Below are 243793 nucleotides of genomic sequence, written 5' to 3' on the forward strand. Positions count from 1 at the left end.
CCCCAAGATGGGGAGGAACTAGAGCAAACTCTACTAGCTATAAAAACACTAAGTCGAAGATCACTAAAATGATTTACAATATATATTTCCAGATTCTGAAAGCAGAGGAAGATTGTAATGGACGCAGAGGAATCCAGCTCAGACTATGTGACGGTAAGAAGGAACTGGAGAGGCATCAGTCTGTGCTGCCCTTTATTCCCTCAGTTCACAGCACACAAAGGGCAACTGTGCAGGCGCTTACCAACGGACACTACTTGCTACAAATCTGTGGTCTCTGGTGCTCCCACATGTGGAATACACATAGGAACCGGCACTCGAAGAAGAACCAGTAATATCTATTTAGAGTCAGTCTGCCAGGGAGGAGGGATTCCTGGGTCTGCTGCTGACTTCCAGCGCACCTCATTTAACTGAACCAATCTGACCTCGGCACCATTGCACCAGTACCAGTGCAGCTGCACCAATGGGAGCACTAGCAAAGACCAGAGAGTCTATTTCAACCACTGTGTCGCCTGATCTGAACAGGGATAGCTGACTTGGTGATGAAAACACCTAAGCCCTTCTACCCTAGTGTTCCCAATGGTGGAAAACACTGGTGCTAGTGGGAGCATTTGAGGAAAATGCTAGTGTAGACACGGCCTCTGTAATTTAGCCTCCCATATATCAATGGATATAATACTGATTTGTGAAGTTAAATTAGGGCTTGTCTACACTAGAAATGCTTTTCTGGGATATGTATACCTGTTAAGCCAGCATAGTGGAGATACAGCTCATACCAACAAATAGCATTCTTTTGCCACCATAGTTAAACCACCTCCCCAAGGGCTTGTCTACACTACAAATGCTTTGCCAACTTGCCTAGACCATCAGAGCCCCCTAGTAGAGATGCAGCATAAGCCAACGAACGGAATTCTTTTGGCATAGCTAAACCACTTCCCTAAATGACATTAGTTATGCTCACAGAAACGCTCTTCTGTTGGCATAGTTGCATCTACACCAGGGTTTTTGCCAGCATAGCTTGCTGGCTGGGCAGGTGATTTTCTTCACACTCCTAGTTGGTGTAGCTATGCCTGCAAAACTTTGTAGCGGAGACCAGACCTTCATGTTTGTAAAGTGCTTTGAGATCTGCAGGTAAAAGGTGCTATAGACAGGCAGAAGTACCACAGCTTGGGGAGGGGGCTCTCTAGAGCAAGGCTTGCAATTAGTGAAAGGGATTGTTTGCTTCAATTGAACGTGCAACTGAAATCTGAGGTGAAAGGGCACAGCACCAGAAAAGCAAAAGATAAAACAAGTTGGAATGCTAAATTAATGGAACTGTTAAGTGTTCCATATTCCCAGCTACTGAAGCTTCTGCGTGAGAGAGGGTGAAAGAACAAAGCCCATTGTGAGATCATAAAGCGCCGTGACTTTAGCTGACTGGAGGCACTGAAGCTAATGAAGTCACCAGAGAGTTGGGATTCCTTTGGCAGATTTGACATTGGTCTGTAGCGCTGTTACTTTAATTCAGGCTGAGGAAATAATAATAATAATAATAAAAAAGGCACATCCCAATGTGACATGCTCAAGCGACAGCAGATCAGCTCTGATTTGCCTAACAGATCTGCACAGCCCCAGGATGGGCTGTGGAGTTCAGACAAGGTGGCTTTGAACTTTTTAAACAATGAGATAGTGGGAAAAACAACCTCCTTGGGGTGTGAGATGCACATGCATATAGATGTTCACAGATACACATGCACATCGGTATGCATGTACAAAAATGCACACAGACAGCGGCTTCTATTGTGTGCACAGATACATAATCAGAGGCACACATACAGACTGAAGCACGCCCCCACAGAAAATAAGTGCCTAGAGATTACAGCAATGATGTTCTAGAAAAAACAATGTTAGACAGATAGATCTGTGGGGAAGGAGGGATGGATGAGTGGATAGATAAAAGATGCTAAAGTACCTATGTATCTCCAACTGCTTCATAAACTGTATACTTACAGCACCAGTGAAATGCAGCTCTCTCTGGGATGAAGATGACAGCCAACCAAAGCACAGTACAATAGTAAAGGGAGGGCAAACTCTGGCCAAGGACACTGGCATAAATCTCTAGATTCTTCTGAACCGAGTGCCCCAGGCACTTTAATGTCCATGCATAGCAGATAGGAGCTTGGGTTTTGGGGGTTCATTGTAAAGACCCACACCCAGTACAGTACCTGGCACTCAAGGTAGTTACCTGAGATGGAGGAGAGAGGTCAAGTAACTCTGTTATGATTTGAACCTGTGATTTCAGGGAATCTAAGTATTCCTAGGTAATGCACTGATAACAAAGCTATAAAATGGATACACAGATAGGCAGATGCAACTATAGACCGGAGATGCATAGAAATGCACAACTCTTCTCACATATAGACACACAACAAGACCCCTTCTTTTTCCATGCTTTACCTTGACAGTTATCAGATTTACAACGGAGAGGGCTGAAGACAGAACATTTCCTTTGGAGGGGCTTCTAACAGAGGCCAAGTTTCATTGAATCATAGAAATGTAGGACTAGAAGGGACCTCCAGCCTTCTGTACTGAGGTAGGACCAAGTATACCCAGACCATCCCTGACAGGGGTTTATCTAACTTGTTCTTGAAACTTTCAGTGATGGGGACTCCTTGGTACCCTAGTCCAGCACTCAACTATCCTTAGAATTAGAAAAGTTCTTCCTAATGTCTAACCTAAATCTCTTTTGTTGCAGATGAAGCTGATTACTTCTTATTCTACCTTCAGTGGACATGGAGAACAAATGATCACTATCCTCTTTATACCAACCCTTAACATATTGAAAGACTTATCAGGTCCCCTCTCAGCCCTTTCCCAAGACAAAACATTTGAGAGTTTTTAACCTTTGAGGAAAGGTCAGGCTTTCTAAACCTTTAGTCATTTTTATTGCTCTCCTCTGGACTCTCTCCAGCTTGTCCACATCTTTCTTAAAGTGTGACACCCAATGCTGCACACAATAGTCAAGCTAAGGCCTCACCAGTGCTCAGCAGAATGAAACAATTACCTCCTGTGTCTTACACACAACATTCCTGTTAATGCACCCCAGAATGATATTAGCTTTTTTTTGCAACTGCATCGCATTGTTGACTCATTTTCGCCCTCTGCTTTGGAGCTGTCCCCATCCCTCTGCTCTGGCCATCACCTTTCTAGCCAAGCACTGGATGGGATTCCCCTCAGCATTCTGCCATGCTGCTCCTTAATTAGAAACCTCTTCTTTAAGTCTTACATTTCCTTCCTGCGAGTTTAGTCGCTATCACCTGCTTAATCTCAGGAGATTACTTTCTGGTCTCTAGGAAAAAAACCTCCAGTCCACTTTTAAATCTTTTAATGTCACCTCATATAATTCCTCCCCAGTTTAACTCTTTGGTAATAATGAATAAGATTAAAATTAGGCTTTATACGTGTTAAGGAAAGAGTTTTCTTGCTGATTAAGGGTAAAGTAGAGTTAAGCGTCAGGACAGGGATAACACTAAACCTTGGGGCTGAGCTTTCGTACCCTCCCACTTGTAACCAGCAAAAGAGAGAATATGGTCTGGATACGGGATAGTTTGGATTGGAGAGTTTCCAAGAGAACAGGAAGGAGCTCAGTGTAAAAGGCACAGGGCAACATGAGGAGCTGGGGCCTAGACATGGATGGGACCAAATCACCTGTCTGGATCTGAACATCCCTGGAGGCTGGGGAAATTTTGCTTTGGTTTTGGGCTTGGTAACTCAGGCTCATCTAACAAATAATAATACTCCGCACTTCTCTAGCACCTATGGGAGGTAAGTCAGTATTATCCCTATTCTACAGACGGAGAAACTGAGGCACAGAAAAGTGGCTTGCCCAAGATCACACGTTGAGCCAGTGGCAGCTGCTAATAGAACACAGAAGTCCTGACCCTGCTCTGCCTGGGTTGTCTGCACTCTGAGTGTGGGGTGCACTTTCCAGCTTGAGTAGACCACATGCACGCTAGCTCGCTGAGAGCTAGAGACAGAAATGTGGCTGTTGTGGTGCGAGCAGCCGGAGGGGCCAGTCACCCGAGCAGGTATCTCAGATGGGATCGTACTAGGGCGGCTATACTCTGTTTTCATGCGCCAGCTCCGTCAGAGCTAGCAGGGGTACAGCTCCTTGAGCTGGGAATTACACTTGCAGCTCGAAGTGTAAACATACCTAACACGCTAGCTGCTCTCTCATCCCCTGGACCTGCAGGTGCAGGGAGCGCCGCACAGAGAGCCTGCTTGAGCACAGCCAGAAAAGGAATGCTCCGCATCTTTCAGCAGTGACCCCTCCGCCCAGTGAGGAGCAGCATTTCTCCAAAGGGGATGCCAGGCAGCACTGGGCGTCGAGTGGCTGTGACAAAGAACCTGCGTGAGTGGATAGGTAAATGTGGAGCGGAAATATAGGAGGGATCCTCTGGACTCTTTTTAAGAGATAGGCAGGTCCTGCCAGGTTGAGACAAATAATACCACCAATAAGACCAAAGCTGTTCTCATTTATGGCTCTGAATCCCATGGGGACTGAGTCATGGAACCCAGACATATTAGAGTCCCTGATCCACCATGAAGACTGATGCGCAAACTGGTGTTTTAGGGCCTCATTATTCCTGCCTGTGTTTAGGGCCGTACAGTTTCACAGGCCCAGCTCCCACTTGGCAAGATGATGCTTGTGGGGTGTGTGTGCTCAGGCAGGGGTGGAGAGCCAGGGAGGAGGGGATGATGCTCAGGCAGGTGTGGGAGGGGCAGAGGTGCAGGAATGGTACTCAGGAAGGGTTGCAGGGCAGGGTGCGGAGATGGTGCTCAGGCAGGGGAGGGGGGCAGGCCGGAGGGGATGGCGCTCAGTGGGGGTCAGGCAGGAGGGGATGGTGCTCAGGCAGGGGTGGGGGGGCAGGCCAGAAGGGATGGTGCTCAGACAATTGGGGGGGGGCGCAGGTTGGGGTTGGGGGGGCGGGCCAGAGGGGATGGTGCTCAGGCTGGGGGGCGGGCAGGTGGGGATGGTGCTCAGAGAGGGGCGGGGCAGGCAGGCAGGGATCGGGGGGGGTGGAAGGCAGGAGGGTATGGTGCTCAGACGGGGTGGGGCAGGCAGGAAGGGGTGGTGCTCAAGTCCATTATGTGGAATATTAAATGGAGAGATGACAAACAGTTTGGGGGGTTTTTTTGCTAAGCGCTGGGCACACCCAGCCCCCTCCCCCGAAGGTGCTGGTACCAGATGTGCCATTACTCCTGCCTCTCTCCAGATGACTGCGTCCCACCTGGGGTGTGTTTGTATACAGAGGTCATCCTGTCTTTTCCTCTCTGTTACTCAATTTGGCCTGCCTGCTATTAAGAATGGTTTGTCCAAGTGCTCTGAGGCTCTTGTCACTCTGTTGTCTCCCTTCCCCTTGCCTCCTTGTTTTGGCTGCATCAGCTGAAATATGGTCGGAGTTCACCCCATTGGTATTCACTGGGCTCCTTTCCATGTTGATTGCTGAGGTGAAGATTTCTCCACCATCCTTTTTCTCTCTCCTCCCCCCGCCCCTTCCCGGCTGCTCAACAGATCTGTCCTGAGGGCTCATGATTAATTCCTGCCCACAAACTTTCTGATGAGGCTGTGTGCTCATGACAGGCAGTCCTCCAGGATCAAGGATTAGCTCACAAAGCAAATTTCTCTGCTCTGGCCCTGCACCATCAGGGTTTCATTACCTGCTGCAAGGTTCACACAGTCGCTCTCTGTTCTGTGGAACAGCTACAAAACAAGCAACTCCAACTCTGAAAAGGTCAGGGCAGCCTGAGAAGGATCTGAATGGTCATCTCCATCACTCCCACCAGCTAGCACACCTTGGCTAAGCCTTGTTCACTGCAGTAGGAGTGCCCTCCTAGGGCCTGAACAACTGGGGCTGTTATTTAACATGTGCCTCAGCGTTATCAGAAGACCATTTTGTTTCTGCAGCTCTACAGAATTTATTCTGAACCCAGCCCCTTGGGCTATGGTGCACAAATCAGGAGCATCAAACTCATCTGGAACCTGATCCAGCACATGTGCGAAGTGTTGCACGTAGCAATACAAGGTAAAAGGCAATGAGCCAGAGAGCATGCACAGGGAAGGCAGAGTGCTGCTGCACGGCAACCAAATTACTCCTTCCTACAAGCTAGAGTGAGGCCTAATGGAGGGCACAACTAAGAGCCTCCTTAGCATGATGAGAATTAAGGCTACACCCATATCTCCTCAGACATGCTTATTCTCTGCCCATGCTCCGCCCTTTCCCTACTCTGCACATGTGCAGTTTAAGGTGTGGGCATGCATGGTCCTCTATGCAGAGGACCATGCTTAGTATTTAACTTAATTGCATCCTTACCCAGACTCCCCTTGCAATGAAGTGCCGCAATCTTGCATGCCCTATACTCTGCAGGGACTTGGAGAATGAGACCCATGGATTACACAGGAATCTTTTTATGAGGATCAGTTTAGCACCTCTTTGTTTTTTGATCTATGTGCTAGGAGGGAGCTGCTCCATGACAGTTTCCCCCTCTCTACCACCAAAGAGGCATGCAGGATGAAATAGCTGGAGAACCACTGCTGTGTCTGAACAATCCCCATGTAATACAGGGAACACCCTGAATCAGATGTGCCTGGAAGCAAAATCCCTACCATCTAACAAAGCACTAAGTTCTAGCAGGCATTTTAAAAAGCAAGGTAAGTTATATCATAATGGGCTCTAATGGGGGATGTTCTTTACCAGCAGCCAAATGGCCCCTAGAAAGGAATGAAATGCTCTCTCTCTGAAGATGTCAAACAAAACCCAATAAGCTGCTTCCCATCTGATCCTTACAACGAAAAGCTGCACTGAGCTGTTGGAGTGAGAAGAAACCATCTCAGTCCTGATAAGACCTGGAGTTTGGGAAGTAGTTTGAACCAACTCTGAACCATGTGTGTCTCCATATACAAAGGTGTTGGAGGAACTATGCTTGAGTTTGGTGTTTTTGATGCCCCACCTATTTTACACTCATGGAAGCGCCTGTGCATTATAAGATTTTACTATATCATTCCCATGGATGCCACACTGAAAAATGTTACTTTCAGTAGTGACAGCTCATGTCAGCCAGTGCTGTTTGGTTGAGTCTAATGATGTGATCTGACTCCACTAACACTCCCTGGAGGAGGGGCTCTCTGAATTGGTGTTGTAGCTTCCTGAAGATTGGTAACTGGACCATATACAGAAGTGTGGTCCATCCTTAATTAGGAGAAGGAAATGCATTAAGCCAAATTCAGCTAATGGCAGCCTAGCCATTCCTGCACTCTAAACACGAACCCACAACAGAACTCGGCAATCCTCTCTGCCATTCCTGCTTGACTCTAAACACGATTCCACACTTCTTCCATTGTACAGCACAGCCAAGCCTGTCAGTGCTCCATATTTCCATGTGTTTTGAGAGAATCTCAGTAAGAGTAAAAAAGCTTCTAGACATCAAAGGAAATCTGGGTAGTTGACCATTGAAAGATAACCTGCTTGGAGGAAAGGGGAGGGGACTGTTTTGCATCAACACCACAACTTTGCCCTGGCAGAGTAGCTGGGAACTCCCATATCCACAGCCTAATTACTGGACTTTACAATGAAAACTGCTAACGATAAGAGGGCAGACTGCTCACATTGCGTTACCTGTATTTGGCTGTTTTAATTATCAATAGCATTGGTACTGATAGGGAGTACAAAGAAGTGTGGAAATAATTGAGTTGTCAGAGGACGTGTGTGACCGGAATCCTGCCCCCCTGCATGGGTGTGTATAAAACCCTAACTAAAAAATAATTCTCTCTCCAAACATGACCCCTCCTCCCACAACATACACAATGCTGATGTTCAGGGCAAGCCTGTCAGCAAGTCTGAGCAACTTGAATTGCAAGGATGCAGGTTGTGCACTGGCAGGAACGGATGCCTGAACACTGATGATACTGATGACTTCCTAATAGGGAATGAGCACCATTTCCATCTCCTCGCCATCAGCTGAATTATTCAAGAGAACATCTCCTCTATCATCTTGTTTGCAGCAGCCGTGGACCACCCTGTTGGCACTGTAGTCAACCTGTCAGAACAAGGCTGGCTTCCTTGCCTCCCTCCCTTTTCACGATATAAAGGGCCTTTTCCCAACAATTAGTTTTTTTGCTTCTACTCTGAGGCACTGTCACTTTAAAGATGCTGGTCATTTTTTAAGAAAGTGTTTTGGTCTTTTGATTCTTTTTCTCATTCCCTGTGGACCAGCTATACAATAAAGGGCACAATTGAGTAATAACGCTGCTCTGGGTATAAGCCCTGATTAACTTGTTCACACTGATCCGAGGAGAGTTTTGATCACAGCCGAGGTTATGTGTCGGGTTGGTTTTCTTTTTTAGAACTGCCAGAAATCAACAAGTAGCATCATAAACTGGCTCATGATCTCAATTAACCCCAATACTTAGCACTTATAGAACAGTGCTCATCTGTGCACCTCAAAGGTGGGTATCATCTCTATCTTGCAGATGCGGGGAAACGAGGCACAAAGGGGAATTATTTGCACAGCCACTGAGCATCCGCAGCTCCCTTAAGGAGTCCAGTGGTAATTGTGGGTGCTCAGGACCTATGAAAATTAGGCCCTAAGGCCTCAGTTCAACAAACCAACTCTATTCAGCAATGTACATACACATGCTTTACTTTAAGCACCAGCTTAAGTCATATTGGCTTTAATAAAAATTAAGCACATGGTTAAGTGATGTCCTGAATAGGGATGCTTCCCTGAATCAGGGACTATGAGTTTTGAATAAGGATAGCCTGGTGCATAAGCTTAAGTGCTTTACTGAATCAGGGCCTTAAATGAATTGCCTAGGGTCAAACAGCAAATCAGCAACAGAATCTAGAAGTCCCGACTGCCATTCTTGGGTCCTATCCATTGGACTACGCTGCGTTCCCTAGCAACACACGAAACCAGCAGCAAAGTGTTCTGACACCACTGGGTGAAAGATGCTATATATGTGTGAAGTATTATTACTGTATTCTTAGGTATCTCTTTGGACACACATCATGTCCTCCTGTTACCTGGCTTAATCTCTTGAGGCCAGGGATGCCCAAACTTTCTGATCCCAAGGGACGCAGGACTCCTATAGCCACACCTACTTTGCATTCCTCAAAAATTTACATTCCTCATATTTACATACCTCAAAAATAAATGCACAGCCCCATCGCATTCCAGTTTTGCTCCTCTCTTTCTCAATAGATTAACAGAAATTTCTTATTCACCAGCTTACTGCTGTTCACTAGCAAAAAACACGAGTATTTGAACCACTTTCTCCTCCCCAACAGCAGAACACTAGAAAATTGCTGTTAGGACATAATTCTGTACCGGATGGGAAAGACTAGATGGGACCTTGGAGGTCTTCTCCACTCCCAATAGTCATGATCTTCTACATTAACTTCCAAAATAGCTAGGCAACATGGAGTGCTCTGACAGCTGACTGAGGATTCCAAAGCTGGGGAGTATCAGGTGCATCTCCTTTTGCTGACCACAGTGAGTTGGGATTAAACCATTAACCAGAGAGGACTGGGGAAACAGAGAGAAGAAAATGAGGGACTTTTGAATAAAACATTAACCTTTGCTTCGCAACATTGCACTCCAAAGCATGGAAGGATATGGGGCTTCTGAGTGGCAAAGCTCAACAGGCCAAAAGGGGGAAATGGTGTAAATTACAGCTTGTAAATGGGTGTCAGGGAGTCAGAACTGCTGTGATTCTGGCTCAGCGTGTTGGTCTTGTGCTCCATTATGCACCCTACGATTGCAGGCATCTAGGACACCTACACGCTTACCCCAGTCATTGCTGACTTAGGGATCAATCCTACAAGTCTGGTGAGAGGTGCTGATGATTTTCAGTCTCCACCATCCTCAGCAGGAGCAGAGGGTCCTCAGCACCTTGCAGGATTCAGCTCTTAAGAGAAAGCCAGCCATAACATCCATCTCCTCCTCCTGCCCCCTTTCTCTCCATTTCCCCATCCTTGTTATCCTTGCCCCTCCACATTTCCTACCAGCTCTTGTGCCTTTTCCCCGCTCCATCCTGAAATCCCCCCAGATCCCACATACACACCCTTCTCCTCACCTCTGGTGACATCTGCCCAACCCTGGCCCTCCCCTCATCTCTCACAACATTCCTAGTTGAAGCTCAGAAACACTCCTCCCTCCTCCTCCTTGACCTGTCAGCAGCTATTGACACCCTCCACCATGTTGTTCATCTTGCACTCTTGTCCTCCTTTGGCTTCTGTGACTGTCCTCTCCTGGTTCTTCTCTGACCTCTCTAATTGCTCCTTCTGCCTGTCCTTCAGAGGATCCTCCTCATCCCACTCCCCCACCCCAACTTTCTGTGCCAGTTCCTCTGTCTTTGGTCCCCTTCTCTTTTCCCTCTACATCTTAGCTCTGGGTGATCTCATTCACAAACACAAATATAACAACCATCTCTATGCTGACAATTTACAGATTTACTTCTCTACTCCCAATCTGTCTCCTTCTGTCCAAACTAGAAGTCTTGGCCTTCCCTCTGTAGTGTTTTAAGTGTAGACATACCCTCAGTATTATCTATCATCCCTGACAGCTGTTTGTCTCACCTGTTTTTAAAAACCTCCAATGATGGAGATTCCACAACCTCCCTGGGTAATTTGTTCCCGTGTTTAACTACCCTTACAATTGGGAAGTTGGGAACCTAAATCTCCCTTGCTGCAATTTAAACCCATTACTTCTCGTCCTGTCCGCAGCAGATAAGGAGAGCAATTTATCACCCTCCTCTTTATAATAACCTTTTATGTAGTTGGAGATTGTTATGTCTTGCTCAGTCATCTCTTCTTCAGACTAAGCAAACACAATTGTTTCACTCTTTCCTCATAGGTCATGTTTTCTAGCCCTTTAATTGTTTATGTTGCTCTCCTCTGAACTTTCCCCAATTTGTCCACATCTTTCCTGAAGTGTGGTGCCCAGAACGGGACGCAGTACTCCAGCTGAGGCCTTATCCGTGCTGAGTAGAGTGGAAGAATTATTTCTTGTGTCTAGTTTACAACACTCGTGCTAATACATCCCAGAATTGTGTTAGCTTCTTTTGCAACATTGTTAACTCATATTTAGTTGGCGATCCACTATAACTCTCAGATCCTTTTCTGCAGTACTCCCTCCTAAACAGTCATTTTCCATTTTGTATTTGTGCAATTGATTATTCCTTCTAAGTGTAGTACTTTGCATTTGTCCCGACTGAATTTCATCCTATTTCTTTCAGATTTCTCCAGATTGCCAAAATCATTTTGAATTCTAATCCTGTCCTTCAAAGCACTTGCAACCTCTCCCAAGTTGGTGTTGTCCACAGACTTTATAAGTGGACTCTCTATACCATTACAGAGATAATTTAAGAAGATATTGAATAGAACCTTGTGATGATGAAGTGGAAATATGCATGACAAAACTTTTCATTGTCCTGTTTCAGAGTAACTGTTTAGAACTGTAATTCTTTACCTTGGGTCTAAGAACAGAAAGTTTCCATTTTGTACTTCCCATTCCATAGTGCTTTACCCATTCAAACATTAACACTCTCAACACTCCTGGTCAGTTGAAGTATTATGATTCCCAATCCCCAGAAGGAACAAAAGGGCCTAAGTGATTTGTCCTAGGACACACCATCAGCCATTGTTAGTGCTGGGATTAGAACTGAGGGCCTCCATAGCCTCAGTGTGGAGCTAGGTTCTCTAGACCACTTTGCCCCTCAATAAATATCAAGTTAATAGTATCTAGACAGGAGCTGATTTCCCCTGGGACTCACTTCCCAGACAACAGTTAAATCCTCGCTGGGAAATGCCTCCCAGACACCTATAGAGTCAGGCTGGATATCCCTCCCCAGCAATATGCTGACCTTTACAGTGTAGAATTATGGCCTGCTGGATGGCAGCTGTGTGATCTAGTGCCTATTAATGCTTGTGATGTATGGCTTTCAAAGAAGGCAGTTGCTGAGGTCCTGTGTGTTTCCCTTTAAGGCTGGCCTGCCTCCCCATCACCAGCGTCAATTTCCTCTCCAAGCATGTCCAGCTCCTTCCATCTGCCAAGAGCCAGTGTGGGCCATGTTCTGGTGCAAACCAGAGGTTACCAAGCTGGGACAACTGAAGGAAAATTTTTATTACCAAGTATGAAGAAGATTTTAAGTGTTTCACTGGGACATGCAGCAAAATCCTTCTTTATGTCTGGGAGACACCTTAAAATTAATACAAAATGAAGGAGCTTCCTTCCAGTAGACCTGTTGCAATAGATCTGCAGACATGTGTCATGCAGTCTTTATTATTTATTAGTAGTATTATTTCTATTACAACAGAACCCAAAGGCCACAACTGCGATCAGGACCCCTCTGGGTCAGGTACTATATGAAGATATAATAAGAGTCCCATGAAATGCTTGCAATTTAAATAGACAGAACAGACAAAGGGTGAGAGGGGAAGTGACTTGTCCAAGGTCACACAAGTTAATGGTATCTAGACGGGAGCTGATTTCCCCTGGGAAAATAGAATCCAGGTCCCTTCATTCCCCATCCAGTACCCTATACCACTTGACCACACTGCCGCTCAATGACCCATAGGAAGCAGGCTAAGGCTACCAGAACACATCTCACGGGATCAAAGTCATGTCGCTCTTCCCCCTCAGCTGATTCAGAATCCATGTTTATGGAAAAATGGGGCCCAGATTGTTCTATGGCAAATTCCATGAAAAAACACTGGGCAGTGGACACAGAGAAGCTCTGAATCTTCCTGTCCTTGAGAGCCATGATATTAGTGTGACGCAGCAGTTCCACCTGCTGGCCACTGGAAGAATGTCTGGGAGGTTCATGTGCCTATGTGATCAAGAGCGAGTGTGTCACTTTGCAGAGCGAGCTGTGTTGAGTGGGTGGGCACACTTATTGTGAGGTGGAGCATGTCATGCAGGGAAAACAACGTATTTATATGGGGAAATTTATTCCTACTGGTACTGCGTACAATAGACTAAAAAATAATCACCCTTAAAAGCAATTGCCTGAACTAAATCAGAGAGGAACGAAAACATTCAAAAGCTGCTTGACTAGTAAGAGAAAATTACAATTGTTGCTCTCCTTTGCTTGTCCATTGCACAGCCATTCATAGAAGAAAGTCTCCCCATTGTTCTGAAAGTAGCAGACGAGCTAGTAGGGCTGAATGCCATTGCCCAACAGCTAAGAAACAAAAAAAACCTGTAAGGAAGCAGTCCATCTGAAAGGAGGCTCTGGCTGAGGGCCCTCCTGAAAGGTGCTTGGCTGTTACCCTCAGCTAAAGCTTGAACACGAGAAAATGTCATTGAAACACAAGGTGATGCTCACCCCTACACTTCTGAGGATGCAAACATTACTTCTCCGAATAGCTACGGCAGCTGCAAGAACACAGCCTTGCTGCACATAAGACTGAGTCTCTGAACCGTGCTTTGCTGTCTATGGCACGTCGTCCAGGCAAAATGTTCCTGCACTAGCTTTGTGCATGTCCTCCTTGATACCCTTTGATCCATGTGCTTTGAAACATTCCAAGGGCTGCGGAGGAAGGGCAGGGGAGGGACCGCGTCCTGCAGTGTTGTACTCTTTATGTTTCGTCCACAGTAAATTTACTCTTAGCAGTTTTACTGCTTCTCCCGGTTATTCATCTAAGTGGTGTGCTCCTTCCAGAGGCTTCACATCAGTCATTGCTGGACAGAGGCTGAAGTGACAGCAGCTGTCAGCAGGGCCAAGATTATTAGCCTAGTCCTGCCCTGTGGAGAGCTGCAGGGCACCACAATATAACAACAGTAATAACAGCTGACATTTTAAACAGCACCTTCCATCCTGGAAGGATCCCAAAGCACTTTGCAAACTGTATGCAGCACATTGCTATACAAGCTGTGCACCCATTGGTTCGCTCATCTGTGGGGTGGAACTTGGCAGCTGTTCAATGGTGCACAGCAACATTACACAAGAAGTAAGGAAAGATATGAAGAATGCCATACCTTGTTGGGGGTGGGCGGAGGGAGAAGCAGGGAGGCAGCACTAATTACCCATCTAGAGTTTGGCAGATCACTGAGGTTAAGAGTCCTATTCTTGCCAAAAAAAAAAAAAAAAAGTCACAGGATCTTTAATGGGGGTCTCCCATTCAAACACTAACGAGGCTCTACCATGCTTACTGCGTGCGATTTGAGATCACAGCCCAGAGTGATATGACAGTAGATAATCTAGTAGCTATCTATCTTGGGGTTTTATACTGCCACCCATCACACCAGTATCTGAGCACCTTCCACATAAAATTGATCGCAATCATGAAATCCCCAGTGGACTTCACAGAATCTCCCTTTTGAGGTAAAAACTCACTTTGGGGAGAGTTTGGTTTTTCAGGTTTATGCATATACTTCCATTGGTTTGTTGTTGTTTTAAAGGCTGATTTGTTTCAGAGTTAGGTTTTTGTTTGCTTCTTTTCTTGGTTGGAGGTTTGGTTGGAGGAAAGTGTCAATGTGGCGAGTGTCATTCTGACAGTGGAAACGCCATTTCTGAGTTAAGTTTATGATTTATCATGAGCTATTGTGACACGCTGTCACAGAGTCATTCCATTACAGTCAGTGGAATAACTATGACATGGAACAGCAGATGACATACTGCAAAGTAACCAAGAGTCAGCATTTCGGTGCAGGCAGAGAGCAAACATTTTAAGGCACCTTTAACCTTTCCTTGCCCTTATCAAAGTCCCTTTACTTTGGGAGGTCGTCTTGGGCCAGAGCAAGCCCTGTGCATTGCCTTGTAGGGAAGGATGAAAATCAATGTCTAATTTAACAGGCTGATGAAGTAGGAATTTTCTGTAATATTTTTAGGAATGATATGTATGGCCGTGACTTCATGGACTACGGATTGCTACCTCCTGGGTGCAAAAGGATACAAAGTTGCTCCTAGCGCAGAGCAGGAGACATGAGGTGTGTGTGTCATACAAACATCTTGGGTGGTATGAATGGATCTTCACAGGACTCGCTGAAGGTAACCCATATCAATGAAGGATTTGAAAAGACCATGGGAGCCTCAATGACTGAACAATTGTCACTAGCCACAGACATCTCTGTCAGGTGGAACATGTGACCTCAGAAGGGGTCAGCAGGAAGGGGATGAAAGTTGGCTCAGTAGCTCTCACCTGGGACTGACAAAAGAGGGAGAGAGCCAAAAACAGATTCCACAGGAGCTTGGCTGGGTGAAATGCTGGCTTGGCCAGGATGGATTATATCTTAACCTTTGCTTCTCTATGCTAACCTAGGGACTTCCTGATGCTGTCTTCCAGTTGACTAGTAAACCCTACACCGTTTTCAACAGGCTGCCTGGTGTCATTACAAATACTTGCTGAGGTGCTTTGGTCCCTGAAGAGTAACAAAGTCTCTGACCAGGAGTCTGTCACAGTTGGTCTCACTGGGCAGAGCTCACAGTGTGAAATAGGAGTGAGGCTCAGTCTCAGACGTGTTCGGGAGACATAGCTTACCTTTTAGGAAGAATAGGACCCTTTAGGGAACTGGCACCCTGACGGGGTTCCACCAAGGACTGTTTAAAAGCAAGGGCATAGCACAGATCCTTTGGATCCATGAAAAACAGATAAACAGCCTCCGAAGCTGTACTGGGGTGTGCTTGCACGCATCCAATACTCCAAACAAGGCCCCCAAATATATACAACTAGACCCACCCAGTGTGCAGCACCACATCCCCCTATATTTGATCAACCTAGGCCATGTTATGCCTTAATCCATTCTTGCAAATAAGGTCTTTGATTCATTAGCAGGCCTGAGATCGATGCTTTGATTAAAAAGATGCTTTTCCCCCGTTCAAAGTAATGATTTTAATTTCTAGGCAGCTGTCCATGCCCAGCTCTGCGATGAAAATCGGGTTCAAAAAAGTCTACATTAAAAGCAGTGCTGCTCCCTCGCAGCCCAAGATCAGAAACACCTGCAGTGTGGATTGATTGCCTGATTAAGGGGGGATTGATTGCCCTGTCCTCATTAGCATATCATTAGCAATGACCCCGTGGCTTGCCCAGCTCTAGCTTGCCGTGACCTGGATGGATTAAAAGGTGCAGTGCGTCTGAGAGGGACGGAAAATCAGTAAATGGGAGAGGAGGAGGAGGAAGAGGGGGACAGTGAGCAGGCTTCTTGGAAAAACCCAGTTCAATAATATTCACATCATTCAGCCCCTGAGACTTAAAGGAGCTTTGATGCCAACCAGCCCCATGGGGACTTGCATCCAGGAATCCCACCTGTGGCCTGACTCTGCATTCATTGCCTTCCCGTGTGTGCACAGAGAAGCCCGATTCTCCAATGCCTTGTACCTTCAAAATGGGTGCAAGGTGCAACCACATCAGAATAGCAGAACTTCACACCCACTTTGCAATGACACAAAATGCAGGGCAATGGAGAATGGGGGCCAAAGAGCAAATCATCAGAGCCTTTCTGAAGAGGCCATCATGAAGGAGCTGCTTCTTTTGGAGGTTAGGGTAAAGAACAGAGACTATCCACTTTGGAGGAGCAGGGGATGGCTAGATAGAACAGTGATAGATACATTACAGACAGGGGACCAGCCAGTGAATGGAACAGGTGAGGCTGTGGCTGAACAGAGAACAAGCAGGATCGGCTATTGCCTAATGAAGGGGCCCAAGGAGACCTCAGCAGGCACTGAATCTGGAAACTGGAATTGCTGGCAGGAGCAACCTTGTTCCCTGCCCACTACTTGATGCTTGGTGCCTTCTGGCTAACTGACCTCCTGCAGCTATTCAATAAATAAAAAAAGACCAAGAAACCGTGTGTCCAATAATGACACATGGTAACAGCTCTGATTGGAAATGTTTTGTGCTATCTGCAGCCCTTTTGAACATTGACTAAAGTTTTTTTTAAGATAGTGAGTCAGTAGCCTCATATAGGATTTCCATCTGCTCATTGTTAGGCCTTGCCAGGCAGTGTGTTAGGCCTCTGCCAATTAAAAACTAAAGTAGTTTGGTTCAATTTACTCTTGCAATAGTTTTTAAACAAAAAGCCCTACCCTCCTCCTTGCCTATTTGCGTTCCCCATACCTTCTCTCTGTTTTGTGCTGGTCAGTTCAAGATAAATAACATTAGTCTGACATACAAGATATGTTCACAAGACAACTGTGGTTCCAAGCTGTGTCTGAAATCTGCATACATAACAGGGGACTGCTGGGCACTTGGAAGTACCAACCAATTTCAGATAAGGCAGAAAAGTAAGTATCTGAATATTAAAGATACAGCATTGCCAACAATGCAAGTAACATGCTGGATAACTATTGTCTCTTCCTCTTTGGCATTTATATGGCTCCCATCAGCTTAGTATCTTGCATCTCACAAATTTTTATGTATTCATCCTACCAACTCCCTTGTGAGCTAGAGAAACATTATTATCCCCATTTTACAAATGGGAAACTGAGGCATGGAGAATAAGTGACCTGCCCAAGGTCACACAGGAAGTCTGTGGAAGAGCAGGGAATTGAACCTGCATTTCCTACATCCCAAACCAGCACCCTAATGACTACATCACATTATTACTAGAACGAGTGAGAGGCAAAGCTGACATTGTGAAGCAAAGTCTGGCTTATTTTGCAGCTCCAGTAAAAAGACAGTTTTGTCAGGGGTGGGGAGAAATGGACTCTGGAAAGACAGGATTAAAGGACAGCATACTTCAGCATTTAGGCAAAACTTCAAGTTGGCTGGGTCAGTGGTGGTTGCAGCTCTGGCCCAGGAAAACAGTGAAAGCTCAGCTCTGCAGGCATTGGTGGGAGATGGCCAAGTCTGAAGCAGCACTTCTAATTGGTAAGCAGAGTGCACAGATCACCCTTCTCACAGGTATTTTCCTGTGTTTTTCAGGGTATGATGCTACTTGCCATAGAGCAGTAATAGACATACAGGGGACAGGGCTGGCAGGGCATTGTGAGAGTTTCAGACTGGAAATAAATCTCCTGGGTTTATTCTGGTTTGTTTTCTGATATGTTGAGTTTTCTGATATCTTTGAGTCTCAGGGGACACTCAAAGCTTTCATTAAATGAAGGGAACATACAGGAGCCTTCTCTGACTGTGGGGCACCAAGGGCACTTCAGGTCTTTTCTGGGAAACTAGAGGTTTCTCTGCACTGCCCTTTGCTAAATCACACCCCATCAGATCCCCCTGCTCTGGGCCCAGCCCTGGTCAGCACCTCACCAGCCAGTATAGGAATGGAAGACTTCCCACTGGGCTGATTCACACCAGTTCCCCTCAGTCTCGCCTCTGCTTCTGCTGTGTAGTGTTATAAACACTTCCCAACTCCCAAGACCCAAAGGAAGCAAAGAACAGTGTAAATGCATTCAAACAAGTTGCACCAGCTCTGCCATTGGAAACTAATGAAATTCTATCATCAAGCAGTGGCAGAGTTGGCACTTCTCCAAGACCACTTTAACAGCTCAGGACTGTTACATGAAATAAAGCTCCAGTAATGAGACTGGAGGGTTCAGAACACCCTCCTGGTGCAATGGGATAGAAGAAGCAAGAGACCAGCCAGACTTTGGTGGGGGTCTGGGAGATGTTAAATGCACATGGAGCCGGGTGTCCAACTTTGCTAAGCACGTATCAGTATCGCTAATTGGGGCAGTAGCTGGAGAGAAATTGGTTTCCAGTAAGAACGAGGGGTGCTTAAAGATGTCTCGTTGTCAAAAGCTCTTGTATAATTCATGTTAACAACTGAGATGTGGGGTCTGGTAGGTAGAACAAGAGACCAGAAGGCAGTATCTTGGGTTCTGTGTCCCAGCTCTGCCATTCGCATCATGCGACACCTTGGGAAAGTTATATTTCCCCTTTGGGCCTCAGTTTTCTCATCTGTAAAATGGAGATAATACTTCCTCACCTCACAGGGTAGTCATCAGGCTTCACTAATGCGTATAAAGGGCTTTCAAGATGTAAAAAGTACTAATTATTACCACCATCAAGACTACAACATTTACAAGACATTTTACTGAATCGCCTCTCCGCCACTTTCTGAAAATAGCACTTTCTTGTTTTGCTTTTGGCTAGAAACTAATCTAGCATGGCGGTGAACCAAACAAAACCCTTTGTACCATGCTACCCCATTCTAAGATCTTCTCCCTGCCCAAAGAACAATCCCAGCCCTGCAAGTCGAGAACAGATTCCAGCCTTGCTCTGGAATGATGCAACTGCAGCTGTAACGCTGCACCAGCCCTAACAGTCAAAGGATATTTTGTAGCAATTTATTTTCAGCCCAGGTATTCTAGGGCAGGTTCAGTCTAGCCTTCACTGTTGTCAAAACAGCAGCTTCTTAGCAAATTCCTTTAGCTGAGGCTTTGTGCCACAGAAAGGTGCCTGAATGACTAATAAACTGAGGGTGCTTTGACTCACTTAATAAAAGAAGGAAATTGCTCCCTCCCCTCACTCGATAAACCTGGTACATGCATGTGTTTTTAATATACTGCTATTCAGATTTTGGCTTTACCAGCATAAAGGCCTAATCAGCCCCTTGCTCAGGTTTAGTTTCCTTCCTCCATAGGGTCTTTTTCAAATATCACAATACAGTTGAGGAGCTGAATGGCTTCTCTACCTGGCAAGTTGCTGTGCTGCACACCAGGATGTGAATCTATAGCAGACCAGCTTGCCATACAGTAATGTCCTGCGTCTAGTACTTGACAGCGTCGTATGCCAGGAGGCATTTCTCTGTGCTGGAGCAGGGCCCATCCAGGATACTGCTACACAGCAAGCTGGAGTGCTGTACCTGGCTTGCCGCGAGGAAACTTGCCATACAGACAAGCCCAAAGTCAACATCTGAAAAATCTGTGGGGAAAAGGTTGGACTTGCTGCCATCAGGGAAAGTATTATCGCAATGGCTCCCGTGCATGTTGCTGCAGACACTGGGTGTGATACAGTTTAGTACATTCAGGCTATATAATAATATGTAGGCCTGGTTGAAAATTCTCCACCAAAACTTTTTTCCACTGAAATTGGGTTTTTGACTAAACAAAAGTTCTCACAAAAAGCATCTACTTGAAATTTTTTGTCAGAAAACCAAAAAATTTAAAACAAAGTTTTCAGCCAAAAACCAAACTTTTTTTTTAATGAAGATTTGAAACTTTCCATGAAAAAAAAATCCTAACCAGCAATAGTGGTAGACATGGATGATGCAATATTTACATGTTATGCATAAGGACTCTATTCTGTCCCCAGGCGGTAAATATTATTTCCCATTAGCAGAGGGAGACATTGAGATACAGAGAGAAGTTAAGTGACTAGCCCAAGGTGACACAGTGTGCAAGTGGCACAGCTGGGAATAGAACCCAAGAGTTCAGACTCCCAGTCTGAGCTTTAGTTAAAAGATTGTCTCAGGGCAGAAGGGCATCTCTATTAACACTCGGTTTTGGTTTATTGTGCTCCAATATCCAGTATACAGCACTGTAAATTAAACATCATTGTAACAATACAAAGTAGGAGTGTCCAAGGAGAACTCTTCAGTTTTGCACACACTGTTCAGTATCAGAGAGATTTTGGTGGAAGATTGGGTTTCCCTGGAGTTCATACTGTGTCCATTCCTGAAAGCCTGTTTTATCCAAATTACCATTCAAAGAGAGACCACTTTGGGCTTCTGAATAAGGCAGATATGCCTCTTTCAAGTGCTCTTAGGAAGCAACACAGAGTGAGAGAGACTGTTTCCACAGGACCCTAGCATACTGTCAGAGGTTGTGGCTGTCCCTCCCGGTCTGTCTCGGAGGGAGGCCATGCCCCTTGCCACCACGCCTCTATCAAGACAAGGTGTACTGGGGAATTAGCAGTCTCGGAGGCCCCTGGCCCTCTAGGCACGGCTAAGCAGCACGTAGTCTGGGGCTCTGACCTCAGAGCACCAACTAGTCTAGGGGGGTCAGACCCTCAGGCAAGGCAGAGCACCAAACAATCTGACATCCAAACTCTGGCAGACAGCAGACAAACGCAGGCCGCTTGGCCTCAGGTGGGGAGACTGGATCCCCAAGTGGGGATTACAGCAGGGCATAGGGGGACCCGGCCCCATCCTACTCCACCGGGTCCCAGCCCAGGGACTTAACAGAGGCAGAGGGTTCCGCCACCAGGTCAGCGGGGATCCCACCACAACACATTGACGTGTTCTGGCCACACAACTGGACTATTGTCTGGTGTCCCTCGGCTACTTACTACGATCCCCTTGCTGTGTACCTTCACTTTGCAGGTGTCTTCTGTCTCCCATAGCGGCAGTCCCAGCAACTCCTTGGCATCCTTGTCAGCTGGTAGTTCTGGTAATCCTGGCAAGTCCTCGGTGCTGAAGAGATCCTCTTCAGGCTCCCACTCCAGCAGCGGGTGGGAGGCCTCTGTCTCCTTCGCCAGCTCTGGCCCAACTGAGCTGCAGGGCCTGCCTTTTAAACTTCCTGTCCCACCTCTCTACTTTCGGTGTGGCTGGCATAGCTTGCCTGGCTCCGCCCACCAGAGGGTGGTGGGGGTCCCCCTCGTCTTCTCAGAGGGAGGCCATATCCCCTCGCTACACATTCTATTTGATGTCAAAGGCTTTGAGACAGTGCTTTGCACCACTGAATGCACATGACAAGAGGGAGAATCTTTGTAAACATTATATAAAATTGTAGAGACCACGAAATTCCCTGAAAGGTGGCCAATTACATGTCTTCTAGTTTATATAAAGATAATATGAAAACAGCACTGGAGAACTGCTGTGTGAGGGAAATATCTGAACCCCCACAGAATCATAGAAGATTAGGGTTGGAAGAGACCTCAGGTGGTCATCTAGTCCAACCCCCTGTTCAAAGCAGGACCAACCCCAACTAAATCATCCTAGCCAGGGCTTTCTCAAACATCCTTAAAAAGCATCCTTAAAAACCTCTAAGGATGGAGATTCCACCACCTCCCTAGGTAACTCCTTTCAGTGCTTCACCACCCTCCTAATGAAATAGTTTTTCCTAATATCCAACCTAGACCTCCCCCACTGCAACTTGAGACCATTGCTCCTTGTTCTGTCATCTGCCACCACTGAGAACAGCCTAACTCCATCCTATTTGGAACCCCCCTTCAGGTAGTTGAAGGATCCCCCCCACACTCTTCTCTTCTGCAGACTAAATAAGCTCAGTTCCCTCAGCCTCTCCTCATAAGTCATGTGCACCAGCCCCCCAATTATTTTCGTTGCCCTCCACTGGACTTTCTCTAATTTGCCCACATCCTTTCTGTAGTGGGGGACCCAAAACTGGATGCAGTACTCCAGATGTGGCTTCACTGGTGCCGAATAGAGGGGAATAATTACTTCTCTTGATCTGCTGGCAATGCTCCTACTAATGCAGTCCAATATGCCGTTAGCCTTCTTGGCAACAAGGGCATACTGTTGACTCATATCCAGTGTCTCGTCCATTGTAATCCCCAGGTCATTTTCTGAAGAACTGCGGCTTAGCCAGTTGGTGCCCAGCCTGTAGCAGTGCATGGGATTCTTCCGTCCTAACCGCAGGACTCTGCACTTGTCCTTGCTGAACCTCTTCAGATTTCTTTTGGCCCAATCCTCCCATTTGTCTAGGTCACTCTGGACCCTATCCCTACCCGCCAGCATATCTACCTCTCCCCACAGCTTAGTGTTATCCTCAAACTTGCTGAGGGTGCAATCCATCCCATCATCCAGATAATTAATGAAGATGTTGAAAAAAACCGGCCCCAGGACCAACCCTTGGGGCACTCCGCTTGATCCTGGCTGCCAACTAGACCTTGAGCCGTTGATCACTACCCGTTGAACATGACGATATAGCCAGCTTTATATCCACCTTATAGTCCATTCATCCAATCCATACTTCTTTAACTTGCTGGCAAGAATACTTTGGGAGACCATATCAAAAGCTTTGCTCAAAGTCAAGGTATATCACATCCACTGCTTTCCCCATATCTGCAGAGCCAGTTATCTCATAGAAGGCATGGTCAGCTTGGTCAGGCATGACTTGCCCTTGGTGAATCCATGTTGACTGTTCCTGATCACCTTCCTCTCCTCCAAGTGCTTCAAAATGGATTCCTTGAGGACCTGCTCCATGATTTTTCCAGGGGCTGAGGTGAGGCTGACAGGTTTGTAGTTCCCCAGATTCTCCTCCTTCCCTTTTTAAAAGATGGGCACTACATTAGCCTTTTTCCAAATCATCTGGGACCTTGCCCAATCGCCACAAGTTTTCAAAGATAATGGCATATGGCTCTGCAATCACATCAGCCAACTCCGTCAGCACCCTCGGCTGCATTAGATCCGGACCCATGGACTTGTGTATGTCCAGGTTTTCTAGATAGTCCTTAACCTGTTCTTTCACCACTTAGGGCTGCTCACCTCCTCCCCGTACTGTGCTGCCCAGTGCAGTAGTCTCGGAGCTGACCTTGTCTGTGAAGACCGAAGAAAAAAAGCATTAAGTACTTCAGCTTTTTCGACATCATCTGTCACTATCCCCCATTCAAATAGGACCCCACACTTTCCCTGACCTCCTTCTTGTTGCTAACTTATCTGTGGAAACCCTTCTTGTTACCCTTCACACTCCTTGCTCCATCTCATTGTATGGAGTTAGTGATACTCTTTCCAATATCCCGGGATGCTGTGCAATAGGAGATATCTTTCAGATGAGACACAAAGCCAAAGGCCTGACAACCTGTTGGCCTTAACCTTCCATATGATTCTCAAGAAAACCAGGGTGTTGGAATTTAAACAGTATACTGGGGGTAACTTTTGTTAAATTCTATCGTCCTAAAAAATCCTTGCAGTTTCAGCTGGAACAGGTATTCTTCACTTCCTGTCCTTTACTGCCATATAATGTTTGCTGCTAAATAGCTGTTAAGTTCCACTTTAGAAGTGGCCGGATTGCAGTGCGGGGAGCAAGGGGGAAATGATCCCTGTTTACAATTTGTCTGTCAGTTTGCTAGATGTAAAGTGCTTCAGGATGAAAGGAGCTAGATAAATGTGAGATCACTGTTCTCTTTCAAAAGAGCCCAGGAATTCTAGTTCCAGTTTGTTTTAAATGTAAGGCAAGTTGGTGTAAGAAAAATCTGTTCAGAAGATTCCCTTGATGGGAGACATATCACAGCCCTTTGCCAGGTACACTAACCACAGCAAATTAATTAGCAGCAGTGTGTTAAGTATCTGCGAATCTCATAGATGTAATTGAGGTGCAATACTGTTGTGAGGAAAATTTACTCTGCCATCTAATAATGAAATGTTTCCTCCTTTCTCAAGATGTCTTGTTCCCACTAGGGTCTGAGCCACCATTGTAGAGGAGGAATAATTAGACTAAGTGGAAGCTGAAATACAGAAGCCACAGCTTTCAGTGGTCCTAGTGTCTGAGCCTGGCAAAACTTTTGATTATGCCCTTCCCAGTTTCTTGACATAATTTCATGGATGTCAGAATAAACAAAGACAAGATAGACAATGGCTGAATCCTGTGGATACTTGGGGGCAAACTCATCTCTAGCATAAGAAGGTGCAGCTCCACCATGGTGTTCAGTCCTGTGTACATACAGAACGGAATAGCAATCAACGCCATCTATGCAGGGTTTTTAGGCCATTTGATCCATTACAGCACCCAGGTTGCACGGAGGCTCTGACTGTGCCCCTTCCTAGGGCCTGATCCATAGCCCTTAAAGTCAATGGGAGTCTTTCCACTTCCTTATGTGGCTGCTAGACACCTGAGTAGATTCCATCCCTGGAGCACGTCCTATTCGTCAATAGGTGGAGATGCATTAGGTGCTTCAAACTGGGCAGCTAAAGAGTCACTACTGCAACGGTTCTGAAGCTGGGAAAGGGGGTAGAGGTTGGGGAGAATTGGTGGCCCCTGGAATGGTATCTTTGCTCTGCTGACTGCGGCAGGCCCTTGGTAGATTCACCCTCAATTCCCAATGGCTTACAGAAGTAGCAAATCAGCACATGTTCCCTATTCCAAAACACACTCTACATACCTAATGCCCATCTCCTCAGACAAGTATTGATCTGTAGGGACAGTATTTCTCCCTTATATTTTCAAGAATGGTCCTCTTGGGTTCTGTTGCTATTCCTCCAACTTCCAGAAGCCTACCTTTCTTAATTAAGTCATCTTGAGCATGGCCAGCCTTCAGCAATAAAAAGACCTCCACTCAACATCAATATTAACAAGGATTCTTTTCAAGCAGCAGAGAAATTGAAACAGGTAAGTGTGATTGATTTGAACTGCAGTGAAAAAAGAAAATGAAAACAACCGTGGTGCTTCTTAGGAATGGCTAGAGATTATTTTATGAATAAGTAATACAAAGCCATATATCTCTAACTGTTCTGAGCATCTCTGTGTGATCTTTGTGGCTTCCAGAAAAGGAGCTAGAAACAGAAATATATTTTACAGGCAGCAAAGATGTTTGAAGCCGCCTTCGTTTCTTATTTCAGGTGTTTATCTTCTTCTTTCCACACAGCTGTGCCTCTTTTGCAGCAGGCTGGTGTGACTGAGGAACCCTAACACTCAAAACAAATTTTTAACTACTGTAGGGCTGCCACCCAGCATAAAAAAAAGCCAACACAAACCCTGCTCAATGGGCCAAGAGAAGAGGGGTTGAGACTAGAAGTGGTTCTCATTTGTCACAATTTGATTGGCCTCTGGACCAGGGAGTCTGTCTTTTAAGCAGAGGTCTAGCTGTCCATGCTTCCAACATGGAAATATTTCTTTAGTTTGCAAAAGATGATCAAGCATTGGGAACATAAAGAACATGGATTTTACTTTAATTATAAACAATTTCACACACAATCAATGTGTTTTAACATTACTGGAAAAAATTGATCATGCATTGACCAGGGCTGAATCAGCTGACAAATTATTATTTTAATATCTTCCTTTCCCTCTATCTTAAATATAACAGGCCAGGAGTAAAAGATAATTGTTCACTAGATACTATTGGCTACTATAACAATAATAAAAGTACATTTCCCTCCTATAATGTCTCTCATTGGAGGAACTCAAAACACTGTATATACATTCATTCATTTTTACAGGTGAGAAAGTATCTCCATTTTACAGATGGAGAAACTGAGGTACAGACAGGTCACGTGACTTACCCATGGTCACACAGGGAATCAACAGTAGAGAAAGGAATAGAATAGAGCAGTGGTTCTCAAACTTATTTGATCACACCCCTTTCTTTGTGTTTGTAGTCGCTTATATGCCTCCCCCCCCCAGGTATATCTACCGCTGCCCAGCTTTGAAGGCAAAGCGGAGAGCAGCAGCTGCTGGCCAGGTGCCCAGCTTTAAAGGCAATGTCGCGCCAGCAGCAGCACAGAAGTAAGGATGGCAATGTGAAGTGATATTTGTCATCACTTTTCACAGCAGATTTAGCACCCTATTACCACCCTTATTTCTGCACTGCTGCTGCCACCCGGATGCTGACAGCTGGAGCCCTGCTGCTACCTCCCGGTGAGGGATTGGTGGGGGCTGGGAGAGCCTGAGCATGGGCTGCCTCCCAGTGAGGGATTGATGCGGGTGGGGAGGACAGCCCAAGCTTGGGCTGCCTCCTGACAAAGGATTGAGGGTGGGGGAAGGAAAGTCCGAGCCCAGGGAGTGGGGCTCCATCTGTCAGCCCCGGGGCAGCGGGGCTCTGCCTGACCCCTTTATCCCATCCCCCTACCTCCCAGGTGTGCATGGTCCTGCTGCATGAGCCCCAGCTGCCAGGAGCTGACAGACGGAGCTCTTAAAACACATACACGCACACAGAGCTCGTGCCTCCCTTGACACAGTCCCATGCCTCGCTTGGGAGCCCACCACATAGCTTGAGAACTGCGCGAATAGAGCAATCCTTTTTCCTGGGCTCCTGATCGAACCATTGAGCTACTGCAAGTAGCAACTCTGAACATTCCCAGTTCTCTCCTATGATACAGGCAGTTAGAGGAGCTTTTAACAGGTATTTACTCTTAACTTAGTTCACAGAATGAAGAGAGAGGAATCTCTCTCAGGTGGGACAAAATAACGACCCCACACCAACCCCTTCTGCCATATGAAATCCGCAAGGCAGAGGGATTCTATACACCTAGGGTGAAATCCTAGCCCACTGAAGTCAATCGGAGCTTTGTCAATGTGGATAGAATCATAGGACAGGAAGGGACCTTGAGAGTTCATCTAGTCAGTCCCCTGCAGCCATGGCAGGACTAAGTATTATCTCGATTATCTATCAACTCACCCCTTGAGTCTACCTCTTACCCTATATGAATTTACTTATCAAAAAAGAAATCTAAAGAGCCAGATAAAGAGATGTAAAAATAACCCACCCAAAACACCCCGCTCCTCTTTCGCCAGAGAAATATTTCCGCTATAAAAGAACCTGAAAGATATTTGCTGCTTTGGCATCATTAGTCCTTTTTTGGGTGACTGCATCTAATGAGCAGTTGATAGCTTGGACAGGTCTTTTTACAGTTCTTTCAGTGCCCAGATACAGGAGGAAAAACAAAAATAAAAAAATCCCAATCCAGACAGCATGCCATGGAATCAGTATCTTAAACAGTGAAATCCTGTCTGCTTTTTGAAGAAGGGCAATGTACTTTCAGCCACATGACAGATCTGCAGTCAGACTCAGACAGCCAGTCTGTTCTACTCAAGAGCCAACTAAACATAACCATCTCACAAGAAATACAAAGGACCTATTTCTGCTCCCACTCAAGCCAATCCCTATTGATTTTAAGGGAGCAGAAGCAGGATCAAAGAAAAACCGCAGGAGTATTGAGTCTGAAGAGTCACAATGGACATGCTTGTGCTGAGTCTCTGCTCATAGGAATCTGCTTCTTCCCTCTCCATGGTGCTGCAAAAGCAACAGTACCTTAACCTTGCTTAGCTTTAAACAAGGTGCCTCACCAGTCCGGTGGGCTTTTCAAGAATATATCAAAACAGCTCAGGGGGACTCTACAAAAGAATCTGTGATGAGCTCATGCCTCTCCTTTCCCTTTTCTGGTCAGAAGCGATGTCTGGGGTAGGCTTAATCTCATCTCATCTCAGGTTTATGACAATGTTGATACATACTGAGCTCAAGGGGTTTCAGTTCAGACACTTTCAGCAGAGAGGCTGGCTTTTGTTTTCATTTACTTAAATAAACTCTTCAGAGTGAAGATTTCTCTGAGCTGATTTTTATTAGCATTAGTAGGTCCCCACCAGATTTAGATGCAGCCAGAGGCTTCCTCGCTGAAATGCCTGCTTTCCATAGCTGCCAAAATTAACCCAGGCACAAACCACCTTAGAATTCTGATGTTATAATTTCTGGCTGGTTTAAATCTGAAAATTGTTATAATTAGTTTACCATCATGAAATTTTCCAAACTACACTTCACCTTGCTTGTGTGGCTGCAGGCTATCTGGGGTCTCCTGTAGTTAATATGTGGATGTCCAGTATGATTTAATCATATGTCACTAGGCAGGAGGTTTCAGAGTAGCAGCCGTGTTAGTCTGTATTCGCAAAAAGGCAGGAGGTGTTTTTTCCACCAGATTAGGCTTGGAAGCTCTTTTTGTCATGACATTTTCAACTTTGCAAAGCTAATTGTAAACAAACGCTTGGGTCTTGCAAAGATACAGTCACAGATCTCAGCAAGACTACTAAATGCTAGAAGAGAACATGGAAAATGTAACCCACTTAAATCATCATCAGGTGGTCATTGTATGTCTGATTCTCACTGATGCCAAGGCCCTTTTATCTGGCAGTGTAAAGGGGCCTTGTAGTGCGAGTAAATTATAGTTTACACTGCCAGAGTGGCATGAAGGAGCCTCAACATAAATACGAAACAAACCCTATGTTTTAGTGCAATATTCCACCAAGTCATTTCTCAGCCTTGTCTGCAGTTACCAGGAGCCTGAGATTAATCTGATACGCTCTCAACATGCATTAATATCTCTGAACAGTGCTTGGGCAGGTGGCCTGTCATCACAAAACGCTCCCCCTTGAAAGGGGGAATTATTTCACCAAAGTCTAAGAAGTCATATTGTGCTTTGGCAGGACTCTGCTGGTGGAAATATTTCACTCATGGCAGCTTTCTGGCACTGCCAAAGACACCTGCTGAGAGCCAGCTGAACAAGACAGGCCCTTAAAAAAAAAGGTGGGGGGGGGGGAGATTGGAAATTACAAACGGCAAAAGACAACACCACCACAAACAAACAGCTTTCTCCTCAAACTGCTCTTTTAGTCCCAACAATGTCTGCTGTGCAGAACTTGCTTTTCAAAATTCACAGCTGCTCAAAAAGCTCATGAATTATTTATCCTTGCTCAGATCAATCCTTCAGCAGGCTGTCAGTTAGAAATCAAAGCCCAAACAAGCCAGGCACTGGAGGAAATGGCTTTCAACCCCCCAACATGCAACCGCCGCAATGCCTGTTCACATGCGGGCGGCACCCTACAAGCCTTTCCCCCCAAACCCCTCCAAACACTGTGTCTTTGCCGGAAGCAGACTTAGAAAGCCTTAAACAAAACAAAAACAAAAACACACACACCTTTTTTGAGCTTATTCCAAGATTCTGCATATTAATAATTGATGTCAAAAGCGTATTTTAAAATGGGAAAGTCATCTTGTTTGGAGCAAGTTTTTAAAAAAAAAAAACCAAATCCACTTTTATTTCAACTAAAAATACAACAGTGCTAACTAGAAAGGCTGCTTTATTCAGTGAATGTGCCTTTGCCACATTGCGGCTCCGTGTTTCAACTGCAATCTTTTAAAATGTTAAAATATATTACCCCTTGCGGTACCCAGCACCCAACAGCTATTCCACTCTCAAGGTGACAAGAAAGCTAAGAGTTATTGAGGCTGATGAAAAAAGAAAATAATGCCATCCTCACAACCCCCCATCTGCAATTCAAACGAATTCAGAGCTTTCTTGTATTTGTTTATAATTGAGTCTCAGCTGGACTTTGAAGAACTGGTATGACATTGGGGTAGTTGTTTTCCCTGCCACAGTGTTGCAGAGCTGTGCTGTCATTGGGAAGTTACCCCTGCCCCAGCTGGCTTCCAGGAAGCAGAGTTTAGGGGAGGTTACAACTTATTTTCACTTTGGCCTTCAGAAAGACCTGCCCTTTGTACGCAGAGGGGTTTATGTAAGTGCTTTACATATATTAGCTCTAAAAACAATATCTCAACTCATGGAAATGCCTTCTGGGGGTAATCCCAACAACTGAAAAAACAGATTCTGGTCTCAGTTACACTAGTGAAGATCTAGAGTTACCCCACTGACAAAGGGGTTATTCCAGCTTTACACATGTACAAGCACAATCCAATTCTGGTGGCAAGACTCCAAGCACAACACAAGACAGCTTTGAGACACCTAACAAAGTATAACAGTAGGTTGTCTCTTGTTATTAGCTTAAGTGCCTACACGGGAGTACATCACAGCTCTTCATTCAGAACGATAGATATTCTTCCTTCCCCTTAGCATGAGGATTGCCACAGTGGCAATGTTTTTTTCAACAAAGTCTAAGTACCATTAAAGGGAAGGGGTCTGCCATGGTGCTATCTTACTCCCTAGATAAAGAGAAAATGAATGGCCAAAGCTTTCTTCCCTCCTCCAGATGGAAAAAATCAAGATGATCAAGATGTGGAAGCACAATCCTACTCATCTGTAACTTGAGTTTTCTGAAGGTGACATAGTCCCCTTCTAAACACTCTCGGGGAGGTGATACCTTGCATGTGGCCTCCAAAGAGCCAGGTCATAGCCCCGTTAGTTGAGGCTTTTTGCCTTGAGGAGCTGCTCCCGGGTCTTTTGGATACTTGCCTGGAAAGTACAGTACAATGCATGGCTGGGTGCATTACACCATTTTTCCCCCCCCTGTGGCTCCACATCCATATCTTGGATTTTTCAACCAGCTCACAGAATCATTTGGGCTAGAGAAGTCTGGTGGCTCATCTTGTCCACTTTCATGAGCTGACACAAATTTGGACAGATCTTTACACTATACATGTTGTTTACAATTTTTCATACTATTCATGCTCTGTAGAAGAACCAGCTGGTGCTGTACGCCTGTTGGCTCTCACAAACTGAGCAAGCCTGACCTGGGTCAGTATTTAGGTGGAAAACTTCCAACTACCCAGCACACTGTTGGGAAGCCAGTTCATGACACGTGAACAAGCAGTAAAACCTCCAAGCACCAGGCAGCATGATTGGTAACTATGTTGGGATGCTGCCTTTCACATGGACAAACAGAGGCCTGGTTCACTTGAAGTCATTAAAGAGCGCATGGCAGTTTTTCTAAGAGTCAACAGGCTTCTTCCAGTGTCCTGGTCCCATTTGAGAATGCTCTGACTCCCTCGGTAACCACTTTGCATTCTTTCGCACTTCCCACCCTCAACAGCTGTGCTGTTACAGACTTGCCACATTCTACCCTAGAGGTGTATCTCCCTGTGTATAACATCTCCATTTCCCAAAGGTTGTTGCAATGCTACTTAATTAGTGTTTGGAAAGGGCCCTGATATTCTTGGCTGCAAGACCCAGTAGGAAGTATGCTCTATTAGCAGTGCTTTTATTTCCAGTTTGGATCATAGCAGGCCAGTGATGATCATGAAATAGGTGTCCAACCTGATCTGTTTGCACATCCATGATCAAACAAGATGCCAGTTAATGCATGCTCCCTTTCTTTTGAATAGGATACCGTACAGCCCTGGATTCCAGCTGCACTCCTCCAGATGCAAACCCATTTATCACAGCATAGAAACAGCTTGCCTTCTAAAGGCCACACCATGACAAAATGCCAGTAAATATATTTACATTCAATATGCCCTGTTAATCTGGCCATCAGAAAGTGACTGCTGAATCTGTACTTTCATTCCTGAGCATCACCCAACCTTTTAATCAATCCCTTGTTACTGATTACAGATTGATTCCATTTCCAGTAACCAACAGTTTTTCTTTTAATTTCCAGCATCAGATTTAATTAAACTGAGGTGTGCCTGACCCTGTCAAATCATATCAAAGTCTGTCTTGATGTCGGACGAGTGAAAACACTGGCATAAATTATTGATTAGTCTTTGTTGAAATTAATCTATCAATAACTTTCTCTGGATAGAATGAGGACAGAGCCCATAAAAGTTTGTCTCAGAATAGCTATTATTACTCTGGAGGCTGAAGAGAACAGAAACACAGGGACGTTCAAGATGCAGTGACACCCTCAGTTAGGGATGTACAACTGAAGAACCTTTCCAGAGTGAAGTGGAGTCACTCACTCCAGCCCTCTGAAGACTTTGAGTTCAAAGCCACAAGTTAAACTTCCCGTAGGTTACAATCAAATTAGAGAGACAGAGTAAAAAAATGTGATCTAGTCACAAAGCCCAAGTAAATGGACCTTAGGCACAGGTTCTCAAAAGCAGCATGAAATCTCCCCAAGGCCAAGAGGCTGTGGATCCTCTCCATAGCTACTCCTGCAAATGCATGGGAGCTATTGTCAATGTAGGGAAATCCTTTTCCTCCCTTCCTGGCCTCCTGCAACCTCAGAAGAAGCTGATTTGCAGCTGATTGTACACAACTCAAAACTCATACCTACAGTAATTCTACACTCAAAGCAGCAAGGTTTAATGGTCAAAGAGGAGCAAACCAACTTCTAGACATTGCCCATTATTTGAGTGCATGGGATACCCTTGCTTCGCATACAGCAAAGTAAACTCTCAAGTCTGACTGACCTCCCAGTCTGTGACTGAACACGTGTTGAAAGTAATGCACATGAAAGATGCCAGGTGGATGATGCTGCAGGCTGACATCCTCAGTTCACCCCCAGAGCAGGAACAGCATGGTAAGTAAAAACGTGGGCTTCCCCACAGCTGTGCAGCCCATAGATTTTAACCCTGGCACTGAAGGACCGCCTTTAAGAATGAGCGGGAAGTTCAGTCTCTGTGGCCTTTTTCTTGAGAGTGCTATCAAAGGGAGGCAAGTTGGTTTTTGTTGTGACATAGATCTCCCTTTCCCACCAGCATTCCAGAAATTAGGCTGAGGTTGTCAATTCATTTCACACATGCCACCTTAACAGGTAATGGCTTTTGTTCCCTACTGACTTAGACTTGAACTGGAAACGCCGACTCCCATCACCAATCTTCTCACTCATTCACTGGTCTACTTAAACATATTCTCAATCAGAAAATAATCACAGAATGCAGCACATATGATGTTCCTATTATTTCTATAGTACCATAACTGTGTTTAGTGTTTTAGCAACATTAGATATAGTCCATGCCCATATTAGATTATATTTAGTTGTATTAGAGTAGCACTTAAGAGGCCTCCACCACAATGGAGGCCCCAGTGGACTTGGTACTATACATATACCTAGTGAGACAATAAGACAGACAAAGGGGGGAGAAAACAGTATTATTGAGATGAAGTGACTTGCCCAAGGTCACAAACAGAAATTGAATCCAACTCTCCTGAATCACAGTCCAGTGCCTTACCCACTGGACCATCCCAACATCTGGAAGAGCTCTTTCTTCCCAATAGGCCATACTGGGAAATGCCTCTTTCATAAAACTGCAACTGCCACCAAAGTCATCAGTGCTGAAAAAGCATCTTCAGGTTACACAATCACACACATTTACTTGTTGCAGAAAAAGGCCCTGGAGTGAAAACATATCTCCACGAGTGCTGGCCAAATCTCAGAAGGTTTGCCTTGGATAAGTCCCAGCACGTATGAATTCTTATTATGTAAAGCTTATCTAAACCTTTCCATGTAGGCTCAAAGGACAACACAAACCAAAGTAATACTTGACATTTAGAAAATGCACAGCCTAGAAAAGGGGAATAAAAATTCCCCTTTAGTGAGGTAAGGAGTGTTTGGCCAAAACGGTGGATTTCCTTTAGTGCTGCAGTAAATACATATAAATAAAAATGCTCCTTTTGGGTTCTGAATAAAGGTCAGGCACAGACACTCCCACTTGTTCCTGCTGACACATGGCTGTCCTGACTGCATACTAATCTTTGGCCAAAATTGAATCCATTTAAAAACAGATAAGGGGCCAAGTTGCATCATCATCAAATGGAAGAAGATACGATTTTGCAGCATTATCTAGAAGGCTCCTGCTCTCTGGATAAATGTTGGGTACTGCCTATCCCTGAAATGGGTATTTATCTATTCCTATCCAACCTTTCACTTTTAAGAGTTTGGAGGGTTTTCCAGAAGTATCAGATCAGATTAAGTCAGTAGCATTAGCACTTACCTCAACAATCAATCTGCAAATTTCACAAATCTGCTTTTCACAGATCACATAACCTGCTAAATTGCCTCAATATTATCGCTTGGGTGTTCACTGGCAAAAATGACAGGAGTTAATGAAAACGCAAAAGAGGGAGGGGTAAGATCGTAAAGACCCAATAGCTTTGTTTTTGTATTATTTGGGTAGATTGCCTTGCAAACACAATGGCTAGGATATATGTCCACTGATCTCATTTTATTATTACATTTTTAAAAACACCAGAGACCATTTTCCATCAGCAACAGTCTCCCCATGTTGGACTCTTCTGTCTGTATAACTTCCCTTTTCCTTTCCTATTTTTGTACCTTTTTGTTTCAGCTGCCATTCCTTTCTGAACTCCTGCTGCATGGAGGAATTCTTTGATCACGTAAAGATTTCCAATCTTTTTGGATTACAACCTTCACCTCGTCAAACACGAAACAGACAGAGGAATGGCTCTATGAAAGGAGAAGATGAAAGGCACTGTGTTTCCCCTTCCACTGCAAAGTGTCAAGATCAATAAAAAGTTTCCATCGGGCCAGCAGACCTGGCTCTCATGTAAGGGAAATTGGCTGGGAAGAACGCTGAGTGAGAATGATTCGGCAAGTATGCTGCACTAGAGTTTATCTTTAAAGTATTTTTAGCACTAAGCTTGGGAGAAAATGCTGCAGCCACATAGTTCAAAGCAGGACAAATAGAGGACATCCGTATGTCACAGATACCTTTGTACAAAAGGGTCCTCAAAAGCAGGGCTGTGAAACTACAGGGAAGTTTAGAAGAAAAGATTAGGCTGCAGTGAGTGGCGTTTTATTTTATTTATTTATTTTGCATTTGAACTTCTGCAAAGTGCGTGGAAAAAGTATGGTGACTTTAAAGTCTCACCCAGGTGCTAGCTAACCCTTTGACTTTGAGATGTTTTTTAAAAATCTCAGTTCTTCACAGCTATGCTGCATGTGCGCGCATGCGTGTGTAGGTATTCTTTTAGTCCTGTGCATGTGAAATCCGTTCGTTTGTGATCCAGGGGTGATACACTACTTGATAATCTCTATCTCTTCATCAAGTACAGTAGAACATCAGAGTTACAAACACCCGAATTAAGACCCGACTGATCAACCACATTTGGAACCAGAAGTATGCAATAGGCAGCAACAGAGACCCCTCCACCCCAAAAGGCAAATACAATACTGTGTTAAACGTAAACTACTAAAAAAATAAAGGGAAAGTTTAAAAAAAGATTTGTCAAGGTAAACAAACTGTTTCTTTGCCTGTTTCATTTAAATTAAGATGGTTAAAAGCAGCATTTTTCTTCTGCACAGTAAAGGGCAAGTCTAGACTACAGCACTACATTGGCACAGCTGCGCCACTGTAGCATGTCTGGTGAAGCCGTGCTATGTTGACGGGAGAGTGCTCCCATTAGCATAATTACTCCACCTCTGTGAGAGGTGGAAGCTATGTCGGCAAGAGAGCATCTCGTAGCTGACATAGCATTGGTGTGGACAGTGCCTGGGTAGCTGTAAATTGCGTCACAACCTGAACAATGTAAGTTACATTAATTTGAGCAGTATTGTAGACCAGTCCAAAGTTCCAAAGCTCTATTAAGTCAATGTTCAGTTGTAAACTTTTGAAAGTATAATCACAACATTTTGTTCAGAGTTACAAACATTTCAGAGTTACAGACAACCTCCATTCCTGAGGTGTTCAGAACTCTGAGGTTCTATTGTTGTACTAACATATGGCCCCTTTGTTACCTTCCCATGCCCTGAGGTTGTATTACTCTTTCTCTCGTTAGGAGAGCAAATGACCAGACTTCACTCCAGGCCATTTTTAATGTTGGTCCATATTCTATTTTGCAGGAAGAATTTACACAGGCAGGGGCAATCAGTCACTTCATCCATAGAAACCAGGTTATGTCAATTCCCTCACAGTTCTTAATTCAAGTGGTGCTCATTTTCTTCTGAGATGGTGTCATCTTAATGTTCCTGAACTGGTGACTATTAATCTTGCATCAAAGATGCACAGAGCATTATAGATGAGAGAGGAAAAAAAAATCTGTAGAACAGATTGATCAACCAAATTACAACAACTCAATGATGATTTATATTTATATTACACCGCACCTTAAGATATTTCTTTCAACTTTTTCCAGAGCAAAAAAGTATATGTAACTCATACCAGAATATTTTGTTGACATACAAGTTAAAGAGACACTGTGAAGAAATTTAAATTGAATATAATTATAGACTGGTGGGGGAAAAGTCTTCCTACAACCATGTTACATGTTTTGCTGTCATAGCCCGACAGCTTATAAATTCAGTAGCATCAGGTTAGGCCAGCACTAGGATGAGAGACCAAAGAAAAGCCAAGATACTGCAGAAATGATGTTGGCAATGCTTCAGATGATGCTATTCCCTCAGTGTGACTACTGGCCTCCCTCCCTCTGTGGGGTTAGGTGGCACTAAAAGGTGTCTCTTTTTGGATGAGACAAGAGAAGGAGCTGCTGATGTATGGTCAGCAATAATCCCAATAATCTTAAGAACAAGGTGTGCCAGTCCTGATGTCCTAGCCTAATTTCATTTTGGGTACCTACTCTATCTACCTATACTTCTCACTTGTAGTCCTAAATTGTTTTACTTTACAGTGTTTAATAGACACTGTTTTCCACCCCAGAGATGGCTGCATTTCTCTGTCAGATGAAGTGATCACTGCTGTCAAGGGGCTGATCCAGATCCCACTGAAGTCAACTTAAAGACTCCTATTTATGGATATTGGCAATGCAAGAGCACAGACAAGGAAGTCAACAAAAGGGAGCAACCCTGCCTATAGCTTCTTTGAAATAGTGGCAAAAAAGGTCAACGTGTTTTGTAGCTGGAAATGAAGAATGCTTTGTTTGAGCTTCTAGAAGGGAACATGGAAATGAAGGGTTCTTTTAAGCTTGTAAAACACTGGAGAATTCATAGTGTTAAAAAGTAAAATGAAAAGTGGTTGTTAGTGTTCTTTTAAGAGCAATGTTTGGTCAGCCACACCAGTTTCCAATGAAGAAAAAAAAAATCAGTGTTATAGTCCTTTCATTTATTTTTAAATTACTTTGCCTTCTGAATGCTTTATTTATTTATTTATTTCATACTGTTTCTCTATCAAATAATGCTTCACTTTGGGTAACAGATTTCTTATGTCACAGTAACTGGGGAAAGAAAAGTAAATGCACTTTTAATCCTAATGGCTGAAGGTGTTACTTTTTGTTTATATCACTGTTATTTAATGATAAATATTTTTAGTGCTTCTGATAACTTCTGTAAGGCGTATTGATTTCTCTGCCTTCTGCTGTGAAGTGGCTCATATTAAAAAGAGAGCTGACTCAGCTCTTTTCCACTATGCGGTGACTGCTAAAAAAAGGCATATGTTAGACTGCTTTTTAAGTGTGTGTGTGTGGGGGGGGGGGGGAGAGTGATCTTTATAACACTACAAAATGGCCAGACAATGAAACACAGAATTATCAACAATATCGTCTAATAGCAGCAACAAATGATGGCAAACCTGTCTGTAAATAATGGCCTGAAATAAATAGTTCTGTATCATAGGAGTATATCCTAGCATTATACTTAAACGTATCAAAGTTATGTTAAACAATCCAAAAATCAGGAAGTGTGAAAGAAGTCAAGTCTCTCCTGGTAATCGTACATCACCCACTTTATTCATACACATGGAATTCAATTTTGCCCTTATATATTGTAAAATAAATAATAGCATTTAAATAGCATGTTTGTTCATAACAAACATAGAACCATAGAAATGTAGGGCTGGAGGGGACCTTGATAGGTCATCTCTCCAGCCTCCTGCACTGAGACAGTATCAAATATATCTTAGACCATTCCTCTTTGTTCCCTTTTTTAAAGACTGGAGAAACATAGTACCTGTCCTCTGAGACCTCACCTATCCTTCAAGAGTTCTCTAAGATAAAATGAACAGTTCTGAGATTGCTTCAGCTAGTTTCTTAAGTACATGATGGTGAATGTCATTAGGGCCTCCTGACTTGACTACATCAGTCTCAGTGGTTCTCAACCTTTCCAGACTACTGTATCCCTTTCAGGAGTCTGATTTGTCTTTCATACCCCAAGTTTCACCTCATAAAAATAGTATCACAGCACACTATTACTGAAAAATTGCTTACTTTCTCGTTTTACCATATAATTATAAAATAAATTGATCGGGATATAAATATTGTACTTACAGTTCAGTGTACAGTATATAAAGCAGTATAAATAAGTCATTGGCCATATGAAATTTTAGTTTATACTGACTTCACTACTGCTTTTTATGTAGCCTCTTGTAAAACCAGGCAAATATGAGCTAGATGAGTGGATGTACCCCCGGAAGACCTCTGCGTATCCCCAGGGGTACACGTACCTCTGGTTGAGAACCACTGATCTATCTCATCTAAATATTCTTTAACCTGTTCTTTCCCTATTTTGGCTTCTGTTCCTTTCCCCTTGTTGTTAATATTAATTATGTTAAGCATGTGGTCACAACTAACCTTTTTGGTAAAGACTGAAGCCAAATAGGCTTAAGCACCTCAGCCTTCTTGGTGTCATCCATTACTACCTCTCCTTCCCTGCTAAGTAGTAGACCTACACTTTCTTTTGTGTTTTTCTTGCTCCTAATGTACCTATAGAGCCTCTTATTATTGCTCTTTACGTCCTTTCCTAGGTGTAACACACATTGTATCTTAGCCTTTCTGATTTTATCCCTACATGCTTGTGCTATTCTTTTCTACTCATCCGTAGCAACTTGTCCATGTTGCCACGTCAGCACTAGTCCTGCTCCAGCCTTGCTCACATCCTGCATTCACATTGGTCCTGCTCCAGCCTTGGCTCTGGTTCCTGTATCCTGATTCCGGCTCTGACCCTTGACTCTGGTTGCCAGCCCACTCAGCCTGGTTCTAACCATTGAGCTGGACTGCCAATGCTTGACACTGCCTGAACAAACTGTACCCCTATATACCAATATTCCAGTCATGAGATTAACTGGCATCACAAACACTTGGTGGGATCAAATTATAATTTAGTTTGTACACGAAGGCTTCCAGTTCTTCCTGTTTATTCCTCATACTCCTTGCATTTGTGTATAGGCATCTAAGTTGTTGAGCAGATTCCCCTACTGGTTTCCCCTCATTTTGCTCTTATGATCCAACTGTAATTTTCCATTCCTCCCCCTCCCCCAACATCTAGCTGTCTATCAAGGTCACTTTTTTTATACTTGTCTGTGGGCTTTTATCACCTGCCCTCTTTGAACCTTGTTTAGCCCTCCTCACCTGGCTGGCAAGTCGATGCATGAAAATGCTCTTTCCCTTCTTGGTCAGATGGACTCCATCTCTTCCCAGCAGTCCTTCCTCCTAGGACAGCATTCCATGGTTGAAGAAGCCAAAGCCCTCTCATTGACATCATCTGCATAGCCATTATCATCTCCTGGATGCATCTGTTTCTGCCTGAGCCCTTACCCTGAACTGGGAGGATGGACAAGTACATCACCTGCACTCATGACCCCTTCGCCTTGCTACCAGAGCTCTGGAGTCACTACTGATCTGCTCAGGGTCAGACCTGGCAGTATCATTAATGCCCACATGGAGGAGCAGCATGGGTTAGTGGTCAGTGGGCCGGACGAGCCTCAGCAACCTTTCTGAAACATCTCAGACGCTGGCTCCAGGCAGGCAGCACATGCCCCAGATTGTCAGGTTGGGTCAGCAGATGGATATCTCCATCAGCCTCTGGAGGAAGTCCCCGACCACCACCACCCTTCCTCTTATACTGCATTATTGTATAGAGGCCTCAGCCATATTGGGGGCCCATTGTGCTAGGCATTATAGACACATATCATACAAAGATCTCAACAGTAAATTTCGTTATCCCCAAGTATCCATGCAAACCCCACTGATATCAATCAGAGTCATCTCTGAGAGCAGAATTATCCCTGTTTTAATACATTTATGTAACATCAGTACCATCTGATTTTCACTAGAATCCCCCTTACTTACTGCAATGGGGAGTTCTGCTTAAGAACTGATGACAATACTACAATAATCCAGAATATTCCATGAGCCTGATTATTCACTCTGTTACATTGGTTTTACACTGATTTAACTTCATTGGCATTGATGGAGTAACATCAGTATAACTGAGCAAAAAATCAGAACCATATGTGCACTGTGAGTAAGTTAAAACTACTACAGTAGCTTTTACTTTTGGCATCTCCTGATGTTTGAATGTTAAAGTACAAAATCTTAAGGGCAATGTTTTAATTAGTTCCTCAGGTTTTCATTAACACATGCATGAAAAGACTGGACCGATTTCATTGTATACTTCCAAGATGTATACTGAAAAACGTATGCCATTACAGGAATCCAGTGAAACAGTAGTGGAAATCCATACCACCTAGGTAACCAATATGGATATTATATATTTATGTCACTCCACAGTCAAAAAATAGTATCTTAATTCTAAATTTAAGAGAGAATTCATACCATGCATGTGCAGAACAAGTTTTTTAAATCAGTTGGTACTGCAACTCAATTGCTTCTTAGTCTGGACAAAGCTCCTTTTAACCAAAGCTGGTGTTGAGTTAGGTAAATCCCAGGTCTGGAACTGCTTCATAGTGTGAATCACCAGGGATTCCTCAAAAGAGCACAATTTCTTGGAGGCCTAGGTAATTTTTATTTTATCTGGGAGTCTCTAAGTAAACAATGAATAATAAAATCTCTATAGTAGGCTCTGTCCCTAGAAATTCTTGCTCAAAGCAGTATTTTTGTGATTCAACTCCGTCTGACTAACTACAGGTCCTGAACAGACTCTCTTACCCTGGTCACCCAAATTTGAAGGGTAAGTTTATTTTCTTTTATCAATGTTTACAGTGCCCTCAAGCTCAGAAGGAAGTTTCATTATTTGCCACTTTGACCTGACCGCCAACTTCTGTTCAGATCACATGGAGGGTTCCAGCCTCTGTTCAGTTTTAGGAAATGACACCTGCATTGTATTCATTTTCCTGTGCAAACCATGTTTCTATGGGTCATCACTACCTTCAACTCCTCCTCATACTGTTCCAAGGTTGAGGGCTGTACCATGAAAAGAGAAACTACAACACATCTTTCAGCCCTCATTGATAGGGCTTCAGCTGTTCTTTTGAAGACTTTTGCTTTCCCCTGGGCATTTTAAAGAGGCCACTAAAAGCAGTGAGGCTACAAGGGGGAGAAAAAAGCACTAAAAATACTCCAAAAGAGCCAAAATTCATTCAGATAGTGCAGATGGTGAGAAACATGGACATCTTGGAGCCACTCATGTACACATGCCCCCAATATCAAGTTTATTTTTCTACCAAAAGGGTGTGGTGAAATTTTTTGCTAATAATTTTTTGTCTATAACTTCCACATAAGCAGCTTGTGAGAATTCAACAGATGAAATTTCAGCTTTGTTTGGTTAACTGTAACTAGATATATAAATCCCTTGGTGTGTTTCTGTTTAGCGACTGGACGAGAGTAATGCTTAGAATCAGGTTTCCAATGCTTATGAATTCAAAATTAATTTTCCATTAATATTTTCCCATATTTCCTGTTTTTGGAAATGTTCCTGGACTCATTTGCTAGAGCACTTGTAAAAAGTGCATAAGATAGTCAAGAATGTAATCAAAGCAGATTTGTTTAAAAATTTAAGTGACTATTAAATTGTTTTTCAGCATTTGCCCAGCTCTAATACAGATCTTTAAATTCTGTAGGCTACACAGATGATTCACAGTTGCTGCAGTAAACACTAGAGGCATTGTGCACTAGCGTGCTAGATTCTGGGATCAGTTAAATAGCAAGTGATAAGAAAAACAAGTTGTTTACCCAGCCTCGGATGTTCAGGTTCTATGTTCACCAAAGAACTGTTCAATACTCCTGATAGGATCATAATTGGCTTCTGCAGGACAAGAGAATATTTGGCCCTTTTTCTCTTGTAAGTGAATCCTGGTCTCCCCACAGATTCTGTACTGGTATAGCTGTGTCTGTTAGGGGTTGATTCTACTTAAATAGTTATGCTGGTATAATGGTGTCTTATGCAGGTACTGCTTATTCCTCTTCCCTAACAGGAATCAGCAATACAAGTATAACAACATTTATACCAGTGTAATTGTGTCCAAACTAGGAGGGGTTGCACTACTTTAATTATATCAGTGTTGTTAAGGTGGCCTTATGCTCAATAAAGGTGTAATGAAGACCTTGCCCTTCTTTATATTCACCAACAGTACAGCATGAGCAGCAGTAGTCAGTTGTCCTAGCTTTCTTAGACAATCCAGATAAAAAACTCCAACTATGACCTACAGGGACTGCCATTAGAGTCTTGCCTTCACAACATGGTCTAACACAATAGGCTTTTTCAGTGCAGACAAGCCTTAAGAGTGAAATGGTAGATAAATATCCATGACTTTAGCTTCTGGGCAGCGTGTAACAACCGTGTCAGGGGAAGACTGCTATCCAGAAAGGACATTCCTGTAGCCTCCTTCTGATTTGGAAGCCTCCAAAAGGACAACATAAGAGATTTTTAAGGAGCTTTCTTCCTTCTTCCTCCCTGGGCTGGGCGCTGAGGAATTATTTTGGCAACAGAATTAACATTTGCTTGCTGAAAATAAAAAAGAACCTTGCCTTCTGCACAAGGAAAAAATTGTGCAATGACAAGTCTTCTGCCTTAACCAGCAATCCCCTGGATTTTAGTGCAATGTGAACTTTTTCATAAACTCTACTCATTACTGGGTTCTCTCCCACATTTCTAACTACAACAGACCCCCATTATAAATTACCCTCACTATTAGCTTAAAAATTACATTATATAAAAAGTGTGGGTGTCCCACAGACAATGTCCTGAGGATGGGATATATAATAAAATGTCATTTACATTCCTGTAAAGACGCCTTCAATTTCTTCTCTCCCTTTATTTTTACAGTACAAAAGTGGCAATTGGCTGCTGCTGCGCTTTACAGATGATAAAAAGCCAAGTGATAAAACAATCTGGTTGTTACAAAGGAACAAACCAAATGACCTCATCCAGAGTTCATTGCTCTCTTCTTATTAACAAGCATCAAAACTGGAAACCTTCTTTGTTTTGATCATCCAGCTTTAAAAAAGAAGGAAAAAAATACAGATTCTAATAGCTTCATGAAAAATTCTCACTTCTATGGAAACGGATTATCTTATGTCCAAAACAGATCTAGACTCCCTAAAAAAAGGGGAGGGAGGGGATGGGACAAGTCAGACTAGTTTCATCTCCAGGATATCACTCACAAAGCAGTGGACTGTAACCCTATGCCACTGAAATGCCTACGTGCAGAACAGAATGTTTTCATGATGCAACTCCCTCTCTCCCAAAACAGCAACAAAAGCAACAAACCACTCAGTTTCTCCATTTCCTTGTGGAGAATCATCTCTTCTGAAGGACACCAGGTGAATGCTGAAGAGAGAAATCCCTGCCTAGCAATAACACATTAGCAACAGACATAGGGAATTCAAGAGTTCCACAAGTAATGCTACACTCAAATCTGGATCACGGAAACAGTTGCCATACCTTAGCCAGGGGAGGAGTCCGGAAAATGACTTGCAGTGCTAAACTCACTGATGAAACCAGCATTTAGAGAAGGCTTTGAGGTTAATGTCACCCCCCTGCATGTATCTGAACTAAATCCATAGCATGAATCCATAATAAGGTCACACAGGTAAAGGTGCAGACAGCAATGAGAGCATTTAAGGTTTGCACTTTACTTACCACTGATAAGCCAGCTAATAAATCAAACTGAGCTGTCTGACTGAGAACCTAAATTATAGATGTACACAGCCATATCTCCCTTCTCTGATTCCCTAACCTGAGCTATCCCCTACTTTTGTACAGGTATAACTATGTCAGTTAGGGAAGCGGTTCTCAACAAGGGATCTGAGGCCCCCTGGGGGGCCACAAGCAGGTTTCAGGGGGTCCACCAAAATAAATCAGGGAGCAGGGCTGGCGATAAAGTCGTTGGGGCCCAAGGAAGAAAGCCGAAGCCCGAGCCCCACTGCATAGAGCTGAAGACAAAGCCCAAGCAATTCAGCTTTACTGGGTCCCCTGTGGGGTGGGGCTGCGGGCAATTGCCCTGCTTGCTACCCCCTAACGCCAGCCCTGGTTTTTAATCGATTGGATATGTAGAAAAACAGTTGTGGCACAGGTGGACCATGGAGTTTTTATAGTATGTGGGGGAGAGGGGGCTCTCAAAGACAAAGGTTGAGAATCCCTCAGTTAAGGGTTACCAAAATAGGTATACTGGTACAATCTAGTGTGGACACAGTTATCTTGGTACAGGAATAAGCTATACCAGTATAATTGCATCCACACTAGGGGGGACTGTATATTTAGGCTGGACAAAATTCAATTTTTTAAATATAATTGACAGATATTATCAATTCTATTTTAAAACATTTTTTCAATTTTTATCTATTTAAATTTTCACAGTTGCACAAAATTATTCCCCTCCGCCCCGCCCCAGTTTTTAATTGATTTTCACAGTTGTGGGAAATTAGGGAGTCAGATAATTATTATTTAATGACAGTAGATATGGCGACTCAAAAAGTTAAAGCCTTAGAACCATTAAAACACAAACCATCAACATCACGTGTCATATTATACAAAGTAAATATCCTTCAATCAAAGTCTAAGTTCTCAAGCAGCACTCTTCTTATTTTGCCTATCTGTAAATCTCAATCGTCATCAATGGAAATTTTTTTCATTGGTTTGTGTGTGTATGGTGAAATCGACATTTACTGATAAAAATCTAATCTTTCCCAGCCTAACTATACTGGTATAAAGTGCTACAACTTATATGTGTAGACAAGCCCTAAGTACTTATGTGCGCGGTTCCTTCAGGATTCTCCTATTCTTCCATACTGCTGCTGTTTATATCTTTTTAAAATTTATGAAGTTGGCTGGCTAGATAGACTGGAGCCAGCAGCAGAGCCACGACCATGGTTTGAAATTAACATCTTCCCCTCTACCCCATGTAGAGTAATTCCACAAACCAGCACATGTGCTATCACAATCCATTGCCATTAAAGGGACCAAGGTCTCAGACAGACAGTGAACTGCAGGATCATTACACAACTCAGAGATGTGAGGGTTTCCATTCAGACATAATTACCTTGGTTTTCAACCTGCAGTTTTACCCTTAAAAGTGGCTATAAAAACTGCACTGTGGGTTTGCAGAACCACTGTGCCTACTGCATATAATATCTGACCAGTTTACTTTTTCCCACCACCATTCTTGAAAACTCACCTCGGGGTCTGACAGTTAAACTGAGCTCCTTCTGTCTCACATATCATCACCACCACCACCATCAACCAAAGCTCTTCAAGCAAAACTGTGATCTCAAACACACATGTGGAACCCCACCAAATCATGTGGGAGGAAAAACATTTTAATTTGCTTATTGAGCAAATCTGATACGGAAATTCATGAGTTACTCAGTGCCATTTTTACAGTCATTTTGGGGGGCTGTATAGTATTTTAAGTGACAATGAGATGGAGAAGAAAAAAAGAAAAAGGATTCAATTAAGCCCCTGGGGGCCCGGACTTTTTGATCTTTGTACAGCACCTAGCACAATGGGGTCCTGGCCCATGACTAGGTCTCTTAGGCACTATGGTAATACAGATAATAAATTCAATAGGATTTCTGCACACTTAATTTCTGTAAAGTGTGTTCAATGCTCAAAGCTGATTCTACTTGAAGACAACCATTCCTTCTGCCATCCTGGAGCTCCAATGAATGGATGCCACCAAAACATTGGTGTCTGATTAAGAGTATGTGGGCAGGGCAGATGCGTTACACAAGGCACTGTTTGGGGTGCTAAAGGATGACATTTCTATTATGTCTGCTTCAGCACTATGAGCTTTAGCTGCTCTGGATGTAGGTGTTATTGGTAAAGTTTGTCAGAAAATGTGGTCTCAGTCAAAAACTAAGTAATTTTCATCACAATCTGTATTTGATACTCCTGAGCACTATAAAAGCAGCTGAATTCACTTTTTCTCATACAGGTGTAATTTAATGGGTTCTTGCTTCTAAACTTGTTTGAAATCAAACACCACTGTTACATATTTTTAAAGGTTGTTAAAGACTTCAAATAGCAGCTCTAAATTTGAGCCTCACATTGCTCTTTAACAATTCCTGCGGCTGATTTTGAAATACTGCTAGCAGGCTCTATGGCAGGTCCCATCCAGTTCTGCAGAACTGGAACTTGTAAACTTGAATGGGGATCTCATAACATGAGAGTAGAGATCTCTCAGATATGTCTGCCAATGCACTGTCCGAATCAAACAATCCTCATCTATTATAACACACAGGTATCACATGTGAAATGCTTGGACGGGATGAGTTGTATTACACTCCTGCTCTGTGCATCTTCTTTGCTAAATACAGTTTTATGACAATGACCATTGCTTTGGGGCTGGTAGCTTTTTTGGAACAGAGCAACAAGAACAGCCAAAGATACTCTTACTCTTCAGCTCCCACCCCCCGCAACGTTTCAGTAAGAGTGATTCAGAGTTTCTCTAAACCAGGTGAAATTATGAGATCTGGCTTCCCCAGCTTTAGCTTTTGATGTTTCATTGCTTGATATTTTAATTGGCATTAGTGGGGCATAAACCCTTCTGGTAGCCTAGATCCTATTTAAAAACCCACAAAAAATCTTGTTAGTAAAGAAAAATGAAAAAAGCCATACAAGGGTAACAGCTACACAAGAAAAGCAAGAGAACTAAAAGGCTTTGGTTAGAAAATTAAAGTTGTTTGCCATAGCTTGATGGCTTAATCAGTCGATCAATACTGTTCGCAGGGCAGGCACAGAAAGAGCTGCGAGTTGTGATGAAAAATGTATGAGGGGACAAGGGAGACCTGGGAGTAGAAAATTAAAAACTCAGCCTGTTACATTTGTCCAATATCGGCAGAAAAATTAAAGTGGTTTGGTGTGTGCATGCTGGGAGGGAAGAGGAGAGCTGGCTGCAATATGTACTGAATATCTGCTACGGGGTCCCTTCATGAGAGAAACTCTCACATTAATAAATTCGCTTTCTTAGAGAAAAGATGGATTTTGTAACCTTTAAAATTTACAAGCTACACAGTAATAGGAGGGGGGTTTGCACATTAGACAGAAAGGGTGATCTCTTCACATCAGGCATCCTATTTAAGGCTGAACAGCCGTGTGCTCTGACCTAGGGTAAAATGATATTGAGGCAACAGGCATCATAGTGCAGTGTGTTTTCTTTGCAATATCAGGTTAGACTAATGTATCAGTGTACTGTAGTCTGAATGCTGGAACAATACAGCTTCATAACACACAACCTGCCTTACCTTCTGATCAACCAAAGAAAGCCATTGCAGCAGTGTTATTTGATAGCATAGGTAATTTCCACGTCTCTCTCACTTCCATTGCTGAATTTGACTACCACCCCATTCTACAATGCAATTTGCCTTGCTGAAATAAGGTACCATGAAATATGCAGTTCTGACTCCTCTCCAACACTAAATATAGGGAAAATCGCCAACCATTCCTCAGGAGACATGTTCATTATTATTTGCCTTAAATAATTTGAACCGTTTTGTGAAGAATGCTCAGATTGTAATAAAATGAAAAGTTACCCAAACTGCAAAAAAGCCACATCTTGCTGCCCATCTCTTTACCTAAGACTAAATAAGGAGAACAACGTTCATTGCCTAAGGAATAAGGTTGGTAGGTGTAACAGTGAAAGCTTTCCACCATAAGAATGTAGTTTTGATTAGAGTTGACCTGAGGCTTTAATTCCTCAAAATTCAAAACCCTAAACTAGTTTCTCCTTGGCTTAGGGGATGCATGACCCAGTGATTAACAGCAGGTGAACAAAGAACAAACCGAAGTTTTAGGGGCAAATTCTGAGGTAAGATTAAGTGAAGTCTAAGCTATTGTAATTTTTTCAGTCCATCAGTTCATAAGTTGGACCAATTTAGACACAGTTATATTCCAATCCCCCTTAATGCAAACATTACAACCCTTACACTTCACCTCTAGAACTGGCTTTGTATTTCTTTCTCCTGAGCCTTATCAACAAGACACGATTTGCCAAGTACTATGCTAGACCTTTTTGTATGGGAGAACATTCCCATCTACCTGGGGCTTTTTGAAGGAATTATGTAAACTGAATTTGCACTACATGTCCATAAGCAAGACAATTCTTTTGTTCAGGTACCTACACTGAAATTTTCTGACTCGGTACCAGGATAGCCAATTACGAGCTTAAAATTTCAAACTCAATTAACATACAAACTGGCTGAATCAGTTTTCTGCAACTAATTATCTGTAAATTCCAATATGTTATTTCACATGTGATTTTCCTGTGAACTTTGGGGTTGCTTTCTACACCATTATCCAAGTATAAACAAAATGGAACAGACAGAAGCCTCTCCAAAGCCTACTGAAAAGTGCTGTCAACCATATCATGACCTTTTGAGGGTTTTGTTTTTGTTTAAAAAAGAAAAAGCTGACAGCATAAGAAAATTAAGCCCTCTAAATTATTCACAGGCCAGGTGCAGTGATGGCAAGACCACTTACCATACTACAATATTCACTCTCATCTGGGATGCACATATCGTTCTGTCCTGTATAATCTCTGCACCCAGAATGCTAGATGGGTCAAACAGTAGCAAGTGAGCAGGAGTATGGGCAATGGGACCAGTTTTCACCAAGCAAGTCAACTATACTTGCATTGACAATTTGGCAATCTTTTGTTTGGGGTCACTTGTAGAGTTTTAAAAAATTAAAAGGCGAGGTATAATATATAAAATTTCACTCCTATTCATCACCATCATCAATCAAATGTATATTCACACCTTGCAACCTTAAAAGGAATAGCAGGATCACATACGAGTTTCTTCTTTGAAGCCTCTGTCTCCTCTCTCTCTAAGCTGGGCTGGCCTAAAAAAGTTCCAGATATAGAATCACACCTGGAATTCTTATATTCTGAAAAAAGTCCCTGTTTTTGCATTAACACTGAAACATGAATGTTGCAATGGTTAGTCCTTCACATTAACAACAGGATGTAAGAATGTTTCACTCAGTACCATAACTATATACAATGACAGCTAGAGCAAGTTGCAACCTCTCCATTTTTCAGTTTCTGTACCTATTTAAATAATAGCATCTTGCACAGCTGGACTGTAGACTTAATCCAATGATATCAGCATAGTCCTTTAAGCTCTTTGCATAAAATGGACTATGTGCAATACCTTACTGAACATGGCCACAAAGAGGAGGTAACTTTACTCAACAGTCTTCTCTAAAAACAAAGTCCTCAGAAAGAAACTTCTCACTTTTCAGCAAGATGCACTCTCCACACAACTGAAGGGGCTACAAAAATGAGTTTGCAGCATTAGGATTCAACATCAAATCTGCTGAAAAATAAACAATTAAGAGAGTGACAGCCCTTCTCTAGCCCTCCCCCTACTGGCTTTATTAGGTTTGTTAAGGTAATAAAGGTGCACTAAAGGGAAGCATAGCCAAATGACTGACAGGGACTGGGACAGATACAATCTATGATCACCCAGAAAAGTATATGAGGTTACTACCTACACTCAATCAGCATTTATTTGCAACAACCCCACCTTGAGTCATCAGTGAAGACTGAACCAGAGACTTTCAGCTCAGGCTTATTACTTGTGCTATTAGCTGGTAGTAGTAGAACTCTTATGCTCTTTGTGGACCAGCCACTATTGGCAGACATGTTACACTTAGCTAGAGTGTTATAGGAAAAAAACCACACAAATTTTAATCATCACAGTGCTGAATAAGTATGTGTCTTCACTACAGAAGCTGTGCTTAAAGCCTAAGTTTATTTTACAACTTTCAATACTAAAACAGGGCAAACAAATTAGACACACTGTGACTGCTCACCACATACTTTCTAACTGCTCAATACACACAGATTTTGCTAACATTTTTCATTACAATTTTAGTAAAGGGAAACATCTGTTTCCTCTCTCAAAAAGTACAATCCATCTTCCAAGCTGCCACATGCCTTTGAAATTTCATGTTTATCAACACTCTGCTCTCTTCCAGAATAAGAGCAGCATAGAGAACCATCCTTGCAAAAAAATATATATATATTCCAATAGCATTTTTTTTTAAATTATTCCAGTTTTTTAAAAAGTCAAAATCTGTGAAACACACACAAAATGAACCTAAAGTATGTTACAGGGTAACAAAGTAAATGACACATACTCTTTGAATACAAAGTTATTTATAGTTCACAAAAATAAGCTCTCCTCCATTGTGAATTTTGTAGCAAAATGTACATTGTACATGAATATTCTCATTAAAATTTCAGTTATTCATGACAATGACTACAACTGACAGATCCCAGAGAATGACTTCAGCACAAATACTCCAGTATGACCACGTATGATCTGCCTAAAATAGTAGCTTTTCCCCACCTTTTCCCTTGTGCATTAATTGAAGTAAAAATAAAATAAATAAAAGCCTCATTAATATCTTGGACAGAGACTTCTTTTTTAATGGCCAAATGCATAGTGCTGCTTTACTACTCAGTAAGAAAACTTCAATAAAGGAGGAAATGTGTATATTAATGTCCAGAAAGGGAATCAACTAATGACTCATCAGCATTCTTCAGAGCTCATCTGAAGGCCTGTTCTGTCCGTAAGTCCCATTCACTTTCCTTCTTCCAAGACCAGTGACTGGGTTGTGTTACTACTGCCTGCAAGTGTCATGAAAAGCCTCAAGTGTTCGGAAATCTCTCCACGTGGGTGGAAGGCCATCCTGCAAAAACTTTCCACAGCGCTGGCATGGAGCCTGGAACAGCTTTATGTAACTTCTTAACCAGGTCTAAAAAGAAAAGCATAGCGAGAAATTAAACAAACTAGATATGGATGCTCCCCAATGTTATCATTCCAGTCAAACAAAATTATACTGAGCATCAAGAACATACCTTGGTTTGGGCCCAGAAAGATATACACTGATTTTATAGAAATGGAAGCATGCAGAAAATCACTAGGTCACAAGACAGCTGATTTTCCATTTTTCTGGAGTCCCTACTCTCTCTCATTAAGCAACTTTGTAAACAGAAATTCACGCTGCGAGAAGAAGGTATTTGTGGCTAAAGGGTCACCATGGACAACCAATGCTCCTCACATTCCAACTGACATAGGATTATGCTTGATCATTCTCCGATACTTGTGTCCTGGTAAATTGGATATTGGTTTCTTTCTTTCTGTTATTCCTCTACCATGCCTCTGCTGCAGTCACAGTGCAGAAACCTGAACTCTTCATAGATGAAGATACAGTATATGACTTTCACATCGGGTTAACTAATTTTCTTTCTAATGTGGTTTGAACATAGTATTTTTATGACCAATAAGTACTATAAAATCTTATATTTGATGACACTTCTACAAAAGAAAAAATGTTGTCAAGCGATAAACAGCAAAAAACAGCTTAAAACATTCCCAAGTAAAGGTTTTGTCTCTTAACTGGGTTGTCATACATAAGAATGAGCATTACATAACTCAATTCCAAACTCAAGGAGATATGCAACTAAAAAACTCAAGACAAGCAGATTCACACCATGAAGGATGCACATGAATCTTGTCATTTAAATTCCTACTGAATTACATCAATAAGAGAAAATTGTTCTCTGAAGAAGAGGTCAAGTGAATTTATTGAAACAAATCCTTCCATCCTCATCAGAGCCTTCTCTATAGCAGCAGAATTTAAGGCAGTCAATAACTTTCCTCAAAAAGAGCCAGATCATCTCCAGGTTTAGCAGTAACTAGGGACATGGGCAACAGAATACTATAGGTAAGCTGCTGCTATTTACTTCAGCTCTGTTGGACTTAGCCTGCACCACAGAAAATCAAATTTTCTGAACTCTAATATAGAGATAAGTAAATGAAGTTAAATTGTACACTTAAGAAACACCTTTTGAAAGAAAAATAATGTTCTTCATTCCTGTTGGAAAATTAAGACTATACTACATCCTGTCAAATGGACTGAACACCTGATATGTAAAAGGACCGACACATTGATACTTGTGATGAGCTTGTGTTTTTGCTTTGTTAAAGTTTTCAGTAGTGTTTTATCAAATCAATACGACAGGTCCACAGCAAAAGCAAATGTGCTACCAGTTCTCGAAACATTAATTTTCAGGTACATGCTGCAACATGGATTGGACCAGTAAGGCCTACTTCTGCCATTTTGGAGCTGAAGAATCTTATTGTAAGATGCGCCCTAATAGAAAAGCACTTTACACAAGTATTTTAGCTTAGTGGCCATTTTATAAATTAATTAATTAAATACAACAGGTAAAGGAGTTCAACTGTTTTGAAATCAGACTTCTAACAACTGGAACATGAAAGAGCAATTTACAACTTTCCACATGTGAATCTAAGTTTTCTCCAGGAGTGGTGGAGACTGATGGTAGACAAAGCAAACTGGATCCTGATTTTAAAAAATGCCCATGTCTCTATCACTTGTTCTGGACAATTATAAAAAAGTTGAAATAAATTTTATGAAAAGTGAAAAAGTGTTTCTTCGACAGTAGGTGGGGTAGATTGAGCCCTAGCTGTTTTCCACTGCCAAACTATATCCTGCCAGAAGGAGTACTGAATAAGGAACCATTGTTCTTACTCACCAAACAGCAGTACAGTTTATACAAAAATCTGTTTTTACAAACAAAATTATAAATATATTCGAAGTTCATATATGCTAAATTGAAATCTGTATATTGAGACAGATTGTTTTAAATAAATTAGGTAATTCTTAATAAATAGTACTACTTAATAATTAAGATATTTCTTTCTGATAAAACTGTGGGATAGGTTTGTGCGTGTGTGCGTGCATGCGTGAGTGCGCACTTTTCCTCTCTTGATTCTGAGAGCCAGTCTGTGCCAGCTATGGCAAGAATTATGCCAGAGGTGCATGGTCCCTGAGGAACCAGGTATGAGCTGAAGACTGATGTAGCAAAGTGGAGTGCCAGCCAGTGCCCTACCAACATGTCCTCTCCCATCCCTCAATGTGCACTCTATGCCAGAAGATGCGGTTAGTAAAAGACATGGCTCTGCTGGTTTTAAGCCAGTGAGGGGTTCTCCTCAAAAGGGAATTCTCTGCTGGCCAACGACAGCCAGAATCCATCTCTTTTACATTGCTTGAGTCCAAAGGGGACAGATCATAACTGAGAATCTGGCCTCATTTGCATGTTAGTTTCAGAGCTGACCCCAGACCAGCTTCACAGATAAGATTCAGCAAGCAAACATTGAGAGCTATAACGAGTTATACAGCTGCATATACAGGAATCTTCGAATATCATCCATCCCAGTGTACTGAGAACGGCACTATTTACTTTAAAGAGTACTAATTACAAATAACATTGGTTACCTTCTTCAGTTGTGAGACCTGAGGGAATTTAGTAAATAATTATTTTTAACCACTTTCAATATGGGAAATTACTCTGTGTAACAAACTGCCTGGTATCAATCATTCTCACCAGGCTGAAGTCCAGCTGGAAGAAATTCTTTTAAAATAAGCTTACCATGAAGGATCTGACCACCACATCTGGCATCTGGGGCAGCTGGTAATGCAATAACGCAGTGGTTGCATGATCTGTCACCTGTGCCACAGACAGAAGGGAAAGACCTCCTTATTAATTCATTATTTCAGACAAAGATGTGTTACTTTAAATGGAAACAGCATAACATCTCAAAGGGAAGATGTGAAGAAAGAATTACGTGACACCCAAGATATTCAGATAGCAACACAAAGATGTTTGTGTGGCTCTCTCAAACACAGTCCCATTCTTTAGCTCTCTACACAAGAGAATTCATTGAGACACAAATGTAATTAGTGTTTTCATACACAAATACTAAAAACTAAAAGCACCTTTACAATGCAACGCCATGGTAATAGCTAATAATATAGGGAGGAAGCATGGTTTAAGTCATTAAACAAGGGGGCTAGAAGCCAGGAGAAATAGGTTCTATTCCTAATTCTGCTAATGACTCACTGAATGACACTGGGCAAGTCACTTAATTTTTTTATGCCTCAATTTACTGACCCACCTTTGTAAGCCTGTCATAAACATAAAGGGAAGGGTAACCACCTTTCTGTATACAGTGCTATAAAATCCATCCTGGCCAGAGGCAAAACCCTTTCACCTGTAAAGGGTTAAGAAGCTAAGATAACCTAGCTGGCACCTGACCCAAAATGATCAATGATGGGACAAGATACTTTCAAAGCTCGGGGGCGGGGGGGGGAGGAGAGACAAAGGGTTCTGTCTGTGTGATGCTTTTGCCGGGGACAGATCAGAAATGCAAGCCTTCCAACTCCTGTTAAGTTAGTAAGTAATCTAGCTAGAAAATGCATTAGATTTTCTTTTGTTTAATGGCTGGTAAAATAAGATGTGCTGAATGGAATGTATATTCCTGTTTTTGTGTCTTTTTGTAACTTAAGGTTTTGCCTAGAGGGATTCTCTATGTTTTGAATCTGATTACCCTGTAAGGTATTTACCATCCTGATTTTACAGAGGTGATTCTTTTACCTTTTCTTTAATTAAAATTCTTCTTTTAAGAACCTGATTGATTTTTCATTGTTCTTAAGATCCAAGGGTTTGGACCTGTACCAATTGGTGAGGATTATTATCAAGCATTACCCAGGAAAGAGGGTGTAGGGCTTGGGGGGATATTTTGGGGGAAGACGTCTCCAAGTGGTCTCTTTCCCTGTTCTTTGTTTTACACGCTTAGTGGTGGCGGCATACTGTTCAAGGACAAGGCAAAGTTTGTACCTTGGGGAAATTTTTAACCTAAGCTGGTAAGAATAAGTTTAGGGGGTCTTTCATGCAGGTCCCCGCATCTGTACCCTAGAGTTCAGAGTGGGGAAGGAACCTTGACAAAGGCACTTCGAGATCCTTAGCTGGAAAGTACTACATAGGTTTTCTATATAACTTATTATGATCAGCAGAAATCTGGAGAAAATAGTGTAATATTCAAAAAAAGCTACATCAAGGAATTTGCTTCACTTGTATTTTAGCCTTCTACAGTGAAGAAGAGTAGCATAATACCCTCTTGGCTGTGGCTCTACAAGGAAACCCCGTGTAGCACTACGGGATCATTAACAAGCTGAACCACTAGCAAGCAGCTTCAGAGGAAAATCTTAAGTGTTCTCTTCTTTATAGGCCTACATTTCCTTTTTGCCACTTTTCCTAAGTTTTATGTTCCCTTAAGTCATGTTGATTTACTCTATGGAGGAAAAGATCTACAGTGATGAAGCAGAGAACTCACTAACATTATTCATACACAAATTTCCCTTTTCTGGATGAGGGAAATTATTTTCAAGTTTCAATTCCAATACCAAATTTAAGTTGTCTAGGTAGACAATCTTGTGGTAAAAGGAGTGGAAGACCTCTTAAAAGTCAAGCTATTTTATACTATTTTAAAAAAATGATTCCACTCTTCCCCACAAAGATTTCATATTTGACAGGATTATTTATGTGTATAGTACCACATTTTCATGGAAAAATGGATACCCTCTTCTAACAAGAAAGGAAAGAAAACATAATTCTTAAAGTTTCACTTAAGGTTGTTTACATCAAACTGATACAGATTTAGCACTCTTCTTGGTCTCCTCTATAACCAAGAATCCACAAATATGTTCATGGTCTACTTACTAACTTACATGGGGAGAAGGTTTCTGATAGCAGGGGGCTTTTTAATCTACCAGACAAAGTCATGACAAGAGCCAATGGCTGGAAGTTGAAGCCAGACATATTCAGATTGAAAATAAGATGTAATTTTTGTTTGACAGTGATGGTACTTAACCACTGGGACAAATTTACCATGGCTGTGGTAGACACTCCACCACTGAAGCCTTTACATCAAGACTGAGGGGCTTTCTAAAACATATGTTGTAGCTGAACCACCACGTATGGGCTTGATGCAGGAATTATTGGTGGAATTCTCCTGCTTATGTTAGACAAGAAGTCAAACTGATCCCTTCTGACCTTAAAAATCTATCACTATGATCTTATGGTGCTTACTAGCATCACCCTGGATATAAGAATATCAAATTATATCACTGTCCAGTGGTTAGTTGTGTTCTTGTAGTTTTTTCAAGAAAGAGACAAGCTCCTCTCTAATTCACACAGTGCGTTGATTGCCTCAAACTTCCTATACCGTTAGTTGGACCAATGTAGCCTATTTTTCATCAAGCCCAGTTTTAAAGCATATTTAACTTAAACTAATACCATGAAAAATACTAATTTATTTGGGCCAGATTCTGCCATCAATTATTCATGCAGACTAATACCTTATTCTGAAAATAGCACCACTGATTAAAATGGTACTACTTATGGCGTAAATTGCTGCTGACTGTGACTAAGATTATCAGAATCCAGCCCTTCGATTGCAAACTCTTTAGGGCAGGGACTATATTTTCCCATGAGTGTACTGCGCAGAACACAATGAGGCCCTGACCCTAGCTGGGTTTTTTGGGAGCTACCACAATATAATGATAATTAGCAATAAAATAGTTAATTATTAATGACAAAGAATAGTAATTTACAGCTTCCTAACTTAAACCAGTCAGTCATTCCTTTAATTAAATCTCATGGATTATGTTAACCTCTTCACACTTCAAATCCTATGAGCTATTTGATTTTATTTTTTTTTAAAAAAATAGCACTTAGATTTATAGGACAGTACCAGACTTTAAAAAAAAAACAGGCAGTTCTAAAGATATTTATGAATAACAGTTCCCCTTCTGATGATACTTCTACCTCTAATGAACAGTGTTTTTCCCCCGAAAAACAAAGTTGTTTTCTCTCAGCATTGAAGATGTGGGGCAATATTGCCATTAACAAATTCAAATTCACTGGCTACATTGGCATAGCTGCACATATGCTGTTCCTATTGTGATGTAAAGCTAATGAGATTCCACAGAGAGATAAAAGCCATGCCAGCACTGCTGGAACACTAATAATGTTTTCTGAACAAAAAGGAGGCGATTCATACCATAAGCAAGTGCTGATAAAGAAAAAAAATGCTTCTAAAAAGATCAAAGTGGGTGTCAAACTTTGGGAAGAGGAGGGGAGGAATAACACCCCCCAAAAGTAGCAACAAACATTGTGATACTGAATAGAGCAAAGAAAAGAGATGCAAAAATGTCAAACTGTCTAGTGGTGGGGACCAAACAAAACCCAACAAAACAGAGATGAAAAAACAAAGCACAAACTGTCCAAGATTTAAAAAAAATTAAAAAGGAAGGTAACAGATCAATGCAGAAGGCTTTACTAATGGAAATATCATTTCACGCCAAAGCAAAGAAAACAGCACATGCACCAGCTCATTTTTGGGATATTTTTTCCTCCATCCAAGTTGGAGTTGCAAGATAATTTACTTTGTGTGTTGAACAACATTTTGTATCTACAGGACTTGTTTTATTAACTTCTCTTTTATAGTTATCTCTTCTCTACACTATCTAACAACATTTCTGTTCCCCTCACCTGTCCCTTTTCCAGATTAGGTTGTCTTCTAGTACACAAACTGATTAGACAACTACTACTCTGAGTCGCAGAAAAAACTCTTCCAAGAGATTTTACAAAAAAGCGTCAATTGTCACAATTCACCTTCTGGAAAATACCTGTGAGTTTTTCCAAACAAAATGAAAGATACACTATTGAAGTTAAAGACAAGTTTTGCTAAATGAAATATTTATCATTTAACCAGACACATTCACATTTTACAGCAGAGTCTCAAAGCAAAAAAGGACTCTAGTTACAATAAAAATTGACTGGTAGAGACATGCTCTTGGGTCCTGTCTTCTGAATGAACTTACATTTCTACTGGACTGGATGAGCAGATTTTGGTTTATCAAAATACAATTGTGTTTAAATTTGAATAGAAGCACTTTCCCTCTTGTTAGCAGTTATTTAGATTGATCTCTGGCACCAAACTTAACTTTTTTGGTTCATTTCTGTTTCCAAACTGCTTATAAATGTACACAGCTTGAATGCATATCTTTCTTCCAGTCTAGAGAGATGCCTGCATTCTGAGTTCAAACCGCATATCACCAGGCTTCCGTTGGATCAAACCTAATCTTTAACATGACTTTATGGGAATGAAATTTTCAATACTTTTTATCTAAGAATAACAATTAGGTCCCCGCCAGCGAGTAGAGTTGTCTGGGTATTTGCTCAGTCTGAGAAACTACATGCGGAGCACAGATGGCTGCTCAGCAGTAGAGTGAAAAGGCAGGTACTCCCTAGTTCCTTATCGCATCTGACAGCTCAGCTTGTTTGCTTGGTAACGTTGTAAATAGCTCATGAGATCAACACACAGTGATAGCAACAAACAAAAGCCTTGCTGTTTGTCTGAACCAACCCATCCTCAGCCTTTCTCCAAAATTTCTTATCTACTCAATGTACTACAAAAGGCACTAGTATATTATTATTCCTGGAGGTTTCACTTTTCAGAAGGGGACAGTATCCAGGAATGAAAAAATATCAGAATTTCCAGTGTTGCAGATTCATTTAAAAAGTACAGTCTTGTTTATAGGGGGGTAAGGGTAAATAAGTGCTTCCACAAATTGTGACAAAAAACACAAAGGTAGGGGTGTTACTTTGCACTATTATGAAGGGGACCTATTAAATAGTCTGGTTTCTTACTATTAAGGCTGACAGGGGCTTAAAGAACTAATAACATAGGATGTTAGAGTATAGGAATTATTATACTGGATTATACCAGTTGTTCCTCTGTTGTAGTATCCTGTCTCAGAGTGGACAGTAACAGTTTTTAATGTGCTGCCTTTCAATTTAATTTAATGCCCCTTTGCTCTTATATTATTGAAAAGAGTAAAGAATACTTAGAGATGAATGAGAGGCAAACAGCTCCTATCTTCTCAATTTCTCTTTCAGGAAAAAGCCTGAGAATCCCATAATATAGGGGAGCAAAAGCACTTTGGTGAGGTCACAAAACACAGCAAAGAAGAAATAACGTATTCATACATAAGCTTTAGGGCTGTCAAATGATTTTTAAAAATCACAATTAATTGTGAGATTAAAAACAATCAAGATTAATCGCAGTTTTAATTGCACTGTTAAACAATAAGAAAATACTATTTATTTAAATATTTTGGATGTTTTCTACATTTTCAAATATATTCATTTCAATTACAACTCAGAATACAAAGTGTACAGTGCTCGCTTTATATTATTTTTTATTACAAATATTTCAATGTAAAAAAAGAAACAAAAGAAATAGTATTTTGCAATTCACCTCATATAAGTACTGTAATGCAATCTCCTTATTGTGAAAGTGCAACTTACAAATGTAGAATTATTATTATTTTTATATAACTGCATTCAAAAACAAAAGAGTGTAAAACTTTAGAGCCTATAAGTCCAGTCAGTCCTACTTCTTGTTCAGCCAATTGCTCAGACAAACAAGTTTGTTTACATTTGCAGGAGATACCGCTTTCCGCTTCTTATTTACAATGTCACCTGAAAGTGAGAAGAGGCGTTCGCATGGTACTGATGAAGCCGGCATCTCAAGATATTTATGTGCCAGATGTGCTAAACATTCATTTGTCCCTTCATGCTTCAACCATCATTCCAGAGGACATGCTTCCAGGCTGATGATGGGTTCTGCTTGATAACGATCCAAAGCAGTGTGGACTGATCCCTGTTCATTTTCATCAACTGAGTCAGATGTCATCAACAGAAAGTTGATTTTCTTTTTTGGTGGTTCGGGTTCTGTAGTTTCTGCATCAGAGTGTTACTCTTTTCAGACTTTTGAAAGCATGCTCCACATCTCGTCCCTCTCAGATTTTGGAAGGCACTTCAGATTCTTAAACCTGGGGTCGAGTGCTATAGCTACCTTTAGAAATCTCACACTGATACCTTCTTTGTGTTTTGTCAAATATGCACTGAAAGTGTTCTTAAATCGAACAACATATGTTGGGTTGTCATCAGAGACTGCCATAACACGAAATATATGGAAGAATGCAGGTAAAGCCACGGTGCAGGAGACACACAATTCTCCCCCCAAGCGGTTCAGTCATAAATGTAATTAATGAATTATTTTTTTAACAAGCATGATCAGCGTGGAAGGATATCCTCTAGAATGGTGGCCGAAGCATGAAGAGGCATACGAATGTTTACCATATCTGGCACATAAATACCTTGCAACATTGGTTACAAAAGTGTTTTGTTTTTGAGTGCAGTTATGTAACAACAACAAAAACCTACATTTGAAAGTTGCACTTTCACGATAAAGAGATTGCACTACAGTACTTGTATGAGGTAAATTGCAAAATACTATTTCTTTTATCTTTTTGACAGTGCAAATATTTGCCATAAAAATAATATAAAGTGAGCACTGTACACATTGTATTCTGTGTTGTAATTGAAATCAATATATTTGAAAATGCAGAAAAACATCCAAAATACTTATAATAAATTTAAATGGGTATTCTATTGTTGTTTAACAGGGTGATTAAAACTGTGATTAATCATGATTAATTTTTTAAATCAAGTTAATTTGTTTTGAGTTAATCGCTTGAGTTAACTGTGATTAATTGACAGCCATAATAAGCTTGTATTCTTAGCAGCTCAGGTTTTGACATAGCTCACATGCATATGCTCCGTAAGAAATAAGCCTGGAAATACTGAACTTGGAGGAGAGAAAGACCACTTCTTCATCATGGAACCACAGAGCCTTGAGGCTCAGAGAAATCCAGGAAGGAATGGGAGATGCCTCTGTCTTCATGAACAAGATCAGATCCCAGACTACTGCACTGGGCAGCACAGCATGGGGAGGAGGTGACCAGCCCTCTGTGGAGAAAGAAGTGGTTCGGGACTATTTAGAAAAGCTGGATGAGCACAAGTCCATGGGGCCGGATGCGCTGCAACCGAGAGTGCTAAACGAGTTGGCGGATGTGATTGCAGAGCCATTGGCCATTATCTTTGAAAACTCATGGTGATCGGGGGAAGTCTCAGATGACTGGAAAAAGGCTAATATAGTGCCCATCTTTAAAAAAGGGAAGGAGGAGGATCCAGGGAACTACAGGCCAGTCAGCCTCACCTCAGTCCCTGGAAAAATCATGGAGCAGGTCCTCAAGGAATCAATTCTGAAGCACTGAGAGGAGAGGAAAGCGATCAGGAACAGTCAGCATGGATTCACCAAGGGCAAGTCAAGCCTGACTAATCTAATTGCCTTCTATGACGAGATAACTGGCTCTGTGGATGAGGGGAAAGTGGTGGACATGTTCTTCCTTGACTTTAGCAAAGCTTTTGACACGGTCTCCCACAGTATTCTTGCCAGCAAGTTAAAGAAGTATGGGCTGGATGAATGGACTATAAGGTGGATAGAGAGTTGGCTAGATTGTCGGGCTCAACGGGTAGTGATCAATGGCTCCATGTCTAGTTGGCAGCCGGTATCAAGTGGAGTGCCCCAAGGGTTGGTCCTGGGGCCGGTTTTGTTCAATATCTTCATAACTGATCTGGAGGATGGTGTGGATTGCACCCTCAGCAAGTTTGCAGACAACACTAAACTGGGAGGAGAGGTAGATATGCTGGAGGGTAAGGATAGGATACAGAGGGCCCTAGACAAATTAGAGGATTGGGCCAAAAGAAATCTGATGAGGTTCAACAAGGAAAAGTGCAGAGTCCTGCACTTAGGACGGAAGAATCCCATGCACCACTACAGACTAGGGACCGAATGGCTAGGCAGCAGTTCTGCAGAAAAGGACCTAGGGGTTACAGTGGATGAGAAGCTGGATATGAGTCAACAGTGTGCCCTTGTTGCCAAGAAGGCCAATGGCATTTTGGGATGTATAAGTAGGGGCACTGCCAGCAGATCGAGGGACGTGATCGTTCCCCTCTATTCGACATTGATGAGGCCTCATCTGGAGTACTGTATCCAGTTTTGGGCCCCACATTACAAGGAGGATGTGGAAAAATTGGAAAACGTCCAGAGGAGGGCAACAAAAATTATTAGGGGACTGGAACACATGATTTATGAGGAGAGGCTGAGGGAACTGGGATTGTTTAGTCTGCGGAAGAGAAGAATGAGGGGTGATTTCATAGCTGCTTTCAACTACCTGAAAGGGGGTTCCAAAGAGGATGGATCTAGACTGTTCTCAGTGGTAGCAGATGACAGAACAAGGAGTAATGGTCTCAAGTTGCAGTGGGGGAGGTTTAGGTTGGATATTAGGAAAAACTTTTTCACTAGGAGGTTGGTGAAACACTGGAATGCGTTACCTAGGGAGGTGGTGGAATCTCCTTCCTTAGAAGTTTTTAAGGTTAGGCTTGACAAAGCCCTGGCTGGGATGATTTAGTTGGGGATTGGTCCTGCTTTGAGCAGGGGGTTGGACTAGATGACCTCCCGAGGTCCCTTCCAACCCTGATATTCTATGATTCTATGGTGTGTTCTAAAGTAGGCAGCTCTCAACAAGAAAAACAACAAAAGATTGAAGTTCCTTAAGTAACTGCTTCCTCAATGTAGTATGGTAGGATACAGGAGTTTTCCTGAGGGTAGGGTTTGGTGGCTGTGTCAAAAACCTCTGAAAACCAAAAATATTTAATCTGCTTGGTTTTCTTATTTGGACTTGATCAGACATTTAATCTTTGCTTAACCAGCTACTTAAATACAGCCAAGTACTGATCATGGAAGCAAGCAATCAGCCAGGTGATCCTCGAACAGTCCGTCTCCTCTTTTTGAGCAGGCATCATCAGTAGTCCAGTATTCAGCTCATGCACACATTGTTTTATTCAGATATTATTGACAAGAATACATCTTCATACATTACAATACTTGTGTGTCCTTGTAATGGTGACAATTGTGCCCTAAACTTGATTAGTTTGGGACTGCAAACCTCTTAGACAAAGACCCGGATGCACAGCAAGAAATGCAAATAGCATCGGGCACTGTCAGTGATGTACTACTGTCTCTCCTCCCTGAAAGAAACTAGCATTTGAAAATTTGGAGAAATAGAACCCCGAACACTAGGATATATATGACTACTCAAAGCACTCTTTTGTGGAAGGCATATTTTCGTTCATATGTTCAATTCTCCTGTGGTTGCATTGTGCTTGTCTTGTTCTTGCAGGATTTTTTTACACTGTAATTTTTAGACTGTGATCATTTCCTTACATTACAAACAGCTTGTTGAATAAAAGACAGAAGCATGATTCGTCTTATAAAACATGTACATATGCATTCAGGTCTACACACTCTATTTTATCATCCATAATGCCCTCCTACCGCTAGATATTTTAAAGATCATGACTAACTGCACAAAGGAAAAATCTAAGCAACTGTTTAACAATTAACCAGAAAATACTGGAACTAGCTTGTTTGCTGGTTTTGCCAACTATCTTTGAAATCTCTTGAAGCTTGGGTTCAAATGTAGGTAGGATCTCAAAGAAGAAATCTAAAGGATTGTTTAGTCCCTGCTGTACATGTGAAACCATCATACAACCAACTTGCAATCTGACTACTGTGAATCTCTGTTTAGGGTAGCCCACTATTAGGCTACCAGGTGTGCTGTAGGACAAAGACTGAATTGGCAGGAATACACGTGAGTTTACATGGTGCCTATGCATCAAATAGCTAATTGGGGGGTGTGGGGGAAGAGAAGGAATAAATTACATTAGACAGATAAACTATATCTTGTTATTGAAGGGCTCAACTGATAGTTAAGGGTAGAAGTTAGCTACTGGTAGAGTGTTTCATTCACTACACTACAATAAAAATAACTATACTGTCCTTTTTCCTTCTACTTTCCCTCTCAATGAGAAGCTATGAAGCTTGCTCCAGTCACTACAATATTTTCCTTCAAGTCACCTACTTGGCATTCCATACCCCTCACCTCTATTTTTCAGATTTCACAGCAAAATTTAAACAGTAAATATTTCTAAATTTCTTGTCTTATTCCTCCTCTTAGGTTACTGAATGAAGACATGTGAGGTGTTAAAATAGGGAGGTTAAAGATCAAAACAGTCACCGCACCTGCTGAGTTTAAATGTCAGAAAAATATGGAAACAAGTAAACCTTTTCTTTATTGTTTGTGGTTTTGCCCTTTCAAATATTCCCCCCTTATTTTTAAGTTCCATTCTCTGAGACTAACCCTGCTGGTAGATTTGGTGGCTATAAAAGCTTATTCACCCCAGGACGAAGTTCAAGAAGTCTCCAGGGAACCTTAGTAAATGACTGTACATTTTAGCAGTAATGGGCCCACTGGGAGTTCTCCCCCTTGGTATTATACACACATGGGTATCCTGTCTAATAAGGAGGAGAGAAAAGGCTTGCTGACACAGCCAACGGTTGCAGACGAAAGTCAGGACAAATTTAGCTTCATTTGACAGGGTTGGATAAAGGATCACAGGTCTCTGGTCCTTAACCTAGAAAGTCATGCTGCAGTCCTGTGAGAATTTGACAGGTTTGCAGCTTCCATGAGCAGATATCTTGTGAGCTCCAGATGTTGTTATATTGTCATTGAAGAGAGTTTGGGAACTACGTCCAGCTTTTTAAAAATAAATGTCCCTGCCCTTCAAAGGAATGATGGATTCTGCAGCATTAAAGGAAACGGACACAGTCAAAGGGCTTCCCAGCCTCCTTGGTGGAAGTCATTGTTGCTCTTCTGAGAAGGTGAAAACTGAGCCATTTCCACAAAGGGTCAACACTGATTGCACATAGAAAAAGATTTCATGGACATACAAATATGTTGTGACATGGGTAGACAGACAGAGATAAATTCAAAAAATGGTGGGAAAACATTTATTCTGGAGACTTAAGAGTGCCAGACAAAATCACTTCTCCAACACTACTTTATCTGATATCCTTTAACTCATGTTGCTATATCATTATTTCAATGTATTAAAAAGAATTTGATGGGAGCATAACTTCATCAGAGAATAAAAAAAGCAAAATCACAGCATTTTCCACCAGCTGTTTAGAAATGTTGACTATATTTTTCTAGGTCCTAGTTTTAACTTATTTCCCTATTAGTGCACAGTTATAGGCTCCGCTACTGATTCTCAGGAAGAAATGATATCTTGCATTTCTATAATGTTTTTCATCCAAGGAACTCGAAGCAATGCAACCAAGATTCAGAGCTCCTGTGAGGTAGGAAAGTATAATCCCTATTTTAAACATAGGGAAACTGATCCACAGAGAGGTTAAGTGATTACTCAAGGTAGCACAGTGAGCTAGTGGCAAAGCTGGGAACAGAACTCAAAAACCCCTGCGTAACAGACCGTCGCTCAAGCCATTAGACAACACTTCCTCCCTCCAGCAACCATGTGTTTCTTATTTTAAACTAATAAGTTTTATATTATTTGATTAGTTTTCCTGGATAGGAATGATAAATAGTAATTTAATATTCAGATAATTTAATTCTATTTCAATTATGAATGAAAAGTTGTAGACTATTTGCAATGAAAAATGAACATAAGAACAGCCATACTAGGTTAGACCAATGGTCCATCTAGCTGAGTATCCTCTCTTCTGATAGTGGCCAATGCCAGATGCCTCAGAGGGAATGAACAGAACAGGCAATCAGTGAATGATCCGTCCCCCGTCATCCACTTCCAGCTTCTGGCAGCCAGAGACTAGGGACATCCAGAGCATGGGTTTGCATCCCTGACCATCTTGGCTAATAGCCATTGATGGACCTATCCTCCATGAACTTATCTAATTCTTTCCTGAATCCAGTTATACTTTTGGCCTTACAAGTTCCACAGGTTAACTGTGTGTTGTATGAAGAAGCACTTCCTTTTGTGTGTTTTAAACCTGCTTCCGATTAATTTCATTGGGTGACCCATGACTCTTGTGTTATATGAAGCAGTAAATAACATTTCCTTATTCACTTTCTCCATACCATTCATGATTTTATAGACCTCTAACATATCCCCCCTTAGTTGTCTCTTTTCCAAGCTGAAAAGTCCCAGTCTTTAAGCTCTCCTCACAGGGAAACTGTTCCATACCCTTAATCATTTTTGTTGCCCTTCTCTGTACCCTTTCCAATTTTAATATATCTTTTTTGAGACAGGGAGACCAGAACTGCACGCAGTATTAAAGGTATGGATTTATGTGTCAGTTTTGGTGGGTTTATTTCCTGTACAGCCCCTAGATAGATATGAGATGGTTAAAGTTTCTTTTCACTACTGATATGTATTCAGCACTCTACATATTTCATTGAATTTAATTAACTTAATATTTTAAAAGAAAATTTAGTGAGTTAATTGTGCTGCAATGACAGTGCTAGAGAACAAAGACTTACCCCTCTCCTGTGGGTAATGGGATGTGAACAAAGGAAGTACAGACTTCTCCCATACTTTCTCACCAAACTACCTCACCTCTGACCTGACGGGCCACCACCTAGGAGGGAGGGGAAGTCCACTGTACATGCTTAAACTTCTGGATTGAACTGAGACTGCCAAACTAATTTTTATGGTCATTTTGCACCTAGATACTACTCTGATTATTGCCCTATAAATATCTTAGTTAGAAGCTAGGTAAAATTACAGGGCCAACTAGCATCCAGTGTGATGGTGGCTATTATGTGGATTCCTAACAAGTAGGAACTGTACTGAGACTTCCAACTTGCTTCACTAACTATTATGCAGCCACTGGGCTGGCTTTGAACTGGTGGCATAAACTGTAAAAGAATTCCTGATCTTTTTACCAATTATATTTACAGTTTAGAATGTGTAGCTGATACTTCTACCCACTTGTCAAACTGATTGCACTAAGGTGAGAACTATTACTATGTGGGTTGGTCCCTTTTAAAAATATATTCTAAACTAAACATCTAAGGAATGCCTATTATGATGATTTGCAATACATTTATTCCCAAAATGTAGCTGGCACTGTACAAACATATAGGAAGATGCAGCCTCTTTCTCTTGAGATCATAATATAAAAAACATGGAGAATTTCAGAAGACATACTTAATTGCAAAAACCTAAACCTGTTCCATTGCAATAATTACTTCAAAGCATTATTGATAAAAGATTATTAAGATTAATTCTGCACTAACTTACTTTCCACTGCATTCTTCTCTCCCTGACATAGGAAAGAAAATATTTTTGTGGACAGAGAAGAATTAACTGATTAAAGAATCCTTTACCTGTCTCTAGAGTAAAGAAAGAGCTACAGTGGTATTCTTTCTGGCTTAATACTAGTCAGGGAGGGACTGCTACCTACCTCCCAAAAAGCTGCCCCTTTGATTTTTAGCGGGTTAGTATCATAGGTCAAAACTGCTTTCTTTTGACTGCACATGAAATCCTGGGAGGGAGTTTGGATTTTGGGGAACATTTATGCCCAAATACAGGTGATATACCTTTAGTTTTGACCCCTGCTTTTATGCCCTTTAGAGTCCCTGACCCATAGTTGTTATACAAACTACAGAAGTAGATGAAAGGAATATAGTAGCTTGAGCCTTAAATTCCTTGAACTGTGGTTTAAATGTAATGAAATTGTAATTTAAAGCCAGTTCAGTTTGAACTTACAACATTTTGGCCAGAGGTTTTCATAGAGAAATTTTATTTCACTTGCCTTGAAAAAAAAAAAAGCACAATGTCCAAAAGTGTCTTCAAACTCTTGGCAGGTTTATACTTACTGGGCTTATTTTTGTCTCATACCATTCTCACATACGTGGAATGCCCCTGATTTCAGTGGAATTACTTTAGTTTACAGGAGCATGAGAGGACAAACAGGTCCAATACCTAGCTTTAAGGTAAAATTTTCAGAACTGCCCAAGTCCCACTGACTTATTAAAATTAAACCTCAAGAAGAGGAATGTGTGGAATTTGTTTCAGAGAAGTTTGGAAATGGTGCCTGTTGACTTCCCTCCCCATAGAGGGTGCACTTTTTCCTTTAAACTGAGAAAGCAAAAGAATAGATTTTTAGACTTAAACTACTTAGAAAGAATTAATCAAACTAAAGCTCAAAAGTAAATAAGTAAAAAAAAAGTAAAAAAATGTTTTCTCAGGCTAGAGAGGAGAAAGTCCCATAGTTTGGACCCTGATCACCATGGCTAGGGTCAGAGATATGCCAGGATATAAGTGTAAAGTAATCTGAGAACAAAAAAAAGTGTATCCTATTTTTGTCCTATTTACTATCTTCAATCATTGGAGATTGTATTTTGTTCTTTGCAAGCCGTGATGGCAGTTTTATAGTCACATTTAAGATGGCTGACAAATAACACAATACCTAATTGCTTTTGCAAAGTGTTTGTCTATTCAAAATCAAGAAGTTCTGCAAGACACAGAATCCACATTTCTCTTATAGGCACTGGGTAGAAAGTAAATGGTGTCAGACTTACCTTCTGAAAAACCTGATAGTTGGATTTGGACCATATGTCAACCTGTAGTAAGAAAAAAAAAAAAAATATATATATATATATACACACACACACACACAACCACACGTGGATTCAGATGAACATTTTATTACACTAAGATTGGTCTTGAAAAAAATCTATAATCCTCGATCATCAGAAATAAGCAGTCTAAACAAAGAGACAGAGGAGCATATTTGTTTCTTAACATTACCTTGGTTTCCAGTGTGCAGGCTGATAGGGATTGCTCAACCTCAACAGAATGTTTTAGGATTTTTCTCTTGCATTCACTCACTGGACTTTACTAGGTTAAAAATTGAGTTTATGCTACTGAGTTAACTGCTCCAAAAACTAGACTATAAAGCCACTCTGCTGTCCTCTTTCTAATCTGTCAAGACTCACCTAAATTGCCTAAAGGAAATTACCAACTGATAATGGCTAGATGGAGGGCCAGTAAAGACTTCCAATATTTATTTGTATATATCTATAGAGATCTCTTATTTATATTTAAAAAGTGTCAGGGGCATCTATATTTTGTCGAGTCTTCAGCCAGTTGTTGGTGATTTCTTATTACTAAAACTAGATGGGCTGGCACACAAAATTGACACATTTAGCACTATTAATTGAAGTGATATTAACAAAGGAAGCCAAGTTTTTTGTATCTCATGCTGAAGATATACTTGAATCCTTGGCACTAAGGATTTAACACAAGAAAACTTGTCAACTGTGAAATTCCACTGTGAAGGCTGCACCCTTCATTATCCTTTAGTATTCAACTACAGACATTTCACATACAGACAATTAATGAAATGAGTTATTGTATATTTTTATTGTATTTTTAATATGGTAGAATGGAACCTTGAGTGCTTTGGTGCTAGGCTACCTAATAAATATTAAAAGGAGTTTTCTCTGAAATATTATACTGCCTAGCCCTTTCCACTTGTTCTACCGCCCATATGCATAGATAACTTCCTCTGACTTCAATAACAGTTGTGTGGCTTTAGTTATATACACATATGGGCTGCAGGATCCTGTGGGATACAACAAGAAAAAGAGTAGTGCAGGACTTTTAAAGTGGTGTCTACTAACAGTGCTGTTCTAACTTGGTTTTAACCACTATGTGCTCAGTCTGACAGTTGAGATATTCATAATGTCGTTTCCTAAAATGGGCAGTGGTATTTTCCACATAAATAATGTTTTCTATTATCTCAGTTTCATGACCCAGCATTTCTGAGCTAATTTTACAATAAGAGGAATAAAGTGAGGGACATTTGATATATACGTATGATAGACCATTGTAGAGTCTCACTACAACAAAACCCATTTCACATATGTACACTGTTAGAATGCCTAGAGGTTTTCAGTTCTCAAGGGCGGTTTATACACCATGTGAATCAGAAGAATTTTATACAATAAGGTCCACACTTAAAAAAAAAATCTGTCCTATAAGGTTATTTTGCATTTCTACGTCACCATTAATCAGTAAATCCCTCAAAATGCTTTACTTGCAGTAGGCACATGACTATCTAAGGTATTATATGCCCCAACGATGGACACATAACCACCACCCTATACCGGAAACCTACTGAGCGCTATACTTACGTACATCCCTCCAGCTTCCATCCAGGACATACCACACAATCCATTGTCTACAGCCAAGCTCTAAGATACAACTGCATTTGCTCCAATCCCTCAGACAGAGACAAACACCTAGAAGATCTCTATCAAACATTCTTAAAACTACAATACCCATTTGCTGAAGTGAAAAAACAGACTGACAGAGCCAGAAGATTACCCAGAAGTCACCTACTACAGGACAGGCCCAACAAAGAAAATAACAGAACGCCACTAGCTGTCACCTTCAGCCCCCAACTAAAACCTCTCCAGCGCATCATCAAAGATCTACAACCTATCCTGAAAAATGATCCCTCACTCTCACAGATCTTGGGAGACAGACCAGTCCTCACTTACAGACAGCCCCCCAGCCTGAAGCAAATACTCTCCAGTAACCACACACCACACAACAGAAACACTAACCCAGGAACCTATCCTTGCAACAAAGCCCGATGCCAAATCTGTCCACATATTTATTCAAGTGACACCATCATAGGACCTAATCACATTACCCACGCCATCAGGGGCTCATTCACCTGCACATCTACCAATGTGATATATGCCATGATGTGCCAGCAATGCACCTCTACCATGTACATTGGCCAAACTGGACAGTCTCTATGCAAAAGAATAAATGGACACAAATCTGACAGCATAACATTCAAAAACTGGTAGAAGAACACTTCAATCTCTCTGGCCACTCAGTAACAGACTTAAAGGTGGCAATTTTGCAACAGAAAAGCTTCAAAAACAGACTCCAACGAGAAACTGCTGAGCTTGAATTAATATGCAAACTAGATACCATTAACTTGGGTTTGAATAGAGACTGGGAGTGGCTGGGTCATTACACATATTGAATCTATTTCCCCATGTTAAGTAACCTCACACTTCCTTTTCAACTGTCTAAATGGGCCATCTTGATTATCACTACAAAAGTTTTTTTTCTCCTGCTGATAATAGCTCATCTTAATTAATTTAGCCTCTTACTCCACCTTTTCATGTTCTCTGTATGTATGTGTGTGTATATATATATATATTTTCTTACTATATGTTCCATTCTATGCATCCGATGAAGTGGGCTGTAGCCCACAAAAGCTTATGTTCAAATAAATTTGTTAGTCTCTAAGGTGCCACAAGTACTCCTGTTCTTTTTGTAGTATTTGAGCGACTCAGTGTCTTTAATATTCTGACCATGTATTTAAAGACTACTCGTGTAAGCAGGGTCTTGCAAGTTATGCTTAAGCTCAAACAAAAGCTTGATGTGGGAATTAATGGGTGATGGTCTATGACCTGCATCATGCTTAAGATGAGACAGTCATAATGGCCCCTTCCAGCCTTAAAAAACAAAGAAACAAAAAATATGTTATCTTCTAGAATTCTCCTATGAAGTGGGTTTATATTATCCCCATTCTACAAGTGGGGAAACTGAAGCACAAAGAGGTTAAGTGACTTGCTCAAGTTCACAGAGCTGCAACAGATTTCCAGAAGTCTGACTTTGTACTGGTTTTGACCATTAGACAGCTCTGCTTCAACCTTCACACACATCTAAGAAGGGATCTAATGAAATAAAACATTCCTTGTTTTGCAATGAATAAGGCATACGGTGTTTAAGTTTCATTTTATTAAAGCTGTAGTATGAAATCTCATAAATAAGTCCTGTTGAACCAATGTGCCACCTCAGAGCCAGCAAGATCTCCTAAATTCATTTGTAGGAGATTGTGCTGATCTATGTGAATATTTATCAGTTTCAGCCTGTCTCTATAACAAGGGCATTTCTTCTAATCTTTTGCTGGTCCTGTGTCCACGAGTAAGTGATTCAGCAACAACTGACACAGAACACATTTAGCTGAATTAAGTGAGAGGACTGGTCTACAGGAACCAAATAAAATACCCCTTTGAAAACTGTACTTAGATTTCCAAACAGGTGGGGGTGTTTTTGTTTTGTTTTTTTGTTAGGCTAGATTTAAGGTTGTGGGTACTGAACCTATCTGTGGTTTCAGTGCCTTTTACTTTTCAACAATATAGGAGCTAAAAACACCAAACAAATAGGAGTTAAGGTTGCACTTCTCAAACAAGGGACTGATTCACACATTTACACAAGCACAACTGATATGCTAGTGCAATTTTAACACAGCCTTCAGAATATACTGTCTCGGTGGAGGTAGCAACGATGGCAACTTCCTCCCTCCTTTCCTGACCTCCAGCTTATTTCCTATTACTATAGGGCCTCATATAGTCATAATTTCTCATCTGCAAATCTTATCATGGAAATCACACTTATTGCAGAATTGTGCTGCAGAGATATGTAGCTTTCATTTTAAAAATATCATTTCTAACCTTTACGGTTGGGTGGAAAACATCAAAAACATGAATTAAAAGTAAAATGCTGCAGGGAGTCTGATGTGTGGCCTGATCCATTCACTTCTGTCAGAACCCTGTGGACTCCATTGTTCTGCAGCCATAGAAATTGGCATTTTCCCCAAATACTATGGAATTCAGAATTTCTGCCACTGAATTTACTGTTTTGTTGTAGCTATGTGCCCAGCATTTTGTCTTCTCTCTCCCTGCCCTTCTTGGACCTACATGCAGCTGTGTCTTGCGCTCCAACTTTCCCCATAAAGGGGAATTAATGGGATTAAAGTGCATGTTCTTCCATGGAGCCAGGCAGCAGAGAGTAAAAGGTGTTAGAGTGGGCATGTCCAGCTTGTAGCCAGGAAGTGGCAGGAGCCAAAAGTTTGGGCTGTTGCATGGCCAACAGCATACCAGCTGAAGCCCAGTAAGCTGGGGAGGTAAAACTGCTGAAGACAGCTAAAAGCTCACCACTCCGGAGGATGAAAGAGGTTCTGAGCTGGATTACTTGGCATTATGGGAGCCAAGAAATGGAGCCAGGACACCTGAAGAGAGTAAGGAAAAACCCATCCGGAAAAATAAACACCGTCTAAAATGAAGAATTTTACATCAATGAGTTTTTTTCAGCTATGAGCCAGTGATGTGTTTGAGTGTATATGGGTGGAAGATAGGAATTCAGGGTATTTAATGGCAGTAGAATAAACTAATATTGCTGTGGAATTTAAGGGTAGCTATGATTTTTGGTTCCATTGTGCCATGAAGTACACAGGGCCCTGATTATTAGTTCTCTTGAGTAGCACCTAGATGGCCAAAAGAGGACTGGAGCCCTGTACAGAGGTAGACACGATATGTGCTCTCCCCTCCCCCCCCAATAGCAACCTACGGCCCCAATCCTGCAAAGATTTACACCTGGGCTTTAATGTATAATTTTAACACTGCATTGGAGTTATCTTTATCATTTAGTTATATTATTGTTTATATATTTTAACAATTTTTTGTATACAAAGGAGAAATCAGACATTCTAAGTGTTTGGCAAGAAATAGGAACAGATCCTATTTACGAAGTTCTGCTGAAGTTTACATTCTTACATATAAACAGGTTAGTTTTGTTTGGTCAACCTCCTTCTTTAAAATAAATTATAGCTATACAATTATTTTGATTTTTTTTCTGTTATGGTAATGCTCAAAGGCTCCAATAATGATCAGAACTCCTTAGAAATGCATGGTCTCTGCTCCACAGAGATTTCACTAAATTGAAAGAAGTCACAGTAAGTAAGGGTAGGTTTACGGCAGCATTTCTCAAATGTGGCCACAGCCTCCTGTGCATATTTATTTGGTTTTCCTAAAGCTAATCAAGTATTTTAGGAAAAAGTGTGAGAGTGGCCTCCAGCAAGGGTTGGTGGCCACGCTCTGAGGTTACCAAAAAATGTGTCCTGAGAAACCCTGGTCTACAGTGCAATCATGGAATGAGATTGCAGCTTGTATGTATCTATCTGAGCTAGTTTTAATGTAAGTAGCTCAGATACTGAGTAGTGACGCTATAGGAGAGTGTGCTTAAGTGTGTGCTAGCTGCATGAGTAATTTAACCAGGGTTCTTGGCAGCCTTGTACAGACCTCACTGAATTGCACACTGCCACAGCTTCACTAAGCAGGTACCCGAGTTAGCTAGATTAAAGGTAGCTCAGCTATATCCACATGAGCTGTAATCACATCCTGTGATTGCAGTGTAGACATATCCCAAATGTGACAAAAGAGAAGGGGATTGAGATGGTGAAAGGAAGAGAAGTTGAGAGCAATATTAATAAGTTCACATGGTTACAGAGATTAGCAATGTATCTAAGTTAATAGTTCCCAATCATTTAAGAGTACTATTTGGACTTTTTGGCCCCAGACCTAGACATGGTTAACTAGCCTACTTCTTGTAGATGTCAAAGCAGAAGTGGGTCTTGTGGAGGGATTTGGAGGGAGGAGAAGGTAAGAGTGACCTTATGGATCAGTTCAAGAAGTATGTTTCATGCTTGAGAGTTGGCATGGAGTCAGTTGCAGGAGACTGGACAACTAGGCAGTCAAGGCTAGCATTACTGACAGAGCAGTGGGTGACATGATGACATACAAGAATGAAGAGACAGAGATAGAGAGAGAGTCAAAAAGGATGTTCAAGGTCAGGATGTGAAACTAACTTGATTTGGTGGTGGCAGGGGAGTGCTAATGGCAGGATTTAGTGGGGAACGTGTCTGAGAAAGATGACGGTAGCAGTTCCCTTTTGTATAACTGGTGAGAGGCAACACAGGAATAGGGAAAGGCAGTCTTACATTTTAGTAACAAATACGCATGCTTGTAAAGCTAACTACAATTTAAGACGCACAGAAAATTAATTTAGAGTTTGTTTTCTAGCTATTTTCATCTAACTGAATGTTGGTTGGTTGACCTGATTGATGGCAAAGCTTGTGTTATAATTGGAAAGCATATTTGTTATTCAGTTTCAATCTCCAGTGATGATCATTCTCCAAGCCAAATATATGATCCTCTCCAGTTTAATTCAAAATTTTTAAAAATTTCTATTTTAGATGCTGCATTTGGATGAATTTAACAGGTTCAGAATGTTCATTATTTGGCATGAATACTGAAAAACAGCAAAAGTAATAAATGTCTTATAGACCTGATGTTATCCAAGTTTAAAAAAACCCCAGCACACATGCAGGTATCTTAAATGACTGTCCACTTTTCTCCATGAAAAAAGAGGAATAAGGTAGGCGTACTAAAGAATGCATTGTTACAGATCTATTATTCGTCAACTTTTCACTTTCAATCAAGATACACATTTGTATCTAAAAAACTGCTGAAAGCACAATTTCGGGGCATCCTCTGCATCTGAATTAAACTGGGGCTTTTTTTTCCCAGTGCCCCACTCTCCCCACCCGTCCCTAGTATAAGTAACAAGAGACCATTTTCTGAAGGTCGTCTGAACGATTTCAAAGGCGATAACAAATCAAAATGTTCCCTGCATCTAATATCAAACGCGGCTGGTGCCAACACTTATTAAAGGAATCGGATTCAACCCCCCTTTCCACCCAAACACACACACATCCAGCTTTGAAGTGGAAAGAATGCAGGGATCAGAAATTACCCAAGAGACAGTTCTGGCTGTCTTTGAAGCTTTCCTTTGATACTACTATTTCTTTTCCTCTCTTACGCTAGGAGGCTAAAAGCTGCCTTTTTTTTTTTATTGATATGGGGTAATTAATGAAGGCATAGCATTAACATAACCCAAGTTCCTTAACATGATAATTCAACTGAGACACTTATGTTTCTTTAAGTAAGTCTAACTAATGCAGAATTAGGAATTTGTCTGCACAGTAATGTTAAATACCCGCGCCAAATATGCCATGTCATGGTTCTTCCCCATCTCTGTATTTACAGAAAAGCAGCCTGTCAGCATGCCAAACAAACCTGAAGAAGAGCTCTGTGTAGTTCAAAAGCTTGTCTCTCTTACCAACAGAAGTTGTTCCAATAAATGATATTACCTCACCCACCTTGTCTCTCTAAACAAATCTTAATGCAATTTTATTTCTATTAGCAGAATTAGGATACTAATGGCTCTGTTCATGAAAGCCTGCCCTTAAGGATGAGCTGCATGGATTTATTTTTTCAGGAATCTGGATGACATTACTAATAATTAAGGCTACGGTTTTGTCACGGAGGTTGCAGAAGTCACGGAATCCGTCACTTCCAAAGACCTCCATGACTTCAGCCCCAGCAGCTGGGAGCTGCAGGGTCCCATCGCTCCTGCAGCAGCAGGGAGCTGTGAGATACCCCTTCTGCCAGAGGCAGCAGGCCCCCAAGCTCTGAGCTGCCACGGTGGGGCAGGAAGACTCCCCGCAGCTCCCTGCCAGGCACCATGGCAGGGCAGGGGGACCCTCCCGTAACTCCCCACCAGGCACCACAGTAGGGCAGGGGTCCCTGGAGCTCTGAGCCCCCACAGGTGGTGGGGGCCCTGGAGCTCCCAGCCACCCCACAGCTGCACAGCCCCTTCCCATTTTATCATGAGTATTTTTAGGAAAAGTCAGTGACGGGTCATGGGCTTCTGTGAATTTTTCTTTATTGCCTGTGACCTGTCTGTGACTTTTACTAAAAATAACCACGACAAAATCTTAGCCTTACTAATAATTACTTTCCATGTCTGGATTGCAGTGCACTATGAGTATGTCAAGGTTTGAAATTAGGGGAGGCACAATACCATCTCTACAACTACAAACTAATTAAAATGCATCAGCATGTGGTGGAATGTACTGGGCCAGCAATAAAGCAGAGGAGACTGCACAACCATCAGAATACAGCATCTACTGTATGGAAAGAGCTGCCAGGTCTCACCTATTGTTTTTCAAAAAAATCCAACAAAAAGGCGTGCGGGGTATCATTTGCAATCTGGCAAAAGCAAGTTCGGCAGGTCTTTTGAATGCTTCATAATTAGGGCCCTACTTGAATAGTGAGATTGTCAAAAAAAAAAAAAAAATTGCAGCTGAGTTGTGGACAAGCCATGGAAAATTGCAGAAAAGTAACAACGGATCTTATTATTTGAGGTAATAAAGTCCATTATTACTTTTTTGTGACTTTCTGTTGTCGGCAGCCTGGGACTGAGAGCGGGGACTCCTGCTGTCAGCCCCACTCATGGCAGGACTCCCGCTGTCAAAGTTTAGGTGGAAGCTTAACACTGTGGAATCCGCAATTTCCACAATATTGCAAGTTAAGTAGAAACTTATTCCTAATTCAAATACAACCAGACCTTTTCAGAAAATGACTGGTCCTTATTTCTTTGCCAGTATGCAGAAATCTTTAAAAAAATAAATAAATAAATAAATAAAAAACCACAAACCAAACATTGTCCAATTTCTCCCCATGTTAGGTTAAGACCGCCTGCTAGATTTATTTTTTCCTCTTCATTTTAAATACAGTGTTATTTTTTTCTCATAAGAATAAAAATGATTGACTAATTGCATTTGCTGCACTCAGAGTAGAAGCTAGCTATTTGGCAGCTTCCTTACTCAGCTCTGCCAATGTACTTCCATAATGACCTGTAATAACCTGGCTATTCTAGTCTAAATTTTTTTCTGCAACTGCCAATTGTTCCTAACTATGCCAACTCTGTGTGGCTCAACAGCGTCCAAGAGAATCCACCAAACTCACTGCATCTATAAATCCTAAACTCTGATCCTTAAAAGTATCAATATCTACCCTACTCTCATACCAAACGCCTCAGCATTTAGTGTAATATTCTTCCTCTCAAAGATCAAAACCACATAAAACTTATTCATGCCCCTGACCCACGTACATTTGCCTTCATGTCTCTCTTCAGATCCACCTTCCACTCTAACCTCAAATCATCTCCTGGCCCTATCTTCACACTTAATCCTCCAGTTTTGGCCTCCTATTTATGTCTTGGAACTCTCCAGTAAGGGCGCTCCTCTTAATTCTGCTGCCTCTTTTGTCCAAACTCTCCCCATCCTTTCCTCCAAGCCACTTCCTGTGCACATTTCACCTTAAACTGTTATTGGACCTGCCTCACTGGAATATCGGGAAAATTAAGTGAATGATGTTTGTACAGCAATTTAAACACAAAGCACAATGTAACTACTACTATTGTTCTAACTTCTCTTTCCTATTTGGTTTATGATAAAGACAGAAACATAGGAATTGCCACAGTAGATGAAACCATTGGTCCATTTAGTCAGGAATTTTCTCGCTCATAGTGATGAGTACCAGATGCTTCTAAGAAACAAGCAAGACATCATGAAATGGACACCTATGAAATAACCTGCTCATAAGGAAAATTTCTTCCTAACTCCTTTTGCGATCCTAAGTATTGACTCTCTCTCTCTCAAAGATGATGTCTGAAATCTCTCCACAATTCTCTCCATTTCCTTCTATTCCTCTGTCTCTTTTTTTTTGGTTCAGGCTGGGAGTAGAAGAGCTGGAGTTGCAGTAGGCAACCGCTCTAAAATGCTTTTCCACAGCGTCTGTCGCAAGGGAAAAGGAAATGGCATTTACTATAATCACGCCTTCTCAGCAGACACAGACAGTAAAGAGCATTACTGCAAGAGTTCAGCCCTACTCTTCCTCTCCAATTACCAACATACTTAATTAGGGAAAAACAGGTAGCCCACTGCTTGTCAATATGCATTCCAGTTGGGCAAACTAGCAAGCGACATATTTATTCACTCAACATTTTTAAGTCAAAATTGCCGCTGGTTTAAGTGGACACAACTCCGTCAAACTCAAAGGAGTTATGCCTGCTTATACCTGCAAATAATCTGGGCCTTCAGGTTTGGGACTAGTAAAGTCCTAGACTAGCCTAGTGGAATAGTGAGCTGACGAGTGAGTGACAAGTTCATACAGTCTCACTGCAGGTGTTGGCAAAGACTGGAAGTGAGGCTGAAATGGTACACTCCTCTCATCAAATTATCAATGCTTTTTAAGAGGAGTAGGGTTATCGTTTTACTTGCTTGCAAAACCAGAGGTTTTATGGTTTTTCAGTGTCTCCTTTTATTCACTAATATCCAGAATATCTCCTGCTCCAGGGTGTATCTGATGGATAAGTGACCGTGTACCTAATCTGCATTACTAAGCGTGCAGATTTAAAACCAGTGGGCTCTCAAGCAATTTCTATTCTCCCCACTCCAAAAGGGAGAATTTCTTACCTGGAAAACAGAGTTGTACTTCCCTTTAACAGAGAGCTCTTAACCTCTTCTGTGGAAGAGAGGTTCAAACTCAGCCACTGAACTTAACGGTCAGTACATAACATGCTGCTGTGTGCTAAAACACGGGTTCCTCTTTTGAATGGAAAAAATCTCTCATTATAACATGGCCTATGGGTGCCACATGCTCATCTAGCTATAAAGAACTTTGTATTTTAATGGGATTCATAATAAGGGGAGAAAGCTCCTGAGAGAATGTGAATGACAGAGGTGCTCAGTACTTGTTACTGGCAAGGGTGAGTTGTGTTGGGTGTCTCAGCAAGAGAGCTTATTCCACTCTGAAAGAGAAAATAAAACTAAGATGAAGGCTGTCAGGTCCCATTAACATCTTCTGATGCTATACAGAGAGCCATATGGAGTGTGTGCTGTCAAAAGAAAGTAGAGGTTCAAGCAGGTTGAATTTTTCATAAAGCAAGTCACTCACGGAAATACAGGTTATACTTTCTTTAATAGCTGCTGTTCGAGATGCACTATTACCAACAAGCAACTTATTGAGGGCTACCAACGATTTTCATAACAGAGTTTATCAACTTGAGTATAAAACTAGCCCAAGATTTCCCAGTGGCTCTCAGAGACGAGAAATGTGAACCCTGGGCTATTGATGTGCTGGTACATTGAAAAAAATGTTTCCTCAGTAGACACTATTAATGAGGCAACTGTGGTGTAAGGTGATAAATTAGAAATTCAAGCAAGGGCACCAGGGCTTACAGAAAAATCAGACGTTTGGGTATGAAGAATCTGAGTGAAGTGTGCTAAATTTAAAGATGAAAAGCTTTGCAAAACATCAGCCGAGCCTCTTGTGATGGTTTCTTGTTCGCAAACGTACGTGGGATGAGGCTTCTTTTTTGTAGTTTCTCAAAAACCAGGGTATCAGGGGTAAATACGAAGTTTAGCTCTGCTAGAGATGAGGAAACCCTACCTTGCCATCTTCAGTGTGGACATCTTCATTATATCCTTTTACGATTGTCCGGTCAATGAAGAGACTCCGCATCACCACTATCACTTTTAGCACTTTTCCTAAGGTAACCTGTCAATAACAAGACAAGGACAAAAACAAAGCTGAAAGAGAGCTGGGTGAAGTCTGCGTTCACAAGGTCGTGGAGTTAATGGCTTACATTTGTGGGAATTTCAGTTTGCAAAATTTTACAGGAAGATGAAAATAAAGATCAAAAATACTGTGTGCATGTGTGAGGAAGAGAGGCAGATGATAAAATACAGAATTAAGTAAATAGTGTAGACCATTTGTGTCAGAAAATTTTTTAGATCATGAAATTCACCTGTACAGATATGACACTGCCAAACAACTCTCTCTTCCTTAAATTAACAAAACCCAATATGTCAAAAATACTGAGCAAATGTGACTGTTTTCAATATATTTTACGTTCCCCAACATAACTGCATGCATAACAAATACATTTAAAAAGAATCATCAGACTTTTCTAATGCTACCCCTGAAATGCACATTCAGGGTTTAAAGCAAAACATTTTCACTTTAACAAAAATGTAAAAGGAGGGGATGTTTTTAGCAGCAAGACTTTGCATTGCATATTACATGCAATGTGACTTCTCCTATGCAATTGTAGCGTTGTAAAACACGTACTGGAAAAACTTTCAAGCTTTGACATTTTGGGGTTCACCCAGACCAGTAATGGGTTTAATCACTGTCTGCCTTGAAACTCTGGGTGTCTTGTGGCCACTCTCACATTCCTGGAATGTCACACATTCTGGTACGTGTGAAATTGCACGGTCTTGCCCCTGCTGGCATGCCCATCCCCCTCCACGTGACATTGCATGCACCATGTGTGCAAGGTCATACTGTATGTGGGGTGCCATAATGAAGAGCGTACCACCACGACCCCCACTCCTGCTGGCATGGTCTTGCACACACCATGTGTGAGAGGTTATGCTGTCGGGGGTGGAGCGGCATGCTCTACTTTATGGCTTCCCTTGCCCAGTACCAGATAAAACCATGTCCGGGTTTGTCTCATTACCACATGGGGGACAAAGAACTGGTTTATAACTGGTTTTGGTTTATAACAAAAAGACTTGTTTATAACCTGACAAATGGCTTCCCTACTGTCAGCAGCGCACAAGCCATCCTCTGGCTTTGCGCAACCTGGTTACTCCTTGTAGGGTGATCTTAGTACCCTTCCAGCCTCAAATCTGCCTCCAAATCGTCCTACTGCAGGGACCAGTCCCTCTCTTGGATCCTCACAGAGAAAGTGAGAGGTTCACTGCCTTTATGGAGACAGTAAAACACTTCCAAGCTGTTAGCTTTACAGAAGTATACTCTTTACGGAACTTACACAACAATGCTGATTTATAATGAAAGCAAGTTAATAACAAAAGTACACAGATTAAGTAATATCAAGTAAAAGAGATAAAGGCAAAAATAGCTACAAGCAAATAAAAGTGAAAACACACAGCTAGAAGTCCAAAACTTAATCAACCAAGATGCAGTCTTTGTTCAAGATGGTTTCTCTCACCCACGGTCTCCTTTCCTGCTTTTACTGGTTGGCCTGGCCAGGACCCATCACACAGATCAAATTGCTTTGTTTCTTTGTCTCCTAAGGTGAAGGATAAAGATGGAGTATCTCTCTCTTCCTTATATCCCCAAAGGGGTTGTTTTTGTCTTACAAGTCAGGAAGGCCTCCGGGAGATTCAGTCTCCCTGGGGCACAGGACCCACGTTAATTCTCTGTCGAGTTCAGGAGCAGGATAACCCCTGGTTTAGCTTGATGGCTTTGTTTACTGCTAATATGTAAATTGAGGTAAACTCACTTCTCTTTGTCTAGGACAGATCTGTTTATCACCTTTACCTAGGCTAGGCTGTCTTGTCTTAAAACATGTCCTAGTAACATCACACAGAGAGAATTCATAACTTCATATACAACATTAACATATGCATTTTACAGTGATATTAATAACCAGAGCGGTGGTAGCTTTTAGATGATCCTTAAACACTTACCTTTTGGATAAATATCATGACAAGAGATTGGGTGAAGTGAGTTAGTTGGGTCGGTCTCAGGAGAGACAGAGTACCTGTGCTAGTGGGCATTAGGGCTCTTCGGGTCACACACATCAAGTACACAAACACGATAAGTGCCCAAAAAAGGACACCTAGTTAGAAATTGGGTCACCCTTTTTATCATACTAAGAGGAGGACTTCCCAACCAGCAAGCCAGAATATTTAGCCAGATTCTTTGACTATTAACCTGATCCTGCATAAGTAATGTACCATGTAGTAAGTTAACATTTCATTGTAACTTCGACTTAATAAAAGAATGAAATAAAAGAAGGCTAGCGTGATGCCCCTTTGGGAAAAAAATAAAAGGGGTAGGGGGCAGATTACAGCTACAAGAATAAAAAAAGGTTTCAATTTCAATAGTTTTAAAGGGATATTTACCCTTCTATTTTTAATTTATTCTGTAAAGAGTAAACATTTTGTGACAAAGCTCTGTCCTTGCCCCCCTGGGTCCCGCGTTTCCCGGCGGATTTCGCTAGCCTCAGAGGCTCACTGTGACCTTCCATGTAACCCTTCTTTCTCTAGAGACAAGGGTCACAGTCTACTGAGCCATTTTCAACATAAGCCAGCAAGGGAGGTGAGGAGAAGTTATCCTTCCTTGCACAGTCTCTGTTGTCTCCCAGTCTCAGTGATTAATCAGGGGGCAACGGTGGCGGGGCGGGGGGGAGCCCGGGCCCACCCTCTACTCCGGGCTCCAGCCCAGGGACCCTAATAGTATCAGCTATAGTAGCTGACCTTTTAGAAACCTGACATGTACAATTCCCTGGGCTACTTCCCCCACAGCAGCCCTTACTTCCTCAAGCTCCACTTCACCCTTACCTCAGGGCCTCCCTCCTTGTGCCTGATATGGTATGTACTACTCAGCCTCTCCAACAGCGCAACTTCCTTCCACAGCTCCTGACATGCATCCTCACCTGACTGACTGGGAGGCTTTTTACTAGTTTCAGCCAGCCCCTGATTGGCTTCAGGTGTCCCAATCAACCTAGCATTCTCCCTGCCTTCTGGAAAGTTCTTAATTGGCCTCAGGTGTCTTAATTGACCTGGAGCAGCTTCCATTTCACTTAACCTGGTACCAGGGATTTGTTTAGCCTGGAGCTAATATATCTATCTCCCACTACTTTTCTATAGCCATCTGGCCTTGCCCCGTCACAACATATAAAAAGTAAAACTAGTGTCAAAGGACATCTGTAGGATCCAGTGGAGTATAAGAAAAGAAATAAGCCTTAATTACTGACAAAATACAATAATTAAGAAAGCATTTTAATGTAATATCAATTTACTTTTCAAAAATTAGTTTGAGTTTTAAGGTTGTTAACAGGATGTGTGTCCAACAAGGATTTCTGTCTTTGTGATTAGTTATACAGACAGCATTACATAGTTTTTCCTCAATGGAAAATCATAAAAGTGAGAAAATATCTGTTAGATTACTTAAATCCATCTCCCAGCCAGTAGAGGACTATTTTCTACTGTATGTTCTCCAGGACTTTGTCCAGTTTAGATTAAAATGCACCAGAGTGATGGTGCTTCCACTGCTAACCTTGACAGACTATTCCACATTCTAATAAATCTCATTCTCCGTAGTTTTTCTGATTTTTTGCCTTAGCCCGCTGTAGTCTGGGGGGTGTGGTGTGCGCCCAGCGTGTGGGAGGCTGCGGGTTCAAAGCCCCTTTCTGGGGGGGGAAGGATAGCCCAGTGGTTTGAGCACTGGCCTGCTAAACCCATGGTTGTGAGTTCAATCCTTGCGGGGGCCATTTAGTGATCTCGGACAAAAATTGGGGATTGGTCCTGCTTTGAGCAGGGGGTTGGACTAGATGACCTCCTGAGGTCCCTTCCATGCCTGATATTCTATGCAAGTATCACTTAGGGGGGAGGGATAGCTCAGTGGTTTGAGCATTGGTGTGCTAAACCCAGGGTTCTGAGTTCAATCCTTGAGGGGCCCATTTAGGGATCTGGGGCAACTATGGGGAATTAGTCCTGCTCTGAGCAGGGGGTTGGACTAGATGACCACCTGAGGTCCCTTCCAACCCTGATATTCTATGAATTCGTCTTTTCTTAATTTCAACTCATGGCTCTTAGTTATCACTGTACCACTTTTAGTAATTCTCAATGCTTGGTGTGAGATTCTCATCCTCACACTGGCCCCTGTAAACAGGGTAAAGTGGCTCAAGGAGGCCTGTACACAGCTGTGACAGGATAAGAGATTTTTTTTTTTTTTATTGTTCACCAGGACACCTAGCTGGATGAACAGGAAGAGGGCATATTCCAAGCTTGCTGCCATCTCCTGCCAAATTTTGTCTTCATCAGACAATCATCCAGGTACAGGCAGAAGTGAATGCTTTCTTCTCAGATGGGTACCATGACTGCTAGGCATTTTATGAAGATCCTTGATGCTGTGGAGAGTCCACAGGGCAGTACTTTGGACTGATGGTGATTTGACCCCAATGCAAATCTCAGGTGCATCCTGTGGGCTAGGTGGATGGCTACGTAGAATTACGTGTCCAGTCTTGAACCTGAAGAGATGGATTGATAGAGGCAACTGTTACCATCCTGAATCTGAGCTGGCATATGTATTTGTTCAGTTTCCTCAGGCCTAGGACAGGAATTGCTCTCAGGTCAAAGTGTTGGATGAGGCTGACTTTAAAACCTGTACATGATGCGGCTTAAATTTCTTGGAATGGAGACTGAGATGGGGAGAAAAACTTGAGTGTGTAAAGAACTGGGCAAGTTAATGCTCCATTCTCGGGCACAGAAGACAAAGTCCTAAAATCTATCCTGGGTCTTTTACCCAGTCTAACGTAGCTTTACTGCCAGGCCACCTGCCCTCTTTTATAAATGACTTATCTATACACATGAATCTAACAAATAAAGGAAAGAACCTGTTATTGAAATATGTGCTAAACGTTCTAAATTTTAGCACTTAAGTACATTGCATCTTTCACTCTTACGTTTTAAAAATTATCAATCTGGGTTCTTCACAGCTGCCAGGTGTTGGAATATTAAGTTTCCTATTTTATACCCATGTTTTCTTGACAGTGGAGTTCCAGTAGTTTTTACGACTGAACAAGAGGGAGTGGGGGTTTCAGCAATTAATTTATTCTAGGACTTGAGTAATCCCCAAACTGAAGGGGTTGTGGCTCCTGTCAAGAGGATTAGGGAATGAAACAGAACTAGAGGCAGAAATTTTGGAAAGGTCACTGTGGTAAAGAATGATTAATAGTAATTTCTGTAATGTCACTGAAAGAATGAGGCCAGTAATACTCCACTCAGCAATGGCTGTACAACAGCCTGTCACCTAAGTGGGGAATGCTGTGAGATTTGGAAGCCGCAAGAGCTCCCCATAACTCCTTTCAGTGTGGAACAGAGTCCATATTACTACTCTGAGCTCCAGCAGTGCAGGTCTCTTCTTTTGGAGGTCAAGCCCCACTTGCCAGTCCTTTTTAAATGAACACTCAATGTACCCCCCCTTGACGTGCACACATGATAATCATAGGGCGCTACTATCAGTGTAGAGATCTGCTACTTTTCAATTTAATTAAAGTGGGCAACATTTTTTCCCTTCTAAAGCAAACTTTTCCCATTAAACTTCAACTTCTTCTGTCGATACCCTGTTAGACAGCACTTGGCTTTTTAATATTTCGCCTGTAGGATATGTGCCAACTCGCCCTTGATGTAAAAATTTTAATTCAAATCAATACATGTACAAGGTCACTTTAAAATTCAATTAATATGAATGGAAAAATATGCCCCACAGTTCTGTGAGCTGAAAATGGAACAGCTGCAAGTTAAACACTCATGTAGCTACTGTTTTGGTTCTGTGTCTACTAACAATGCTGTTCTAACTTGGTTTTAACCACTGTGTGCTCAATCTGACAGTTGAGATATTCATAATGCCGTTTCCTAAAATGGGAAGCTCCAGGATAAGGAGAGACAATGTACTGAAATATACAACTTTACTGACAAAAATAGGGGTAAAATAAAAATCCCTTTGTAAAATCCTAGATTTAAAAATAATTTTGTCTAACACTAATAGAACAGATGACGAACAGTGCAGATGAACATTTTAAGCCAAAAACGAGGGACACTTCAGAGAGGTAATCTGAACATTTGATTTTGTGATTCTTAGACTCCTATAAAATGCTCACTTTAATTAACTTACTGATAGAAAAGGAAGCAAAAACAGTCTTTCCCTCTCCAAACTGGCAGTAGCAGGGTCAAAATTTTGCTTAAAATGGTCAAAATTCTGTCTGGAGAAAATATCTTTAAATCTCCTCTTTGTAACTTTGGTACTGTACTGAAAATTATGACAAACTAATTGGCTCTTATAGGCACTAATTAAATACTACTTTAGACATCCTCTGTTAGATTTATTTTATATTTTGATATTAGGAGAGAGGTTGCTGAAGGCACCAAGTTCCAGCACTATGCAGGAAAATTCCCTCAACTCCAGATTGCCTCTCAGAATTCCAGGGAATCCTCTGCTGATTTCAAATGCAGATGCTCTGCAATGCAGAGCTAAACAGAAAAAATATTATTTTCAGTTCACTTGCATACCTAATGTCACTAGGAATGTGTGTGAGCGAGAGAGCACGCGCGCCCGGGTGTGTTTTCATTCACCTTAGGAGACAGTGATGTATCAACAAATTAAAAGCATAATGAAGCTGTGCACGTTCACCAGCAAAAGGCCAGCCCACCTGCTCCTTGCAAAATAGTCAGAACTGGTCTTTTTACTCTTGTATCTTGATAATCAGCAGAACAGCCACGAATCATATGTACGTGTATTGAAAATATAAGCATTAGAAAAGCAACAGACTTTCTATTAGCTATTTTTTCCCTCCACTTTTCCCTCCCATTTTTCCCTCTCTCTCATCTGAGGCTGGTATGAATGCTGCAATTCCCTTCACACAATCATTATTCTTTAATGATGCCTATTTGTAAATAGCACGATAGGATGCAATTAAGCCATTAGAGGCTAAATAAACCAACATGCTAATTAGGTTCTTTACAAGAATTTTTTTTTAAAATGTAGAGGCTGGAATTTACCTTTCATTAATCTAACTTAATTGCAATAGTGCACGTTAAAAAGTCAACACAAATTAAGGTCTTTAAATGATTTTCCCATATTAAGGATTAGTTGGTGATCTTTTCCCTCAGTAACAAGGCATATTCTGTTAATAAGGAGACCAAACTGGCAAACAATATTGCTAAAAGGTTAGAAGACAGGTTTTGCCCGTGGGCCAGTCACATTTATGGTATAATTATCCCAGTCCAATGAAGATTAATTTGCTACTGAAGACAAATAGTTTCTTAAGTTTCACTTTTCTCATTCTAAATTTTAATACCACAGTAATATTACTGGGATGGGATGGGAAGGATGTCTGACTTCCGTCAACAAATAAGAAGCTCTACTAGAGCATCAAGATGGATCGCTGACACTCTGGAATTGGATGCATATTCACCTATACAGTGGAATAGAAGCTGAATAAACTCATCTCCAGCTTCTCTCCACCTCTCCCTGCTCCTTCTCCTTTCCTTCGCCTCCTCACCTTACTAACTCCCACCCACCAAAAGCAGGTAGAGTGTAACACACACACACACACTCCAGGGCTCTGCTGCTCATAGATTATGCTGGTTCCATAGAAGTTCTTTCCTATTTACAACCCATAAGGTAACCTGCCCTCCACATTGCTTGTCCCTGACCTGAGGAGACAGTCATGTACTAGCAGCAGAGGGAGGCAGGTCAGACTGTGATGGTGAAAGGAGGTGGGGTTTGATGCAGGAACAAGGGGTTGAGATTGGTTCTTCTAGTTCTGACTCTGGCAAAAGAAGCTGTAACTCAGTGTCCCAGATAAATACTGGAAACTGGCAAGTCTCCAAAATATTAAAAACCTCACAATTAATCAGTGCCCTATTAAAGGTTTTCTTACATTTGGTTGATTGTTCCCATCTTGCTTATGCACTATAAAAAGTTCATTGTAAATACAGAGAGGAGATATTAACAATGGTCACTTTTAAAATTTGCTAATTTTGCTTTAGAAAAATAGAGGAGGGAATACTACAAATGCTGAGGAAATCAAGAACAACAAGCAGGATTTTAAGGATGAGGCCTTATACTGATTAGCATTTGGGGAAATAGGGATTTTTTTTCAAGTAAACATTACATTGTTCAAGCATAGATGACTGATTCTAAATTACTGGATAATGAAATATATAAAAAAATGTTTAACTGCTCTCAGGATAAGATCTGATAGAACAAGATTCAATTTGATATCTTTTTTCATGGTCAAATTATAAACCTCAAAAACTGGGTTTCCAATAGAAAATGGTGGTAATTTTAATTAAAGCACTGTGGCTACAATATATAGAAAAACAAAAACTGAGCCAAAAAAGTCTTCCATCTTAGTGAACAGATGTCTAGCCCATTTGCAATTAATACGACCCAATTCCATACAATCAGTCTGCTTAAAATGCCTGGAACAAGATTTAAAAGTTAAAATGCAAATTATCTGATTTTAATGAGAATGAATGGAAACTATGTCAAAAATCTCTCTCCTTTTAGGGCATGAAAAGTAGAGGAGGGAAGGAGTAGGTAAAAATCTAGCTAGCAATATAAATGTATACAATGAATTTATCATCAAAAAGACTGCTTGATAAAAAAATATCAGAAGAACATGCTATTTCTGAAACGAGCTTTGTTTTGGCAGAAAGTAGTTTCCAAAATTAGAATTCAGTTATTTAAATCATTGTGTGTTAGAAACAGCTCAAAACAATAAAACTCTTCCAGTGTTTTTTAAAGCACATTTTCCCAGTGTTTATATCTGCTGTACTGTTCCTTTTATATGCCTTTACAACGTTAGAGGGCAGTCAGTCCTGGTGACAGAGAGAGGCAGAATGGTCTAGTGGTTGAAAACTGAAGAACTTGGTTCTATTCCTGAATTGCTGTGTGACTTTGGATAAATCACAACTTTCCCGTGCCTCATCTGTAAAATGGAGATAATGCTTACATTAATTTGTAAAGCCCTTTTTGATGTTTGAATAAATATGCTACCTTATATATATTGGCATTATCATTAAAATATCACACCACAAGGTTTTGAATTTTGATAATGGTCACAAGATGGTTGAAAAAGAACCATACTGTGAAAAGTCATTATAGACACAGGGCAATTGCGATAGTTGAATTTTTAGAGACACTCTACCTTAAAACCAAAGATGACATTTGCAATGGCAATTCTACTGTTTCTAATATTGGTATTCTCTTTTCCTAGCCTTATAATCATAGTAAAACTTAAGAAAACGGTTAGTTTGGAAAGAATGAAAGGACAAATGATATTCTGTGGGTCTGCCAAAATCAGGAGAGTTCCACTGCAAAGAAACAAAATCCTGTCTTCTTAATCTGTATTATACCTATTACAAATAAAGTGTACCAGTTTTGATCACCCCAGTAATATGAAAGCCAATAGGGAAGAAAGCTCTAATTATTTCGAAATACATTGTGCATTTCACAATTTATTAAAATTTTAGGGTATGATCCATTTACTTTTATTGGAGCAACATCGATTTACACCAGCTAAGGATCTGACTCTGAATGTACAGCCGCTTTCTGGAGAAAAATGCTGACTGTAAATCTTGTTAAAAGTGACTTTGCATGTAATCTTGACATTATGGAAGCCCAGGTGAGAGAGTACATAAAAATGTCTACCTGCTTCAAACTAACTGGTTCACTACAATCATAAAAAGGGATTTAAGTCAAGTCTGAGTACTTTTCATTCAAAATTGAAGGTCTTCTTCTGATTATTAAAAGGCAGGCTGCAAAATGGTTAAAAGTGACTTAGGGCTCTCACTCTGCAAGGGTCACAAATGACTTCCCATTTTGGCATGGCTGCTGCCATCACAAGGAAGTATGCTTGATATGATCTCTGAGTGTGCTCTAATTCACAATGAGAGCTCGTTTGGTCCCTTCACAGCCCAGGATACAGGGAGCGCTAGGGTGGCTTACAGTTCAAGCACAGGAACATCATAATTGAGAATCAATCCCAGTATGTTTATTAAGATAGGGTCCATGTTCTAAAAATTTTTCAAAACTCTTAATTTAGGGAGATGAATACTTTCCCCAGGGCAGTGATCACCACAAAGTAACAAAGAAGATAGTTGATCTCCCAAGAAACACACCTGTTTTACAAAGAATGTTGTGTGTCCAGGAATGTAACAGGTTAAATAATCAAAGAAACAACAAAAAGGCTAAGACAATTCATGTATTCTTAACATATTAGGAAAAGTTTATCTGTTTATTATCCCAATTCAAATATTGCAAGCTAATGGAAGTTGAGCAACAAAGTCAAAGAAAAACCTTAAAAGAGTCCTCTGTTCACTCCACTGCCACAGCAAATTAATTTTGCATAGCACTTTTATTGAAGCTGATCTAAAGTGAATGTTTGTCTTCTTTCATGCATAGCTACAAGTAAAAAATTAATTGAAAAATCAATAGTGTAGATTGGGATTAAACTGCACACTGAAATACCATGATAAACAGCTTTTAAAATCAGTTGAGGATTTCACACAGCTCTGAAAGATGTCAATGATTTATGCGTTTGGTCTATGCAGCCTAAATCCAAGCTAATGAGGTACAATTGCTGTGTATAAATCTGAAACACAAAAAGACTCAGTTGTCTGGAAGAAGCAACAGCCACATAGGATTGCATGTAGGAATCTTTCAGAACCAACATTTATGCTTCTAGGAATAGGTTAGTATCTTCTTGCTTACTGGTTGTGGCTTGTGTTGAAAGATGTATACTGCTAACTGATGGACAAGCTTCGCAAGAAGGTTTCTACCGGTTGAAAGCAAGCCTGCAGGTCTACTTTTGTTTGCCAGATGGTGTCTTTCAAGTGAGAACTACTACTTTTGGGACACTGAAGGAATTGTGGATTACAGTAGTCACAACTGCAATTGTTAAAGCTGCAAAACAATTTCTAAATTCTCAAAACTTTCTCGAACAATAATCTTTTCGGCTAACATTTTCAGTGTAAGGTCTCTTCCCAGAGGTGATTTGTTTTGGAAAGTCTGAACAAACTCCTTCATCCTTTTGAAGTTACAAAAGGTATAGCAAGCATATTTTTACCACTTCCCCCATAAAGATAACTAAGGACAGCTAAACTTTTAAACTTCAAACTAGACACTCAAATAGGTCATGATAACAGAACATGCATTGCTAAGTCTGAAAATGAAAATGTTTTAAAACAAAGGGCAAGATCATCCTCTGAGTGAGAATTTCCGGGGGAGGAGGGTGGGCGTGGGGCTGGAAATTATGAAGTTCTCCTTGTGGAATTGTCTTGCCTTTGATTTTTTGGGATAGAACATCAAAGTTACACCCCCATTACACATAGAACAAACGGGAGGTTGGTTCCCCAAACCAATGGACTTCTCTTGGGCTCTGCATGTGCCCTCTTCCAGCTCCCTAGAAGCAGGATTCCAAATACATATCCCGAAGCCTCACAGTGAGAGTTACACAGCGTGAAGGGTTAATTTAACATTGAGGGAGGCAGGCTGCCTCCTTCTCACCATGTTTTTGACCCAGTAGATCCCTTCCATACCTTCCCCTGCACTGACCTACCATTTTGGTCTCTTCCACTCACAAAGGGAGAGGGCACAATCCAGCCCAGTGTTTGAAAATATGGGCCCTCAAGGTCACAACAATTTGGGCCTTCTTAATATACTCGTTCCTCATGCCGATACCTTTATTAGTAAGTATATACTTTTCTTGGTCAGCTGAATTATTTTAGAGCATGCTGGATGCCTTGCAGTACAAAAGCAAGACACGGCCCCCTGCCTCAGAGAACTTACACTATAATTTCAGACATAATGCAAAACTGAGGGGGGACAAAACAGTAGGGAAGGGATGGACAAAGGTTGCATCAATGAGATTATATAGTTACTTAATAAAGACTACTTGGTAAACAGATTGGTGATACAAATTTTTTAAATTAAAATAATACATGTCTTTTGAATCACTATTTGAAGTAAGGGAACGAACCAGGAAGCGTTGTGGCAGAGAAAAAGTGCTGTTGTGCAGAAACTCTAAACTGGTCTTACTTGGGACTCTCATTCAGATATCGACAAGTCACAAGTATTAGGGAAGACTCACTTTTCTCTAGTGGCACAGGTACCAGTCTCACTGCCCATCACAGAGCCCCTTTCACTGACCGATTGTGGCTGAAACCAGCAAAAGCTTTTATGGCAGTGAGGGGCAAATGGAAGATGCCATATTGGCAACATGGCCTGACACAGATGGGAAATAGAAGGAATAGCTGCCTGAAAAGAAAAATGATCATTACATGACCATATACAACAAACAACAAAGTTTCATAATCTCTGATTGTGGATTATGTGAATACCAACTGAAAGGTGAATATCACTGGTTCAGTACACTGCAAGTATCTGGTACCAGTAATCATGTCCTTGATTTAGTGGTGGTACACAGAGGGCAAGTTAATCGTGCAATCCAACATGTTATTACTTATTGCAAAAGAAGAGTCTCTTCCAACAACAACTCTTCCAACCTACTTTATTCCTTACTTGTACTCTGTCAGTGTGCCCAAATCACATTGTATGCTTGGGACTTGGTCCTAAACAGTGTTGAGTGTCCTCAACTCCCACTACAATAAAATAAGTTGAGGGCACTCAGCCTTTAGTAGGAGTTGCTCTGAATCTAGCAAAGTTGGGTTCAAAGTGAAAATGGCAACAAATATTTTCTCATACAGAAAATGCTATAAATAAATAAACCTAAGAGCGACTTTAAAAGCATCATGAGGACTACCATTTTATGGCTCCTTAGATATTATGTGGTTCCATTTGATTAATCAAACTGACATGTTTTAATGCCTATGAAAGCAGCTGTTTAAATTCTGACTCAGTTAATCTCTTAAAATTTTTTGTCTGTTCAAAGAAAATTAATAATGGGATGTTAGTTGATTAACTGAAACTAAATATCAACACAGCTAGACTTATGGATAAATGAACTCATCCTTTTAAGGAATGTACAGGGAATTTTCCCATCCTGAGGATTCTGAAGTCTACAAATGCTACAGAAACAGCCCAGATTCTAGATGGCAACTAACAGTGAGAGTCATAAATATGTTTACAAAAAGAAAAGGAGTACTAGTAGCACCTGAGAGACTAACCAATTTATTTGAGCATAAGCTTTCGTGAGCTATAGTTCACTTCATCGATGCATCCGATGAAGTGAGCTGTAGCTCACGAAAGCTTATGCTCAAATAAATTGGTTAGTCTCTAAGGTGCCACTAGTACTCCTTTTCTTTTTGCAAATACAGACTAACACGGCTGCTACTGTGAAACCTGTCAAATATGTTTACAGTTTGGTTTAGCTTTGTCTCAGACTGGACATTAAATGAAAGCTTGAATTCTTTTCTACATCTGATTAACTGAAGTTTCCAACAAAGTGACCAAAAAAGAAGGTTAGAATGACCACCAGGATATTATAATTATAAATCAGCACATCTTGTGCAAGTCTTTCCTTTCCCCTGTTGAGAAATACAGATGAAATCATCAGTGTAAAACAGGATTAAATGACCCAACATTTGAAATTGAAGGCCAGTGTATTGCTAAATTTTGTCAAAGATTCTGATTTTAGATTCATTTTAATATTCACTATAACTATAGAAGATTAAATACTTTGAATAATGAGCCAGGAAGCACTAAGTAAACCAAGAAAGGTGTTCTGTAACGTGAACAGGTTAACCTTTTTCTGGTCCCATATTCTGTCTCCTTGAGACCACTTTCCACATGGATATTTGTTATCTAACATGTACAATACCATCAGCACAGTATCAAAGTGCTAATGTTGGATACCCTTGTAGAAATTACCCTAGTTTCTGAACCCTTTTATGACAGTGTTTTAAACTACATATACATCCATACCTACCCACACAGCTGTTATATCCAATCTTTCCATAGTTGTGTATGTGACAACGAAAAATTAATCATAAAAGCAAATGGAATGAGAAGTTAGATGAAAAAGATTGAATAGGTCCCATCCACTTCCTCTCCCACCTATAGTATATATTTTTTTGTTTTATTTTAAAAGTGCCAAATAATGGGACTTCTATCACTCACCTTGACAGCGCAAAAATAGCTAACTACATTAAAAGTGTCATACAGCCACTGCTCAACACCCTTCAACAGGTTAATCTTCTACCCTAAAAATTTTAAATGCTCTCGTCTTGACATTAACACAGCAGCTGCATGTGAAAATTGATGTGGCTGATAGGTCCTTGTGGAATAAAAGCTTGCTCACTCAGACAGAAGAAACTCTAATATCTCGGACCTGTTTATCGATAATCCAGTCTTTACTGCTCATTCACTCCGATGCCAAATTCCTGACTAGATCATGGAACAGAAACTCAATGACCCAGAAATAATTTCACAAACTCATTTCACTGAGGATTTTTTTACCCCATTAAACTCGCCCTCCCTCATAATGCTGCTGAAGGCACGGTTAACGTGTTTGAGGCTGGGTAGACTCAGTCTTCCACAATCATATTTAATAGTTTGGATGTTAAAGTAGCACATTAATCCCTTTAGAGAGAGGAGCTATTTTTGACCATTTACTTTTCTTTTCAAAACAAAAAGCCCTCTAAATTAAAAGATTAATCCCTTCACTATATCAAAGTAGGAGAATATGGATAATAGGAAAATCTTAATACTAAGAATATTTGCTTCTCCAATTAAGAATCAGCAACAAGACTTGATCCTGCTCCCACTGCACTCAATGGCAACACTTCCTTTACTTCAATGCTGCAGGATCAGGATCATAGTCAAGACGGCAAAATCTTTTTACTGTCAAATGACTCTCAGTCATTCTGATGTTATTTATCAAACTTTTTATCAGTACAAAAATTAAAGACATGTATTTTCCCCTCAAACTCATTTAATGCTTTTCCTGTTCAATTAACAATCTTTCCTGCAACTCTCCATCAAAAATGCAGAGCGGTCTTGGGAATCACATTTTGCAATGTCCATGGGCTGATTCCCACAAAGTCCTCCTGATTCTGAACTCTGCCAATACGTCTTCCAGGACTGGATCAGTACTTTTTGCTTTTGGACTAAGTCAAATATATTTTCCCATCTTCCTTACCAAGAGGAAGAAATGAACTATATTATTGTACCGCCTCAGGACACTACTACTCTGAAATGTACTTGAGTCTTTAGCAATATTCATTTTAAGAACAGCAAATTAGTCCTTTAAGCATTCAACCCCCACTGGATTACCTCAAAACCAAATGGTGGAACTTACCAGAAGCATTGCAGAGGTTCCATTTGGCCTGGATAAATGGATAGACATTTCAGGGAACATCCTATCAATGCGGCTGATCACATCATCAACATACCTACCAAACAAAACAAAAAACCCCAAAAATTTTAGAAGTCTATTTATGCCACATATGCACCAATGAAAACAATCACAAACAGACTGTGGTACAGTTTTCAAAATCCATCTTGACAAACCATCCAATAGGTAACAAGCCAGAAGTTTTATTCCAGCCAATGCGTGTAAGGAATGGTGAGGAAAGGAAGAAGAGGTGGATGGCCAATTCCCTTCCCTCTTTCTAATTAGCTACTGCATTTCCAAAGGTGAGAGAATTCCTCCTACTACAGAGCACCTGAAATCAGCAGACTCCCTCCATACCTTCACGGCAAAACTCCTCTAGAATTTTCAAGCATTTGTAAGGCTGTGCTCCCAAAATACTTTTTAAGCACTTTTCTGTCCCACCGCTTGCCATCAGTTACTGGTCAAGGATTGTTCCATGACATTATATAAACTGACTTTGTATTACATTTGTAATAATCACTAATTCAGATATCATCCTTCCAACTCATCAGTCAGAGTTGGGTGCACTTTATAAGTTTTTTACATTCCATTCAACCATCTATGACACACACCAGCAAAGCTCAATGCGAGAAGAGCAGCGAATTGGAAGATCACTTTGGAGCAATACGAAATGCACACAAAATGCTCACAAATGCAACCTTTGAATAATATGGTAGAATGCAATAGGAAACAGAAGTTCAGCACTGAAATTCTAGCAATGTGATCTCATTGAACTCCATTCATACCAATGACAGCTGTGTTTCCTTAGTAACTAACATACTTCAAAGAGTCATACACGTTTAATATATTGTGGTAAACAAGGCAACCCAATGTGAAAGCAGAGAGAGGAGCAATAAAGAAATAATTCTAAACTAGATGAGAATAAGTGATTTTTTTCAAAAAATCACTTCACTCTGGCAAAATTACATTGAATATGTGACAACATGTGGGAGCACGAGGTGCCATAAAGTTTAAATTGCCTCTTGTTTGAGAAGACCTACATAATTCATTCGTGGCTTTACAATGCCAGAGTAATATAGCTATTCTGAAGTGTTGGTCCTAAAGATTTTATAGCACCCCACCTACATACACTATTTCAGAAAGCAAAACTTTTGTACTTCATGGAATTTAAATTATAAACACCACAGGAAGGAACTTGTACTTTTTGTCTGTAAGGTACTATGCACACTTATGGTGAATTAAGTAATAATTATTGATAATAAAGATAATATTGCAAATTAACCACACTGAAATAATGATGCACAAGTACTATCGTTATAAAGATGAATGCAAACACATATTAAAAATACTCATGAAAATAGTTACTGCTCATGAGTACAGTCAAAGTTTAGATCCATAACATGAATGTTAAAAATATACATATACGTTCAAAATACAATACCAATTAGACTATTTTGTGTACTAATAACTTTAAAGTATATTTGTAAAAATGAACCGAAATATTTTTAAAAAAATCACTTTCGTAACCATCAAGTTGCTTTAAAAAAGTTTTTCAGAGTTCTCATACCCCCATGTTGACTGTTTATTTTTGCAATGGTTGAGCAAATTTATTTTGGATTTTTAAAAAATTAGTGTTTTAAAACTAATTCAAATATCTTTTTATATGTACCACAACTCAAAAAAGTTTGAAACAGAAGTCTGAGACAATTATTACTAAGTAACAGCCTGGAGGGATTTTTTATATCAAAGTTATAAGCCACTGACAACAAGGGTTTATAGAAAAGCTTAACTCTAGTGGTGTGAACTGTGCCACTGGAATAATAAAAACCCACCATAAAATCTTTGTATTCTGAAAAAGTTAACAACCCCTTTTCAAAGCAGGAAAATACAGGGCATGCTCTCTGGCTCTTTAAGGACAGGATCAGATGGGGTGCTAGTGGGTTGCTGCCGAATGCATCTATAAACAGCATGACTTGCTGAGCTACAAATGGAAGAAGGTATACGTGGACATGTTTTCATGTTAGCACTCACTTAGGCTTTGAAAAGAGTTTTCAGAATATTAGCTAACCACCACAAAAGTGAAAGTAAAACATTTCTGCATCTAAAAACTATTTCTCACGTGGAATTATTTGAACTGTTTAAGGAGGATAAGCAATTTTGAGATTTTGCTTTTTAAACTATGTTTTAAATTATTCTTTTTAGTCTTATTTGTTTAAAAAACCCAAAGGAGTCTTTTCACTGGGGACATTTAAGCTTTGATTGCTATCTTGCAGTAACCCAAATTCACTGCTGGGCATCATCAGTAAGTCAACGGAGTTGTACCTGCTCATGCAATTGGTGAACTCGACCCTCTTATTACAAGTAAAGAGGGGAACTACTGTAACATTCTAACGTAAAAAACTGCTCCATCCTTCCTGTTACAAGGGGGAAGAGGGAAACTAATGGTTTTTATCCATGCAAATGAAATTGATAGTGGAGTCAGAATCAGTGTAAGCAAGGAACATCTTCCTTAAAATGGTGAAAGAGGAGAAACGCATGACAAAGCTCCAAGATAAATAGTATACATATCAACGATATGTATCACTGTCACTTTAAACATTCCTACATCTGATACGTTTCTATTCTAAGCATATGTCTGTGTGACTTGAATCCAGTTACTCCAGACTCTGCAAAAAGCAAATTCAGCTGTCACTTGTGTGTGAAAAAAGAGGTCATTGCTAACCATATGCTAATTAAGAAACATGGAGTTTCTCCTTAACAGATCCACAATCAATACACATCATAGCCTTGGACACAACAATGCAAATTATTGCAGAATTTAAAAAAAAAGCTGTGGCAACGGATTTTGGAGTTTCAGGTGATAATTAAAATTGAATGAAAAATGAATGTTTAGAAGTATTATGCCACTTGTCTGGCATATATAAAGCCAGGCTCACACCAACATTGACATACTCTGTATTTTACTATGTAAGGAAAGTTAAAATAATACTAAATCTTATATCTATACTAGAAAAGTTAGGTTTTTCTTTGTTTTTTAAGCACAGATCCAAATCGTAACTAGTCTCTTTAGAATACAACACCACAGTGGTTTGCATTAAAAAGAAGCAATTATTTTACTGTGCTATTATAGCTCACCATGTCATCATATTCCAGATATAGGAAGCTGTCCCAGTTTATGAAAAAGTGAATGTACATTAAGATAAACGTTGCCTATTAAATGTATTCTCCCAAACACCACTTGAAACCTCTATATTACACTTAGAAAAGGTGAAAACTGAATACACATCAACTCTTGCAATCCACAATCTGATAGGAAAGGTCAGAGGATGGATTAAAAAATGACATTTTAAATATCAGACTTTATAAAATTTAAATACCTTTCCTTAAAAAAAATCTGTTTAAAGTTAAATTTGAAATTACCACAATCAGCATTAAGGCCTAAACTTCCCAGAACCTATTAACATCATTTAAATAAATAAAAGTACTGCATCAATGGGTATGTCTACACGGCAGTTAGACACCCGCGGCTGGCCTGTGCCAGCTGACTTGGGCTTGCAGTGTTTGGGCTGCGGGGCTGTTTAATTGCAATGTAGACATTACGGCTTGGGCTGCAGCCCGAGTTCTGGCACCTTCCCACCTCACAGGGTCCTAGAGCCTGTGCTGCAGCCAAAGCTCAGACATCTACACTGCAATTAAACAGCCCTGCAGCCCAAACCCTGCGAGCCTGAGTCAGCTGGCACAGGACAGCAACAGGATTTGTAATTGAGGCCTCCTCAAATTCTAATGAGTTAAAGAGCACTTCTTTTTTAATAAGATACATAATCAGGGGAAAACATCTACCTTTTGAGATCAACTCAAACTATCTAAATTTGTCACAATGCCATGTACTGCATTAAGAATGTATATTATTTTCAGACTTTAGAATTGAGAAAATGGAAGTATTTTCAATTTCACTTGTCCAGAAAAGGTTTTGCCTTAATTATATTTGGGTTCAGTTTAGATAGCAGGTGCAGAAATAACATTTTCTTCATTTGCATTAATTCGTTCAAATTTAAGAAATTGATTGGGTATTGAGAAAGCAGGAAATCTTGCTTCCTCTTCCAATCTATGAATAAAAAACAGGCGGGAGAGGATGAGATCTACTCAATTTAAAAACTTGAGGGGCATGGGGACAGATTTTCAAATGCATTTAGGCACTTAAAGATGCAGATAGGCACCTGGTGGGGTTTTAAAATGTTCTCAAGCAGAGGTTAGGCACCTATTCCCATTGATTTCAAGGGGAGTTAGGTGCCTAACCTGTGTAGGAGCTTTTGAAAAATCCCACTAGGCACCTGTCTGCATCTTTAGGTGCTAAAATACCTTTGAAAATCTGGTCAATGGCAACCAAAATAGTTAATTGACTAACTATGGTTAATATTTCCTTTGTTTGAGGAATCCGTTTTAAATCCAAAATGTACTTTGATAAGCTTTTTCCCCTTATGTATTAGCACATTTAAGGTAGTTTTATTTAACTAATAAAAGCAGTTTTAAAATGCAGTTTTTGTATATTTTTTAATTAATTCCCATTTCCATCTAAATGTAGCTTGACAAATCCCAACTAAAAAATTATCTAGTAAATAAAAAATACACCATTCACCATTTTCTAACATAATTAAAAATGTAAGAGTCAAGAATTTGAATAAATGCAGGTTATTAAGTTATATAATTGCTTAAATAAATATGTATGGATATACTATTTCTGATTAGCAAACAGTAGTATCCAATTTAGTGTAAAGGATATATTTGGTTACAAATCAACGTTTTAATGGTTACCAACCAATAAGAACAAATCTTTCTTTAGGAAAATATCTAAGTACAAAAGTCAAAATTAGATGTTAATCAATTATTTAAATCAAGGTTCCCTGACTGCTGATTTAAATCATGATTCAAACTATTAAAATCACCGATTTAAATCAATCCAACTCAAAAGGCCACTTTTCCATGTTGTTTGTTTACTAAAAGACCATTCAAACACAACACTATATGAACGTGTATATACTATAGGCTTCTCCAAGTTCTCAGGTGTGACTGCTCCTAGGGGTCTCTTACCCCAAACTAGGTCTTTGCACTCCAGACTTGTCCGCCTCAATGGTTCCTTCCTTTGGGACTTACTCTATCCTACTTCCTCAGCTAAGGAGCTACTCCCACCTTTCTTATATTCTACTCTGTCCTGCAGAGGTATTGAATTAGTCTAGAGTTTGAGTTCCCTGCTTCCCACTTCTATAAGGGTTGAATATCTTCTGCTTTAACATTTCCTCATCTGAAGGCCCTACTCTTATACTATTGCCAACAAAGATCCTATACCAAATTCCACACATTCTTATTGTGGGTATGGTATTTAAGCACAGAAAAATATTTGTGGAGTCTATTTTACAAAGCACCATAACACTGATCAAAGGAAAGTTAAAGCTAGTACTAGTAGGATTCCAGAAGACTAGGCAAATGCATTGTCAGTGAACAATACAAAAGCTATCTACAAATAGCAGAAAACCTTATTTTCCAAAATGGAGGCACTGGACAAGGAGATGAACTCTCTTTATGTCCCACTATCCAAGCTCAAGGCTCTCATGCAGAATCATTAAATATGTAATAGGCAAATGGCAAGGGAGGCTGGCCTAGATATACTATTCCATCATTCTTCTATCTCTTTTCCACAGCCTGGATATCATGCTTGTTCTAATTTCCATTGCATTCAGATACCATGTGATGGACACAGATTTGGTATGTGTCAATAACTGATATTTTATAAAGAGCAGAAAATATTGGCGAGAGATTTATTATGGAAAAAAATACATCCTGAATCTTTAAGAGACAATAAATTGGTTTAAAAGAGAATGCCTTTGGTTAAGACAATCAGCCAGAATTGTGAGTCAGGCAGAGGGATGGAAGGCAAATGACATGTGGAGAATCTGCTATTGTATCAATAAACCATCTGATAAATATATGAAAAGGAAGGAAAATAGAGAACAGCCCTCTGCCCCTCTAAATAGTTCCTCCCTGCACCCCCATTTAGGAAAATGGACAAAAGAGTGAACAACATTAAATCATACCATCTGCATGTACACCACATGATGACGATTTCTTGAGTGAGTCTGATCTGATAAGGCAGGTCTACCAAAAGTAAAGTAGGGCTGTCAATTAATCGCAGTTAACTCATGCGATTAACTCAAAAAAAAAAATCACACTGTTAAACACTAAAATACCAATTGAAACTTATTAAATATTTTTGGATATTTTTCTACATTTTCAAATATATTGATTTCAATTACAACGCAGAATACAAAGAGTACACTGCTGACTTTATATTATTTTTATTACAAATATTTGCTCTGTAAAAATGATAAACAAAAGAAACAGTATTTTTCAGTTCACCTCATACAAGTACTGTAGTGCAATCTCTTTATCATGAAAGTGCAACTTACAAATGTAGATTTTTTTTTATTACATAACTCCACTCAAAAACAAAACAATGCAAAACTTCAGAGCCTACAAGTCCACTCAGTCCTACTTCTCATTCAGCCAGTCACTAAGACAAACAAGTTTGTTTACAATTTCAGGAGATAATGCTGCCCACTTCTTATTTATTATGTCACCAGAAAGTGAGAACAGGCATTCACATGGGACTTTTGTAGCTGGCTTTGCAAGGTATCTACGTGCCAGATATGCTAAACATTCGTATGCCCATGCTTTGGCCACCATTCCACAGGAGATGCTTCCATGCTGATGACACTCGTTAAAAAAATAGTACATTAATTAAATTTGTGACTGAACTCCTTGGGGGAGAATTGTATGTCTCCGGCTCTATTTTACTTGCATTCTGCCATATATTTCACGTTATAGTAGTCTCGGATGATGACTCAGCACATGTTCATTTTAAGAACACTTTCGCTGCAGATTTGACAAAACACAAAGAAGGTACCAATGTGAGATTTCTAAAGATAGTAACAGCACGGGACCCAACGTTTAAGAATCTGAAGTGCCTTCCAAAATCTGAGAGGAACGAGGTGTTAGGGGGCTTATTCCTTCACCCACTAACTTTCCTGGTCCTTCTCGCATGAACAGAGAGCAACAATACCCAAAGTCCAAAGGTGCAAACAATTCGATGTGTATTGGGGTGAACTTCCAGCAAGCATGATTCCAGTTTCCTTCCTTAGTGTCCCCCTTCCCAGCTCTGACACCACAGAGGTTTACCTGTGTCCCTGTTCCCATTTCCCCCTTTAGCTAAACATGATTCCAATTTCCCCACCCCTGTTCCCATTTCCCCCACCCACACACCCACCTACTTCCTGATTGACTGCAGACTATATAGTAAAACTTGAGTTCTGCTTAGCTATACCTTAACCAATCATTTTCCTGAAATTTAACTAACCAATCCTAACATATTGTAACATGATTATGTAACCAATTATATCCCACTACCTTAATTAGTTTACACCCAGCAAAATTAATTATACAGCAGACAGGAACAATCACAGAACCAGACAGAGATTATACAGACAAACAATAGCAAAGTGGGAACTATAATCACAAAACAATACAGAAGTGAGGATTTCACCCCAGCTATTGATAAGTGAGTTCTTGCCAGACAGGATGCTATCAAACTAAGTTTCCTTTTACATTTTCTAGGCACTTCCCTTTCTCTGGAGGCGATGGGCATTATCAGGACAGGACTGTATTCCTAACAGCCCAACAGCACCTTATTTCAATGTGACTAGTTTGGGATGTGAGGAGGTGACTGGTCGCTTCCCAGCTTATGGCTGCCTCTATTGCTTAGCCAAAGGCCTTAGCCTAAGCACAGGGCCTCAGACTGTCACAGTAAGAGAAGAACCTTACACTGGAAGACAGTGATTTTGATTCTCTCTTTTATACCTCTATAACTAGCTAAGTGATAAGAATACACCTAAATTCTTAGAGTATAGGCCTTTACAGACAGGCCTGAATATCTATATCCTAACACGACGTGTGGAGCAGCTTTCAGAAGTCTTAAAAGAGCAACACTCTGATGAGGAAACTATAGAACCCAAACCACGAAAAAAGAAAATCAACCTTCTGCTGGTGGCATTTGACTAGGATGATGAAAATGAACATGCGTTGGTCCGCCCTGCTTTGGACTGTTATCGAGCAGAACCCATCATCAGCATGGACGCATGCCTTCTAGAATGGTGGTTGAAGCATGAAGGGACATATGACTCTTTAGCATATCTGGCATATAAATATCTTGCAAAGCCAGCTACAACAGTGCCATGCGAACACCTGTTCTCGCTTTCAGGCGACACTGTGAACAAGAAGCGGGCAGCATTATCTCCCGAAAATGTAAACAAACTTATTTGTCTGAGTGATTGGCTGAACAAGAAATAGGACTTAGTGGACTTGTAGGCTCTAAAGTTTTACATTGTTTTATTTTATGTATTAAAAAACTGCATTCAAATTCTACATTTGAAGTTCAACTTTTATGATAAACAGATTGCACTACAGTACTTGTATTAGTGAATTGAAAAATACTATTTCTTTTATTTTTTAAAGTACAAATATTTGAAATAAAAATAAATATAAAGTAAGTGCTGTAGAGAAGTCTAATTCTACTTTTGTGACTGCTATCGTACCAATTCTCAGATCAGAAGGGAAGTATTCTAATATACTTATTATGTTTCTCAACTTTCTCCAGTTTACAGATTCAAAAGCTTCAAGTGCTGACAAACATTGGTTAGAGTCAGTGCTTGAGAAAAATACAAGAGGGAATAGTGGAAAGGAGAAAAAATTATTTGAAATATATTTGATGAAAAATTGGGCATCTTTCAATACAAGGGAAGAGGTCAGAAAATCTGGCGCTTTTGTCACATCGCAGACAGAAAAGAAAAACAGACCAACACGATTTTTAATTTTCAAATCTTATCAAATCTAATGCACCAGTTGGTCAAAATGGTGGATTTTCTAATGAAGCTGTAACAACAGCTTTTAAACCCTGTTCCCACACCCTAGAAGTTCTCTTTTGGCTTTAAATCAGATTCCCTACCACACACACATTGTATCATGTTTGTCTCCACATTGGCTTTAGATATATCTTCCTGCTCCTTACACTGCACTTGTCCTTCTTCCTCTTCCCCTATCATCCCACTCTTCTCAACACTTCTGCACTTCATTCAAACTTTGCTTTTTCATCCAAGAGTAAAGTTGATTTGTTTCTCCATTTAATTTATAAATGGGCCAAATCAGACATATGCTGAAATCAATGGGAACTTCAAGTTCCCAGCATATCTCAGGATCATGTCTTGAACTGAGAGCAGTGTGGGACTCCAAACTTCACAACAAAAGGACATTATTCTTTACAAGAATATCTTCAATGGAAAATCCATACTCTAACTGGTGAATACTTATTATTCATTAACATGCATTTAAACATGCAGTAAAATTTGGCAAACAAAATTAGATCTGACTTGGAATGCTGTGCCCAGATCATCATTATTGCTGGCTGTTTTGTAATACTCTGTTTTCAGGTGGTAGAATAGTTTTCCCATAAACAAGTGCTATAGTAACATCGGTGAAATCAAAGACAACCATCTACTTCATAAACATTAGCAGAGACTCCAAAGTTAATTCTAAATGCTATAATCTTTTTGTTTTGTTATAAAAATTCATAAAAATCAGCTCTGGAAAGGGAAAGCAGAGAGTCAAAGTTCTTTGAAAACCTCCCAGTACTGTTGCCAATAAGCATATAAAAATCATCTAGCCTATATTAGAAGAGCAATGCCTGGAACAGACAGTAGACACTTCTGAAGCCGTGCCATATGTTATCGCCAAGCCAGTTACAAAATGCTGTTTCTAATACACTAATTAGTTCTGCAGAACACTCAGATACAGTTGTTTGCTAAAAAGATCAGGTTTACAACGTAGGAGTAATTCAGAAGCCAGCTTTGCAGCCACAGCTCCGATAATGCTCTTTGATTCCCTCCTAGCTACCCCACTTCCCCAAAAAGAGAGTAAAAGGGACAAGTAATTCATTATAAAAGCCTTTCAATTCTACATTGGACAGATGGCTTAGTTTTCTAACATGACCTTTTTTTTTTTTTTTTTTTTTTTTTTTTACTGGATTAGATCCAGTGATCCAATGTTAGCGTGATGTTTAGCAGCTCAGGCAAGATTTAAATAGCATTTATCCCACATAGTGTTTAAGATGCATGCTGTTCTTTTTTTCCACTCAATACAAAAATCTAAACATTAAAAATGTTTGTATTGATAATCACTGTTTTGGGGTTGTGGCTGGGACCGAGGGAGAAGGGAGGGAGAACAAATATTACCCAAAACATATTAGGAAAAAAAAAAAAAACATTTGTAAGACTTGTTAAACTCTGAATATTGCTCCACTCCTGCCCAGACAACAGGGTATAATCATACTTGTAGAGTGGGTGGAAAACTCTTATGCATGGGATAAACAAACTGTGCTGCTGTCCTGCTAGAACAGTGATTCAGGGTGTTCTGGAGAGCAAGAGAGGAAACTCTCCCAAAATAACCCCTTGTGTACTAAAGCAACTTTTTTCTTGTTTGTTTAAATTAACTTATTCTTCCAGGTTCTGTTTTTTCATTGATGAAATGTAGTCTAAGTTATATCTTACCAGGCTTCTTTCTCTAAGTCTTTCTTCAACACTAGTTTTGGTTCCTTTTACTCAGGTTAATCAAACCAGAGTCAGCTTTCAGGCTGAGTAATAACTCAGTGTATCACAAATCACAGCATCTCTTTAGAGGTCAGTATTTATCCAAATAGCTTATACAGCAGCAGGCACCAGATTCTGGTTCATTCAGGGTGCTAGAGATGCTTGATCTCAGACCAGACCAGAGCTAAACCTTCTGCTCTGGACCTCCTGTAATACTTCTCGTAATGCAATCTATGGGGTTGTGGTAGGACAAGATGTTGATGCCTTTAAAAAAAAAACAACAAAAACCTGAAAACAGATGGAATCTCTTCTTGGGTCAAGTTCTAAGGCTATCTTGAAGTTTCTCCCTAGATGCCATCAAATCCACAATTAACAATGTACCCCTCTGCCTATCACTTCAAATCTTAATTGAAATTGGTGAGTCCTGCTCCTCTTTCAATTCTGTGAATAAGCCAGTGTTCTGATAAATCATCCAGCTACTGTTATATTCTACCGACACAGCACTCTACATGCTTTGAGCATGGCTGTCCTTTTGGTGCCTTCTTACTCCTTTATATGTAAGTGGTAATTATGTCAACAATAAATCAGCTGATTATAATGTTCATTCTTCTTGTATGTTATACCCCTTCCTCCACCTTGCATCTGTCCTGTCTATTTAAATTGTAAACTCTTCAGGGCAAAGACCACCTACACTGCCCAACATAAAATGGACCCTGTTTTGGCTGGTACTTAATCATGTTTATTGCAGTATTGCCTAACAACAACAACAGAATAAGATTTCACACCCACAAATCATCCTGATTAGCAGATATCCTGGTAAACCAAAAGGTTAGTGAAAAATCACCATTATGTTTACAACACTGCCGCTTCACAAAGAATTTGACATGGAGTAATTCTCGAGGAGACAAGAGAAATACACAACAGGAATAAATCTGGCAAATGCTGTGGTCATGAGCACTATTATATTCAGCACTATATACACTGTAGTGGATCAGCAGATTCCAAAGAGAGTCACAATCCTCCACAGCAGAGCAACAATGTAAAATAGCAGAAGCCTGTAGGTTGACAGCATATGTGCCCTCTGCTCTATTATCTACAGTGGCTGAAAATTAAACTATTCACTTTGACCTATAAAGGCCTAAAAATGTTTGGGATCTGGACACCTCAGAGACTGCCTCCATATTCCAGGATGGGGGCATTTTCACCTAAAGGGTCCATAACTCTGGAACTTAGATCCCCATCCCTGTCTGATTTAGCCTGGATTTACTGGCTTTCAATCTATGCCGTAAAGCTTGTTTATTTTTTCAGTCTTTTTCTGATGAGTGGGCTCACTAAGGAATAAGTTAGTTGAGGAAGTGAACATCTTATTTATGGTGAATTAGATATTTAGTGGACATTCATTCAATAGAATTCTATATTGATTTTTTTTAAAGTAAATATATAATAATCTATACTTTGGTATAGGTACTTTTATTAAATCTAGACAAGCACACAATGAAGTTCAGAATAATAGTTTTAAGGTAAAACTAAATAAGTATTCATAAGAACCCACTGGAGATTTTAGTATATTCTACCCATTTTCCAACTGCTTTCATCCAAAAGCAACTGAAGAATAGTTTGAGAGTATTAGCAACAGATTTTAAATGGATGGGCCTGATCCTGCAAACCAAACACAGTGCTCGCTACCATAAGTAGTCACTAGACTTCAGACTAACAGTAAGCACTGTACCCAGGTAGTAAATGTATGTGATTTAAGGTTACTGATAGTGGTGGAGTTTTAATTATTACCATTCTGATAAAGAGAATAAGCAGATGTCAGGCATTATGTGTACTGAAGATACTACTAAATAGGAAAACCACAGTTCTAGTGTAATTTTTATACTAATATAATTTATTAATCTTTGGGTGAAAATTATAATTTAATTCCACAGCTATCTGCTGTGCAAGCCTTTGCACGTAGCAAATTCAGCTCCATAGCAGACTTTCCAGCAGTACCCATTAACAATAATTATTAAACCAGTGATCTCTGCCAGTTCTCGTGAAATGACACTGCATGCTCAGATGGGCAGTGGAGAGCGCCTGAAGGGAGATTCAATAAATTCTCACATTGAGAAAGCAACCAGATTTGAAACATTCAATTAGACAGCTGGCATGAGCAGAGGATTCGTGCTTTGAAGATGGAAACACACCTCAGTCCCTTTCCAAAAATTCCAGAAGTTTTTGGCTCTCATCAAAATCTCAATGTCTCTAAAATCCACCCTTCATTTTCTGACTCTTTTGATAAAATCCTTTAGGTATGCCTTGATCATCTTTCATTTCAGCTACTGTATCCTCCTTGCTTCTCTCCTCTTCATTGTTCAGCCTCCTCCAGCTGCTTCAATGCCATCTTCCCCTTTTTTGAATCCCTTCTCTGGGTTCCTTCTCTTTTTCCACATCTTCATTCTCAGAGCAACTCAAGGCTGCTCCTGCCTACATTTCAGCTTGTTTCAAACTATTCCCCCTCTCACACTGCCTAATTCTTTCACTACTCCCTTAAGACTCTAATTCTTGCTGCACCATAGAGGAAAAACTGCATTTCTCTCAGGCAGCCAACCCAAACACATTATTAAGTATCTCTAAAGGAGGACAGGCAGATCATCTGGAGAGATGAACAGAATTTTTTCCCTATGTCAAAAGGACGATTGTGCTGTCTATGATGTCCTGAGGAATCAAGGGAGCAAGGTCTGGTCAACCAAACTCCAAGGTCTGGTTGGCACTTAAAAGTTTAACTGTTAAAAGTTTTCCGTTAGGAATGTGAATTTTTATTTTATTTTAATTTTACTAAAATAATTAATCTATTAAAAGTCCTAGTGTGAACACATTGACTTGTACCAGTATAAGTTATTCCCCATCCCTTACAGAAATAGGTATATGGTATAAAGCACTTTTACACCAACATAACCAAATCCTCACTGGACGGTGTACTGCTTTAACTGTACAAGTATAGATAAAGTAGTACAACTTTCTATACAGTGTAGACAAGCCCCAATGCAACACATGAACACCAGAACATCCACCCATGCCAGGAACTCCTTGCCGGATCAAAGCCCAAACTGAACTGCAAATTTAAGATGCAGCCATCTTTTCATTTATATCTCTTCCCGTAGAGCAAGCTCTGAAGAATTTTGCGTAGGTGAACCACACACCACTGAGAATTCTCAGTCATTTTTCTTTTACTTTCACAAGATGATGTTTCTGAAGGCCGGGGGGGGGGGGGGGGGGGGGGGGGGAGAGAGGCATAACAGGGCAAATCCAAAAGAAATCTTTTCTGCAGATTTACTTTCTGGCAATATCACCCTCAGGTAAGTAATTTATAAAATATAACAGTGATGTCAAAAGCACTTTAAAAAAATGCAGCAAGGACCTGCAAATTTCAAATAGCTGAACCAGCATGCATCTAAAAAGTCAACAGGCTAAACTCCAAACTCTAAGGGGTATGAGTTTTTAATTGTTTTGCTTAGTTTATTTTAGACTCTACACTGCAGGTAGTGATATTTTGGTTGTTAAGGAAAAGATAGTTATGTAACTGTAAGGTAACTATTGTTCTTTGGAATGTAGATGTATATTCCGCTCAGGTGCGCGCACCCAGAGCACTAAAGACACAGAATTTTAACGAACAGTACCTATAGGGGTGGTGCTTGAGCTCTGTGGCCTTAGCCCCTTCCCGGCTACATAAAGGAAGTGCTGGCCTGACTTCTCTCAATTCCTTTGCACAAAAATCCAAGGCCAAAGACTCCAGTGCAGCGGGAGGGTAGTTGATTACATGTCGGCACCAAAATTTTGAACAACAGTTAAGTAGTACAGATATATAACCATCTTTTCTTTTTTGAGTGGTTGGAGATGTGTATTCCACTCAGGTGACTCCCAAGCATTTTCGGTAGATGGTGAGGCTTGGAGTCTATTTAAACAGTGACTGCACAACAGCCTTCCCAAAGTTCATGTCTGATCTAGGTGCCATGGTAATAGCATAATGTCTAGCAAAAGTATTTATGGAAGACCATGGAAGCCAATATTGAGACATTGCTGAGAAATGTGATCGATCATCGCTAAAACTTATGCTCTTGTCAAATGGGCCTGTAATGACTGTGGGGGCATCATCTGAACTACCACATAAGCTGTGGTAATATAGGAAGTTATCCACCTGGAAATCATTTGAGTAGAGACTGGCTAACCTTTCATCCGATCCACACAGCAGACAAAAGTCAACAAGATGAACAAAATGGTTCATCCAAGTAGACTGCCAAGCACTACCTCACATCTCAGGTATGGAAATGTTGCTAATACACATTTGTATATAACTCAGGAAAAAATATAGGTAAGTAAATAAATTGGTGAAACTATGACACTACCTTAGACAAGAACTTTGGATGTAGCCTAAAGGACACCTTGTCTTTGAAATCACTGAATATAAGGAGATTCTGCCATTAAGGTCTGTAATTTGCTGATTCTTCTTGCAGATGTTCTAGCCACCAGAAAGGCTCTCTTCTGGGAAAGGAGAGACAACAAGCAGGTTGCTATCAACTTAAACATAGGACCCATAAGGGCAGACAGCAAAGTATGACACCATTTCCTACACCGGTGAACACAGGCAAACAATACCCTTCAGAAATGGAGTTTGAGAAAACCGACTTTCCTTGGATAGGAATATGAAAATCTGAGATCATCGCCAAGTGAACTCTCAAGAAGCTAAGAGCTAGGCCCGGGACTAACTGTAGCAGGCAGTCCAAACTATCCTGAACACAAGCAAATATGGGTTGAAATCCCTTTGATATTGCCCAAATCAAAAAACGCTTCCACTTAGCCAAATAAATGCCTAGTACATGTCTTTCTACTATTTAGCAGGACTTTCCAAACTACTTCTGAAAAATTGCCCTTCCTCTTCATTTAGCCATGATCCATCCATTCTACAAAGTGTAGATTGCCCGGTGTAGGATAGACAACCTGGCCATGAGCTAAATCAGCACGTTGGGCAGGAGAGGAAGAGTCTTGGGAGGCTGAGCCGACAGTCTGAGAACCTGCTTTGGCCAGGCCAGTACAATAAGAATCAGCTTGGCATATTCTATCTTGATTTTGAGGATATCTGATGAATCAGAGGACATGGGGAAAAGGTATACATCAGGTCCACTCTCCAGTTCAGAGAGAAAACATTGGATATGGTACCTGGACCAAGCCCCACTCGGGAACAAAACTGACATTTCTTGTTGTCCTTTGGGCCAAGAAGTTTGATGAAAGGAATGCCTTGTTCCCTGAAAATGGACCTCACTACACCGCTCTTCAGGGACCACTCATGGTTGTCTGAGAAAATCCTACCAGCCAGCTGGTTTTGAGAGTCCAGTAAATGTTGCTGTTGTGGACATGATGTCTTCCTGGCTCCAGAAGTGCCAGGACTTCACTGCTTCCTGTCAAACTGATTGGAGCAGGTTCCTCCCTGCTTGTTCACATAATACATTATGGTGGTATCGTCCATGAGTGTGTGAACAATTGCTTTCTGAAGCTGATCCCAAAAGGCCCAACATGCATTATATACTACCTGAAGATCCAGCATATTGATAAGACAGCACGCCTTCTGCTCTGATCACAAACCTTGAATCTTTAACATCCCTAGATGCACTCCTCAACCTATTGTGGAAGCATTGTGACTACTGTTTGGCTCCATGGAAGATGGGTACAATGAATCCCCTCGTACGCACTGTTCTGACCTGTCCACCAGTGTAGCGAGTCCAATATTTCTGGGGGTACTCAAATAAGTCTGTCCAATGAATGGGAACTGGGGCAACAGACCAACCTCCACAACTGAAGATGCTACCTCACATGCTACACCACGTAAGCGGACACGGCCATATGGCCCAGTAGTCTCAGGCATGCTGCTGTTGTTGTTGCTGACTGTGAAAAGACACATTTTCACAGCTGGTGTGAAAAAAAAAAGCACGGGTGCTCACAAGTCCTTAAAATGAATAACATCTCATCTGTTTTATCATGAAAAAAAACTGGCCACACTCTGCTGGATATCTGGCACTATTACAGAGTTCTGCAACCACAAGGGCCTTCTGTTCATAACCGCTGATGGCAGAATTCTGCCATCTGCATCAGCTATGTCCAGTGCCGACTGAAAAGACATCATGGAGACCATACGCTTTCTGTAATAAATGCCCTAAACTCCTCTTTAGAGGATTCCGGCAACTTGTCATTGAATTTGGCTACTGAATCCCAATTCACAAAATTATACTTAGACAGTGGAGTTTGCTGGTTTGCAATGCAATTCTGCAAGGAGGAAGTCAAATATATTTTCCTGACCGTGAGATTCAACAACTTTGCTTCCTTGGCCTTTGGCGTAGTCTTGAACCTCCCTTGTTTGACCTCTCTTTGGCTGCTGTCAGGATAAGCAAGTTAGGGGCAGGACATGAATAGAAACGCAACCCCTGCACAGTAACATAAAACTTGTCCGTACACTTTGCCATAGGTGTCAAAGAAGCTGGAGTATTCCACAGCAGTGCTTCATTTATGGGGAGAACGACTCTTCCCAGGATCAAAGACTGAAGGGTGTCCACGAATATGCACGTTCCCTTGCACAAAATGAGCCTGCATATGCAAGGCGCTGAAGCCATTTTTCTGAGAGGATCTTTATGCTCCTTAAAATCTCCAGGCACTGGGGAGAAAGACTCCAGCACTGCCTAATCATCTGGTGATGAGGACAAAGGAAGATAAACCACTGGAACCTCTTGCTGCAGTACTGATATCTGTATATACCTGTTCAGTGTGCTCATGCTCCAAAGGAGCTACCTCTGCTTGAGTTTGCAGCAAAATAGCTGAGGAGCCGATACCCCGAGATGGTTGGGTGAAGTGGATGTAGGATCAGGATTTTAAAGAACGACAAACCTCCCCTGGATTCCACGGAGGCCAGTGAGGATAAGGGTATAGCATCAGTTGCCAGCAGGCACTGGACCATCTCTACTGTGGAAACAGTACCAATCCTGGTACTAATCCGGGATACAAAGAAGGTTTCAACCACCTTCTAGACCAATGTCTCAAGAACAAAGGTGAGGAGGAGGAAGGCTGCCAACTTGATCCCAATGGATCCTCAAAGTCATCCAGATTTCATAGGGAAGCCAACCACTGGAGAAGCGAACAAATATCCAGCCTCATGCAAAGTTCAATATGTTGGCTGCATTGCCACTGAGGTAGATACCGAAGTCGGTGCCCTGACAACCAGCAAGGATATCATATTCTCACTCGGTACCAACACCGAGGTTGGTACCAATCCTGACAATGTGATCTGCCATGCTGCATCACCATTGATGCCAAAGATAGTCACTGTGCTGATGAAACCCTCCTCTCTAGAGGATGACTGGAAAGTTCCTATCTGCCACCACCTCTTGCTCTCTACTTTCTGGTTTTATATTAGATCAGTCTGCCCTTGCCCAGCTGGGCATCATCATTCATCAGACCTCATCTGCCCTGACTCTCCTCCAGGTGCAGCCTCTCATGGGGTTAACTGGCCTTTTTTAACAAGTCAGGCCTTGTGTGGGGTGGACATTGTGAAGAGACTCACAAAAATTAAAAAAGAAAACATCTCAAAAACAACACTAACCTGAGATTATTGTTGAAAATATAAACACAGATGTCAGGAAATTCAAAGCTATAATTCCCCAGTAATTGTAGCTCACACCTCTACACACGCAAATAAGTGCACACTCCTGGCCTCCCTTCAGTCAGACAGACAGACATTTCCTGACATCTGAGCATTCAAATTCTCAGTTATAACATTCTTTAACAGTTGTTTATATTGAATTACCTTGGAGCAGGGAGTTGGGTTTTTTGTTTTTAAATATAAAGCAAAAAGATCCCTGATCACAGCATTAAATAAATCCATAATGCTACCACACAATGTAAGTGATATAATGTAACAATACGTGTAAGTTAGAGAGAAGGACCCTGCGGTAAAATTCATACTGGCGATTTTAATAGTATTGAAACAGTTTTTTTTCTAACTAGCATGGAACCTTCTTCCAGAACTCCTTAGCTCCATAATAGTAATCAAAAGAGGGCTGGGGACATTAGAATGTGTGAATGTGCTTAGCAAAATAAGCATGTGTCTATTTTACAGTCATTACTGGATTCTTGTCTAAGCTTGTTTACTAGTCTTTATATGTTTTGTGAAAATTGTCAATAATTCCTTTATACATAGCTTGAAAGGAAAAACAACCCTCCCTAAATGTGCAACATCAGTGGTAATAGGATTTCAGAATGAATACTTCACAGCACACAAACTCATTGTGTAAACTCTCCATCTGTTTGTAAAAGTAGAACTTACTTCACAATCTAACAATAAACACTAACAGTAGTCATTTACTCCACCTAAAAATAGACTAAGAATACAATACACCACTGTTTCAGCTACTGTCCTTTAAAACAATTTCAGAGTACAAATGTTAGCTTTTTATATTGAGAACATAAGGGGCAAATATTCATAAAGGGCAAATACTCATAAACAAATACATTTATATTGATTTTCCAGCACGAAAATCTTTACTGCAGTTTCTTCTGTTTTACTAAATACCACTGAGCAAACTTCTTACAATGGGTGTCCTGACAATCCAAAGATCTGATACCAAAACACTAACAGACAATCAAAATACAATCCAATTAGTCAATATGAAGAACCAACCTGGAGTAGCGTAACATTCAGAAACTAACTTTATCATGGAGATGATGGTTAAACATTTTCTGTAGTTACTACTGCTCAGTTTTATATGTAAAGGACCGCAGAATGGGTTTGATTAGTGTGTGTCCCCCATGGCGACCGGGAGCTCTGGGGATCCCCCTGATGCCCGTGGTGGCCAGGAGCGGCAGTGGTCCCTCTTGCCGCCCATGGCAGCAGGAAGCAGCAGATCCTTCTGATTCCTGCAGTGGCGGGAGTCCCTCTTGCCGCCCATGGCAGCTGGAAGCAGTGGGGATCCCTTGCAGCTTCCAGCCGGCACTGACTGAAGTCACGAAGGTCTTTGGAAGTCACAGATTCCGTGACTTCCGTGACCTCCACGACTAAATCGCAGCCTTACTCAGGAGAAAACTGCAGACATTAAAAATTTCATGACTGTATTCTCTGTAATTTGTCACAAAAAGAAAATACCTCTAATTCCTTTTCTCAAAGGCCCTGATCCTGCAATCAGATCCACATGGGCAGGTCCCCTGTGCCCACACAGAGTCCTGATGAAGTCAGTGAGGCTCTGCCCAAGGTGCAATGGTCCAATCCAGCTGGACTGTTTTCAGGACTGGGGCCTAAATCGTAACATATCATTCTTGGGTCCAAGCTTGTAAAACAAGAATGGCATGAAAAAGGATCTGTATTCTATTGTCAGCTCTGCTATGGAAGAACAGCAACAGGAGAAAGTCACCTCACCTCCCTGCTCTGTGCTTCATTTCTCCCTCTGTAAAACAGGAATCATGATAACAACCTGCTTTTGTGACGGGCATGTAGATCTTTGGATGAAGTATGTTACCTATTATTCATTCTATATCCATTTCAGGTCAGTGAGATTTTACCCTTGGGTAGAAAGACTGATGCATAGCAAGCATACCAAGTTTTCATTGTTATACTTTTTTAATGCATTATACTTGACCACATTATTAGCATTGCTGGAAGAAAGAGAACATAGTGATCATTTATGTTATTCACACAATCCCCCTGAACTTACTGAAGATTCAAAAACCCAAACAGACAAATGGGGGGAGGGAGAATTAGGAATATAATTCCCCAGAGAGTTACTAGCAACATCATAAACCAGGAGAGTAGAGGTTTCACCAGAATCCCAAGACTGAATTTTATTAAATCACAGTGTTGCAGTTTGCTTATTACGGAAGCATAGGCATGTCTCTGGCATCATTTTCTTTTTCAAATAATGTCTTTTACTTTGGTGGATTAAATCAAACTCTGATCACATGCACATAGTATTTTGTAGATTACATGCATTCTTTCAACTATTATAAATTTAATGTTTGACGTTTCCTGAAATTTGTTTCTCATTTCTGTGGAATTCCAATTGCTCACAATGCGTGTTTTTCAGATTTAGCTATAAACATGACAATTCATTTGTCTATGCAATCTCAGCATCTAATAAAGGCACCAACATGCATGTCAGAACTTCTACTTTCATCTAGTGGATGGGTTTTGTGTTTTGCAGTTATTCACCCTTCCATATCTAATATTTCTTAACCTGTTAGCACCTATTGGGATGAAGATACTCTACTTCGATAAAAGGCAGACTGTTTTATCCCTACAAATATAAGCTGAAAGTTGGTGTTCAATAGATGGAAATTTATGTTTCTTCTCATGTGGCAATTTAGAGGAAACAGAAGTCCAGATTCTACCTCTCAAATATTTTTTAAGTTTCTGGAGAGTTAGGAGATATTTTCCCTTTGAATCTGTGCTGTGCTGCCTGCTGTATTTTCCACATAGACCTCTAAAGCTTGCTTGCCCTCCTGGTTTTTATATCAAAGTTTCATTTAGAAGGCAGCCAGACAATGAAAACACCAGAAATTCAAGAGACAGAAGGAGAAACCCAGATAGTAGGAAAAACAAAACAAAACCTCCTACATTTGAGAGGACAGACAAATGTTATAGCTACCAAAATAATATCCTTTATCATTGCGTACAAGCCACAAGCTACAAACAGTGATGGAATGTTACATTTGTAATCTGTTCCTTTGCCAAGGTATTTTTCTCTCTTTCCAATAGAATACATTATTGGGACATATAATGGTAAAGTTACAGCAATAAAGATCCATTTGTTAGTACAAATTCTGGGTAAAGTGATACATATCAAGCAGCCACTCAAAACACCTTTTACTTTAAGCTCTAGCACACACTAAATGCATTTGAATTGGGAGCAAGGCTAAACTGGGCAATTAGCAGTATCAACCTTTTTTAAGGTTCAATACTTTTTAAAGATAAACATGTTTCTGGGTATAAGAAAAATTTGTGTGGAATAATAAAGATTCTATAAATCTGAACAAGGAATAGTGAATTGTATTATAGCTTAGTATATATCATGATGTAAGTGGTATTACATCATTTGACTAATTACCAGTGATTCACAGACGTCGTGTTTTCATTATAAGCCTTCAAAATTTGGAAAAGAATTCTGAAAACAAATATACGTATTTAAAAGTTTTGGCTAAAAAAATTCAGTAAGCCACTAAACCACAATATCGAGCAACACAATTTCTATTTCTGTTTGTGTCCTAAAGTGACTAGTATGTATGGGAAACATTATTAGTCAGATGAACCATATTCAGTCAGTTTGCCCAGACACTGATTAGAAATTTTCCAAAATGAATTGTTTTATTGTGACACATGAAGTCCCCAAGAGACTGCCATTTTGAAAAGCAATGGTCAACTGTATACACAAACTCACATACTGCTGTACATCCTCATTCTTTACAGAGAGACTTGGCTCATATGACAAGGTCAAAATCTGAAAAAAATATTACTATTTAAGATGACAATTTAGCTGTTTGAAGTCTTCTGATGCAGAAAGGTAATTAAAAACAGCCCTCCCAAGAACAGGGTGAAACTAAAATCTCAATATCTTGGTTTGGTGGCCTATCAGCAAACACAAAGCAATTGGGTTCCCTCGAATTATGGGTGCTCACACACAAATCCTGCTATCCAAACTTCTTATCTGCTTGTTTCTTTTGACTGGAATGGATGAGAATCTTGTTCTCCAAATGATTTTGAGAGCAGGGTGCTTGTAAATTTCAGTTTCCTGGCAGCTCACTCAGACAGCAAGAATGGAGGGATGGCACAGTAAGTACATGCATGATTTCAAGAAACCAAGTCTTAGGTTTGCTGGAGGGTGGGGGCAAGGATAGAAGTGTCAAAGAAAAAGTTGTTTCACACCCCCCATTTCAGAAGGCTAGTTTTCCACCTTTCGCTTTTCTCTGTTCAATGGAAATTAAATATTAGAAACTTTTTTATTATTATTTTGTGTCTTTAAAAGGAAGGTTTGATGGGGTATACAAACCCTGCACTGGACAGAAAGGGATTAAAGAGCAGCCATGAGCTCAATAAGCTTCACCCTGCTACACCTGTGCTAGGTGATAGTCTAGGGAAGGAAAGCCCAGTAGCTGGAGGCTGGATGGGAAGAAGAGCAGACCGGCCACTCCCACATGCTGCAAGAAGCCTGGCAGGAACCCCGGAGCTGTCTGAAAAATGCAGCCTGCCAGAACCTCTCTGTGGGAGGACAGGCCTGGCCTCATCTGTAGGCCCATTGCTAGGCTTTAGGATAGGCTGTTAAAACTGAGGCCTGCCTCCTAGAAATGGGCTGGTAGCTGAGCCTAGGTTGGTAAAAGATCACTCTTTTGGCTGGTGTTTCTGCTGGATGGGGAGCAGGAGACTATTACCCTACTCAACACAAGGCTATGGCTACACTGCGTACCATACAGTGGCACAGCTTAACTGCTACAGCTGTAACGCTGAAAGGTCTCCTGTGTAGCTGCTCTTTACCACCAGGATTATGCTTGTAATGCTCTATGCCCTACTGCTGGCATAATGAAACCACCCCCAATGAGCAGAGTTAGATATGTCGGCAGGAGAGCCTCTCCTGCCAACACAGTGCTGTCCACATCACCACCTTTATCAGTAAAACTCATGTCGGTCAGGGGTGTGTTTTTTACACCCCTGGGTGACAAAAGTTTTACCAACAAAAGTGCTGGTGTGGGCTTGGCTCTGCTAACAGAAAGGCACCTATCTTTTGTGCAGGTGTAGGCATGTAACTTATCAATTAAATCAGCTTCTAGACCAGATGACTGGAGGGTAGCTAACACCAATATTTAGAAAAGGCTCCTGAGATGATCCTGGCAATTACAGGCCAAGAAGCCTAACTTCAGTGTCAGGCAAATTGATTGAAATGAACATGGTATGTTAGGGAAGAGTTAACATGGGGGTTTTTTAGGGAAATCATGCCTCACCAATCTATTACAATTCTTTCAGGATGTCACTAAACACGTGGACATGGGTGATCCAATTGATAAAATGTACTTGGACTTTCAGAAAGCCTTTAACAAAGTCCCACACCAAAAGCTCATAAGCATAATAAGCAGTCTTATCCCATAAGTGTAGGTCCTCTCACATATCAATAACTGGATAAAAGATAGGAAACAAAGAACAGGAAGAAATGGTCACTTTTCATAATGGAGAGTGGCAAATAGGGGGATACCCCAAAAATCTGTACTGGGACCTGTGTTGTTCAACATGTTTATAAATGATCTGGAAAAGGGGAAGAACAATGAAGTGGCAAAATTTGCAAACACAACTATCTTGAATAATTTTTTAAAGTCCAAAACTGACTGAAAAGAATTACAAAGAGATCTCACTAAACTGGGTGACTGGGCAACAAAATGGCAGATGAAATTAAATGTTGATAAGTGCACAGTATTGGAAAACATAATCCCAACTATACACATAAAATGATGGGGTCTAATTTAGCTGATACCACTCAGAAACATCTTGGAGTTATTGTGGATAATTCTCTGAAAACATCCAATCAACGTGCACTGGCAATCAAAAAAGCTAAGAGAATGCTAAGAACTATTAGGAAAGGGATAGATGATATGACAGAAAATACCATAATGCCATTGTACAGATCCATAGTACACCCACACCTTGAACACTGCATGCAATCCTGGTCACCCCATCTCAAGACAGATATATTAGAATTGTAAAAACTACACAGAAGAACAAAAATGATGGAACAGCTTTCATATGAGTAGAGATTAAAAAGACTGGGAATGTTTATTTTAGTAAAGAGATGACTAAGGGGGTATACAATAGAGGTCTATAAAGTCATGAATGCTGTGGAAAAGTGAATAGGGAAGTGTTATTTACCCCTTCACATACCAGAAGAACCAGGAATCACCCAATGAAATTAATAGACAACAGATTTAAAACAAATATATGGAAGTACTTCTTTACGCAACACAGTCAACCTGTGGAACTCATTGTCAGGGGATGTTGTTAAGGCCAAAAGTATAACTGGATTAAAAAAAAGAACGGGATAAATTCATGGAACATAGGTCCACCAATGGCTGTTAGCCAAGATGGTCAGGGACACAATCCCATCCTCTGACTTCCAGAAGCTGAAACTGGATGACAAGAGATGGATCATTTGATAATTGCCCTGTTCTGATCATTCCCTCTGAAGCATCTGGCGCTGACCACTGTTGGAAGACAGGATACTGGGCTAGATGGACCATTGGTCTGAACCAGTATGGCTGTTCTTATGTTCTATGGAAGTGTTCCAGGTAGGCAACAGGATTTCCCTTTTTAATCTGCAAAAGCCCCTTACAGATATTTTGCCTAGATTCAGACTGCACAAAGCTGGAGGTGGGGTTGGAGAGGAGAAGGGAGCCAGTTGGGTTCCTCAGATTCTCCCCAATCCACAGTGAAAGTTAATATAGATTTCGGCTGTATTAAACATTCTGCATCCCTCCCTGAGTCAATTGTGGTGAGGGTAGGCCTGAAAGTGTGGCTGCTATAGAATCAGTATTCCCCATGGACAAACAAGAAGTAGAGGACAGGAGGATCCACGGGTTTGATTCAAACACATGCCACAAGTATGAAGAATTCATAGTAAACTCTTTGAATTCAGACTCACAGAGTTCTCTCTTGACCTTCCTTGCTGTTGCAAAGAGGAAAATGAGGAGTTTTTCATCTGTTCAGTTATTTTATCAGTCAAAACGTATATAAAAATAGAATTTTAGCATGAAGCCTGCAATGTTAAAAGGAAAAATCTAGTTCTCTCCCCTGCAAATGTGGAGTGGAACCAGTGCAGTTCTACCATTTGGGGGTGAAAGCAGTGTTCCCTCTAATTTTTTATTTCCATGTGCGGAATGAATTTTGTTATGTGCACCAATATAGACACATCACCTTCATATTGGTGCACATAACAAAATTCATGTGGTGGAGGTAGGCAGAGGGGTTAGAAGTGTGGGAGGGGGCTCAAGGCTGGGGCAGAGCGTTGGGGTGCAGGCTCTGGGGGTGGGGCTCAGGGGTATGGGGGTGCAGGCTGTCCCAGGGCTGCGGTGTGGAGAGAGGACTCCCCCCAACCCTCTCTCGCCGCAGCTCGGGGCAGGAGGAGAAGCGCCTCTCCCTGGGTGCGGCAGCTCCGGCAGGCCTGGGCCAGGCCAGGCCAAGGGAGGGGCTCTTCCTCTCCAGCCACAGCAAGTCCGGGGCAGGTCCATGTTGGGGCGCCTCTCCCCCAGCCGCAGCAGGTCCACACTGGGGCCAGCGGGGAGGGGCGCCTCTCCCCCGGCCGGTCCGCGCTGGGGTCAGCAGGGAGGGGCACTCTCCCCGGGCTGAAGCAGGTCCGCGGTGGAGCCAGCGGGGAGGGGGACCTCTTCCTGCACAGCCCTGAGCCTCTGCGCGGGGCTTAATAGGCAGCTGTGCGGCTTAGAAGGAACTTAGGGTACAAGCACCCTCTATGTAATGCTGTGAACTTCAGCCACTGGGTTGAAGCAGATTCTACACAGGAACTCTGCAACTGCTCCATGGGCTGGTCACGGAAAGTGGGTGTTAGAGACGGTAGGAAGAATTTATCCATTCCCCCATGTGCATTTCTCTAGTGCCCAGCCCATATACTCAAAGAGGAAGGATGTAACCGTTCTAATTTGGGACTTGAGATCCATTTCAATTTCCTGCTCCTGTCTGACCTTCCGCAAGTCATAGTTCTCTGTGCTTCGGCTTCCCATCAGTAAAATGGGGATATAGTATTCCTCTACCTCACAAGTGTGTTGTGATCATAAATGCATTAAAAAAGATAAAGCACTCAGATGCTACAGTAAAATAGGGGCCATACACATATGTAAGACAGACTGATAAGAGCCTGGATTTAGGCCTCAGTGCACCACTCATATTAACCAGAGCACTTTATAGACCATATGCTAAAATGTAGTTTATGAGATTAAGAGCTGGGTTTGTTACAAAAGACTAAAGGGTTAAAGCAATACAATTTTGAATTAACATATTCTGAATTAAACAAATGTAAGTAAACTCGTCTGATTAGCGTTCTAGTCACAGCCTTGCAAACTTTTCTGGTCTGTTCCCTTGTCAGGGGGCCAAGTACCACACTCACTTAGACCCAGTGCAGCCCTGTCAATTGAGGGGTCAGAATTTGACCCTAGATGCTTTACAGTGGAATATTTCAGGCAGCAAATTCAATGCAGAGCCACGTTCACTCATTTAGACTTTCAATATTTGCAGACCATCTTTGGAAGTGAAGAGCTGAATGAATGCGTAAATGTAAAGCTCAGTTTCTTGCCTTTTAAAAACAATGAACGTGACTAGCCGCTTGCTACCTTACCCAAAACCTATATGCTTCACCCAATAATATATGAGATGGCATGATTGATACTAGCCATAGATACCACTGATGTTTCATGGTAAGAAGCATGACAAAAATGATTAAATAAGTAACTCATGTACTTTACATACAGGACTCAGTGTAACCAAATTACTGGAGAAACTTTTAATAAACCATAAAAAAGTCTGTCTATTTTAAGCTACATGAGCTTCTAATTTAAAAGGTTTTCTGATGGAATTTTGTAATCAACCCATGAAGTTTCTCTTCAGGATTATGTTTTTAACAAATATGTCAATTTGCCTGTGATAGATCAGAACTGAGAAATCTAACCTTAAAACACTGAGGAACCAGAGAGGTCTTCTGCAAGGTGTATGTGTAGTGTGGAGTTTTTTTGTTTGTTTTTTGACGGGGGAATGTGGGGGTCTGAATATACCAACATGCAATTAGGTGTTAATAAATTAGATTCCCCTCTAATGCAGACATTTAGAATGCATGATACACAATTCAAAATTTATTTTTGCTTCATAAATCCCTCACTTTATATCCGTGTCACTCATTTCTCCAACGCAACTTTATACAGGAGTTTCACTATCATACAGTGTATTAAATCAGGCTGGGATTTTCAGAAGGCATGAAGGAGTTAGGGCATGGCTACACTTGCAGATGTAGAGCACTTTGAGTTAAACCCGCCTTCGAAGAGCACAGCAGGGAAAGCGCTGCAGTCTGTCCACACTGACAGCTGCAAGTGCACTGGCGTGGCCACATTTGTGGCACTTGCAGCGGCATTGGGAGCGGTGCGTTATGGGCAGCTATCCCACAGAGCACTTTGTCCCATTCTGGGCTGTGCTTGTGGGAAGGGTGCGGGACACTCTGGGTCTTGTCCCAACGCCCCGTGATGCATCGGTTCGCATCCCAGCAATCCCTGTGCTTCCGTCAACATTTGGCGCCATCTTTCAACGTTTTTTGTACTGCGCGCTCTGTCTTCCCTTTCGGTCTGCGGGAATGGAGCCCGAACTGCTGAGGAGTATGCTGACGAGTCTCGCCAGCACGTCACGTTTGGCAATCGAGTTATTCCTTATGATCCAAAGTGACAGCGAGGACTCCGACAATATCGACTCGAGTAACGCCTATGACACGAGTCTGCTTGTGGTATTCACGGACATGCTCACCACTGTGGAACGCCGCTTTTGGGCTCCGGAAACAAGCACTGAGTGGTGGGATCACATCGTCATGCAAGTCTGGGATGATGAGCAGTGGCTGCAGAACTTTCGGATGAGAAAAGCCACTTCCGTGGGACTGTGTGAGGAGCTCGCCCCCACCCTGCGGCGCAAGGACACGAGATTGAGAGCTGCCCTGACGGTGTAGAAGTGGGTGGCTATTGCAATCTGGAAGCTGGCAACTCCAGACAGCTACCGATCAGTCGCTAACCAGTTTGGAGTGGGAAAGTCGACCTTTGGAATTGTATTGATGCAAGTTTGCAGGGCCATTAATCGCATCCTGCTCAGAACCACCGTGACTCTGGGTAACGTGCATGACATTGTGGATGGCTTTGCACAATCTTACAGCAGTGTGGGGGACACTGAATGCTTCTTCTGTATTTTCTAAGTGACGGTGCATCAGAATGGTCTTGATGGAACAGGAGAACCACAGGCAGCATCTGTGAGATTCTCCACCCTGTCCCACCAATGTACAGTACTCAAAGCCTCTGCGGAGGGACCTCTAGGGATGAGACAAAAGCTTGGTCTCCATGTCTGTCACTTGCTGGAGGATTCTCTGCTCCTTGAAGTCTTTAAACCATGATTTGAGGACTTCAATACTTCAGACATAGGTGAGAGGTTTTTCGCAGGAGTGGGTGGGTGAGATTCTGTGGCCTGCGTTGTGCAGGAGGTCAGACTAGATGATCATAATGGTCCCTTCTGACTGTAATATCTATGAATCTATAAATGGGTTTCCCTAACTGCAGGGGGGCAATAGATGGCACACATATTCCAATTCTGGCACCAGCCCACCTAGCCTCCAAGTACGTTAATCGGAAGAGGTATTTCTCTATGGTTCTTCAGGCGCTTGTGGATCACCGTGGGCGCTTCATTGACATTAACACAGGCTGGCCCGGAAAAGTGCATGACGCATGCATCTTTTGGAACACTGGCCTGTTCAGGAAGCTGCAAGCCAGGACTTTTTTCCCAGAGCAGAAGATCACCATAGGGGAGTCAAAATGCCCACTGTGATCCTTGGAGATCCCACTTACCCTTTAATGCCGTGGCTCATGAAACCCTACACAGGGAGCCTTGACAGCAGCAAGGAGCGGTTCAACAACAGACTGAGCTGGTGCAGAATGACTGTAGTGTGGCACTCTCTGCATGGGAAGCTGGAACAGGCCAATGACTGCATTCCCGTGGTTATATCCGCATGCTATACCCTCCATAACATTTGTGAAGGGAAGGGTGAACGATTCACTCAGGCATAGAACTCGGAGGTTCAACACCTGGAGGCTGAATTTGAACAGCCAGAGAGCAGGGCTATTAGAGGGGCCCAGCGCAGGGCTGCAAGGATTAGGGATGCCTTGAGGGAGCAATTTGAGGCTGAAAGCCACCAATAATGTCCGATGCCCTGCACGGGAATGAAGTGCAGTGGTTCCAATGTTCACAGGAATCTGTGTTTGCTACGCTGACTTGCAGTGCCTGTTTCTTTCCTGGGCTAAGGTATCTTTTACTTTATGCAATAATAAAGAATGTTTTCAAAGCCAAAAAATCCATTTATTGAAAAGAAACACAACTGCTTGGGAAACAGAAAGGGCAAGGGGGTGAGGTGGGGAGCGGTACAATCACAGATTTGCGTATGTCCTGTTATCATACTCAGCCTTCCTGTCTGGAGTGCTGTGCAATGAGTGCTGCACTTCAGGATGGCTATATTGCATGGCGATGGGGGTTGAGTGCAGTGGGTAAGTGTCATACTTTTCAGGGCTCGGTGGTGAAGCTACAGGTGTTGGAGGCAGCTGGTGGTGGTAAGAACCCAGATGTTGAGTTGGAGGTGACATGGGGGCACAAGGGAAAGAGTTCTGGGACAAGGGCTGTGGAGGGAAGGGGGGGCGGGGTGCAGTAGTGCTCCGCCTGCATGGCTACGAGCGCCTGCACAGAGTCCACTTGGCGCTCTGTTATGCTTATCAGCCGATCTGTGCTTTGCTGCCGGAGCACCTCACTTTTGTGCCGGCGCTCCTCATTCTGCTGGCGGAGCCTCCTTTCACTGTTCTGCCACTCCTGCACTTTTTGATTTTCATTACTTGAATGCTGCATTACTTCATGCAACATGTCTTCCTTGCTTCTACGTGGCCTCTTTCTGATTCTTTGGAGTCTTTCGGCTGGTGATAACATGGACGGCTGAGATCTCAAGGTTGCATCTGTAAAGGCAAAATGCAACACTTAATAGAGGCAGCATTGTTCACATCAGACAGAGCAATGATTTCCTCATACTTAAGGCCAAGCACCAGTGTACAGAATAGCATAATTTGCCCGTCCCAAAGCGAGCTCACATAACCCACGGGAGCCCCAAAATGGTGAGTAAGCACAAGGTCAAGCGTGACTGATTGTTTCATGGCTGTACTGTCCTCTGAGTTTCTGCACCTTGGGGAGAGCCAACAGCGGCAGGGGGCCCCTATACTGAACACTGTCCCCACATTTTCCACAGGAGTTCGTCCTGGAAGATATCTCGCTTCTGTGGGTGACCTGGGAAGCAAGGGAGGGTCTTCTACTGCAATGCGGCTTCCGCCCTGGCCCATATACAGCTTGCCTGTGTGCAGCAATGGTCCCCCCCCCCCCCCCCACGGCACAGTGGGGCAGACAACTTAGCCTTATTGGGACAAGAACCACAGTGACTCTCCCAAGAAACCTGCACAAGCACATTGCCCAAATTCTGGATGAGACCTTTGAAGAGATTACCATAATGTGAGAGAGCACATCAACGCCCTATTCTAGGCATCTAGGCATGCATGCAGCCCTAACCCACTTCCTTCCCAAAATAAAAGCCGCTTACTGGGAACCTCCTCTGGTGTTTGTCCTTCCCCAAGCACCAGCTGCTGCGACTGGCTACCTTCCTCCTGGCTTGAGAACAGCTCCTGGCTGCATGCATCTAGGGATGCTGGGGTGTCTTCCTCCATCTCAGCACCCTTGCTCCCACTTTGCTCCTCCTCCTCCTGCCTTGTTGAACTGGGCTCTGAAGTGTCCATGGTGGTACTCGGAGTGGAGGTGGAGTCACCCGTTAGTATCACATCCAGCTCTTTGTAGAAACGGCAGGTCACAGGGGCAGCACCGGAGCGGCTGTTTGCTTCACGGGCTTTGCGGTAGGCATTCCGCAGCTCCTTCACTTTAACCCTGCACTGCAGTACGTCCGGGTCATGGCCCCTTTCCATAATGTCCCTTGATATCTGCCCGAAGGTATCGTAATTCCTACAGCTGGAGCGCAGCTGGGACTGGACAGCTTCCTCCCTCCAAACACTGATGAGGTCCCAGCACCTCGCCATTGCTCCATACTGGGGATCGCCTGGTGCATGGACCCATGGTCACCTGGAAAGATTCGCTGAGAGCACTCCACACCTGGCTGAGCAAACAGGAAGGGGATTTTCAAAATTCCCAGAGAATTTAAAGGTGACGGTTGGTCACCTGAGGGCAGGGCAGTAGAGTTCAAAGTGATGACCAGAGTGGCTAGAACAGGCATTGTGGGACACTTCTGGAGTCTGATCAGAGCGCACTATAGGACCAGGGTGTCCACACTGGTGCCGTGGCGCTCCAGCGGGGGCGCACAAAACGTTATTCCACTCGCCGAGGTGGAGTACCAGGAGCGCTCTATGTGCCTTGCCAGTGTGGACGGGTAGTGAGCTAGTGGACCTGGGGTTCCTTTAATGCGCTCTAACTTGCAAGTGTAGCCAAGCCCTTAGTTATCAGCTCCCCTTGAAAGTCAATGTGAGTTGGGTGACTAAGGGTATGTCTACACTACGAAATTAGGTCGAATTTATAGAAGTCGGTTTTATAGAAAGCGTTTTTATACAGTCGATTGTGTGTGTCCCCACACAAATGCTCTAAGTGCATGTAGTTGGCAGAGTGTATCCACAGTACCGAGGCAACCGTCGACTTCCGGAGCGTTGCACTGTGGGTAGCTATCCCACAGTTCCCGCAGTCTCTGCCGCCCATTTGAATTCTGGATAGACATCCCAGTGCCTGATGGGGCTAAAACATTGTCACGGGTGGTTTTGGGTACATATCGTCAGGCCCCCTTCCCTCCCTCCTTCCGTGAAAGGAAGGACAGACAATCGTTTTGCGCCTTTTTTCTTGAGTTACCTGTGCAGACGCCATACCACAGCAAGCATGGAGCCCACTCAGCCAACCGTCACCCTATGTCTCCTGCGTGCTGGCAGACGCGGTACTGCATTGCTACATAGCAGCAGTTTATTGCCTTTTGGCAGCAGACGGTGCAGTATGACTGGTAGCCGTCGTCAACGTAGTCCTGGGTGCTCTTTTAACCAACCTCAATGAGGTCAGGGGCGCCTGGGCAAACATGGGAGTGACTCAGCAAGGTCATTTCCCTTTTAAGTTTCGTCTCATGACGATTCAGTCCTACCGGCAGTGCACTGTCAGCAGCCAGCAGAAGATGATGACCAGCAGTCATACTGCACCATCTTCTGCCGGGCACCCAGGAGAGGACGATGGCTAGCGGTCGTACTGCACAGTCTGCTGCCAGCAAGATGTATAAAGATAGATGAAGTGGACCAAAACAAGAAATAGACCAGATATGTTTTGTATTCATTTTCTCCTCCCTTCCTTCGTGAAATCAACGGCCTGCTAAACCCAGTTTTGAGTTCTATCCTTGAGGGGGCCACTCTGTTTCTCACAAAGCCACCCCCTTTGTTGATTTTAATTCCCTGTAAGCCAGCCCTATAAGCCATGTCATCAGTCACCCCTCCCTCCGTCAGGGCAACGGCAGACAATTGTTCCACACCTTTTTTCTGTGCAGATGCCGTATCACGGCAAGCATGGAGCCCGCTCAGATCACTTTGGCAATTAGGAGCACATTAAACACCACACGCATTATCTAGCAGTATATGCAGCACCAGAACCTGGCAAAGCGAAACCGGGCAAGCAGGCGACATCAGCGCGGTGACAAGAGTGATGAGGACATGGACACAGACTTCTCTCAAAGCACGGGCCCTGGCAATGTGGGCATCATGGTGCAAATGGGGCAGGTTCATGTGGTGGATCGCCGATTCTGGGCTCAGGAAACAAGCACAGACTGGTGGGACCGCATAGTGTTGCAGGTCTGGGACGATTCCCAGTGGCTGCGAAACTTTTGCATGCGTAAGGGCACATTCATGGAACTTTGTGACTTGCTTTCCCCTGACCTGAGGTGCAAGAATACCAAGATGAGAGCAGCCCTCACAGTTGAGAAGCGAGTGGCAATACCCTGTGGAAGCTTGCAACGCCAGACGGCTACCCGTCAGTCGGGAATCAATTTGGAGTGGGCAAATCTACTGTGGGGGCTGCTGTGATGCAAGTAGCCAACGCAATCAAAGATCTGCTGATATCAAGGGTAGCGACCCTGGGAAGTGTGCAGGTCATAGTGGATGGCTTTGCTGCAATGGGATTCCCTAACTGTGGTGGGGCCATAGACGGAACCCATATCCCTGTCTTGGCACCGGAGCACCAAGCTGGCGAGTACATAAACCGCAAGGGGTACTTTTCAATAGTGCTGCAAGCACTGGTGGATCACAAGGGACGTTTCACCAACATCAACGTGGGATGGCTGGGAAAGGTACATGACACTCGCATCTTCAGGAACTCTGGTCTGTTTCAAAAGCTGCAGGAAGGGATTTTATTCCCAGACCAGAAAATAACCGTTGGGGATGTTGAAATGCCTATAGTTATCCTTGGGGACCCAGCCTATCCCTTAATGTCATGGCTCAAAGCCATACACAGGCAGCCTGGACAGTAGTTAGGACCTGTTCAACTACAAGCTGAGCAAGTGCAGAATGGTGGTAGAATGTGTATTTGGACGTTTAAAAGCGCACTGGCGCAGTTTACTGACTCGGTTAGACCTCGGTGAAACCAATATTCCCACTGTTATTACTGCTTGCTGTGCGCTCCACAATATCTGTGAGAGTAAGGGGGAGACATTTATGGTGGGGTGGGAGGTTGAGGCAAATCGCCTGGCTGCTGGTTACGCACAGCCAGACACCAGGGCGGTTAGAAGAGCACAGGAGGGCGCGGTGCGCATCAGAGAAGCTTTGAAAACCAGTTTCATGACTGTCCAGGCTACGGTGTGAAAGTTCTGTTTGTTTCTCCTTGATGAACAATGGGTACACTCCCCCTTGATGAACAATGGGTACACTCTTTCACGGTAAACCTTGCTGTTAACATTACATACATAGCACATGTGTTTTCGTTCCATTTTGCCTCCCCCCAGCACGTGACTAGCCCCTCCACCCTGCCCGTGACTAACAGCGGAGAACATTTCTGTTCAGCTACAGGCAAACAGCCCAGCAGGAATGGGCACCTCTGAATGTCCCCTTAAGAAAAGCACCCTATTTCAACCAGGTAACCACTCTCCTGAGGATAACACAGAGAGATAAAGAACGGATGTTGTTTGAATGCCAGCAAACATACACTGCAATGCTTTGTTCTACAATGATTCCTGAGTACGTGCTACTGGCCTGGAGTGGTAAAGTGTCCTACCATGGTGGATGGAATAAGGCTGCCCTCCTCAGAAACCTTTTGCAAAGGCTTTGGGAGTACATCCAGAAGAGCCACGAATGCCAGGGCAAAGTAATCATTAAACATGCTTGCTTTTAAACCATGTATAGTATTTTTAAAGGTACACTCACCAGAGGTCCCTTCTCCGCCTGGCGGGTCCAGGAGGCAGCCTTGCGTGGGTTTGGGGGGTACTGGCTCCAGGTCCAGGGTGAGAAACAGTTCCTGGCTGTCGGGAAAACCGATTTCTCCACTTGCTTGCTGTGAGCTATCTAAAACCTCATCATCATCATCTTCCTCGTCCCCAAAACCTGCTTCTGTGTTGCCTCCATCTCCATTGAAGGAGTCAAACAACACGGCTGGGGTAGTGGTGGCTGAACCCCCTAAAATGGCATGCAGCTCATCATAGAAGCGGCATGTTTTGGGCTCTGACCCAGAGTGGCCGTTCGCCTCTCTGGTTTTCTGGTAGGCTTGCCTCAGCTCCTTAAGTTTCACGCAGCACCGCTTTGGGTCCCTGTTATGGCCTCTGTCCTTAATGCCCTGGGAGATTTTGACAAATGTTTTGGCATTTCGAAAACTGGAAAGTAGTTCTGATCGCACGGATTCCTCTCCCCATACAGCAATCAGATCCCGTACCTCCTGTTCGGTCCATGCTGGAGCTCTTTTGCGATTCTGGGACTCCATCATGGTCACCTCTGCTGATAAGCTCTGCATTGTCACCTCTGCTGATGAGCTCTGCATGGTCACCTGCAGCTTGCCACGCTGGCCAAACAGGAAATCGAAATTCAAAAGTTCGCGGGCCTTTTCCTGTCTACCTGGCCATTGCATCTGAGTTGAGAGTGCTGTCCAGAACAGTCACAATGGAGCACTCTTGGATAGCTCCCGGAGGCCAATACCGTCTAATTGCGTCCACAGTACCCCAAATTTGACCCGGCAAGGCTGATATCAGCGCTAATCCCCTTGTCGGGGCTAGAGTAAGGAAATCGATGTTAAGAGCCCTTTAAGTTGAAAAAAAGGGCTTCGTCGTGTGGACGGGTGCAGGGTTAAATTGATTTAACGCTGCTAAATTCGACCTCAACTCCTAGTGTAGACCAGGGCTCAGTCCCTCAAATTGCTTTGAAAAGCATCAAAGAATAAAAAACACTTACTGGCAGAAGATTACTTCTGGCATTTATACATCTGAGTTTGTTTCATTTTAAAAAATGGGATTGGTAAGGAAAATGGTCTACCATGCCATTTATGCCTGGGCTTGCCAAGTACAGCTCACAAACTTATGCAAAGTAACTTAGAAACTGAAAAAAAAGAAGTTGTTTGGCCATTTTCCCACTCTTGTGGTCAGGTTCCTTCTCACCTGATGTTCTGCCCCTACATCACAAGAAACCAGTTTGCAGTCACAGCAGAGGTCAGAAAAGACTTAATGTGGTAATACAGCTTTTCTGACACTCAGGTCCCCATTTCCCTCCCCTCTTTCCCTCCCTCACGTGCCAAACAGCTGTAGTACAGCTAAAGCATATGGAGAGGAAAAGAGAATGTCAGAAAAAATTCCCCTAAATATAACACACAAAAAAAAATCAAAGCTAGAATCTAAACAGAGTTCTGCCCCTATAAGTATATTTCTATACCGTCTCTACATTACCTTCAGCATTTTCAGAAAAAGAAAAAAAATGAAAATATTAAATTGCATTATTACTTCAAGATCCAATGGAGTTACATCACGGAAGAATCAGGTGACTCAATATATAAATCCAACATTTAAAAAAACTTAAACATAAATGAAAAGCTAGTTCAACTGACTAATTAAAAAAGAAACTGGTGTTCGTAAAGTAAGTTAACAGAAAAAATGTATTTTCTGAACACTAAACTAAAATGGAAAACGACAGCATTATGGTCTCCTACCTAAAAGAATATAGCTAAGACTTTCAAATGTGTCTAGTGACTTTGGGTTCCTCCATTTCTGAGTGCCCAATTTGAAACACCTTATGATTTTCAGCGTGGGGGCACTCACTACTTTTTGAGAATCAGGCCCTGCTAAGGTACCAAGAAATAGAGCACCCAAACATAAAGCATGCAAATCACCAGTCACTTTTGAAAATCCTGGCCTACTTGTTTTTGTAAAGCAGTTTTTCTATACCATGATATTCCATATTTCAACTCTTTTTGTATTGCAAATACCACCTGCTCCTGTTGCTACCCCACAGACAGGTAACTGAAAGGGAGATATTTTTTCTGGACACACACAGTGACATTTCTAGAATGGCAAATAGACCTATACACGGCTAAAAAGCACTGAAAATGTTGTGGCAATGCATATGGGGGCTTTCGCCTTCCTCTGAAGCATGGGTCACGGGTCACTTGCAGGTTTAAACTAGTGTAAATGGTGGATTCTCTCTAACTTGAAGTCTTTAAATCATGATTTGAAGCCTTTAGTAACTCAGCCAGAGATTATGGGTCTATTACAGGAATGGGTGGGCGAGATTCTGTGACCTGCAACATGCAAGAGGTCAGACCTTAAAGTCTATGAACCAAGTATTACACACATCATAAGAGTATACCAATAGGACAGTAAATACAGAGTCAAAAGGGACAATTCTGTGCAACATACCACACCAACTACTCTGTTCAGTATTCTTATGTAGTACAGAAGCACCAGAAGGGACCACATATGGTTGCAAGCAAGAATCCTGATCCCCTTCCAGATAGTCTCTCAGAAGTCCTGCTTACTCTCTAGCAGGAGCAATCTGCAGCCAGAGAGACTTCTTGTAGACTCTGAAGGCACTACCAGCCTGATCAATGTTTTCCTATTCATCAATCCTACGATCTGCTGCAGTCTCTCTTTTGTCTCCCATTAACAATGTCTCTCAGCAGGGAGTGGTTTATTATTCTAATAGAATGACCCAATAAAGAAAAGGTCAGCTGCAAATCATTATCATGAGAAGATTTAATTACACTTGTGCCCTGGTTAAGGACACTCCCTGCACAAAGATGAGATATTCAATGCATAGATGATTGACAGTATATTTTAATGCAAGGTTACCTCAACTTCCTTCATATTAAACACACATCTTCTGCTAGGCTATTTTTCTTTTTTTGGCTGCCTGTATTTGTAATTACATTTCTCAGCTCCTTTGTAAGAAGAGGCCATGAACACAGATTTTTGATAATTAAAAGCTCTTTGGGTAAACCTTTCAAAATGTACATCCCAACAAGCAGCTCTATTTTTCCCCCAAAGAAAGATTTCATGTCAGCCTAAACATTCCAAAATTTGTATCTGTGGAAGACTACCGCACTCATTCTCCCTGCACAGCGTGTAGCACACCTACCAAGCCTGTGAGAAGTACACCCATGCACCATACTCTCAGGCTACATACAAGCAGCTTTTTGTGGTTTTTTTAATACATTATGTGTAAGAAAATAATGACAAATTAATACGTAGTTGGAAACCAAAGCAAAGCAGATAAGATTTCTGTTAGGAGCAACCTAATAATAAACAATTACTCACCTTCCTGTTCTTCAAGATAATTCCATAGCTGCAGACATGTGCGCATCTTGTGCATCAGTGTCAGGGAGTTTTTCCTCGCAGTAGCCGTAGGGGAGGGGCAGCTCCACCCTCTGTCTCCTTGTGCTCCATACCCATATAAAAAGAGTGGAGTTGCCCTGCCCCGCCTTCAATTCCTTTGCACCAGAAAACAACGTTGGGGAAAGAGGGTGGGTCATGTAATGGACATATGCAACACATCTCGAAGAACAACTGTTACCAGAAAATAACGTTTTTCTTTGAGTGCTTGTAAGGATCCGATGCACTGTAGGTGACTCTCAAACTGTTATCTTAGGCAGTGGGGCTCGGACGGTCATGGGTAGATGGACAGCAAGCCTGCTTTATCCATCTTTGTCTCATCTGTTGACATAGTGGTAAGAGCATGGTGACTAATAAACGTGTGTACAGAAGACCACATCATTGCTCTGTAAGTGCTCGTAACAGGGATGTGCCCCACAAATGCTGCTGAAGCATCATGTTTCTTGGGAGTGTGTGCTGTCAACCTTCATGTAGCATCCTGCCCACCGCCACATAAGAGAGATGCAACTGGTAATCCATTTGGAGGGTCTGAGTTGTATTTAGGTAACCTTTCATGCGTTCCATGTACTGGCTACAGACCCTGAAAGGTTTTGTTCTAGTCAACAAGAATACTGTGCTCAAGTGTGTTCAGCACCTTAGAGAATTGAGCCCTTAGGGATTAAACTAGCTCAGTAGTGAAGGCAGAAGCAGCACAACTTATTTCAAATGCAAAAGAGGCAATTTAAGAATGCCTGAATCTGGACAGCTGCAGTGATACATAGAAGATATATTTCTGTCCTGGCTATGTAGGTTGCCAAGAGTCACTCTCCTTCCTCACATATTACAAGTAGTTTAAGGACCTGATATTACTCCCAAAGTCAATGACAAAATTCTTGTACACTTAAACTCAAGTTAGAGTAAGCCCTGAGAAAGCCTGAATAAAGGAGATAATGAAAAAAAGCATATGCTGAAAGTTAAGCAAGTATTTAAGTGCTTTCCTAAGTAGGGGTGAACTTAAGCATATTTCAATGCTCTCCTGAGTCAGGGCCCTACTTAAATGGTAAATGGTATAAAAAGTGTTAAACAGGTGATATTACCATACTGCTGTGCCAGCATGATGAATGGCACAAAAGCAGAGGCTGGGGGCCAAAGCAACATTACCCATAGCTAGAACACTATGTTTCAGTAGCAGAATTTCCATCCACATCAACAAGGGAATTAAAAACAAAAGGAAGAGAGTGATTGTAGAACAACAAAAATGAATTAGCAGCTGAGGATAGTATTTTAGCTGCACTAGCAAAAATTTATAATTGATTTTCTGTCTGTGGTATTGGAGTAGCTACCTTTACAATGAAAATAAATTTTCTTTTTAAAGTACAATCACACATTAACAAAGTTCCATAAAAGCAATTTTCCATAAAAGTGGAAAGTGGCATTTTCCACTTTTATGCGTCCGATGAAGTGAGCTGTAGCTCATGAAAGCTTATGCTCAAATAAATTGGTTAGTCTCTAAGGTGCCACAAGTACTCCTTTTCTTTTTGTGAATACAGACTAACACGGCTACTTCCTTGCTGTCATAGACTATTGAACTAAAAGAGGAAAAGTTCAATAAATCATGCCAAATTGACTGATCCAACATTGCAACATTTATTTTTAATGTGCCCCCTCTAGCTCAATTCCTAATACAATCAGACAAGAATCAGTTAGTAATTTTAATATCCACTGCAGCAACCGAGACCATCTTTAACACTTATATGGCTAGCAAAACTGGAAAACTTCAACAGTCTGAGGGTTAACAGATGTAGCGCTTGAAAGATAAACATCTACAGACACACTCCAGTGAATTTAAAGCACAGGCTCTATTATGAATGTGCTGATTATGAATGGAAGCCAAAGTCTAGAATATTTGCTCATTCATACTTAGACTGGACAGCTCACAATTAGAGAAGAGCAGGCGCTCTCTAACCTGTACTATAAAGTCATCAGAGTGTGTCTGACCGTAGTTAATCATTTGCTAACCACCATGAATCGTTCAATTTTTCAACTACAATAGGCTATACTAGCCAATACTGAGGGGGGGAAATGCAACTGTTAATCTTAAAAAACACAGTGTATAACACCTACTTATTCCAAAATCAGTTATTCCGCGATCATTGTCCAATTTGCAACAGTTATCTGTCTGTGGCTCTACCTCAATACAGTAACTAAAAAACAAGCCATTACCAGTTAATAAAGACCAATTAGTTAGGGATTATTCCTTGAGCTCATAGGTTACTTGGTCACAGCAAATCTAATTGATGTCTGGTTAATCAGGCTGTAATCTATTTTTGGTTAAAAGGGACACCAACAACATTAAATCTAGTCAACTGAAGAAAATGTTAAGAGCAGTTTCTGGCAGAACACCTGTCCTATCTATTTTCATGGTTTTACAATCCCATTTTCCAAAAATGTTTTTCTCATCCCTCTTGCCATTTGAAAAATTCACGAACAAAAATGAAAACTAGTAATTCACTATACAAGTGAAACAACGAAACTGATTAGAGACAGAGTGTTGTTAAATTCATAAGGTTAAACTGAAAGAATATGCTTTTTTCCAGATTGATCTCTTTCTGTTATATTTTTATGTGTTACTTCTAACAAGGTACGTAAATTATTTTCAGACACAAATGTGATTTTTCAGGTTGATAGTTCCCATTAACTGATTAGTCCCCAAACCCAGAACTAAGTTTAACTTGTATCTTAGTCCTTCAGAAATAGTTCTTTTAAGATTCTGTGGTCTACAAGGCACATGAACAAGAGTGTCATCTTTCCTGAACCACGGTCAAAAATCTGAGCACCACAAAAATGAAGTGAATAAGGTTCTGCATGTAAAAGATACAAAAGTAGATTAAAATAAGCATTCTTGATGGTAGTTTAGTTTTATAGTGCTTTTTGGGACAGAACTCTTCTGTTTTTAAAAATACATCAAACACCAAGATACCTTCTGCATTTTAGTGCACACTTGTTTGTAACACCAAACACTGAATGTAATAACCAGAAAAAGAGCTCAATGATTATAAGACTCAGGTAGTCTAGGGAGGTTGAAACAGACTGACAGGCTCCAGCCAAGCTTGCTGTGTAAGTATTTCATGCATCTGCACTTTGTCTTTCTATAACTGAAATAGTACCTAAAAGCATGGAGACAAGGGGTACAAAATAATACATCACTCTTCAGTAAGAATCCTGGCAGAGGGTAGCTAGGCCTCCCAATTAGACCTTGAAAGTAGGATGATATGATCATTCATTTCCTAGGACATGCCACTAATGCACTTTGAATTTTAAAAAAAATCTAATTGGTTTTGAATGTTACCTGACAATGAGATTCAAAAACCAAGACTTTTTCCTAATGAGGAAGCATCCTCCTAATATTAGTGGTTTATCTCATCAAAGCTCTGTACAAATATTACCTAATTCATTTTCAACATCCTTGTGAAAATGGTACTATTCACATTTTGCAGGTGGGGAAACTGAGGCAAGAAGCAGTTCAAACATTAATAATAATTTGAATTTATATAGCACTTTCATTTGTAGATCTCAAAGTGCTTTTATAAAATGTATTATTATTCCCGTTCTACAAATGGTATAACTACGGCAGAAGGGTCAAATGAAACAAAACAAGTCAGTGGCAGAGCATAACTAGAACTCAGTAGAATCTGGCTCCCAGACCTGTCCGCAGTCCCCAAGCCCTGATATGCTTCCTCTCAATCCCCTGCTATCATTCCCCATAAATGTGGAGGTAAAGTTTCTAAATCGTTTAGCCCTTTGAATAAAACTGCTTAGAACAGACATCTGTTTTGCTTTCAAATGCAGGAACAAGGTAATGGATGAATGTGCTGTCCAACATTCTGCAATGAAGCTTTGTGAGGTATTAAACAGTTGATTAGAAGGAACCATGGATCAGACTGGAATGCCAGATGACATAAAATGTATCTTTTCTATACCTATCATTCTGGAGGTATTGGTAGACTTAGCTAACATTAAACAAATTGAATGATCCAGTCTTCTCGCATAAATCAAGTAGCACAGTTTGACATTTCCTGAAACAGAAAGATTCCTAAGAACAAAACATCAAAGAGCAGTGTATTTGCAACACAAAAGAGAAACATGATTTTAGAGTTGAACATTCTGTATGAACATATGGCAATCCCTAAAGTTTGAGAGTTCAAGGGAAAAGAAAATAACTGAGCTTTAGCAAAATAAAATTATCTGCATTCTACATTACATTGTTGCTACAAGACTTTGGGCTTGTCTACATTGGCAATTTACAGTGCTGCAACTTTCTTGCTCGGGGTGTGAAAAAACACCCCCGAGTGCAGCAAGTTTCAGCGCTGTAAAGCACCAGTACAGACAGTGCCCCAGCGCTGGGAGCTAAGCCCCTCGTGGAGGTGGGGTTTTTTTGGGGGGGGGGTTTTGGTTTTTTTTTTTTTTTTTTTTTTTTTTTTTAAGAGCGCTAGGAGAGCGCCGTGACCACACAAGCCACGTTAAAGCGCTGCCACAGCAGCACGTTAGCGTTGCCAGTGTAGACTAGCCCTGAGTCTGTAGATTTGTTTTTAAATTACTTCTAAACAAGCACTAGAACAAGTAAAAGTGTTATATGCTGCAACCATCACGATCAGGTGACCCCTTCTGAACTGCAGAAGGTCGCTGAGGAGACAGGGAATGTCAGTAGGAGACAGAAATTTAAATTTTGATATACCAGCACATGCTGCTGGGTGAGAATATGGCCAGTACAAGAACTCTGGTACGACAACAATACTGCGAAACAATGTAGGATCAAGAAAAAAGGCTCCTTCAAAAGGAAACAGATGGAAAGACAGTGGACCAGCTTTTCTAAGAAGTACACAGGGACTAAGTCACATCACAAAAAAAAAAAAAAAAAAATCAACAAGGGTTACCTACAAACCCATGCAGCACACTTAAAATTTATTCCCAGTTTGTATAAAAAGCTTCTTTTCTAGGGACTGCATTGGTATGTCACTTCCCCACTTCCCTTCTTGGGAGTGGGGAGGGCAGGACATACAAAAGCAAAACACGTGTACCAAAAATATTTTTAAAACAGTTAGAAAGTGATGGTCTAAGATCTGTGTTTAAAAGAAAGTTCCCATAAAGTCATTGACTAGAATGCTTCCCCAAGCTTTGTGATTTAGCCCACCCAGAAGGTTCCTTGTAAACAAACTAATGCCATGAGAATGTCCTGCAGTAAAATAAAAAAGTAATAGTTATTTTTAATGTTGAGTAAGGGAAGCACAGCAAAGCAATTTGCCAACACTGTACCTTTTCTTGTTAAAAAGACATTAAACATTCTTTCTGTAACTATAATATAGTAATTACTTATGTGGGTTTTCCTTTTGAGTTGTCGTCCAAACTGCAAAAAACGCTTCTTACAATAGGTCTCAACATTGGCTTTGACTTTCATGATAGACTAATTACAAGGCGAAATCTAGAACTTCCTTCCATGTCATTAACAATACATATTTTAAGCATCTAAAATGTGTAACTATTTAGTGCTATGCTTTTGAAACTCTTTAGCACTGTTTTTTTGAAACAGCTAGCTTTCATTTTAAATCACGCACAAGTGTATTCATCAATAAATAACTTCATTATGTAATATAATTCTGTTCTGTACATTGCAAGTAGAATTTTGCTAAGCCACATTTGCTAAACCACAAAATAAAAACTGATGGCTTTTCTCATGTCATTAGTATGAATTAGCGAGGACCTACTCCTTTTTGTTTATTATAGCTGACAACATAATATACGGTGGGGGGGGAGAGGGAAGATTTGCTAGCATGCATTATATCTCCTGGTTAGTATGCAATGGCTTTAATTTAACCCTTTCAAAATGATCTCTCCCATTAGCAAAATACTACTAAAATAGCAACTGCAAACACTCATGATAAAAAGGGTTAAAACACTCATATGATGAAATCACAGGCTAAGAGAAAACTTTGATTTTATTAATTCCTAACAAATTTCCTCTATTATTTTAGTTTGCTCTTCTCTGGCCAATTATCTCCACTACCAGTAGTGTACATTCCATTTGAACAGTCAAACCAGAATTTGCAATCTTTAATTATATATCTTTATCCCTAACTTCCTTTTTACTGAAAGTACAGATCAAAGGGCAATAGATAGTTAAGAAGTGACCTATCTGAGAAGGGAGGTGACCAAAGGACTGGGCAAGTTTTTAAGTGACCCTCCCAGAATCAGTGGTGAGAGAATTGGTTGTGAGTTAAGGGAAGAGATTGTGACCCAGGCCCTAGCAGTCAGCTTGGGGGGGTGGGGGGGGCGGCATGGGGTGTCTATAAAAAGCTAAGACAAATCACAATTCCCATATGGAAGATAGATACCTGATAAACTAGGCATTATATAATCAGTTTTATTGTTTTAAGATCTTTTTCTCTTATAGTTTTGCTCTAAATAAATAATACTTTAAGAAGGCTGTTTGGCTATTGGAGACCCTCGAAATTTCTCCCTGAAGGAAAAGGAACTGAAGGTACTGAAAATAAATCAGAGCTGCTGAGGTACTTGTGGTTGATCAGAGTGGATTACAGCCCAGGGTGTGGTCTGAAAGTGGGAGTATCAAGTGATTCTTCCCCAATCACCAGGGAATTTACCGCTTGAGACCTGAGGGGGATGCTCTCGAAGATAGCTGTAAGGGTCAGAGGTACAGTAAGCCTGGTAACTCTGAAAGTAATGAACATCCATCCAGTTAAAAGAAGGGGGGATATATTATTACTATGGGCAAACCCTATCTATTCATCCAATATAGCTCCAGCAATCACAGTTAAGTATATACATAAACAAATGATCTGATTAGGCAAAGGACAGTTTACTAATTATAATTACTAGGGCGGTCGATTAATCACAGTTAACTCACGTGATTAACTCAAAAATTAATTGCGATTTAAAAAAAATTATAATTAATCAAAGTTTTAATCGCACTGTTAAACAGTTACAGTTTATTGTTATTAAATATTATTGGATTTTTTCTACATTTTTAAATATATTGATTTCACTTACAACAGAATACGAAGTGTACAGTGCTCACTTTATATTATTAATTTTTATTACAAATATTTGCACTCTAAAAATGATAAAATAAACAGTATTTTTCAATTCACTTCGTACAAGTACGGTAGTGCAATCTCTTTTTCGTGAAAGTGCAACTTACAAATGTACATTTTTTTGTAACACAACTGAACTCAAAAACAAAACAGTGTAAAACTTCAGAGCCTACAAGTCCACTCAGTCCTACTTCTTGTTCAGCCAATCACTAAGAGAAACAAGTTTGTTTACATTTACAGGAGATAATGCTGTCTGCTTCTTATTTGCAGTGTCACCTGAAAGTGAGAACAGGCATTCACATGGCACTTTTATAGCCGGCATTGCAAGGTATTTACGTGCCAGATTACTAAACATTTGTATGCCCCTTCATGCTTCAGCCACCATTACAGAGGACATGTTTCCATGCTGATAATGCTCGTTAAAAAAAGTGTTAATTAAATTTGTGACTAAACTCCTTCAGGGGGGAATTGTATGTCTCCAGATCTATTTTAACCCATATTCTGCCATATATTTCATGTTATAGTAGTCTCGGATGAGGACTCAACACATGTTCACTTTAAGAACACTTTCAGTGCAGATCTGACAAAACATAAAAGGTGGTACCAATGTGAGATTTCTAAAGATAGCTACAGCACTCAACCCAAGGTTTAAGAATCTTAAGTGCCTTCCAAAATCTGAGAGGGATGAGGTGTGGAGCATGCTTTCAGAAGTCTTAAAAGAGTAACACTCCGATGAGGAAACTACAGAACCCGAACCACCAAAAAAGAAAATCAACCTTCTGTTGGTGGCATCTGACTCAGATGATGAAAATGAACATACGTCAGTCCACACTGCTTTGGATCATTATCAAGCAGGACCATAATCAGTATGTATGTAGGTCCTCTGGAATGGTGGTTAAAGCATATGAATATGAAGCATATGAAGGGGCATATGAATGTTTATCATATCTGACACGTAAATATCTTGCTATGCCGGCTACAAGAGTGCCATGCTAACTCCTGTTCTCACTTTTAGGTGGCTCTTTGACGCTTTTATAGATCCAGACTAACATGGCTACCCCTCGGATACTTGTCACTTTTAGGTGACGTTGTGAACAAAAAGAGGGCAGCATTATCTCCTGCAAATGTAAACAAACTTCGTCTGTGCGATTGGCTGAACAAGAAGTAGGACTGAGTGGACTTGTATAAAGTTTTACATTGCATTAAAAAACAAAACAGGTATTTTTGGACATAATTCTACTTTTGTAAGTTCAACTTTCACGATAAAGAGACTGCACTACAGTATTTGTATTAGGTGAATTGAAAAATACTATTTATTTTGTTTTTTAATTGCGCAATTTTTTTAATATATATTTTGCAGGGAAAAACCTTCCTGACCACTGCAGGTGGCTAGCTGAAACCCTAAAACATGAGCTTTTAGGAATATAAGCCAGAAGTGATCCACAGGGCTGTTGAACCCTGCCCCCTATTCAATTGCATTCATAAATTTGTCCTGCTCTCTCCTAAAAAGTAATTAAATTGCTTGCCCTCAAAACTCCTGCTAGGGGGGCAGTTCATAAACTCACCCTGCTGATGGTTAGAAATCTTCTAATTTTCAGCTTGAATTTGTTCATGGCAAGCTTATAGCCATTTGTTCTTGCACCAACATTGTCCTTCACCTTAAATAGCTCTTCACCCTCTCTAGTATTTACACCCCCAATGTGTTTGTAAAAAAGCAAACCTATCCCCTCTCAGCTTTTTTTGTTAGACTTAACAAGCTAAGCTTTTCCAGTCTCTTCTCATAATATAGTCCCTCCATTCCCCTGCCCATCTTGGTAGCTCTTCTCTTCACCTGCTCCAGTTTAAATGCATCTTGGAATGAAGTAATGTGAAATATTTATAGTAATGTGAAAAGCAATACATCATACGCTAGCAATTATGTAGTACTACAAATGTTTCACTACTATTTAAACATTTCAGAAGTAGGTTTTATTAAAAACCTAAGCAACAGAATTTTAATATGCACTAATGATCAGGAGTCCCATTGTGATTTACTGAATTTTACAAGTTAGTAAAAATACTACTACTTTAATTTTGTTTGATACATATAGATTACTTTTACTTTATAATACTGCATAACATACTAGTGATTGACTGGCGATCCCGCGATATAACATACTAGTAAATATAAATTTTAAAACTAATGTTATTTTATATGTATCTTACATCACACAGAGACTTCATTAATTAGTTTTACAATAATGTGAGCCCTTCATTACCCTGCTGACTGCTATGAAATAGTTGGAGTGGAGAGACAATGCCAATATTTTGAGCAGGTTATATAATATGTAGTGAAATTCTACCATACCGTAAATAGAATAGAAGTTTCTATATTTTATTGGAACTAAAGAACTTCTAGCTCTCTTGCCTTTTTGTAATATGTACAAATATAAACGACTATCATAAGTAACATTTGGGGTGGAATAGTCAAACCTTCTCTTTGGTCAGTCTGTGTTGATCAATGCCTGCTGTTTTTTTGTAATTGCTTTTGTAAGAAAATGTACAGCTGTGCCATTCTTGAATGGGAGTGAAAAAAATTCAGCAAAAAACCAATCAGCATTGTTCTGGAGTCAGAAAATAAAGAAGATTATTACACAGACTCCTGCTGCCAGATACATCAACACATTAGAAGATTAGATCAAGATTTAAATTAAAAAATCATACTTCTAAAGTTGCAGAGAACAGCAAATCAGATAATTACTTCCTCTTCTCTTCCAGCCACTCACCAGGTGAAACACAAACACTTGGGATCAACTTCCCAGCCAGCACAGAGAGCAGTTTAGGGAACTGCTCCCCTTACAGAATCATTCATTGGGATAAGAGTCCTATTTGGATCTTGCACACCTCCTTGGCAGTTCACACAGCTCTGAATGAGATGTGTGCATTCTCCTGAAGACTTACACAACAAATGCACATAGTAGGTGGAGCACTTGGCTAAATCTTACCCAGGCATATAATAACTAACTACGTTAATTTTTTTAAACTGTAACCTAGATGTGTTCAAACCTTCAAATGGAACGCGACTTCTCTGACAGTTAAAAATATGAAAAATTGTACATTTCTCAAAGCAAGCACTTGTTTCAGTACCAGATGCCAAAAATGATTCTCTCTCATACAGAATTCTAACTCAAATTTTTCTTCTGATTTTTATTTTTTCAAACTTCAATAAAAAAAATTCTCCTAAGCCTTGAGACTAAGCATTAGAAATGTTATGCCAAAAAAGTTGGCATTTTTATTTCAAGAAAGTAAGAAGGAATTAAAAATAATGCTTTCCAGAAGGACAGGATTCTTGAAATCTTAACTATGGATTGCTATGACTCCATAATATGCAACTGAGTACATAAAAGCATACTCTGGTTCAGACTATTAGGAACTACCATATTTAATAAATTATCAAATACTTAGTTTGCCATATATACAGTTTAGTTTTATGCACAGTACTCTATATTATCTTAGTAAACATAATGCAGTTTAATATAGACACTGTAGAATAATAAACTTGGAAATAGGAGACATCACTCTGTCATGCTGATTGAGTAAATTGCACATGGTCCAGAGTACATGGTGCTTTGGCTCCACATTACACCTGGGAAAGGTCAGGGAGGCAGAATTAATCTGAGTTCCCTGTACTGCAGAGGTGAGCATTTCTTACTGTGTCCCTTGAAGTAATGCAATATCCTCCCAGCCCTTTGCTGTCCCTCTTGAACCCCTTGGGGGGGGGGGGGGGGGAGATTGCATCTCAAAGAGCATACAGAGAAGAGGTCTCTGCTCCTTGCCCCGCTATCCCATTCCCAGTTCTCCCTTAGATAAAGGCCAGCCACAATCTGGCTCTAAATCTCAGATGAAAACTGGATTGATACATACAGAATTTTTCCAGAACTATCAGGTTTCTGGATTATCAATGAGAATTAGGTTTGATTGGATAATAACAATGTAATGGGTTGTGCTGATGTGCTGAGATACCACTGAGCCTGTCTATTTTGCCAGCATGGGCACCCTTTTTACCTGTCTTGCTGAGCCAGGCAATTAAGCCTCCTCCAGCACACACACAGGCAGGGCCACACCTAACTGCAGAATGACACAGACATTGAGATCAGCTCTGGGAAGACTCAGCTTAAGGGACTTGCCTCAGCACTCAGGTGCCCACCTCCCTTGGAGTGCAGACTCAAAGGTTTATTATGAAATCCGCCTCCTCCCTCAATGTGGAGGAAGGTATGCACAGCCTCTTACCCACCCAATTACAAATTGCACAAACTGGATTATATTACAAACAAGAATTAAGTTTATAAACTATAAAAGGTGAATTTTACATGAATATAAGAGATAACAGATAAAACAAAGCAGATTACTGAGCAAATAAAACAAAATACGCAAGCTAAGCTTAATATACTTAAGAAACGGTTACACAATGTAATTTCTTACCCTAAATGTTATTTTAGGCAGGTTGCAAAGTTTCTGTAGCATAAAGTTCCAGTTATATTCTTTTCAGACTGGATCTGTCTCACTCTGGACTCCCTCCTTCCCTTCCCTTCTTTTAGCAGTCATTCTTCTTGGGCAGACAGGACAGAGTAGAGCCCTGTTTGCCTTCCTCCCCACCCTTAAATAAGGTTTATATAAGTCGAGAATCCTTTGTTTCCCAAACTTGACACCCCCCCCCCTTTAGTGGAAAGTTACAAGAAGTCCAAGGTAATGTTTACTATCAGGTGACAAGACCACCTGACTTAGGGCTGGTCTACACTGGCACTTCACAGCGCCGCAACTTTTTCGCTCAGGGGTATGAAAAAACACCCCCCTGAGAGTTGCAAGTTTCAACGCTGTAAAGTGCCAGTGTAGACCAGTGGTCTGCAAAGTGGGGTGCGCAAGACCATCCCTAGGGGTGCGCAGCAGGAGGAGCACCGCTGCCGGCACGGCGGCAGCAGCGCTCCTGGACCTTTGATTCTTCGGCGGCAGCTCGGCTCTCCCCGCTCCTTCTTCGGCAGCACGCTGGCGGCGGCTCTTCTTTTTTGCCGCGACTATGAAAGACACACTAAAGAGCTGTCGGGGCAGCGCTTTAACATTGCCAGCGAAGACATGCCCTTAGTAATGTCACAGTTCGTCCCAGAATGCCTCCCAGGAGGGAGAGAGATTAGTATCTTCACAGTCTTCTTGTTCCTTCCTAATGGACCATCAAATCTGACGGCCTGTCGTCTGATGGGTGTCTTCCCAATAGACACCCAGTTGTAATTGTTACACAGTCCATATTCCTAACTTTAGATACAGAAAGGATACATGCATACATATTGGATAATCACATTCAGTAAATCATACCCTTTCCAATGATATCTTACATGAGCCATCTTGCATAAAGTATATGTCAGTTATGTCATATCCATATCATAAGCATAATTTTATAAAGGTTATGGAGTGTAATGTAACAAACATGATACCTAAACTCATAAGTCAGTGATGGAGAAGACTTACTTGGTCACACGGTATGTCTACACAGCAAAGAAAAACCCATGGCTAGCCTGTGCCAGTCAACTCGGGCTTGCTGGGCTCAGACTACAGGACGGTTTCATTGCTTCCAGCCTCAGAACTCTGGGAAACCAGGAAGTCTACACAGCAGTGAAACAGCCCCATAACCTGAGCCCTGCGAGCCTGAGTTGACTGGCACAGGCCAGTTGTGGGTTTTTCTTAGCTGTGTAGACATACCCACAGAGTCCAATGCCAGCCAGTGCAAAACTGGTCCTTTCACGGTACATTTTTTAATGTTTTGCAAATTTTAAAACTGGAACACACTATTTTCTATTATTTCACAGCTGTTCTTTAAAGCATGTTATAGCCATCTAACCAAAGCTCGGCTTGACAACAAAAATTAACACACAGTCTTAACTTAAAAGGGATAGTCGATGACCATAGCAGTCTCTGAGATCAAAAAACGAAACTTCCTTCCGTCTCTCAGATGTCTCTAATTATGTTGCACAAGCCATGTGTGGTTTCAGAGTTAAATGTGATGCGTCTGAACCAAGGAGCAAAAACACTGACATTTTATATGACAAACCAAGTACAGCTGATTACTTCTTCTCTACTATGAAATCAAATTTTGAAAAGTAATTAGTTAAGGTGGAGCTTTTCTCCCCTTTTTTTGTGTGGTGGTGTGTTAAATACCCTTATGCAACTGATAATGAGAAACATACCTATCAGACCTGTAATACAGAAAGGATTAGACCAAATCCACTAAAATCCCTCATGGATCAAAACAAAATTGTTTTTTCTTTCCACTGAAATAATAATATTATTTGGTAATAAAATAAATAAATAAATAAATGATTGGTAATAAATACCAATTAACTCAAAGGAGTTATATAAAATATTTAGACTGGTTCTGATTTTCATTATTTAAATAATAATTTTAAAAAGTCACATCACGAAGTACATGATAGACTGTTGACAGATACACATTCACTGTGAGGCCCCTGAATAAGGGATTGTTTTCAGCTGAGGGGAACAGAATAAACAGGAAGCAGAGATTAAAGAATTAGAAAGTGTAGCACAAATCATCAGAAAGGACAAATTAAATACTTATTGCACTAGAGGCAGCTAAGAGAAGTGAAATACTTTTCTAGTATCACTTTTACATATAGCAATTGCTATAGTCACCCAAAGGGATGTTTATGGGGTCATGAACAGGAGCAGATGACATCCATGCAATCAGGAATGCAAGGAGACATTTATCCAAGACAATATTTCTAATAAGATGTGGTCCTGCTCTATGAAAAAGTTTAAAAACCCTTATCTAAAACAATTTGAGAAAGTTGATTTCACAGGATAGGACCAAAGAATATAGAATTTACCTCAAAACTTAAAATGCTCATATTTTCAGTGGTTGCTAATGGCATTCAAATATTGTCAGTCCTAATTTCTAATTTGCTTCATGAAACTATCAGAATGGTGGCTGTCTGCTTCTTAATTATTCTTTATTATATTTCAGACACTTTAGAAGTATTTGCTTAGTGACTCACTGTTCTCTGAGCATGGGTTAGCATATCGTTATATTGTGGTTTTCCTTTAAAGAAATAAAACAACTTTCAAAAGTGATTCTTGGATTCCCTTAATAAACTGAAGTACTCAACCACTACAATTTAATTACAAAACCCTAATTTAGAGGGCCACCTCTCTAATCCACTGATAATTTCCCAGATTTAACAAATATGAAATCAATGACATGAATATATACTAAGTAGATGTATATTACCTTCCGACTACTGAAATATGTAGATGTGAAGCATGATTCAGTGAGGAAAATTCCCTTGTTCCATTTGCCATATGTACTATAGCATAAATACACATGGACACAAAGTCTGAAATTCTTGACTTTTTTCCCCCCCCCCACGTGTCCCCTCTCCCTCAGAAAGGTTACATATACGGGGCTACTCCACACATACACACATGTCCACCAACTAGAAAGTCTAGTGGACACATCGAAATCTGAAACTCACAGTTCTGCTCTCTATGCATCCAGTGGCAGATCTCTCTCCAACCCAGTAAAAGCCTACAATGCCAATTCAAAACAGCCTTTCAGCAGAGGTTGCTAAGGCTGTGTCTACACTGCCACTATCAGCACTAAAACTTTTGTCATTCAGGGGTGTGAAAAAACACCCCCGGAGTGACAAAAGTTTTAGCTCTGAAAAGCACCAGTACAGACAGCACTTTATCACCGGGAGATAAAGATACCACCGCTCGTTAGGGGTGATTGTTTGTTTTTTAAATCGCTGGGAGAGCTCTCCCTCAGCAATAAAGCATGTCTACACTGCCCACGTCACAGTGGTGCCGTGGCCGTGCTCTAACGTGGCTAGTGTAGACAATCAGGTACTTACAAAAGCCACAGTGAAACTAGATAATATTTCAGTCTATTTGTCAAAGCACTTGTGGATCTTATTTCAAAGCAAGTGAAAAATATTTAACAGAATTACTATTTATTGTAATGCTCTGGATAGAAACAGTGCAAACCCATTGGCTAGTAACAGCTCTCTTGGTGAAAGTAAAAGATATTTAACAAGTTGATGAAGTCAAATAATCAGCACAGAAAGGTTTACAGTCACTTTCTATTCAGGCTTCTGCAGAGTGGTTTTAGGAATATAGTTTCCAGAATTTATCACGAAGGTGCACAAATATTTTTTGAATACACAAATATCAGCATGCCAATTAATTATTAATAAAAAGTGTGCCCTCATCCTATAGTACTGCACTGCAACTTACACAAAAATAGCTCCACTCAAAACCATCTGAAGGAAATCTAGTTGTTAGTGTGTTTACCAAAGAGAATGAGAAAAAAAGTTTAACATGATGCAAACCATGCATACTCATGAAGACACCAAATATTAAGGTAAATGACATAGCTACATAGTGCAAATTTATATACTGAAAGGTAACTAAACCTTTCCATGTAAATCACTGCCGCCTTGCACTATAAGGACCTAACTTTTAATCTTTTTCATATAAAAAAAGATTAAATTTAGGAAAGCAAGAGAGTCACAGAACTGGAGCAGCACATATCCTGTTACAGTTCCAGTTGAACTGTCTTGCAAGAGTAAAGCTAAAGGAATACTGTGAGAAACTTAAATATGACTGAGGATATTCAATGAGCTCCTAGTATTGAAAGTTATTGGAAACTGATCTCTTCCTTATTAATGCAATTCCCCATCATGTACAAAAAGGTATCTCCATGTTCCAGAATGCAAACAGTGTTTTAATCTTTAATTACATTCTCAACTTTAACTCTTCTGGAGAGAAGTATAGACATTGGCCTGAGGATTATTTCTTTATTGCATATCATCTCTGTGGTATTTAATGAATATTGCCACTTAATACAGCCCTGACAGTAGGGGCAAAGCAGAACTTTAGAACTGCACAAAGACATTTGGATGACTTTTCCCAAAAAACCAACAAAAGCTGCTGCCACAGATTTTTAGATATTTCCTTCTTTAATAGTTTTAAGAGAAACCTTTCCAAAAGTTAAATTTGAGACTAAACACCAGACTGCTCTTTATAGAATGATGTAATAAGTGTTGGAGTACCATTCATACTATTAGTTAGGATTATGTAAGGACTTCCATTATAAATGTCCCTTTTCCCAAAGATTTAGAAATTAGCTGTCACAATTAACTGGGAATCTGAAGTTACTGAGCTCAGTTCAGGAACTACTGGGTGTAATTTTATGGCCTGTATAATGCAAAAGGTCAGACTTCATGATCATAATGGTCTCTTCTGGCCTTAAAAACCTATGAAAGTTTATCAGTTTGGACATTCTTTGTACTCATTTAAAAAAATAATCTGTTTCTGAAATACACAGAATGTTAGAATATATATGGAATAAGAAAAGATCAAGAGTGAGTGCAGATACTTTGTACAGATCCATTAAACAGGCAAACTAGCTGTTCCAAATATTCTATGGTACTATCAAACCAGCCAGCACAAAGTGGTAGTGGACTGGCGGCACTCTAACCCAGACGACACTAGGTCTGGCAGTCAGAGGTTCCGGGTTGCTCCAAGCATGGGATTTCATCCCTGACCATCTTGACCAATAGCCACTGACAAACCTACCCTCCATGAACTCATCTCATTCTTTTTTGAACCCAGTTATACTTTTGGCTATCACAACACCCCATGGCAATGAGTTACACAGGTTAATTGTGCATTGTGTGAAAAAGTAAAAGTAAATACAATTAAAATTGGTAAAAAAAACTGACTGTGAAAGAGAAAATGGCATGTCAATAAGTGACATGTAATATGAAACAAAGAAAGGTAAAAACCTGAGTTATGGATATCTGTAATTTTATTTTTCTCAGCCTAGAAAAAGAGATGTCTGCTAAACCAATGAATTAGTGTTTGAAAGGAAGCTATATCATCATCAAAGGACCTTTTTCTCCCATGCAGCTACCTTGAAAGGATTAGTTGAAGATAAGGCAGGATATGGACGGGGACTGTCTGATATGATGATGAACTTTAGAAACCACCTAAGACTTGCCATGGACACAGGGGCTTAAATAACCAGTTGGGTGGAAGATGGGGAACTCCCAAGAAGATCTCCAAGACAGAAAAGACTCAGGCTGACCAGTGAGTGATCAAAGATGAATGATTTCCAAGATACGCAAGGTTTTATTTTCATTTTTCTGTAACTAAATGGGAATGCCTTATTTAGTTTAGTTTATGAAAAAGAAATCTAAATACAGTAGGCAAACCATTTCTTGTGTCTTACAAAACCATTTATATTGCTATTTGAATGCTGATTGCTCAATTTCATGCAGAGGGCCCCAAAGAGATGAACTCCTCAACCAGTGAGGAGAGGCAGTGAAGGAGTTTCTAGATCCTCCATCCCCCAATTGACATCTTAGTTGGAGGGGCCCACACAAAGGTGTCTTCTCCTATTAATGTGTGTAACAAAGTGCTGCAGTTATGCATTCACAAGGAGAAAATGCTAAGGAGTGAGAAAGTGTGTGACTGGCAGAACCCATTGGGCCATGTTCCTCCTACAACTCCCTGACTTAAACCAAAGATTAAAGAAACTATTTTCATGGCTTTCAGTTGCGCACGTTAGATTTCTTGAACAATTTTATAGATGTCTTTTCTATATAAAGGAGTCATTTTCCTGGTCCTGTTTCACAGAAAGTAGATTAAAGGCCTGAATTTAGATTCAGAGAAACTTTCACACACTTAGTTCAGATGCTTTCTTTGTCAGTTTAGGAAATATATTGGAAACATTTATATTCCAGTGAAAGTAAAAAGCCCTAAAGCAAAACAAAAAAAAAAAAGCACCACACCCCCCCGCAAAAAAACCCCCACATAGAAAAAACTTTACTCCTCATTTATACTCAGGCCTCTCTGTCAATTGAGCCACGAGCCAGAGAGTTCTTAGCAAGTAGAAACCTATTTTCCCAATACAATGAACGTCATAATGGAAGACCTTAAACATCCAGAGTGGTGAGAATCTCAACCATTATATTAGGGAATAATTTAAACTTTAGATACTGGAACAGTTCTAGGAAAGAGTGTTTTTTCAATACTCCAGTTCAGTTATCTATAAAGCTATACAAACTATTGGGTCTAGTCTTTATATGATACCCCTAAAAAAATCTCATTAATACTAATAGACCACCCTGTGTTTGCCAACAAGTATAATGCCAAGAATAAATAAAGTGAGCTCACTATGGTTACCCTGTTCTCTCTTCACCATATCACAGTGTTTCATGCTGATCTTGTTTCTCAGCTGTACAGTAACACATCAGAGTGTCTGCTGTGCTCTCAGCAGGGCTGTGCATTGGCATGGAGCACCTTCCTAAGACTAACTGCTTTCAGCAGTACTGAATTCCACATGCCATGGCATGTGGAGTCCAGGAGTAGGGATCCTTGGAGCCAATTTAATGAGTGAAAATTTACTTTCAACATATAATGCCAAAAGAAATAATACAGCATACGTTATTACATTAACCATGTCCAGTATTACTTGAAATTTAAAGAGAACTTAGAACAAGAGTCACTGTTTCCTGTTCAATTTGAAAACCAGGACCACAACTCTAGTTTTTAAAAAGGTGCTGAGTACATCTAACTTCCTGTTATCTTCATGGGAGTTGAAGGTGTTCAGCACCTCTGAAAATCAAGTCCTCATTTCTTCAGCAGAAGGCAGGAGAAAGACAAGAAGTTTGTTAAGTCAAATGTGTCTCCTCAGTGGAAAGGAGAAATCCTGTTAGAACCGAGGAGGGGAGAAAGAAGCACATCACTAGACATGTTCTTTTGTAGATCTCTGCTATCAGAAGAGAGAGATGGACCACCATCATAACATTCCTCCTCCTCTCCCACTCAACTGCTAGAGAAATCTGCTACTGGAAAGCAAACAACACTAGAAGTCTCTTGTCAAGATTCAACGATAGCAGAGCAAAAGCAGTTATTTACCTGCACTATAATTACTGTTCTTTGAGATGTGGGTGCAGAGGTGTATACCACTCAGGGGTTCATACACCAAGCGCATCAAACTTGGGTAACTGCTTAACAGCACCTGTCCAGGTGAAATTCATGCCTTTCAGCACCGTAGGCCTTCCCATGGCTATACAAGGGCAGTGCCTCCCTGACCCACCTCTCTTCCTTCACACCAGAATCCAGTGCTAATGATGCCAGTGCAGAAGGGGACAGTGGGTGGAATACGCACCTTCACCCACACCTTGAACAGCAACAGTTACAGTACAGTTAGTAAACATTTTTCTCCTTCTTCACATTGTTGCAGATGTATATTCCACTCAGGTGATTAAAAACCTGTAACTGGAGGAGGTGGGGCTCAGAGACTAAAGAATGATTGTAAAACCACTTTCTCAAAGTTTGCCTAATACTTGGTAAAAATATGTACTGAAGACCAGATAGCTGCTCTGCAAATGTCTAATATAGAAACAGCACTGAGGAACACAACCAAAGTGGCTTGGGCCCTAGTTGAATCAGCTACCAGTCTCTGAGGTACTCCATATGCTGCAGTACTGTAGGAAGTAATCCACCTAAAGACTGTGTGCATGGAAACTGCCTAACCCTTTACTTGCTCTGCATAAGAGACACAGTCGAGAGGAATGACTAAACAGCTTAGTCCTCTCTATGTAGAATGCCAAACATCATCTCACATTCAGTATATGATGGAGCTATTCCTCCGTACTCAAATGCAGTTTAGGATAGAATACAGGTTAATATATGTTTGGTTAAGGTGAAGCCGTGACACCACTTTTCACATAAATTTTGGATGCTGCCTTAGCACCATATTTATCTTTAAAAAATTCTGTATAGGGAAGTCCTGCATGAGAGTCTGCAACTCTCTCACCCTCCTTGAGGGAGTTATGGCTATGAGAAAAGCTGCCTTTTGGCAAAGAAAGGACAGAGAGCAGGTTACCAAGGGCTCAAACAGAAGACCCATGAGAGCAACTAGCACTGTATTAAGGGCCCAGAGTGATGCCATTTCTTTAACAGAAGGGAAGAGACAGACTAGTCTTTTTAAAAAATGTACTTACCTGGAATTTAGAAAAATGGATTTCACACACTTGAATGGAATACATATCTGCAACCGCTCAACGAATAACTGGCAATACTTACAAGCCACTTCATAGAGTATGTAGCCTGCCTTTTAAGTTTAGGGATTCCTGAAAGTTTGTACACCACATGCCTTTCCCATAAGAAATAAATGATGGCTTCACTAAATACATGGTTGTTCCTCCTTTTAAACAGATGAGAAACCTTCAACTTCTTACAATACTCATCCGCAGTCAAATTTATAGCCATATATATGTTATGCTGATGCTTCAATATGTACATCTTTCAAGAGTAATTAAGACTAACCCATCCCAGCCCAAACTCATGTCAAAAAGTATGAATAAATCTACCGAGTCTGTTTTCCTTACAATTGTTTGTTCCACTAAGAAAAAATATTTTAGATTACTACTTCTTTCTATTGGCAGTTTTCTAATGAACATTTATTCAAATAAATGGAATATTCTATATTTTAACCAGCTATATTTAGCTGCACTAGAGAGGCATATTCAGAAGCCTTTCTGGTCTCCAGCTCAGAAGTGTAAGGATTTAAAAGACCAAAGGGGTTATTGAGTAAACATGCTGTTGCTAGGCAAAAGAACACATGTAATAGGTTCTGGTTGAAATACAGCTTGCTAAAGTAGTTTAGAAACCCTATAATAGTTGGGCTATTTGTGATGCACTGTAGCACACTGCACCACCACATCTGGGAGACTCAAGTTTTGAACTGCCAGCTTCACAAGGGAATGTAACTGCTCCATTTGCTACTAATTGGATATAATTAGCCTTTGGGATACAGTGCCAGCATGAAAGGCCTTCAGAAAATTCTTTATCCATGTCATTATCCATCTTATTTCCTGAGCCGTAGAGTGGTAGTTTCCTGGCATTCCTCTTCTGTCTGACATCGATTACTTCATCGGGATAGAATTGTACCTGAATTCATTAAACATCTGGTCCTCACCCTCAGGAATTGCTCATTTGAGTTTTCAACAAAGTTCTGCAGGAATCCAGACTGCCTATAGTCTGGCACCAAGCGAAGGTCATAGTCTTGCTGAAACCGGGGAAAGACCTACACTTGCCTTCGAGCTACAGCCAGTTTCACTTCTAAGCGTTTGCTTTAAAGGTCCTTGAGTATCTGCTTGTGCAAAGAATTTCACCATCTGTGGAAGACAGGCTGGCACCAGAGCAAGCTGGTTTTCACTGCAGTCGTAGTACATGTGATCAAGTTCTGGCACTTACAACTTTGATCAAAAATGGATTCCAACATAAGCTGAAGACTGGTTCAGTTTTCCTTGATCTGACCATGGCATACAATATGGTTTGGCACATGGGCCTTTTGGTGAAAGTGCAAAGCTAGTTTTATCTCCCCGTGCACTAAGAAAATTTGAAGCAATGCTACTGCTCTGAATAACATTTAAGTGTTACTGAATCCCTAAAGACAATGCTACTAAAGACCTGCAACTTAATATTTTTGCTGAAACAAGAATATTTGTCAAAATAAAAAAAAATGCTTATTTGTTCAAATACACAACAGATACAAGATATCTGAATTTCCATGGCATAAATAATAGCAAAGTGGTGGGAAGAATTCTTCACTTCCTAAAATGCCTTTTCAAGGAAACATCTTGTTTGTGCTGAAGATTCTTCCCATGCTGCTTCTGCTGTTATGAGGAATGAGGAAAAATGAGAAGGGAGAACTCATTATACCCATGAAACTGTAGCACAATTGGGACAACGTAATCCATTTGTCGCTCCATTTTTATATTTTGATATAAGATGTCACATTAAACATAACAATGAACTGTCAAATACAAAAATATCAGACAGAACAAGCACATCAAATATTGATTAATTAATGTAGCACAACATGTAGTCATCTTAATCCACGGAAACGCAATTATATGTTCACTATTAGAGAAACCAGGATTACTGGAGATTGTCTGCAATAGCACCACAGCATGTAGTTATACAATATGCATACAATAACCGAGGCATCAACTGATCTCCCAACATGCAACATATTTGAGTAAGCTTCCCTCTCCCCCCCTCAAAAACCTGAGAATATTTGAGCACCTGGAAATATAGAACACAGAGGAAAGGTTCGCACCCCAGTGGGAAAATATTGATAATGTACCCTTTTATCTCAATAATCCTTCAACTGCTGCAATTTATTTTGTTGGCCCTGAATCACTAATCACAGGCAGGAAGGAATCTGAATAAGAGATGTTCCCAGGGTGACATTACTATGCCAGCCACATTTTCAAACAACTGTATCTTTCAAATTGCCAACAATTCAGACACCTCTTAAACTTGCCACAATTCTGTTCTCACCACTGGCCAAAGCAGTTAGACATCCAGACGATGGGCCTGATCCAGCCCTCATGATGAATTTATGTGGTCCATGGGAAATATTTAGAATTTGCATATACCCAGCTTCCATTGGGGGGTGAGGAGCGGGAATTCTAGTTCTCATGATTGAGAAGAAAACCTTCCAAACATGAATCAAGTATGACAGATGCAGTACAGTCTGAGTCTGCGGACAGGCTGCAAGAGGTGAACTTCCCTGCCTACCAATAAAAAAAAAAAAAAAAATCTCACTGGCATATTGATTCTGAAGCCTAACGATACAAAGTGTAAACATTAATTTTTTCATTGCTTATTTTAGGGGCAGAATGGGGTAGAAGTGGGAGTAAAGCCTAAGGGTAAGAGTGTGGCAATTGGAAGTTGATGCAGGAAGGAAATTCAGAAAGAAGAAACAAGAAGTGACACAAGAACAGTGACAAGAGAGAGAATAGAAAAGTTAATGAAGGAAGAGGGCGGAAAAAGTGAGGTGGAGGAGAAGAGAAATATAGCTGATCCTTAAGGTGAGCTGAGTGATGCTGAACGTGGCAATAAGGTTAACAAATTGAACAAATAACAATAATATGACCATAACAACAAGTTTAGTTACTACACTAAGGCTCTATTCAACCCATTACATACTCTGATCACATTTTCAGGCTTCCCTCTGCAACCAAGAAGGTTATGATTTAAAAGAAAAAGGAAAAAAAAAAAAGGTTAAAAAAAAAAGTAAGCTGAGATTTTCCCGTATCATAGGATTTCAGAAGCTGGGGCTATGAGGAAAAACAACAAACGTCATCAGACTCAGAATAAAACTGAGAGAATTGGCAACACAATACTCTAGCCCATGAACCATAATTAAAAATGGAATTTGTCTCTCTCTACCAAATAAATTTAACTCCTCTGCCAGAGAAATATACACATTCAACCAAAGTCTACCTAAGTTACCACCGCAGTCTGAAGTCAATGCAGTTACACTGATACAACACAGAGTGATATTTGGCTCCACATCATGTAATTTTGCTAAAGCAGCCTTTTTAACTAGCCTGCTATTGATATATCGGTAAGAAGATACAACAGTTTATAGATTTTTGAATTACTAGCTGTTTAAAGTTACTATACAAGGAGAAAACTCTGCTGATTGCTCTCATTTCATTTTATCTTAAGAAAGCTTGGATTTCCTTTAGGTCCAGCACTGACTCAGTGCCACAGACTCCAGTGACAGAGATGCAATACAATATTTATACATCAGTGGATCTTGTTCTACGTGAAAGGCAGCAGTCCATTTTTACCAGCTATAATGATGGTCAGTACCCTGAATAATCACTTAACACTTCATTTCCTAATATAATACTTTTCTTATACATAACTAAATATTTTAAACAGTTTACTTATTTATAAGCCTAGTTGTGGGTATCTCGGTGTTTCTGGCATCGCAACACAGACTGCCTAGAGTGCTGTTGTCTGTGTCCTTAAACATTTTCTAGGTGTCCTCATAATTGCTTGTCACCTGTAAAGGAGGTTTCAATCCAATGAAAAATTAACATATGGTGAACAGATGGACTGAACAGGCATTTGACAAGAAAGTACTAGCACCAAAGACTTTTTGGCTCCAGTCTTTTAGGACTTTCTGAAAAGACCTACTCAAATCTCCTAGTCACTGATCAGTTAATGAAGAATCTTGCTTCAATGTCAATCTGATCTTGCAAAAATACTTTCAAGGCCATCTGGAAAGGAGAATTCCTATATTTCAGATTTGTTGTTAGAGTCCAAAGTAATTTTCAGGGAGACTGATAGGCAGCAATTCATTGTTTTCATGGTACCCATAGTCCCCATCCAGTTACTAGTCTCACTCCTCTATAGAGCAAGCCCATAGCAAAAGCCTCTTAATATTACAAGGTTAATTTTTTAAATTAAAAATAAAAAACATCACACAATAAGAATTCTCTCAAAAATGTTCCACTACTCACTGAGGTGGTAAAACAAGAGTTGTAGGTTGGGCTTTTGGTCTCCGTTTTGCAGATACTCCCATCTGGTTGGCAGAACGTTTCAAAGACTGTTGATTCAAAAGGCCAGACGCTAGCCCTGCATGGTACTGCAACTAGAGAGCAAAGTGAAATCAGCAAAGAGACAGTGCATTAAAAATCCTCCTCTTTGCCCAACTGCAATATTCTGTACATCTCAGATTTTCATCTCCTGAATCCTTAGTAACACAACAGCTACTTGCTGCTAGTAAGACAGCAACTAATACTTTGCACATTATAGCACCATCCATACAAGCACTTTACGAACATTAAATACAAGTTATACTTTACAACAGGCCCATGAGGAAGGTAGATATTCCCATTTTATAGACAAGGAAACTAAGCTACAGAGGTTAAGTAACTTGACCAAGATAACACAGCAGTTGTGCAGGTGAGTCAGTAACAGAATCAATATTTCCTGAAACCCAGTTTTGTTCATAAAACCGTAGAACATTCTCGCTCTCTCTCTCTCTCTCTCCAACAACCATTCGGATTTTTTTTCCTATTTGAAGTCACCATGCTAGTTTTATAGGAGGCTTTATCTATGTGAATGACCTGTGACCAATATTATAATTTCTGCTAGACTACTCTTTTAGGCTTGAAAGCAGAGCCCACGATATATTAAAAAAACTGTAGTGTTTAATAAGCTACAGATACAAACTAATTAAGGACAGTATGTTGTGTCCAAGTTGACCTAAATCCTACAGAGGCAGCCAATTTCTCTTTAATATTTATTTCAGATGCCAGGAAAACTGATCCCATAATTTGCTGCTCTATGCAAAATAAATTTGTGAACCTGGACATAGCTCTCATTAATTTAAGGAAGTAATATTTTACTATACAAACAGATATAACAATAATTATTTATGAATGGGTAACAGATCATACACAATAAACCAAGAGATTCAGGGATCCTTAAAAGAAGAGGATCAGGAAGCTGGCTACATTAGGAAAATCTAGCTTTTTTTTCCCAATTGCTTGCACCTGCTCATTTTGCAAATGAAAATTTCATCTGAAGTAGCTGTCTTCCCCAGGCATTTATTTTAGTTGACAGTGAAAGACAATATGTGAAGGATGTATGTGAACATGGAAGACAATTTTACTGAGCTCATTCTCAGATAGACATACTGGTGTCTTTATGGTGAAACCAAATTATGAAATCGATAAGTTACAAATTAACCTTAACACTTCTTAAACCATCCTGCTCAATGAGGTTCACCCTACCCCAGATTCTGAAGTAAAAAGCACCAGATATTTATTCAATGTTAGCCAAGTGGAATTCTTTCCATATCTGTAGCCCTATATCAGTGTTTTGTCAAAGTGTCTATACATTTGTTTTGAAAAGGTCAGCTATTTTACAATTGAGGGAAACTAATCCCATGACCACCACATAAGAAGGTCATAGCTTCCTCGCCATAACCTAACAATGTTCAGAAAATAAAATCCACTTATACACCACCGTTCTACACTCTTGTGACTGAAAATGAAAGAAACAAAACCAATTAAAATTATCTCCTTGAAAATTACTCTAAAAATGAATGAAGCTATCCAGTGAGCCAATAAGACTTAAATGTCAGTGTTTAGAGCATCCTTATTGCTTTTTTAACAGCTTCCTGATTTACTTGGTCGATTTGCCATGTGATTTATACAGCACTATGACACAGACAAAGATGTATAGCACTCTTAATAAAAGCAGAACTACTCTCAGCTAGGGAAAGGGAGGGGTATCATATTGCTCTAACAACTCATCTTAGACCAATGAATTTTGCTCAAATTTGTTTTTCTCCTACAAATTTCTTAAATGGGAAATCAATGAACGAAAGGGACACTACAAGTTTGAAAGACAATGTTTCAAAATGTCAGAGGCTTAGTTTTCTATCTCCACTACCAGAATTTGCAATGAGTGCAACATGCACAGTGTTTTATGGAATTAAAGGGAAAGACAGCTTGGCAGGAGACCCCTTCCTGGCTCTAGGAACATTCCCTTCCCTTTTATTCATTGCATCTTATTATGATCAGTGCAAACTCAGCCATTTTGTCCCTGCTGACACTACTCTGGAAGAGTTATGCTCACTGTGCAGAGTGGCATGACAGGTATTTTACCCAAATGGCATCATTTTGGCCACCTGCTCAAAAGAAAGAGCAAAAAATAGTACTATTACAGATGAACTCTTAATATTACCATTTTAAAATGTGATACTATTCGGAGACCTCCTGGTATATTTCACACTTAGGGGCCAGGTACAAGAAAAGTATGTACCCTTTTTAAAAAATTAGTATTCCAGAAAACAAACTATGTCCTTGAATGCTGACTTCAGTGACTTTTTGTTAATTGTGTACACACACACACACCCCATTCTATGCTTCCAGGAACACAGACCCAACTGTCAAAAATCTATAAGGGCCCATAAAATTTTTTTTTTTTAAATCTTTATAATGAGAGAAAGGGTCAAAGTTAATAAAACTGATAGGAAACTCCTGTCCAATATCATTTATACATTATTTAAGCATCACATACTGTATTGTACACAATGCATTTTTGAACCAAAAAGACTGGGAAAATGTTTCCTTAGTCACAGGTTCTGAAAAACAGAACCAAGGCTAAAGGGTAATTCAGATTTATTACTATTTACAAATACAGGCATGAGATTTAATGCATAATGTGGTATATACACATAAAATGTACACTTTACAATGCACACATTTATCTCCTAATGTTCCACGAGAGCAACTCTTGTTTCAAAAAGGACCACGAAAAGGTCGATAATAGTTCTCTACTTTTCAAGATAGTTCAAGATGTTCTTTTTATGGCATGGTCAAATGTGAGCAGAATAAAGGACTGGGGGAAGGGAATACATCTTTTCATCATATCTGGTTATTCTAGGTTTTCTGTTCTGTTATTCCATCTGCAGTTACCCTTTCTATTATTCTGGTTTCATGGGCTTTTTAGAAAGTCCCTTATTCCCAGCACGAAATTATTACAGTACAGTTATTATAGGAGCTAATTAAAAAATTGCTAGTCATTCTATCATCAGAAATTTCCTGTATAGGAATTATCCTACAGATGGGATATACAACCAGTATTGTCAACCCCAGCTATTCAAAAGTCATGAGTCAGACCCTTTAAAAAAAAATCAGGTTTTTTACTTAAAAAATTTGTGGGGTTCGTTTATTTACCTTGTGGTCTCTGTGCCTTTAAGGTGCTTTCAAGAGTTTCTATGCAGCCATGAAGGCTAGAAATTCTCTAAAGAAATATGAGATTCTCTTGCAATTGCCTGACTCCAGGAAAATTACATTTAAGAAAGACATGAGATTCGCAACAAATTAGTGAAAGCTGGCAACATTAGGTAATGAGGCTGTCTTTAATGACCGGCTGAGATAATGTTTAAGACAGTGCAAAATATATATAATTTCACATAGTATTACTCCATTGTTTTACTGCTTTGCCTGTCTCTACTTGTTCACTCTGGCATGCAATAGTTCAACGCCTTTATTTTGCTCTCAGTATTACTACTATATAGGTGATACAGGACACAAGCACCTCTGTTGGCATACTTCCAGCATTTCTTGGGGGGGGGGGGGGGGAGTGCTTTGAAACACTAGTATAAATAGTAATTATTAGTATTACTTAAAAACAAAATATTGAAAGAATCATAGCCTTCACATGAATAAACTGTAAAATACTTGCTATTAGTTTTACTCAGTTCAAAAGCCAAATCACTATCTTCTGGATGGTGAAAAAATATTTGGCTTCTGTAGCTCAAGCCAGCCTGGGATGTTTAACAGAAGACATAGGTCAAGAATGGATTCAATACAAATAGGGAGAGGAATGAAACCAGTTCAAGAAGTCTATGACTTGGTCCATCCACTCCTTCTGAGCATCATTCAGAGAGTTTGTCACGTGACTGAAAAGATTTCTGCCTTCACTCCTCAGGAAAGAATGGTACAGCCTGATCCCTTAGGGTCCAATCAGCGCTCAGCATTTACTGTGAGATGTGGAGTGCTTTCAACTCATTAATTTCAATGGAGGCTGAGCACCTTGAAGGAGTAGACCAATAAGCCGTTTCATGAGTTACTTAACTTGTTACATCAAAGATGTGACTCGAACGGATTAGTCACAGACGCTCTAAATATTTCATTAAGGTATTCTGCATACGTACCGGTATCATATTTCTCCAAATAATTTGTTCTCCAATTGTAACCATACTGTTTCAATAAAAACAGTCCCAGAAATCAGATGCTATGGCTAGACTGCCAGAAATTTCTTGTATTCTGATATTTTCAGTGATCACCACCCTCAAGCTGCTGTTGACAGTTACCGTTTAGCATTTTGCCAGCTAAATGTGTGCAACAGCTGTCAGATTAAATATGTAAATTACCTGTTGTACCTGAATGTTGACATATTGGACAGCATTAAAAATCATCATCACATCAGCCACTCAGGATTCCCCATCATTCAAAAGCACTATTACAGCAACTCATCCATGTAACTTTCAGTTTTGGGGAAATCCAACTGGCTGGTGAGAAGCTAAGCTCTTTACCACCAGTGAAATGCTAAGAACATAAGTTTGGCCAAATAGGGTCACACTAATGGTCCATCTAGCGCAATACCCTGTCTTCTGACGTGGCCAGAGCCAGATGCTTCAGGAGGAATGACCAGAATAGGGCAATTAGCCAGTGAGCCATCCCCTATTGTCCAGTCCCAGGTTCTGGCAGTCAAAGTTTACCATTAGGATCATATCAAATGGCCTTTTGCTTGTGTTGATTGCTGACAAAACAAGCCATTACACTCCACTTACTGAAGATATTATTTAGCTTGCAGAAACTGAAAAAGCACCTGGAGCATTTGATCATGTCAGTTCACTGTGTGCAATAAATTGACATATTAACAATCCTTAGAATTCTTTTTTGAGTAATTACTTTTGCTTCAAAAAAAAAAAAAAAAAAAAAAAAATGTTTAAAACCAGAAAGCTCATGTGTGTTCATTCTTATAACCCCAAGGTGACTTTTTCCAAAATCTTAATTTTAAATATTACAGGAACACATATGTATATCATATTTTAAATAAAGTGCTTTTGGAGGTGGGGGTGAGGGGGAAGCAAGAGGGAGTTGTTTTAAAAAGTATCTGGTTCCAACCTCCCTGAGAATAGGGGCTTCCTGGAAGCAATGACAGATCCTTATCCATCACAGGACTTTCTAAGACCACTATAACATTAGCAAAAACATGCACATTTCTCTCCTTTTAAGATGCACAGTACTTTGCCCCTCATTAAAATACTTCACCCTTTCAGCTAACAAGGGAGTTTATTATGATAAAGCTGTAGTAGTTCTTTTGAACCCAGCTATGAGCAAGCCAACAGAACACTCCCTCGGTTTCATCTTTGCAGACGAACGCAGGCAAGAGAGAAGTTACATTACTTTAATTGATACGCTTTTAAAAAAGTATCTCAGATAATGAGGCCAGTTTGGGAAAAAAAATTTCTAAACAATGTTTGATCATTTTAGTATAGCTGAATTCTCAACTTGGTCAAAACAGCATCAACAGACCAAAAGAGCAGGTTCTCCAATTTATTTACTTATTTATTTTCTCTTGCTGAACTAGGTTTCCGGCCTTTCAATTAATAGGAAAGCCAGACATCATGTATTTGTTCTAGATTTCCAACTCAGTTAGAACACTTTGTTCTCCTTTTCTTTTCTTTTTTTAAATATATTCCCCACACTCCTTCCAACTCACTAGGATGCCTAAGCAACAAGTATTGTACCCCACCTGTGGAGGTAACAGAACTGTTATCCCATTACTTTTCTTCCTTCAAATCCCAGTATTACAGTTGTCCTCTTTTAAAGAGCTTGCACTACTATTAAAATCTCTTCCATGTAACGGCTTCTATTTGTACTGAAGCCATACGCATAGTGTCACTGCCTCAGTTCCACATGGAACATTCTAAAGAGACCTACATTTGCTCCCCAGGCCTGCAGAAGAGGGTTGAGTGGGTCCTTTCCCAAGACTGGCAGATTGGAAAATGCTCTCTGAAATGGCACGCTAGGAAAACAAAGTGTGTGTCTTTCTCAGTCTGTGTTGTTTTTAAACATTGTATATTTTAGAATTTCTCTCCATTATGTCTATTTTATTCCATTCTCTCTAAGCACAATATTTATGCTGTAAGTGCTGTTTTAATTAGTGTCAGACTGCAGCCTTCAAGTGTAGTTTTGTCTCATATTTTCTTTCAAAAAACAAAAAAAATTCAGTACGGAACTCCTGATTCTAAATCAGCGAACTTATCAACCTTGTCCTTCCTTACTACTTTCAGAGAAGGGTTAAGATGTTGGAAAGAAGGGGAAAATTGAGGGGCAACATAACTTCACAACCCACCGTAGTGAAAGAAATGGGAGACTTGCAAAACCAAATAAAACAGTATATTCCTATTACCAAGAGCTAATTAGATTAGCAAAGGAATTCCAGTATCATTTCGTCCCGATATGCCAATATTTAATTGTTGACTGAAATGTCTCTTTATTTTCAGTCTAATGGGATCAGGCAGGTATGTTTAAAGAAAAAATAATAAAATAAAAACAATTAAGAACTTGCTTCATGCTAATTGAAGTAGTACAAGCTCCTCCGGATGAGCTGTAATTGGAACATTTTGGATTTTAATCTCCGCAATAATTCACCTATAGCAAGTTTTTGAAGAGACTGAAAAACAAGAGCCAAGTAACAAAAACCTTATATAAAAAGTCACTATGGTGGTGAACAACAAGAGAAGTTCCAGAGTCGCCACTGGCCTTGCATTTAAGGCACTGGATTGGTGGTCTGGATTCAGTCCTCAGCTCTATTAAATACTTCTTTTACAGAGGGTTTAAGAGCATACAAAGGGGATAATATTTCCCCTTCTTGACTAGGTTACTGTGAGGGGCTCATAAAGGATGGTGATAGAGTCCATATATTTAGGTAGGCTTCCAAAGTTAGGCTCCTACCCAAATACTAAAATTGCAACATCACCTTAAAAATGCTGGACCAATAAAGGTTCTGTCCTTCATATGAGATATTACACCAAAGACTCCTCTGCTGGTCTCTAGTTTATGTCCAGGTAGAAGTTAACAAATCCATCGCACTTTCCTGAAAGCGTTGGTAATAGGCCCATTATCCAGATCAACTTTCCATCCCCATTCTGCCCCTAATAAAAAAGGTTGCAGTATCCAAGTCTGTGCAAGAGACACTGCTGATCATGCAGGTTTGTAAAGTGTTTTGAAATCTACTTGGTCATTATATTGGTAAAAGTTAACTGCACTTTGGGATAATTTCAACCTGAAGAGACTATATCAAAATCACACTTTCTCTAGTTTAAAGAAACCTAATATTTACATCCAACGAAATGGGTATTCACCCACGAAAGCTTATGTTCCAATACATCTGTTAGTCTATAAGGTGCCACAGGACTCTTTGCCCCTAATATTTATGTTACCCCTTTGGTGTTTAGAGAGCATGACCCCTTTAAAAGTTCATACACAGGCAGAGGAATTGCTGGTTGTTCCAGGAAGAGGAGAGTAGAGAGAGGGAGAACAGAGAGAGAGAGAGAGAGAGAGAGAGAGAGTGTGTGTGTGTGTGCACGCGCGCGCGCACGCACGCGCCTCACACACTGAAGCAGTAGAGAACCAGCCTGAAGCCCAGGAGGGACAGAGCAGCTGACCTGGGACGTCCCAGGACGGAAGCGAGAAGAAGCACTGTGAGGACAAACCAGATCCAGACCCAGTATCACTGTCACCAAAGCTGTATGGAACTATGGAGTACTGGAGCTTGTGACTTTGCATTGGGAGTAAGGAGGGAGGCTGTAGCTAGTTAAGTGGGGAGATTTTCGCTCTGTGTAGGTTTGTACAGAGTGACAAAAGAGGGCACTGGAGGGGTTTGTTGGGGAAAATTTACTGGTGCCGAAGATGACCAGGAGCACCCAAGACCCGCTGCTGGACAGGAACTCTATCCAGGATTCCTGAACTCTGACTCTAGATGCATTGTTCGATGTCTATATTTTCATATTGTGGTACCACTGGGCCTGTAGGTCCTCGTGTTGGATGTAAACCTTGTTTTACCGCTCTCCCTGTTGTTTTTCTCCATTTCATTGTACTATTCTGGTGTGTGTAAGTTTACTGGGGGTGGAAAGGGTTGGAACAGGTGCCCCAAGGATGGAAGAGAGTTTCCCTGCTGCGTTGCTGAACACACCTTTTTCTTGGCCCAAGCCACTATAGTTACATTTATATAATATGTAAACTGCATGTGGTGATACCCCATATTTTAGCCCCCATATGCATCTCTGAAATTGTTCTGAAAAAAATCATACAGTTCTCAAAACTGTCAAGTTGTCTAGAAACTAAACTGATACCTACCTAGAAACACAGGTACAATCCAGTGGCATAAAGAAGAATCCCTAGAGGGTCACAAGTGCAAAAAAAGTGAAGTGAAGCTACCACAATCACCTCCAGAATTCAAGGGATGGGCTAGAGCAGTGGTTCCCAAACTGGGGTTTGTGAACCCCTGGGGGTTCGCAAAATGTTACAGTGGGTTCTCGGGAAAAAATTTCCTAATGACAGACAGAGCTCTCCATAGGGACCCCGGGCAGCACGGGGCCAACAGCTTGGAGCCCCTGGACTTCCAAAGGCTAAGCAGATCAAAGCAAGCACATCTATCACACTGAGTAGATTTAAACTTCAAGATTCCTTATAAGAAATGGAAAGGAAGCTGGATTTTTTTTTGCTGTTTTTAAATTAAATAGGCAGCTAGTGTTGTTTTCAAAATTATTACAAAGAACAAGTTTAAGCTTTGTTGTAACGTACATTGTTTGCCTGGACTGCTCAAGACTTGAATGCTTGTGTAGGAGGAACTCTGAGTTGGCTTCTTAAATCCCTTCATGCTGTTTCACATCTGATACTTCTTGATGAAACGTAGGAGCCTTGTCTTATAACAGGCTTATTCAAAGTGATACAAGCTACAAACGTGAGATCTTGTAAGAGAGTTGCCGTTTTCATAATGTAATAAAAATACTGTCATGATAAATAATAATAATAAACAGTGTGTAATAAGCATGTCATAAAAACAAATGTTATTTCCAAGATCACTGCTTTTATCATTTATACTCAGGTAAAGGAGAAAATCCCCGGAATATTCATTTTTAGGAGGGGGTTCGCGAGACTTAACATTTTAGTGAAAGGGGTTCACAGGTTGTTAAAGTTTGGGAACCACTGGGCTAGAAACATTCAGCAATAAAGGAAAGAAGAAGAAATCTGTGAACCTGAGTACATTTAGTTGGTACAAACGGTGTCACATCCACCACTTCTTAGCTAAATATGCAAGTGATCATATTTCATGTTGGTTTGAGATTCAAAATGGTACCATTTTTAATTGCTTACTTTTATACATGGTACGTTTATATTTGTATGTTATTCTTAATGGATAACCCTACTATCCGCTGAGCTAAAAATCATTCATACACAAAGAAAAGCCATGTTCCCTTTTTAACAAAGGGATTCTTCTTGAAGGGGAAAAAAGGATCTGTAGCAGAGAAAACAGGTTGTTAAAACTGGATAAGGATACAATTAGCATCAACCTTCATTGCTACTACGGTTCCTTAAAAAGCCACTGGAACTTAGAACTGAAGACTCTTCTCTTATGCCCTGAAAGACCAAGATAAACATTTTCCAAAGCCCTAGAATGAATCTTTGAAGTCACAGGCTCAGGTGGCAGCTGTAGAGTTATAAAGAATGGTTTTCTGTCTTGGTAACAAGGAGATTTTGATGTCCTTGGAAGACAGAAAATCTGAAGAAACTTCATAAATGGTGTGCTGCGAAGAAGGGCTGAAATCAACTATTTATATTAAAATGTCTAGCCGCATTAACCTCAAAGCAGCAGTTAAGCAGTATACTATGATCTGCAACCTTCCAGGAGGACTTCATCATTACAGCACACAAACCATTTACATGAAGGGAGGGCAAAAATGGGGGGGCCAGTTTACATCCCATTTTCACCTGAAAGGACAATCTTCACAGGTCACATTTTTAACCGTATTTAAGCACCTGGCTCCCAAATCAATGGGAGTTAGGAACCTAAATACTTTTTAAAATCTGAGCCATAGTCCTACCTGTAACAAGTCTAGTGGGTACCTCTGTTGCTACTATATTTTTGGTGATTAAAAATAATTTAACGATTATTTTAACTTCTTTAAAGTGCTTCTCTCTATCTCTGGTTGCTTTCACAATAATTTAAATGCACAATGCTCAAGAATAAAGCCCAGAACACAGATAATGAACTTTCAGCAAAACAAGCAACAACTCTTCAGCCCTCAATCAATACAGACCCCCTAGCCACTTAAGAGGAAAAAAATTAGATGAGCTTTGAAATGTGCCAGGAAGATTAACAAATGCAGATTTTGGTAGGCCAAGAGAGATGGGGAGAAGAGCTAATGTTGCAGTAGCATATGTTGTCTCCCACAAAGATTATGACAACCTGGCTTTATTTACTCTCTGGGCTTGTTATACACACACACTTTTATTGTATTAGTTAATATAATTACACAGGAATAACTCTGTGTGTGGACACTCCAGGCTGGAAGAAGAGTGGCTTTTTCTGGATTCACTTATATCACTATAAGTTACATTTGTAGACTTCCACTTCTTGAGTAAATGAAATTTTCAGGTAAACATTACTTTTTTTATTCTTCAATACGGACAGGTCCTATAATGGGATCATCATCAGTCTTTACTTCAGAGTGGAAATAATAAAAAGGTTATTAGGATGTAACCTATGTACATGAATATTTAGAGAGAATATGTTGGAGTTCACTGAAGTGCAGCACCCTTTGGCCAAAGACGCATATGGATGACCACGTGGCTGCCCAGCATATTTTTTCATATGGAGCACAAATTTCTCTGCCTCTGCCTGAGACACCTCTACTAGTTTCAGCAAACATGCTCCAAACAGCTCTGCTTTATAGCTTTTATACTCCAGAGACATTCATCTTGAGATGAAAAGATGTTGATGCTTTCTTACATTTGATGGCAGAGTTCCTTGGACTTATGGGTAAGGCTAAATTTTTCTTATGCATATTATTAGTAAAAGCCATGGACAGGTCACGGGAGCGGGGGGTGGGGACAAGTCATGGAGGTCTCTGCTAGTCATGGTTTCCTTGACCTCAGTGACAAAATCATTGCCCTACTTATGGGTTACCTTGTATATTTTAAGTGTCCTTCTCACTTCCAATGTGTTCCATGCTTCTTCCTTTGGATGAGACAGCCTGGGACATAATAATGGCAACACAATCTCTTGAAATTCATGAAAAATTAAGATGACTTCAGGAATAAAAGCTGGATTCAGCATCCACATCCATTTATCAGCAAGTAAAGTGTAGAACTGTGACTTAATGGAGAGAGTTCACAACTCCAGGATTCATCTGGTTATATGTAAGAACAATGCCATGCAGGTGAACCTTTTTACATCTTTGTGCCATGAGATCATTTTTCTTCATGCTGAGTCCATGATGCTGGTTATGGCTGATATCAATCCGTTTTTGTGCAGACTTTCAAGCCGATAGCAAGACTGACTTTCACGAATTCCAGGATACGTTGTACCTTTGCACTGAAACAGGCCTTCCGACATGAGAAAAAGTAATGCTTTGCACTTAATTAGGACATTAACGACTAGAATTTGAGAGAACAGATTATAAAACTGCAAAACTGTCATTATTTGGATACATTCTAATGAAAACTCATTTTAATTCATTTTCAATCTAAATTTCTGAAGATTAAAATTTACTTTTATACAATAAAGTCTGTGCAAAACTAATCTAGACTGTACACAGTGGGAGAAACATGTGGCCAAGATACTCAGAAGTACACAGTGATTTGGGGTGCCTCAATTTTTAAAGGCCCTAACTGAAATGACAAAAAGGGCCTTTATTTTCAAAAAGTGCTAAGAACCCACCTCTAAAAGTTAGGCCATTTAAAGGTGCCTCAAAATTGGGCACCCAAAATATCAGTAGTCACTTTTGAAAATCTTGGCCAAAAATTTCTCAAGCCTTCAAAGAGTTAAGTTATGAATGCTTTTAGAAAGGAAAACAAAATCCATCAGGTTTGATTGATAAAAGTGTAGTTTTTAACTAAAACTGAAAAAAGTGAAGCTTGGTAACATTTTTCCCAGCATAATTTGCTTCCTTTGCTTTTTCCCCACCGGGCTGCACATAAATCAAAGAAATGTTAAAGAGGCCCATATATCACAAACTGGCATTTCAAAACTATTTACAAACTCTATAATAGTCAGAGCATGGAACATATAAAAGTGTGACCAGGAAACCTGAATGTAAGTGAAAAGGCGTTCCTACCTTCCATTTGGGGTTAATTAAATTTGGAAATAACTCTTAATTGAAAAGTTAGGATATTTAATAAGAATCCTGATAACTCAGGATGACAAAAGAAAAAGGAAACAAGTTAATATGTGCCCCCAAACAAAAATAAACAGGTTTGAACAACTTGCCTGCTCCATGATTAAGCACACAAATCTAAAAACTAAACAAGAAAAGGATGCTTTAATAAGGTTTGAAATAAGTGTGCAAGCATAGCTGACATTACACTTGCAGAAAGATTACAGTACGAAATCGTGATTGTGAAAAAAAACTCCAGTGCTTAACTGCATAGCTGTATTAAATTCTCAAATCCCGAGACCTAAGTGCACAACATGCTACTTTATATAGATGAGGTTTTCTTAACAGCAGCAAGTTAAACAAATAAGAATCTCTTCTCCCCATTTGAAAGGACAGGACTGGATTATAAAAAAATTAGCTGTCCATCTGTTAAAATATCACACTCAGACTAGGGAGTGCAAAAAGCACAGAGATGTTTTACAACCAAATCCAAAAAGTACAGTAGTCTGAACTGGTGTAATAAAGCCATTTGCTTTGCAAAACCTCTTTCATTGCACAGATTTCTTTTACCACAGCACAATGAGTAACAGCTATGGATTATGTAATCCTGACTTCTGAGAAGAGATCACATATTCTTACCCTTATCTGCAACACTTGGGTGAATTAACTGATCAGAGAAACTAGAAAGAGTAAGGAAATACAGCAGAGTACAATTTAAGCTAAGAAGTGCTTACTCAATATTCATTCACTAGTTGACTGAAGTTACCAGTATCTTATATGTAAAGAGCTCAGATACCATAGCAATGGGTATAGTCCAAGACACTAAACAAACAGAAATAGAAGACAGTCACCACCACCTTTTGTGGGAGGGAATCAGAACAGTTTGTTTTTTCCCCTCTACTATTCAAGACTTTCTGCAAGTACTAATGATTTTTATGAGTACATGAATGGAACATGCTTTATATTATTTTTCATGGGAAATTATAATGGTATTATAGGGTAACAATTAACCCACAAGATTAGGAGCCTTTAAAATGCCCTGAGTCATTCATAGGTCTAATGAAAATCTGGCTTAGTGCTGAGTAAGCAACATATAAGAAACCACCAGCTATACAAAAAAAAGTGTTAAAAAAAAAAAAAAAGAGGAGTACTTGTGGCACCGTAGAGACTAACGAATTTATAGGTGCCACAAGTACTCCTTTTCTTTTTGCGGATACAGACTAACAGGGCTGCTACTCTGAAAAAAAAAAAAAGTGTTAGATCTAGTCTGCCATTTGCTTTCAAGGTTTCTATTTAGCAAACAATGTGTGTTTCAAATGACAGAATGCAGTATTAAAGAAAGTGAGCACCCAAGTCAGTAATGACCTGAGAAAAAGGCATCAAGTTGCCACATTATCCTGGAGAAAAGGAGTACTTGTGGCACCTCACAGACTAATAAATTGGTTAGTCTGTATTTGCAAAAAGAAAAGGAGTACTTGTGGCACCTCAGAGACTAACCAATTTATTAGTCTGTGAGGTGCCACAAGTACTCCTTTTCTTTTTGCGAATACAGACTAACACAGCTGCTACTCTGAAACCTAAAATTATCCTGGAGGCCACACTACCTGTAACCACATATCAGTGTACTATAGACAACCAATTTTATTTCTAGTTTTACTGCAATAGTTAAAGGTTTTTACAAAGCAGATGCCTTTCCTCCCACACATCAATTAATTTGCAAATGCACTCAGGTTGTAGAAATAATGAAGTGCTGAATGCTTTTCTATTGGCAAGTTTTGCTATCAGGAGGTGGATGCTGTGGGCGAGGTGCTAAATGTGCTGCTGCTATATGCATGCCAAAGGAGAGATACGACACATGAAACCTGGGTGACAGCTAACAGTGCACACATCAATTATTTTATTTACCCCTTCCCCACCACCAAGAGAAAGAAACACGATCCAAAAAAAGCTTTTTACTATATTTATCTAGATATTTATAACATACTCTTTGCAGTGACATCTGAGATTTTTTGCTGTCCCAGTAAAAGTTTCAGATTTGGAGACCAACATACAGAAGGAGAGTGATTTACTCATTTCATAACATATATTGTCAATTACATTTTTTAAAAAAAAGTTACCTTAAAAGAATACTAAGGTTGCAAAGTCAAGCATTAAAAGGTTGCCCATGCAACCAAGCAAGACGGGGTTATTTAGTCCTACTTTTTCAACTCCCAATTGGTTTCTTAACTTTGAATGAAACTGTCACTGAACTGAACTAGTTGAATAAACTGAAATGAATACAATATTCTTTCTGAACCTACAGAAGTGGCTACTGCTGTCAAAAGCTGGTTTAGCATTTTAACAAATTCTGTTTCCAGTGTTTAATAAGTGAGTTTCAAATCTCTGAACTGGTGTGACAAATATGTACTACAAAATATTATTTTCATTATTTAAATTATTTTAATAGATTACAGTAAACTTTACAACCTATGTTAAGTCCTACTAATTTCAAATTTAAATTTAATAGGTTTATTTTTAAAAAAGAAAAATTGTAATTAAAATATCTAATTTAAATTAAAAAATCTTTGTTTCTAATTGTTTTTTTTTATCTACCTTGCTTCTGCTGTAGGGCATCACTTATCTTCTCAAATATGGAGCCTTCTCTTCCTAGCTCTCCTTCTCTCACCTTGGCTGCTCTGTCTCCTGCCTTCCCCTGTCCTACCCAATGCTTCTTGGGTGGTTCCCTGAGGCTTTCCCATGAATCCTTTCTAAATACCTGCTTTGTCACCTTTATTTTTTTTTTCCTTCTTTCCACTCTCCATTCCCCACTGTCTGCAGGACAAGTAGGAAGAAGTAGCTACTTCTAGGCCCCAACCAGCTAACCCACTGTCCCAAGGTGCTTCACCCTGAACAGGCAGTCATTAATGACCCACCATAGTACCCTGTCTGCAAAGGATATGCTTAAAGCCTTGTCAGCCCTGGTGGGTACACAGAGACATAGAATTTCATAACAACTTCACAATATTAACCAGAATTCATAAATTGTACAGACAAATTCCCCGCAATGTCATACGCATCACAGTATCTTAGTTCCTCCCAATTTAACAGATGGGGAATTGACGCATGGAGATTAAAGCCAAAATTGTCAAAAGTATCCTCTAATTTCAGGTGCCCAATCTGAGAAGCCTAGGACCAGATTTTTCAGAATATTTAGCATTGTATTGAACTTTATAAATTCAGACCAGAGCTCACACTGACTTTAGCTGCAGTTACAAGCACTCAGCACTTCTCCATAGATGTCTCAAGTTGGGTAGCCAGAAATGAGCAACACACAGTGGACACCAATGAAAATTTTTGTTTACATGACTTGCCCAGCATCACATAGGAACTCTGTGGCAGAGGCCTGGATAGAATCCAGTTCTCCAGGTTGGCATTCAACTGCCTTAACATGAAACAAACCTTTCTTCTTCCAGTTCTCCACCTCATTCACTACATACCTTCCAACTTCAGCAAACAAATGAAAAAGGGGTCCTACAGACAGCAGCTTCATTTACAACACAACCCCGACTTATGGGCAGAGCAAGGTCCATCCTGTGCACTGAATGAGGCAGGGATTGTGTGGATAACATAGTATGGGATCATGCAATTAAAAATTATTAAAATGCACAAAGGAGCCAAATTAAGGTTGCCATTCAAATTTTGGTGAATTTTTTCAGGGATAACAAAAGGCACATGGGTGATCCCCTCCAAATATAGAAACATACAGACCTAGACAAAACACCAGGGTGGATAAAAACCAATTATTTAAAAAATTTTTTTTAAAGAAATCAGATTTTTTTTATTTAAATCAGATTTTTTTGATAAAATGCTTTTTGAGGAAAAAACCTATCTAAAGATCGTTTTAATTAAGATATAATGTATCTCAAAGCTATCTCATCATGGAATAGGAACTATAAATTCTAATTCTATATTATGAGACAATATATTCATGTAATGTTTAAGGAAATTTTTGTAAATGAGTTCTAATAATTCATGGATTAGGGACCCCATTTTATGGGGTTCCAGGGGCTTCTGTATAGATTATTTAGGTTAATCTTTCTATCTACCCAATGGAACTCAGTGTTCAGTCTTGAAGATACCTCAGAGATGCTTAGTTTTGCAGTTCTCAAACTGTTATCCAGAGATAACATGCTTGTTAACAGTAAAAATGGTTTTAAATAAATAAATAAATATATAGGTGAGAAATAACAGACCTCAACCCTATTGTCCCTCTGCAAATGTGTATACACAGAGTCAATCCCTTACCTCTCTCTAAAAGTGCTAAGTTTCAAAAAGTTCAATGAACAGAAGATCACTGGGGGCGGAACAGATCTGCACAAGGAGAAGAAGTCTGGAGATAAATGTGAGAAGGGAGGGACAAACAGTAGAAATCAAAAGTGAAACGTTTGAGCAGCATATTCCAAAAGTCTTGAGGTCTTTCCGAGTATAGCCTTCGTTGATTTGAGATCTACCATGCCATTCTCTCACTAGAAGGGAAAACCTATAACGGCAGCAGGCTGTAAAAGAGACCCAGTTTGGGAATATTTTAATGAAGTTCCTCTACCTGTGGGTCAGACAGACATGCGTGCAAAATGCAAACAGCACAACAAAGAAATGCAAGGCCTGGCTGCCCGAATGAAACAACATCATGAGAAGTGTTCCTTCTCAGGAGGAAGCTGCATTGAAGATGATGAAAGGAACATGTCTGAACATGCAGGATCTTCAGGTTGGTAAACTTTTTTATTTCATACTTTTTTCTTAAGGACAGCCTGTCTTCCTTTTGGACTATTCTTGAATTCTCATGTTTGAGCAAAAAATATAGTTGTTACTCTATGGTTCTATCATTTTAGATGCAGTTGTGATAAAATAAATAGCTGAAATAGGCAGATCTTCCTTTTACAATTTCATCTTAAAGTAGTACTGAGTGTCAGTGAATGCAATGAGTAATACTAAATGAGCAGTACGGTAATAATAATTAAATAATAGGAAAATCCATCCTCAACATACAGGATTCTGAAGGCTATCCACCATCAAGATCACCACCATTTTCTATAGTTTCAGAGTTATTTGCCAATGATAGTGTTTCAGTCACATCATGTAGGTCACATAGCCACAGTAAATCACCTGTAGCAAAAAGAAAAAAAAAATCCGTCATCCAGAAACAACCATAGGTAAATTTGTGATAAGAACCAGCAGATTACAAAAAGAGGTAATTGACGAAAAAAATTGCCCGGTTTGTTTATGCAATAAACTCTCCTTTCCGTATGATTGAGAACCCACACTTCATTAACGTGGTTCAGTCATTAAGACCAGGATACAGTCCACCCAACAGAGCAGATGTCGCAAGCAAATGAAAGAGAAATTGAGCAGTATGCAAAAGGTCTAGAGGGTGAAATTGTTAACCTGAGTCTTGATGGGTTGCGCAATGTCCACAATTATCCCGTTGTATGTGCTTGTGTGACAACAAAAGGGAATGTCTTCCTTACAGAAACAACTGATACATCAGGAAATGCACACACAGCAGAATACTTACATGAAGTAGCAGTAAAAGCTATAACAAACTGTGGAAAAAAAATTCAAATGTCTAGTACGCAACTTGGTCACAGACAATGCTGCAAATGTACCCAAGATTAGAAGAAATTATTTAGAAGAGAGTCCCAAGCTAACAACATATGGTTGCAGTACTCATTTGATACACCTCCTAGCCAAAGACTTCAGTGTTCCAGAGATAAAGGCTAATGTTGAAATTGCAAAATACTTCCATAACAACCACTTTGCAGCAGTTGCTCTGAAAAAAGTGAGAGGAACCAAGCTAACTCTCCCACAAGACGTGCAATGGAACTCAGTCGTGGACTTGTTTTGAGCACTAGATCAAGAACTGGCCTAATCTGATGACAGTTTGTGAACAAAACCATGAAAAAAATAGATGGCACTGTCACAGCCAAAGTTCTCAACATTGGGCTTAAGAGAAACGCTGAACACATGCTGAGTCCCCCGAAGCCTATTTCTGTAGCCTTGAACAAAAGGCAGGGAAATAGCTGGTTTACTGCTGATGCTGTTGAAATCTGGAAGGAACTGAGTAAGACCTTAAAAAGAGAAATATGCAATGACAGAGTTAAATTACAAGCATTAAAAAAAAACGAATGGGACAAGCACTATCTCCAGCTCATTTTCTTGCAGATACTCTCAAAACTCAGCACCAGGGTCAAACCTTAACTGCTGAAGAAGAAGAGCTGGCTATGACATGGACATCCAGCAGTCATCCCCCCATAATGCCAACTATAATAAACTTCAGTGCTAAGGGTGAACCATTCAAGAAATAGATGTTTGCTGATGATGTTTTAAAGAAAGTCACACCAGTGAACTAGTGGAAGTCACTTAAGCACTTGGATTCAGAGACTGTTGAAGAGATAATCTCGCTTTTAACAGCAGTAGCTTCTTCTGCCCGTGTAGAAAGAATATTTTCTTCCTTTGGACTAATTCATTCCAAATTGAGAAATCGTTTGGGACCTGAAAAAGCAGGAAAGCTTGTTTTTCTTTTCCAGATTATGGACGAACAGGAAAATGAAGGTGAAGACGACTGAGCTAGCTGCAGAAGCCAATATTTTAAGTTTCTCATATAGACCTGGCTGACAGAGTCAATTTACTTTTTGGGTTTTTTAAAAAAATATTTCATCTAACTATTTTAGTTAAAAACAAGATTTAACAAAAACAAACCTGATTTTAAAATACTTGTTTAACTAAATTCAAAAAATTCATATGTTGTTTTGTTAAAATATTATGTTTGCTGTTGAAGAAAAAAATCCAGAATATGTAACATTGTTGTTTTAGTTAAATAAAACAATTTAAATGTCTGTCTGGTGATGTTCTCCTCCTAATACAGCATGGCAAGAAAATCCTCCAAATATTAATGATTAACCTGTTGAATAGGAGATATTTATGAAGTCATTGGGAGGTGAACTATCTGCTTCAATTACCTTTGGTAAACGAAATAACCAAACAATCATTCATTTTCTGATATAGCTGTAAAACTAATCTGAAAAGTTTTCAAAATAAATCACTTAAAAAATGTATAGTGTGTACCTTTTAAAAATGAAACCTACATCTATCTCTGAGTTGTGAAGAATATGTATTAAGGTTCTAACAACCAACAAGAATGCACTTTTATGTAGAAATCCATGATTAAATAGAGTCTTCCTGACTAGTGATTTAAATCATGATTTAAATCAAATCCACGCTGCAAAACACCTATATGCATTTCCCTGCCTCAGTTTCCTCACCACTTTTGAGCATTAGTCATAGTCCAAGACCACCACCAACTACACATCCCTTTTCCAAATCATGGGAGTGTCTCTCCCCCTCTTATACAGCCAGCTTCCTTCTTTCTAGCACTTATATGCTACTGTGATAAGCACTATAAAAAAAGACCATGAAGAAATTAGGAAAGGAAGATTATGTAAATTAATAATTCTGTGTTCAGTGCAGCGTTTGGCTGATATGCATGTGTGTAAATAAGGCATGTGGTAACACACTGAATGATGAAAACAAAACAAAATATTGAATAGCTACTCATTCATCGAGCATTGTCCATTCCTGTGTACTGAATGAGGGAGAGATACAGTGGGCAAAATATACCTTGTAATCATGTTTTTAAAGACATTTAACACGTACCCAACAGGGGGCCAATTTAAGGTTGCATGTCCAACCTTGCCTCCTGATCTCCTAACTTCTTTGCAACTTTTGTTTTTGATATAACTTTTAATAATGGAATTTAACACAGTTTCAATTTTAAGTTTAAAAAGTGAAAACTAACTAAAGTGGCAAAGAAGCAAGGTGATATACTGGTAAGATTATCAATCAATTTTATATCAACTTACTGTGCTTTACCATTTCAGCGTGGTTCTGTACATAAAAATCTTCGTAGTTTAAAAAAAAGAGACAACAAAAACTTTTTGGAAGTAAATATTTCTCTATCGTGTTTACAAGGCAAGCACTGAATTTGCTATTAGTGCAAAGAAGCTAAGAAATGAAAACGGCTAGAAACAGTCCATTACCGTTGTTTACTTTCTTTACTTTTCTCAGCTTGGACAAACAGCATGCAGTTGTAAAAATCATAAGTAATCCAAATGTTTAAAACCGCCTCACTTTTAACAGGCTAAAATGATTTTAGTAATACAGGTAAGAGAATTTGTATTTTAAAAATACATTATTTTCAATCTGACCTTATCCCTTTAAAATTTTTATGGCATCTTTAGTTCCAATTTGAGATTTTCATATGGGGCAAGTGAACCTTCTTCTTCCTATATTAAATGCAAGACACTTTCTTGATATGATCAGTAATATTAATAATGTAATAGTACCAATTTCAGAAGCAGCACTGTAGCATCACATGCATACCTACATGAATGGAAATGAAACCATGTATATCATTGCAACTTTTAATACATTAGGGGGGGAAAGCTCAAGTATTTGATTTTTTTCTTTCTTTACCCTACAAGCACATGACCTTGTCATCCCTCACCAACTAACACGAACATATCTGATGCAAGACAATATGTGCTCCGCTTTATTGGAATCAAAGGAATAGAGGGGAAGAGAGAATGCTTCGCAGGGCCAAACCCAAGTTGATAAATACTAAATCTGCACATATCACAGTGTTCAGCTCACTGAAGCAGCACCCAAAAAGCACAAAACCCCAAAACACTCAAATGACCTGTACTATCCTATTCACAACAAAATAATTCCGAAATAACACAAACACCCCATTTAACTAGTCCTTCACTCAGATATCCCCAGAGGAGATTTAGCTTAGAGACTCAGCCAGTTTTAAATTACTATGTCACAGTTAAAAACAAAGGGAAATCCTAAACGATTACTTTTACTGGATTGCAAAGTAACTGATATGCATTTGATTTTTCATGCATCAGCCGTCCTGCAGTACCAAGGAACATCCAGGCACTTCTCAATAACCTAATTACCACTTAAGCCTCTTCCATCTGAGCCACAGACATTTTAGTTCTTCATTTAAAAGGGAGCCCTTCTTATTTTCTCACACTATACAACTAGTAAATACTGAGAAAATCTTAAAAGGAGCAGAGGAAGCATTGATTCATCAGTGTACCAATTTAAGAGATTAAGCCTTCTTGCCTTCTGTACTTAATTATTAATGGAATAAATAAAAACCATTTATCTTTTGCTTATCAGCAGTGACCATCACAAAAGAGAGGTAAAAAATTCAATTACATTAATGTGGCTACCCACATTAGTTTCTTTGGCACATTCACTACAAGGTAAATCACATGTATTAACAACCAACAATTACTCCAGTAATACTGAACAATTGTGTGGGCACCTTGTGGAGTTTTGCATCTGCAACTTGGTGCTCCATCGCAGCCCAAAGAGTTATATTTCTTCCACCAGACAGGAAATGGCAAGTGACAGTGGTTTCAGCTACCTATTCTCTCTTCCTTACTGGAAGTAGTATTCCTTTCAGAGTATGAACATCTGTCAGCCACCTTCAGAGAAATGTCTTTGGCACCTAGAAGGTCACACACATCTGAGTGGAAGAAAGTGGCTCTTTCTACCCTGCACTCTGCCACAGACTTGGTGTGACCTTTTGCAAGTCATTTAGGTCCACATTTTCAAGATGCCACAGATTTTGGGTGACCATATTGAAACACATTAGGTCTAATTTTCAGAAGTGCTGCGCACACACAGCTTCCACTGACTTCAACTGGAGTTTTGGGTGTTCTGAAAACCAGACCCAAGTTATCTCAAGTTTGGGAAGAAAAACAAACACATACCAAAAAAAAACAGTGGCCTCTTTTTGGAAGTGTGGATCTAAGTGACTTGCCAAGGGTTACAATAAGCCTTTCCACAATTTTGAAAGTGTCTATTTCCTTACCTGTAAAACAGGCATGATGTTATTAGACTGTTGTAAGGTTAAACTTTATTAATGTGTTTTAAATGCTTAGAGATCCTTGGATGGAAGATTCTATTATAAATGCAAAGTAGCATTACCCAACACATGAAACATATACACAGAACTCCTCCTTGGCACAAAGCTCCCCATTCTGAGTACCATTGGCACAGACAGCCTGAAGGAGTTAATTCAGAGCTTAGGGAGCAGAAAACCTCCAGCATCCACATTTTTGATAGAGATGGAAATCAACTTAGAAATGGCTGACTTGGAAGCTCGCTCTTCACTTTCTCAAGTCAATTAAGTTTTCCTAATATACTAAACTCTTACTTTTATAAATAACACATCTAGTACCAGAAAGTAAAGCATTACTTCCTTTACATTCCTAGGAGACACAAAGGCCTCTGCATGCTAGGATTTCCCCACACCGACCCCTCAGATTTCCCCTTATTGCACTGACCCAGCTTCCCTAGTTGCAGCAATGGTGGGAGTGCTAGTGGCCATTGGTGTTTTGAGCACTATATCACATAGATCTCCTCTGAGCAGAGGGAGATGTGAAAAGCTTAAAATGCAAAGAGCTGCCTGGACCCATGTCTATACTGGAGCTCTCATCATTGCTACCACTAATGGAGCTGAAAAAGTGGTAGCAATAGTGGAAAATTATGGACCAAAAAAAAAAAAAAAAAAAAAAAAATCAAGCGTAGACGCCCTTCAGTCCCTCTGACAATCCCTTAATGCTGTCACTAAGGCCTACAATAGTGGCAGTAGTAACCTAAAATGACTATCCCCTGGCTTAATGTTACTTTTCTTCAAAAAACCAATAGAGATGTCACCAGTAGTTGAAAATCTTTCAGATGCAAAAGAAACTATAAGGAGTCCAGCCTTCCTTATATTTCAATTAAGTGTTACTTGCTACATGTTGGGAGTAACTTTTATCTTAGTCTTTGCCTCCCAGTAGTGATGATGTCAGGAAGAGAATCAACAAATTGCAACGTCAAATCTGCTCCCAAGAGATCTGGTCTGTGCAGGAGCAAAGAAGGACTGGCCATCATTTTCAGGGCCAACTTCTCCTTGAAAAGGTTGTAGTCAGTAGGATTAGGACAGTCTTCTCTCCCCTTATTCTCTGTAGTAACTATGAAAAGTAATAGCCATAAATGGAAGGCATATACCAAGGGGCTATTCTCTCCAGGGTTCAAACAGCATCAGGCTTGTTTCACCAAAAATTGACTGAAGGAGCTGTCCTAACCGTAATTTCATACAGATGTGGAGGCAACTGAATCTGGGACATCCTACCTTCCCCATAAATGCTGAAATATCTCTGGCTTTAAAGACAATTGCCCAGAATTTAGTTGATGCCATATCAAAATCCAGGCAGATTTGCCAAGTATGATGCAGTAAAGGCATGTAGTACCCAAAGCAACACCCAGAACAGGAAAATACTGTCTGTTCCTTTCACATTTCTTTCACAATGCAGTGATAAGCCATGGTCGATATAGCAAGATCAAGACAGCATGAGTGTCAACACTGCATCACTTATGCTGACCCTAACAGTCCTCCAGCTGCTGTCCCATACTGCCTGACACTTACCGCTCTGGACACAACTGTGACCATCACTGTCCAGGAGTCAGAGACCGGAAGGCCTCCCTCCCCTTTAAAGCCGTGCAAATTTTTTAAGTTCCTGACTGTGCAGCTTGGCAAGCACACCTAGCAGCTCTCTACTGGTGTGTGCAACTGCCCAGCTGACCGTACTGTGTACGAACTCCGGCTTGGAGTATTTCGGAGATACTGGATCTTCTGGACCTGTGGAGAGAAGAAGCTGTGCAAGCACAGCTCCAGAACAGCTGTAGAAAGCAGACATCTAAGAGCAGATTGCACAGGGGATGCAGGAGAAGGGGTATGAGAGGGACCAACAGCAGTGCAGTGAAAAAGCAAAGGAACTGTGTCAGGCATATCAGAGGCATGCTGCAGACCTGCCGCTTTTGCAAAGAGCCACATGTCCTGCTTGGCGGAGACTCCACTATCACACTGGACACCTTCAAGGAGCCCAAGTCTCAGGCCCCTGGCATGAACAGTGAGGATGAGGTGCGAAATGGGGGACATGTGACCAAAGGATCCAGCTATTCTGCGAGCCAGGACCTGTTTGAGACTTCACCACAGTCCTGTCAGTCCCAGCAATCAAGCATAGGCAAGCTCAATGCAGGAGAATGAACCTTGGGTAAGTGTGTACTTATATTTCCAATGACAATGATGTACTGACGGCATCCCCAACTTAACAGGACAGCTGCTGACTTTTCATTAATTTACTCATAGTAGCATCGTTATCTGTTTTTCATTCCCAGCAGAGTTAGGCAAGGGGGAGGGCATCTGGAGCAGTTTATGTATACAGGGATGTCCCTTGAATCCTCCTGAGAAATCTGAATGAAAAACTTATATGGAAGTACCCAATAATCCTCTCCCAAAGGTTACTAGAGATGACTGCCTTATTTCTTCCTCCACAGTAGAACACTTCCCTTGCCAGTCAGCAATAACTTTGGCCGGCACCATTGCAGTACACAGGATAGCAACATACAGGCCCAGGCCGCTTCAGGTGCTAGCAACAGCTATGCTCTCTCTGCCTGTTACCCTCAGGAGTGAGATATCAGCTAAAATCACCACCGCTTGTGGAAAATGGTGCCAGTGTTCAGTGCCATTGCCCTATAGTCATTGTTTCATACAACGGAGCAATTCCCTCCTCATTTTCCTCACTCCTTGTAGGCCATACTCACTATAGTTTATATTGTGAGTAGTGCCATGCACATGCACTTCAAAGCAGACGTTTCAATAAATATGTCTTATTTATAACTTTAGGGAAGTAAGGAAAGGACATTCTGAATCTTAATGTTCACTTTTCCACTGACTATACTGGACAATGCTACCTTCTGGGTGTTTTCTCTGCAGCTGCTGCTGTTGCAAACTTGAAAGGTTCTCCCTCCACACCTGTGAAACACTTCAGCCAGATGAAGAGGAGAAAGAATACTGACATGTTCAATGAGATCCTGCAAGCCAGTGCTGCATTAGATTGTGAGCAAAGGGCCGAGAGGGTGAACACTGCAGACAGCATGGAGAAGGAAAAGCAGACAGGTCCCAGAGTCCCAGCAGGAAAAGGAGAGGGAGATGCATCAGGGTTTTTCTGGCAGCAAACGGAGATGTTACAGACTCTTGTGGGCCTACAGGTTCAACAATCACGGGCTCACCTCCCTTTGCAATCCATGGAGAACTCCATTAGAGCACCTCCCTAAACCACCCCTCAACATTCTATGGGTCATTGGGGGCCACATTCTTACTCCTACCACTCCACACCAGGGGACATGAAGGACAACCCCAGCTTCACATACAGCAACTGAGGCTTTCACAAATCAGTGCACGTGTAAGTAAAATAGACATGAATGGTCTTTCCCCTTGTTGTTAAATTATGGAACAAAACTTAAGTTTTTAATGTATTTGCTTTTAAATTGCACAGATTTTTCTTTCCACTAGTTTTGTTATTGAATAAAATTCTATTATTTGGAAAATAGTTCATCTTTATTAGTTCACAACATATGCTTCAGAGTGCCTAGCAGTTCTGAAAGCACCCACTTCTTGTTACTGTACAGTGTGACACAATTCATAGGATCAGTGACAAACAGTGTAGTAATCATAAATGTTCAGCAATCACTGCAAAATTAAAATGCGGGCGGACTGTTATATTCAGAGATGTACACCAAACACCACACAATTCCTAGCATGCCCCAAAACAGCAGAGCCGGGTGGAGCACAATACACCATAACACATTACTGTGGCTCACCTTTAAAGAGCCCTTTCAAAGCCTCCCTGAGCTATATAGCTTTGTGTTGAGCTCTTTCAAACATAGGTACTGGAACTAGGTGTGCTGCCCCTGGCTTGAAGTGGTTTTCATTATATACAAGGTATACAGTTTGGTTCAAAGGATCTCAGCACCCCCACTATAAAAACTGTTCCAGTGTCCCTGTTTCTAATAGCCCTTGTGTCTGGCTTTTCAAACTCAGCATACAGCTGCTCCACCTCCACTCTGGCAGCAATTTTCCCCCCTTTGCTTCAAAGCTATTATGCAAGACACAGTAGGCAGCTATAACCATTGGAATGTTTTTTTTTCACTGAGATCCAGTCTTGTGAGTAAACAATGCTAGTGTCCCTTCAATCTACCAAAAGCGCATTCAACTGTCATTCTGCAACTGCTTGGCTGGTGGTTGATTTTCCTTAGTGTTGTTAAAGTGGCTGGTTTCATGAACCAGAGGAGAAAGGGGTAGGTGTGTCCCTCAGGATTACTATTGGTATTTCAACATCACCAATGGCAATCCATGAGTCAGGAAAGGAAGTCCCTGCTTACAGCTTTCTGAACAGTCCTGTGTTCTTAGAGATGCGAGCATCATTCACCTTCCCTGACCAGCCAACACTGATGTTGGTGAAGCATCACCGATGATCCACCAGCACTTGCATAACCACAGAAAAGTAGCCCTTTCTGTTGATGTACTCCATGGCAAGGTGGGTTGCAGAGGCTCTGTGAACATCACCAACAACCGTGAACTGGTTCTCACTATGACCCTCTGCAATCTGTCCTCCAAGCAAACTGTCATGTTCCCCACTGATTCAGTTCTCCTTACGACTCTGCAAATACTGGAGGATCCTAAGTCTTGTGCTTGCAACACTTATGACAACAGTGCAGTGCTATGCAGGCTCCATGCTTCTGTCAGAGATGGAGGGCTGTGTGGGTCTGTAAGACATTTTTAAAAAGCACAACACTTATGGGATATATATGAATTATGGGATGGAGACAGTTGCACACTAGGAAGTTGATTCCTTGCTCCCAGTCACCCCTGAATAACTCATTTCTGTCCCATCATGCATTGCCAAAATTTCCCAAAAGACAATGTGCTGGATTTCGGCAGGTTGCACACTGGGGTCCCTACCCATGGTGCACCACACTGTGCATCGACAAAAGCGCTCCTGGTGAGCATGCCCAGTGCTGACACAAGGACCCAAGTATTCACATGCACATGATATACCAATTGTAGTGGCTTTATGCCAACGTAACTTGCATCAACTAAAGTTTGTAGTGTAGACCAGGGGTCTGGGGCCCCCTGGGGGGCCATGAACAGGTTTCAGGGGGGTCTGCCAACCAGGACCAGTATTAGACTTGCTGTGGCTCAGGGCAGAAAGCCAGAGTTCCACTGCATGCGGCTGAGGCCTGGGGCCCTGAGGCCTGCCACCTAAGGCTGAGGCAGAAGCCTGAGGAACTTAGCTTCACGGTGCCCCCTGTGGCATGGGGCCCTGGGAAATTGCCCAGCTTGCTACCTCTTAACGTCGCCCCTAACTTTTATATGCAGAAAACCAATTATGGCACAGGTGGGCCGTGGAGTTTTAAAAAGCATTTTTGGGGGGGCCCTCAAAAAGAAAAAGGTTGAGAACCCCTGGTGTAGACAAAGCCTAAGTGAAAGTTTTAAATGATGCTTTAAAATAGTTGAAGACTTGTTCATGGCACACTAAACAGGAACAATTTAAAACCATGGAACAGTTAGTAATTTACGCTACTGAGCCCAATGCTTGGATAGTAAGGAAAACAGATGGCTATGTAATATGGACCCATGAAAAACAACAGGCACAAGGATGCTGCAGTAGTAAGCTGGAGTTGCCACGGCAGCCACGGTGAACAAAGTTGTATCATTTCAAGATGACATCAAGAGCAGGAGAGAACATACAGAAGACACAGGCAGTAGAGAAGAATATACTGAGAAAAATGGCAGGCAGATGGAAGGTTGACAGAGTCGGCATGGAAGAAATTAGGGGGGAAGATAAACATGGAACTCTCAGTGATCAACAGGCTGGACAGTGCATATCTGGGGTGGGCTGGACATGTGATACAAATGGGAGAAGGATGACCAGCAAAGAAAGCCTGGAAGGAAGAGGGCAGCAAGAAAGGATATGGGAAACCAAGGATACGATGAAAAGACATTGTCAAGAGAAGTTTGAAGCAAAAAGGACTGGAATTTTAAAACCTATGAACCCGTGCCGTGGACTGGAAAGAGTGGTGAAGAATTGTAAGCACTTCCAATTCTATATAAAAGGGAAAAGTAGTCAAGAAGTGAAGTGATCAAGAGAGGCAGAGAACATTACAGTACGAGACACTATTATATTGTGAATTTATTTCCAGAACACACAAGTATGGTTTATTCAGGCTTTTTGTAAGATAACAGCTATCCCACCATAATTTTGTGAAATAAATGAGTTAATATGACTGGCACAAGTAGTTTTCCCCTGTTGATTCTCCACCATGCAGAATGCCTGTGAACATCAACTATTTAGGCATACTTTTAGCTCAGCTTTAGATGAGAAGAGTCTTCTGAGCATACAGTCCATAGTGAAGGCTCAAAACCATGGAGATGGCACAGACTGCAACTGGACAGCATTAGCACACTGTGGGTTTTGTAATTTTTGTTTTTAATTCTGGCAGACTTATTTAATTGGACGGAACACAAACAACATTTGCAGAGGAACATTTCCAACTGCATTCTGGAGCAGACAAGCAGCTGACTGGTTTCAGATGTAAGTAATATTCCAGTCCTTAAGAACCTAAGTAGATACGATGGGCTTTTTCAATGCAAAGAGCAAGAGCATGCACACACGAGCAAGAGATGGATTCCATGGCACACGTGTAAGGAGATCAAACTGTTTTCATTTTTGAAAACTTTTGAATTTCCCAGGTCACCATAACTGAATGCCAAACGTTTAAAAATTCTCAAAACTTAAATTTGTAACCTTTGGGAAAGGCAGATCATTGGAATACCTGAAAATAAAATGTACAAACGTTCCTAATAATGGCACCATGGATGAAAACATGGGTTTAGAAGCAAGCATGAGGCCTTTTTTTCCCCCTCTGCAGCCCCCATAAGATAAAAAAATATGGTGTAAATGAGGAGAATAGTATTTGACTTGGATAGAGGAAGTGAATGCAGCCTCCTTATCTGTACCCCATACCATCTGAAACATGAAGTATCGGAGTGGCCACAGAAGAGTAAGATGTATTCTGTCTTCTCAGAAAAAAAGACAGCTTTTTAAAAAATCTGCAGTGAAAAAGAAGGATGGTCTAGTGATTAGGACACTAGCCTAGGTCTTATGAAATACAGGTTCAACTCCCTGTTCGGACAGACTTCCTGTGCGACCTTGTAAAGATCTTGTGTGACGTGTCTTTTTGTGCCTCAAATTCCTATCTATGAAATGGGGATAACACTTCACATCACCCCATGAGGTAGGGAGGATAAATACATTAAAGGTTGTGAGGTGCTCAGGTATTGTCAGCTGGCCCTGGGCACGGTAATATAGCAACCGAATGAGCTCGGCTGGGCACAATAAACCCTCACTAAGTGACTGCGCTTCCTGACTGGACAGAAGGGCCAAGAGATCCCTATTTAAGCCTGGCAGCAACTGGAGCACAGTGGCTGCTAAATGCATTCTACACCCACACCTGTGCCAGACCTATCTGTCCAGCCCTTGGCTTGCTCTGAACCAGCCCTAGTCCCTGCCTACCTCTGACTTCCTGATTCCTAACTCCTGGCTCTGATGAGTGGCTTGTCTCCTGACCATGACTCCAGCTCAGTCCTCTAATTCTGCTCCACTCACTAAGCCAGACTCCTGCTCCAACCACTAGGTCACACCATCTACACTTCGGTGTGTCACAGATATTATGGTAATGGAAGCCACATGAGAGAGAGAGAGAGAGAGAGAGAGGGAAACCTTAGATGTAGGCAAGCTTTTTTCCAAACAATGGTTAAGTATGCAATTCTCACATCACTACACCAACATCCATTAGACAAGACAACAATCTTCATCAGGGTTAATTTGGTCCACTAAACAAAGCCAATCAAGTAAACCTTTAGCAGAAGAAAGTAATAAAATTGTTGGGAGAAAGAAGAGATTTTATTCCCCATCAGTATGGAAAGTTTGGATGCCACAGTCAAGACTAAAATAGGACTACCTTCTTTAAAACAGTTAGATATAGTTTATTCACTCTCTACCATTAGAGGAAACATTACTTGTCAGAATGTCCCCTTACGAAGCTGCAGCAATTTATGAATAGAAAGTTCCACTTCAACTCAAGCCAGATTTTAGAGACAGATGAAGGAAGTTAATCTGGTTAAGAGTGAACAAATATTTTAGCATATGAATGTAGAGTAGAAAGGGATATCAGTCAGAAGCTGTTACAATTCAAAATACAAAAGGATAAATTCATAAGTTTCTAAAGTACCATGATAAAATACTATCTGCATTATGCTACAGGTTTAAAATGAATAGGGTAGCCTTCTAGAATGAATCCACGTTAAAACACACTCAATTTGTACAGGAACTGACAGTACTCATTTTTAGTTTGCAATAAAAATGCATACACCACTAAAGCAGAAAGTGTATTTTTGTTTCCACTAGCCATTGGGGGGCCGGGGGGGGGACGGGACGGGACAGTGTTTTGTTCCTGAAAGAGTATCAATCAAATAGGGAAAAAATGAAATCAAATTAATCATAAATGAGATGCTTTCAAAATACAACTTACTTCTTCTGGATTTAAAACTTCTTGTTACCAACCAAACAATTAAAAGAGATCCTACAAAGTAATTACCAGCAAGCATATTCATAGGGGTTGGCCTGCAATGACAGCTGCCACTGGTTATCATTATTCTCAAGAATGCAAATGATTAAGAAAGATTAAATACCTACTTTGGTTAAATACACTTGATAATGAGTTTCTTTCCTTTTTATAAAGGGTGTTTTATGTTGGCAGCTAATGGATCTTGCATTAAATTGTTTTAATTCGAAAACACCACCATCTGTTGTTAGAATTACCAAACTCAAGAAAGGAGGCAAGCTAAAGAAAGGAGTGAAGGGAAGATGATGGAAGAAAGAGAGGTACAGCTTTATATATACTGAGCATTCCTTCAGTGTTATATTCCTTCTCTCAATTTCTTACTTTGAAAAAGGTTTGCAAATAGCTCTCCATCCAACACAGAAACATTTATTTACAACCAGAAAATGTATTGTAGTCCGGAAAATTAGTGAAGATATAATTGCACTCAGTGATATATTCTAGCTTTTAAGTTACTGTAAAACAATGTTGTTGTAATATACTGATCAGTGTAACATACAACACAGCTTGTAAGAAAAGAGTAACCACATTCCCACTCTTTAAAAATTGTCAGTTTTGACATACAGCTTTTAAGTGAAAATGGCCATCAACAAGGGATTACAAAAAAAAAAATTGTAAACACATTGCAAGAACAAAAACTGATCTTTCAAGGTAGTGCTTGGATTTATCAGCCATAGGGAAATCACAAAGGACCTGCTGCCACTCTGATTTGATCATGCAAGCTTCTGTGAAGACCTTGCCTGGTCCATCATTTATCTAAAAAAGTATAGTTTTTCCACATTTACTGCAAAGTGTGGCAAACATGAGACATTTGTTTTTCAGATCTCATATTGTGGCTGACACAGCAAAACACACAAAGAAGTTAGAAGGCCATCAGAGCAATGCAAAATTCACTTTGAAAGACCACTTCAAAGAAGTGTCCCCTCAGTCCATCCAAGCACACACTTCTACTACTACTGTATGTCATTGTCAGTTTTAAAAGATCACTAATGTTTTGGGTAAAGCCACAGCAAAAATTGCACACTGCCTCAGAATTCGCCAAAAAGAAAAGCAGACAATTAAATAAGCAAGGGTTATAATGTTTCTATGTCACACTATATATTTACACGTACACACAGGATCAGAGGACAAGACATACTTCATGAAAGGAGAGCTATGCAGTTATTTTAGAAAAACTGGTAAGTGACAAAGGATTTGATCATAGCCTTGAGACCGTAGGGAGGTGGTTAATCTAGGAGTGGAACACTAGAAATCCTACTTAATCCCTCTACCTGTGTCCTGCTTTGCTAATTCCCCTACAAGACTATCCCACACAAGGCTTCCATCATTTGTGCTTGTAGTTAGCTACCAAACATTTTTAAAATGACACTAACAGCAGCAGAATCAAGATAACCTTAATCCAGGAGTAAAAGCAAGCTGTTAATTTATTTTATTCATTATCACTATTAAATTCAGTGGAGGAGGAGGGAAATTAAAACAAAAATAAGAACCACCAAGAACTTTACAAAAATTGAAATCTAAGTTATGATTTTTAACTCTGAGGTTGGCAGTGCTGCAGCCTGAATGGAACATAGCCATGCCCCCTGAAAACCTGTCATTAACGTTCTCCTTCTTTGCTGCTTTTCTCTGCAGGTGCAAAAGCCAGTGACTAGAGACTGGACTACCTACCTGCAGTCACATCTGGTGCCAACCCAATTGGGCATCAAGCCCAAAGAGGGGAGCAAGGACGGGGAGAAGGTGCAATCCAGGGGAATGCTGAGTATCAGGAGAGTCACTATCTGAAGGGCATCCGGTGTTCAACCACTCAAAGCAAGTTAAAAGAAAAGCCTGGAATCTCAGGGCTGCCAATGGAAGTTCTTCCCTCCTGCTGAAGATAAGTACTGGAACAAGCAAAGCCCTTTATATATGGACAATGACATCTCCAAAAGCTTTGTTTGCACCTGCTAGAAACAAGAATACATTACCTACAGTCTGGGATGCCACGGAAAAAGAATCCCCAAACAATAAAAAGGGTGTGGAATTTAAAAAAAAAATTAAACTAACTCACTCCATTTTAACTTTAACTCTATCTGTTTTTGTCCTATCCAGAGTCAGCCACCAGCACTGATTCAAAGTTGCTGAAGTCATACTGTGTTATACTCTACACCAAGGGTTCTCAAACTTCATTGCACCACGACCCTCTTCTGACAACAAAATTACAGTGCAACCCCAGGAGGGGGGACCGAAGCCTGAGCCCGCCCAGGCCCCATCACACCGGGCAGGGGGGCCAGAGCCCAAGGGCTTCAGCCCCAGGCAGAGGGCCTGTAACCTGAGCCCTGCTGCCCAGGGCTGAAGCCCTCGGGCTTTGGCCCTGAATGGCAGGGCTCAGGCTTCAGCCCCAGGCCCTAGCAAGTCTAAGCCAACCCTGACGACCTCATTAAAACGGGGTCACAACCCACTTTGGGGTCCTGACCCACAGTTTGAAAACCGCTGCTCTACACACAATCGTAGAATCGTAGGATTGGAAGGGATCTAAAGAGGTCATCTAGTCCAGTCCCCACAAGAGAATATCACTAATTCCTACTAATAATTGGGAAATTCATTGTGAATTACCAAGGGCTTGTCTACTCGGGAAATTCATATGCAACAAGCTAGAGTGTGAGTTTAATGGACACTAGCAACTCCACACAACTGCCTGTGTGGACACTCTCACTGAGTACTAAAAGTGCCTTGTGCGCTTTGGTTTAATACTAAAATGTACTAAACTAAACCACCCAAAGTCACTTTTACTGCACAGTACGAGTGTCCACACAGAGAGTAAGTACAGAACAGCTAGTGACCTGTGAATCCACACCCTAGCTGGATGCACACTAACTTCCCCATGCAGACAAGCTTTAAATTTGCAAGTTAACACATAAGCAAACCAATAAGCTTAAAGAATATGGCAAATAAAAGTGCGTTTTGTTCAACTATGTATATAACTGTACTAAGGATACCATAATTAATATAGCCTCCAAAAATATACTATAGGGTAACTGAGTTTGAGTAAGAGACTTCGTTAGAGCACTCCCTCTGCTATTGAGAAGTTAAGCAACACTTTTTTGGTGAAAATGATTCTATATACTGACTTACAAAAGGTAAAATTAGTGAGGTGCTACTACAGTATGACAGATAGCACTCTTAATGTAAACCATCATCAGATCACACAGACTGTCTGAGGGTTTGTAATTTTATCTGATATTTAAATGGACATTGTCAACTTTAAATTTTATCAATTTTAAAATATGCGAGAAGTAGATCTATACCTGTCCCAAGACACCTGCCAAATTTTGTAGTTTTAAAATCCCATTTTTCAATTTAAAATATTATTCTCTTCCCCTGTGGCATGAAAGACCCACACAGAGGAACTCAGTTTAATTCATATAGCAGAAATAGTGAAACTTACTACATACAAGTACGAAACATGCCAAGTTACAAAATGCTAACAAAAAAATATATTTTTCTCTAACATCTTTCAGTTACAGAAATCATAGTAATAGGTTAAAAAAATCTGATAGAAGTGTGATTTAAAAAAAAAAAAAAAACAACTTGAAAGTGTCTCTAAATTTCATTTTGGACAGTGAACCTAAATTCAGTTTCTTCCCATCAAACCCTTTACCATTTTAAGACTCCTTTTGCTGTTTCACCAGACTAACTATAATAAACTATTTTCTCAGTCCTGCAGTATCTCTTTTTCTTTGCATCAACTGAAAGGAGCAATGGCCATCTGCAACGGTGAAGCAGTTGTCTCATTCTTGATGGTTGCAACAAAAACAACAAGGACTTTATTCAGAGTTGTAAGCATTCTTACAACTACAATACCCACCTGCGGAAGTGAAGAAACAGATTGATAGAGCCAGAAGAGTTCCCAGAAGTCACCTACTACAGGACAGGCCCAACAAAGAAAATAAAAGAACGCCACTAGCCATCACCTTCAGCCCCCAACTAAAACCCCTCCAACGCATTATCAAGGATCTACAACCTATCCTGAAGGATGACCCAACACTCTCACAAACCTTGGGAGACAGGCCAGTCCTTGCCTACAGACAACCCCCCAACCTGAAGCGAATACTCACCAGCAACCACATACCACACAACAGAACCACTAACCCAGGAACCTATCCTTGCAACAAAGCCCGTTGCCAACTGTGCCCACATATCTATTCAGGGGATACCATCACAGGGCCTAATAACATCAGCCACACTATCAGAGGCTCGTTCACCTGCACATCTACCAATGTGATAAATGCCATCATGTGCCAGCAATGCCCCTCTGCCATGTACACTGGTCAAACTGGACAGTCTCTACGTAAAAGAATAAATGGACACAAATCAGATGTCAAGAATTATAACATTCATAAACCAGTCGGAAAACACTTCAATCTCTCTGGTCACGCGATTACAGACATGAAAGTTGCGATATTACAACAGAAAAACTTCAAATCCAGACTCCAGTAAGAGACTGCTGAATTGGAATTCATTTGCAAATTAGATACAATTAACTTAGGCTTGAATAGAGACTGGGAGTGGCTAAGTCATTATGCAAGGTAACCTATTTCCCCTTGTTTTCCTAACCACCCCCCCCCCCCCCCCCCCGAGGTTCCTGTTAAACCCTGGATTTGTGCTGGAAATGGCCCACCTTGATCATCATACACATTGTAAGGAGAGTGATCACTTTAGATAAGCTATTACCAACAGGAGAGAGAGAGTGTGTGTGTGTGTGTGTTGGGGGCGGGGGACCTGGATTTGTGCTGGAAATGGCCCACCTTGATTATCATACACATTGTAAGGAGAGTGATCACTTTACATAAGCTATTACCAGCAGGAGAGTGGGGTGGGGGGAGAGAAAACCTTTTGTAGTGATAAAACACCCATTTTTTCATGATTTGTGTGTATAAAAACATTTTCTGTATTTTCCACAGTATGCATCCGATGAAGTGAGCTGTTGCTCACGAAAGCTTATGCTCAAATAAATTGGTTAGTCTCTAAGGTGCCACAAGTACTCCTTTTCTTTTTGCAAATACAGACTAACACGGCTGTTACTCTGATACTGATGTGGTTGTCTTTTAAATAGGAACATGATCCTGAAACACCATGCTTACAAAACTTAACATTCCAAAGCAGCTTGGTCTTTATGGACAACTACAGAATACTAAGCTGTCACATAAACCACCACTAATAAGCTGTGCTTTTGATTCCCTACAACCAAAAAGTCCCCACCTGCCAAAGACTGTCATGCAGTCTCTCCCCTCCATCTGCTCTGCAGCAACACACTTCCAATGGCCAAAATCATCAGGCTTTTGAATTTGTCAACTCCAGCAACTGTAAGGATGAGTTAACAAAAACATTGAGCCTACATCCCTCCTCCCACCTTCCCCCGCAAAAGGGAGTTATAACCTTCATTTCTGCAGTCTTGTAGAATCCTCTCATCCACCTTAAGTTCTCTAAAAGACAGCTAATTGTTTCTCCAAGTCACTAACTGGCTCCCTCATTTATAAGAGGGAAAAAGTGTGTTGACTTGTGCCCTTTAAACACTGATACTCCAGCTGAGTAAATTAAGAGATATACTGTGAAAAGCAAATTGCACCAAAGGAAGATACATAGCCAAGTAAGGCATAGTAGTAATTTTATATCTTCTTCAATCTTCCTGAAATGTGATTAAGCTTGACCTTTAAATCTACTGGATCAACCAATCAATTCTGCTGAAAAAGTCATGCATGTGATATAAGACCATGCCCGGTATAAGGCGCAACCTTCAATGGCTTCAATGGCCTAGCCACTTTATTTCACTAGAAAAGTTACCAACATTTGTCTCAATCGATTTTACTTGTAAGAAAAACACAACATCAAAACTGCAGCATCAGCAGACAATAAAGGTCTTAGCTTCTTGCAGGATGAATGCAATATCAATAGTTATTAGGACCTATTCATACAAGGTACACAAAAGGGATGGAGAGAAGATGCTAGTAATCCAACTTAATCCTAAAGCGGCCCCAAATCAGGATCTTTAGACTGTGGGAAAAAAATATTCAAGGAAAAAAAACTTTAAATATTCCTGAGACTTTGCTGAGCAAAATGGTGGATCATAATATTCTGACATTTACAGAAAAAGAAAGGACACACAAATATGTTACTGATTCCAGAGAAAATAGATCAAGAAGTCAAGCACCTCCTTCCCTTTATCCCTAAACACAAGTTGAGAGGGGACAATACTGAGGTATTTTGTGGATATATAATTTAATCTGTGACACTATCTCACAGTAGAAATTCTTGCAAAGTCTGAGTTTTTGTTTTGTTTTTTAAATGTACTCCAGATCTTCTGTGCGTATATCCTCCCTTACAATGTATACTACAAAAGGCAATTCCAGTTCACATAACTCTAGAATACAGCTTCTGATTTAAATTAGTCCTGGTACCACACAGCTCAAGCCAACATTGTTTCCAAGGTGAAAAAATAAACTACAATTTGAAAAATGAAGGAAGACTTCAACAAATCAAATAAATATGTTTTATCATCTTGTACAGCACTGATAACAAAGAGAATAGAGGCAATGTACAACAGTATTGAAACATTCAAAAATCAAAGCAATCTAAAACATAAGTTGTAAGATGCCCAAGTATACTTCAGTTTAATAATAATTATGATCCAGCTGTTATATAGCACTTTTCCTCAGTAGCTCTCAAAGCACTTTATAAAGGAAGGAAGTATCATGATCCCAATGTTACAGATGGGAAAGCTGAGACACAGAGAAGTGAAGTGATTTGCCCAAAGTCATCTGACAAGCTAGTTAAAGGGCTAGGAACAAAACCCAGGTCTCCACAATCCCAGTCTAGTCCCCAATCCATAAGGCCACACTTCCTTTCCCCCAGAATTTTTTCCCATTAGAGAGCTTTCAAAATTCCCACACTCAGAATTATTTCCCACTTTTTGTTCACAAAGTCAACTAGGTAGCAGATAGTTCACAAATTCTTTACATTAAGGGTCATTAGCAGACACTTTTCTTCTTTAACAGTTCTTCACAACCCTTCCCTCCTCCTTGTAAAGACAAAATTTCCTTACAGCATTCAGGACATCTTACTCCAGGGCTGATTACTGGCAACAAAGAAGTCAATACTGCTAGGTGGGATGTCTGAATGCCACGTCTTCACTAGCAACGTTAAAGTGTTGGCCGCGGCAGCGCTTTAACTGGCTGTGTAGTTGCAGCATAGCGCTGGGAGACCAAAAAAAAAAAAAAACCAAAAACCTCCACAAGGGGAATAGCTCCCAACGCTGGTGCACTGTCTACACTGGCGCTTTACAGCACTGAAACTTGTAGCGCTCAGGGGGGTGTTTTTTCACACCAAGCCAGAAAGTTGCAGCGCTGTAAAGTGCCAGTGTAGACAACCCCAAGTTGGAACCATCATGTTGTAAGCCACAGAAGATCCTGCAAATCTGATCACCTCTGTGAGCTATTTAATTACTACACAGAGCTTTAGAGGTTACACCAGGTAATCTATCTATAACAGGGTGACTGGATGTTGAAAGGGAGATGGTTCCAGCCCCACCTGTGACACATTTAGCTCACCTCCCTAGGTGGAGAAAACTAGCAAAGTCACAACAGGCAGGTCACATGGCTAAATCAGGCCTTCTTGGGTAGGGGAAAGACATTAAAAAAAACCCAAACAGATGCCTGTGGACAGGCAGGAAGGAAAGACTCCTGCTAGAAAACTTTGGGAGTTGCTGGTTGATAGAGAGCAGAGCAAGACTTCTATATGCAGAGAGACTATTCCTAGCTCCCAGGCAGAGGGCCTTGGGAGTGAAAGCCTGCTAGGATGGCTGGAGTGCAGAGAATAAGTCTGCTAGAGGAAAGCCTCAGTGGAAACAAGACTAAGAACCCAGCATGAAGTGTTGTGAGCCAGCTAGGAAAGGCTGATGGAAAATGCTGTTTCCCTGTGAACTTTGTTAATAAACCCAGACCCCAAAGAAGTGGTATTACTCAAGAAATGAAATCCTTTGTTCAAGCTACTGGAAAGCCCAAGAGAGGGAAACTGAGGCAACATCTAACCCAAAGCCAGACTGGGTAAGCAGCACTGCTATACTAGCCAACTCAATTCAAATGGCATAAGCAAAATTTAAGACACATTCTATGAAATTCTGGAAATGCAGTGCTCTGCTCTGAGTAAAACTGAACCATAAGGCAGGCCAGGAAACTTGTTAGACCTTAGCATGTTGACAACTGCAGAGAAAACCCTAAATAGAATACAACAAAGCATATGGGTAGGACAATGAATGTTAGACTAAAAATCTAAATACTGTGAAATGAAGAACGGTGGGGTTTTTTGTTTTGTTTTTGTTTGTTTTTTTAGAAAAGGAGCAATGAAACCTCTTCAGGAAGGGGGGAAAAAATCTACCTCAAGGTTGAATGTATCAGTAGAAGAACAATGTTTTTTAAATAAATCACACTTATTTGATGTAAGTTAAAAGTGACATTTCCTCTAAATGGGTTGTTCTTTTAATGCAAGGAAAAGCCAACTTCTGAAATAAAGATAGAGCCCTGTAGCACTGCTATAGTTGAGAATGTCGTCATTTCCATCATAAAACTGTTTTTCAGATATCAGTAGCAGCTGTTTCAAACTGAATTAGACTAAAACTGGAAGCAAGCCGTCAAGACCCAACAAACTGATTCAGCTGTTTTTATTGTAACGGTCAGCCAAATATACAAATATAGTAACATTCTATTATTTCAGACCCTGACAACCTCAAAGAACCTCTTTCAAAAAAAAAAGTTCTGTTAGTATAGATTTATTGCTTTGGGCTTTTAGGATGGGGGAAAATGTCAAATTGTGAATATCAGGGATTCTCAAATGTTTTCATACCTTAGAGAGCATAAGACAGAAACCATCCTGATGACTGTCTCTCCTAGATATTTCACCTTACCTGTAGCAGCTATAGGTGTAATGCAATGGGTGTGGCTGACAAGATATATCCTAGCAGCATGTGTGTGCTGTTTCTTTTCTCTTCTTGTGTGTAGGATTATAAAAGAGTGAAGCTTTTTGGGGCAGGAAGCGTGTGCGCACACACGCACCAGGAAATATTTGCACCATTGATTTCAATGAGACTTCATATGCAAAAATAAAATTCTATGTTCAGAAAAGTAAAGCACAATACTGCTGCAGTTGCATATTATGTGATCACACACCTATGAAAAGTTTATATTTTAATTTCATTTAAATACATATGAAAGAGAGACATGTCTAGATAGGACAAAAATAAGGCTATGTCTATACTACGGTCTCCCTATGCCAACAGGAGAGAGTTCTCTTGTCGGCATAATCAAACCACCTCCGGTGAGCAGTGGTAGCTATGTCCGCAGTAGAGCGTCTCCCACCAACATAGCGTCGTCCACACCGGCGCTTTTGTCGGTGAAATTTTTGATGGTCAGGGGTGGGTCTTTTTCCACACCCCGACCTACAAAAGTGTTAGTGTAGACATAGCCTAAATATGATAAAAGCAAGGAAATTCAAAAACGTGCCTGCCGTTCAATCCTTAATTGATTCCTTTGCATCTGTATACTTGACAGGGTATGCACAGATCACTACAGCGTTTGAATTCGGGGACAGAAGAATACTTAGAGAATCTAAGCACAAGGGGCAAACAAAGAAGACTGGTAGCTTAGCTTTGAATTTTACCTTTTTAAGTGTAAAAGACAGTTCTATATTTGTATTTCATATTTTAAAAAGGTAGCTCTTTGCAGTCATGCTCTGCTTTCCAATCAAACCCTAGAATGTCTCTGAAAAACGCTCAATTTCAGATGTAAGGCCATACCTAGAAGATGGGAGGGATCAGCAAGGAAAGCTACCTTATTGAGGCCAGAACATGTAGGGATAAAGTGAGACAGGCTAAAAGTCAAGTAGAGTTGGACCTTGCAAAGAGAATTAAAACCAATAGTAAAAGGTTCTACAGCCATATAAATAAGAAGAAAAAGAAAGAAGTGGGACCACTAAACACTGAGGATGGAGCGGAGGTTAAGGATAATCTAGGCATGGCCCAATATCTAAACAAACACTTTGCCTCCATCTTTAATAAGGCTAATGAGGATCTTAGGGATAATGGTAGCATGACAAATGGGAATGAGGATATGGAGGTAGATATTACCATATCTGAGGTAGAAGCAAAACTTGAACAGCTTAATGGGACTAAATCAGGGGGCCCAGATCATCTTCATCCAAGAATATTAAAGGACTTGGCACATGAAATTGCAAGCCCATTAGCAAGAATTTTTAATGAATCTGTAAACTTAGGGGTTGTACCATATGACTGGAGAATTGCTAACGTAGTTCCTATTTTTAAGAAAGGGAAAAAACGTGATCTGGGTAATTACAGGCCTGTTAGTCTGACATCTGTAGTATGCAAGGTCTTGGAAAAAATTTTGAAGGAGAAACTAGTTAAGGACATTGAGGTCAATGGTAAATAGGACAAAATACAACATGGTTTTAGAAAAGGTAGATTGTGCCAAATCAACCTGATCTCCTTCTTTGAGAAAGTAACAGATTTTTTTAGACAAAGGAAACACAGTGGATCTAATTTACCTACATTTCAGTAAGGCATTTGATACGGTGCCACATGGGGAATTAATTAAATTGGAAAAGGTGGGGATCAATATGAAAACTGAAAGGTGGATAAGGAATTGGTTAAAAGGGAGACTACAGCGGGTCATACTGAAAGGTGAACTGTCAGACTGGAGGGAGGTTACCAGTGGAGTTCCTCAGGGACCGCTTTGGGGACCAATCTTATTTCATCTTTTTATTACTGACCTTGGCACAAAAAATGGGAGTGTACTAATAAAGTTTGCGGATGATACAAGGCTGGGAAGTATTGACAATTTAGAGAAGGACCAGGATATCATACAGGAGGATCTGGATGACCTTGTAAACTGGAGTAATAGTAATAGGATGAAATTTAACAGTGAGAAGTGTAAGGTCATGCATTTAGGGATCAATAACAAGAATTTTAGTTATAAGCTGGGGACGCATCAATTAGAAGTAATGGAGGAGGAGAAGGACCTTGGAGTATTGGTTGACCACAGGATCACTATGAGCTGCCAATGTGATATGGCCATGAAAAAAGCTAATGCGGTCTTGGGATGCATCAGGAGAGGTATTTCCAGTAGAGATAAGGAGGTGTTAGTACCGTTATACAAGGCACTGGTGAGACCTCATCTAGAATATTGTGCGCAGTTCTGGTCTCCCATGTTTAAGAAGGATGAATTCAAACTGGAACCGGTACAGAGAAGGGCTGCTAGGATGATCCGAGGAATGGAAAACCTGTCTTATGACAGGAGACTCAAGGAGCTTGGCTTGTTTAGCCTAACCAAAAGAAGGCTGAGAGGAGATATGATTGCTCTCTATAAATATATCAGATGGATAAATACCGGAGAGGGAGAGGAATTATTTAAGCTCAGTACCAATGTGGATACAAGAACAAATGGATATAAACTGGCCATCGGGAAGTTTAGACTTGAAATTAGACAAAGGTTTCTAACCATCAGAGGAGTAAAGTTCTGGAATAGCCTTCCAAGGGAAGCAGTGGGGGCAAAAGACCTATCTGGCTTCAAGATTAAACTCGATAAGTTTATGGAGGAGAAGTTATGATGGGATAACATGATTTTGGCAATTAATTGATCTTTAACTATTCATGGTAAATAAGCCCAATGGCCTGTGATGGGATGTTAGATGGGGTGGGATCTCAGTTACCCAGGAAAGAATTCTCTGTAGTATCTGGCTGGTGAATCTTGCCCACATGCTCAGGGTTCAGCTGATCGCCATATTTGGGGTCAGGAAGGAATTTTCCTCCAGGGCAGATTGGAAGATGCCCCGGGGGTTTTTCGCCTTCCTCTGTAGCATGGGGCACGGGTCACTTGCTGGAGGATTCTCTGCACTTTGAAGTCTTTAATCCATGATTTGAGGACTTCAATAGCTCAGACATAGGTGCGAGGTTTATTGCAGGAGTGGGTGGGTGAGATTCTGTGGCCTGCATTGTGCAAGAGGTCAGACTACATTATCATAATGGTCCCTTCTGACCTTAATATCTATGAGTCTATGAGTAATCTACACTACCACTTATGTCAGCAAAACTTTTGTTGCTCAGGAGTGTGGGAAAAAAACACCCCCCCGGCCCCCTCTCCCAACATAAGTTTTGCTGGCATACGCGGTAGTGTGCACAGAGCTACGTCGGTGGGAGAGCTTCTCCCACCGACAGAGCTAACACCACTCGTTGTGGGGTGGTTTCATTATGTCGACAGGAGAGCCTGGATGGATGGATGGACGGACGGACTGACCAGCCTTTGTGGAAAAGCCTGGCCAAAGAGTTCTACAGTGTTTTCCTAAACTGGCCAGTTTCTTGGGTAAGTTCCTGGAAGAAACAAGATATTTAAAGTTTTTAGCTTTTCTAAATCAAAGCTGTCATTTTTGCAGAGCACATAAGTTACACCAAATGTTAGGACATAGCATTCAAAGTATTGGAGATGTTTAAAACATTGTAATAAGCATAAATTCGAAAATTACCAATAAGCTAATAGGTAAAAGTACCATCAATTTATTCATTACACTGTACACCTGCTTATTTCATGAGTTGTTTAGAACTGTAAGAGAGTAATGTTTGACTGGTGAGGTTACTTCATTCCTGCTAAATAGAAGTAGCCAGTAGTGATTTGGTACGACTGTCCAAATGGTACGACCATTAATGTACATGCAATACAATAACAGCTTTAAGCATTCCGTCTACAGCCTAATATCATTAAGCCAAGACTTCAGTCAGCGTTCACCTTGCAAAGGGGTTAATGACAGGAAGACAATTATTGATCTCTTCAGGATGCTTCAGGAGTCTGTAAAACTTGTTACTTTTATAAGAGGTCAAATAATGGCCAAGAAACAGTACCTGGAAGAATGAGTCATCTTAAAGGCCTTTATTAAACCTACTTTTATTACTACAGAACGTTTTACCAGAGCATGCAATAACTGCACTAATGTCACTGACAGAAGATTTTGGTTTTGTCTCTTGTTTTTTCTGCAAATGGAAGCCATCTAAAATTAGACAGGATAAAGCACTACAGTATCCTGCATTGGTCGTGCCCATCTCTAAATTGTAGAATTTTATAACTCATTCAAGCACAAACTCTCCCATGCTCACTTGAAAGCAAGAGCTTATGCAAAAGTAGGTATAACCACTGTAATGCAAAGATTTAGGACTCAAGTACTTCTGAATAAGATGCTCCCATTTTTACCATTCTCAGTTTACCAGTCCCTTATCCCTTCTTTTCAACCACCAAGAGATGTACTGTGACACCAATTATGCTGCAATGAAAGCTAAGAAACTTCTCTCTGACCAAAATACCCTGACAATCTGTCATAAAATTATAATTCTGGTGTTCTGCAATCGCCACTCCCCTACTTAGAGCACTGACTTTCACCATAACTCTAGTCCCAACTGGCCTAAGACACAAGACTACAACCAGAGAGAAAAAAATCAAGCCCCTGTCTCCCAAGACACAGGACCCTGCACAAGTCAAGTCAGCTCTTTGTTTTCTATGAAAGAAGAATAATAATTTATGACCCCTGTCCACAAACCTTGATAACTCTTGTAAAGAAATATATAATGAATAGGGCTGTTGATTAATTGCAGTTAACTCATGTGATTAACTCAAAAAATTAATCATGATTCATCACCCTTTTAACTGCAGTTAAACAGAATATCAATTGACGTTTTAAAAATATTTTTGGATGTTTTTCTACGTTTTCAAATATATTGATTTCAATTACAACACAGAATGCTAAGTGTACATTGCTCTCTTTGTATTATTTTTATTACAAATATTTGCACTGTAAAAATGATAAAACAGTATTTTTCAATTCAATACAATACTGTAATGCAACCTCTTTATTGTAAAGTGCAACTTACAAATGTAAATTTTTTTTTTTTTGTTACATAACTGCACTCAGGAACAAAACAGTGCAAAACTTTAGAGCCTACAAGTCCACTCAGTCCTTTTTCTTGTTCAGCCAGTCACTAAGACAAACAAGTTTGTTTACATTTACGGTAGCTAATGCTGCCAGCTTCTTTTTACAATGTCACCTGAAAGTCAGAACAGCCATTCGCATGGCACTTTTGAAGCTGGTATTGCAAGGTATTTATGTGCCAGATATGCTACACATTCGTATGTGCCTTCATGCTCTGGCCCCCATTCCAAAGGACATGCTTCCATGCTGATGAAACTTGTTAAAAAAAATAAATGTGTTAATTAAATTTGTGACTGAACTCCTTGGGGGAGAATAGTACGTCTCCTGCTCTATTTTACCTGCTTTATGCCATATATTTCATGTTATAGCAGTCTCGGATGATGACACAGCATGTTATTCATTTTAAGAACACTTTCACTGCAGATCTGACAAAATGCAAAGAGGTACCAATGTGAGATTTCTAAAGATGACAACTGCACTCGACCCAAGTTTAAGAATCTGAAGGGCCTTCCAAAATCTCAGAGGGATGAGATGTGGAGCATGCTTTTAGAAGTCTTAAAAGAGAAACACTCCGATGCAGAAACTATAGGACCCAAACCACCAAAAAAGAAAATCAACCTTCTACTGGTTGATTGAACATGCGTTGCTCTGATCTGCTTTGGATGGTTATCGAACAGAACCCCTCATTAGCATGGACGCATGTCCTCTAGAATGGTGGTTGAAGCATGAAGGGACATATCAATCTTTAACACATCTGGCACACAAATATCTTATGACACTAGCTACAACAGTGCCATGTGAACACCTGTTCTCACTTTCAGGTGACATTGTAAACAAGAAGTGGGCAGCATTATCTCCTGCAAATGTAATCTAACTTGTCTGAGTGACTGACTGAACAAGAAGTAGGACTGAGTGGACTTGTAGGCTCTAAAATTTTAGATTTTTTATTTTTTGTACATAATTCTGCATTTGTAAGTTCAACTTTCACGATAAAGAGATTGCACTACAGTACTTGTATGAGGTGAATTGAAAAATACAATTTTTTTTATAGTGCAAATATCTGTAATCAAAAGTAAATATAAAGTGAGCACTGTACACTTCGTATTCTCTGCTGTAACTGAAATCAGTATATTTGAAAATGTAGAAAACATCTAAAAATATTTAAATAAATGGTACTCTATTCTTGTTTAATCGCGTGACAGCCCTAATAATGAACTGTTAGATAAATGTACATTAGTGTTAGAGAAGTATATATCATATATTTAATAGTGTTATAAGTAAAATGAAACTTTTCTGCTTTCTGTATGTATGTGTCTTACTCACACAGCTTTTAAATCTTTGCTAAAACAATTTCAAAAGGTTGTAAAGATCAGAAAGTTGGTTTGCGTCTTATCTACAGTAGATTCTTGGTCTGTGTAGGTAACAGGGCAAAGCACACCAGACAATGTGTGATTTATTAGCCACATGCAGAGCTCCCTAGTAAAACAGACTAGGGAGGAGGGATTCTGACTGACCAGAACTAGCCAACCAGCAACTACAAAAGCCACAAGAAGCAGATAAGAATAAGACAATTGTTGTAAAAAATAATGAAATACATGAAAGCAACAGAAAGACAGCTGGACTGAATTAGGAGGATCATAATTGTTATAAAAGGATAAATAAGAAGGTACCAGATAGAGTTTTAGCAGGATAAGGTATAAAGGATATGTGTTTAACAAAGTGAGAGGTGGAGCAATGCAGGACCCTCACCAGATTGGACCAACATGAATCTGATGATTACAAAAACAGCCAACCTCCACCCGAGGACTGGGTAACTGATCATTATACTATCCTGCTCTATCTGCTTTATTTAAGCTTCATGCTTAATTAAAGTGGTAATATATTGTTCTAAAATGTCTTATTAAAGCTTTAAACTAAGTTAAGTTTCATAGCTGGCATAGCCTGTGCTTTTCACCAAACACACAAGATTGCAAGATTCCAGAATTTGTAAAATCCAGACTTCATGTGTCACTTACCGCTGGACTACTAACTTATCCATCCCTTGAGCAGGCTCCAGCCCTAGAGGGTCACAGGGTCCACCTGCTACAATGGAAGACTGTAGAGGGCAGACACTGGGAGGGAATACCCTGAAACATTTCAAGAATGGGAGGGGAAGAGCATACTGTGGAAAGGAAGAGTTTGGTCCTAAGGGACCCTACGTGGCTCTCTTTCTTGTGCCTGCTCTGAAACAGTAGCTCCCTGCCACCACCACACTTCAAGAGAGAAGCTGGGTAGCTGCTCCCTGGTCAACAGTTGGGGTTGTGAGAGCAGGCTCCAGTGGCTGGACAGGAAGCTTCCCAGGTCCTTCAAAGTTTTGCTTCAACTTATGCTCCGAGCCACCATTTGCATGGTCATGGGGCTGGTGCCTGTGTCAGGCCTGGGAGATTTTGAGGCTGAGGCACTGCCACTGACTGCTTTCTAGGCATTTTCCTGCTTGGAATACTGAAGAGGCTCTTGGGTTTCCACAGAACAGGCAAAGATCTCCATCCAGGCATTCCATCAGTGGTGAGATGCAGGAGTGGCAGTTTGTAGTTTCCCCTCTCTTAGACTTCTCTGCCATACTGCACTCCATGTGCATGAACGGGGACACAGAGTACCAGTGACTATGGGGAGAAAGGAAATCCTCTGTTGATAAAGAGCCAGGGGATTCCTCCCCCAGCCCGGTTCCCCCCACCCTACCAGCAGGGAGGAGCTGGGCTGGTCTGCCTGCCTGCAGCTGAAGAGAGGCAAAAAACTGTCAGTTTCTCAGAGGTAGAGCCATACCTCCCCTGCCACTGACTGACAAGTTTGACCTGCCTGCAAGGTCAACAGAACAACAGACACTCCAATGTCATGGATTTGTGGACCTGATTACAAATAATAAATGTCTTACAAAGTTTGTTTTCTTGAGATAAAGAACTTGTCTATTTATTTGAAACTGGTGTCTTGTCCAAAGGGGTGCGTGCCCTGTTTGAGAAGACACTCGTATTGATTTGTTTTTGACCAAATAGTTCCTAGATTTACAAGCTACCATGCATAATACATTTACAACTTGCCATTAAAATTCCTATCAAGTATTCTATTCATAGCATGAATCATAACAAACAAACAACACTTATATTATTCTCTTTTACACATGTTTTGAAATGTGTGTATGTAATAAAGCAGCATTCCAGTGTCTGTGTAAACATGCTTGGTGATAATAAATATGGTTTTATGGGTAAGGTGGTGTCATCCTCGGACGCTTTTGGTGCTTGTCACTGGTTGATAGAAAGCGGAGATTTTGGAGGAATTTCCTTAATTAGCTTGAACATATTGTTTAATTAAGTAAGTAACCAAAAACATAAGCATGGGAGCTATCATAATCTCCAAGTTTTGTATCCATGAAAGTATCTCCTAAAATTCAGTAAAGATGCAGGCAAGTTTGTAATTACCTAAGATTATACAAAAAATAATTGTATTAATAGCCATATTTCCATCAACATTGAGCTTTACCCCTTACGTATTAATTCCACTAATGGAACCAGACATGGCGAGGTTAAGTGACTTGCCCACGGTGACACATTGAGTCAATGACAGTGCTAGGAACAACAGCAGCAGGAGCAGAACCCAGGAATTCTGTTTCAGACTCTTCACATAACCCCCACATAATAATGTCTTTCAGTTATACTTTGTCATATTTATCACCTTCTATAAATGTTTGTCTTCATTTTTTTACAGCCCCAATGTGGTATGTGGAAGAGCAAGATGCCATACAAATCACACACTTCTGTAAAAGTGCATGACTCAATTTAATTCAAATTTTATTATTAAAACAAATTAAATTAAGGAACTTTAACCAGCTGTATGCAATGATTACACAATGTAAATTAAAATGGAGGTAGAAAGGAGGAGTGGTCTCACTGGCTTATCTACAGCATATTCAACCACCCAAAAATGAACTATTCATACAGCTCTTGTAAAGGAATAAGAGAAGAAGAGAGAGGAATAAAAATTGGAGGGGATGGGGAAGAGGAGGAGTGTTTTGGTGAGCACAGTAACATTGATCATATTCACCCTGAGATGTGCTAACAGCTAGGATATTAATACTTAGAGACATATGAAACAACACTCAGCTGTTGGGGTTTACGATGCACTGTATATTAGTGTATCACCTCTCATAACTAAGAAAAGTGAGAGTTGTACTGCTTCTGGGATTATTTTAATCATAGCCCTGAAAGATACTACAGCATTAGAGAAGGCAAAAGGCACAACAACAGACCACCATGCACACAAGCACAGTATAATATATTTGTGGGCTGTATCAGATTTTATAAAGCATTCTAACAACTTGAAATAAGGAGTGCATCTTCTAGCTGCACATATGAAGTATTATCCTCGCCAACAGCACCCTAATGCAAATGATTAAAATAATTCCTGCTGGGAAAGAAAATGTAAAATCAAACGATTACATTTTTTTAAAATTATAGAATTATAAAAGCAGACATGGACCAAGGATTCCTAGTTAATTCTCTTGTATCTTTAAAATGACAGAACTGCTCATCTTCACCACACTTATACAAGAAAAGCATATGCATATCCTGTGATCTGTACAAGGGTTTAAATTTGGCACAGCTCTGCTACTCTGTGGTAAAATCCCACTAGTCCCCTGCTACCCATAGCACCTTTACAGTGATGCCAGAAGGAGCAGAGTAAAATTTATAATTTTATTCTGCTCTTGTGGCCAGCATTGTAAGGTCACCAGCACAAACATGATCCTCCGATGTTGGCAAGGGAGGATTTACAGTAACATTGAGGGGGAGAAAGAGAACAATGGAGGAGGCGAGGGGACCAAAACTGAAGGACAGACAGGCTGAGGTGGTGGCAGTCATCCAACTGAGGTCACGTCTACGCTCCTGGTGCTACAGCAGCACAGCTACGCGGCTGTAACTATGCCTCCAAAGTACCATAGTGTAGGCACTTCCTACAGCTCTGGAAGGGATTTTTCCATCGCTATAGGCAATACTTTTCACTGAGCAGTAGCTAGGTCCATGGAAGCCTTCTTCTTTTGACACAGTCATGTCTATACCAGAAGTTAGGTTAGAATAGCTACAGTGCTCAGTGCATAGCTATGTCAAACTCAATTTTAAGTGTAGGCAAGGCCTAAGTATTGTTCCTTAGACCAGCAAGGATGAGGCGTGCTAGGAAGGTAGTATGCTTGGCCCTTAGAAGAGCCTCACTACTCCATAGCAACTTCTTTTGTCTGGGGTGTAGGAGCTTCATAAGAATCCATGTAAAGCTCTCTTCTGCCAAAGGGGGCTTCGCTAAGATGTATATCTTTTTTGTTTTAATTGGGGAAATGGGGGAGCTGGAATTTGAAGAAATCACATCACATGCATACATTCTCAACCTCAAAATGGTGGGGCTAGTACTCAAACAAAAAGATGGGGAAGAAGCAAAGGGAAGAAGAGGGAAGACAATCATACAAAACTCTAAAAGCAACAGAGGGGAAGGAAGGGAAAACAGAAAGGAAAAATGCTGAATTAAAAGAGAAGAAAAGTAAAGTAAGGAGGTTCATTTAGGGGCAAGGGAAAAGAGGATGAGGATTATGGTCTTCTAGTTTCTTTTGATTCCTAGTTCTATTACTGCAGTTAGTCCTGCTAAGGGCTCAATTCTGCACCACTGGAGTAAGCTGGAGTTTTATTGGTAATACAAAGATACAGAAAATAACTTCCAACTACAACCACTTCCTTTTTAAAATTCTTCTTAGAGTTTAAAGAGAATCTTCCACCTTCACAGACAAAATTGGAAATGTAGCTGACAGAGAAGAAGAACACAGGAACTGTCACACTGGATCAGACCAACAGTGCCTCTAATCCAGTATTCTTTCTCCAACAGTAGCTGACACCAGAAGATTCAGAGGAAGGTGCAAGAAGCCCACAATGAATAGCCAGACTATAGGGGAGATTTCTTCCTACTCTGAAGTAGTTGGGGGTGTCTAATTCTCCTTAAGCATGAGGGTTTATATTCCTTATAAATTTTAATTCTATCTAATGTAATAGTGAATGTTATTATCCATGTAAGTGGGTGATGTGTAAAAATGGCACTTTACACAAACGCAAGAAATTCAGACTCATTTTCAAATTAAACATTTAACACTAATATTATAAATATTGTACTCAAGTTTTTTGATAAATGCTAAAATTTTAATTTCTAAACCAGTGTTACTGCTGTAACATTCTCTCTTTCTCTCTCATGCACACATCTGTTGAACAAATACTATGGATCTTCTGTAAAGGATCAACAGGGTGCTTATCTGAGAGACTCCTCTATGTTTAAAGGGTAATTTGTGAATAAATTACCCTCTCGGGTTGATAGCAGGATAGTTAGATTAGATAAATTAATCAAAGAACAAGTTGTACCGGCAAGCACCAGAGACTCACCATTTTTCTTAAGGCCATCCTGCAGTCAGCCCTGAGAAAGCATCTTAGAGAACACAAAATATGAGCTGGCAGGTTCCTGTGTGCAGAGGAAAAGCACAGTGGTGCACACATTACAAAAGCATGATCTCTGTGGGACATCAAGGTATCTACTGAACTGCAACAATACACTATATAATCCAGAATACATTAAACTCACCATAAAGTGGATATGAGAACCTTAATGTTAAAAAACAGACCGCCAGGAAGGCCAGGCAGTTCTGAGCTATGGCTGCTATTAACTTACCCTCATTGAGCCTAAACATTGCACCATAGGTGGTCCCTCTCCAGCAGACATTCCCAGAATAACTGGTTAATGAGACCTGGACTAGGTGATTCTTATTTTGTGAAACACAAAATATTTATACCTAATCACATATTTAGCTCATACAGATTAAACAAATTTTCCTGTGATATTAACCAGTACTGTGAACCCCACTGTTCTGCAATGCTCAGAGACAAAAGGCTCATTTAAGAAGTTTTTTGGTTTTTAAGTAGTCTCCTTCTGGGAATTTTCATGACAGTGCACTATCCTGTTGAGCAGGAGCCTGCAGGAATACTTCTGTGCACTTTTCAACAGTAGCCACCATGTATCTCAACGTTCATGTGACATTAGGAATTTCTTTCCTTTTGTTTTAAATGATTTATCAGAGAATGATATTTTATAGTTATATATACACTCCCAAGCTGATTGTCTCCAAGTGCTGTAGAGAGATGAATTAAGCCTCAGTGCCAGTGAAGTAGGTAGGTGACAAGATCCCAAAGAGATTAAGTGATTTGCTCAAGATCACACAGCAAGTCAGAAGCAGAGTCAGGAGCTGAACATGGGAGACCTGACTTCCAATCTCCTGTATCAACCACTAAAAAATGATCCTTCACCAAAAATAGATGGGCATAACTGATGTAGTCCTACTTTTCCTACTTGTCTCTTTCTTCCCCAATTGCTGCTCTAGAAGGTGTTTTTCTAGGAAGAGTAAACACTGCACTATACTCAGCAGTGTCCAGCCTCCCTCCCCCCCATTGAATGATCATCATGGTAATTTTTCAAATAATTTTCTCACTTTTATAAAAATCCCTTATAATCTTGGTGACCCTTTAGGCAATTATTTTTCCTCCTCCAGTGACACTTTTGTTATTGACAATTACTGGCATAAACACATTTTATCTGATGGTCTTCCCTCCACGTTACCCTCTAACACTGAAATCACCGAGAGAATTTATGTTCCACCTGAATTTTGCCACCCCTCTGCTGGTCACTGAGACAAATCTAGGAATAATGGCACTAACTGTACCCCAGATAGAGCACAAAGGAACAATTAATACCTACGGCAGTTAGGTGGGATGAGGTAATCATCTCTTCCCTAAACCTTTCAAAGTCAGAATATTCAGAAAATGGAATTCAGAAGACTAAAGGCATTTCACCAAAACATTTGCCAAAAATTGTAAAGAATTAGAAACCTATAAAGGGCATTTTTCATGCTGCCAGACAAATGAACAAGATTAGTGAGTAACTGGATAATACTTGCACTTTACACATATTTAGACTCAAAAGTATTACATCATTTTACACTTGAGAAAGTTGAGGCACAGAGATTTTGGTGACATGTCCAAGGTTACAAGGAAAATTAGTAAGCAAGTCAGGAATGGAATCCAAGGGTCCAAACTCCTAGCCTATGTCTTAACCATAAGATCATACCAACAGAAGTGTTTAAGCTCTACTGGTATTATTGTCAACTGCTCCTCCATTGACTGGAGTACCAACTCCAAAGGTCTGATCATTTAAAATCTTTCCCCTAAACAGGCACTTTTCTAGACCACCATCCTACTCATCAAGTATGTCAAGAGCCAAAAATCTACTAATAACATTAACATTTGTATCCTGAACAGCAAAGATAGCTCTTCAAGAGTAACCTTCAGAAGCACTGGGCCTCAGCAATTAGTTCCCAGGCAGTCAAGCTATCATAATAAAGTTTTCTCAATATGCCAGGCACATGTATCACCCAGCTGATGTTACAATAGGTTTAAAAGGAAAACATTTCCCCTTTGGATGAATGAAATATCTATAGAAAAAGTTGGATCCCCTGTAACAGCATGTCAAAATATCACAACCCTGCATTTTTATAGGATGAAGTCCCTAGAGTACATCATCTTGGCTATATGCCAGTTTCCAAAGAACTGCCAACATAATAATTCAGTTACATTGCCCATACCACTGTAAAACTGCATTAAATTCAAAATGTTTGAGCGCATCCAGCAATTAAAATTAATGTTCCTTGGAATGAATGCTTCACTTTACAATCAAGAAGAAAAAAAATTACCTCAACAGTGTTCCTCTAGTACTATGGTTAACATTTAATGGCATTTTATTGCCATTAAGCCCAATATTTGTGTCTAATCGATACTAAGCTATCAAGGACAGCCTAACAAGTCTGGACTATCTTGATGAGGCTCTATTGATTTCCTTTTTCAGGTGTGCAACTAACACAATCGACACAAATAATTTAGAAGGAAACAAGGTAATTTAATAACAGAAAAGGAACATGTAGTTTCTCTTTTCTCGAGTGACTAAATCATTTTAACTCACTAATGGTAATTAACACTAAAGTTAGATATTTAACTATCTGTAAAATACTACGGATAAAATAACGTAAGCATTTTAGAAAGAAAATCATCTATCAAGTAAATATTAAACCTACAACATGTCATTAGTTTCTCAAGTCCAACATGCAGATTAACAATAATATTTTCTATCTTGGTTCAATTTAACTTCATACTCTGTATTAGAGAATCTGGTGTTTTAAAATGAATGCCTAATAATTTGCACTTGCACACCACCTTTATTTAAGGATCTTATAATGCTTTACACATATCAATTATATCTTAAGGTCTAGTAGCTATAATCTTCTTTATACAGATGATTAAACTGACAAATTAAGTAATCTGCCTTAAATTATACAGCCAGTCAGTGTCAGATTTCAGAACTCTGATTTCAAGTCACTTGCTCTAACTACTACATAATATTGCCTCCCCAAGTATACCATTAACAGAATTTTCTAATGCAACCTTGATTCTGTTCTAACTACCACCATCATCACCACCCATCCTTGTACATGTCACAAGAATGAAAATTTGGAAGCATCACTGTAGACATAAAAAAAACATGTATCATGTAACCACTGTAGAATAGTATAGTGCTTTATTTCTGTGTTTTAATTCAAAATGAAATACGTAATTATTCTCTTGAATATATGTTATGTTTCTTTCAAAAGTTTCACACCACACACTTTATGCAACATTCACTGATAGTCTGAAAATTCAACTTCTTTCCCTGCTGAAAGTGTTTACAAGACTTTGTTCTGGTTTCTGCATTAGGAATTTTGTTACTAGCAAGATTAATTTTAACAACTCCAGGAACAATGTTTAAGTCTGCTGCTACAGAACAGCCATACAACTTTAAGACCACCAGGAATAGGGGTTGATGGGGGTTAGACATAGTGCCTCTCCACACTCCCTTCAAAGCAGCAAAAATTCTCTACCAGATGATTAATTTTAAAAAGGTCAAACCTGGGGCATTAACTATTTGAAAATGTCCCTTTATGATAAGAAGCATTTTTCCTATGAAAGTGTTCACCTAGCTCCATTGACATACAGCATGCAACACATTTACTGTTCCAATGGAATCAATGGATATACCTTAACAGGCATTGCCTCAGGCATGCACAGGGCTAAGGTACACAAATGACACCTCAAGGGCAAGGAGGATGAATGAATATACAGAACAAGCAATAACCTCACAGAAGCAGCGGATGAAGGATCAAAGGTACATCTGACTCAAAGAATGAGGTGGAGCTCAAGTGTTCAAAGATGATAAATTTAGTCCAAATTTAAACATTGCTACAACTGGCATGATAGCTATTATATTACAAGCTTTAATAGATTAAAAATTAAATTCGCCTAGATGTCATGTATCCAATATAATTGCGTATACTTTATAAAACAGACTTAAATTAGACAATTACCTACTTTTTTTCCACAAGACCACTCGATCATTCAGTGCACAGAATGGACAGCACACAAGGCAGGGTTGATTAGTGAATGAAGTGGTTATCCGTAGGTCCATGGCCTCATTTGCAGCAGAAAGTCAAATATGTTCAACAGAAAGATGGGGCATACAGGTCTTGCGGTTAAGGCACTGGACTGAGATCCAGGAGAAGAGAGTTCTGTCACTGGTTCTGTCACAGATGTGATGTTAGATTAGTCATTTAAAACAAAATTTGCACAGGTAGTCATTGATTGTTCATTTTTTGGGAGTTCTACCTGAGACACCTATCTAGAGTCTAATTTTCAAGACTGCTGAGCACTCAATTCCAATAGAAGTGAATAGGAGTTGCAGGTGCTCTACACCTCTGAAATCTCAGGCTACCAGCATCTTAGGCATCCAAAGTCAGTAGGCACTTTTGTAAATTTTGGCCTAAATCTCAATGTGCTTCAGTTCCCTACTTGCAAAACTGGGATAACAATACTTCCCTTCTTCACAGGGAAGTTGTAAAGATGAACTCATTAACATTTGAGAGCACAACAGAAAAAGCTATGAAAATATTCCATACTCAGGGCAGCATTTGGACAGCATGCAGTAAATAAATATGGGAGTATAGAATGAATGATAAATATAAGTATTAAATAGTTGCCTCAGTCTCTGAGCACCCCTCAACCTATGCACTGAATCAGGCGGTATAAAAATAGTATATGATCATATAATTAAAAGCTAATATAATGCTTACAAACAAGGAGTCAGAATTAAGGCTGCACAGGCAACCTTTATTCTGGCATTTCCTAACTTTTGAACACTTGGCTTTGCCACCTTAATGTAATTTTAATATAATTTTTGTATGAAACATATATGGATATAAAATGTCTGTATTAGTCAGTATTTCAGTCTAACTTAAGTGACTTTTAACCAGTTCCTCAAGTGTAGAATTATAATCGTGGTACTATCTTCCCATAAGATTTTTTCTGTGAATTCTGATGTAATGCAGGGATGCACACTAGAGAACAATGAAAAGTATTATTCTGCAGGTGAAGTGCTGAATGGTCTAAATAATATCAGACCACACATCCACAGGCCATGATCCATTTGGCAGAGCAAAGTACAAAAATGCAATTGTCCATATGTACATGATTATTGAAACAGAAAACAATTTCTAATCATTAGGCAGAGCTCAATGAGTGTTAAAAAACGATAACTGCTGGTTCCAAAGAGCACCATAACTTACCAACATCCAATCAGCGTTTCACCTACAGGAAGATACCTAATTCTTTTCTTGTTATCCAATATATATCCTCAGCATTAAATCAGAATGCACAGGAAGGTCAATTTGGGAAATGGTACTTCAATTATAATTAAAAACTTAGCTTCCATTCTTAAAGAAATTGTTTAAAAAAAAAAAAAAAAAAAAACACACATCACTCCATATATTAGACCTAAATACTGACTAATGGAGACATGTCATGTCTCCATGAGCTCTAGGACGAGGAATTAACTCAATTGAGCTATATAATTTCTGCCTTAAAACAGCAAGTCATTAGCCAAAGCAAACAAAATGCCATCTAATTCCTCCCTTATAAATGATCAGTTTCAACTTTCAGTGTTTATATCAGCTAAAATTTGTAAGCTCTGCTAGGCAACATCTGTAAAAGTAAAGTTCTTTTGCAGATTCATGGGTGTTTAATTAATATGTTTAACAAGCTCTTTTGTGTTCCCAAAGAACACAGCTGTCTCTATTACACGTACAACTTTACCATCTGCAAAAACTACAATAAGTAAATATCAAAATAGCAGGTGTTAATAAAGAGCAGCCAAGATAACTCTTCTCTAGGGAAAGAATTAGTTCTTTCATTATAATCTTCTGTAGCCCTGGAGCAGGCAAACCTTAGCTGTTCAGGTCTAGAAGGAACTGGTTTTGTGGTTCATGGGAACAACAAAGTAAGTTCTTGGGGTAAATCTCTGCAAAACCACAACTATTAAGTATAAACTAAATACGTGGCCCCAGGCCAAAGCCTTAAGACACTAATTGCCATTTGAAATGTGGGTCTCCACATAATATTCATTAACCACAGTTATACACATTCACACTTGATGGATAAAATGAAGCTAAAATTGTCAAGGGAATCCTTAATTTCCCACTTTAATATTTATATAAAGTGAGAATTTTCTGTTAAGCTCTATGAAATAAAACGTTCCCAATACACAAAGTATTGCAAAGCTATTCATTTAAAATGTCTTAAGATAGTGTATTTTCACTTCTTTTCTCCCAAAAAGTAACTCTTATTGATATTAGTCTGCTACCTGAATTCCCGTGGTTTTAAAAGTTAAATGGGTATGTATGGCTCCATGCAACAGTAGAAGACTTTTACAATTGCTTTCCCTGTGCTTTATGAATGTCTTTTGGAACCCTACCCCAGCACTTCCCCCCCACATACACACACACACACACCCCCCACACCTTTCTTTATCTTCCACAAACAACCATTTGATTATTCATGTAATCAGTAATGCATGAACCATCTAAAGAGAAAGGGAGAGGGAAATGCCCTCATCTCAGCTCATCAAAAATACAACAAGCAAGCCACAAAGGGGTCACAAATTAAAAATTAAATGCAGACAGAAAAAGTGCATCCACACATTACCACTACTGAAACTTCCCTTCCAAACAGGGGACACATACAGTAGGGAGAGGAGGTGGCCAAAGACATGTTTTAAAGTTATGCTAATTACATTTTATTCATAACACATGTTTATCAATGAAGAAAAATTAAGCACCAGCATGCTTGAACACCACTAGAATCTTTGCAGCTACAGGCAAAGCCACTGGATGGCTAAAGCTGTCACACGGGTGATAGATCTGCTGTTAGCAACTAAGGTAATCTATATACCAGTGCCAAGTGCTGCAAAGACAGCAGGAGGTGACTGCAGATTACAAGAAACTCAGGAAAGGAAGCTGGTAATATTTAGAGATGCATCAAGCAGACAATAACTAGTTAAATGCAAAATATATATATATTTATTTATTATAGACTAGATCTGTACAATATGTTTCCACTAAAAAAAAAAATCCCCCCTCCCAAAAGACAAGTATCTATTAGCACTAAATTCCACCTAATTTATAAAATGTTAACATGCAATTGCACTCTGAAAAACTATGGCAAAAATGATAGTGTGGGGCTCTGTGGGTCTTAATAAGACTAGAACAATTTGCTCAGTTTACAAATGAAAAGTCACCTTCCAAATTCATCCTGGAATCTGAGAGTCTTTCTTGGTCAGGTCACCAGTAAGAAATCATCTACAGCTGGAACATAGATCTGCTTACTTTACTGCCCAAAATAATTTTTGCTAATTTTTATTCCTGATACTGCTACAGAACCTATACAAGGGTGTAAGAGAGATGGATTCTGCTCTTTCTTGCGCATCATCAGAATTATTAGCTAAGTTCCAGTTGCAGAATCTCTTACCAGTAATGAACATACGCCATACACAAATCCACCTCACACTCTCCCCTAGTTGTCCTGGCTCTGGAGTCCTCACAAGGGTACAAAGTAATTTTTGTTATTTAAAAAAAAAAAAAAACTTTGTAAAGTAAGCAGATATGTACAACAGGTTGGCAACATTTGATTGAAAAACCCACTGGAAGCACCCAAGCCTGGGGAGAGAGGTTGGGCTTGATTTTGTGTTTCATTTTGAATTTGTCAACAAAACAAAACTCAGTAACAGGGTTTTATGTCTCTGACTATACCCAGGGAGCAGGTCTTCTAAGAAAGAAAGTCAAACTGCTGACAATAACTACACTTTAAACAGAAAAAAATCAGTTTGGGGAGGCGGGGCGGGTAATCACACTTTAATTTAAACTAATACTGAGTTTTGCATCAGACTACACATTCTGCAGCACTACAGGTAAATTAAAATAGAAGATTGTATTGAATTAAAAATGAAAAGTCACAATATGATCAGCAGAGTCTTCATTGTGGGGTTTATTCTGCTATTCAATTTAATTTATACAGTCCAGAAGAGGTAAATATACGACAGATTTTTATATTTACAGTACAGAGGTACACACCAATAATTATCACGGAGGTGTGAAGCAGGAGGTTTTAGCTGCAAGATGGGACAGTTTTAGCATTTGGGAAGGCATGGGAGGCAGGTGAGGCTTTTGGCAAAGGGAAAGGGATGCATCTTCAGTTTCTCTCTAGCAAGCAGGTTTGGAAGGGACTTAAACTCCTAGTTCTCCACCTCAGCATCCTACTGCCTTCTGCCACAAAGTCTGGTACTTCCTCCAAGGACAAATAAGGGCATTATTAGAAAGATATTTGTGCTAAAATGACCAACAGTTTGAATAGACAACACAAAGTTAAGTTTCAGAGTTACACCCCACCAGGAGAAATGTGGATAGTTCTGCAGATGACCCTGATGAACTGAAGAATCTTCCCACCAGCATGGAAGGGATTAAAGAGGGCCTTTGGGCCCGGTTAGCCTTGCCCCATTGTACCTGCAGCCAGTACCAGGCCGGCGGTGGGGTGGGGGAGGAGAAAAGGAGAGAACCTGCTTCAGTTCAGGGCTGACTGGCAGAGAGGCAGGAGCTAGCTGCCTCTCTACCTGAGGGGAAGGATCACTAACTTGCCAGCCAAGGCAGGAAATAAGCACGGTCTCCCTGGCTGAAAGACTTCAGAGAGCCGGCCTAAGAGATAACTGGGTGACTAAAGCACAGAGACCTTGTGAGGTTCCAGCTCCCCCAAACTTATGGCTGCCCTGCCCGGAGGAATCTGGGACTGCAGCAGGACAGCACCCAAGGTCCACGAGGGAATGCTACTTAGAGAGAAGCCACCACAGCAACTTGGATTATAGGGGCCACTCCACAAACTGAAGGGACAGCAGTAGGAAGCAGCCCAGGACAGTAGACATAGACTCCCCGTTGGGAGGTCCCCTGTTCAGGGGTTGACTCACACAGGGCACTGGTCTGGGACCTGGTGGAGTGGGAGGGCCCGGGTCCCCCTGCCCCACTGACTTAAAGACTGAGCACCCTGACCAGGGAAGCAAGGAGCTGGCAGTCAACAGTTCCAAACACTTGACCACCTGGCCCTCCACACCCCATTACAATGACGATACAACATCAGTTCACATTTGGAAGATTATCTTCACAAACATAAGAATTAAAAACTTTTTAAAATTAAATTAAAGCTTAAATTCTGTTTCATAAGTTCTGCAGCCTTGATAATGTGAAATACATAGGGTTCTGCCTTTGTAGCAGACCAAACATTATATACCAATGCACACCAACTACCCACCCTATTATTTAATTACTTCAGTCTACAAACGATCTATTCATTAGCAATTTGATACACATCGTTTACCTTGTTTGACCATTTATAGGCCTGAAGTAGTTGACTGTAGAGAGGAGTTTTGTCCTGTACAGGATCTAGGCTCAACAATCCACTATTATGGAGAGGATGGTTCTCAGATGGTTTGCCTACTAGATTGCTCAGACGTTCCAGTTCACTAGAAGTAAAAAAACAAACACCTTTTATGTAAGAACTGTAGATAGTGTGGAGTGAACAATCAAGTGTGCATGTAAGATATGGTCCTTACGCATCTCACAATAAAAAAAAAAAATCAGTTTCGCCATAAAAATTTTAAAATGCTTGTCCAAAGCTCAAGGCAGTTTGACAAGCATTTAATTACCAGTATTAACCGAAAAGTCACAAATGACCCACCCCCAAACAACACCACTTCTCCCTCCCCAAAAACCTTGGTAAATACATGGGCTTTGTAACATGCCATGAAGATTCAGAATATTTTGGACCAGGGTTGGTAGAACTGCAGTTCCCAGCCAATGAGAGCTGCAGGCACATATGGAGCTGGGTAGGGGAGCCTGCCAGCCCCACCAACCCTCCCCCCACCCCAGCACCAGCAGGGGTCCTGGGCCACCTCCCTCAACGCCCCCGGACCGCTCCCCGCCCAGAGTACTCTCAGGCCCCAGCCCAAATTTTAGTTACAGGTATATAGTAAAAGTCATAGACAGGTCATGGGCCGTGAATTTTTGTTTACTGCCCATGACCTGTCCATGACTTTTACTAAAAATACCCATGACAAAAATGTAGCCTTAACTATCATTCCCTCTGACTTACATGTCCCACACCACCTTAAGGCTCCATTCCTGCAAACATTTAGGCACATGATAGCTTTACTACTGAAAGCAGGCAAACTGAAATGAGTGGGATTACTCACAGTAGTAACATTAAACATAAATTGCCTTTTTATGGTATTAACCAAAGTCCATTGACTTCAACAGGCTTTTGATCAGATCCTTATTTCATTCAGTAATTTAAATATGTTATTATGTGTCTAAAGCACCTCTCTCACTTTTGCTTGTTCTATAAATAATAAAAATGATATCTATCCAATTATGTTGCAAACTTCAGAAAAAATAATTAGATATTTATAAAAATGGGTAAGAATACCTTCTCTAGCTAAGATGAAAGACAGGAAAATATTTCAAGTAACTTATTCACAGAGACTTTGTCATCAAATTTGGTTGGCTAATAAAAAAAAAGTGGCACAATTTTGGAACTAACCAAAGTGCAGTTTCTGTGTGTGTGCAAGGGGAAGAAGAAGAAAAAAAAATCAGCTGAGTATTGTCAAAATAGAAATTTAGCAAAGTAGTGGAGAAAGTCCTCCATTTTATCTGCACCTTTAATTTTCTTGTGTTTACAAGGAATCAACTAGGAAGCTAGTTATCTTCACAGCCTCACTATGATCATATTGGGGTAAGTGCAACACAGCAGCTCATATGGGGGGCAGTAAGTAATAAAATGTCACTTGTCTGGACTGAGTTCTTGGTTACCCTGGGTTTCAGAATTATACGATTTTCCCTAGTCTACAGAGAAGTTACTGAATGTTTAGAGTCAGTGAAATGATTATTGATAACTTTTACAGCACTACACTTTACAAAACAAATAAAGACAAAACAGCTTACAGTCTGAGGCCTTGATCTTGCAAAGGGATCTGTTCAAGTAGCTCTTAGCTAGCTTTCTTGTATTATATTTGTTATTATTATATTATTATTATAACTATCGATCCCTTCGCAGGATCAGGTCCTATGTTAAAATGAAAATACCAGATGCATAGGAGCACAAAGGCAAAAGCAGAACAAGCAGTCACTTAGATTAATGTACATTCGTTGAGAGTTACTTTTGTTGTTTGTATAAAAATATAAGATTTGGTGGAGAAAAATAATTTCAATGGCTTCCTATCCTACAAACAAAGTTTAGCATCATTGTTAAACTAGTTTCAGAGTTCAGAGTAGCAGCAATGTTAGTCTGTATTCGCAAAAAGAAAAGGAGTACTTGTGGCACCTTAGAGACTAACCAATTTATTTGAGCATAAACTTTCGTGAGCTACACGAATAAATAAATTGGTTAGTTTCTAAGGTGCCACAAGTACTCCTTTTCTTTTAGTTTCAGAGTGGTAGCCATGTTGGTCTGTATCAGCAAAAACAACAAGGAGTACTTGTGGCACCTTAGAGACTAACCAATTTATTTGAGCATAAACTTTCGTGAGCTACACGAATAAATAAATTGGTTAGTTTCTAAGGTGCCACAAGTACTCCTTTTCTTTTAGTTTCAGAGTGGTAGCCATGTTGGTCTGTATCAGCAAAAACAACAAGGAGTACTTGTGGCACCTTAGAGACTAACAAATTTATTTGGGCATAAGCTTTCGTGGGCTAAAACCCACTTTTAGGCCACGAAAGCTTATGCCCAAATAAATTTGTTAGTCTCTAAGGTGTCACAAGTACTCCTCGTTGCTTTTGTTAAACTAGTGTACCCCACAAATTCCTCCTCTTTCACTTAGGTCAGTGGTGTTCTACCTTTTTTTCATTTGTGGAGCCCTAAAAAACTTCAAATGGAGGTGCAGACCCCTTTGGAAATCTTAGGTGCTAGATGCTGTCCAAACAGAACAAAAAGACAGTCCCTGCCCCAAAGAGTTGATAAACTAAGGCCCAGATCCTCAAAGATATTTAGGTGCCTAACTCTCATTAACTCCAATGGAAGTTAGGTCAGTTAGGTGTTTAAACACCCCTGAGAACCTGGGCCTAAATATAAAACAAGAGACAAAAGATGGAAACAGACGGATGGGGAATACAAGGAAACAAGGAGACCATAATATCCCCTGCTGATGAGCTGTTAGAAATCTACCCCAATAAGCCACACAACTGATAACTGGGCTCACCACCTCTCAGTTCTGATGCACCCTATCAAAACTCAACCTTCAGGATGAATTTGAAATGTAGCTTTTAAAAAAGAGATGCTGTTAACTTTAAAAATCAAACACTATACACAAAGTTACTTACTAACACCTATTAAAACGGAAAGAATTCTGAAAATCCAGTCTACTTCTATTTATGCTCTTTGTTTACTTTTCCATGGTCCCAACCTAAAAAGGTAGATTCTGTTCTGTCAGGGTGGCTTGTTTGCCCTCAGTTTCACTCTGAGGTTCTTAGTGCTAAGACTTCTTTTTTTGGGAGGGGGGAGAGGGGGTATTTCATTTTATTTCAAACGCTGCAGGGGAAACGTTTGTGCCGGTAACACCTCAAACTGGTCCTAGCCCTTACATAAGCTTGTTTCCACAAAATTAAGTCGACGTTCAACTTCAAGTCAAGTCAGTCTCAAGACAGGAGGGAAAGGTAATGGCCAGCCCTCCCCGCGCCTTGTTGTGCTTGTCGAATCACGTTCCCTATTTAAAAATCTCTCTCCCCCCTTTTTCCGCGCAAAATGGACGGACGCTCCTCAGCCAGAAAGGGGAGTGACAGGGGCGGTGCGGCGCCCCAGGGGCTCGCTGGCTCACGGGATGGTTCCAGCTGGGGGTGCCCCTTCCAAACCTGGGTGCACCCGGCCCGGCCTCCCCACCCCGAAGCCAGGCCCCAGCTCCGCTCCGAGCGCAGGGCACCCTTTCTCCTCCCCGCCCCTGCCCCACCGCCTCTCCGGCCTGCCGCTTCCCCTCAGGTCCCGCCGCCGCCCCCCAACCCGGCCCCCGCGCCTCACGGCGAGCAGCCGCCCCCGGCCCCGCACGCACCTCAAGTCCCGGCTGACCGAGTGCAGGCTCTCCTGGAAGCAGGAGACGAAGCTCTTCTCGCGGCCCTCCAGCGTCTCCTTGTTCCGCATCCCGTCCTTCAGGCAGTCAAACACCCGGGTGACGCTGGAGCGCAGCGCCTGGATGGCGGCGATGGCCTGGGAGAAGGCCTCCAGGTTCACCCCGGGGCTCAGCACCCCCTCCGCCATCTTACCCCGCAGCCAGCCGAATGGGCCTCCCGAGCCTGGCAACGAGAAGCGCCGGGAACACCACGGGGCCGCGCCGGCCCCAGGGCAGCCTGGGAAATGTAGTCCTGTGCGGGGGGGCTAGAGAGTCGGTGAGGGGCTAGAGTGGTCTGTGGGCGGACGTAGGGGGCAGGGAGGTATAGAGCGGTGGGGAGCAGGGAGTCGCTGAGGGGGTAGAGACGTCTGTGGGTGGAGGTAGGGGGCAGGGAGGTATAGAGAGGTGGGGAGCCCAGAGTCGGTGAGGGGGTAGAGATGTCTGTGGGTGGACGTAGGGGGCAGGGAGGTATAGAGAGGTGGGGAGCAGGGAGTCGGTGAGGGGGTAGAGACGTCTGTGGGTGGAGGTAGGGGGCGGGGAGGTATAGAGAGGTGGGGAGCAGAGAGTCGGTGAGGGGGTAGAGACATCTGTGGGTGGACGTAGGGGGGCAGGGAGGTATAGAGAGGTGGGGAGCAGGGAGTCGGTGAGGGGGTAGAGACATCTGTGGGTGGACGTAGGGGGGCAGGGAGGTATAGAGAGGTGGGGAGCAGGGAGTCGGTGAGGGGGTAGAGACATCTGTGGGTGGACGTAGGGGGCAGGGAGGTATAGAGAGGTAGGGAGCAGGGAGTCGGTGAGCGGATAGAGAGGTCTGTGGGTGGACGTAGGCAGGGCCGGTGCAACCACTAGGCAAACTGGCCACTGGGCGCCAAGTGGTTGGGGGTGGCCAAAAGCGCGCTCCAGGGAGGCGGTGGAGCGGTGGTGAGCTGGTGCAGCGGGGCGGGACGCCTGCAGCACTTAACGGGGGGGGGGGGGGCGGCGTGCAAGGGAACCGCTCCCCACCTCAACTTACCTCTGCTCCACCTCCTCCTCTGAGCATGCCACCCCACTCTGCTTCTCTCCCTCCTAGGCTTGCGGCGCCAAACAACTGATTGGCGCCGTAAGCCTGGGAGGCGGGAGAAGTGGAGCGGCGGCTCCCTGGGCCGAGGGGAGGGGGGCGGGGGGGGGGAAGCTGCCGCAGGGCTCCTGGACGGGTGTAAGGTGGAAGTTTCGCCTAGGGCGTGTGAAATCCTTGCACCGGCCCTGGATGTAGGGGGTCAGGGAGTCAGTGTGGGACGTATAGAGAGGTGGGGAGAAGGGAGTCAGTGAAGGGGTAGAGAGGTCTGTGGGTGGACATTGGGGGTGGGGAGTCAGTGTGTGGGGGTGTAGAGAGGTGGGGAGCAAGGAGTCAGTGAGGGGACGTAGGGGAGCGGGGAGTCAGTGTGAGGGTAGGGGGAGGTGTGAAGTCAGTAAGCAGGAAAAAAGAAAAGGAGTACTTGTGGCACCTTAGAGACTAACCAATTTATTTGAGCATAAGCTTTCGTGAGCTATTCATGAAGTGAGCTGTAGCTCACGAAACCTTATGTTCAAATAAATTGGTTAGTCTCTAAGGTGCCACAAGTACTCCTTTTCTTTTTGCGAATACAGACTAACACGGCTGCTACTCTGAAACCAGTAAGGAGCGAGTGAGGTCTGGGGCGGGCACGGGGAGTATGGGTTTGAGACAGAGGTGGGGTGACAGAGGGTTGTAGGGTGGGAAATTCAGTGTGTTTTTGTCACAGGTATTTTTAGTAAAAATCATGGGCAGGTCATAGGCAGTAAACAAAAATTCACGGCCTGTGACTTATCTATGATAACACAAAGAAGTTTTGTTGGTGGGGAGGTGGGCAGGGCAATCAACTACAGTAGAACCTGAGTTATGAACACCTCAAGACTGGAGGTTGGTCATTACTTTGAAATGTTTGTAACTCTGAACAAAACGTTATGGTTGTTCTTTCAAAAGTTTACAACTGAACATTAACTTAATACAGCTTTGAAACTTTACTATGCAGAAGAAAAATGCTGCTTTTAACTGTCTTAATTTAAATGAAACAAGCACAGAAACAGTTTCCTTACCTTGTCAAATCTTTTTTTAAACTTTCCCTTTATTCTTTTAGTAGTCTACATTTAACACAGCGCTGTACTGTATTTGGGGGTGTTTGTGTGTTTTTGGTTTTGTTTTTAGTCTCTGCTGCTGCCTGACTGTGTACTTCCAGCTCCAAATGAGATGTGTGGTTGACTGGTCAGTTCATAACTCTGAGGTTCTGCTGTACAAATACTGAGACTGATCCTGTCAGCTGCTGAGCATCTCTTGAAATGAATGGGGGCAGTTTAACATTGTTTCAGGCTGTCTACAAACTCAGAAAAAACAACACAGTATTGGTTTACATTTGGAATTATTTCTCCCAATCATAAAGGCTGGAAACTTTTTTTTCTAATGAAGTTCTCATGTCTGCTTCACATTTAGATCAATAATGATTTAGATCAGTGGTTCCCAAACTTGTTCCGCCGCTTGTGCCGGGAAAGCCCCTGGCGGGCTGGGCCAGTTTGTTTACCAGCCACGTCTGCAGGTTTGGCCGATTGCGGCTCCCAGTGGCCGCGGTTCGCTGCTCTAGGCCAATGGGAGCTGCTGGAAGTGGCGCCCAGTACATCCCTCGGCCCGCTCCACTTCCAGCAGCTCCCATTGGCCTGGAGCAGCGAACCGCGGCCACTGGGAGCCGCGATCGGCTGAACCTGCAGACGTGGCTGGTAAACAAACCGGCCCGGCCCGCCAGGGGCTTTCCTGGCACAAGCGGCGGAACAAGTTTGGGAACCACTGATTTAGATAATGGCATAGAGAGTACACTTATGAAGATTGTGGATGATACCAAGCTGGGAGGGGTTGCATATGCTTTGGAGGATAGGATTAAAATTCAAAATGATCTGGACAAACCGGAGAAATGGTCTGAAGTAAACAGGATAAAATTCAATAAGGGGCAAATGCAAAGTACTCCATTTAACAAGGAACAATCAGTTGCACACATACAAAACGGGAAATGACTGCCTAGGAAGGAGTACTGCAGAAAGGGATCTGGGGGGTAGAGTGGATCACAAGCGAAATAGGAGTCAACAGTATACCACTGCTGCAAAAAAAGCAAAAACCATTCTGGGATGTATTAGCAGGAATGTTGCAAGCAAGACACAAAAAATAATTCTTCGGCTCTACTCCGTGCTGATTAGACTTCAGCTGGAGTATTGTGTCCAGTTCTAGACACCACGTTTCAGGAAAGGTGTGGACAAATTGGAGACAGTAAGAAGAGCAACAAAAATGATTAAAGGTCTAGAAAACATGACCGATGAGGGAAGATTGAAAAAAATGGGTTTGTTTAATCTGGAGGAGAGAAGACAGAGAGGGGACATGATAACAGTTTTCAAGTACATAAAAGGTTGTTACAAGGAGGAGGGGGAAAATTGTTCTCCTTAACCTCTGAGGATAGGACAAGAAGCAATGGGCTTACATTGCAGCAAGGGGGGTTTAGTTTGGACATTATGAAAAACTTCCTAACTGTCAGGGTGGTTAAGCACTGGAATAATTGCCTAGGGAGGTTGTGGAATCTCCATCATTGGAGATTTTTTAAGAGTAGGTTAGACAAACACCTGTCAGGGTTGATCTAGAAAACATTTAGTCCTGCCATGAATGCAGTGGACTCAAGGTCCCTTCCAGTTCTATGATTCTAGAATTTCTGTGGCAGACTATACAGTTTGTGACAAATTCTCCAGCTGCAATCATAGGATACATGGAATCATGACTATATTTTTGTCTGAAAAACACTGTATTGCATTCAAGCCTGTATTAATTACTCATTGAGTCTTACTGAAGTCAACAGGACTTTTTCTTGAGGAAGAATTGTAGGATTGATCCCATTAACTAATTCTTCCTCACAACACCCTAGATAAATATTATACATTTTACAGCTGGGAGAAACTGAGACTTCAGCTACACTACAACATTTAATCAAGTTTGTAACTAGTCAGTGACATGGTTGGGTTTAAATGTGGTTTGTATTGTCACTCAGCCTGGTTAACACATTATGACAGACAGCATGTTTCACTGTTCATAGTGATCTAATTTTGGTGTAAGGTTGTTTTCCTGTAACAAGCTTGTCACACTTTCTGCAGCATAGACAGGACCCCAACCATGCCTGTGTAATGGGTTTGGCTGGTTCTCCTACCTCTCAGCTTTTTGTGTGATTGGGATATCCCAAAGTGTATTGCCTCTTTTTCTGCTGGTGCTTGTACTCCAGGCACTATCTCTTGCTGAGGTGCTATGGAATACCTGCCCAGAACGCACTGATGGTTACAGAATATAGACATGGACATGCACACTTGGCTATCACATGGTTGTGTTATGAAAATAGCTGCTGTATGGATACAACTCTACTGTGTTTGTTAAAAATGAGTCAGACAGGAGTGTCACAAACTAGATACAAAAGCTCAGTTGTACTTGTAATGTAGACAGGTCAGACTCAGTGAGGTTAAGTGACATGCTAACAGCTACACAGCAAGTCAGTGGCAGAGCTAGAATCAGAGTGTACACTAAAAAGTTCTGACTCTAAGAAAAGAAATATACAGTTAAAAATAACCAATATAAAAAGGTTGTGGAGAGAAGCGTGTCGAAAGAAACAATATTAGGAAGGAGAAAACTAAGTATTGGATGGCAAAATTTGGTAATATACTCCATTGAACTAAACAGGTTGTGCAAGCATATAGAATTAGATTAGATCCTCAAAAGCTCTACTCCGATGAAGTGAGCTGTAACTCATGAAAGCTTATGCTCAAATAAATTGGTTAGTCTCTAAGGTGCCACAAGTACTCCTTTTCTTTTTACTAATTGAGCTAATGCAGTAAAAATAGAGTATAGCCATACTAGGTACACACTCGTGCTAGTTAGCCCTTTCTGCTGCTCATGCTGCTGTGACTAAACTATTTTTAGAGTGCTATCTTGATCAGAGCTAGCACAAGTATGTCTCCTCAAGCTGGAAATCACACCCCCAGCTAGAAGTGTTGACATATCCAGTTTACTCAAGTGTTCTAACTTGAGCCTAGCTGAAGTGAGAGCTTCCACACTTCAGAAACACTTGAGTTATACCGGGTGATATGATTAGCAGCACAGAGCCATTAGGTTAGCGGAGTGATTGGATTGGCTGCTGCTGAGTTGTAACTCGAGCTGTGGTATCCCCACTGCATTACAAAGCTTGAGTGCTGCAGAAGCTCAAGCTAAAGTTGTCATTCTCCACCCCACAATGGACCAGCTAGCTCTAGTTTAAAGCAGCACTCAATTCAAACTAGAGATTTTTGTGAGAGTCATAACTCAATCTAAATGTGCTGTGAAGACACACCCTAAATGACTTGCCCAAGGTATGAGAAGAAGTCTGTGGTGGAAGGGATTTTTGGCCCTGAATCCTCTGGCAGACCCGACCACTTGATCATACTTCCTTCTTATCAATCCTCAATCATTTAAATTATCACTGGTATTTGTTCAGCACCATCAGTGACCTTGGTGCTATATAATACACAAACCTAAAGATAATCCCAGTCCTGAAAGGGCTACCACAATTGATGGCTCTTCATTTTCCCATGTGGAACAGCTAGGAGGTGTTAGTCAGTTTCCAATGAAGAAATGTCCATGTCACAAAATCTCCCATCCTATACCTATTTGGTATTCTTGTGCTCTGCAGAATGGCCGAGGACTGAACAGGCTACTTGTGGAAATTGAACTGCCTTTTGCCCCCTAAGTTGGCCCCTTTGAGATCAGGTTTAAGGCAGTTTGGAGAAACCTGCCGCTGCCATTTCTCCCCAGAACATAGAGGATTTCAGTCTCCAGGGCTGCCAACTTCGCACCTTACACCAGCACTGAATTCACATGAAAATTTAAAACAAAAATGCAAAAATAATCTGTACCCAGTCAAACTAGATGTTATTTTTTGCATGTAATATTCTGTCCCAAAAATATGTCAAATTTTACTTGCAAAAATAAAAGACTGCTGTTTTATTCCATATGCAATCTGTAGAGCAATACGCTCAGCTGCTTTTTTTTCCCCTACTCAAAGATCAAGTACAGAATCTGGTGTAATACTGAATGGGGAGAATATCTCGTTATTTAAAAGCTAAATAACTGCTTAAAATTAGATCTGTGAAGGCATCAAAAAATACCAGAATTCACAGATGGTTTGTAGATAAATTCATACTGTATTCAGTCCACTCAACATCTAAACACACACGAAAAAAAAACACTAGACAAAAAAACAACAAAAAAACCACTTTTTCCTCTCTCTCTTCAGTCTGAATGCTGATGTCTGCTCAAAACATATGTGCTTCTTTCTTTAAATTGAGCTCTGAGTCATGGGCTGTTGCACTATTACATTCAAACAGCCATCTCTTTGAAAATTTGCACCAGTATATTTTTAAAATATGTAAAAATACATATTTAAATTGTCTGTATTTTTTGCATACTTTCAAATGGACAGCTATCAGGAGCGGGTTAAATATAATGGAAATAATGTAGACAAGATGAACTGCAACATGCAGGGGGATGAGACTGAATGATCCAATTGTTTCTTCTTGGCTCAATCCTTCATCCTGATCCTGCAGTTCTCATGCAGCAGAATTCCAGTTGAATTTACTAGGAGTTTTGTCTGAGGGCTACAGGGTTAGGCTCAGTATGTTCAGTATGCACTGTGGTTAAACTAGGGTTTCCTCCTGGATTCTGTCATATTATTTTAAATCTTACTGTATTGTAGTACAAAGGACTGGTATGTCAAGGGGCAACAGCAGGCAACTAAAAGTTAGGACTCCCTGGATATGTTTCTGTCAGTCTCACATGAGGCAAATCCTACTTCCATGGATGTGGAGAGTCCAGATTCAGCAGTCGTTCAATATACAACTGTGCAAATCCACTATCCTTGATCCTCATGGAACGGGGGCACAAGAGCTTCAGAAGCTACTGAATTCTTAGGTTTGTGGTAGCATCTGTTATGTTGATTGGTTATTCCTCCACTGCCAGAGAGGAAAACCCAATTGCACAGCCTAGATACACAGGCTGTGCTTTGCTTTCTAGGATTTGACCCTGTGTCAATAGTTACTGTCTCTGCTATTTAAAAAAAAAAATTAAATACAGAATCTTTCCGGGGTGTTTTTAGGCTTCAGTAATTAACAAGTAGTTTGAGGTCCTGGAATGGCAAGGATTATATAAGAGCACGGTTTTATTATGCTTTACGCCATAGCCTTCCTTGTATGCACGTTTCAGTTATGGTCTCTTTTTTAATCCACTCTTTTCACTAGTTTTGTCTGTTTTAAAAGGGCGATTCCAACAGTAAAAATGAAGTCAATAAAATCTGCTTATGGTTGAAAATAGCTATGAAAATTTGGGATTCCCAGATTACACTATCAATTTTGAATCATCATAAATTTAACAGTTGCACAGGTCAGGTTTTTTCAAACTGTTTCAGACTCATCAATTCATCCAGGAGGACAGCCTGGATGAGTTTAAACATCAATTTAGCATAGAAAAATCTTCCAGACAATAGATATAACAAACAGAGGCTCAGTGGGAAATTCAGAGTCTACTTCACTCTGGCCCTGGTTCAGGAAAACATCCCGAGTCAGGAAAGCATCTAAGCACATATTTAATGTTAAGCACACACACCCCTTAAGTGGGTTCTCAAATTGGGTCCTCTCAAGCATTCCTTTCTCTTTCCTGACACAGGTCTCTACATAAATGTGTGACTATAGTTAAAGGTAAACGCCAGTGTAATATAAAAGATATTCTAATCTCTAGGCATGATTGTAAGGAATAATTGAGTTGTAAATATCCATAATGAAAAATAATATAACTCTCAATCAAAAGAAGCTGCCGTCTTGTAGACCTGAATCTGCCTTGGAGACAGTTTCAAATTTGTTGTAAGACAAGTTCTGTAATTTCTATGAAACAATTTTGTTTCAGTTGAATTGCGCTTGACTCAGTTGTTAGATTAACCTTGAATTAATCTATGACTGCTTTTCAAGTCTCTAATTTCCATTGCTCTCGTAGGGCAATTGAATCCTTCAATTCAACTGTGCATCAAGCAGCTGAAGCTTGTTGGGAAGCATAATTAAAATTGCATCCCTCACTGTGAAATTCACCCCACAGAAAGGGCCTGTACAAGGCTCTCTGCACCACTTAAATCCATGCAGAGGGCCCAGTGCTTAATTTTCCCTGGTACCTCTAGGGTTGGCTGTTCATAGCCTCAGCATCTCTGGACTTGCCGCATCAGTTACGAAAGTAAAATAATTGCTTGAGCCCTGGCACCTCTTTTATTACAAATTAGGTACTGAGATGGCCAAGAGGGACCTAAAATGGCACATAGGGCCTCGTGTGTGCGCTCTGTACCAGGGTGAAATTTCACCCTTCGAGAAATTCAAGAAATTTCACCCTTCCTGTTCACTTAATAGCAATTCTGAAACAATAACCGGTATTTCTAAATCCTCCTTGTTTAGTATACAAGGGACAGCTCTGTACCTGCCTGATCTATCTGGAGGAGGTTCAAGTTAATTCCATGCTATTCATCTTCTTATACCACCCTCATCACCATAATGTCCCACCGCCTTACCAAAGGACATTAATTGACATGACTAACATTTGCAGAGTGTGATTTGTTTTTTCCCTGTCAGCCTCTTCTCAGGGGAAAATTGAGTGTGCACTATAGTATTGTGTTTTGATAGGGTTGTTTTTTTTTAAAAAAAAAAATATGACTGCATTATTATGTGTTTATATTAGAGAAGGCAAGGTTTTTCACAGGTTGGGATATCCATCAGTAAACCTATTTGCCTCAGACCAGAACAAGAAATGCTAAGTCTTCTGCTCCGGGGGGGTGGGGGGGGCTCCAGTCTACACTCCCTGTCAGATGCCTTTCTAATTTTCTGGATGTCAGGACTAATGTATGCCTTCCTCTTGATCCCCATGATACCGAGGCTCCTGAGGAAACTGAGGCAAGATGCTGGATTGATGATCATGATTGCCCCAACAGTTCTGGTACTCAAATCTGGTGAACTTCTCAATATAGCCACTGGTCACTTTCCCTGCTCTGCCAAACAATCTTGCAAAATAACTGTAAATTGCATCTGGACCTAGCATTGTTACATCTGACAGTTTGGATGTTGTCTAGCTGTCACTGACTGAAACACCTTGTTCAGCTGATGTTCATAACATTCTCCTCCAAAGCAGGAAACCGTCAGCTAGCCTGACGTATAAAGCTAAGTTGAAGAGGTTTTCTATTTGGGAATCTCATGACTATTGGTCTCTTTGGCCAATACCCATTTCAGCAATACTGGACAATTTACTAGCCCTGAAACAATCTGGCCTCTGTATTAGTTTTATAACGGTCCATCTAGCAGCCATATTTGCAGATCACCCTTCTATCCAGGGCCACAGAGTATTTTCTCACCTTCTTGTGGCAAGATTCTTTAAGGCCCTTATTTATGTTTGTCCCCTGGTTCAGGATCCCCGTCCTTTGCACCTCAGTATAGTAACAGATTTGATGAGTCCCACCTTTGAGCCCTGAGCACCCTGTTCGCTATCAGTGAAGATTGCCTTTTTAGTAGCCATTACATCAGTTGGAAAGGTAGGGGAGATTCAAGCCCTCATGGTGGATCTCCCTTATACAGGGTTTCATAAGGACATCCTCATCCATAAGAGCTAATTTATGCATCTCCTAATTTTCTTCCCCAGGAGAAGCTAAACGTCATAAAATACAAGCATTGGCATCTACCTTCCCAGAACAAAATCATTCAGGAGCACACCTGGATTGTTCATGGGCTTCCATGGTAGTGTTAAGGGTCAGGCAATATGCTCACACAGATTATTAAAATGGATCTCCAACTGTATAAGAATATATCATCAGCTAGCCAAGTTAGATCCTCCTAGACACTTCACAGCTCATCCCACTAGGGTCTCAGGCAGCCTCTCCTGGCTGTTTGAAGAATGACCTTATTTCTGAAATGTGTAGGGCAGCTACATGGAGCTTGGTCAGCACATTTACAAGGCAATATTCTTTGGTAGAGGCTTCCAGACTGGATGCACATTTTGGTAGGACTGTCATGCAATCAGTGTTTAAGTAGGAATCCTAGAAGCCACCTCCAGGCAAACAGACAGCTGCCTGTTAGTCACCAAGAGTAGAAGCTATGTGGACAATCACTCAGAAAAGAAAGAAAAGTTATTGACTTTACAGTAACTGGTTCTTCAAGTGCGTTGTCCACATGGATTCCATAACCTACCCAGGTCCGGCTCTAGGTTTTTTGCCACCCCAAGCAAAAAAATTTGCCACCCCAGCTCCAAGAGCAACTGCCCAAGCAAAAAAAGGGGTGGCGGAATTGTGCCACCCCAAGCATGTGCTTCCTTTGCTGGTGCCTAGAGCCGGTCCTGAACCTACCTTCCTCCCCCACAACTATGGAGTCCTACTCCTTTGGGATTCTATACTGGTGAAAGAACTGAGGGACAATTGGGCCCACTCCACTCTTTATGCCTTCAGGTGTGTGTGGGTGCGGACTTTGAGGCTGCAGGTGTAGTCCAACAGACACTGCTTGCCAAAAGATATCGTACACAAGAAGTGCATACAGCCAAAGTGTGAAATACATATAGACAACATCTCAACTAACAGTTAGTGAGGTCAGTAACCATTTCCCCCCACCCCTCCCCACTCTCAACACAGGGCATGCTAGAGTTATTGAAACCCTATCAATTCCCCTTAAAACTAACGATTTCCAAAGGCCAAATTAATTCCTGGTACAATCTCATTAAAGTCACTGGAGTTAAACCAGAGATAGATTTAGCCCCAAGTGTGTTACCTGAAAACAGAGTTTGTCCACCTGTATGTAATTCCCATAGTAAAACAAAAATTAAAATAAAAGTGTCCTAAGTCAGAGGGAAGTCTAGGCAGCCAATCACCTTAAGAGATTTGCAGGGCTAATTCCATGCTTCAATATTTAAGGTCTCCAAAAGGCAACATCCATCTTCTGTGTAAAAAAAAAAAAAAATCTTCCTGCTATCTAGAGATTATTTAGTGTTCTGATATTGACACTGCTTCTGTTGAAAGATTTAAAGATAAAAATGCAGTGTATTCAAGTACTGATCATTTTTCATAGTCAGTTAGTGACAGTACAGCCTGTAGTCAATTGCAGCAGATTTATCTTTTCTGATATTGATCGTGCGTGTGGCTAAGCGGTTTGCAGATACCTTGCTACATCCATCCTGAACTGCAGCAGGAGGTGCAAAAGGGAGGGAACCAGGATGGTGCCAAGCTGTCCTGTTTTTATTCTGAAGCAGTTTAAGTATTTTGATTTAAGTAGTAAGATAAACTGCTATAAGACATTTTGTATGTGCATGGGTATAAAGCACTTTCTGGCAGAAAAAGGGAAAACATAGCGGCGTAACTTTCCAGTGTAGACAAGCCTCTATTGTGCCAAGAGGACCTGGCACAAGTCAGTGAAAAAACGGTAAAGTGCAAGTGTAGAGCACAAGTTGAAACTTCAGATAGCTGAGGCCAGAGCTCTTGTATTAGGGGTGGGGGCTGCCACTCACTTTCCTGAAGAATACTTGCCATATATTGGAGATTCTATCTAGATACTCCCTTTGTTGGGATCCTCTCTGGATTCCCACCCTATGGAAGACTTCCCCTTTTTCTGGAGCTCCTGGTCTGGAAATTGCAAACTCCAGAGTTTGCAGAATTGCAGGTCAGCAGATGCACCAGTGTTCTAAACTCCATTCACAATTCTTACATTGAATAAAAAGGAGTTACTTTCACACTGAAGATTTCTGGTTTGCAGAGTGTTACTCTGTTGCTGAATTCCACTTAGTCCAGCCAGCAGTCGCCCTCTTAGTTTTCATTAAAGCTGAATCTGACACACAATTTAAGCATGGACTAGAATCTGAATTGTTTGAAAGTTCACAGTGTCAGATCCCAGGTTTTGTTTTGCACCATCTCTAATTTAAATAGAACCAGACTTCCATATGTACTCTCCTTCACTGAAGCCAAACTATATCTTTAAGTGCTGCTACCGAGGCTGTGGGTTTGATGGCTGGATAATGCTTGAGGAAATCCTTGAGAAACCAGGAAAACTTTGGGTGAAGGCTGTCATGCATCTCCCTGATAGATCACAGTTCACAAACCATAAATACACTTAATATGGACAGAAGTCAGAACCAAGTCTCCAGCTTTCCAAGCAACTGCTGTCACTGAACTAAAAGGAGCATCTGTGCTTGCTCCTCTTGCCAGGTACTTTCTGAAACTCAACCCAACCCTTCTTTACACTTCATTATACTAGGTGTAGGCTTGAAACTTAAAGGTTGCAAGATGGGTGGGAAGGATAGAAGAGGTTCCCATCACTGAAGGGAGGCGCCATAGTGTGGTGCTGTTTGCAGCCTCCCCATTTACATAGGATTATTAGCTACGGCTCTCTGGACCCAGTGGAATACTACTGGTCGGTAAGAAAAGCAAAGAAAAACCCTTCTTTTATCTTTCATTCCCCAGTTAGTTGAGGTTTTTTTCTTGGGACATTTATTAATTATTGCTCAAAACACAAGTGCTGAATTAAAAAAGAGCTCCACTGAATTGCCTGAGCAGAAAATCTTCTTGGAGCTTCTTCAGGAACTACACCCTCCCTGCTCACCTTCAGTTAGATGCCAAGTAGCCACATACTCAACCAACGAAGCACAAGTTAGAAGCATTATATCAACAGAACAATTGGATTGGCTACTTACCTCCTGAGAGGTTGACACTATTTCTACCAGCTTCAAATTCAACCTTTCATGGGCATCACAGAACCACAATATTCACTGGGACTTTGGAGTTGCAAAACAAATTTGTAAATCCCTTGAGTTTAACTAGGAACATAATTTTAATGGTTAGGTATGAGCATTAACGATCATCCAAACTTTAGAAATCACATTATAGTCTGTGAAAAACAACAAACTGCAGCCCAAATATGATGGTGATGGGTGTATTAGAAATACTTAGCTTTAATTAAAAAAAAACAAAAACAAAAAAAACCGCCACAACAAAACCCCCCAAAAACAGTGGCATTATATTTCTACCTGTCCTGTTTTCTCATTGGACTGAATACAGCCCCACTTTCTTTCTGGTTAATGTCTCATATTATAAAGAAGGGAGCCTGGGAAGAGCCAGCAGAATTGATCATAAAACATTAAAATGCCCAGAGAACTTTAGCAAATCTTCTACAGAAACTAGGTGGAGGTGAAATTCAGATATTTTATTCTTCAGATAAAGTCCGGACCAAGAACAAATAAGCTACACTAATGTATGTCACTAGGCTCCACTGCTTGCTCCCTAACACAGATTCTCCAAGGTGTTCTACCCTTCCTCTCCACTCTTATTGAAGTCACCCTGTTCCTGGACAGATTTTCTAATCATTCCCATGGTAGACATTTCCCACCTGTAGAAACCTCCTAATCCTCACTCAGTTTTTCTGCAGCTAAAGCAGATTCCCTGATCCTCTCCTGACCCCACCCCATTTCCACTAGTCATCTCTTGCCTAGACAGGTTTATCAATCTTTCCCCAAACCTGCTTTCTTCTGAAGACAAACATTGCCTGAATAGACCCTGCCCCACTGCAACCATCCACCCCTGCACGGACACCTTGGTTCACAGTTTAGTAATTAGTATGCTATTCGTTATAAACAGTAGTAAATGGGATCATTGAAACACCGCTCATAAACCCAGTTATGCAAACAGTTTTGAAGAGCCACTGCATATTGCACTCACATACCCTTGCTGTTCACAAATCTGGGAGATGTGATACTAAGATCTTGTCTACATTAGAAAGGGTTTGCCAAACCCTCCTTGTTGAGATGGAGACATAGCTTATACCAGCAAAATAATTCTTTTGCCAGTTTAGCTTATACCAGTTCCCTGAACAAGCTAAGCTGTGCTGGTGAAATGACTTTTCTGATGATATAACTGTCGACATTAGAGCTTTTGCTAGCATTGCTATGTCAGTCAGGGATTGTGGGATTTTTCCCCACACTCACAACCAACATAGCTATGATGGCAAAACTTTTACATGTACTAGATGAGACCTACGTCATTTTCCTCTCAACATTCACCAAAGAGTGAGTACTTCCCCAGCCTTCCTAACATAAGAAGTGGCTTAATTCTGTACCCAGGTATCACCTGCACTGATCCATTTCCTGGTTCTTTCTTTGGAAACCTGCCCCGCTCAGATAACCAGATCCAAGTTTAACAAATTAGCAAAAAGTGTTTCCCCTGAAGGAGCCATATCATATGTCACCATCTGAGACTAAGTCTCATTTTAGGTTGTATGAAACTGAAGCCACAATAATTAGTATTTGCTACCACTCATGTTTCAACACTCCATCTTAACATAATACTTTGCTTTGTTGCATTTAACACTGCAACTTTCCAAATTAAATAATAATAACTGACATTGCCGATTGTATTTTAATGTACTTTTTTCCTGAAATCACAGCAGTACTTCTGAAAATGTGGCAAAAACATGACTCCTGAAAAACATAAGACAACTGAACTTTCCTACAAATGGCACAAAGGAAAAATATTCTACAGCAGACAAATATAACAAAGAGGAAGAGGTAAAAACGTTCCTAATTTTAATTTAAAAAAAACAAACAAACTAACAAAGTATACTGCAGTGTCAGCCCCCAAACACTGCAGTATCTCTATTCTATGCTCTAGCGTTTTGGAGAATTTTTGTAGACTACTACAGAAATTTAAAATAAGGGATTGCACTGTGAAGTCTGCTATCTGGTGCCCTTTCTGGGATGCTGTACCTGATGCAGGACAGAAGAACCCCCATGAGGAATATTGATCCAGTGCTGTTTATTGCAATTTAAAAAAATAGCCTTGATATGCAAACAGAAGTCTATTCACAAAACAATAAGCTGTTCAAAAGTGTCCTGCGTTGTTACAGATTTGTTGATTCATAAAATATTCCGATTATAAAATGTTTGAGGGAGACACAAATCTGTCCACCTCCCACTCCCTAAATAATTATAAGGTTTCTTTCACCCATTGGATAAAACAAAAGCCTTTTCAAGCCCATTAGAAATCCACTATTTATAACAGACCATCAGAGAAAACCCTTCTCATTAAACTTTATAGTTCATTTCCTTTAGGAAGTCCCATTCACTTAGAATAGCTGGACTTGATCAGAAATGGGATGAGTGAAGGCTGCAGCTGTAGTAAAATTCATGCTCAATTTTTTAAAAAAAAACTATATTAGGCACAGTCGAATCTCTGAACTTGCTGGATTGCAAGCTAAAGCTATCAAAGTTTTGGCAGGAGAATAGACAGGGAAAGGAAAAGCTTGGGGAGTACTTCAAAGCTTGATGCGTAAGACGCAGCTTTTTAATGTCACCAATTCCTTTAAAAACAAACAAAAACACCACACACACCATTTCTCCCCACAATAAGAAAGTCTCATCTTACCCCATTCTCTCTACAATGAATTTAGGATGAAGAAGCACTTAATAGCTTTCTTATTGCTCTTTCCCCACCTCCAATGTTTCATTACATTCTTGTTTTCCTTACAAGGATATTCTCCTCCACAAACTAGTGACTGATAAATCATTATTAGGATAGTGGGCCAAAATCATCTCTTGTGTAACAACTTCACTGGACCTGCATCAGGTTTTAATTTGGCACAATAAAACTGATTTTTTTGCATTTAATAAAAAGTGCCAGCCAAGTCAGCCTACTGATTTTATGGTGATTTGCTTACATTCTAGCTTGGAAAGCAAATGTAGGAAAGACGTGTGCTGATTCTTCATTCATGCTGCATTTGTATGAATAATTCAGCCAACAGCGCTCCCCATGGACAAGGCATTTAGGTATCTTCAAGTTCTCTCTTACAACTAAACCTTAACTGTATCAATCATTTCTGTTGGAGTGCCACAAGGGGAATGGTCAAGCATAGGTTTGCTTTTTATTTGTTTGTTTTGGCACTTGATGGGAAATGTAGGATTTTCTGGTCAATGATAACACTAAACTTCTCTTTTTTTAGTGATGGAATAAGGGGAGCAAGTGCTTGGATTACTGCCACCTAAGTTTGTCTAAGACTGAGCTTCCTTGCTTACCAATATCAAAGTTGTCTCCTTTGGAAAGCACTACTGGATAACATCTATGGAGCAATTCACACTGGGTGAGTGGTACCTCTGAAGTTTGTCTGTGGCATAGCCCTAACCTGGGAGCTACAGTGTAAATACTATGGGCCCTGTGCTTCCTTCTGGGATGGAAAAATAGAGTTTCACCTCTACTTAATTATTCATGGGATTTCAGCACTTTAAAATAGTTTAGTCTCCTACACTTTGGATACCTAACCTGGTGTTAATAAGAAGCTCTTACAAAGGATGTTGCAGAGTCTGTAACAAGAAGCTTCACTTTATTAAAAGAAGCAGATCCGACGAAGTGGGTATTCACCCATGAAAGCTTACGCTCCAATACGTCTGTTAGTCTATAGGGTGCCACAGGACTCTTTGCCGCTTGTACAATAAGTAGTTATCCGACTATATGCATAATTATACAAGTACGTACACTGGTAAATATTTTGTAAATTATTGCTATGCAGGTTAAGTAAACAAATAGTTGTATAATACTGTTCTATAGGCACATATACAGATAAATATTTGGTACAGAATTTTTACAGGTAGGTGTGCCCTCAGATAGCACATTTGATACAGTATTGCTATTCAGATACAATATTAGATATTTTGGTACAATATAATTATAAGTTATGCAGGAATGGTAATTGCACTGTGGAAAAAAAAATATATACAGAATACCAAACCCCAATGCCACTCTAACAAGTAGGCTCATATATGCTTTTCTCAGCTGGTGGGGAATGACCTTGTGGGGTGGTGAATGACCTTGTGGGGTTGCGTTACAAAATTCTGGACTGGTCTGAGGGCAAGTTTTCTGTGAACACAACACTAAGGGGAAAATGCAGCCCTCCCCTTCCAACCTAGCCCCAAAGCACAAGGCATATTTCATGTCTCTGCTAAGGTGTTAAAATGGACTTTTTGGTAATACTTTAGACTGAGCAGCACAATGTGCGACCACTGCAAAAATGAAAGTCTTAACAGAAAGCACTGAGGATGTACTAGCTCCCCCAGTAGGGCTGCAACTCATCCTCTGTTAGGCTGTGTTTTGTCTTCTTCCAGAAATGGAGGTGGTGTTCGCTTTGACATAATATTTATCATGGCTTGCAGTTTAGTAATAGTCTTATACCAGAGCCAACTCTATTTCAGAAAGGATCCTCATTATAGCAAGAGGTTCCCCTTTACAAGGATTTTCTTTTTCTGTATAACACATTTTGTACATTGAAAATTCCTTGTGCAGCTATTACTGCATTTATAATGACAAATGGCCTTCATCAACTCAATATCTTTCTAAGGACAGTTTATGGAGCTCTGAATTTTGCTCTTAAGATTTTTCACACATACATAGTTGTATTCCATGCATGTGTATTGCTTGGCACCATTTTTTCTGGCACATTAACCAAAACCAAACCATGTTAGGCAGGGGTATTTGATGCCAGGGGGGAGGAAGTGGATGGGTAAGTGGGTTGGCAATATAATATAAATTAAATTTCTAATTCATTGGTTTAAATGTGACTCATGGTGTTCAGGACTCCTAAAGCGTTACCATCAGATAGCTGTTCTACACGCATCAATTTGAGGTGTTTTTTTTAAAGCGGGTACTGACTTTTAAGCAATATGCTTCCTGAACATTAACACACACATTAACTTTGCGTGTGTCTCCTGCTATTGCTTTCTCCTGTATAAGCAGAAGTGATTTTTCTGAAAATACGGAGGCACTGCCTTTGTGGCAATTTCAGTAGAGTGACCAAGGACTGACAGAGCTAGAGACTGAGCAACCTTCTCACCATGGAAGTGAGTCAGAAATGAGGTATGTTAGTGGATCAGCATTGGGAAAACTGGCACTGCTGTGGACTTTGTTTACCTGCTCTGAAGATTTCAGTCTGCATGGCTTGTCAGTCCAATGCTTTTCCTGAGCACTGAATTCACTGTTAATGGCATAAAAAGAGAGAAACAAGTATGAGTCATACAAAACAGCCTTAATTACAGCCAAGAAAGATTGAGAAATATAAAACCAAAGCCAAAAATGTAATTTAGATTTTAGTCCAGTTATGTTCATAGAAATGAACATTTAAAATGGTATTATGTCTCAGATGTTTATGGAGCAGATAAACCTATCTTGTAACTTCTCTGATGTAAACAAGATCTTACACCTATTGATCCTTCAGAGCTGGTACAGCTATGAGAAAGTGTGGTGGATTCTCTTCTGCCTCATATGTATCACCCTCAAAATTGTTAGCCAGATTCTGACTGCAGAATCTTTGTCACGGTGATGAAGAGAGAGAGGAAGCCACCTTCACTTCCTGAACCCAGGGTGAAGGTTACTGCCATTTGGGGCTGGGAAAACAAAACAAAAACCCAACAACCCAGCAACTCCTTATGTCTTGTGACCTGAACAAATGTGGAAATTGCAGAGTGAGGCTAAACATTGACACCCTCAATGTCACTTTTACAGTATCACTTTTCAGACTGTAACAGCAGTTGTAAGAGTTAAGAGAAAGGAAAGGAAAGTGGCAGCAAGGACACTGAATTGATGTCTCCCATACCCCTTCAGGCTGTGGTGTTCCTTCCACATCATCAGACTGGGCAAGCTTTTACACACATCAGCCAGGACGTGCTGTACCATATCAGCGACCCATCTCCTCTGTGTCCCTCCCAAAGTAGGGTCTCTCTCTCTCTCCCACTTCCATTTCCATTGACTGACTGGTAAGATGCTGCCTGACTTCATTGAGAGGCTTTTAAAAAATCTTACTCTTTGCTATTACTATTGATTAGCCTCTTAATGGGATTTCTCTCTTTCCCTGGCTTGTGGCATCAAGTCATATATTCCTCTTCAGGGTTCTTTATTTGGATTCACAAAGGTGAATACAGCTGTGGCCCAGCTCTGCTAAGAGGTGCTAATCTATTGTATGGGGGAAAAACACAACATTGCATTTCAGTGTTTGGAAGACCATGCCTAATGAGGAGGTATTAAGCAAACTGGTCATTTTATTTGTTTGCATGAAATATTCAGGTAAAAAAAAAAAAAAGTAAATTGCTAGGCTTCTGCAGATGAAGATTTCATAACCCAGTGAGCTAATGCATGAACCTCCTTTCTCCAGAGAGCTGAGTTCTAAATTAGTTTAGGACACCAAGTGTAGTAATTAATATCTTGCATTTATTTATATAGCAGTTTACAAGCTAATACACTCTCCCTAAGAATTAATCCAACACTAAATGAAAGCACATTTGTTGTGGAACACAGCAGTAGTTTAATAGTGCATAGCACCAATGAACAGCTTAAGATAGGAAGGGAAGACAGTGCTATGGTCAAAAATGAAAAATGTAGGCAAAGCCTTATGTAGAGATCACACAGTTAAGCAGGTTATAATTTGGCCAAAATACCCTATGTTACAAAATTGCAATGGAATTGCCACAAGGTAGCCCCACCTGGGACACCTTCCTGCTACAGGCTGCAGCACAGCAAGTGCATCTGCCTCAGTTTCCCTCCTTCAAAATCCTTAGTAACTCCATGCCAGGCTCTCTTACTTCAGTACATACCCGTCCTTGGGGCCAATTCATTACAAAAACATAGTGCACATAGTCCATAACAAAAGTTCCAAAATGTAGTCCATTGATCACCCCCAACCCCAATTATATCATCCTTAAAATCCCAAGATATCTAGTCCCTTGACACCCCACATTCGTGTATCTTCCATCACACCTGCACTCTTCATTGGTCCTTTTCCTGACATTTTACCAGGGCAGCCACCCCAAGCTATCCAGCTAGAGTGCAACCCCACTCTTTCCAGCAGGAACCCTACAGTCTCTGTGCTGGGAGTTCATCCTTACCAGAGAAGCATCCCCAAAGCCCCTTTGTCCATTAACGTCTCATGTCCCAGACAGGCCAACAGCCAGGCCTTTCTACAGGTCCCCAGGCTCCAGCAGAGATGTCAGCAAATAAGCCCCTCCACTGCCGCTCTACCTTCAGCCCTCTGCTGCTACTCCCCAGCTCAGAGAGCCAGCAGGCAGCTCCCTCTTACTGTTCTCCTGCCTTCAGCCAGGACCTACCTACATCTTCTATCATGGACCTCCTGCCTCAAGCAGCTCTCACCTCCTGACTCACCAGGTTTCTCTCTCCGTTAAGTCCCTGGGGCTCCTCTTAAGACCAGCTGTGGATCAGTTAACCAGTCACAGGTTCTCTTTTAAAGGGCCAGTAACATGCTGTAGCCAGAAACTATTACAGGTAGTCAGTACCTCAATTTTTCATCTCACCTGAAAGTCAGCACCTCTAGATGCACAGTACCCCCTGACCCAATACTGCAGCATTGGTTCAGT

The 243793-nt window shown here is 40.7% G+C and overlaps 1 protein-coding gene and 3 long non-coding RNA genes across 6 annotated transcripts; 1 reads left to right on the plus strand and 3 right to left on the minus strand.

The window, feature by feature from the left end:
• Positions 1-50087: 50087 nt before the first annotated feature.
• On the minus strand, positions 50088-223567 carry MED27 (mediator complex subunit 27). 3 transcript variants are annotated; one of them, XM_037879433.2, is made up of 8 exons: positions 223243-223567; positions 219525-219669; positions 158558-158688; positions 95664-95757; positions 80252-80359; positions 68603-68644; positions 53817-53894; positions 50088-51115 (listed from the first exon to the last, which is right to left on the minus strand). In XM_037879433.2, the coding sequence occupies exons 1-8, from the start codon at positions 223446-223448 to the stop codon at positions 50981-50983; spliced, it is 939 nt and encodes a 312-aa protein (XP_037735361.1). In that variant the 5' UTR covers positions 223449-223567; the 3' UTR covers positions 50088-50980. The 3 variants fall into 3 exon arrangements, with proteins under 3 accessions (XP_037735361.1, XP_043386173.1, XP_043386174.1); XM_043530238.1 differs by lacking the exon at positions 80252-80359 and having other exon boundaries at positions 223243-223517; XM_043530239.1 differs by lacking the exons at positions 50088-51115; positions 53817-53894; positions 68603-68644; positions 80252-80359; positions 95664-95757 and adding an exon at positions 155995-156814 and having other exon boundaries at positions 223243-223527.
• LOC122463113 lies at positions 168014-169957 on the minus strand. The gene is made up of 2 exons (XR_006286126.1): positions 169821-169957; positions 168014-168271 (listed from the first exon to the last, which is right to left on the minus strand). It is a non-coding gene; the product is annotated as an uncharacterized LOC122463113 (long non-coding RNA).
• On the plus strand, positions 175705-176174 carry LOC122463112. The gene is made up of 2 exons (XR_006286125.1): positions 175705-175753; positions 176014-176174. It is a non-coding gene; the product is annotated as an uncharacterized LOC122463112 (long non-coding RNA).
• Positions 223568-238590: 15023 nt separating the features above from the next.
• On the minus strand, positions 238591-243591 carry LOC122463110. Its single transcript, XR_006286123.1, has 3 exons — positions 243308-243591; positions 241341-241404; positions 238591-240676 (listed from the first exon to the last, which is right to left on the minus strand). It is a non-coding gene; the product is annotated as an uncharacterized LOC122463110 (long non-coding RNA).
• Positions 243592-243793: the final 202 nt, after the last annotated feature.

This window comes from Chelonia mydas, chromosome 16 (assembly GCF_015237465.2).
Source record: "Chelonia mydas isolate rCheMyd1 chromosome 16, rCheMyd1.pri.v2, whole genome shotgun sequence".
Taxonomy (NCBI): Eukaryota; Metazoa; Chordata; order Testudines; family Cheloniidae; genus Chelonia; species Chelonia mydas.

Bases quoted from the DNA above. Each gene is read 5' to 3' on its own strand.
- MED27 (XM_037879433.2), bottom strand. From the start codon at position 223,448: ATGGCGGAGGGGGTGCTGAGCCCCGGGGTGAACCTGGAGGCCTTCTCC. The intron at 158,689-219,524 runs GTAAACGATGTG...TTTGCTCTCTAG, and splicing joins CCTATAAATGGTCAAACAAG to TTGCAGTACCATGCAGGGCT. The intron at 51,116-53,816 runs GTAAGCTTATTT...TTTTCTTTTTAG, and splicing joins TGGTGGTCAGATCCTTCATG to ACCTGGTTAAGAAGTTACAT.